The sequence below is a fragment of the Nycticebus coucang genome, chromosome 3 (assembly GCF_027406575.1).
Source record: "Nycticebus coucang isolate mNycCou1 chromosome 3, mNycCou1.pri, whole genome shotgun sequence".
Classification (NCBI taxonomy): Eukaryota; Metazoa; Chordata; class Mammalia; order Primates; family Lorisidae; genus Nycticebus; species Nycticebus coucang.
The window spans coordinates 105,674,631-105,962,988 of record NC_069782.1 but is presented as its reverse complement, the minus strand read 5'-3'; the positions used below and the strand labels follow the sequence as shown (position 1 = coordinate 105,962,988).

Here is a 288,358-nt window from a genome sequence, read left to right as displayed (position 1 = left end):
GAGTGTTCTATATGCATCTATCAAGCACAGTTGTTCTAGGGTCTCATTTAAATCTCTTATATCTTTGTTTAATTTCTGTTTAGAGGATCTGTCCAGCTCTGTAAGAGGAGTTTTAAAGTCCCCTGTTATTATGGTATTATCAGATATCATATTGCTCAAACTGAGTAAGGTCTGTTTCAAGAATCTGGGAGCATTTAAATTGGGTGCATAAATATTTAGAATTGAAACATCTTCTTGTTGTATTTTTCCCTTGACCAATATAAAGTGACCATCTGTGTCTTTTTTGACTTTAGTTGCTTTAAATCCACATGTATCTGAAAATAAGATTGCAACTCCTCTTTTCTTCTGACTTCCATTTGCCTGAAAAATTGTCTTCCAACCCTTGACTCGGAGCTTTAATTTGTCTTTTGAAGCCAGGTGTGTTTCTTGCAGACAGCAAATGGATGGCTTGTGTTTTTTAATCCAGTCAGCCAATCTATGTCTCTTCAGTGGGGAATTCAAGCCATTAACATTTATTGAGATAATTGATAAGTGTGGTAGTATTCTATTCATCTTATTTTGTGAGAATCCATTGCTTAGTTTTATCTTTTGCATCAGTGTGGAGGTTAGGTTCTCCCCTTTAATTTCTGAGTTCTTACTTTGCTGCTGATCCATTGTGGTGGTCAGTGTGCAGAACTGGTTGAAGTATTTCCTGTAGAGCTGGTCTTGTTGTGGCGAATTTCCTCAATGTTTATATATCCGTAAATGATTTGATTTCTCCGTCAATTTTGAAGCTTAGCTTAGCAGGGTACAGAATTCTGGGCTGGAGATTGTTCTGTTTAAGTAGATTAAAGGTAGATGACCATTGTCTTCTTGCTGGGAAAGTTTCATTAGAGAAGTCTGTGGTCACTCTGATGGATTTGCCCCTGTAGGTCAACTGGCGCTTACTCCTGGCAGTTTGTAGAATCTTTTCTTTTGTCTTAACTTTGGACAGGTCCATCACAATGTGTCTTGGAGAAGCTCGGTTAGAGTTGAGGCGACCAGGGGTCCGATAGCCCTCTGAAAGCAGTGTGTCAGAATCTTTGGTGATATTTGGGAAATTTTCTTTTATAATATTCTCTAGTATGGCTTCCATTCCTCTGGGGCATTCTTCTTCCCCTTCTGGAATTCCTATAACTCGTATGTTGGAACGCTTCATAAAGTCCCATAATTCTGACAGTGAACGTTCTGCTTTCTCTCTCTTCTTTTCTACCTCTTTTACTATCTGAGTTATCTCAAGAACTTTGTCTTCTACCTCTGAAATTCTCTCTTCTGCATGGTCTAACCTGTTGCTGATACTTTCTATTGCATCTTTAAGTTCCCTAATTGACTGTTTCAGTTCCTTCAGCTCTGCTATATCCTTTTTATATTCTTCATATCGTTCATCTCTTATTTGATTCTGTTTTTGGATTTCCTTTTGGTTATTTTCCACTTTATTAGCAGTTTCCTTCATTGTTTCCATCATTTCTTTCATTGTTTTGAACATGTGTATTCTAAATTCCCTTTCTATCATTCCTAACATTTCTTTATAGGTGGAATCATCTGCAGTAGCTACCTCATGGTCCCTTGGCAGGGTTGTTCTGGACTGGTTCTTCATGTTGCCTGGAATTTTCTGCTGATTCTTCCTCATGAGTGATTTCTTTTATCTGTTTCCTTGCCCTAATTTTCCTTTCACTTCCTCTTGCTCTTTAAGTTCTCGTGCCTGTGGACTAAGGGTTAGATGAGTCCTTTAGGTATAGGACCAAAAGGGTGAGAAGGTTAAAGAGCAAGAAAGGGATGAAAGAAAGGAGGAGTGAGTGAAAAGAAAAAAAAAATAGAGAAAGGAGAGGGGGTGGGTAAAAGGAATATTGAGAAAAAGAAAAGAGGCACAGAAAGAGGGAGACAGAGCAATATAGGTGTACAGTAGGGTACTTTGATACAACCTTAAAAAACCCCCACCTTCTGGGGGTGCCCAGTTGGGTGGTTCCCTTGAGGTCAGCAGCTCTTTGCTAACCTGATCAGCCACAGTATCCCACCTCCACCAAGTAGAGAGGAAAGACAAAAATGCTATAAATCAAACCAAAACAAGCAAACAGAAAACTTTATGGGATAAAATTGGGTGAAAAACCAAATAATAGCGGTAGAAACACTAGCAAAAATGAAGTTCTAGTTGTTGAAAAAGGCAGCAATGGGAAATTATAATTAAACTAGAAAAATTGAGAAAGAAAAGATCTGTATGGAAAAGGTTGAAATTAAAAAACAAAACAACATCAACAACATCAAAATAAACAACAACAAAAAAAAACAACCAGAACTAAAAAAAAAAAAAAAAAAACACAACCAAAAACAAAACAGTATGTATATGTTATTGAATATTGTCTGGGCAACACGTGGTCTTCTGGGGTATGAGATGTTAATCACAGTTCTGATACGACTGGAGGCTGCTGATTTCTCAAACCCCAGCAGGTAGACACCCTAAATCTCTCTTCAGCCCATTTAACAGGCACTTTGAACTTGTAAACTTGCTGAGCAGAAGCTTTCCCAGGAAAGTGCTTGTTGCTGGGATCACTGCGGAAGTGGCTATCCACTTACCTAGTGTGCCAAAACCGGTTTCACTCTGCCCCTGAGGGTTAGGGCTGCAAGGCGGCTCAGACCCCACCCTTAGGCTACTTGGTCACTGGGTTACCAGCTCCCACCCGATTCTAGCTCTGCGACCCTGAGGGCGGAGCTTGCCGGGGCAGATCACTCACAATAGCTCCCTGTGACCCACAGCCAAACACTATTAGCTCCGTCTGGCTCAGCGGCTCAGACTCGGGCCCTAGACAACGGCCAAAGTTCTCCGCACTCCCGCTCAGGCTCTCCCCAAGGCAGTTCAACTGAGTGCCAAGTCCAAAGACACCAAAACAGTTCACAGGTAAGGCCTTTCTGGTTTGCAGTCTCGCTGCTACTGAACTTACAGTTGCGGGCGGGTTTAGACGGATTGAACACATGCGATCACTTGCCAGTTTTCCACTGTTTTAGTCCTCCTCTTGGGGTCCAGAAGTCTCTCGCTGACTCCCTGTATCCTCACAGGGGTGATGATAGGCAGATCCCACCAACCAGAGATGCCTGGAGTCCTATCTCCCCAGACTCACGGTGCCCAGATGCACGGAAGCTGTTAGTCGGCCGCCATCTTGCTCCGCCACCCCAAGTGGCATACTCTTTCATGTTTCCCTCTATGTCACTTCCTGTGTCAGTGTCTTAAAATGCCATTTTATACCATTATGATGCAATTCAAGAAACTACAATGGCTCCCACTGCCTTCCACACCAAATCTGAATTTGGTCTACCTGGCTTTTTTTTTTTTTTTTTATTGTTGGGGATTCATTGAGGGTACAATAAGCCAGGTTACACTGATTGCAATTGTTAGGCAAAGTCCCTCTTGCAATCATGTCTTGCCCCCATAAAGTGTGACACACACCAAGGCCCCGCCCACCTCCCTCCTTCCCTTTTTCTGTTTCCCCCCCCATAACCATAATTGTCATTAATTGTCCTCATATCAAAATTCAGTACATAGGATTTATGCTTCTCCATTCTTGTGATGCTTTACTAAGAATAATGTCTTCCCAGTGTATCATCTAACCCCAGTGAGAATGGCCCACATCACAAAATCTCAAAACTGCAGATGCTGGCATGGATGTGGAGAGAAGGGAACACTTTTACACTGCTGGTGGGACTGCAAACTAGTACAACCTTTCTGGAAGGAAGTATGGAGAAACCTCAAAGCACTCAAGCTAGACCCCCCATTTGATCCTGCAATCCCATTACTGGGCATCTACCTGGCTTTTAAAATAGCCAATCTGGCTCCATAGAGCCATGGGGGTGGAAAGTAGTGAAATAATAAACAATATTTTCTGCCAGGTGCAGTAGCTCACGCCAGTAATCCTAGCACTCTGGGAGGCCAAGGTGGATGGATTTTTTGAGCTCAGGAGCTCAAGACCAGCCTGAGCAAGAGTGAGACCCGGCCTCTACTAAAAAATAGAAAAACTGGCTGGGCATTGTGGCAGATGCCTATAGTCCCAGCTATTCCACAGGCCGAGAGTTTGAAATTGCTATTATCTATGATGCCATGGCACTCTACCCAGAGTGACAGAGTCAGATTCTATCTTAAATATATATATATATTTTTTTTCAATAATAATTCTCTGCTAAGCCAGGGAAAAATCCACACAACTTTTTTTTTTTTTTTTTAGCATTTAACAAAGAAACCAATCTTTGTCTTAAACTATATGAGGACATTTCTGTGAGGGACCCAGCAGTTAACTTGATTAAAGAAACAGCTATAGGTAATCTAGAGAAATGGGCGCATTACATAAGACTTCTTAAAATATCTTCTCTCAATTTTTCTCATTTCCAGGCACTTGACAGGTTGTAGCTATTACAAGATTTCAAGACCTTACTCTCAAGCAAGAACAGGGAGTAGTTATCCTGAGGACTATTAGTCCTCAGGATAATGAAGACAATTAAAAGAACACTCTTCAGGATGACTTCAAGTCTCACCTCTTCCTGTTTTATTATGGGCACTCTGGGCAGCACCCATAGCTCAGTAGGTAGGGCGTTGGCTACAAACACCCAGGCTGGCAGATTGGAACCCAACCCGGGCCAGCTTAAACAACAATGACAAGTGCAACAACAATAAAAACAAAAATAGTTGGGCTTTGTGGTGGGTGCCTGGAGTCCCAGCTACTTGGGAGGCTGACGCAAGAGAATCACTTAAACCTAAAAGTTTGAGCTTGCTGTGAGCTGTGATGCCAGGGCACTCTACCCAGGGTGACAGCTTGAGATTCTGTCTCTAAGTAAATAAATAAATAAATATTATGGGTACTCTGGTCTGGCCCATCTCCGTGAGCACCCACCTGCTAAATCTCACCTCTGTAACGGGTTGCATTGTATCCTCCCAAAATGCATATGTTGAAGTCTAAACCCTCAATACCTTGAAATATTACCTTACTTGGAAATGGGGTCATTGCACACCTAATTAGTTTAGGTGAGGTCATTTTGGAGTAGAGTGGCCTTATAAATATCCTTATAAAAAAGGGAAATTTTGGAACCAGCAACACAGAGTAAATGTCATGTGTTTATCCAGACAGAGATCTGAGTGATGCAGAACAAGCCAAGTAATGAAGATGGCCAGCCAATCCCCAAAGTCAGGAACAGAGTCGTGGAACAGACCTTCCTCACAGCCCTCAAAGGAACCAGCCACAGCAGCACCTTGGTCTCAGACCTCTGGCCTCCAAACCTTCGAGATATTAAATGTGCCTTGTGTAAGGTGCCCAGTTTGTGGCCTTATTACAGCAGCCCTAGGAAGCTAATTCAGTCGCCTTACCTAATCAAGACTCAGAAGACTTTCCGGAAGAACGTAGCTCCAGAGGCTGCGTGTGATCTGTGCCCTTATAGGGGAAGAGATGAAGACAGTTATGAACAGCAAGGGGGGAATTAGTGAGCCCAGTGAGCTGGTCTGGGTCCTCCCTTCCAAAAGGAAGTCAAGCCAGCTTCCTCGAAAGTCTACAAGGCACTTTCCAACTTCACACCACTCCCTACTTGGTCAGAGCCAAAGCAGGAGTGAGGGAAGCTGAGATAAGGATGCTCAACTCCAGGGATCCATCATCAGGGAGTTGCTTTTGAGTGTCTCCTCTCCCCTCTCTGCCTTTCCTCCAAGACTGCATAAGCCACGGTGTTTGTACAGAGCGAGTTCTGAGCCAAGCAGATCATCCTCAGGACTGCACTGCCACACCCTCCTTCTGCTTCTGTCCTGGATGTCTCACCATCAATCCGCAGAGGCCACAGCCCTCGAAAGAAGGCTCTCTGCACAAGGCTGCCAAAACCTGTGCTTAGTCCAGAAACTTCAAGAAAGCTAAACCATGACCTATCACAACACGAAGGAGACTTCGTGCAGGGAATGTGACCCAGAGGACTCACGAGAGGCTGAGTGGAGCTCTGCAGCTCTGTTTTACTCTTTATACATGCAAGCCCATGTGATTCTGGCCAATTGTCAGTGGGAAAATGAAACACCCTCCAAGTCACTGGACTTGAAGAGGCCAAAGGCCAATCAACCCTTCTGCCACCAGGTCACAGACTGTGTGTCTGCAAGCTTATTACCCTCTTCCCCAGAGACATAAATGGCTTGGTAAACTTCTTATCTCAAATCACGTAGGGTAAACAATGATCAGATTTCTTTACCCCAGAGGGGGAAAAAAGCACAAGTGCCTAAGTGAGGACATAACTGATTAGGTGGAGGAAGAAGTTGCAGGAGCTTGATGGACATGCCACCTGTACACAGAGCTTCACACGTGCTTTGATACTGTGCTCCTACCGTCTTAAAATTCTTAAGGATTTTTGAAGAAGAAGCATTGCATTTTCATTTGGCTCTGAATCCTGAAACGTTTGTAGCCATCTCTGGGGATCAGCGTGTGTGTGTGCATGTGTGTGTCTTTACAGGGGTCAGGGATTGACAGTGAGTGATGACTGAAGAAGGAATAGCCTAATTTCAAATCCAAAAATAAACAGTAATGAGAAGTACAGTTGATTCTTGCTTTTTGCAGGAGTTAGATTCTATAAAGTTACCTCAAACACTGAATTAACAAATACTAAACCATCGCTCCTAAAGGAAGCATAAGATTAGGTTCCTGGATGCCTCTGTTCACAACATTTTCACCAATCTACCAATACATGACCTTCTTTTATGTTTAAAGACATCTCATTTCACACTGTTGATTCATTAACATTGAACTCCCAGCTAACAACACTGTAACTCATTTCTGAACAAAGTTTATCTAACACAGATAATTTTCTCCATGAAGTACTTTCAGTTGGGTGAAATTTCCAACCATAAAAGCACAAAAAAAAAGTGAAAATCATGGGACTAAGACTGGAAAAGTGCACAGTAGGAGAGCTGAAATAAGAAGGCAGAATGTAGCCCCATGCACCCTCAGCTGGAACATGCATATCAGGCTACTCACATTTTTTCTACTCTGCATGTGTCCATGAGTTGCCATAAAAGTTCCCCGAGTATAGGTTTAGGGTTACAAGTAAATTTTATCAAGTAGGCAAACTGACAAATACAGAATGCAAAAATGACTAGGATCTAGTGATATTCAACCAGAATGAGGACCCTGGGGTTCCACCTCTGCTCTGTCACTGTGGTGTGCCATTCAGCAAGTTATTTATCCTCCCCGGCTGCTGGCTTCTTCTTCTTTACTTCTATTCAGCCTTCAAGAGGAAGGTTGAAACAGGTTGAATGTGACAAACAATCACCTCTTCCATGAGGAGTTTTCAATAACTTCAGTAAGAAATGAATTGTTCCTTCCAAACATACCTCAGCATTTTGTCTATCCTCCCATTATAATGCTAATTTAATTATGCCTTATCGTAATTCATTGTTGATCTTCTATTATGCAATAAGTATATTGTTAGATCTGTAAAGACAGGGATTACATCTTATTCACCTTTATATCCACAACACTGCCGAGCCCAGCTTTTCAGAATGCAGCTGCTGAATAGTGATTTATTAACTCAAAATGACAATACTAAGCCTGGCCTTATCTACCATCATGGCTTTGATTTTTTGCATTTTTTATTGTTGCAAAATACACACAATATAAAATTTACTATTAATAGCATTGAGTATATTCACAATGTTGCACATCCACCACAGAACATTTTTTTTAACAGTTTTTTTTTTTTTATTGTTGGGGATTCATTGAGGGTACAATAAGCCAGGTTACACTGATTGCAATTGTTAGGTAAAGTCCCTCTTGCAATCATGACTTGCCCCCATAAAGTGCGCCACAGAACATTTTATCCCTCGAAAAGAAAACCGTGTACCCATTAAGTGATCACTCCCTGTTCTCCCCTTCCCTCAGGGCTTGGCAGTCACTAACATGCTTTTTGTCTCTCTGGATTTGCTTACTGAAAACATTTCATATAAATGGAATTATCCAATATGTGGCTTTTTGTGTTGGGCTCCTTCCACTTTGCATAATGTGCCCGGATGCTGTATCATATGTAAGTACTTCATTTCTTTTTACGGTTGAACAATAGTCCATTGTATGGATATATCACATTCTCTAGTCCATCCATCAGGGGATGGGTATTGGGGTTGTTCCCATCTTTTGGCTTTTGTGAATAGTCTACCATAACTTTTTAAGATGTGCTTATAGAAAAGTCAGTAATAATAATATTTTAGTTACACAAATAGACTACCTAATTACTTATGTTCCGCCCCTGACCCCCAACCAGACTGCAGAGTCCTGAAGGCAGGGACTTTTTCTTGTTCCCTGTGAATTCCCCAGGTCCTTGATTAGTCTATGGCACAGAGTACATGTTCACTAAATCTCTTACCTGATGAATGATTTCTGCTCAGAGGACTGACTGCTGATCACAGCAGATAGGAGACACAGGAAAAGTCACTCTTACAAAATCACGGAAAATTAGATCTTGAAGGGATCGTCTGATTTAAGATTGTCATTCAACATTTTGGGGTTCATTGCTTTCTACCTGTGTAACTGGGAAAGTTCCCTAACCTGTTACTCTGATTTCATACCTGCAGTGCATTCCAAAAGTCACCACACATAGGAAACGTTGCATAACAACAGATATCCTGAAACACAGTCACCATCAGTAGGAGAGAAGACTTCCTGTGTTTGAAGAAAGAGGTGGCCAACATGTAGAGGATAGTTTATAAAATTTGGTAATGGATAGTTTGTAAATAAAAGTAAATTTAGCTACAATTTCTCATCCTTCCCCCCCTCCATGGTGACTTTTGGGACACTGAGGAATCATAGAAGCAATAGTATGACCTACCTCAGAAAATTGTCGGATGATTTTATGACTTACTATATTATTAAAACAAGAAATTAAGACCAAAAAGAGTAATAGGGAAATTACTCAAGATTGCCCAGCTACTTAGAGAGAGCTAGGACTAGAACCTGTATCTTTTAGTTTGTCCATCTTCCATACTGTTGTTTGATAAGGAACAGAGCTTTCCTTGACAAGGAGACCAGTACTACCTCCAGTCACATTTTGGGGGGAAAGAGGGCAAACTCCTCCCTCTGAAAGGTATCCTCTAAACCCTAAACCCCGGCTTTTTTTTTTTTTTTTAGCTTCCTTCTACCTTTCAAATCTTAACTCATGTCTTCCTCAGGAAAGTGAAAGGTCCTGAGTGCTTACCACTCAAAACAATTTTTCTCAAAGTATAATTCCTCAAAATATTCACTAATGTTGATGGTAATTTTTAGAGAAAAAAATGATGGCCAAATGACATGACAAAAACTATAAAGGTGGTGTTTGAACAACTGAATAAAAATTTTGGAATATTGCCCTAAGGTAATAGTGACACATTTAGTTTTTTAAAAAATGACTGGGAGAATTTGTTATTTTAAATATTCCTTGGACTATTATGCCGCCTTAGAGAAAGATGGAGACTTTACCTCTTCCATGCTTACATGGATGGAGCTGGAACATATTGTTCTTAGCAAAGTATCTCAAGAATGGAAGAAAAAGTATCCAATGTACTCAGCCCTACTACGAAGCTAATTTATAGCTTTCATATGAAGACTATAACCCAACTATAGCACAAGAATATGGGGAAAGGGCCAAGGAAGAGGAAGGGATGAGGGAGGTTAAGTTGGAGGGAGGGTAATGGGTGGGGCCACACCTACGTACTGTGCATCTTAGAATGGGTACAGACGAAACTTACTAAATGCAGAATACAAATGTTTACATACAATAACTAAGAAAATGCCACGAAGGCTACGTTGAACAGTTTGATGAGATTATTTCAAATTGTATATGAAACCAGCACACTGTACCCCTTGATTGCACAAATGTACACAGCTATGATTTAACAATAAAAATAAATAAATAAATAAATAAATAAATAAATAAATAAAATGGCTGGGAGAGTTTGTTATTTTAAATATTCCTTAGTAAAATATATATGAAAAATAGGCCATGTCTTAGAAAGGGATAATGCAAATTAGCATAGAGAGGTTACTAAGGAATTGTATATCTAGAAACCTTCTTAACCCTACAGTGCCGGAGCATAATGAAGTGTGAAAATGTTTTTCAGCACAATATTTATCGTCATCCTTGAAATGCCATGAAACGCATTATGGGAAATCACTTTAATCCAAGCTCTGTGACAGAGCAGGTTTGTCTAGTTTTTGTCTTGTTTGTTTGTTTTTTACTTCTTACAACACTACCTGGCACACAGTAGTGAATCAATGAACATTTGTTGAAGACATACATAAATGTTGATTGGAAATCACAACTTGGAGTTTGTGGCATCAGCTGCTAATAGAAAAGAAGGCAACACATCGGCTTCTGGGTCTTTGATCTGGTTGTTCCTAGTCAAAAGGTCCCCATGGAGTTGGCTCTCCCAAAAGATAGCTTCTGTCCACCCAGGAAAGGCCTTCCAAATGGACAAGTCCCTGTCAGGGTACAGCAGGAATGAAATCCTGCTTGCCTGGTTCGCTAGACTCCTTCCCAAGCATACCAATTGTTTCCAGGGGCGCCAGTCTTCATGGCTTCTGCACAAAAATAAGGTTCCCTTACAAATCTGATATGAGTCAATAGGCTTTACTGTGAACACTCAGGAAAGAATGAACTTTGCTCCCTGCTCACAGCCGGCCTTTCTGGCTCGCTCCAGCCGGAGTCTAGGAGCAGGAGGGAAAGGGAAGGCAGCTTCACCTTTTCCTGGCAAAGTGGCCTTCCTTTACAGAACCTTTAGCTCGGCTAAGTGGAGACACCTGGTGTTTGTTGTTGCAAATTCAAGAACAACACATCAAAGACTCCAGGCAGAAAATTCAGGCTTCTCTTAAAAAATTGCGTCATCGCAAAGACAACTGGAGAAGAGAAAATGCAAATGGCAGCTGAACTCCCTCTGGGGGACTTTCTTCCCTCTTAGTATTTCTCCCACCTGAGTAGTTTTACTCCATATTCTTGCCTTTAAAACCTGGAGGAAATCACAATCACAAGGCACCCCAAATTTGTGAGACTCCAGAAAAGAGAAGACATCCTCTTTCATGGTTGTTTCATTTTGTCAGGTATCAAATCAGAGTCCTAACTTTCATGCAGTAAGTGTTTGCTTATACTTAATAAGTAGCTGGTGTAGCATAGTTCCCCCCCAAAAAAAAAATTTTGTTGTTGTTGTTTTAAGCCTATACAAGGCCAAAGGAATATTAAAGTTTCACTATGGAAGAAATATGGCCACTGCCAAGAACTGATTAGTCATAAAATCCAAAGCATTATCATCATCCATCATTGCTTTTCTTTTAATGACTGAACTAAAAAGGGAGACATCAAAGTTTTCAAAATAAGGTTATAAAAATGCTGTACACAGACGAGGTCTCCAAATATTTTGATAGAACCTGAACAAAAAAAAATAGAAAAATCATTGAAACAAATCACAAAACATATGTTGTTATGTTTTGCTCTAAAAAGCATGAAGTTTATCCAGAACCCTATTATGGTAACTGCTTAGCTTTTCATGCATTCCTAAATTACCATGTAATCTAAAACCTTGTTTTCAGCTGCCCTATATTGGAAAGTCCCTTAAAATAATCAGGATGATTACAGCCTAGTATTCAGAAAGAAACTTGCTTGTATTATTGAAAATGAACGTGTTATTTATCAGGTAGGCTCCTTAAAAAAGAAAGAAAGGAAAGAAAGAAAAACCTACCTCAGAAAACACAGAAATACAATGTATTCAGGAAATACCTAACCAAGGATTACATTTTGGGCTCTCTGCATTTTCAAACACATGGATAGTTGGTGTAAAAATATGTTCTTTTCCTGCAGGGACTTGACTGTAATTAGTGTGTGCCAAAATTCTCTCACAGAGATTTCATTGTCTTATCTACTTACATCATCTTAATGCGATTTTATTTTACTTTGTCAAAGTCATATTAATGTAAATGTGTTCTTGATAGCAAACAGAGTTCTTTTTTATGCAAAACAGGATTCAGCTGACTCTAATAAAACAGCTTGCAGTCTATTAGACTATAACAGTAATGTGCTTATTTTGTTTCTCAAATCAAGACTGTGTCAGAGAGCTATAGAAGGAGATTTGTCTTGTTTTTCACAATAATTGCTAGGGTGGGGTTACATTATGATCTTTAAATGAATAGTATCGCTTAGAACAAACACTTCATATATCTTTTATCTTCCCCTGCATACAGTTCTGAGTTTTCTTTGAAAATGCTGCGCTACTTTTCCACATAAGTCATCAGAATGTTTCCAAAGAATTTTAACTGCCAGATTAATTATATCTTGCAAACAAAGATAGATTGCTTACATTCTTTATTCAGAATTCCTGCCAGTATGGAGCAACTGGCAACAAATTAATTTCTTTTGCAACCATGCAAAATGTTTTGCTATGAAAAGCTCTGGAAGGTAAATGGATCCTTTAAAAAAAAAAAAATCAGGTTGCTTATTCTGAAAGGCTAATCTGTAAGCAAAGAACAGAGGATTAAATGAATCTTACTACTCCCCCATCCTTTTTTTTTTAAGCATCTATGTTATAACCCTCCGTAATGTATTCAGTTAATTAAGTATTTCTGTGACCTGGTGGCAATTTTCGAAATCCAGGGAATTTTTCCCTTTAAATTCTGCCTCCTCCACAGAGCAGAATATAATCTGTTTCCAGTCAGTCTGTTTATTTCAGCTGTGCCTCTACTACAAGCCTCTAAAATGTTTTAATAAATTTATCGACCAAAAAATATTACAAACATTTCATTTCCTTTGATTCAGACACACATAACACACCAAAAAAAAAAAAAAAGCCTCTGCCTTCATTGCAAATTCTTGCTGGTATGAATCACTCTAAGTAATATTTGCTTTAACTTTCGTGTGGTTCTACAAACAACCTTCATATGGCTGGACTTCAAAGCGAGGAGAAATAAAGGTTAGAAATGTGATAGGAGCAATCTATTATTAGGCATGAAACATTAAACCACTTTTAGCTATAAGTCTTAAAACCTGAATAATCTAGGTTTTTAACAGAGTGCGTATTTATTGTGCTTTCACTTACACGAGCATTTATCACTGAGAAGTGTTTGAAAGAGAAATATTTTCCATTGCACTATGTGCCACAATTTGGTTTAATTTTTCCTAATATTTAATTTAGGCAAATGGTAATATTATAACAGGCTTCTGGTGTGTCCTGGCCAAAATGCTTGTTGTTCCTTGCAGAGTAAAATTTATCTGTTACCAGCCCACTGACCTGCAAGTCAGGTTTCAGCGAGGTAGGCAGGAGGGGGGAACTGGTGGGTTAGGGTAGGTAGGAAGATAAGATCTCTTTCTTTGACTGGGGGGGGGGCAGGAGGGGGGCGGGGGGAGCGAAGAGGAATGTCTCAAGCCACCCATGCCATCAGATGACAGAAAATAAGCTGAACGTGTATTTGAGCTGAGGAGTGTTTGAAAACATTTATTAGCTCCATCCATAACAGACATTCACAGCAGGAATGTTAATTGTTAAAATCTGTACTGCAGCTATTTCTTTAAGCAGGAGGGGGGGCGCTGCATTGAGTGGAAATTCAGCTCCTTGTTTCTCTTTTTTTTTTTTTTTTTGCCTCCACATATATTTGCACTTTGAAAAAAAGAAAAACTAATGTTATGAAATAAGTCAGATGTCAGATGGAGAGCTTTCTAGCACAAGGGAATGTAAAACAGTGTTAAGGATATATGCATATGCAGGAACAAAAAACAACATTGGTAACATTTTGTTCTTGATTAAATTTGTGCTCCTAATACAGTAGATTAAAAATAAGTCCAACTGTTAAACACATTAGTGTTCAGTCCCTGCTGGTGTGCCAGAAAGGCAGCGATGACTCCAGCCCTGGCCTGACTCTCTTGGTCGCCTTGAGACAGAGGAAATCTGACCCCCCCCAAGAAACTCGAGCCCCAGAGTCCATCAATGACCATGCAGTTTGGGGAATCCTTATTTTTACCTGTTGATTAAACTCTAGAATCCTTTTAATATTTTCTCATATAATGTCAAAAGCTGGTGTCTCGGGCAGCGCCTGTGACTCAGTCGGTAGGGCGCCGGCCCCATATACCGAGGGTGGCGGGTTCAAACCCCGACCCGGCCAAACTGCAACCAAAAAATAGCTGGGCGTCGTGGCGGGCGCCTGTAGTCCCAGCTACTGGGGAGGCTAAGGCAAGAGAGTCGCTTAAGCCCAGGAGTTGGAGGTTGCTGTGAGCTGTGTGACGCCACAGCACTCTAGCGAGGGCTATAAAGTGAGACTCTGTCTCTACAAAAAAAAAAAAAAGGTTGTCATAGGCCACATCTTCTACTCCCCAGAAATTTTCTAAGTGGTGCTAAAGAGAGGATTGAATCCCCAAATGCTCAAATTAGAAGATACTCTGAGATCATAGCCAACACTCTTCTTTCAGGGGTGACACTCAGGGAGGTTAAGGAGAGAGCCCGCAGAGGTCACACTGTGAGGACTGACCTAGCTGGACACGGGACTGAGACTTTGGTTTCCCCAGCCTGTTCATCGGGGGGGTGCTGTACTGCCCTTTCAGTTTGTACAAATACAGAAATTATGGTAATGACTCTTCACTAAACTGTGGTATTTCACTTGGATGTTTTCTTTGAGTATGTGTGTGTGGTGGTTTTTATTTTTAACAAAAATCCCAGCTCTTGAATTCTTGGCCCCCTCCTTTCTCTCTGCACAAATCCTCCCCTCCCGGCTTCCTCTGTTCTACCCCTAATATATTTTTCTGGCCTTTGGTCAATCTGGATTAATAGGTTACCTGTTGCTGACGCTCTCATTGCACATAGATGTGGAGCTTTCTGCTGCGACATGTTTTCTAGAAGCAGAAGGGTATGCGGCTGTAAAATTCGTAAATCCAGGAAGTAATAGCTCCCCAAAAGCAATGCAGATAGCAGCAGATATTGCCAAGAAAGAAGAACAGTTAATTGAAACTATTTGGGGCATGCAGTATTGAAGAAGGAGATGGTTTCTGAGCAACACATATCTAAGCGTGGCTTGCCAGAGACCTGCACACATTTAATTTGCTCTACAAATTTGGTTAGCCCAATACAGTGTAAACATCAAACACTGGTTGTGGAGAGCATTAAACATTAACTAACTGAGACCTTAAAGACTTGGGCAGAACATTAAAATGAGGGGAGAAAGACAGGCCAGGCAACTCTGAGAAATTAGGTTAAGATTCCAAAAGAGAATGTTTGTTGGCTGAATAAAAATAAAGTGAAAACTATTTTGAGACTGGTAACCATTTGTCTCCATAGACAGACCATTTTCTCCTGGGATTATATTTTTAAAATCAAGCAAATATACTAAAGTCAATTTGATGTTCTGATTGTTCTCCAGGATAAAATGTATTACACCCAAATGAATCCTGAAAAAAAGTATTTTGATTGCCGTTCCCAGATCCATGAACCCTTAGCTGTAGCTGTGCCTTGTATGCATTTTTTCATGTTTGTGTGTGTTCCACGCTGCTTAGCCTGGGGCTCAAACTGTGTCAGGGTTCAATAAACCTTTGTAGAACAGCTGAATGAAAATGCCCTCCAAGAAGACAAGGGTGGCTCCCAGGCTCCCCTATTCAGGTTTGTTCTTTACCTGACAAAAATCCTAATCCTAATTACTCCTCTTCTCAAAAAGAGCAATGAGCACTTCCTTTGAAATAGTTAAGATTCAAGGAAAGGAACGTAAGACTATATTAAGTCCACGTTCTCTATGTACCCATTGCCCCACAGGCCTCACAAACAAATCCCTGCAAAGTAAGCACAGTTTGCTCTGATGAAAATGTCTGGTCCGTTATTTCTTGGATATCCACTGAGGTTCCAGGATACAGTAAGTGACACCTCTCAACAGCCCCATAACTTGAGGAGTGTCTGAGGTAAGCACAAGTTAAACCACTATTAGACAAAGAATCGACTCCCAAGACAATTCCAACATGACTGTCTTATCTTCTTAAGATTCGAGATATTCACTAATGAACCAATGATACAACAAAGGAATCCTTAAGAGGAGAAGTACAAGGAGTTGAGTGCAAGTTTATTTGGGAGGAAAAGAAATACGCATTACCAGTTGTGAAGGAAAAAAAAAGACAGGAAAATATAGGAAAGGCAGCCAACATGAGGCATCTTGTCAAGCCAGCTACCACTGTGGGCAACTAGAGTTTAATCCCAATGGGGAAACGGGGAGCCAGGGTAGAACACACACCTCAAGATGTCCACCAGACAGGGAGGAGCTAGGGGACTTATATACCAGCTGCCATCAGTCTTTGGGTGAAGTTGTTCCCTACAGGCATTAATCACCCAGCACTAACTGCTGTCCACATAGGCAGGCAATGCGGGGTTTGGTGGCCAAGGGAAACTCTCAAATGGAGAAATGTAGTAGCTATCACTTAAAAAGCAGGCTGACACGCTTCACAGCCATCAGGATGAGGGGCTATGCAAGGCACTGACAGGCCTCTGGGGTGAAGTGTTTTGATAGAAGCAGTAATTTCTGAGATGTTTAAATGCAGTTCTTTTTATGTATAACATACTGGCTAACCCATTGTAGAATCTTAATCAACGTTTGCTGAATGAAGGAAAGAAAGACAGAGTAAGACATCAGTTAATGAAGTTGTTACATGCTTCACGGATATGGTTTCCCCTCTGTTGGATGTCAGCATAGTTCAAACTTCTCTCAGGAAGCTATACAGAGTGCGCTCAGGCTTGGCGTCAGACAGACCAAAGTTTGAATACCATTTCCATCCTTTCTAACTGTGAGAACTTGAGCAAGTTACTTCACTTCTGAGTCCCAGTTACTCCCTTTGCAAAATGCCTATCTCATAGTACTTAATGAAAGAAGACTGGAAAAGGAAATGCTTTTAGGTTTGGTACAGGAAGCAATACCTGGTAAGTCCTCAGCAGTATCATAGGCTCCAGACTCCACTTTCTGACTTCATATCCCACTTGTGTCACCCCTTATCCTCCTATCTTTGAGCAAGTCACTTAGCCTTTCTGATGCAAAGTCTCCTCATCTCTAAAACGGAGACAAAATTGCAGACAGGGAGAGGCCCTCAGCAGATATCGTGGGAGGGTAAGTCACACTTACAGAGTACTTCACAGTTACAGAGTCCCTTTCTATACGTCATCTCATTTCTGAATGGGAGAGGGTCTTGGACTTGCAAAGCATTCAGCCAAGGTAGGGAAGTGCTTCTCCAGTTCTCCAAATGGCCTCAAATCTGATTTGTGTTTGGATTAGGTTATAGACTGTGAGATGACTCAGAGACCTATAACAGCTGTACAGAGATGCCCAAAGGGAGTTGGGTTTGAAACATCAATGGTTGGCCAGGAAGTGAGGGTGGGCATGAGAGTCAGTGTCTGGCAGAGATATTCCCAAGTGGTTCCTGTAGGCTCATGTTCAAGACGGAGTATAAAGATGCAGAATGGACCAAGATTAGAATTCATAGCAGGAACCATGGAACCAATGAAGTCATACGAGTGGGGATGACTGAAATGGCAGGCAAGGAAGGCCTCTTTTATACCAAACTGGGAAATTGAAGCCAAAAACTTAGCCAACGAGGTGATTCCATCAGAATATCTGAGAATTAATTTATGTGCCAGGCAGAATGGAGGATACAAAAAGGAATGCCCATTATTACCTTTATTTCACAGTTGATAAAACTGAGGCTTAGGAAGAATGACAAGCTATTTGTCCAGAAAACACAAAACCAAAGCTTCATTCTTCCTGATGCCAAAGAGGGGGTTTTAAACCATGGTATAACACCAACTTTGTACAACATCACAACATTTCAGTGCTGTAACAGATAAAAGCAAAATAAAGAACATCTTTTTGATAATATTTATTTTTTAACTTTACACATCCTGAGCGCAAAAATGCTTTACAACAAAGCATTGATAGTCACTGGACTGACCATTTGAATCACAGATATACTTTGTAAGAGAAGACAAAGTCATGCTGGTCACAGCTTTCCCAGTGCTCTCATCTGAAGGTATTCTTAAGACTTCCTCAAGAATTCTGCCAAGTCAACAAGAATAAATTCCAGTAATTAGTCCTATTTATGATGGCTTTCGTTCATTGTATCTTGGTGAGCTCAATTTAATTTAGGGGAATGTAGGAATCAAACAATAATTCCTAACTTACTATTCACGTACCGTGCATTCTGCCGTCTCTAACTGACTGCATTTATTCCTTCACAACAGCCTTCTGGGTTCAGTGCCATTAGTTTCCTCTCTTATAGATATGAAACTGAAGCTCAGAGAGGTTGAAGAACTTTTCCAAAGTCAAGCTAAAGCTACTAAGTGCAAGAATTTAGTAATCCCAACTGCCTGATTCTAGCACACAGTGCTGTGCTACAGAGTCTTGAATCCTAGAGATAGAGAAGTCTTTTCTTTTTTTTTTAATTAAATCATAGCTTAATTAATCATGGCTTAATTAATGCAATCACGGGGTACAATGTGCTGGTTTTATATACAATTTGAAATATTTTCATCAAACAGGTTAACATAGCCTTCACGGCATTTTGTTAGTTATTGTGTTAAGACATGTGTATTCTACATTTAGTAAATTTCACATGTACCCTTGTAAGATGCATCGTGGGTGTAGTCCCACCAATAGGCACTGAGCCCTTACTTACTTTAGAAAAAAAGTCTCCTCTGTTGCCCAGGCTGGAGTGCACAGGCATAGCTCACTATAGCCTTGGACTTCTGGGCTCAGGTGATCCTTCTGCCTCAGTTTCCAAATAACTAGGACTACATGCGCACACAACCACATCTGACTAATTGTTTTTTTATTTCTTCCTATGTTGCCCAGGCTGTTCTCCAACTCCTGCCCCTCAAGTGACTCTCCAGCCATGGCCCCCCAGTGGACTGGGATTACAGGTGTGAGCAACCATGTCTGGCATGCTTTTTCCTTTCATACGTATTTGAGCAAACATCACTCCTAGGAATTCTTGAAAACAGAGTTTAAGATTCAAAACAAAGCTTCCCAAAAGAAGTCTGTTCATGATATAATAGTACTAAAAAGTATGATATATACTTTTGGAAAATAGTGACTAATTCTTGCAGAAATTGGATTTAATTTTGACCAAAGTACATTACTTAAACATTAATTTTTAATTCAACTTGTTAATATGTTCTTTAGGATATTGCATCCGTATTTATAGGTGAAATATGTTTGTAATTTCCCCTTATAATAATATATTTTCTCCAATTTTAATATCAGGTGTATTCAGATGAAGTAGAATGATTTTGAAGTATTTCTTCTTTTTCTGTTGTCTGTAAGATTTGGCATGATCTGTTTTTTGAAATTATCTTTATTTTTATTTATAAATATTAGTTGTCTATTTTTTGAGACTTTGGGAAAAAAATAAGAAGAAGAAGTTAACTGATGACTCCATACTGAACCTCAGAGTCAAAGCATTCTATGATAGACATACTCTTATTTGACAATGTCAGTGTTCCTTTTTTTGAATTATTATTATTATTATTGGTCAATAAAAAAGTGGGATATATAATGGTCTACAGTATGATTCCAATCTTATAATTTTTTTAAAACTATTACTAAATATATGTTCATAAAAATATATTTTTAAAAAACATTATATTTTATATGCAAGGTTAATAACCCTGATACTTTTTGCTTGCTGTTACTTAATGAATATATAATCTCTATTATATTCGGTATGGAGAAAATTCCAAAAAGGAATACATTAAACGTCAAAACATGATCTCTCTGTTTTCTTATCTAAAAAGAGCAAGTGTTACATGTATTATCGAGGAAAAAGTTGATGACATTTTACATGAAATAATTAAAAAATACAAAAAAAGAGGAAAAAATAGAATAGTAACATTTGTTTATTCATCATGAGTCAGGGACACAGCTAGGCTTTTTATATCTGTTGTCTCAACCAATGCCCACAACAAGTTTTAGATATAGCTATTATTTTATCTTATTTATAAATAAGGAAACAAAGTTTGGAGAAAATAAGGGACTGTTTTCTCTCTTATTTTACACAACTGAACACAACTGAACAGTAGCAAAAGAAGGATCTCAACTCTTTCTTACTCCAGCTGAGAGTTCTTTGCAGCACAGCCCATCCTACTTATTATCCATGTTAGCATCCATACATATCTCTGTGAGAAGATTATTTACTGAGATATCAATTTATAGTTTATTCTTGATTTTTTAAGAGGGAAGGAAGAAAAGGTGTTTTCCCCTCCCTATATCAAAACCATGGAGGATATTTGCCCCAGACAGGTGCAATTCCTAGGGTGGAGATAACCCGTGGCTGGGGAAGAATTGTGGTTGCTGGAAGTAAGTATGGTGTGCTGGGTTCCTGGAGAAACCTAATCCTAACCCTCACCCCAAACCCCAGGTGTTCTGCCCAAAGATCCTGTTGCCTCAGCTTAGCTCATGGTGAGTGAGGCTGCCCATCTCTGAATTAAGGAAGCCTGGGATTGCCTGGAGCTTAAGTTGAAAACCTTCAATCTAAGGAATCAAAATAATAGGACTTCTTCCCCTTTGTCAGGTAGAGTTAGCAGTCAGGAGGTTCCTTAAACACAGGTGCAACTTCTGCCTTGGTAGCCTTGAACTCACTGGTGCCATGCCAGGAAATTCGTCCCTATTGGTGGGGACAGAATGGGATGCAAAATATGGTGAGTACTCCAATGGTCCCCTGGTGCTGTTTCTTTCGAAAGCTTCTTCTGGGGCAATACAGCTGCCCTGTAGAAGGCAAGATTAGCCACCAACCAGAAAGAAGCCCAGAATCCAAGGAGCCTACAGGCCACATCTGTGCCCCCATCACAACGGGAGCTACTTATTACCTGTCTTTCAACTACGGCCTTTATCACTGGCACCACATAAATCATTAGCAATAAATAGAAAATGCACAAAAGCTCCCCCCAACCCCCCAAAAGTCTCCTTTTCATTTAAAATATTCAGATTTCATTGCTTGCACTGTGGCTAACGTCAAGCCACACAGTGGCAAGGCAGTTCCCCAAGCCCATTCTGCTTCCAAGCTCGTTAAACTTTGGAATGGGGTTTGTCCTCTGGGTGTGCGTGTGCTTTGCTTTAAAGCTGTTTTATGACACATTGTCAGGAACTCAGGTACGGGGCCTCTTTCACTCCAGCTTTCAGCAGCTGCCTTTGCACTTCCCTTTCACATAATTAAACACCCTATGGTATTTAACAGAGTAATAAGTCGCACATCAATAAAGCAATAAATAATTGTATTCAGGCAAACTCCAGAGCCATCATCCATTAACCAGCAGCTGTGAGCAACAGTTTGCATTAGTCAATGAGGTTATATAATAGGAAAGCAAAAGTTGGTCAGGGCCCGGGAAAAATGAGCTGGACTTCCCAGCGGTGAAGGAGTCTTATCTCTGAGGTGACTTGTAGGGAGACTGTCACTTGGAGGCACCCGCCCAGAAGCCAACTGTGGCAGCAGGCAGACACACTTCTAGAAACTAGTTAAAAATACTAGTTAAAAGCAAAGCAAGAGAAGCCAGCTCGGAGGTGGGGGGACTACTGACTAAAGCACAACATTCTGACTTTGGCTGCAATAAACATTCTGGTACAAATATCTTTGTTATAATGTGATTTTTGGTCTTCTGGGTATATACCTAGTAGAGGATAGGATTGAATGGCAGATCTATTTTTAGATCTCTAAGTGTTCTCCAAACATCTTTCCAAAAGGAATGTATTAATTTGCATTCCCACCAGCAGTGTAGAAGTGTTCCCTTTTCTCCACATCCACGCCAACATCTCTGGTCTTGGGATTTTGTGATATGGGCTAATCTTACTGGAGTTAGATGGTATCTCAAGGTAGTTTTGATTTGAATTTCTCTGATGATTAAAAATGATGAGCATTTTTTCATATGTCTGTAAGTCATGGAAAAAGCCCAAGTGCCCATCGATCCATGAATAGATTAATAAATTGTGGTATATGTACACCATGGAATATTATGCAGCCTTAAAGAAAGATGGAGACTTTACCTCTTCCATGTTTACATGGATGGAGCTGGAACATATTCTTCCATTTCTTCTCAAGAATGGAAGAATAATTATCCAACGTACTCAGCCCTACTATGAAACTAATTAATGGCTTTCATATGAGAGCTATAACCCAGTTATAACCTAAGAATATGGGGAAGGGGAAGAGAGAGGAGGGAGGGGGGAGGATGGGCAGAGGGAGAGAGATTGGTGCGATTACACCTGCGGTGCATCTTACAAGGGTACATGTGAAACTTAGTAAATGTAGAATATAATAGTCTTGATACAATAACTAAGAAAATGCTAGGAAGGCTATGTTAACCAGTGTGATGAAAATGTGTCAAACTGTTTATAAAACCAGTGGATGGTGCCCCATGATCGCATTAATGTACACAGCAATGATTTAATATTAATAAAAAAAACAACATTCTGACTTCAGAAAACAAACACTTGCAGCCGAGTTGAGGTGCAAAGGAGAATCAGAGGGGACCTGGAACTCCACGCATGTGTCTGAGGTAAACTTTTGCAGCTGCATCTGGGAGAAGTGGTTATTCAGCCTCCTGCTCTCAAGGACTTCCCACTAGGGGTACCCCAGAGATTTTTCTAGGCTTCTGAGGAAGTAAGCCAGTGGGGGCTTGCACACAGCAACTGAACTTGAACAAGATGGCCATGCTTCTGTTATAGACATCAAAGCGTGTGTGAAAGTGAGGCGAGTAGTACAGTGAACCCCTACATGCTGCCACCCAGTTTCCACAATTATCACCACGTGGCTAATCTTGCTTCATGCCCATTTTCACCCTCATCACCCAGATTATTTTGAAGCAAATCCTAGACATTGTTTTACCTCCTACTATTGTTAGCATGTATCTCTAACACATAATCTAAAAAAAAAAAACACCACCTACCATTACCCCACTTAAAATATGAATATTAATTTTGTAGCATCATTCAATTTAGTCATTGTTAACATTCTCCCAGCTAAATCATATATTTTAAGTGTACATTTTTAAAACATAGAGGGATCAAAATGGGGTCCATACATTATTTTCAATCTAAAGGTTTCCTCTCCTTCTCTCCCCAAGCCCACTCAAAAACACGTTCTTCATTCTGTGGAGTCTGGATTTTTCTGACTGCAGCCCCATGGTATCATTTCATGTGTTTCTCTCTCATTCAGTGTATTTCCTGCAATGCAGGAAGTCTGGTAGTTAAGGCCTCTTTGCTCAGAGTTGGTTTTGATGTCTTCAGCAAAAATGTTTTGAAGGTCTGTCAGGGAGCATTTAACCTCTCGTTGATGTTGATTTCTTTGTGATGTTGGCAGCCATGTCTGATCATGACCTAGAACCCTATTTCATTAGGGGTTCATGAAATGATTTGTAAGACACAGGAAGATTCATGAGGATCATTGTATTAGATCTCTTCTTTCAATGGGTAGCATTCTAATCTTAAAAATTTATCAGCCAAAAAAGTCAGTTTTATCAGTTTTCTATAATGAAAACTTCTCATCAGCTCTCTGCCCTGAGACACAGAAAAAGCAGGATCAATGATTTATTTCTTTACTCATTAGTTTTCAAAATGAGCTGATTCCTCAGCATCATTCGAGGACTTTTTTAAAGTATCTTATGAACCCATGAATTTAAACAACTTGATGTGTTTTTTCCTGCAGTTACATCCTTTTTGTTTTTCTCACATACAGATCCCATCTTTGTGCAGTGGTAACCGACTCAAAATGGCGCCTGATTCCTTAAAATATGACTCTTGTAGTTCTGATAACTTTCTTGTTAGTGTATCAAGATGTTCTTGGTGCTTCTTGTACCTTTTCTGGCCCAGATCTGAAATTAGTCATTTGTCCAAAGAGCCCTGGCTTATTTTTGGTGAGTGGTGGTATTCCATGACCACATTCTGCAGTCCCATTTTTATCAATAGTATTTATTGTGCTTTCAGATGAGAGTCCCATTAAATAAAAGGTCTTGCTACATAAATTCTTTGAAAATCACTTTCCATTAGGGAAAAGAATTAATAAAGAGTTAACATTGAATTTACAAGTTCCTACAAATTAATTTAAACTACAAATAACTCAAAATATAGACAAGATATTTGAAGGGGAAATTGAGAGAAAAGAAAACAGAATACAATAAGGAGGAAAAGATGTTCAGCCTTCTAGCTGTCAGGGAATTACAAATTAAATCACTAATAAGATACCAATTTTTGGCCTTCAAGATGGCAAAAATTTAAATTTGAGAATTTAAGTGGTGCCACAGGTAACAGAAATGGGCACTGTCAAACACTGATGTGGGAAGGATTAATTGACCCAATTTTTTGGAAAGTAAAATTTTTAACGTATATACACTTTGATTTTGTAATTCCTCTTCTAGGAACCTTACACAAATGAAACTAAAATACTATACATACACACACGCCTACAGATTTTATTGTAGCATTGTTTACAACAAAATGAGTAAAAATGAAACACTTAAATGTCCATTATTAGGGTGCTGGTTGAATAAATTATAATATTCATTATATCATAGAATATTATGCAGCTATTTTTTAATGTTATCAATTCATAGCAATCAATATGTAAAAATATCCATAAGACGTTCATAGTTTCAGACTAACATCTATAGAAAGATTTCAACTGTATGTACATACTTATATGTACAAATGATGGACAACGAGCTAGACAGACAGTCAGGCTTAAAAATAACTCAGAAAAGATACACAGCAAAATATTCAGGGTGGCAACCTTTGGTAGGTGGAACAGGAACATCATTTTTAATTCTGATGTTTAATTCCATATAATTGTTCATGATAAGCAATGACCGTCTGAGTAGTTCTGTTTTCTTGGTTTTCAATATAATATAGCCCCCCCAAAAAAGAATATCCACAGCATTAACATAGGTTGAGAGAGTTTCATTCATCAAAGAGCTTGACATTAATCAATCCTTCTTCTAAGCCCATCACAGGTACATATGGGAAGGTGTTGTGCTCAAGAGTAATTGCTATTCACTCCAACCTTGGTATTTGCACCATTACTCCTTAGCTCCAGGCCCTCAAACCCTCTGTGATCACAGTAGGATTTTCCTTAAAGTTTCCTTTCTCCTTGCACTGAGATGTTTTTCTGTACTATTGCTTCTTTCTATCATTGACCCCAAGATCCTGTTCCCAACAAAAATACTCCACTGATGACTGGGGAAGCTTCAGAGGGTGGGATGCTGCGTGCTGTGACTGAGCTACAAACCAATGAATTGTTCCTGGCTTCTCAGGGTTCTCCCCATGACACACAGTCACGGATCCCCACAGAGAAGTCAAATGAGGTTTTCATCAAGGTGATGAAGAAATTATTACAAAGAAAATAAAATGCAATCAGAAGCATTAAACGGGTAGTGGCTGACATTGAGTTTAATGCTCTCTATTAGTTGCCTAACAGCCTGTCCTGGTTTCTACTCCAAATTCTATGAATGTTCTCCCAGACGAGGTCTGCCACAGCTCATCATCATCCTTGAACGTTCACAGCGCCCTGATTGTCACATGTGAACCAGGGTCCTGGGCACATTTAGGGACCTGGATGCTATATTGTAGGTTCAGCGGCTTCCTTGAGTCCCTCGACCACATTCCTGCATGTTTACACCCCTACCAACGTTGGTTCTCTTCTTCCTTGCTATTCCCAGAGCAACAACTGCACAGATATTTCCTTTTTGCCTTGTAATTAATGCCATTAATGTAATTAATGCCAATCATCTCCCTGCTTGGCACCTCTCTTTGAGTTCCAATTCCAGTCCATTTGCAAAAGACCGGGCCACTTGTCCTCTGCTATTCCAATACCTTTCACAAGACTCCTCAGGTTGCCTCCAGCTCTTAGGAAAAAGAAATCATTCCTTTGAGTTTATAGAGCACCTGCTATATGGCCCAGGTGCTGTCTCTTCCAAGCACCTCACTTTTAGTCTTGCAGAACAGTGGAGCATTCTGGATGCAGAAGATCACAAGCTGGTTCCGCCCCTGATCAAACAGCTGGCAAAGTAATAAGTGTCTGTGACTTACAAAGTATCATATTTTACGAAGGGCTAGAGACCCTCTAAAATGTGGTTCTCCTGATGTGATCTATGCACATATTTTAGTCTACCAGATAAATTCAACTCCATCTCTATCTAGTCTTTCCTCTTGCTTAAATGTGTTTGGCTTTCCTCCATCCTTTTGGTCCAGTTCCAGTTCCAAGGATCAGCAGTACATTTCCGTGTTGCCTCTCATGACTAAAGCAAGTCTCTGGACTCAGCCTCAGTATTTCCTTCCTACTTATGTGCATTCTCAAAATTCCTTTTTTTCCCCTGCAACACCCTTCTTGAACTACTCCTTCCTTGTATGACAATAGGGCTAAGAGCGATATTCAAAGAACAGAAAAAACTTTGACTTGGGGGGATGCCTTTCCTTCTAATAAATGGTAATTCCTACTTATCCTTCAATACCCTACCCAAGTATTATATATCACCTTACTTTTTCCTGCCACATCCTTCATCCCTCATCCTTCCTTCATTTGTTCTATAGCTATTTTCAATGTGTTAGCCTCATCCCCTAGAGACTGTGAGTTCCCCAAGAAAGAGACCCCCTCTCATTCCTTTAACACACCTGGGGCTTAGTGCAGTGTCTGGCATAGGATACATGCTTAATAAAATACTTGTAGAAATAAAACAAAATGGGCATCAACCATCACTCCTAAGGAGCTCTTCATTTTCCCCAATATTTATTTTCTTATCTATTTTGTTTATAATTTCTCCATGCACTAAATAGTTTCTGGCTTTAAAATTCACAGGCCACCTAAATGTGGTTGAAATTAAAAACATTTATAATTATGAAATATCATCAAAGAACAGGGTATTGCACATAATGAAATTTTCAGAGTTTTCAGCAATATTTCCCTGTTTTAATTAATCGTAGATAATCTTTATAAAGAGTGGTATAGACTTCTCTGCTTTCTTAAGCTGAGTATAGTAATTATAATGTATTATCTTCCTGATGAGTTAGGCAATTTTATGCACACCAATTTTGTACTCTGATATCATATAATGAACCCCTGGGGGCTTATTAAGGCAAGCAGAGTTGTTGGCCTCAACACCAAAAGACCCTATGATTTTTGTGGTTTCAGTGCTTGAGTCTTGTTCTGGAGCTTTACGCTTCCTTATTCAGAGCTTAATTGTCGCTCTGTTAGCATTGTAAAGTGAGACCTGCTTCTCCTTACCCGAAGTAAGTAAGTCATTGTTGAACTTGATGAATTGGTTAAAGAGCTGGGGCTTTTTGACAGCTATTCAGAGTTTATTCCTGCTCTCCAAGTAAAGGGGACCTTACTGATGTAAAAACAACAGAACAGGAAAAATATTACATGAGCATGGGCCTCAAGGCTCATCAGATGAAAAAAGAGTGAAGGGAACCAGCGAGAACAGGCACATTCTGAGGGGGAAACTAGGCAGGACTAGCAAGGGAACTGCACAAGTTCTTTATTTTTTATTTTATTTTATTTTATTTATTTTTTTTTTTTTTTTTGCAGTTTTTGTCCGGGGCCAGGTTTGAACCCACCACCTCCAGTATATGGGGTCAGCACCCTACTCCTTTAAGCCACAGGTGCCGCCCCTGCACAAATGTTTTCACTTACTATATTCCTATTTCTTCTTCATTTCTCAGTTCTCATGCCATGGCAGGCAGCTGGTCTTCCTTTCCCACTGGAGAAGGCCTTACAATGGTTTTAATCATCAGTCTTCAGAAAGCCACTATCAATTGACTAATTATGGCCTTAGAGAGAACAATTATATGATCTTCCAGAATAAGGACTACACTTCAGAAAGACTAACCTTCCACTCTAGAATGAAAAATCTTCTAGTCAATCTAGTAAGGAGTTCTGCCTTAGAAGGCAAAAAAACTACCATTTATTGGATATCTGCCACGTGCCACCCAATGTCACAGCCTTCTATCTATCAATTTAGGTTCGTAATCACCCTATGAGATAGGCAATATTATTTTTTCCACTTCATAAATGAAGAAGCTAAGGCCCAAAGGGCACAGAGCTGGTAAGTAGTAACACTAGGATTAGAACCTAGGGTGTGGCCTACCCCAAAGGTCACATTCTCAAACCTTGTGCTGCTCCTGAGCTGTGTTCTGAAGCCACCAGAATTTTTGTTTGTCTAATTTGTACCTTTACTTGTTATTATAGAAAACTTTAAACATTTGCAAAACTAGAAACTGTAGTGAAACAAACCTCCATTTTCCTATCACCCAACAGCAACAGTTGTCAATTCAGACGATCTAATTCCATCAAAACCCACATCCCCAAGCCCTGGGTTATTTAGAAACAAATCCTAGATATCATGTCATTGTATATAGAGCTACTTCAGCATACATATCTAAAATATATGAACTCTTTCTGGAAAATCTATAGTGATACTACCACAACCATGCCTGAAAAATAAATAAATAAAACTAATTCCTTAATATCACCAGTTAGTCAATGCCTTCCACATACACACATGTACACACAGTTTTTGCTTCAGTAGGATCCAAAAACCCCATATATCTCTTAAGCCTCTTTTAATATAGGCCCTCCCACTACCTCCCAGAGGGTGACGTCCATCCAGTTTCCCTGGGACTGGGTGGATTTCTGGGGTGCTGCACTTTCAATGCAGGATGCAAGAAAGTCCTGGGAAAACCAGCACAAGTTCTATCCCATCTTTCCCCCACCCCTTGCTATTTATTTGTTGAAGTAGCCAAATAATTTGTCCTGGAGTCTTGCCCTCAATCTGGATTCCTCAATCCCTCATTTTTCCTAGAAGTTGGTAGTTAGGTGTAGAAGCTTTATCACATTCAAGTTTAATATTTCAGCAAAAAAAAAAAAATCATTGGTGTCAAGATGTACATCCACACATGATGTCAGGTTGCCTTTTTTCTTTGTGATCTTAACAACCATTAAGATTGTTAGCTAGATACGGTTTTTTTGTTCACTGGGGGGGTGGTGGTGTAAATGGAGTTTTCTAATTCTATCATTAGTTTAGAAATAAATGCTGAAGCATTTGTGTAAAAAATGACATGACATGTATATCTACAACTTGTTTCTAAATAACCCAGGGTTTGGGGACTTGGGTTTTGATGGAATTAGGTTAACTGAGTTGATGATTGTTGCTTTTGGGTAATAAGAATACGGAGGTTTGTGTAACAATTCCATAACAGAAATACTTTTTTCTCATCCTCTCTTGGTTATCCTGAGCTACAGTCCTTGGAGAGGAATGACAAACAGCATCTCTGGGTGTTTTTCTAAATGATGCTCTGGCTCTCATGTGAACAGCAGGCTGTTGGGGAGTTAAGAATAGAATCAAGAGAATGGTACAGAGGCTAACCTGGTGCTCTAGAAGACAGACAATAATGGGTTGAACCAGGGTGGGACCAGTGGAGGTGAGGAAAGGCAGGGAGAGCCAGCCCTGATGGGTGGGATGTGAGCACTAAGGAAATAAAAGAAATAAGAATGGCTCCAAGATTCTGAGCTGCTGAGTTGGGGAGGGTGACATTGCTGAGATGGGGAGAACTGAGGACAAACAGATCTGGGCTAAGAAGAGCTGGAAAATGATAAAGTGAAACAAAACTTTCTGAGTTGCAAAAAAATTTGAAACTATTCTAAAAGATTTTCATCTCAACTCAAACCTAAACTGAAAATATGAGTCTTTTTAAAAAATTCCTTGTTTATGTATTCATTTTAAGACAGAGTCTTCCTGTCTTTATCACCCTGGCTAGGATACAATGGCATCACCACAGCTCACTGCAACCTCCAACTGCTGGGGCCAAGAGGTCCTTCTGCCTCAGCCTCCCAAATAACTAGGATTCCAGGTGTGTGCCGCTGCACCCAGCTTTTTGAAAATTGTTAAATTTGTGTTTCCTGCATCAAACATATTAACTCTTCTAAATATGTGGAGGCCCCTTCTCCAACCTATCACCAACGCTGCACCCCCAGGGCCATTTACCAGAGCTGTGAACTCCAGAGCTCATGCATCCCCATGTGAACCCATAAGGATGAGACGTAAAGTGCAAAATATTACAAACACCACATTCACACATCTCTGCAAAGCAGTCAATGCTGTTACAGTAAATCAGCTGTGGGGTCTAAACTCACCTTTGATGAAAGCCAAGAGTGGTCCGTTTCCTCCCTGTTGCTATGACCTTCCTTTCCAGATCCACCTTGGAAGGCTGTGCCAGTTTGGCTCTAGGGAGGTGGCATTCACGCTGAGACCTGTGAACTGTGACCTTTCTCCCCTACAAAATTGCTCTCACTTCCTCAGGAAAATCCCAGAGGAAAAGGTGAAAGGCCGCTCTTCTGGTGTAGATGGTGGCTACTCTCCACAGAGCGAGAGATGCCCTGAGCAACTCCTGCCCCTGCAAATGACTTTCCTGAAATGCTTGCCTTTAGTCATACTGTCGTGGGCTTGCTTCTAAAGCACGAAATGATGCTGTTACTCATTTATTGCTACTAGAAAATGCCTTCAGCCAGAGCTCATCTGAAGGTGACCCTCCCTCTCCATTCCATTCGATGTCATGTGACTTTTTAAATTGTACCTTCTTGGGTGCATGGGACCAAATGTGTAGGCCAGTGGACACCACCAGGGGAAAGGGGGGAAAGGGAGCACACTTGCCCATGCTTTGCAACCAGAAAGCGCTATACTCTCTTTGCTGGGGCGGGGAGCGAGGAAGTGGTGTGGGTGAGCACATTCATGGATTTATTTGTAAACTTGTTCACACTGATGAGCCCACGAGCATCCCACCATCGGAGGAGGAGGCGTCTTGGCCAGAGGAAGCAGAGCTGAGCTAGAAAATGCCACGAGAGGAAGGGGAGGTAACAGCAGCTCACTAACTTTTGTGTCACTGAGGCCTTTCTCATCATCTCTTGGCTCCTGCAGCAACCTTGAGAGTTAGGCAGGGCAGAGACTATTAACCTCATTTTAGACCTCATTTTAGACAAGAAGTAACTGAAGTTTGGGGAAGAAAAGTGATTTCTTCATAATCCCACTGCTTACAAACCACAGAGCAAAACTGTATCTCCATGTTTTCTGACTCCAGAGACTTGGGGTGGGAGGGAGACTCTTGTTTTACTAATAGCAAGTGGTGGACATCGGACTTAGTGGGGCAGAGACCCAAGACATCTGTTTTCCCCCAGTATCTCTCTTCAAATCCATGATGTGAGCAACCATTATCACCACCGAATGCAAGCTCAAAGCCATTGTCCATCTTCTCTGGGAACGTCTTTCCCAGGGGGCTGACATCTATTAAAAATGGCCACTTGTGTTTTCTTCTAAATGTCCCATTCATTTTCTTCCAATTTTTAGAAGAATTATAAATTTATCGCTTTTAAAAACAGAAAATGCAGAAATGGTTCCTCGTTTCTGAGATAAAAGGCATTGACACATTGTGGTAGAAGTCATCTGGAATTATGTGATACAGATGTTTCTACAACTAACTATACATGCTGAGATCACACTGCTATTCTATTTCATAGCCTGCTTTGTTCACTTTATATATCATGATCATATTCCAAACCATTAAGCATTTGATAAAAATATTATTTTTGACTTCTGCACAGAAAGCTGAGCCTTCTACATGTAAGCACCATCATATATTCAACCATTTCTTTTTGATGGACTTATCTAGTTTCAGTTGTTTGCCTTTCCTTTCACTTTTTATCAGAAAAGAATGGGTTCTAGGCACCCCATGTGTGTCGTAGTTGTGACTGGGCCATTCATTTGACCAGTTGCTCAGCCCCCACTTCTTCCCCTCCATACCAACTACCCATGCCCCCACCAGTCCCTCCCACATCGCTCGCCTGAGCCACTCCCACAACTTCTTCCCTGGGCCACCAAATGTCTACCCAGCCTGACCCGTGTCCACACACCAACACCAGCCAGACTCATCTTTCAAAAATTCCAAATGGACCATGTCACTCCCCTGCTGTTAAGACGTTTGGTGGCCTCCCATAACCAGGATAATGTGCAGTCTCCATACAAAGAATACGGGTCTTTGATAATGGGGCCCCTACACGTGTGTTTTTAGCCTCAGCTCCCACCACTCTTAGCCTCCAACTTTATGCAGCAGAGATGGCATTTGGTGCCCAGCCCGCCCCCCAAAACACTCCCCTGCATTTCTAGCTCTGCCCATGCAGTTTGTTGCCCGAGAAGAAACCCTTCTTCCATCTCATTTCTTCACTACAATACCTCTTTTTAATTGCTCGAAATTCTGATCACTTGTTTCTCTTTGGGTGAGACCTCCCTCAGCTCTTCGCCTACCCCTAAGTTTGTGTTAAGAGTTCCTGAGTACACAGCTATCAAACACTTTCCACGTTGTGTTGACATGACACACAGACCTGTATTCCTTGCTAGACTAAGAAAATCCAAGGCAGAAACTAGCTCCTTTTTTTATCTCACTCCCCCCAAGCACCAGATACAGCCCTTAGCACATTGTAGCTACTGAAGAACTGTTCAGTTGAACTCAGCTAGTTTATTCCAAGTAAGCAAGGTTCCTTGTATGCTTAATCTCAAACTTGCCCTAAATAGCTTCAGAGTTTCATTTCTTGAGATTTACTTAATCTGATCATCTACTTTTGATCATTTACTGATTATCCGCGTGTTATGCACTTTCACGTGTCTGACCTCATTTAGTCGGCCCATGAACCAACCAGCTGTAGGGGGAAGCTAGTATTCTGCTTCCTTCTAGCATTTGCTCTTCCTTTGTCTCATAATCTTGCTCCAGTTTTTCTCTGCAGAACCACCTATGCCCTGCACTGGGACCATGTGATTTGAGTGGCGGGACGTGTGCTAAAACACCCAGCAGTGGGGTGAGCACACAACCCAGACTAAAGCCAAATAGTGTGCCACATTACCCGAGCCACAGTAATCACTTCAGGGATGGGCACGTGACCAAATGAGACAAAGGGAGGCGCAGAGTCTTGCACTTGGGATGCTAAGATTGATGTGCATTCTTGTTCCCGAGAAAATGTACTACTGGAAATGCTACCTCCCTCAGCCTTAGAATGAGGCCAGCACACAGGTAGGTAGAGCCAAGAGGGGAAGAGCCAGCTAGTTGCCATGATGTTTAAGCCGGGCTTAAAGCCACTTCTGTAATATGGATTTACCACTTACATGAACAATTCAACTCTCTTTTTCGTTTTAACTTCAGTGAGTTTTCTATAAATTGCGATCCAAAAGAGTCCTACCCATGTGTGTATAAAGGAGGTATTACTGGAAATAATTATTATAAATTAAAGCTCCAAAACATCATGTTAGGCAAATTATAGCAAATAAACAACAGCGAAGGTTTGAATTTGAGATTTCCAAACTTTATATTTTTCTGTTTTTAATCATGAGATTAAAAACCTTGCACAATGCTGATAAGGGAAAACACACACCTACCCACATTGTACTTTACCATGACAGTTTAAATGACCTCTGTGAGTCAGTATGTCCTCTCTCCAATCAAGCCATACTATCACAGGAGACACTGCTCAAGGTCTTCCTCACACGGTACAGAAAAGTGTTTCTGGGCAGCGCCTGTGGCTCAAGGAGTAGGGCACCGGCCCCATATACCAGAGGTGGTGAGTTCAAACCTGGCCCCAGCCAAAAACTGCAAAAAAAAAAAAAAAAAAAGAAAAGAAAAGTATTTCTAAATATGTGAGTTCTTAATACTTTCTATTGGTCAAATTTTACTGCACAGTGATATTCTTTATTTAAAGAGGTTGTACCGTGATCTTTCTGCAAAGTGAAGAATCTTAATTTTGAAAAGCAAACTGGTGCTCTAATTTAAATCTGGATATTCATTGATTGGTATTGCTTCAAAGTAAGTCTGGGTTACAATTTAAAGGAGAGGAAATATGGCGGGATGCAGGAAAATGGAAAGGATTCCACTGGTCTAGTGGGCTGAGTGTCCAATGTCCAAGCACCGATGTAACTTAATTCTTTCAGGCATTGTCAAGGATTAACCTACACTCTGGGGCTCGGCCTGGACTGAGTACTTCTTATTTCTGTCCAGGGAGACTCCTTTTCTGCCATCACTAACCCTGTCTGGGATTTGAAGACACTTACATCTACTCTTGAATTCAGGGCAACCACAGTCAAGCCAGCTTTCTGACCGATTGAGTTCTCACTTTTCAACCGCTTGCTTCAGCCTTGGGTAGACACACTGCCTGAGTGTATAGTCTTCACAAAATATCTTACTTACACACCAAGAATAGCTGGTTCATTGACCAGTGCTGGAAAACCCAGGGACTTAGAAAAATCTCCAGTGCATTCTCCCCAGAAACACATTACTGAGACAAGGCTGGCTGCACACTTCAACCAGGCCTTCAATTATGAAGCGTCAGTGTTCTCGTCATCCTCTATTTCCAAGGCTAAATTGTGCAGCCCAGGAACTACAAAAAAAAAGATGTTTCCTTAAACCAATTTCTACTCATATACCTGCAAATTAATTCAAACACCATTTATCAAGTATCTGTTATGAACAAGACACGCAAATAGGAATTTATTTTTGCCCAGTGACCTAACACAGGCACACAAGTGTGTGTGTAGATACGTATGTGTGTGTGTGTGTATGTGTGTGTGTAGGTTAAGAGACTCAGTCATCTACAAAGCTCCCACTTGAACAAAATTATTTTACAGAAAACGGCTGCTAAGTGGAGCTTCCATGTCCATCCCTGGCACCACTGTGAGCATACATTAGCAGCCAACAGCATGCCTCAGTCCCGCGTAGGCTAATGAAAAATGATTGCTTGTCTTTCTAAAACCAAACCAATTATTCTTGTTTTTGTTGAATGGAAATTTAGCTTGTGTTTAGTGACAGAGTCACTAAATCAGTCTTATTTGGAACCCAAGCATCAACGTGGATCCTGTCGCTTTGCTGACAGGAAATGTAACCCAGATAAGCTTATTTGATAAAACAGGGCTATTTTGGCTTTGAAACAAAAAAACTCCACTCCTCTGACTTCAGAGCGAATGAACCGTGTGCCCTCACCTCCATCTCTCTCTTTCCTGGGCGTCTGTCCTAACACAGCACATAACAAAATGAGGCAACATTTTTACATAACCAGCGGTCTCTGCCCCAAGCTGGTATACAGACGCCTGCCTACCTGATTAAATATCACCATTTCAGAATTGCTGCCTAATCACATTTTTTCAGGCTGTGTGAACAAAATAATGTTTCTTTAATTATGTGAACTCTTTATTTTTGATATTTTAATGACATTTTTGAGAAGATAGAATGGCTGCTTCTCTTAGATGGGGTGGTATTAATCAGGTGTGACAGCTAGTTATTTGATACATTTTTAAATCCCACTTGTATTTTCACACAAGTAATCTGGGACTTGATTTCTCAGTCCTGGTTCTGTAATGTCACTTGTGTTTCTGCCCATAATGAGCAAAATAATTGAACTAAATTAGCACTATCTATAATTCAGTGTTAGCTTAGAGGCATTATTTTATTTTAAAAAAACGAAATAAAAAAAATAACCATTTCTCCCCTAGGATAAGTGTTAATAAATAAAGGTTAGTGAGATCTACATTCCTGACAATGTATGTCAGTCCAAGATACATTTTCCCCCGGGGCCGCACCTAGCTCCCAGGCTGCAACTAAAGCTTGTCCATTTCCTCATTGAGCATGTGTTTTGTGCTTTGGGGTTGATGAGACACATGTTGGGGGGATCTTTTATCTGGGTCGGAATGCTGGACACCAGGTAGTGCATCTTAGATCATATTAGCATTGGGTGCAATCTGGCAAGTGTTTTCATAAGTGCTATAATTGTTCATTGTCTCTCTGGCATGCTAAACGGAGGGGCCCTGGAGGACCTGTATGAGGACTTTGTAACCTCAGCACCCAGCATAGAGTTAGAAGCTCTTGCCTAAAAGTCACACTGCTATTAAGTGTTTTTGTGGAATGCCAAATATAAATATCGTTCCATCCTCTCATTTTACAGAGAAAGATGATGAGGCCCAGAGTAGACTTGACTAAAGTCACAAAGCAAATATGCTTGAATTCCATTCTCAATTCCCAGGCCCGTCTTCTATCAGCAACACTGGCCTTGTCTGTAAAGCTCAGGGTCCAAACATTCAGTTAACAAGAGCTGTAGGTCAGTGCTTCCCAAATTTTAACATCCATGTGAATCACCTAGGGAGGTTCATAAAATGTAGATTGTGATTTAGTAGGTCAGGGATAGGGCCTGAGATTCTACAAGTCTATCAGGCTCTAGGAGTGCTGGGGATGCTGGTCCATGGACTGCACTTTGAGTAGAAAGGCCAGAGAGCAGAGTGATTAATCCCACTAGCTCTGGAATCAGATTTACAGAGTTCAAATACTGACTCTGCTACTATTTCACATCACTGCATGCCAAGTACAACACTATAGAGCAGGTGTCCTCAAACTTTTTAAACAGGGGGCCAATTCACTGTCCCTCAGACCGTTGGAGGGCTGGACTATAGTTTAAAAAAAAAAAAACTATGAACAAATTCCTATGCACACTGCACACATCTTCTTTTGAAGTAAAAAGCAAAATGGAAACAAATACAATTCACACCGCCTCATGTGGCCCACAGGCCACAGTTTGAGGACCCCTGCTATAGAATCTATAGGAATCAGAGAAAGAAGGTAGACAGGGAGGCCTGGGGAACCTGGGAGAAGGAGAGCACATATACCCTTCCTCCGTCAGTAGCTGCTGTTTACTTTTATTTGATTATTACCTCATGGAAAAAAGATCCCAGGAAATGCTTGCCAGATTTTTTGAATATTTTTTTTTTTAAATCTTCACATCATGGGTTTTATATTTAAGGAATGAAGAAAAAAAAAAAGACGGACAGATAATGTTGATGATTTCTCATAATCTTTCAAAGTTGGAAACTACTTGAAGCATTTTAAAACACCTCACAGGCCACCCATGGGCTGGATGGTGCCTCCAGTTTACTTCCTCTTTACCATCAGGTTTTTGTTTAATCTTTCAAACAACCCCACGAGGTACTTTTACCTTTTCACCGTAAAGGAAACTGGCTTAGAATCTCTCGATAAATCACTTCCTGCACAAAGCTAGATGGAGATAGAGGTAGGACTCCAGCCAGGAATGAGGGATTCCAAAGCCCTCTACACAGAGGTGGCTACTGTCACCACGTCCTGCCCAAATCTTCCTGGGCTCTCACATGCCCCCCAGTCCCACAGCCACTGTGCTGTGCTCCAGCAAAAGGGAGAAAGTACCAATAACCATTGAAAAGAGCCCTCTTGTTGGCAAATCCAGCTAGTTCAAACACTCAGACTTGTCACATGAACCTCCGAGCACTGCACTGTCCTCCCCACCACACTTTTTGAGGGTGATGGAATGAAATGGCTAAAGGCACCAGCTTTGGGCTCAAGTCAGTCTAGTTTGAATCTTGGCTCTGAATGCTGCAGGAGATCCGATTCACAATGTACCTTTCTTGGTAGCTAATGGCTCATGGCCCTTGGGCAGGGCCATGTGTCTCAGGGTGACCATTTCCATTTTCATAAATTCCTGGACTTTAGAGACCAGAGAAACCTGATTTGGAACCTGGCCTGCCTCTGGCTGGGCCACCTCACTTACATCATTTGAGCTACTGGACACTCCCAATTATGAGGGAAAATAATAACCCCTATCTCCTAAGTATTCTTTTGTTTTTGCAGGTATTGAATGAGATGCTGTATGTAAAGTGCATGATACACAGAAAGCACTTTATAAAATTAAGTTCCTTAAGCACCATTTCTAGTCCCATACCACCTTTAGCCAAAGTTGTCCCAGAATGCCACTGAGCAAAAATGTGAGCAGATTATACCAAACCTACCAACATTCCTTCTCCAAGCTTTGAAGAAGGAAAATTGTATCACTGAATGTGATATAACTGCACCTAGAATCAAGAAATTAGACATTTATAATAACAACGGAAGTCCAAACTATCATTAATCCCATTTTAAGGATGGGGTAACTGAGACTTCGGTTAAGTCATTTGTTCAAGATCGCTCTCAACTAAGATTCCATGCTATCATTCCTCTGTGACCACACACCACTACAAACCACTTTACCTCCTTTCATATTTTTCTCCTCTCCCTGGGGGGGGTCTTCCCCGTCAAATCTTCACTGAGACTAGCCCAGAACCCAGCACCACTGAAAAGGAGCATACAGACAGCAGCTGGCTCTCAAACACAGTGTTCCAGATAATTGCATGAAAGACAAGTCATGTTTGGTGATCTGCCCCATTCTGCTTTCAAGCTGGCCTGTGTGGACACTTAGATAGTCTCTCCCTTCGATCTAAACTATTTTCAAGCGGTTCAGATTTCCAGGATGGAAGCCATCACTTTGACAGAGATCAAGTTCAGCTTTGATCATTAAACCATTTTTCACTTCCCTGTGAATTTTTACCAAAGAGGGGAAACTGAGCCAGGGCATGTACATGGACTCAGAGGGTGGGTGCAGCAGATGAAGGCAGAGGAGACAGCGGCCTCCTCTACACCACATGAAGATGCCCTGTTAGCACTGAAATCCACAGTGAAGAAAGGTACTGAAAATAGAAATCAAATACTGCTACCCTCTCTCTCTCCCTCTCCACTCCCTTGCAGATAAACACACAAGGTTTATGATTGGATAAAGGTTTGGTTTCATTCCAAGCATAAAAATTGGTTTAGAAGATTCCAGTTTCCTGTCTCCTAACATTCCTGACCACAAATATTTTTTATTGTAAGCCTTGAAAGCAAAGGGTTATTTCATAAATTAACACTTCGAATGCCTTCAGTTCAACTCTCAGTTTGTCTAAGCTCAATTACTGGCTTCCTATTCATTTACTTTAGACAGTTAGTCCTGCCTCGTCTCTCTTCATCTAGAAAGCTTCAGTTTCTATCCTGGCTGCATTTTATGGTTTGACAATACTTTACTGAATTGCTATATTATGATATTTCTGCCCTACCCCCAACACCAAAAAATCCTTTATGAGGAAGTGTAGACAAAGTTTGGAATGCAGTGAAGTAAGCATAGCAGCCTTTATAGCATTTTACAAATTTCTCTTGGCCTTAGAAATCACAAAATAATTGCACAAAGAAACTTAGCCTGTTGCCTGCAGGACAATGCACGGGTTTTTATTAAAAGAGGAATTTAAATTCCTTCTGTGCACAGACTGTTTTAACTATAAAGACTTAGAAAATTAATTTTTTGCCTATAATCTCTTATAGATAATACTATAAAAATAGTTCCTCTTTAAGAAGCATATTTCATGCAAATATCAAAAAAGCCTTTTATCTGTGTTCAAGATTTTTTTGTTCTATTTCTGTCCTTTTCTTAGCTGAGGATCAGTCTTTGGGAGCCCTGGATCCCTGTGCTTGCAGCTGAGACTCAGAGCCCAGAGGGAGGTGGCAAGTCGGCCTATTGGTCACTTTACAAGCAGAGAATTTGAAGGTCCTAGATTCACTTCCTATGTGCTGGGCACTGTGTCAAGTGCTGGGGCCAAGAAGCAATGGATTCAAAGGACAAGCAAGGCAGGGCTCCTGCCGGAAAGATCATGAAGGCATGGGGCAGTCAGCACAGAATGAGAGGAAAGACAAATTGATATATTGTTTTAATCTGTGTTGCCCAAACTTCCCTCATCCACAAGCCATCCTCAGGATTTTTGCACACCCTAACACCACCTGTATTATTATTTACTTAATATTTTTCTTTAGATGTTTCACTTTTTGACTTTAGTGTCATCCTAAGCAATAATATGGGTGAGACTCACTGTTGAATAATCTAGCTTTATATTACTCTGTAATACACATTAAGGTAAATATATAACTATTAAAATAAAATACTCTTCACTGCCAAAATTTGTCTTAGGTATATATACCACTAGTCATCCTCACAGGACACTTAGGGAAACCCTGCCTTTGTTAGAGCAGATGAAACCAAAAAGAAGAACAGAGAAAGAAAGGCTAGCTAAGATTTTTCATTTATAAAAAAAGGGATTTTTAAACTGTGTCTGGGTGGGAGAACGGGGCTGTGGGAGCTACCAGACCCTTGACTCACACCAAATGAAACCCTGAAGTTGGTGCTCAAGATGCCTTGATTCCCATTTGCAATCTTTCTGTTCCCAGAGCAAACTCCCAGGAGACCTTAAGATCTGTCCCCTGAAAATTCTGTTTGTTAACAAGTTGTTGGTTCTAGAGAGATCTGCCCTGATTCATCATGATCACCAGAACTCCCATCCAAGCACACATCTTATTGTTGGAGTTGTACAATAAGCTTTCACTGTAAAAAAAAAAATCGATGTTCATTGTTACGTTCAGCTGCCATCCACATAGTAAATTTTTTGCTCACTCTCTTAATCTATCTGGACACATACATATAAAAAAAAAAAAATACCATCAACTGGGTAGCTTATAAACAACAGAAATATGTTGCTCACATTGGCTAGGAATCCAAGGTCAGGGTATCAGTAGAGACTCAATTTCTGGTTCATAAACGGTGCTTTCTCACTACATTCTCACATGGTGGAAGGGGCAAGAAGCTCTCTTGGGCCCATTTTATGAGGGCACTAATTCCATTCATAAGGGCTCCATCCTCACAACCTAAGCACTTCCCAAAAAGCCCCACCTCCTAATACCATCTCCTTGGGAGTTAGAATTTCAACTTATATATCTTGAGGGGACTCAAACATTGAGATCATAGCACCCGTAAAGAATATATATTTTGGCTTGCTAATTTTCTGGAGACAGCTGTGAGACAGTGGAAAGACCTAGGATGTGGAGTCAAAAAGTCTTTTTTGGCATTTCTGCCTAGCCACTGATAAGATGTTAGATTTGGGGTAAGTAACTTAAGTCCTGTAAATTAAATATTAAATATTAAATTTGAAATAATGGAGATTATGTACGGTAGAACCTCTGAAAGTTGACCACCCAAAGGACTGTAACAAACTGGTGAACATATGGAGATGGTCAATATAAGGAACTCGTCAATGTAAGGAACTTGGCTACAGTTCTGATACATACATGTGGTGCATGTCCAGTCTGTGAAAATTAGGACTTAAAGAGATGGTCAGTGTAGGGGGTGGCAGTCAACTGTGGGGTTCTACTGTTCTTCTAACCATTTTCCATTGGGTAGGGAGGACACAATTACCTCTATATTTAAAAGTATAATGTCTAGCACGTAATTCAAAATGACACAGTACCTTGACTTTTTTATTTTTTTCTTTATTAAGTCATAACTATGTACATTGATACAGTTATGGGGTACAGTGTACTGATTTGATATACAATGTGAAATGCTTACAAGAAACTCATTAACACATTCATCACCTATTTGTTGTTGTAAAACAATTACGCTCTTAATAGTTTTGAAACGTACCACTGCATTATGCACATTAGGTGAGGTCCCCCGCAAAACCCTCCCTCATCCCAGCATCCCTCCTCCCCTCCCTCTCCCTTCTCTTCCCTCCTACTTTCTGGACTAGAGTTATGTTTTGCTATTCATATGAATGTGTAGGTGATTATATATTGATTCCGTAGTAAGTCTGTTTTTAATACAAACTCTGCAGCTACTGGAAATGACAGAACATAGTAATGACAATTATAAAAGTAATATCAATACATTCTTAAGATCAATTTAAAGTATGCCAAATATTCCAGTTTTTTCACTTTTGGGGGTGGAAAAGAGTCTCTCTCTGTGCCGTGGGTAGAATGTGGTGGCATCCTAGCTCACAGCAACTTCAAATGCCTGGGCTCTAGTAATCTTCCTGCCTCAGCCTTCCAAGTAGCTGAGACCACAGGTGCCCTTCACAATGCCCAGCTATTTTTCTATTTTTAGTAGAGATGGGGTCTTGCTCTTGCTTAGGCTGGTCTCAAACTCCTAAACTCAGGCAATCCACCGGCCTTGGCCTCTCAGAGTGCTAGGATTACAGGCATGAGCCACTGCGCCAGGCCCATTATTTCACTTTTAATCTATCTTCTGTTTGTGTATCTACTCTAATTTCAAATAAAAAATTATGCATATTTATGGACAAAAAGGTTTAAAACATGGAAAAATAAAACTTGTAGTGCTTTGAGACTGAGAGGCAGTTTAGAGTAGACAGTAAGAACATTAGCTCTGGCTTTAATCCCAGCTAGGCCATTTCTTAACTCTATTATCTTAGTTAGATTATATTGCCTTTCTTTAAGCCCCAGTTTCCTTTTCAGAAAATGGGATTATTAGTAGTAGTATCAACCTTACAGGTTGCCTTAGCTATCTCTGATATTTACTAAGTTCGTAATACACAGTACTAGAATTAAGCTGGTAGAATTATGCGGGGCACTGTCGCCTTTTAAAAAAGGATCTTTCAGGCGGTGCATGTGGCTCAGTGAATAGGGCACCGGCCCCATATACCAAGGGTGGTGGGTTCAAACCCGGCCCCAGCCAAACCGCAACAAAAAAATAGCCAGGCATTGTGGTGGGCACCTGTAGTCCCGGCTACTTGGGAGGCTAAGGCAAGAGAATCGCCTAAGCCCAAGAGCTGGAGGTCGCTGTGAGCTGTGAAGCTATGGCACTCTACCGAAGGTGACAAAGTGAGACTCTGTCTCTAAAAAAATAATAATAATTAAAAAAAAAAGATCTTTCTTTGTTTACTAATAGAAACTGTGGGTAGCCAAATCACAACTACATGTGTGTACTGTAGTTCAACCCCCATGTTGTGCTGCAAAAGAGAAAGAGAACAGCAAAGCTCCCACCACCACTAGGTTACCCCATCACTGCCCGACCATACCTGGCAGCTTGCAACTGAACCAGAGGGAGAAAGACTCACCTTCTACCCAGCACAGTCCAATAGGACCTAATGATCCAAGTGTTTTTCTTTCTACACAGCACAAATGCATCTTAAATATCCATAGACTGTGTCTCTCCTATTGCCATTTCCAGTTTTACTTCATAGCTACGCTGGAAAATGTTAAACCCTCTTCAATTTAACCTGCTTTTATTTGTATTCAGACGAAGATAGAGTGTGTGCCAGGGGACAACTTGACCATTAAAAAAAATTCTATTTGACTACATATATTTTTATCAATTTGAGAAAGCTATCAACGCAGGCATTTTCACTTAAAAGCTTGGAAATAAAACTGATATTATCTGGTGGGGGAAGAGCTGGGGAAATCACTAGAGAAAAAAAAACTCACCTCTTTTGTGTATCCAATTTCATATTGCTGTTGTCGTGTACAGGATGTATATTCAAATGTGTTTGCATGTTTCCAAACTGATCATACATCAAAATTAGAGCCATATTGTTCCTTTTACAGTGAAACTGTTTATATAGGAAACCTTGTACCAAACATTCTCTGCCTCCACCCTGGGTTGTGACTGATTGCAGAGCAAGATAAAAGCACTTATATCCACAAACACGAGAAAAGTCTATATGCATGCAAAAAATCAAAAGAAGGTGTGATTTTAACACAAACCCTATTATCAACCAAAAATCAAAAAAAGAAGAAAAGAAAAATTGCTGGAGTTGGTGTAAATTCAGAGAAAGAAAAAAGCATATACTTAAAACACCTTGTAGACTGAAAATGTGAGGTGGTTAGACAGTAGAATTCAGTTAGATATAGTTCAAAACAGTCCCTGGATATCATTGTGTACCTGCGTGACCAACTATATTAGAGCCACTTACAAGAGACAGATTTGGCCCACCAAGGGAAATCCATTCCCTAATTCACTATAGGAAACAGTAATTTAAATCTGGCCATTTGATTCTTTATTTTCATGAAGGGCTAAATAGGTTTTGATAAGTTCAGCTAAATTTTCCTTCGTCCACACTCAGCCATTCTTTCCAACTTTTTCTTGCTCAAAAGCTTGGTCCCAGTACAAAGTGAAGTGGGAAGATGGCAATTATCCTATAAATCCAGGTTATGTTGTTAGGTCAACAGAATTGTAGATTTGATAGGGCTTACAGGAACTTTAGAGATTATCCTATTCCACAGCTTTCAAACTTTAAACATTTTTTTAATGAAATCATATGTAGAACTCCAACATATAAATTGGGTTTTAACAGTATTTCACTGGTATAAATTGATCAAAGGTAATGAAGGGAAGAAAAAAAGGTAGGTGCGTGATTACCTAAAGCTAAAGAGTCCAGGGGAGGTCAGGGAGGGGAGTTATGTGGAACCAAAGGAGGAACTCATTACTTCTGGATGAGCTGACCACGAAAATTTTCATTATCTTCGTGCCAAAGGAATGACATAATTTGAACATTCTTTGCTCTGTTCAGTCCCCCCTTTGAAGCTATAGTTTAGAATCATCTTCTACACACTCCATCTTCTTTCTTTCTTTATTTTTTATTAAGTCTTTTGTACATAGATCATAAATACATTTATGCCATTTTCAATGTGTCGATTATTTGTACAAATTGGAGTGCTTACATCATACTAATCAACATAGCTTTCACCTCATTTACCCAATTATAGCATTAGGATAAATCCAACTTGTACTTGCAATGTGCTCCATAGGTGTGGTTCCCCTACCATCCCCTACTATCCCTCCCATCCCCTCCCCTCTCCCTCCAGACACATTTAATTTTCATGAAAAAAGAGGTTGTCACCTTCCCATAATGTCCATCCTGCCTTTGCGTCCTGTGGCAGAGAGTGCTGGTCAGTGCCCAAACCTCTTTCCTTTCCTCTTGTGAATCCACTACATTTCCCAGCCTCTTTTACATCAGATGTGGTCATATTAGCACGGTCCCTTGTGTGATCCTGTCATTCTCTTCTCTTTTTTCCCTGCTATATATTGATGCCCAGCATGATGTCAGCTGAGAAGTGACACTGAGACTGGCAGAGCCTCCATTGACCTGGTCCCTGAATGGCTGCGTGGAACAAACCCACCTCCATCATCACTACCACTACTAGCCTACACCACCTGCATTGGACTGTTAGACAAATAAGAAATAAAATTTTGTGGCTATTTTAGGATTTGTTAAAGCCCCCGTTACATCTCATCTTCCCCTTTCTTGTATACATTCTCATTTTTTCTGTGTGCTTTTTGTGCATGTCTAAGCTTCTGTAGATTGTAAATTGCATAATCTCAGGAGACTAGCTATTAATAAGACATAATCCAAGTCTCTTTGGAAGAAAAGATGCTGTTGCCACAAAAGTGTTTGAAACTCCTCTGGGTGCCCTTTTCCTTATAGAAAAAGAAGAGCATGAAGTAGACACAGGCTAAGCTTCTTTGTAGCATGAGAAGTCTACTCCTGCGGGACAGTGACAACGTTGTCCGTGACATCATACACCGGTGTAATGGAAAGGTTACCAGATCCACAGTCAGATGATCTTATTCTGGTTGCATGACCTCAGGTTCATCACCTAGCCTCCCAATTTCCTATTCATAAAATAATGATGAAGATACTGACTTTGCAGAAGCTGTTGTCCATTCATTCAATGACCATTAATGATGCCCCTATTAGGTTATAGTGCCATAAAGAAATAAGCATGAACCCCCGGAAGACCTTTGTAAGCCACTGACAGTCCACGATTATGTTTATGCGTCTCCTTAGCTAGTGAGGTTCCTGCTAATATGTGCCTGTGTTTGAAACCAGTAAGAGAGTTCAGGGATGTAATACCATTTTATCCAAAGGATTCCCATCTATCCTGGAGACTGCAAAAAAGGGTTTATAAAATTGGCCCCTCTATCCCATTGGCTCCTTTACCATTCCCTCAACTCTGACACCCCAATTTTCATTCTCCTCTCTCCACACACAGCAGCATCACAGACACTAGGTGCCTGTCTCTTCCTCAAAATCTGCCACTCTCTAGGCATGACAGATAGGCAAGAATCCCAATTCCAGCCAGTGGTGGACAGGAGTAGAGGGCATCTGTCTGCAGTGCTGTGCGGAATCACCTTTGATGTCAGCTTTTTATTCACCAAGGGAGCTCCACCAGCATTTGGTGGGCAGATCTCTGCTCTCCAACTCTGGCTAGATTTTTAAGCCATGTAGAAATCTGAAAATAAAGAGCTTCAGACTCTCATTATCAAAGAAGGCTGCTACTCTACCTTAGATTTGGGGTCAGTGAATAGCAGGACAGGACCAGAAGGTGAGGCTGGCAGACAGATGTCAGGTTCATATTTTTCTCTTCCAGAGTACATTTCAGTTTCAGAAAGATCTCTGCAACTAACAGCTACACAAAGGTTTGTAAACCTCTGAATCAAGTGCCATGGGGCAAGTGACTTACCTCTCCAAACTTCAATTTCCCTAACTACAAAATATGGGTAATAATATGTGGATTTATTCTGTCACGTGGAGATTGTTGTGAAGCACAAATGAAATCATTTCCACCATGGACAAGTGTGGGAGGCATTGTCATTATTATTGTCTTTATCACTATCATACTAAAGACTTAACTAATACAGATATATTTCTCTATTACAGCTATCTCAAGACAAGCACTGAGACTTCTACCTCAAAGTGAAGTCATTGGCAAGACATAGTCCATACTGGATGTAAGACTATATTATTTCAGATTTAAAATATGCCTGATTTCTTTGAAATTAAGGCCTTGAATAATAGCAAAGTCTCAGGAATCCAGACACTGCAAATTCAAAATTTATCACTCCTTCAAGGGAGCTAAACTTAAAGAAATTTTTATAAACTATTACAAAAAATAAAGATCATTTATTATAAAATAAACAATGTATAAATAAGGCTTCAAGGGCAGTATTGGCCCTACTATGGAGTAAGTCTTTAAAGCACTTTGCTCACAACTTTCCAAAATATTTTCAAAACACCCTGTTTCTGTAAAGAAATAATAAAACAATTCTGAAATATTCTTACTTCTTTGTTATGGCAAGTCCCACAGGGGACTGTTCATAAAGATTGTGTTAACTGTGTTTTCTTAATTAAAAATGCATTTGCTTAAAATATTCTATAATTGAACTTTATACTATGAATAAAATCACCTTTCATTGAGTGCTCACTGTTGCCACGCCACTGTTTCAAGCATGTTCACGCACATCATCTCATTTAACCCTGTGACAATTTCATTAGGCAATAATTTGCTTTTTTACCCATAGGAATGCCAGGCTCCGAGAGTTTAAGTAACTCATTCAGCATCCTGAAGCTAAAAAGTGATGGAGTAGAGATACAGACTGAGGATTATCTGATTCTAAAGCCCTTTCTCCTACCATTTTTCTACTTCATCTCTTAATTAAGATGGCCTTTTATCTAGTTAGCTCAACTTAGTAGGGGCTTTGCTGCAATGAATTACGATAAAAGGGCCTGTCTTCATGCCAACAGCTGGTATGTCCTATAAGACGGTAGCCACCCTTGACCAAATCTTTATTAAGTTCTTTCAGCCCGGCTGGGTGTCATCATCTGTGGATATCATAGGGAGGTTAGATACTTATGATGACTTCTATGTTCCCCTAATTGTCAGAGAACTGATAAGCTTAAGAAATGGCCTGAGTAAGGTCACACAGTTATCCAGCAAATGGAAAGTGGGCATGGGAAGGTTAACTCAGGGGTTATTGGACTCATCTGTCATCTTCCCTTTGACCTTCAACTGATAATGCTCCATGCAGCAGCCCAGGCATTTAGAGAGAAGGGAAGGGGCAAGAAGCATTAGTCTTTCTTGATACCCATAAGCAAGAAAAGAGAACTAGCTGGGAAGAGCAGTAGAGTTGTTTGGAGGCAAAGCAGGCTTTGGAGGGAGCTTGCCCCAATGTTGGGAATGTGCAACTCTATCCACTGCTGATTTCCTCCCCAAAGAGAGACCCTCTGGAACATAAACTTCAACCGAGAATTGGATTTTTCTTACAATGTCAACAATTACTTTGTTATTAAAGAAAAACAATCTGGGAGGGAGACAGCAGATGGACGCATCTGACAGGGGGCTGGGAGGAGGGAGCTGTGTTTCAGGTATTGGAGAAATTGTTCAAGGACAATTTGTGTGTGAAAATATAAACTCTATAAATCTGCCAGAGCCAACAGGGCTAAAGACAAATCACTCGCAGAAATGTGTCTCTCCCCAGCAGAGCTGACCACAGGCTTAATTTAGGGGCACACCCTGTTTGTGCTGGGTTTCAGATATTTTTTAAGGGAGGCATGGACAACAAAAAAGTAAATTGATATCAGACCCCTGCCTTGACCTGTAATAGCACCTTTTGCCTTCAAATATTTTTAGAGCTTTGATTCAAAATATAGAAGTCTATGCCATGATCCAGACCAGCGAGCATATCATTGCCATGGCAATAAAATTTAGGAGCAAGAGAATCAACTTTCTCTTCCCAATGCCACCAACATCAACTTTCTTATTCTTGTTGGCATGACTAAAAGAGATGGAAGAGCTGATCCATTAGTTAGCCAACTGAAAGTTGTCTAAGAGCTTATTCAATCCACTAAGGTATAAGCCACATAAGGACAGGAATTTTTTTTTCTTGCTCATGCTCCATCTCTAGTGCCTGAACCCATGACTTGCTCATAGTAAGAGGTCAATCATTATTTGTGGCATTAATGAGTCAATGAACCATGCAACCATTCATTCATCCTCAAAGATTTCTGTCAAGTATTCATGGTTTTCCTTCCATGGAATTGTAGATGATATTCATTATCTCGTTCAATTTTATCTCTGGGCCCATGTGTCAATCACTGACATACTTCCATATTACTTAGACCAGTAATTAGCAAGTGCTGGTTCCATAATTTTGGGATTGGAGCTCATCTCTGGGAATATCTTGCACCAACAAATAATTCCACTTAATTTTCTTTTTTTTTGTAGAGACAGTCTCACTTTATGGCCCTCGGTAAAGTGCTGTGGCATCACACAGCTCACAGCAACCTCCAACTCCTGGGCTTAAGCCATTCTCTTGCCTCAGCCTCCCGAGTAGCTGGGACTACAGGCGCCCACCACAATGCCCGGCTATTTTTTGGTTGCAGTTCAGCCGGGGCTGGGTTTGAACCCGCCACCCTTGGTATATGGGGCCGGCGCCTTACCGATTGAGCCACAGGCACTGCCAATTCCACTTAATTTTCAAACCCTCCCTTACTGACTTACTATTACAGTAGTCTACTTTCTTAACTTCTTGTACTCACCAGCTTGGATATAATACAGGTTATAGGCAATTGAACAAAGAGCTGTACTCAGAATTATTGCTCTATAGATGATCACATTCCAGTTTTATTCCATCATCTTTTTTTCTTTTTTTTTTTTTTTTTAATGAATGAACTGTCAGCTTTTCAGAGAAGATTTTAGAAGACAGGCTTTGAATATGACATTGGTTAAGTCACTTCTCCTTTCTGGCCCTCCATTTCCCATCATTTCCCATCTTGCTTAGAAGGCAATTGGATCAAATCAGAGGCACCGTAGACATATCTTATTTGACTTACACAGAGGATGTGTGTGTGCATGTGAGTGTGTGTAGATGGGAGTGAGAAAGGTGTTTATAGTTGTTAATATATAAAAAAATATATTAAATTCCAAAAATACAAATTTCTAGCTTTTCTATAAGAGTCATATCTGGCAGCACTGGGTGCAAAGTCTCACATGAGAAGAGTTAGGGGGTGGCCCCTTTTAAGAGAGCTTTAGCTCTCTGATTCTCCCAGTGCCCTAGTTCCATATCACTCCTTAATGTTAGTTACCTGACTCTGAAGTAGGTGAGCCATGAATTTCCTTTGAAATTGAGTATTCTGCTTTTCCAAAATTGTACGAAATACTACCGATTAGTATTGGGTGTAATAAGCATTGAGGGAGGGTGCACGTTGTGTAAAGTTCAGTGCTGTTGCTATGTGTACATGATGTGTTTGTTTTTATGATCATGGGGACACTTGATGCTCTGTGTCTCAGTGTCCTCATCAGTTATGAAGGGAACAGGCAGCTAAATGAGGGGATACCAAGGCCCAGTGTCACATGCTGTTCAGTGGCCTTACTTTGGATTTAAGGTTGAAGAATTAAAATGCTACCTCTGTTGCTGCTTCTCAAAGATGCCCAGATATTAACATTAAATAATAATGGCTATAAACTGTGAGAACACGGACATTCTTCTACTCAATGAAGTAGATAACACAAGTTGTAAAACAGCACGTTTTTCCCATGGGACTCAATAAAGCTATTTTTATTTTGAATGGACAATAAATACAGCCCATATGTGTTGTTTATTTTTTTCCAAGCAATGCCTTCTATTTCTCAAATTCTGTAATTCTGTACTTTGCTATACCTTTCTCTACACAGGACAAAAATACTCCAAAACTGGGGATATTTTACAAATATTGGTAGGAAAGAATAAAACTGAAATTACCTAAATATGCCCTAAATTCTTTCCAATACAATTATATTTTGGGCCTCACAGCAACCCTGTGAAGTAGATATTATCATCCTAGTTGAGCCGTGAAGAACCAGTAACAGCTGGAACTAGAAATCAAAGCCAATGTGGTCTTGATTCCAAATCCCAAACTTTTCCTACCATACCTCCCTGAAAAGTCTGTTTTCCAAAACTATAGACAATGATACTATTTTAGGTGGAATTAAGCACTAGTGAGTTAAATATCCCTCTATCACTGACTATTTTTTTCATGAGGACATTTATTTTAGATGTCAAAATTTTTAAACTTATCAAGTTTATCCTCAACTGCTTTTCATTGGTGAATTGTGTTTTTAAAAAACCTTTTAATAACATTTTTTTATTTCCATAACACTCACTTTTATGATTACTTTCTTTTTTGTTTTTGTAGAGATAGAGTCTCACTTTATGGCCCTCGGTAAAGTGCTGTAGCATCACAGCTCACAGCAACTTCCAACTCCTGGGCTTAAGCGATTCTCTTGCCTCAGCCTCCCGAGTAGCTGGGACTAAGGCGCCCGCCACAATGCCCGGCTATTTTTTGGTTGCAGTTCAGCTGGGGCCGGCCGGGTTTGAACCCGCCACCCTCGGTATATGGGGCTGGCGCCTTACCGATTGAGCCACAGGCGCTGCCCCTATGATTACTTTCTATTTACTGCAAGTGGTTACCAATTTTTCTTTCAGTTATAAAATAGTTTTAAAGGTGAGTCAATATAGACTCAGTAGAACCTCCAAAGTTGACTTAATTTTCACAGACCAGACATGCATCACATGTATGTGTCAGTATAGAAGGCCTAGTGCCTTGTGTTGACCAGTTTGTTTATTATAATCCCTTGGGTGATCAACTTACAGAGGTTCTACTGTGTCATTAAGAAGGGAAACAGTACAAGTGGCAAATTATAAGGCAAAAATCAGAAAGAAAACATGCCAATGTTTGAAGTTGGGAAACCACAGTCTGAAGGATGAGGTATTTGGCCAGGTTTCTTAGGAGGGGCTTACTTCATCTTAATTAAAGTCCCATCCCAGAGAGCAGCCATCTTATTGGGTGACTATGGCTAAGAGCCAAAAAAAAAAAAAAAAACATGAAATATATACAAGGAAAAATGTTAATGGAAGAAAAAGTCTCTTCCTTTTTTGTATTCTCAGTGTTTCCTCTCAATACATCCCATCCTATCCCCTAACTCCACTCTACACGGTATCTATTATTTTTTCTATTAGGAAACTCAAGCATTTTCAAATCCACCTTAATTGGACACTGACATATCTGGCCCCTCTCTTTAGCACCAAAGTCACCCAATCAAGTAAAAAAAATTTTTTCTACAGTACTGCAAATGGAAAGTATCTGAGTGCAAGAAGTAGAATAAATAAATAAAAATTCCTTCTGTAAGAAAGTACACCAACAAGAGCTCAAAGAAGAAAGAGCCAAGCATTTAGAAAGACAACATCAGCTTCATTTTATTTAAAAGCTCCATTGTTTGTAATAAATTCTTAGTAGCTTAAAAATCTAATTTTTTCCACTACCAATTTTATCCTTGGCCAATTGGCAAACACTTGCTTTTTTTCTTTTCTGCCTCTGTTACCCTAGTGTAAAAGCTGAAGATTTGGGCATGTGAATCCTTACATATGAACCATTACAATAAAAAGATCAGCTCTGTGCTGGGAATAGGACCAAGAGGCATAAAGACCTAGACTGCTATGAATGATTTGGGAACAGACTATCTCTCCATCCTACTCTAGAAGAGAGACTCAGAACACTTAGAAAATAAAGACAGAAAGTCTGTGGGAGTGGTTGATCTGTAGTGAAAACCCTGTTATAATTTAGAAGACACAATCACACCAAACTTTTATACCAACCACATTACTCATTGCATAATTTTTACAGGATTAAAAATGTATGACAGATGTGCAATATTTCTCCACCCTCACCCATGGCAGACATTACTAATAACCGTGGAGCATGTTCCTACTAAACATTCTAGGTGGATGCTTGATATTTTCTTCTTGTGGCAGGAGCACCATTACTGTAACACCTCTAGTTTCTCGCTATCTCCTCACTTATTCTTCCTCAGAAAAGGAAAGAAGATATAATCTGATTGGTGAGTGCTAAAAAAGACACTAACCAAGGGTTTCAAGCCCCCTTTCTCTGGGAAAGTGTACACTCACACACAGAGTATGTGTTCCTGCTACTTCTCTACCAGGTAATGAGTTTATCAGTAAATTTCTCCTTGGAATAAGGAGAAATTCTCCTTACTGTTGGGAGATCAGCAGTGGTCCAGTGCCACCTGAGTGAGGATGTGGTTCCTGCAATGCCAGAGTTAACAATTGGAAAGCCCACTTACACAGCACTCACATTCTTCAGTAGCAACTTGAATAACTACTGAGGTATTCATTGTCTCTCTCTCTGTCTTATTCTAGTGCCTGGTTCTCATTGATTCAGTCTTTGGGCCAAAAAAAAGGGTGATATTTTAAGGTCCCTTAAAATTCTTCAAAATAGCAATTGGTTAAGATTTTCTGATCAATTAGAAAACTTTTCACTTCTAATCAACTAGAAGTGTCTTTCCAATTCACTGCAGGAGCTGTAATATGATTGAGTTTACATTGAAGAGAGATATGAGGTAAGCATTGTTTAGTGTGCACCGCTGACCCCCTAGGCAAGGCCCTACATGGGAACAGCTCTTTCATCACCAGTTCCTGAGACTCTGTAGCCCAGATAATCAATGTCGTTGCTGCAGACCTGATGTGTGCCAAGCAACTTATCCAACTGATCAAACTCGGCAGCAACTCTCATATTTTCTACTCCTGACGGAAGTAGAAATGGGATTGTTTGGGGGATGAGGGTGTGCAATTTGGCAGTATGTAGTCAAATTGTAAATTTACCTACATGTTGCCATGGCAATTTCACTTCTGTGTGTCCATATAACAGAAAATACTTGTGCATAAAAATAAATGTCCGAGTTTATTGCAACACCTATTGGAATGATGAAAAATTGGAAACCATCTAAATGCTCAGCCATAGAGAACTGGTTAAATAGTTATGGGGTATTATGAATTAGCTCCTTGTCATTTTGTGCTTTAATGTAGTAAAATTATGCTATGTGTCAATGGCATGGGGATAGGTGGAGAAGGAGTATCCACTTACTACACTGTATTCTATTTGAAGTTTTAAGTATGTACTATTTGTATGCTTAATAATTAAAATAACACTGATTTAATAATTCTAACTCATGCTCTTTTTCCCTTGGGTGCTGATGCCCATCTCTTAGACTGCTTCCATTATCCCATATCTAGAAGCTGAATAGGAGACTAGTAAGGCTGGTGAGCCTCGAACCGGGTCAGACATAGCAGCTACCTAGAGGGTGATTTCTCCCAGACCCAAGTGTGCCTGATTAATCAATCTCCTTTCTTAAAGTAGAGTCTGGCTTTCTCCAGACTTCCTTGCACCAAAATTCCCATTACTGCCAAAAAAAAAAAAAGAAAAAAGAAAAGAAAAAAAATCACCTTTCTTAAAGTGCTGGATAAACATCATTCAAGCCTTCTTCTTTTGGTTTCAGAAACTCCAAGCAGATCATAAACATATATTTTCCTCAGTCAGATCTAATACAATGGCTTTAATTTCAGCTTTGGCCAGGTTGTTGCCCTTGAGAAGATTAAAGCTTCCTGCCTTTCCCTCTGAAGAGTCATGTTGGCATGCTAAAAGCTGTGAGTAAAAATCTTATTCGACTTTGTATAACTCAAATCTACTTGCCCCATTTTTCTTCTAAAAACCGTTTCACATATCAAACTTAAGGTAGGCCTTGGAAAATTTTTCAGCAATATTAATATTCTCCTTGGTGAAATACGAGTTGTCTTCATCTCCCTATGACCTCCTCACCCACCAGACTTTCTCTCTGTGGACATCACATCCATAGACAGCTGGTGTCATTGATCATATGTGAATCCTAGGTATTGACCACCCATCCTTATAAGGGCAATATAAGAGTTACTTTGTGGTTTATGCCAAATAATGCCCTGGGTTTACTTGCTTCTTTCAACTTTTAAGGGCCTTTTTACTTCCATTATTCTAACTTATTTTCACAATGATTCCTTTAGGTATAAACAGCTCTGGGTCCATTGACAGACCTGGGAACTGCAGCTCCAAGAAGTAACTGAGAATGTGTCTTAGTGATGACCAGACCAAGCCCCCCACCAGTATCTCCCATCTTTCAGTCTTAAGTTAGAAGCCTACACACAGAATAGGTTCTCAGGGCACTGCACTTTTCAAACCATGAAAAGCCTCCTGTGCCGTTGTCTTAGTTTGACAGACAACTAGGCTTCACTCTATTGAAATAAATAGGTTTGAGCCATGCTAGTCATTGATGTTGTTTTGTCATTGTTGCTGTCTAATGGAGTTAGTTGCTGTCTCTTAAGGCAAGAGGAATACAACCATGACACTTATTTAAAAAGCCACAACCAAGGAAAACAGTGCAAGCTTCCCAGGCAGTTCCAGGTACATTGAGATCATTCTCATTTGGTAGCACGGGAGAATTTTTCATAGAAGAGGGGCCCTTGAGTTGGGTTTCAATGAATGAGGAAGGAAAACAGAGTAAGTAGAGGCAGTCCAGGAACATAAATGTCATGAACAAAAGAACGATCATGAAGATTGTTCTGTCCTTTCCAGATCCTCGTTCCCTCCACCTGAGTCGAATGTTGACCCATTATCACTGCAACAGTGGAAGCAGCTCTCTGTGTGGGAAGGCACCCTGAGGTTAGGCGGAGGCCCAAGTTATTAGGGCACCAGGAACATTTTCTTTGTAGGTTGGTCAGTAATCCGTTACTTGTCCTTAGGGCTAAGTCACTCATTAGTAACCCATTAATCGATTCACACCATTGACACTTTTTCATTCTTGTGTTAGTGCTAGCAAGCACAATTTAGAGTGTCCAGCCACCTCCCTCTAACTGTGCTACCATTTCCAGGGCCCTGGTGTTTAGAATTTCTACAGTTACCACAGCATTTAGCACTTTTGTGTTTATATATTCCCAGCTATTACATGAAGAGGAATGGCCAGATATCAAAGGTAGAGACCCTCAAGGATGTAAAGGAGATGGATATTTAGAGAGACAAATATTGGAAGGAGAGTGGGGGAGGGGTGCTAAGTCAAGCAAAACCTCGAAATTACCAAAATTGCATTGAATTGAATTGAATTGACTTACTCTCGGGCTCCTCCTCAGATGGGAGGCCTCTTGCATCAGACCCAATTTAAACAAGCAAACAAACAAACCAACCAACAAAAAACTACACGTAGAGCACTTTCTATCTGTCTAAGAAGTTAACTGCCAGGTCAGAAGTCACACAATGTAGTTATTTACTCTTCCCAGGTTCCCTTAGGGCTCAATTTCAATGAGTGGTTTTATTTTTAACCAGATAAACTGATCGTCTTTGTTATGCAAGCTTGCTAATGTTCCTTCCCCCAGGAGATGGTGCCTTAACACCCAAGGGCTAACTTTATTCCTTTATTTCTGAATCCACAAATTACTTACAACCCCTTAGAAGCTGCCTCCTCAATGAACTTGGGGCAAGTTATTTAATCTCTTTGTGTTCTTTTTTTCCTCGATTGTAAAAAGAGTGGCTCAGAGTGTTCACATGGTAACAGTTGTAAGGATGAAAAGAAATAATTCAAAGTATTTAGCAGAACTCCTGGAACATAATGAGTGCTCAATAAATGTTAGCTATCAATTTGACTTTGAATCCACTCTGGTTAGTCACTACCTGCCTTGCACACGTGCAAAAAGTTTTCCCATGGCTAAGGTAAGCTCTAGTATTTTTATTTTTTATATATATCATACATTGTAATAAAATTTAAACTGTCAAAAAGTACAAAGGTATTTGTTAATCACTTTAATTTTACCATCCACGCGAATTTCTGTTTTACGTTAAAAACAATTTCTTTTTTCAACTTACCATTATTTTGAATGTCTTTCCATGTCAGTAAATGTTTCTATAACATTCTTAATAGCTACACATTTTTCCTTATTAGAGTTGCACCTTCGTTTATTTAACCAATCCTGCTACTGTCAATTTTGTGTGTTGTTTTCAACTTTTTGCTATGTTAAATAATGTTCTTGTAAAAGTTTTGTACATTCATTTTTGTGTGTGTGAACTTGTTAAAAATTCTCCTTAGGATAAATTCATAGAAGTGAAATTTCTGCATCTGCAAGTACGCTGTATCTAAGGAATACATTATTACAACTGCCAAATTGTTCTTCAGAAGGACTATGCAAATTGGCACTCCCACCAGCCCAGCGAATTCCATTTTCTCATGTCCATCTCAATGCTGGCTACTAGTTAAAATCTTCACCAAGTTGACAGGTCATAAACGTCATTTTATTTTTTAATTAAAATATTGCAACAGAAGTAATGATGAAAAATATTACTATGTTCTAACATGATTTTCTTTTCTATGTCATCCCTGACAATGTCATTAAAAAGATGGTAAAGTGCATTGTAAGAACACAGACTCAGGACTGACTTCTAAATATGAATTCAGGAGCTGTCTCTGAATTCAGTGGTTTTAGGCATCCTTTCTGCACCTCAACATCTTGATCTAAAATGGGCACATTGTTAATGCTTGCTACATAAAGTAAGGAGAGTGCAAGGTCTTAGGAGCTAGTTATCATTTGCCCTTCAATTATCTCATTGGACTTCCCTAGGTGGCTGTGGTATGGAAGGCAAGGGGACAGACATCCAGAAGTCACGTCACAAAGACACAAAGGGACATGAAATGTCATACTAGCTCCTACATTTGAACTACCCCATATTTTCACATTTTCAAGAATGAAGAGCAAGAATGGTTTCATTCATTGTTTTCCAATTTAAACCATATGAAATGAGCTTTGACAAGTCATCAACATGAAGTTTTCTTGGTCTATGCATAACACTATCCCCCCAGGGTCCAGCAGCTCCGCAGATGTGCTCTTTCACCTATAATGATTCACATCGCAGAGACAAAGTAAAATATCACAACATTTGCTCCAGAAGTCTATGGGCCAAGTGGCTATATTCTGAAGTGCAAATTTTGCAATTTTCTCCTCCCTGTTAGGCAGCACAATTATTAGAACACATTTTTTTTTAGACAGTCTCACTTTGTCACCCTTGGTAGAATGCCGTGGCATCATAGCTCACAGCAACCTCAGATTCCTGGGCTCAAGGGATTCTTTTGCCTTAGCCTCCCACGTAGTTGGGACTACAGGCATCCGCCACAATGCCTGGCTATATTTTTTCTTTTTTTTAGACACGGAGTCTGCTCTGGTTCAGGCTGATCTTGAACCTGTGAGCTCAGACAATCCACCCACCTTGTTCTCCCAGAGTGCTAGGATTATAGGCGTGAGCCACAAAGACCAGCCTTAGAACACAATTTTATGCTTGATTTAGTGTTCTTACATTTGGATCACACTATGTAGAAATGCACACAGGCCCAGAAGTTCCATGGTGGGTCAAGAGGAACCTCAAAACCCATCTAATTTAACCTCCTCATTCACAGAGACAGTTCTGGATCACAACATTCAAAACATACCCAAGAATGAGGAAGCAGAGAGCTTGAGGGTGAAGGGCTTTCTAACTTTTAGAATTTAAGAATCTTCCATATAATTTGTTTAAAAATGTTTAACCTTAACTCTAATGTTATAACAATCAGCCAGAGACAAAGGAGCCACAGGTACTGTACCCATTCTGTCCATCCATCCTGTCCAGGAATGGCTAAGCCTTGTTATAAGAGAGACTCTCACAGCATAATTTGAGAACTACTTATCCGATGATAGCCTCCTCTTCCTCATCCAGCCAAAGTCCTACACCTTTCTTCTCAGCGTTTCACCTGACATAAGTCACCTGGCTCCACTTAGCATCTCTGAGTCTCAGTTTTCTAATGCATAAAATGAGGGTGCTATTCTAGAAGATGCCTTCCTGAACATACATTTCAAGATTCCATTTACAGGCTTGTATATTGACCCTAAGAGTATACTTTTCAAAGACCAAGTACGGAAAATCACCACTCCCATAATTACCGTTATTGAAAACGAGCCCAATGGCTCAGCATAAATTCCCAGGCAGGCACAGGATACAACTTGGGGCTCTTCATTGCCAGACTTTGATAAGCCGGGTGTACCCACATGGGTACTATTTCAAAAAATCAAAACATGGGCACTAATGTAGGCAAGGGAGGATTTAAAAATTCAGCTTGCCCAACTTCACAAACAGAACTTTTCAATACTTCCATGTAAAAATATCAAAATGGCTTTTAATATTATCTCCCCTGGCTGCAGTGTATTGATGTCCCTATGGGCACCATAGTCCTTAATGACTAGACCTTGATTCTCATCTCTGGTTGCACATAAGAATTCCCTGCTATGGAGGAAAGCATAAAATATTCCCAAGACCTGCCCTCACACCTCTTCCCCTGCCAAGATTCTGATTTAATTGACCTAGAGGTGGGACCTGAAATCATAGTATCTGACAAACTCCCCAGATGAGCCAATTTGTAGCCAAAGTTGAGCCCCACTAGTCTAGATGAATTGCTACCAAAGTGGAGTGAATAATTCATCAGCATGCTGAAAAAATCTCTAGAATGTCTTTTTATATATATTTTAAGCCTCATTCTTTTACATTTTTATAGATTATATCTTTGGGTATACTAATACATATTTGTAACAGATTTGTGGAATAGTAAATATATAATTTAAAAATAAATATGCGTTTATCTGGAGTGCATTCTAAAATAAGGATTTTCAGATAGAAGTACATTCTCCAAAGGTTTGAATCTAAATGATAATCATTGGGTAAGTAGCCATTTCTACTAAGTAGGCATTGCTTTAATTATGGTCTTTGTGGTCTGCTGTTGGCTCACTTCTATATTGTTATTTGCCTTTCATTTGTGCAATACATCTTGTCTTTCAGAGTAGGTTGTAAATGCCTTTTAAGGCAGAGACTCTCAGGTCCTGTGTTTTGCTATCTCCCATATTTCTCGCCACGATGCTGTTACCATTAGCATCTGCCGTTTGCTAGCTGTTCAACTTTGGGTAAGCCTTAGTTTCCTCACTCAAAGAGTACTGATAACAACAGTACCAACTTCATAGCATTACTATGAGGATTAAATTTGAGACAGTTTATATATAGCATAATATAGATATAATATATATAATGTATATATAAATCCATTATGGACTCACTGAATTGGAGCTATTACAGATTGAATTAAATGTTACATTCCTATATATAGAATGAAAATATGCAGATGATGTGGTTCTCCTTTAAGGAATTCGTAGTCCAACAACAACAACAAACAGACCTTTAAACAAGCAGTCATAATAGCACATCATAAATGGTCTGATTGGCATTTGGATAAAGTGCTATGAGAATACAGCTAAGGGAGCAATTAATTCTTTGCAGTGCCTGGAAACATGTATAAGGGTTTTTTGTAGACAGAGGAGGCGTATGGCTTAGAAGAACAGCATAAGCAATTGCAGAGAGTATCAGTTCTCACAGTGCGGTCTGAGGATCCGTGGGAATCCCTGAGACAATTTCAGGTGCTCCCCAAGGTCAAAACAATGATTATAATAATCCTAAGACATTATCTGCTTTTCTCACTCTCGGTTTTTCACCGAGAGGTAGAGTTGTCCAGAAGCTGTGTGACCTGTTATATACAACAGATTGAGTGCAGCAGCAGCAGCTGTGAGAATCTAGCTATCTTCCCGAAAGTGATTTGTAAAAATGTAAAACAACCTCTTTTCTCATTAAGATTCATTATTTCAGAAAATATAGTGCTTTTTAAATAATAATGTGTTTTATCAGCATGTAATAGCTTTATTATTATTTTAACAGGAATTAATATTTTTAAAATTTCAATTTTAATTTCTAATATACATGTAGATAGACAGATAGATATTTTCTCCATAAACAAAAGCTCTTTGAGGTCCTCGATAATTTTTTTTTTTTTTTTTTGTAGAGACAGAGTCTCACTTTACCGCCCTCGGTAGAGTGCCGTGGCGTCACAGGACTCGCAGCAACCTCCAGGTCTTGGGCTTCCACGATTCTCCTGCCTCAGCCTCCCCAGTAGCTGGAACTACAGGCGCCCGCCACAGCGCCCGCTATTTTTTTGTTGCAGTTCGGCCGGGGCTGGGTTTGAACCCGCCACCCTTGGTATATGGGGCCGGTGCCCTACTCTCTGAGCCACAGGCCTCAATAATTTTTAAAAGTGAAAAGGGGCCCCAAAACCACTAGCATAAAAACATAAAATTGCATGGTGTGTTCAAGGAATAAATGAATAAATGAATAAGCATGGCTAGCTACTTCCAGTTCTTTTTGGAAGTAGACAGAGTATAAATTATGAATATATACATCACACATTCATATACAATGACTATGATTATCATATTCTCTCAGCCTATGCATAACAGATAAAATACACCGGAATGCTGAGAGGGTTTATCTGAATTTATTGGTGATTTTGAGAAAGGACAAGGGAACAGATTTAGTTAAGCCAGTGAAAGTCATCGCATATAAATTTGCAAACTAAAATACTCCCTGGGCTGAGGTCATGTGTTTAATTTTAGCAAGTAGGGGAATATGTTTGGGTAGGTATTTATACTGAGCAGTGGACTGAGCTGGAGATGGGTTTGGAAACAGTGGAAACAGTGATACAACCTTTATTATTTTCAATGCAAAAAAAATGAACTATTAATGTGATGTTCTGGTTGAGAATTTAAACTCTCAAAAAATCTGGAAATTCAAAGTCATGGTACCCATAGCAACCATAACTCTGCCCCCTTGCATGCCCAGTGTGGAGTATTTTGTATTGCAGTACATGCTGTGAAATCTATGCCTAAATGTGCTATATAGCAGAGTTACAGTTGCTGTGGGAACTGTAACTTTGAATTGCCTGCCTTTTGTGTCATTAAACTTTCAGCTGAAGTATTGCATTAAAGAAGGTTTTTTTCCTCCACTGCGTTTCCTCATTTAAAAAAAAAAAATTGATTGGGCATTTTTTTTTAAAAAAGATGTAAATGATGTTAGATTTAAATGGCAGGATAATACATTCTAGTTTCCCAGATATATGCACTGATACAGCGTTAGTGAATTACCACATTTACATATTTCAACCTGCAATAACAAGTCATAAAATAATCCTCTATTTATATAGCACCTTTATTCCTAAAGGGTCCCATCACACACACAGACACACAGTAACTGAACCACATTGGACAAGAAAACTCAATAAATATTTAACAGCCCAACAAAATTATACAGTGCTTTAGGACAAGCAGTAAGGAGGAAAGGTGCTGTCATCCAGTGGCTGGAATACAAACCATCCAATGAGAAATTTCATGCTCCATTCTTATGATGGCATGGGCTCACTCCTTGACCTTGAATGCCTCACAACTTTGGGTATTCCATTTTCTCTGTCTGATTACTGAAGAAGTATTTCTAGGACCAATGGTAAGAAAAGACTTCCAAAGATAATTTGGTTGAGTTTACTACTCCCAGCCATGGCATGTACTTACATATTCTATAATAGGAGTCAGCGAATTTCTACTACAGAGGGCAAGATAGTAAATATTTTAGGCTTTGAGTTGAGTTCAACTACTCAACTCTGCTGCTGTAGTGTGAAAGCAGCCATAGACAATACATAAATGAATAGGCGTGGCTGTGTTCCAATACAATGGATTTGTGGACACTGAAATTTGAATTTGATATAATGTTATACATCACAAAATATTACTCTTCAAGTGATTTTGAAACCATTTAAAACTTTAAAACATGTTCTTAGTCTGTAGGCTATACAAATGCAGGTGATAGGATGTAGTTTGCTGATCCTTGCTCTCGAAGTGTGAATTGAATAGCATGTTCAAGGCTACATTTAGGCAGTGGTGTGCTCTTCAATCTTTAACAACTAGTTCCTCAGCCCCTAAAAATAGATATGTGTTTGTTTACATATAAATAGGTCTAGATACAAATATATAGTATTTAGTTATACATATGTGTGTAAGTTTATTGCTGATATACATAAAATGTAGCACAAATATAGGAATAATAAAACATACAACACTCTTACAAGTTTCATATCGCTAGTGGCACCCATAGCTCAGTGGGTAGGGCACCAGCCACATACACCAAGGCTGGTGAGTTCAAACCTGCTCGGGTCAGCCAAAACAACAATGACAACTGCAACAACAAACAACAAAAGTAGCTGGACATTGTGGCAGGCATCTGTAGTCCCAGCTATTTGGGAGGCTGAGGTAAAAGAGTCGCTTAAGCCCAAGAGTCTGAGGTTGCTGTGAGCTCTGACATCACAGCACTCTACCCAGGGTGACAGCTTGAGACTATGTCTCAAAATAAAAAAATAGTTTCATATAGCTAATTTATTCTCATAGAAGGCTTTTGTTACTATTTTCTGAACTCTTCTACTCATAGCTAATTTAGGATTACAATGAACAAATAAGAGTAATCCCATAGTTCCAGTTGAATGTTGGTTGATATTTTCATTTATATTGAAGAGTAAGACAATGTTGAAAAAACAAAGAGATATCCCAGAACTTCACTTTTTCACTAATGTCCTGAACATTTATAGCTTTAAAATATTTCCTCATTTTTGATGGCATTTACAATATAATTTGCGACAGATTTGACAAACTTTTTTTTTTTTTTTTGGCTGGGGCTAGGCTTGAACCCGCCACCTCCAGTGTATGGGGCTGGCGCCCTACTCCTTGAGCCACAGATGCCGCCCCAGATTTGACAAACTTTTAATTTTAATCTTTGTATCAGTCTGGATTCTCCAGAAAAATAGAACCAACCAATGAAGGGTGTGTGGGAGAGGGAGTGCAGAGAGTAAGAGAATCTGATTTATTATAAGGAATTGGTACACGTGATGGAGTAAGGAGGCTGAGTCTCAAGATTTGCAGTCATCAAGCCAGAGACACCAGAGAGCTGATGTGTATGTAGTACTTCTAGTCCAAGTCTAAAGGCCTGAGAACTAGGAGAGCTGATGTTTCAGTTCAGGTCTGGAAAGGCCAATGTTCCAGCTCAAGTAGTCAGGCAGGAGGGGTTCCCTGGTACTCAGCCTTTTTTTTTTCTTTTTAGTCCTTCACCTAATTGGATGAAGCCCACTTTCATGAGGAAGGGCAATCTGCTTTACTCAAGTTTAGTGATTGAAATGTTAATCTCATTCCCAAACACCCTCACAGACACACCCAGAATCACATTAAGCCAAGTATATGGGCACCCCGTGGCCTAATCAAGTCATTAGGATCTGCAATATTAACATTCTCTCCCTCACTTTCTTAATTCTAAACAATCAATGAAACAATAATCAAGTCCTGATTTGCAAAGTTCGCTTAGTTCTGTTGTCTAAATACTCCCGACATGGTCAGTCCCTCCATGTCCATGGGTTTCCCATTTAAGGATCCAACCAGCGGTAGATCAAAAATACTGTCTTTGGGGAAAAATTAAAAATAACAATAAAATAATAAAATAATACACGATACTGACTACTTACATAGTATTTACATTATATTATGTATTATATGTTATCTAGAGATGATTTAAAACATGAGGAAGATGGAGGTAGGTTATATGCAAATACTATGCCATTTTATATAAAGGACTTGAGGACCCATAGATATTCATGGGGGCTCCTGGAACTAATCCTTCGAGGATACTATGTTGTGACTACAAAAATAAAAATGACATAAATAACCTCAAGAGTATAGGTAACAGTGAAATGTAATAAAATAATTAGAAAGTGATAAATGTTGAATATGTATTACGTTCATTTTAACATACATATAATTTATTCATTTGTGAGTTTATATAATTTAATGTTTAATAATAGATGTGTTTAATAGCTAGCTTGAAAAATTCCTGAAAATGTAATAATTAGCTCTGAGGAGTCCACAAGCACTAGTTCCAGAACATACCTAGAATGGCCCTGCATAAGCCCTGGGGGAGACTGATGTGGTCCCTTGCTTTCTCTGCAAAACCCCATCCAAAAAGCTCATTGAAGATGAGGACAGAAACCTTTTCAGCCAAAAAATTATTGAAGATCAGAACAGAAACAATCTCACTATTTTTCTTGGTATTATTTTTCTTCTGAAGTACACAGATCGTTTTACACCCTGAGTGAATTACCACATTTACATATTTCAACCTGCAATAACAAGTCATAAAATTATCAGTCTGTGACATGGCAAAATGTAGGTGGAGGCACCCACGGGACTTGCTGGTGCTTCCACGGATTTGCCTGACGACTAGCACAGGGTGCTGCCAAAACCCAGATGACCAATCTGGGTAATTTCGCCACAATTATCTGAGAAATTCTGACAAAGCCAGAATTAGGGTCTGAATACTGCCGGTAATTATAGGCAACAAAAAATGAGTGAAGAATGGTCTCCTTGACTTTCAGTCTAGTGATTTACCTACCATACCACTCTGTTTCTAAGTAATGAGTTTTAATGCTTGTCAAGTTATTTAAAGTTGTAAATCACCAAATACAAGGTATGGTTAATGTCCATTTGAAACTTTACACAGAAATTTTTAGTAGGCAATATGTGAGTCCATGTCTGTACATCTTCTTGTCTTTTAAAAAAAAAAAAAACAGGTATGGCAGGATGTTTTAATAACCTTGGATGGCTGGGACCTCTGTTTTGAGTATGACCTAAGGTAGCTGCTCCCAGCAATTTCTTTAATAATATCCTGTAGGGGGCAGTTTTCTAATTCAATAGTTAGAATTATTTACTAACACGTGGCTCACAAATGAGTCTGAAGGAGCCTGTGAGTCACCACACCCCTTCCCCCAGCACCCTGCCATTTGAGACAGAGTGGTGTGGCATTCCAGATAGAGGGACAAGGTTACAATTTAGACAAAAGTCATATGTGTATACCTGCAGTGCAAGCAATTTTTTTAAAAAAGCGTATTTATTTTTAAACTAAGTAACCCATAAGGTCATTGCCAACCCTTCAAGGCAATGAAATTGAAGGCAATGAAATTGTTAAAATTAAGGAGTGTTTGGGTGTATCAGTGATTGGGGTGAGGGAGTGGGACTTGGCTTTAATTTACAAACAAATTAGAAAAATAAACAGACTCAGCATTGCTATTGTACCTGGAAATGACTTGAGCAAATTTAATCCAGCTTTCCTGAGAATACTTGATTAATCTCAGACCCTTGAGGAAAATCAAGATAAGATAGTCTCTATCTATACTTGGGGCTTCCAGTGCCCAGGAAATGCATCACATGATTCTGCCAGGGGTGGGGGTGGGGAGGGGAGCCATTTCTTCGAGTTTCTGCGTCTTTCCTGGCTTTGGCTCCCAGTTGACGAGTAATCTGTCCCCATTCCCAAGCATCTGAAGCTATCAGCCTTTACTGCACCTACTTGAGCTATAGTCCCATCCTCACCACAGCTCTGAAGACAGGCAACAAATAGACCCAAATTGAAGATGTAGCTCCACCTTCGACCACTAGAGGTCTCCTGGAAAGCAATGACCCGTATAATCCGGTTTAAGCTCCTTCAAACCAATAGACTTGTTGCACTGAGACTTGGCAAGCCTGCTCTGCTGAAGGCCTCCTTATTAATAACGCCGCCCACCCTACCGCTCATGATGGCGCCAGGCTTCGGCGTGGGGTGGGGGAGTGGGGGGAGACCAGGTGCTGGCTATCCCTCAGATACTGTGGCTTTTAAATCTACAAAACCATTTGCAGACTCCAGGGCCACCCCCTCCAACCCCACTTCTTGACCAAGCAAGAAGAGAGAAGAGAGCAGCGTTAACCCAAAGTCCCCAGGTGGGCAGCGCAGACTTCCCAGAGCTATGAGCCAGTGTTCAGAATGACCTAGCATTAGGTCCACGCACAGGCCGGGATCCACCCGCCGCCCCCTCCCCCCAGGCCCTACCCCCTTTGCCTCTGGATCGCCAAAGTGACCTGAGTTTTAACCAGTGGAAGGAGGTCAGGGAGACATTCTGATCCCTGTTCTGATCCTAGATATTTTGATATTTTCTGGAAAAATTAGCAGCTTCTAGCAGGAAGAGGAAAGAAGAAAAGGGAGGAGGGAAGAGGTGCTGAGGGGGAGCAAGAAAAGAAACAGCCAGGTTGAATTCCCAGCCAGTCTTTATCAAGCAAGTCGCTCACCAATGAGAGAAAGCTGCAGTGGCAGATTTGAGCCACATGCGGTAGTGTGTAGCAATTAGTAGATAAAATGCTGACTAAAGTGCTCAAACATGAAGTATTATTGTAGCCAAGGTCAAAAATGCTTCAGTTGTCTTTTGCAATTTGGGGGAGGGGAGGCCCAGGGGTACACAGAGAGGTCTGCATTTTTTAAATGGTAGCCTTCTTTCTTCAAACTGTACTTTCTCTTTTCTTCCCCCCTCCTTTCTTTTATGATCCTGTTTATTATAGTCCAAGCTGCCTAATTATGTCACTGCTGGTTTTTGCAACTAACTTAATCCTCCTGATCCTTTGTGAAACGATTCACAATTCACAGACACTGAATAATGTGTCTACTGGTCCCTAGCACCCTTGAGGGGGGAGGATGATTTTTAATTGTTTACCTTTTAAATATACCAGATAACTTAAAACAGAGAGTTGGATTTTTGGCTACAAGGCAGCAAGAATATAGGTGTGTGGGTATAGATTCCTGAGTTTCAGCCCAGAAATAGTGGGTCATAAACATATACTGTCCCTCCCCCACGTTTATACACAGCGAGTCCCAGCTACAAGCTTTTTTATAGATAAATAACGCGGTTGCTTTCATGATTATAACTGTCCTGAATGGATTGTCTTCTTACAACATTCAATCTGTTTATGAGTATTTACTTTACATTAGCCCAGGGACCCTGCACTGCAGGAGTTTGTCTCTATTCCCCTGGGTGTCGGTGTCTCAAGTCTTACATCTGCTCTGTGATTGATGCAGCCTTGAATCCACGTTATTACTCTCTCACAAGCAGAAATCAAACAGGCTATTAACTACATTACTTCAAAGAACTGTTTCAATACAATCTCCTTATCTTAATTGAAACTTTCTTTGTATGGATATTTGCTACACAGATAATTTACAGGTGCCTATCAAGCATTACATTAAAGAAGAGGTAAAACAGAGGGGGTGGGGGAGGGGAGGAGTAAACACCATTGTGATCTGTAATTTGTAAAGTCATTCACCTTATTGGACTGGAGGCTTGATTTATTAGATTTATTATGTTCGGGGGGAGGGGTAGTGCTGTAAAAAGAGGAGGAAAGTACCCCTGTGATTCAATTTTGAAACTTAGTATTCATCTGATTACACAAGACTGCAGATATTCAAAAATACTCAGACCTAGATCCCTGCAATTGTTAACATCTCAAAAACCTTATCAGAGAGATTAGACAGCATGCAGCCTAGTTCTGTGCTTACCTTGAAGAGACATAGAAAAAGGGTTTCTAATTAGATGAAGTTCATTACAGACACTTAAATACTTACAACACCAAAGCAGAAGTTGCTTAGATGCTCCAAAGGGCTGTGTATTTTTAAAGAGAGAGATTTATTATACAATTGAGGGATACCCTCAGGCATTCTGTTGAGGTTTCCTGAATAAATGCTGCTGCATTGGTCATACAGGAAACTGACTCAGAGTTGATCTCAAATACAATCTTGTCAAAATACTGTAACTCGAGTTTTTAATATAGGATTTCTTGAACTGGATGTGTATATTTACACTAACAGGACAGAGACTAACAGGAGCCTTAGGCGTAGCTCATGTATTTAAAAAAATATGTGTAAAATGCCCCTCAGTCCAATCCATTCATATGTTAAAAATGAACAAAATGGGTTATTCTAATCAAATGTCTGCAGTGTGCATCATAAAGCTAAAAAGAGACAGAAAGCACTAGAGAGCTCTAATTTCTCTTTGTAACCCATGTTTATAAAAATAGGAAGATCAGATGAAATTTCAAGGAAGATAATTAAAGAGTGATGTACAAGTCATAATTTGGCTAATGCAAAGATAGGAGACTGCGAATTGTTACATTGTAGTGCTACATGGTACAGAGTTGTGATATTACTTTAAATTATTAAAATACTTTTTGACAGCTTTCAGAATACCAATTTTTTTGGCATGGACTTTTATTACTTATCGTAATTGGAGGATCTGCCATTTTCTTTCGTTTATCTCTGTGTGTATAGAGACGAGATAGATCTTGCCTTTTATTACTTCCCCATGTTCTGAATCAAAAATGTGGTTTAGATAATGTTAAGTGCCCTAATTCTTACTGCAGCGGACACAGACGTTATAAAAAGACATAAAAATACACACAGAGGGTCTTTCCACCTCAAGTCACTGAATATGAGGCATTTGTGCTCGGCCGGGTATATTAACTTCAGCCATGTGAATATAATTTTCATTAAAGTAATCCTGTTTCAACTAGATGCTGTGACTAGAGGTGAAACGTTGCGAAAGCGTTAAAAATAGCTTACTAGTAATTTCAACATCCTGTAATTTTATCACAGATCAAGTTTCAACTGTCATACTATACAGACCTTATTCCCCATATAGTACATGTTTACTTTTTTAGCATGCCAGACCCACTTCGGAAAGATTGGTGCCAATATAATAAAATCGCGGGGTCCGGGGGGGAGTGTGCTGGAAGGAGTGGGAGGAGAGCGGGGAAGGGGGTGGGGGAACGTGGGGGAAGCGAGTACACCATTTTACATCAACACTGCGAAAATGCAATCTAGCCTGGCGGAGGACCGGCAGCTGGGTCGGAGCGAGCGAGGGCTTTGCAGTCTCTGCCTGTTCCTTGTTCTGTAGCTCTTAAGTTTCTCTGTGTTTGCATAATAGCCGTGCATGCAAACCTCGCAATGCTCCAGGGCTCCAGAACAATAAATATACACATTTAAGGCCTTTATTGTCTTACGGTTCATGCCCCTGGTTTTCAACAGCTTAATTTCTGGTTGTATTTAACTAGTTTGCAAATGAATTTTTTCAGTTTCAAACTATTATTGAGGAAGCTCCCCTCCCTTTTTTGGCGGGGGAGGGGGTGGGGCAGGAGTTGGTATATTATTTCTGTAGCGCTGGGTTATATAAACACATTATCATTTGAGAGCGCCCTTGGCGTCCATCAGCATTGTAAACACGTACTAGTGTATATACTTCAAAATTAAAGAATGCACACGCAGAACCCGGAGCCCGAATTCATATTCTGAGCAGACTCACTGCTCGCATTTATTGATTTATCATGCATCGTTTATTGTTCCAGTCCCTAAATGCCGTGGCTGTCCGTTCAATATTGTTTGCAAAATCCTGAGATGTGTCTGCACTGCTCACTTGTCTTTCTGTTCTTTTTTTTTTTTTTGCTGAGTATTTTTTTTGCGAAGCGAACAAACGCATTAATATTTATATGTTTATATAATCGATAACCCACTTTTCCCTTCCATGTAAATAGGCATCAAAAGATAATTTAACAGATTAGTTCTCGAAAACATGGCAGTGAGGAAGCGTAATTTAACTATCAAACAAATCTACATGTCTAATAACAGCAAATCTGCTAAGGAGCATTAGAAAGAGGAGCAGCGCCCCGAATCTCTGCAGGAAATGTTCTTTATATTAGACATATACAAGCAGGTCCTGTCAGATGCACAGCGGAGCTTACCAGTCCTCGTCTCCTCCAAAAATCTCATCAGACGACATCCCTAGACAGGAATGGTTAGAAAGAGAGAGATTGCATCTCCACGCAATTTAATGATGGATTTTATTTTTACAAATCTTCCTATGGGTTTCTTGCCTTGATCCATCCTCTTCCCGCCGAGATCGTATGGAGACTTTCTCCCGATTATGAATTTGATCAACCCATATTTGGACGGGAACCCATAGAGTTTTTAAAGGAGCTTAAAATTGAGTCGTCAGAGAAATATTAGGACATATTTTCAATCATTTTGGTGCCAAAGGGGAGCCAAGAGCTCAGTTTTATATTGAGACATTACGCCGGCTGAAGGCAGAGAATGTTTTTCCCTGCCAGGACCTGATGCAATCCATTCAAGCCAACAAGTTTGGAGAGAATGTTGAGTTCAATCAATTCAGAACGTCGAGATGGAGCCCAACTCACTCCAGGTATTTCGCTCTCCTCCGCTCCTCCGATCCCGGCACTCCCCGGCACCCCCCCAACCCCCCAACTTACCCACACCTCTGCATCCACCCACACCCCCCACAAACTTTTCACCAAACTTTTACCCTCTGCATCTCCCCAAATTATTTTTATTGTTTAAAAAAATCCCTGCACTGATCATACATACATAATGTAATTTTACCGCCTCAGATGGGGAGGTGGGGAGAAGTGGCGGTGGGGGGACCCGGAATTTTTTTTTTTTTTTGAGGGAGGCAGAAAATTTGTGGGCTCTATTATTTTTTTCACCCAGCGTTATATCTGTTGGGTCGTCTGTATTAAGAGTGTGGATGTCTGTGTGTAAATGTGTCTGGGAATAGATGTTTGTGCTCCGATGGCTGCATTATTTATTTGGTGCTTTTTTTTCCCCCCTGCAGTGGGTCGGCTCACCGTGTGGCTTGCACGGACCTTACATTTTCTACAAGGCTTTTCAATTCCACCTTGAAGGCAAACCAAGAATTTTGTCCCTTGGCGACTTTTTCTTTGTAAGATGTACGCCAAAGGATCCGATTTGCATAGCGGAGCTCCAGCTGTTGTGGGAAGAGAGGACCAGCCGGCAACTTTTATCCAGCTCTAAACTTTATTTCCTCCCAGAAGACACTCCCCAGGGCAGAAATAGCGACCATGGCGAGGTGGTAAACCTATCTCTCCCTCTCTTCTTTCTTTATTATTCCCCCCCACCCCACCCCCAGTAATGCTTATTACAGGGCAAGCTTGAAAATACTGTATTCACTTCTGCAGGCGAACAGGATCGACTCCTTTTTTAAAGGGGTAGCGCCACTAGCTGGGGCTCGAGTATTTTGCCATTGTCAGAGTTTGGCTGTCAGCTTTACAAAGAGGATCCAACTGCTGATTTTAGTCAAGATCAAATAACTTATTCGAGAAGGGTTTTGTTAAAGGGTGCGAGTGTGTATGTGTGTGTGTGTGTGTATCAGATCATTAGCTCTTCTGCTACTGCCTCTTGAACATCACATGCTTTTTTATAATTTTTTTTGCCTTTTGAAAATTTACCTTCGTGTCTGGTTCGGTCGGGACTGGGTGGATTTCTTTCGGTGGGTTTCGATATTGTTCATGTTTTTTTTTTTTTTTTAGTAAGTATTTGATATGTTTAAGAGGGCGGAAATTACGAAATGGAGGCAGAATGAGATCAAAAGCTATTGAGTTGGCAAAGACGTGTTGAATAAAGTGATAAATGACAGGTACTGGAATAATACATTCAAATAACTTGCAGATCTGCCCGGGCGGATTTCAAAGCGGTGGTGTAACCGGCACAAACACGTTAAGCATTAACAACTATCTCTCGCCCACTCTCCCCCCTCCACGAGCCATTTGATGTTCTAGTTTCCAATTACTCTACGCAAAGTGGACGTCTTCCTTCGCGATCTTTGGGGGGTGTGGGACAGGGGAGGGGGAGGCAGGGTAGAGGGGTCTGTGCTCGCCCCCTGGCCCTGCGGGTCGGGCGCCCTCGGTGCCCAGACAGAGCTTCCAGGGAGGGCGTGGAGGGACCGAGCCTCCCGGCACGTTTCTGGGCGGCCGCGGGGGCGCTCGCCGCGCTCCCGGGAGGATGCCGGAGGTGAGCCCGCTGTCACTGGGCGCCTGGGCGCCGCGGCGGCCGCCTCCCTTCAGCTCTGTCATTTCATGTGTGACCGCAGTTCTGCGGGCTCCCCTCATCAGCTGACCGACCTCAGTGCCGTGGTACCTATCCGGGGAACTATTTTGGGCGTCTGTGCCCATGGCGCGGCGGGGAGGGAGGGCGCGCGACCGCCTGGTAAGGCTTTGTGTTGCCAAAGCGAGAGTAGGGTAATCAAACTGAGACTTTTGAGGGCAGCTAGCTCTCTGCCAGGCTCTCGAGCTTTCGAGGTAGGTGTGAGGATCTTTTTGTTAAATGAATGGTTTCCGGTTTAACTCATCCTGGGGCTCCGAGCTGCCAGTCCTTCCAGAATTGCTAGGTCTGATGGAGTTGATTGTACTTTTGGCATCGCCAGGTCACCCCCTCTCCCCAGGAGCGAATTACCGATCAGTGCTCTATGCCTGTTAATTATTGGAGTTCGTCAAAATGTTCGCCCTGGATTCTGCCTTTTCAGAAACAAGCCCCTCCCACCTTCCCCGCCCAGCGCCCCCCACCCCCCGCCTCCGCCCTCCCTGGTCAGCTTTGGTTTTTAAACGTTCTCATTTCCCGACGTCCGCCTGCAGTTTTACTAAGGTGATGTTTGGAAATACTGTGAAAAATCCTGCAACCTACCAACAGGTTGAGCTCTTTTCCCCTCCCAAGGTCTGGCTCGACTCCCTCCCCCGACCCAACTTTCCTGCGCAGCTGTCTTCCTCTCCCTCCCCTTCCTGATTTCTTATTATTTGCTTTTCAAATTTATTACTTCAACATGGCCTGTGATCTGGAAAAGGGAAGGATTAAATATCCAGAAAAGAGCTGGTGCCTAATAGACTTCTGACTAAACCCAGGAGGAAATTATTCAGTGTTTTATGGGATGTTTTGTGGTCACTACTTTTTTTTTTTTTTTGAATTAAAATTAGAGTATTTTAAAAGACCCCAGGTTGACCCCACTTGGTTCAGTTTTAATTTCTGTTGTTGCAATTAAATAGTGAATTTTGACTTAAGAATAAAAGCCATTAATATATTTGCCGAAGGATGCATCTGCTAGAAATTTTGACAGTGAATGGATTTATTTTTAAATACAGGATTTCTTTTTAATTGTTCGTTAAGGGGAATTGAAAGCGAACCATTGTAATGATCTGTGCATTTCGTCACTGCTATATGAGCCATACCTGAGAAAATTAATCTTGCTATTTAAAAGTAAACTCTAGGGGGTTGGTGGGGGTGGGGGAGATGGCTCTATTTATAATCTTCAGCTGCATATACATCGGCTAATATTATGCATGATTTGTTTTTTAATGCTAACACGGCTGGTAATTAGCTGTATGATTATACTTGTATATTTCATTAGGATTTTGGCTGATGTCATTGTGAATTATTCAGCCATATTAAAACAATTTTCAATTGAGATAATGACACGCCTCAGAATTATGCAAATGCAGGCTGCATTGTGCAAAATAATTATGACAGATGTAAAGCAGGTAGAAAGTTTCCCAGTGCAGATCGTTTTCCACCCTGGTGATGTCATTTCCCCCCTGGCCTAAGTTAGTCATTCATTAGCAGAATAGCAGCAGCAGTCTCCTCCGGAGGAGAGCCTACGGAAACCAGCATTTACTGCTGGCACCTAGAGGGGGCAACAGGGCCCTCTTATTAAGAAATTTGCTTTATTTTCACTTACTCCATTAACTTGTTTATATACATTTAAATGATTTTTATTATTGATTTTAAATAGTTTGAAAGATGTATTTGCCATTTGCAATTCGTAACTGAAAGAGAAAGGTTTCTTGGAGAGATGCACTGTTATTTGGAGAAAATGTTCAGCACATTGAATCAGCCAGTACAGTTTATTTTAAGTAACCAAATGGAGGTTAATAATTTCTTGATTGAGCTGACATCAGCATCCATTTCAAAAGGACAGCCAGGACTCAGTATGCTTTTTCTGGTTTAAGGAAATCATTCTGCCTTCATATGATTTCTTGAAATATGAAGACGTCAGTTCTAAAAGCAGAAAAATGATCATTGTGCAAAATTAGGAATAGCATCCCTGTGTGGTTTGCTATGATTTGCAAAGGACTTTTTTGGGGGAAGGACTTATTTCCTCCTTGATCCTTATAATAATTTTATGAGGTTGGATAATGCAGGACCTTGTATACCCATTTTACAGATGGGAACATAGAAAGATTATGTAGTCAAGTGACAATAGGCTAGAACCCAGACATCCTTTTTAAACTTTAAGGTTTTTCCTCCCACCCCCTGCACCTCCCACCCCCTGCCTACCTTTGAAACCAGAGCCTAAATGCATCATATCATATTCTAAAACAGTGGTTCTCAATCTTCCTAATGCTGCGACCCTTTAATACAGTTCCTCATGTTGTGGTGACCTTCTAAAAGCATGAAAGCATGTACTAATGTGTTCAATTCCTCATATATTTCAAAACTGTGACTAGTTAATCAGCTTTGCCAAAGGTCACCAGACATTTAAATAGCAAAACCCTTCTTTATAAAGTTCAGCTAATACAGGCCAGTGGTATGTAACAAGTTGTATTTTCATAGTTACTACTAATCACGAGCAATTTATTGTTAATTTTAATAATGATGGTGATGATTTGCATGGATATAAACACTGCTATCTTTATATACTTCCAGTGTGAACAACTGGTTTTAGGAAAAGCATTCCAGAAAGAGTCACATTTTGATTCTGTAACTTACTGTTTGACCTTGAACAATCATAAGTATTTTGTGACTCAATTTCTTTAGCTGCAAAATGGGAACATAAGAAGAGTGACTGTGGATTGTTGTGAAGATCACGAGGCATTATATGGACAAAAATGCTTCATATAAATAATTAGAAAGGAGTTAAGATCGTAGTTCTAGATATTCTTACCTTTATAAACAAAACAGGGCAGTGCTTGTGGCTCAGTGGGTAGGGCGCCAGCCCCATAGGCCAAGGGTGGTGGGTTTGAACCTGACCCCAGCCAAACTGCACCAGAAAAATATAGCCAGGCATTCTGGGAGGCACCTATAGTCCCAGCTACTCAGGAGGCTGAGGCTGGAGAATCGCTTTAGCCCAGGAGTTGAAGGTTACTGTGAGCTGTGATGCCATAGCACTCTACTGAGGGTGATAAAGTGAGACTCTGTCTCAAAAATAAACAAATAAATAGGGGTGGTGCCTGTGGCTCAAAGGAGTAGGGTGCCTGCCCCATATACCAGAGGTGGTGGGTTCAAACCCTGCCCCCATCAAAAACTGAAATAATAATAAATAAACAAACAAACAAAACCGGGTGGCTCCTGTGGCTCAAAGGAGTAGGGTGCTGGCCCCATATGCTGGAGGTGACGGGTTCAAACCCAGCCCCGGCCAAAACTTCAAAAATAAATAAATAAATAAACAAAACCAAAACCTAGTAACTTTTATGTCTATGTGGAGATTCTTGGACCTCATCCTGATACTGTCTTAAATTACCATGAAAGTGAATAACTAGCAAGGGCTATGTGCAAGGAGTTAAGTGTCTTCAGTAATTACCTACAATTGCCACAATTCAGCCAGTAGCTCTTTAGAGGAGGAAAATGGCAAAGTAGGCGGGTAATTGTTTCTGTTACTGGGAAACTTCTGATTACATTCATTTTCAGATTGCCAAGTGCTTAATCTGTTGGCAATATGTGCTTTTAAAATAGGTGAATATGTGAGCTTAGATTTCAACCTGACTGGTCATGGCTTGGGTTTTATAGTAAGATTTGCAGGTCACTTGCAGCCGTGAATGTAGTTGCTAAACTATTAGTGTCAGGGAGTCAAGAGCAACCATACTTGGCTGTTACAGATTCTAGTATGCATTCAGGATTTCTAAAAGTGGTTTGCCTCTCACCAACCTTACCTACCATTCACTTAAAAATTGTTAAAAATGCATATTCTGGGTACCCTATTGAAATCAACTCGACCAGAATCTCTGGAATTGTGTTCAGGATTCTAAATTTTAAACATTTAAACAGTCTGACTGCAGTTGTGCAATCATGGGCAAGTTCTAAACTCCCTGTGCCTCTGTTTTCTCATCCATAAAATGGAAGTGCAGATTATTTGAAGGATTTAGTAATTTAATACATGTAAAGGGCATACAACTGAAGTTGGCACATAGTGGATATTTCAGTAACAGTTGACTCTTGTTATCATTAATATAATTGTTCTCGTTGCAGTTTGAGACCACTGTTGTAGACCTTGCTGAAGAACAAACACTTCTGTTTGTGGGAGGGTGGCACCGAGGTTAGTTTGCTAGAACATGTGGCAATCTAGGTTTCCCCAAATCAGGCTCTTTCATTTATATGTTGAGTTTAGTTGTCATCAAAATGAAAGGCTCCTTAAGAATTTATGTTTTATTACTTAAGTATAGTATCAACTGGATGGGCAGGATTTTTTAAAAGATTACCTGATTTGATCAAATCTGGAGTGGGGCAGACATATTCTGGAATCTAGAAGGTGCTGGATTGACCTCAGTCTTGGTCTGTATAGTCATAAACTGATATTTTTAGAGATTCCTGAGACCTCTTAAATGACCACACTGACTCTGGACAATTACTGTTTTTTTTTCTGAGCCTCAGTCTTTTTGTCTGTAAAATGGATTTAATGACCTCTACTCTGCTGAGAAAATGAGGGATCATAATAAAGGAGCCTGGAATGTAGCATAGTACCTCTACTTGTGAGCGCTTTGAATGAGGGTTGCAGTCATCATAATTATCATTTCTTTTTAGTAATCATCTTAAGCTAGGAAAAGGAAAATCTTTGTTCTTCACTTGGAAGGCTTTTTAGAACTAGGATAAGGACTAAATACTTATGTGGAGAGAATTTTTTGGTCTAAGACAGGGTTCAGCCAACTAAGGCCTCAGGGCCAAATCTGGCCCACGGCCTGTTTTTGTAAATAAAGTTTAATTGGAATGTAACCACGCTCATTTGTTTATGCATTGTTTACAGCTGGTCTTAGGCTGCGACAGCAGAGTTGAGTAGGTTTGACAAGTACCATATCACTGGCAAAATGGAAATGTTTACTATCTGGCTCTTTATGGAAAAAGTTTACTGACTTCTGGCTTATGGGATTGATCTGAAACAAGGTACATGATTGTGTAAGTGTACCTGTTTCCCTTTCCTATTGAGTTTTGAGCAAGATCCAGTAAGGTACGAAATAATTTAATATTATGCATTAACATCTAAAATTCTATTTCAACATTCAGTCGAGGATGTTAAAACTTGAGAACGAATGAGTGAAATATATACTAAGTGATATTTTATGTGGTTAAGATCCAAACTCTAGCCAAAGTTGTTATTGTCTATTTTGAGTTAATCCAAGACTACTTGTTAAGTGCAAAAGCCTGAGTAGGTTTGTGAAGCGATAGAACAGTTTGTTGATTTGACCCTTTTTCTCAAGAAATTTATCAATCTTGATAAGGAGATATAATCAATATGTTTAAAAAATGTAAAAACAATAAGACATGACTATATAACACATAGGTAAATTGCACTGATAATACATGTAGTATGTGTTCAGAGGAAGGCTCACAATTGTAATGTTTTTGGAAAAAGAATTCATTCAGTTCCTCAGATGTCAATTGAAGACCTACTAAGTGCTTGGCTACAGAGACTAGAAGAATGGCCTCTGCCCTCAAGGAGCTAACTGCCTCCATAGATAGACTCTTTCCATCTGGTTACTTAGGTAAAGTTAAGATTAACAAAGACCACTGTTTATTTACAGCCTGAAAATGTCTTCATCTTTAAATTCTCACTCAGTAGACACATACAGAGTACCTACCATGTGCTGGATCCTGTTCTAGTCCCTTGGGGATACAGTCTGAATAAGCGTATCCCCAGTGGTTGTTTTAACCCCTCATATGCTTTTCCCATGGTGCCTCATATTGTAGTTACTTGTAAGCAAAGAATTTCCTTTGCCTTGTCAGCCCACCCTATGCCCCTCCATGGTGCTGTGCCTTCTTCACATCTAGTCCCCCACAATATTCATTGCTTCTCCGTGAGTATTTATTGAATGACTGAACCACATCACTAAAATGCCTTCTTGGGCACTGCCTACCTTCTTTAAGCTTGCTCCAATTTGGGGGGCAGAGGGTCATTCACATGTGTGCCAGATCCATGACCCCATCTCACATTTTTTCTCTCTCTTCTAGAATCCATGGTCATGTTGCACTGTATGATATGAAACATGGGAAGTGGGTTTTTTTAGAAGCACTCACCAAAGATGTGAACAAATATTTGGGACTGTATGATCAGGCTAGAGCTAGCATCTCTATTTTTCTGGGTACTTTTCTAGTCTTCAAAGTCAGGGCTTTGTGGTGGCAACCTACAGAAAGACTAAACTTCAGGGAAGGAGAGTCCCTTCTCACCTGTGTGTGGGCCGGCAGTTCACACATGAGCCAGCACATTTTTCAGGCTGATGGTCTTAACTAGACCACCGTTTTTAAAGTGACTTAAAAAACCTAAGCAATTAAAACCTTTCTTGACATTTAGACTGTCAGGCACATACTAAAGAAATGTTATTTTTATAAAAATACAAGAGTCCACACATGTAAATACTTCATTATTAATTATTAATAATGCATAGCATTGTTCAGAGTGGCATCTAGTGATATATGACTCAAGCTCATTTATCAAAGTCTAGTTTTAACCAATATCCAGAATATAATTGCTCAAATCAAATGCATTTGCTTGTCATTTTTTATAGCCAGTGTAGTTGGATATTTGCCATCTTCTACTCAGAATAATATTGTAGCTAGTGATTACCCATCAGCTTGGCTTTTAAAGAAATTTAAAACAAATTTATCGATTGTTGGCTTAAGGATTCATTTGCCTCTCAGAGATGTGGTCATGAATTCCTACCTTTCTTGAAGAATCTGCTCCTGTGCCCTCGCACAATAATTTTTTTTTTTTTTTTTTCCCAGCCACACTGTGATCCATGCTGTCTTGCTAGAGATTAGAACCTGGGCCTTAGCCCTGAGTGTGTCACTCCTACCCTGTACTGTGAGCCTCAGTATTGACAACACATTTCAAACATGCAGATGATGACTATTGAAAGGGTGCTTTAGAATCATGCTAATGGCATCAATCTCCCTCACACACTTGTGTAAATTAATTCTGCTTTTAAAATCAGATGCACTGTTAGCAGCGTTAAAGATGGATATTTGACATTTATCATGCAGACTAGGATGGGTGGTTTAATTATGTGATTTTTCTGTAGGATCTTTGTGGCTGTATAAATAGATGCACAGTGGCTCATGTCCTTGGCATATGACCATCAGGTTCACAGTCTCACCTCCATTCTCAAACCCCAGTAAGAAAAACAGGTAGCAGAGGTCATGTTGCTAGTCAATCCGGTGACCCATAAACATCTCTCCCCACACCTTTCCTTTCTGTTGCCTCTGAGTGCGCCCTGCTGTGAAACACCCTCCTCCCCACAGTTGAGTTCCAAGCCTGATCAGTGGCACTAAACATTAAACTCTTGTCTTTGAGAATAATGGGCTTTGCTTTCTACACCCTCAAGCATGTTGAGCTACTGTGCAAGCTGGAAAATAAAAATGTTCTAATTGTGTCTTTTAAATAAGCATAGGAGTGAATTAATTAGACCATATTTTGTCTTTAGTTGCTTAGTTACACAATAGTATTCCTGAGCACGAGTAAGATAAATTGGCTCTTTTTGTGCTGCTTGTCCCTTAATCATAATTACTGTATTGCTTAGGAGAGTAAAGCATACATAGATTTTGAATTTTTTATTAATAGTCAAAAATATGCATATGATATATAAAGTATATGCTGTCCAACCTGTTTTATATGTGAGAAGAAGTTTTATTGTAGTGGTAACATTTGCATTAGTTGCTCAAAGATGTAGTTCTGGGAAATACATAATTGAAATGTTTTTGAATTGCTTTTTCTGGCCTTTTCAATCTTATTCAAAATAATAGTGCCTCCAGTCCTGGAGCAGTCATTCTCATTTGATTTAACATCTTTCTTTGCACTGCACGCGTGGCGCCCAGTTTTAACCCTGCAGAGTCTAGATGAAGTTCCATGATTCATAGACCTCATACCGTGTGCCTCATGTTTTTCTGCTCATGCTATCTGGGGTCGAGGGGTGAGTGGGTCAAAAGAGCGCCTTGGTCCTGCCGCCATTACTCCAATGCCCTGTGCCCTTGGCACACTTCCACGTTCTTTGGGGAAGGTTCCAGGGTTAGAAATCACAAGAGTTTGTTTTAGCTTGGACTGGACAGTCTTGCACGCTTGCTTTCAGGGGCCTTGTGAAATCGGACGTTGCTACTGGAACTTGAGTTTCTACTCCTCTCCCTTCCTCCCACCTTCCACCAAGGAGGGCAGCTAGAGCTAGGCAGCTTGATGTAGTTATTGAACAATAGGAGAGTCTGGCCTCAGACTCGGCATACATGCTCCATAAATGTATGTGAAAACTGACTCCATTGTTGTATTTGAAAAGCAAGTAAATTATTTACAGATATTTGCTAATTAAAGCACATGTTGTTTCACCAGCACAAACGAACACAGTACAACTGGGGACAAAGAACTAAGTGCAAATAATTTAAATTAAAAATTTAATTCTGTGTCTTCTTCTTAAGGGAGGAATATGTTTTAAAAATATGTGTATCTATGGTGGAAGAAATTTTAAGTATGTTTTTAGAAGTATGTATGAAGGAGGGTGTTGGTCAAAGGGTACAGACTTTCAGTTGTAAGGTGAATAAGTTCTGGGAATCGAACGTATCGTGACTGTAGTTAACAATATTGTATTGTATATACTTTGAAATTTTGTTGAAGGAGTAGATTGTGAGTGTTCTCACCACACAAAAAATAACTATGTGAGGTGATGGATGTTAATGAACTTGATTGTGGTAGTCATTTTATACTGTGTACATATATCAAGTTTTTCTCGAATATATACAACTGACGCCTTGAATATATATAATTTTTATTTGTTATTATACCTCAATAAAGCTGGAAAAAATAAAAGAAAAAGGTAAAAATGTATAACACATACATATATGTGTATGTTTGCATATGTAATGGTGATATAGACACATATGCATATATATATTTTTAACCACTTCAAGGGAAGGCTTGCCTGCTGCAGAGACAACAGGTCAAATCAGCATCAGTTGCTTGTTACTAGGCTTTCCCTCAGCCCTTCATGGAACAGTAGATGGAAACAGTGTTGACAGAGTACTGATTTACCTCTGGTTCAGTCTTTGCTTGCTGTTATTCAGCTTGAGCTTGACTCAGAGTACCATCGGAAATAAAGGAAATTAGCTAGATATTATACCTGAAAATAAAAATATTCTCACTTATTCCCTTTCCCTCAATTTTCTAAGTGATAGGCTCAGCATTAGTTGTTTTTTCTTCTATGACTACCCACCTTTGGCTGTGTACTGGTGAGAGAAATTATGAGAAAAAAGACTTCTGACATGAGGTAAAGTCAGTCCTGTGAAGGTCAAATGCAGAGGAAGTTCCCAATAACATTCTTGGAGGCCTTCTCCTGGCTGGCATGTTGGTGTGTCCATTGGTGAAGTTGATCCTTCTGGCTCCGCCACCTGTAGATAGGTTTGGTTTTAGGTATGCCTAGTTTAAGTTCCCTTGGTGTTGCTGATAGAGATAAATGGCATTGGTTATTTAAGAAAAAAGGCTCATGTCTAATTTACCACAGACATTTTAATAGATTCGCAGGATATGTGAGATGGAAGGGATTGAAGAGAAAAAGTTTAGTCCCCTTTATGTAATAGATGCAGAATGTAAGGCCCAGGAAAGAGCTGGGGGGTAGTAGAAGCAGAAGTGGAACCCAGCACGCTGCCCTCGGGCATGATGATCTTTTCTGCTGCTCTGGGGAAAGGGCCAGTCTCTTGAGTGATGCCCTGAGGAAAGTAGGCAAGTGTTTCTCATGGGTGAGCTCAGTGTGGGCCTTCTAGTGCCCTGTCTTACACCAACAGATGGTGCCACAGAGGACATCACTTATGTAATCACTAAGGGAGAGTATGGGCTTATTAGAATGACGAGATGCTGACCAAGAGGGTCAGTGATTACCCAGAAGGCAGGTTTGACATTTCGGGTCCCAGACTGGACCTCATCTTCATTTCCATAATCTTTCCCGAAGCCGGAAAGGCCCTCTGATAGTGATACTGTTTATATTGGTTTAATATGTGTAAAACCTTTGCTGAAAGGTGGCGATCTTAGTGATAAAAAAATATTGGCATTTCAGCTAACAGCTGATAACTCATGGATGGCTTCATTCCTGCAAAATGTTTACTGTGCGCCAACTTTTTGTCTGGTCTCTGCACTGGGCATATATTAGGGAGCGGTGACGAATACACAAACATTTCTGTTCTCATAGAGCCTGTTCTCTCCTGTAGTAAGATGGGGAGAAGCAACTTGATTGGTGTATGAACAATGGAGGGAAGTTTCAGTCTCAGAACCACATTCACATTTCCTTCCAGAGTGCTTTCTCTTCTCTTCTCTTCTCATGTATCCACAACTGAGAGAAAATGTCCCGCTTTCTCTTTCCCAAAACCACCTGCAGAAGTTTCAACCACAGTGTTTTCAAAGTAGTCAAAGTCACAGCGCTTTTCATTTATTGAGCAACTGTTATGTGTCAGACAAAGTTTACCCTAAAATATAACTTAAATATAAGTAAAATTTTTCATTTAGTTCTCATGGATATTCTGTAAGGTTGGTAGCATTTTGGCATTTCCATACTTTGTAAGTGATGCAACTGATGTAAATGATGGCAACCTCAAACACTTGGGCTCAAGTGATTCTCTTGACCTTTAAGACACTTGTCCAAGGTCATGTATAGGTGAAACTTAGAGCCAGCGTTGAAACTGATTCTGCCAGAACGGATGGGCGACCTTTGTGTTTCCCTATAACTTTAGAATAGGTTGAGACTTCCCAACATAGGGACTGTCATTATATACTGACCTTTACCTGCGCCTTCTGTTCTGCTATCTAGGAAATTGCAGTCATGTTAGCAGTTGACTGATACCAGATAACTCAGTAGTTTTACTGTACGTGTGTGTATAGGGCACTGAATCTCAGCCTCAGTACCTCCAGAGTGCCTTTGTGTGCATCCCAGCAGTGGGCCCTGGAGAGGTGGGAAACCAGGCACATCTTACCTCCGTGGAGCTTATCATCAGGTAGGGACCATGTGCATGGTTAATCAGACTATCTTTTTTTTGAGACAGAGTCTCACTGTGTCACCCTTAGTGCGTGGCATCATAGCTCAAGGCAACCTCAAACACTTGGGCTCAAGTGATTCTCTTGTCTCAACTGCCTGAGTAGCTGGGACTACAGGTACACACCACAATACCAGGCTATTTTTTAGATATGGGGTCTCTCTCTTGCTCAGTCTGGTCTTCAACTTGTGAGCACAAGCAATCCACCTGCCTTGGCCTCCCAAAGTGTTAGGATTACAGGCCTGAGCCACTGCACCCTGATTCAGACTATCTTAAACAAAGGGATGATTTTGTGGTGTTGTCAGAGTAATAAAGGGAAGTTATAGGGGAGCCTGATGATGGAAAGGCCTGAGGAGGCATTTTGGAAGAGAGAACGTTTGAGTTGAGGTCTAAAGGGACAGGGTAAGTGAAGATTGGGGTGAGGCTTCTGGCAAGGTGGAGAGGTGAGAGCAACATCCAGGCAGGATGATCTCTGCATCAGCATGCTGAGCCTGGGCTTGGTGAATCCAGTGACCAGGTTGGAGATGCACACTGATGCCTACCAGAGGTACCTGCTGTTCAAGATACCCTATAGACTCCTAGGTAGGATCTTTAGAGCTGATATACATAGTTTGGCTGCTGACATGGTTGAAAACAGGGCAAGCTAAAGAAAACTGAGGCCCGTAGCCAAATTGCCTATGCTGTCAATTTTTGTAAATAAAGTTTTATTGGCACACAGCCATGTCAGTTGTTTACAAATAGACTCTAGCCGCATTCACACTATAGTCACAGAATAGCAGCAGCAGCAACCATGTATTTACTATCGCACTCTTTACAGAAAATGTTTGCCAACACCTGATCTAAAATAATATTACAAAAGGTAATAGTAAATAAAACTAGATGCTTACAGTTTTGTATTTGTCTCCTCCATTTTGCAGGAGGGTAATCTGAGCTGTTGAGTAACTTGTCCAGGTTTCCAAGTTCACTCAGCAGGTAAATGACAGAGACTCAAATGGGAACTCAGACTGACTTGATTCCAAAATGCAGATGGCAGAAATGTTGTACTGTCCTATTTACAAGTACAGGAAATGGGCAGTATCAGAAAAAGGTGGTTAAATTAGCTGAGGTTTACTCTGTGAAGAAAACTGCAGAATAGCTGTATCCAGCTTTTTCAAGGTCCTGTTCAAAAGTCACCTCCTCCTTGAGGTCTTCCATGGATTATCAAGGGAAAAGCAAACCTTAGAGCAGAGGCACAGGACTAAATGTCCACTGGGCCAGGCAGGTAAGATAAGTGAATCAAGACAGCCAGGTTGGAGAGACAACGTGATGTTTGGGGAACCCAGGGAGACATGACTTGTTTGAAGTGCACCTCTAAAATGTTGCTCTTAGGGTCCTACATAGCATTGCTGAGCAGGAATGTCTTCCAATATTGCCAGATCTTTCCATCTTTCAAGGGAAGCCAGAAATCCAGAGTTTTGTATAATTTTAGTTGGCCATTCAAGCCAACTTTTAACACCCTCTATGGGCCAAACAAAACATGTCTTCAGTCCAGAGGTGGCCCAGAGGCTGCCACCTTGCCATCTCTAAAGCAAAGCTTTAGACTATTATGATTTTTAAAACTTTCTCATAGTTGGCCTATTTTCTGTAATTAAATTAAAAAGAACTTATTGGTCCTAAAGGGGCAACAGAGAAAGAAGTGGAGGCAGCCTAAAGCCCTGGCATTCCGGGAAGGTATCCTGGGGAAGGGGAGCTTATGATAGAAGGGACCTTTGAAAATAATTAAGGATGGATGAGGGTGCGGAGGGGGACATCCAGAAGGAAGGAAGGACTAATACTGGATAAAGTCTAGGTTAGAGAAGACAGCAGAGGTCTTGGGAGAAACAAGGTAGACTGGACCTGACCTCAGGGAGTCTAGCCTGTGGTGTGGACTGGAATCTCAAGGCTGTGCTGATTAATAATTGCACATGTATGTTTTCTCTTTGTAGGTCAAATATAAACCCTTAGTCTTGAAGCCTGGTAGAACACAGTATGAATATTTACTTTGCCAGTTAGTAGCTGTGTCATCTTGGCCAAATTGCTTAATCTTTCTGGCTTCTCAATTTCTCATCTGTGAAATGGGTTAATCTTGTCGGGCTGAGAATATCAAATGGTATATATGGGCGTAGAGCACCAAGCCATGACCTGGCTTATCCCAGGCCTACAGCAGGTGTTAGCAACTCTGCCCTTCCTGGTCAAGAGCCAAATCCTCACTTTTGACGGCTGTCATGGTGCTAAACTGTTAATAGTACCTTAATGAGTAATTTATTGGTTGAGTCACTGGACTATTGTTTAAAAAATGGTAACTAAGAAAACGATTACTTTAGGTACAGTTAAGCTTCCTGGCTGTTCTTTTATCCCCTAAGAGTTTTCTTATGTTTAGGCTCAAAGTTTTTAATCCACATTTGAGGTTTCCTATCCCTGTGAAGGGAACACACACAAACCCATTCTATTCAGGTCCATTTAGGTAAGGAACTTTAAGGGGACATCGCTTCATCAGCCACAGAAAAATTAAATGAGATGGGAAGATAATGGAGTCAGGAGACAAAACCTGCTTTCCAGATGTTCGATCTCAGTGTGCCAAAGAGAGTTCAAATCTTGTACTCCCTGGCTCCTACTAGAAAGCCTGTGTTAAACTGCTGAATGGGCAAAACAGAATTTATTTTTAAATACACCCACTTTTCCTCCACTTTAAAAAAAATCCTATCCTATTTCCTATCTTTAAAAATACCCCTAAGTTGAAATTTTGTTTTTATCCTCTCATCCCTCCTCTTACCCCCCTTTCTTCCTCTTTTGCGTTGGTGGTGATAGGGGCTGTGTTCCAGCCTACCTCTTTTAAAGATACCAAAAGCATCAGCAAAAGGATGTAAAGGGAGCAGGTCCCAGTCAAGATGGCTGTGGGATCTTAGAAGAAGAATCTTCAAAATAGAGACTGCCTGCTGGGCCATTAAATCCTTTTGCTTTGGGTTAATCCCACAATGTATATCAGATTACTAGAATTCAGATGAAAACACTGCTGTAGTACTCACCAGCTCCTCACTGAATTATTCCAAAATGCATGGGTTATAAATACAGAACATAATTGAATTCTTTATGTCTTAAGCGAAATAATCTGTTCCATTCTGTTTCTTGTGAATATTCTCCATAATAGTCTAATTGTGTTTTGTGCTCCAGGGGGCTGAATGTGTGTTCAGCCACAGTGCAATAGGTTGTAAAATAGGCATCCCCAACAATCTGGGCAGGCAAAAAAAAAAAAAAGGTTCTAGTAAAAAGTTTTTTTGTTTAATGCAAATTGTACGAATCATATAAATGGTAGTGTCTTTTAAAATTATCAACAGGCGCCCAGGTTTTTTTCTTTCTTTACAGTATAGGTCCTGTTTCTCACTCTGCATTTTTGATGTTACTAGATCAGTAATTCAATAGACAGCCAGGCAGGTGTTCAAATCACTCCTGACCCCCAGAATTCCTTAAATGACCCCTTGAGGCAGTGGAGTGAAAACATTCTCAGCATGTCAGAATATTGAGATATCTCAGTTGCCTTAATTTTTTTCTTTCTTTTTTTGGGGGGGCCTTAATTTTTATAGGCTCTTTTGTATCCTTATTCCCCTCTATTTAAGAAAAAAGAAACCTTGCCTCAGACCTGGCCATGAAGATTAAAGGACTGGAGGACAGAATCTGCAGACAGCACTTGTAGGCAGTGTAGTCATGGTCAGCCGTGCCAAGAGTCTTTAAAAGATGAATCTTAAATGGATAGAAGGAGAAGAGAGATGGGCTTAGAATTCTTGTGTGGTAGCTAAGGACATAATATAATATTGCTCTTGCAAAACATAACATTTCTATTTTTAAATACAGTCCTTTTGACTATAACCTTTCGTTAAATTCAATTCAATCAGCATTTATTAGTATGCACCAGGGTACTACAGGGAGTGTGATAAACAGATGAATAAGATCAGCCCCTTCTCTCTAGTTGCTTAGAGGAGATAAAATGTACACAAGTTAGCCTTCCTTTGCCTCTTCCATCCTGAAAAGTATGATCACACTGTTAAATAGAATTCTTGGAAATTTCTATGGATAACTACCCCCCTCCCAAATAAAAGATCTTTTGTGTATATAGTTGATTGAGGAGTGAGGCAAGTTGCATGGAGCACTTTTCCATTGGCTAGTTATCCTCTCTGCAGAAAATAATGACATTTGTAGGCATAGTAGAAACTGATACCTGACACCTTATTAGACAAACTCTACTTCAGTATCACACAGTAGTGTATAAACGGGTCTGTCCCATGATAAAGATTGGTGTATTAGTGATCTATTGTGTGACAAATTACCCCAAATTTGGTGTCTTAAAACAGCTTGTTTATTCACAGTTTCTGTGTGGCAGGATCTAAGTAGGGCTTCTGGGGTGCTTCTGGCTCTGGGGCTCTCAAAGCTACAGTCAGGGTGTCACGGGGGCTGTTGTCATTGCAAAGCTCTGCTGGGGGAGAATCTTTTCCCTGGCCCCCACACTGGCCTCTTGGCAGGTCTCAGGTCTTCCTGGTGGGGGTCTCTGCTCCTCACAAGCAGCAGACTTGCACCTCCCTGGGTTCTTGCCCCACCGTGTGGACCTCTCCATGGGGCAGCTCACAACATGGTAACCGACTTCCCTTGGAGCGTGTGAGCCACACAAAAGCCATAATCTTTTTGTAACCTAATCTCTGAAGGGACAGCCCATCACTCTTCCTAATTCTGTTTGCTAGAAGTGAGACATCATGTCCAGCCCACAATTCAAGAGGAGATTACATAAGGCACACCTATAAGGAGGAGGTGGGGGTCTCTGGGATTGTCTCAGAGGCCATGGCTACAGCCAGCCAAGGAACCAATCACCCTATACAGCTAATCTGATGAGGGTCAAAAGGAAGTTTTTTTAGTCTGCACTGCTCTTCTTTTTCCTTTTATTGTTATCATGCAGTCTCCTTGGGTGAGTCCTCCTGAATACCCCCCCCTTCTGTGCACATAATTACAGGTGATATATGTAGTGGACAGCAGATTGCTTTAGTCTTTTAAAGATTTGTTAGTCTTACAGCATGTCAACAAGCCATATTGGCTCTTTTTTATATCTAATGTCTTGATCAATGAATTTGGAGAGTTTTTCTAGAAAGGGCCCTGTGTCTAGTACAATGAGAAATCTGCAGAGAGAAAGGGCAATTTGGAGCCTCTAGGGAGTATAAACAGGCACCTCAATGTACAAGAAAATAGGTTATGTTTTAGATACTGGTTGAGGTGGGCCTGTGCCCCTGTATAGAAGACCTAAAACTCCAGATGAGAGGGACTGCTGTCGTCAGGGTTGTTTGTAACGAGCGCATCTACAGGGACTGAGCGTCTCCTGGCTGCCCTTCCACCTTGTGTGGACATCAGGAGAGCAGCTGGGCTGCCAAATTTTTTAATTCTGTGGAAATTAACTGTTTCGTGGGGAAACTCATCTACTTCTCTTACAGGAAGGGTGCCACTTAGTCTTCAAATGAGGGCTCAAAACGTACATAATATAACTTCCATATTAAAAGTTTGGAAAATGGTGGCATAAAACAGATTCTGGTCAAAGATTTTTTTCTTTTGACATGATGGCAAGAGGGACTTTACCGAACAAATGAACTCAGTGTAACCTGGCTTATTGTACCCTCAGTGAATCCCCAACAATAAAAAAAAAAAAAAAATTACGTGATTCTGTTCAAATTTTAATCATGGAAATTGATTTATCAGGTATCATCCATGATTGAACCAAGTAGGAACTTAGAGAAAAAAGATCTGGATACAAATGGAAGAGTGTGCATTTACTGTAAGATGTATGCAAGGGGCATGTTGTGTGTTTTTTCTTTTTTCGGCCTTAAATGTGACGACACGCCGTGTTCTTCCCAGCCGCTTTGCATGCTCTGTTCCCTGTGCCTGCAGTGTCCTGCCCCAGCCCACTTCCTCTCTCAGCTCTGCTGGATCTTTGTCATCCTCAGGTTAAAGCGTCCCTGTCTGCCCCTGGCCTCCACCACCTCCCCCTACTTCTGTCTTCAGATGGGTTCCAGAGCTGGCTCTTCCGCCCTACTCCCTCCCCCACTGGCTCTCCCCCACCTCACACACCACATGACTGTAGGCTCCAGGAGGGCAGGGATTGTGTCTGTTTTATTTCTGGCTATCACCCCAAGGCCTGACATGTAGTTAGTGCTCAATAGATATTTGTCGAAGGAATAAAATCACTTAATGACCATTCCTCGTTATATAAACCAAGTTTAGCTGCGGGCTTACTGTTCACTGTCTGTCTCCCCCCACTAGGCTGGTGTTCCAGGGGTCAGAAGCTTATTCCCAGGCTGTTCCTAGTGCCTAGCACAGCTCAGAATAAATACGCCGGTCATTATGACGGTATTACGGTCCGTTATTTCATTTCCAAGAAGTACAGTGGATGGCGTCCCTTCTGATTCACTCGTTGTTGGTGTTGCTGGGAGGGCTTCATTGGTTTGCATCCGTGTGGATTTTACATTGCTTGAGTTTTGTGTATTTCAAAACTTCCCTAATGACCCATATAGATGGTCAGAGCGCTGAAGATGAGAGCAGGAGTGAACCTCTGACAAAGGGCTAGAAAAAACCTTCACTTCCCAGGCAAGGGATAGCAGACCCTGCCTGGGTACCGTGTGTTTCTGAAGGGCAGCCTGGTGTCCGATTCATCCGTATCTCTCCATTGCTGATACTCAGCCCAGTGCCTGGCACAGAGCAGAGAGTCAATACAAGTTAATTGGATCAGATTGAATTGAGTGGGGGAAAAGCTAGAACAAAATCTCTCCTGACAACAACATTGGATGAAGCTCAGCTTGTGAATGCTCCCTTAAAGGTGGCAGAGATGGCTCCTTCTGGATTCCCTTCTGCGACTGTCTTGTCAGAAAGCCTGGTCGTGTGTATGCAGGCGTGTGCGCCTTCCCTCCTTCACTCCTGCTTTCTTTCAGCTCCACCTAGGAGCGTACTGGGCATTGGGCACGGAAAGCCATGCAGCTTTTCAGCTCCACCTTTAGCAAGCTTATCTTGAAGAAAACTTAGGCTTCATTCTCTGGTTCATTCTCAATCAGGCAGCTGTGGTTGCTCGGGTCTGTCCCCTGTGTTGGTCTCCACACCAGAGTCTTTGAACAGGAGTAGAAAGGTCACCAACTGTGGCTGCAAATTGGCTTTTGCATTAATCCTGCTTATTCAAAAACACTCAATATTTTTCCAGACTGAGTTTAGGGCTTTTGATTGAAGCCTGAACCATTGACTGTGGAAGAGCCTATCACCAGTATAGGAAAAACTGGAACTTAAAAATACAAAGCCCCTTTAAGTAATCCAATATAGGATAATTACATTATTAAATAAAGCTGTGGGTCTCAAATTATTCCACTGCCATTGTACATGTGAGGATAATAATGTGAACTGTGCTAAATGAACAGAGCAAAAAAAAAAAAAATTAACAAGAGGGAACATGTCTAAATCATATGTTTATGTTTAAACAGAGGCTACACAAAACAGGAAGATTTACGTGGTTTGTACATTAAAGTGTTCTAAATAGATGTAAGACTTTTGATGATTTTTCTGTGAAGACTGCTCTTCTAATGAATGGAAATGGTGTATCGAGACTCAGAGCCAGATGACCAGTGAGCTTTAATAACTCATACAGCTTCCACCAGATTTTCATATGCCAACAGGGGCAAAGGGTTTTCTTTTTCCTTTGAGGGTCTCTGTAGGATATGGGCCCTGCTCAGGGATATAGCTAGGCAGAGGGTCCTATACCCACAAAACTGGGGGAAAAAAAAAAACCCAAAGATGTAATTTATTGTTACTGTGTTTGCTTTTTATATAGTAGTCTTGTAGATAGCTCCACTGAACTTAACACTGGAATTGGGCTTATTTATCTTCTTTTGTTAATGTTTTAATGGCCACAGGTAACTATTTGGATGCCAAGCTAGTTTTTATTATGGCAGCCAGTAAGCAGTTAAGAAATAGACTGTGAGGCAGGGTGTGGTGGTTCACGCCTAGAATCCTAGCACTCTGGGAGGCCGAGGTGTGTGGATTGCTTAAGCCCAGGCGTGCAAGACCAGCCTGAGCAAGAGTGAGATGTAGTCTCTACTAAAAATGAAAAAAATAAAACAAACAAATAAACAACAACAACAACAACAACAAAAATGGAGGTAAGAGAATCACTTGAGCCCCAGGGTTTGAGGTTGCTATGAGTTATGATCCCATGGTGGCACTCTACCAAGGGTGACAGAGTGAGACTGTGTCTCCAAAAAAAAAAGAAAGAAAAGAAAAGGAAGGAAGGAAGGAAAGGAAGGAAAGAAAGGAAAGAAAAGAAAGAAATGGGCTGTAGAGCTAACACTATTAATTTGGCCAGAGAACTGGTGGGCGAGCTCCAACCACTGACTTAGGGTCTGTTCTTTACCTATCCAGTGCTTGCCTCTTTAGAGAAGAAATATCTAGGACACTGGGATGTAATTTCTTGCTTTCTGTGTACACTGTCTTTAATTTTAGGCAGGAGAAAGGTCCATGCCTGGTAAATTCAAGAGGAAAGAAGTGGAACAGGGAATTAATGAGAGGGTATTTCTTGAGCTTTCTGTAGAGATGGCGTCCTGGTCTGGAGAGCAGGCTGCAGACTAACAGGTTTTAGATTAATGTGTATTAAAAATGTATTTAGGAATATAAAATATTTAGGATTTTTGAATTACTTGTTTGATACGCAAATGCCGTCGGCTATAGCCATGAAGGATGGTCACATTACATTTGACACATGGTGCCTCAGAGCAGTTTTCTGTTTGTTTACTCCCTCTAATTGCGCCAGGATGGATTTCCAAAATTCATAAAGGCACAAGCCTCACGGAGAGGTCTGTGAGAGGCGTGGAAAGGTTGGAAGAGGAGGGGCCCGCGTGGCAAAGTGAACCCAGTACACTAATGAGCCCCCATGGCAAATCCATTTTATCACGTGAAGGGAGTCAAATTAAATTTCAGCACACACAGAGAGGCTGTCTTCCTTGCTCAGACAGCGGAACATTCTTCACATTTTTAACTAGCCCATGAATTGTGAATTCCATAGTCTTACTTTGGGGGTAATAACATAATAAAAATTAAAAATTGAAACCCTTTTTGTTAGAAGTGACTTTAAGTCCCCCACATCCCAGGCAATTGGCAGGAGGTGGAGCAAGGGGTGGCTGCCCAGGGTGGGGGGTGTCTACCATAAGGGCTTTAAGACAACAATTTCTCAGAAATAAGGTGGTGTTACCAAGCTGGTTTCTGGCTCCACTTCAGCTTTCTTATCTCTCAAATGGGTTAAGAACACCTACCTCAGAAAATCCTTATAGGAATTAGATGAGATAATGTCTGCTGAATTCATAGGTTAGAGTCTGGGTCAAGTAAAGCTCACCCATTCTCCACTGCTGTATCCTTAGAGCTGAAGAGAATGAGAAGCCGAGGTATTTGTTCTTAAATGTCTTCTGGCCCAACTTTCCCTGGAGGTCCCAGCAGAGAGAAAGGTTCCTAGCAGGTCCCAGCAGGTTCCTATATAAGGAATGGAGAAGACTTAGAAATGCACACAGCTACTCACAGGGGATATTTCAACACCACTCACCCCCACTCGCTAACTTCCACTCAGGTGGTGGTATAGCTTCATCTTAGCCATCATGTCTTGGCTGCTCACGCTCTGTTGAACATTGTACTGTAATAACTACAGCATCCTAAATATCCCATAAGGTTGATTCTTATATTGGGTTTTCCACATTTTTTTAGATGAGACCTTGGCAAGTCCCACGATTAACATGGACATTAAACATGGCAGAGCTGCTCAGTGGGTCAGACTGTGCGGGTCTCAGGATAGCACATTCAGAGATGATCCACCCTTAAAGTGTTATGTGCATTAGACCCGACACAGTCCTTGGCTATCTTGGAAGTTCAGCAAGGGTACCTACCTCTATGAAGGGTTTACAATTCTGGTGTTTAGTGTAGAATACAAGATTATGCCATTCAACATCAGATACCTACCGATGCCTGATAAGGATTTAATATTATGCCACAAATAATAACAACAGTAATTCCCAGTTCAGGGACCAACTTGGAATGGATGTGTGTTTATTTTGCCTAATAAGCACATTACAAAACAACTACTATCATTTATTGATGCTCTCTTTTCAGGAGAAAAGGGGCATTCTAACAGCAAATGAAAGGAGGAGTGATAAAGGCTTGTGTGGAGAGTATGTGGGGTGTCCGTGTCCTCACCACTCCTTTCTTCTCCCTGCTCTCTGCCCTGGAGGCTGGCCTGGGTGGGCTCCATTAACAGAGTCCCTGGGCCTTGCAGTTTCCAGTGGGGTTTAGCCCCATCAGAGGAGAGAGAAGGAGAAAGGCAGATGTTTATTCCCTGGAACTTTCTGGAAGGTTCCGCAGGCTACGGTGTCCCTCTAAGAAAGTGTCACTGCCTGTGGTAGATAGGTCTTCTCTTTGAGCCTTTGGCCAAGGAGTGGTGCCCACTGAGCTGCTATAACCCGGGTCCCTGCTCTCTCTCTCTTAGACTTCCCTTAAATTCTAGCAACAACTTTGTCAATAAAACCCTTGTAACTCTCCCCCCTCCCCATGATCATTGCTCCAGTATTCCATCTATTTCCTGTTGGGATCCTGACTGATACAAGGACAGTCGTTGACATCTAGTGGATGTAGCTTCATGAGACCTCACTACTTCATCCTCGTTTTTCTCTCATTTCACCACTGACCAGTGAAAGCTTCCTCTTGTTACTTTCCTGACTTCCTTGAATTCTAAGTGGCCATAACTTGCCTGTAGAGTGAAACCTTTCTGCTCTCTCTGTAGGTGTCACCTGAGCAGAATGCACTCAGATGTACCAGGGAGCCCAAGAGGGAAGACTGGGCTTCAGACTACAGTGTGTCTAGGGGGGCTGGAAAGCAAGGAAGGGGCCGGACCCCCTGAGTTCAAAGCTGGCCCTTTCTCCCCCATCTGGCTCTGTTGGTGCACAGACCTGACCAGAGTGGTCTCATGCAAGGGACAAGCTGCAGCTAAAAAGTGGCTCTTAGTTGGTCTTTTTAAAAGTTGAAACTTCACAGTTATTCTTCGTTTTCAGTTTCCATCTGGATGAAAATTTCTCATTCTCGCAGAACCAATCAGACTGTTACTATGTTTCACAATTTATTTAGCTAACACTACACCATTGTTGTGTTTTGTGTTCCCAACCTTTATCATGTTTTAAATACTACAAAATACATTTTCAAAATCTGAAATGTTGGGGATGATGGTACTGAGTCTACCGCGCTTTCCTGTTCCCACAGCCCCCTCTCTGTAGGCCCCTCTGATATCACACTTGTAGTTTGTTGGGCTGCCAGCTGATTGTAGTTCTCAGTAAGGATCTGTTATTGAGTACCATGTGATATGATAGGAAAGACTCCATTTCTCTCTCTTGAGTGATGCTGTAATAGTAAAGATACAGTTCAGCTGTATGTACCAGAGACTTAATAATTACACTTGCTTAAATAAATTGGGAGTTCAAAATCACTCTCCTGTCACTACCTGAAGGTAGATAGTTCAGAGTGAGTGTGTGTCTTTGCTCCATGAGGTTAGCTAGGGACTAGGCTCCTTCTATTTTTTTTTTCTCCTGGAGGATTTCCCCTTATTTGTGTGGTTCAAAGCCATACCCATTCCCTTTGATGGGCATGGCCTGGAAAGTGGACGCCTCCCTAATACATCCATTGGTCATAACTCGGTCATGTGGCTGCACCTGGCTATAAAGGAAGCAGACGATGGTATGTTTATTCTCTGCCTGGCAAATTAGAACTGTATTATTATAAAAGAACGGAAGACTAGATATTAGGGGGAAGTTAGCCATAATTAAAGAAGTGTTCAATTCTCCCTGTGCTAAGTAAGATATTTTCTTACAAATAACCTAAAGGGCTATGAAGTTCCTCTGAACTTGAGTTGACTCCGAGACATCTACGTGAATAACAAAGGAATGGAGTGTGGATAAATTTTTAGAACTAAACAGTAGAATGTAGTCATAGGCTTTGGAGGTGAGCATTGGAATTCTTATGGAGAATGATTTCCTCAAGAAGTGGTGTGCAGAGAGAGAAGACCTGGACCCAGACTGTGTCTAAGTATATATGTTTCCTACATTTTCACACTTGGGTGATGGAATGAAAAAGAAGGGAAATTAAACAAATCAAGAAATGTAGAGGTGGTCAATTTTGGCAGGTGTCTTTTGCAATAGTCTCTGGCGTATCTTCATATCTGTGAGCAAAACCACTGACTGTCTTCGTTCCAGACCAGTGGTTCTCAACCTTCCTAATGCCGTGACCCTTTAATATAGTTCCTCATGTTGTGGTGACCCCCAACCATAAAATTATTTTTGTTGCTACTTCATAACTGTAATTTTGCTACTGTTATGAATCATAATGTAAATATCTGATATGCAGGATGGTCTTAGGCGACCGCTGTGAAAGGGGTCACGACCCACAGTTGAGAACTGCTGTTTCAAAGATGTTTATATAGTGAACTTTGGAAGGCAAGGATAGTGTCTTGTTCCAGAATTAAGAACAACAAGCTTACTGTCCAGTATTAGAGATTTAGGTTCCCTGGACTCTGGGCTCTTTCATAATGCACCCCAGTACGTGAGCAGGTATCACTTATCCCTCTTTGCGTTTCTTCTTGGGAATGGGGTATTACAGAACCAGCACAAATGCTGGTTACACTGGCTGTTGCTGTTTTTTTGTTTTTGAGACAGAGTCTCACTATGTTGCCCTCGGTAGAGTGCTGTAGCGTCACAGCTCACAGCAACCTCCAATTCTTGGGCTTAAGCGATTCTCTTGCCTCAGCCTCCCAAGTAGCTGGGACTACAGGCACCCGCCACAACGCCCGGCTATTTTTTTGTTGTAGTTGTCATTGTTGTTTATTTGTTTGGCAGGCCTGGGCTGGGTTCAAACCCGCCAGCTCCTGGTTTGATATGGCCGTCACCCTAGCCGCTGAGCTACAGGTGCCGAGCCTATTTCTGTTGCTGTGAGCAATATGCCGTCTTCTGTCTCTGACTGGGAGTCTTATGGCCTTTGTTATGATCCATGAAAATGTGACAGTGAACTTGTAAGTTTTCGAGTAAGGTCAAATCTCAGATCCTTCATAGTTCTTAATAGAAAGGACAGTTTCAAGTCAAAGGTAGGGTTGTTCATTATTAAACACTACAAAGAGGTCAAGGAAAAGGAAAAATAACAAAAGGCTTTGAATTAGTGACATAAAACAGTGGTTCTCAAAAAAGGACTAAGGACTCTTTATAGTAAAATTATTGAGGACCCCAAAGAGCTTTTATTTATGTCAGTTATACCTATTGATATCCACTGTGCTCAAAATTAAAACAGAAATAAATGAAATAGATCTACTAACTCATTTAAAAAATCATAGACCTTCAGCTGCAAAAAAAAATGATGTCAAGCCAAATCTCATAACTTATACAAAATTAAGTAAAAATAGATAATTCTAAATGTAAAGTGGTAAAACTTTTGGAAGAAAGCATAGGAGAAATTCTTTGGGAACTAGGCTAGGTAAAGAATTCACAGGTAATAAAAGCAAAACTACAATCCATAAAAGAAGAAATCTGACCAAATGGACTTAATAAAAATTTAAATCTTTTACTTTATGACACTGTTATGAGAATGAAAAGACAAGCTACAAAATGGGAGAGAGGGTTTTTAAACCACATATTTAATACAAGACTTGTATCTAGAAGGGAAAAGTACTCTGAAAACTCAGCAGTAAGAAAGAAATAACCTAATTTTTAAAATGGGCAAAAGGGTTAAATACAGATTTCACCACAAAGGAAATCGGATGGCAAAGGAACACCCAGAAAGATATTCAACATCGTTAGGGAAATGAAAGTCAAAAACATGATGAGAAACCAGAACACACATATTGGAATAATAAGTCAGTAAATAATAATTAATTAATTAACAGTGATAGTATCAGGTGCTGGCAAGGATGAGAAGCAACAGAATTCTCCTGTATGGCTGATGGGAAAGCGGAATGGTATAGCCACTCTGGAAAACAGATGGGCAGTTTCTAAAAACTTTAAATACACACTTCCCATATGACTCAGCAGTCCTTCTCCTAGGTATTTATTCTAGAGAACTGAAAATGTGCATTCACCCAAAAACCTGTATGGGTATACCTCAGAGATATTGCATGTTTGATTCCAGACCATTAGTAAAACAAATATTGCAATAAAGCCAGTCACATAAACTTTTTGGTGTCCCAGTGCATAAAAAGTTATGTTTTCACTATATTATAATCTTTCCAGTGTGCAGTAAATGGCATTATTTCCAGAAAAACCAAGTCCATGCATGAATTAAAAATTACTTTGTTGCTAAACAATGCTATCATCTGAGCCTTCAGGGAGTTGTAATCTGTTTTGCTGTGGAGAGTCTTGGCTCAGTGTGGATGGCTGCAGACTGATCAGGGTGGTAGTTGCTGAAGGTGGAGGTGGCTGTGGCAATTTCTTAAAATAAGACAGCAGTGAAGTCTAGCACATCAATTGGTTCTTCCTTTCATAGAAGATTTTTGTGTAGCATGTGAGGCTGTTTTGCAGTAGAACTTGCTTCAAAATGGGAGTCAGTCCTCTCAAACCTGTTGCTGCTTTTAAAACTAAGGTTATGTAATATTCTAAATCCTTTGTCAGTTCAACAATGTTTATAGCATCTTCACCAGTTGATTCTCTCTCAAGAAGCTTCATCCATGAGAAGCAACCCCTCAGCCCTTCAAGTTTCATCATAAGATGGCAGCAATTGATTCACATCTGCAGGCTCCACTTCTAACTCTAGTTTTCTTGCTATTTCTACGATATTTGCAGCTACTTCCTCCACCAAAGTCTTGAACCCCTCAAAGTCATCATCTGTGAAGGTTGAAGTAAACTTCTCCCAAACTCCCATTAATGTCAATATTTGGACCTCCTCCCATGAATCACGGGTGTATTTCATGTCATATATCATGGTAAATCCTTTCCAGAAGTTCTTATATTTACTTTGTACGCTTCCATCAGAGGAATCACTATCTATGGCAGTTGTAGCTGTATGACATTTATTTCTTAAGTAATGAGATGTGAAAATTGAAATGCCTCCTTGATCCCATGGGCTGTAGAATTGATGTTTTGTTATCAGACATGAAAACAGCATTGATGTCCTTGTACAACTCCATCCATCACAGCTCTTAGATGACCAGGTGCATTGCCAATGAGCAATAATATTTTGATAGGAACCTTTTTTTCTGAGCAGTAGGTCTCAATAGTGGGCTTAAAATATTCAGTAAACCCTGCCATAAACAGGGTCATCCAGGCTTTGTTGTTTCATTTTAGAACACAAGTGGAATAGATAAAGCATAATTCTTAAGGTCCTAGAATTTTCAGAAAGCATTTGCTTTTATGTAAAGTCATCAGTTGCTTTAGCCCCTAACAAGAGAGTCAGCCTGTCTTGTGAAGCTCTGAAGCATTGACTTCTCTCCAGCTATGGAAGTCCTAGCCGACACCTTCTTTCAATATACGGTTATTTCATTGATAATTGAAAATTCATTGTCTAGCATAGTCACCTTCACAGCTATCTTAGCTAGATCATTTGGATAACTTGCTACAGTTTCTACATCAGCCTTTCCCTCTTCACCTAGCACTTTTAAGTTATGGAAAAGGCTTCTTTCCTAAAACCTCTTGAGACCTTCTCGTAGCTTCAGATTTTTCTCCTGCAGCTTCCTCCCTTCTCTCAGCCTGCGTAGAATTTAAGTTAGGGCCTTACTCTGGATTAGGCTTTGGGTTAAAGGGAATGATGTGGATATTTTGATCTATCCAGACTACTAAAATTGTCTCCATATCATCAGTAAGGCTGTTTTGCTTTCTTACTATTTGTGTGTTCCCTGGAGTAGTACTCTGAATTCTTTTCAAAAACTGTCCTTTGCATTCACGACATGGTAACTATTTGAAGCAAAAGGGATAGCTTTCAGCCTGTCTCAGCTTGGACTGACACGCCTTCTTCCCTAAGCTTAATCAAAGTGAGAGACATATGACTTCTCCTTTCACTTGCACGCCATCGGTTCTCTCTCTCTCTTTTTTTTTTGAGACAGAGTCTCACTGTGTCGCCCTTGGTAGAGTGCCATGGCATCACAGCTCACAGCAACCTCAAACTCTTGGGCTTAAGCGATTCTCTTGCCTCAGCCTCCCGAATAGCAGGGACTATAGGAACCTGCCACAACACCCAGCTATTTTTTGGTTGCAGTTGTCATTGTTTTAGCTGGCCTGGCCAGATTCAAACCTGACAGCCTCAGTGTATGTGGCCAGCGCCCTGCCCACTGAGCTACAGGTGCTACCACGCCGTTGGTTCTTACCTAGTCTAATTTCAGTATATTGAACCTTAGGGAATAGGTGGGCCTGAAGAGAGGGAGAGAGACAGAAACAAGGGGAAAATGCTGGTTGGTGGAGCAGGCAGAACATGCACAACATTTTTCAGCTAAGTTTGCCATCTTATCTGGGCATGGTTTTTGGTGCCCTAAAACAGTCAAAATAGTAACATCAAAGATTACTGACTATAGGTCACCATAACAGATGCAAAAATAATGAAAAAGTTTGAAATGTTACAAGAATTACTGAAATATGACAGAGACACAAAGTGAGCATACACTGTTGGAAAAATGGTACCAATAGACTTGCCTGGTGTAGGGTTGCCACAAACCTTCGATTGTAAAAGATGCGGTATCTGTGGAGTGCTGGGAAGTGAAGTGAGATAAAAAGAGGTATGCCTGTACATAAAAATGTATAGCAGCCCTGTTTATAATCAGAAAATTGAAGCAACCCAGATGTCTCCCAATCAGTGAATGGATAAACAAACTCTGGGACACATCCATACCAGGGAGTGCTACTCAGCAGAAAGGAGCAAGGTGTTGATCCATGTAGCAACGCGGCTAGATCTCAGAGGCTTCATTTGGGGTGAAAGAAGCAGGCTCAATGCTGATTCAATTTATATGATATTTGAGGAAAAAGAAAACTATAGCCACAACAAATCAGTAGTTGCCAGGACTTGGTGGGGTGGAGGGTGAAGGGAGAGAATAACTACTAAGAAATAGTACAAAGGGCTTTCGGACCAGGCTACAACCTGATGTTTGTGGTGGCCGTGGCCATATCAATCTTTCCACGCATTAAAACTCACAGAACTGTATACCAAGAAATTTTGCTGTAAGTTAATTTAAAAAATAAAGTTAAATAGAAATCAAAACTCATTATGTAAATGTAACACATTTTTATAAAAGTTAACCGTATTTTCAAAAACAAAAAGAAATCAGTAAGAGCAGTGGTATTGTTTTACCGTTTTTGGTAAATCATTTGACTGTCTAGCTTTAAATAGAAAGCTGGATTCTCATGTTTGCTTCTGCATGTGCTCTGGTGTGATGTCACATGTCACAAACCCCTCAATACATTTGAAAGAGAATGTGAACGAAAAAAGCCAATAATGTCTTGGTTTGTAATGATCTTTGACCCCCCTGAAGTGGTCTGAGGAATTCCCAGTGGTTCCTGGCCTGCATTCGGAGAACCAATGATACAATATAAAGGCCTGAATTTCAGACATTTTCATAGCATCTTGACTTTTTTTTTTTCCCTATGTCCACATATCTCCTGTGTTTACCTAATGGCTTTGTTCACATTGACCCATTTTTGAACTTAAACTTATTTAAAGAGGAAACTTTATATCTTCTATAAATAGAAAGCCTGTACCACTTTCCCATAAATAGTAACCACAGAAATAAATAAGGGGAATTGACTTAATATGCATTTTTTTTTTTTTTACCTGTGACCATCTGAACTTATCTCTGCATGCCCCACTTTGGAAAACACCAACATAGAGAGGGAATGACTGTGATAATGATAGCTAACCCTGACATACAGCTTCAAGTGTGTCAGCCCATTGAATCCTGGCAATTACTGTCAGAGGAAGACAGTAGTAGTATCCTTTTTTTCTTTTTTACATATGTAAAAAAAAAATTGAAGCACTAGGACGTTAAGGAAGTTGCCTGGTGTTGCACACTGAGTAAATTCCAGGGCTGGGACTTGAACCGAGGCAGTCCTTGGAGAACCCCAGATGCCATCTTGATGGAAAGGAAACCTGGATTTTCATGCCAAAAGTTGGCACTAGGACATGTCACTGAACCTTACTGTCTTCATCAATAAAATGAGGGAAATGGACTAATTCAAGGTATACAAGCTTAAAAGTCTGGTGTCTACCAGGGGCCAGGGAGGCAAGGGAAAAGTGGACCAGATACAATACAGTAGGGAGTGGTGGGGATTTCACATATTGTCTGAAGAAGGCAACTCCTACTCAGTTTCAACTAGGGTGGTTTTTTGTTTTGGGTTTTTTTTTTTTTTCCGGTCTTTATTTATAAGAAAAGATTGAAATCTGAATATTTTTGTGAAAGTTTCCCAATTTTTAGAACACTTAGCCCAACCACGCACATGGGCTGGCTGGTTTGTGACTTCTTGACTAGATGAACTCCTCTGACTTAAAGGATTTATGATTAAATGAGCTGTTTTCGTCCACTGGTAGAAACCAAATCCAAATTGCAGAAATAGGCAGTTTAAAAGAGTGATGAAAACGGTATAAGGACTTAGAAAGTGGCTCAACGCTGCCTACATAAATATTGGTTAAGAGCTGGGTTAATTGAAAAGCCAAGGTACATTAATAGAATAACAAAGTGTATTTCTGTGTGTTCCTTTTGTGTTGCATTAGAGTAAATCAGCAATATTTATCCAGGGCTGATTCTCAGTTTGCAGAGAGCTAATGTCATCATGAGATGAGCTTATTGAAATTCTTTTCTTAGACGTAGAGACTTTGCCCAAGAATGGTGAGCATTAGGAACTTTAGTCAGCACTAGCTCAGAATAGTAAATGTGAACATGTGATTTATGCCATTGTGTGTACAAAGTAATGTTTCCTGAGACATTTTCTATATATATATGTTGGCTGTTTTTTGTTTTCTGGGTTGGTTTGTTGTTTTCCCCTCCTCCGCTTATCAGATTTCCTTTTAAATCCTGGCATTTGACAATGTTGCAGGGCCAGTTTCTCTGTGAATCCACAGTAAAACATACTGGTGATTTCACAATTAATCCAGACTTGGGTTTATGGCTTTCACATGTTTATGTGGATTCCAGCATTTGTTTTTACGTATGTGGATATATTCAGAAGGTCTGTTTGAGAGAGAGCAGAAAGGAGGGAGGACAAAATCTATAGACGGAATCTTGGAAGATGGGTTTATTCATCAGTGACGTCATAAGCATTCTATTTCTCTTGGTTAATAAAGTGTTTGTTTGGCGGGTGTTGAAAGCTAGCCAGAGCTAGTCATGCCATTTCTTGGAAAAATATCTGAAGCAACTGGTAATTGAAATGATAATCATTTGATCATAGAGCGATTTGAAAATAGCACTCATCTGTAAACTTGTCTCTTCAAGGAAACCGTATTTGGTCAAAATGTTACCAAACTCCATCTTGGCTAACGTTGAGACTGATGGACTCTAATACTTAATTATTTTCCAGTATACTGCTAAACATGATTTCTGGTATGCCCTGTCCAGAAGCTGTTCCCATATGCTTTGAAACAATACCCAGCCTGAATTTGGATTCTGACATTTAATAATCACCATGAAATAGCTATAAAATGCATGACAACTACAGATCTTTTCTTTCAAGAGGTTGGTGTGGTGAATCTGAGTGAAATCATCCGTTGAAATGGTACTTTGTAATGTGCCCCTTTGTTTATAAAGTTTTGAAATTTTTTCTTGAGCAGAGGATAAAAGCAGAGTTTCCACTTTCTCTCCCATTTAGTGGAAGTTCATATTTAAAGGTGATAAGGGAAAGGATTCCATTACCCAAGTTTAACTTTTCATTTTTGATATGGTATTTGTTACTTTGCTGCCGCCTAACAAACTTTCTTGTGAGAAGCAGCTTGGAACGAGGTGAGGAAAAGTGAAATTTTAGATCCTACCTTAAAAGATTTTTTAGAATTCAACCCAAGGCTGCTTATTATGTGAAGCTTATCTTCATAAACCCTTTTTTGTTTGAATTGGAGTTGTGTGTGTGTGTGTGTGTGTGTGTGTGTGTGTAGGTGGGGGAGGGCAGGGGAAGACGTTGTTTAACAGTAAAATTAGCCAAAATCAGTTTGAATTCCTTTTGTTTAATAGCGTAGAGACATCTTCCTGTTGTTGTTTGTCAAAAATATTTCTAAGATTTTGTAAGCTCAGGGGTTTTCACAGCTAAGCTTTCTTCAGAAATGTGAAGTAAAGAAAAAAAAAGAAAGAAGTCAGTTCAAGTTGAAATGTCAAATTCGTAAATAACTTAAAACCCAGTGAGATGATCTTAAGCCTTTTCCCAAGAAACTTCTGGTGAGGAGGGCCCTTCCTTTGTTCCGTGCAGATTATCTATTAAATATCTCACTAACTGAATTGATTCAGAGAAGTTGGTTGTTTCCTAGAACAATTAGAAATGCTTAAAATTCAAATGTATGAACCATAGGAGAAACTTAAGTTTCAACTACTTTTCTGAGATTCAAAGACTTTCTCTTCACTCACTCTCTCTCCCCTGCCCCATATGTATTAAAAGAAAACCTCAGTTCATTTCTCAACTTACAAAGTTTTTAAGAAACATGAGAATGTGTAAGTTTCTTTCAGTGGGAAGCACATAACATTTATGAAGTATTTCTTTTGGGATTACATCACAGTTTTATTTAATTTTTAGGACAAAAGTTAAATTCAATATTTGTGTATAAGCCAAGGGAAAATGTACCATAAACATAGGAATTTGGGGGTGAGTCAGAGTTCCAAGAATCCTAGATTTACTTAGACCATTTATGTAGAGACAGGCTAACCATTAGTCATCTAGCTTTGACTTTTTACATTTGCAATTAATTGCACTTAAAAATTAGCTCTCACCCGAGTGGTCAGACAGGTAGAGTGAACTTTGGCAACCAGCATTAAAAATGGATATTAGAACTACTACCCCATTTTTGGATCCTTTCTAATCATTTAACAAGTACATAAATTATTCCTTAACCAAACTAGCAGTGAAATAAAGTGAGTTATTGAAGATTCTCTTGTCAGTGAAAAACACACACTGTCTGCTTACATCAAGTTAAACCACTCCTATGGCATTTTAGATGTACCTTGTTGAGAATGGATCATTTACCTCAAACCCATACATAATTGTTGTTCTCCCCAACCACCTCTTGTAGGATGAAGTCATTGCTGTTTCCGAAAAAGTGATTGTGAAGCTTGAAGACCTGGTCAAGTGGGTACATTCTGATTTCTCCAAGTGGAGATGTGGTCTCCAAGCTGGGCCAGTGAAAACGGAGGCTCTGGGAAGGAATGGACAGAAGGAAGCGCTACTGAAATATAGGCAGTCAACCCTGAACAGCGGGCTCAACTTCAAAGACGTTCTCAAGGAAAAGGCTGACCTGGGTAAATATGACTTGTGCTTATAACATGTGGGTATATATGACTTAACTATTTTGGTTGTAGATTTTTCTGGAAACCCTATCATTCATACATCTATATACATACACACGCATACACACAGAGGGTGCCAAAATATGTATACACACGTTAAGAAAGAAAAAAACTGTATTAAATTTGTAATACTCAAGTGACGTTTGATTTCTGAGGGGCTCAATGTGACTTGAGCACGACTTTTGTTATCAGTATAGATTGGTGGAAAATTAATACAATATTTTTCTTGCCTAAATTTTTTAAATACTTTTTTTGACATCCTGTGTGTGTGTATGTAAATGTATATTTAAAATGTCTTTTAAAACATTTTTTTAACTGTCTTTACCATGAGGGGGGCTACGAATCTGGACGGGATGAGTGGAGAGATGACCGGGCGGGTCCAGGAGGAGTGTTGCCTCTTGGTCCCAGGGCCTCCTATGCGTGGAACTGTGTGCTTGTGATACAGCGGCCTTACACAATTTCTAGGGCTGTAGCAAAGCATAAGATTTAATTAGGGCACCTAACATTGAATTAATTAAAGAGTTTAAATATTTGCTATAAGTAGATAGTATGACATCTATTAACGCCATGTCAGAATTTCGTGTTTTACGTTGGGTGGAAAACCGAGTGGAGGAGAGGGGTGAATAGAGCAGAACAGCTTTTGCCAGGGGAGCCCCTGGGTGGCAAGCAATGTCAAGGACTTCCCTGAACTTTTAGCATTTGGTAGTCACCATCAACTATGTATTTTTTTTCTTGCCTTCCTTCCCCCTCTTCCACTTAAAAGTTTAAATTTATAAGAAGAATTTTAAACTTTAGAAGAGAAGTCAGGCTTTGGTGCTATTCTTGCTTGAGCTCCAGAGTAGTTACTTTGATTAATGTTTGATATTAACTCTGCTGCTTGCTTAGCTTTGTGGCCTTAGGCAAATCATTTAACCTCTGATCCTCAGTTTCCCCATCTAAAAAATAAGATCCTGTGACAGGTAAGATATAAAGAGTGACTGGCAGAGATGAGGGGCTCTGTAATTAATTGTTCCTGCTTTTCCTGAACATTTTCTTCTGCAGTGATTTTTGTGTCCCTTTCTGGTTTTTCCCCTCTGTTCCTATCCCCTCCTGGTGCTCACTGACGTACTCTCTTAGTATTGCTTAAGACCAAAGTTGTTGACCTCTGATGTAGACTAGCTATTTCCTCTTTAGGCAAAGAGGAACTTCACATTTAACATATTAAGGCATCTTTTTCTTTCATTTGAGCACAGTGCTGATTTTCACAGTCCTATTTTATGCTTTAATGTGACAACTTCCTGATTTTTTTAAACCCAGAACTTAACTATTACAACAAACCTAGGTGATTTATTTTTATTGGCACAAAGAGACTAAATAACACCATAACTGACGGTGCTTTTCAGGTGACTCTGGTTTGTGATGAGCTGTGTGTGTTTGAGGAATAACATTCATCCTTTCTTGCAGTTTGAGTTTAACCATCAACAGTTGTCTGACATCTTTGGGTAGATGTCAGACGGTAATATTTAGGAGATGGCAGGCTGATTGTCATGTGCACGTTTAGAGAAAATTATTCAACTGATGGTTTTCCTTCTAAAGCCAAATAATTTTTAATATGGGCTGGTATGACCCCCATTTTGGGAATGCATGCACCATGACTAGCCTTCTGACGTGTGACAGGGCTGAATAACACGTTTGTCGTGTTACTTTCTTAATGTATGATCTAAGTTGTATTGCTATTGTCTTATGTTTTCCTTAACCTTAAAACCTTTCTTTTGTTTGTTTGATTTTTTTTTTTGAGTTATAGAATATACTGTTACTAATAAAAAATTAAACAGGAAACCCACAAGGGAAAAAAGGATGTGTAGATGGTTAAGCTTGATGTCACACATATAAACAAGAGTATTTATAGAAAGGTTTATGTTTGAAATTGTGTTTAAAATTGATAGTTTATGAAGAACTTGAAAAGATGCCCAATTTCTTAATTCCATCAAGAGATTAAAGAGGTCTTGATCTTCCTGGATTCTAAAAATAATGCCTATATCTATTTTTTTTGCAAATGATTTCAGAAGAAATGGGTTTATAGTAAATATTCAAAGTACTTGCAGGTGGTTTGGCTTGGAAAAATCTATATTAGTGGTTTTTAAATCTAGCTGCTCATTAGGCTTACTAGGGGAACTTTAAAAACAATGCTGATGACTGAGGCCCAGCTTCCCCAAATTCTTTATTCCGTAGGACGGAGGCCAGGCCAAGGAATGTGTACTGATAAAAGGCTTTCTAGGTGATACTGAATTTTATTTTATTTTCTTTTATTGGTCTTATTTCAGAGCTAACTCTATGATTAGTCCTGAGGAAGGGAAAACAGTCAACACAGTTGATTGGAAGGCTCTCCTCTGGGGGGCAAGAAATACCAGCAGGATGCACTTTAAAACATTTAAAATGTAAAATACCCCTTTAAGGCTAGAATTCAGGGCCTTGAAATTCTACTCAGTCGGTATGAACTGTGGGGAATTTGAGACAAATAGCTTTTGTAATTGGAATGCACACTGTGTTGTAATAATGTAGAAAGAGAAACAAAAACTTTCCTTAATGTAACGAGTTTCCATTATCTGCCTGATCTAAGGTTTTCGTCCACGTGGTCAGGATTTGTCCTGGGGACAGGGGGGTGTCATCTTCTGTACACATTCCTGTCCTAGCCACTTTCTCTTCAGCCTCTTCCTTTCTGTCTGTAACATCAACATATTTGTTGTCTGTACTTTTCTTTCCACACAGTGGTTTGCTTATCTCCCTTTCCCCTGGTCACACTGAAACCACCTCCAATACCACATTGTTCATGGACGTTCACACACTTATTAGGTTTTTCCTTCTGTGAACCCTTCCAACTCCTGATTGTTCTTAGCAAAGAACAGAGATGAACTGAGAGATTACTTCAGACCCCCCCCCCTTGTTTTTTTTTTTCTCGTGGAAGTAAGCAAAGAACGGAAAGATCTCACCTTTCTGTGGATCAAGTAAAACTCCAACACGTTACTGTTTTAGGCTGGGTTGTTTCATCACGTTAAAAATCAATAATGACAAAATAATTAAGTTGACTCTCCAAAGAAGGGATTTTAAGATAGAAAAGCTAATTAAAGAATTCCTCTTGCTTCATGTTTAAGTAGAATAAACTCTCTTTAATCCCAGTTTCTGTCACTTCCTGTCTCTCTCTGAATGGTAAAAAAAAAAAAAAAAAAAAGAATGTTCTCACTAACGTGTGTCTGCCAACAAATTAATACTTTACTAAGGGAAACTCTGCCCCAAACGGCAGCTTCCAATAACTGCCCTGATTCAAATCACAACTCCCTTGGTTTTTTTATCCTCTTCCCCTTTGAAGAATCATATTTGGACAATTATTTGAAGATGTCAGGTTTGCTTTTAAAAAATCTTTAGAGTTTTCATTTAAGACTGTAAATGGTGGATGACTAAAAACTACAGATCTGGATAGTGGAAAAACTAATAATCTTAAAAATCACTTCTGAGATGTGGTAAAGTACCTTCACCCTCTTTCCCCCTCTTTGTCCTTTTCAAAGAAAGCAAATTCAATATGAAACCAATGCGAATTGTGACTTTACTCAAGTGAGACGTTTTACCTTCTTCCAGACGGTTTCCTACTGAAGTTTCTAAAACAAATAAAGAAAAATAACTCTGTTAAAATAGAAGGGTGAAAGCATGTATTATTCATAAGCATAACGAACGCAAGAACCTGTTTTTCCAGAAGAATCGGGTTGATTAAATCATTCACTACGCAAGCCTCTAGTTATTTATTTTTGTCTTTAGAATTACAGTACTTAGCTTTTGTAATAAAGTGGACTGGATACCCATATTTGGTATGGCAATTGAAAGTAGGCAAATGAAGAATTATTTTATTTTACGAAATTTTTAGCAACTAAGGAATAGAAACACTATCTGTTAAACATGGCAAACTTGCATTTTTTTATTCCTTGGGCTATAGTTTGAAAAAAAATCAAATTATTTTATATAATACTGCTTCGTACAGAGTTCCTTTAAGTGAAGTAGGAAAGCTGCAACGTAAGCTTTATTGGCCTATAAATATGTCATTATAGTTGGACTACATTTATATGCTTTGGATTGTTGTTTAAGCCAAGAAAATATGTCTCTACAGGTTGACTTTTTATTGAAACCCTTTGAGGCATACAACAGGATGTATTTTAGGCCAAGGTTATTAAAACAGCATTTTCATTTTTTAGCGGCAGACTCATTGTCAATTATGCTGCCACCAACTGTCTCTGGATGGGCAGTTATGGATGGTTTCATCTCCATATGTGTCTTTAGAACGAGAAAGAAAAGATAGAGGCGTCTGGGCTGAAATCAAGAAAAGATGAAAAGGTTGTGTGTGCGGGTCTGGCTGCATTTAATGATGGGGGTTCCCTTAGTTCAAATTCTGTTTCTAAAGTCCCATCGAATTGAGATACAGTGGCTTCCCCTATCCCTTCTGTTGTCCGGGAGAAGACAGCATGGTGGGGCTGCAAGGGCAGCAGATGGGATGTCAGGAGAACCCAGGCCCTGCCTGTAGCTCTGACTGTTACTGGAAAAGTCACTGAAAGTCGCTGTACGTTTATGCCTTTGGGATCCTTGTGCATAAAATGGGCAATGTATGTATGTAGTTTTATCTCACTGGATTTTTGAGATCAACTGAAAATAAATTTTTTTGTCTCTGGGGATGCCTTTGTGATACCGAAGCCTCAAGTGGCGATCTCGTCCTTACTTGATTATTGGAAGGAGGTGCCAGGTGATAGAGAGCTGTGTGGCACAATGCTAGCTTAGTTGTCCCCTTTGAATGTCCCTGTCACACACATGTGCTAGCGATTTAGGGCAGGCTGTACTGTCGTTGTCTGCTTCAATAGAAAACCAGTGTAAAAGCCCTTCACTTGCTCGTGTTCATGCTGTGTTTTATGTAATATGTTACATATGATTCAGACATATATTAACATACTTATTTTCATTGACAATTATATGTGATAGCGAATGATACCGAATGTTTTATATTTATGTAGCATATATTTGTTTTATATAACTTTTCTCCTCCTGAAAATTCTGTCAGAATAAGCTGAGCCGTAAGTGACCAGTAATCTCTTAAGTGCTCTTGGTCAAATACTGACTGTGGTCTTTGCCTGGAAATTCTGGAGACCTTGTATTTAAATGGTTGTTTCAGATTGTTTTTGAGTATGATGTCTCAAGCAGCTAGGGTGCTGACATTTTGTCATAAAGATTTTCCCTCTCAGACCACTAATGAATTTATTAGGGTTGAAAACATACTTCTTAAACAGTTCCCTCCCTCCCTCCCTCCTTTTCTACATAGTTAAAATTTGAATTTATATTAAAGAGTCTTTGAGGGTATTTGTTGTTTATATTTTACCTTTAATTACTGGTCTAATTATACCATTTTCCTTAACACTGAAACTTGAGAAGTTTCTTAGATGCTACGTTGTTTCATTATTCTATTCACTAACCACATCAGTATCATGCGCGTGGGGTGGGTGCCACAGAACAGCCTCCTCATTAAAACAAGTTTGGTCTTTCTGGTATCAAGTTTGAAATAGAAATCAATTACATATGGAATTTATCAAAAATGTGTAAAGTTGCTTTACAAAGGATTTTTCTCACAAGGTCCTCTAACAATGATATTATATTATTGTATTTACCCTGCATCTTTAAATAATCTAATCATAGCAGAGTTAACATCAGAGAAACATCCTCTCCAAGAGGCAACATGGCTCTTTTCTTCCAAACGTTGTCTCATGCCATTGTGAAGTCACAACCCAAGGGACCTTTAAATGGAGCCAGTGCATTCTTCCAAGCACCTACATCTAAGACATTCGAAGTTTTAGGACAGTTTAGTAACAGGATATTTCTAAGAAACTGGGAACATACCAGAGTAAGAGTATTCATTTCATTTGAAATTTAAAATTCAGCTTGCCCATCAAATCAAATAGTTGAAATTTGGCTTAAAATAATGGTAGAATGAGTGAGTAAAAAGTGTCTCAAATAAGTAACGTTTATTTGCATTGTCTCCCCTCAGCCCTCCCAGCTATTTCTGCTGAAGGGGAAGGCATTGCTGAATCTAACCAACCTTCAGTAGTTGGTTGTCAATACTGCTACCCAGGCACTTATGCTGCCCTCGCTCTCACGAAGGCACTTTCCAAGTTAAGACCCTTTGGTTTGAAATTTCTATTGATTTGAGGATCTTCCGGTGCGTGTTTTCTATAGGCACAATTGCTTCTTAGAATTCCAGGTTCATTGCTTTGATGATGGACTAGAGATGGATGGAGGAATTTACTTTGTGATTGGGAGATGAAAGGGCAAAAGTAGGGGGTGGGGGAAGTGACAGTACCTAACTACAGGAGCTGCAGAAGCTCAGGACATTGGAAATTTTAGTGCTATTTGTAGTATCCAAGTTGCCAATATTTACCTGTCCGATGAGCAAGGTAAGAAACTCAAGCTTTTCAGAGCTCGTCATAAAACTGCCAGGCTGGAAGGCGCCTTTGCAGACATTGGTCCCAGGTCTGTTTTCTCCTGCCTTTCCTTGTAACAGTCTCTTGAGTCTCTCTTTTCAGTTCTTCTCCAAGATGCAGTTTCAAAATTCCTCCCCATCTTGGTTAATCATCTTAGGACATGTTTGGGATGATATTTTACACCAGTCTCATTTATATTGCAGGAACTCCTTTTTGCTAAGAATCCTAAAGCCAGAATAGGAGTGACTTCTAATGAAATAGAGGCCATGGCACAGCCATCATGCAGGGACAGAGCTCCAAGGAGCTGACTTGTCAACCTCCAGATATGATGTGACACTAACAAAACTGTTGGACTCTTTTCCCTGGAGCTGAATGACAAGAAAGGGGAAAATGTTATTCTGCACTATAGTCCCTGATGTTTACTTACCTGTTGTTTTTTTTTTAATTTTGCTTTTTTTTTTATACAGTGGTATTCAGTGAACATCATTGTTGATGAGTATGGCAACCGTTGTGACTCAATATGTGCACATGTAATGAGTCACAATGGCTGCCACACTCATCAACAACCGTCATACTTCTGTGTTACCTTCCTTGGTGAGAAATATTAATTTTCCAAAGAACTGTGTGTGGTGATCAGCATGTGATGAGAGGATAATCGAAGATGAAAGAATAAATTCATTTGTGGTCTAATTCCCTTGCTAACTTTTAGTCTCTTGCTACGTACTTTGGGTCTTTTTCTGGGAAAAGTCTTTTATGTAGTCTTGGCTTCCTACAAGCTCATGTATTTCCATTATCACATGACTCCTATTTGCATATGGCAATAGGAGCAAGTCTGCCATGAAGGACAAATCTGATTGGCCCACAGGGCTCTTTGAACTATCTGTTGAAACTATGACACTGACACTGCCCCTCAGTGGTGCTTTTAAAATAAGGATTGATTAAATGCCATGAAGGCTGTGTTAACCAGTTCGATGGAAAATATTTCAAATGGTATATAAAACCAGCACATTGTACCCCATGATTGCTTTAATGTACACAGCTATGATTTAATAACAATAAAAAAAGGATTGATTCAAGACTTCCCCTTGCAGTTGGAGGTGTGCAATGCTTTTCTCATCTTATCTTAACTCTGAAATGTTTTTGTTTGCCTCCTACCTCACACCTTATTAGCCACTGCCTGGTTACTGACAGTAGGCCATTATTATAGCTGTCATCACAATGACATCACCTTGGAACCCAAAGCACATACATCCTACACGTGAGCTGACGGGACTTTTCCAAAAGGTTTTGCGAGCAGATGTTTGACTTGGGCATTTAGTCTTAATACTCTCTAGTATTAACACCAATTCTTCTGCACTGCTCATTTATCTGTTAGAGTACTTTAACTGTGGCGTTCCACTGCAAAATGTTAATTTTCCTAAATGTCAAAGATTCACTCCTCTCCTCTAACATTATGTATTTAAATCTGGAGTTTATACAGGTCGCTGCAGAGGAAAGCTGAGGTTTGGACTTTTAGCCCATTTTAATAAATATATTTATGTAGGCCAGACTGGAATAATAGTGGGTTTTCAAAGGCTTTATGAAATGCCTCATGCACAGTAGGGGCTGAGCAAATAGTGCTGCTGATTCGGGGTCTTCTAGTTGTCTAGCTCTTCATGTTTTCGCCTAGTGTGCTTAGAAGGACTGGTATTACTTCTTTCTTCTCTAACATCCCAGAGCTGTTTCTTGCCTAGAACACTCTTCGTTTGGGCCTTCCCACTCGGTTTTTGAATTTTTAACCATTATATAGTACCTCCCACTTTTTGAAACCTTCATGTCTACTGCATAAAATGAAAATGGTGTAGGCAAGCATCCAGTAAACAGTTTCGTCCCAGCCTCCTTTGGGGGGTCTTTTTTATTAAAGAACTTTCATTGTATTATTTTTCTTGCTACCAATGTTATTCATTTTCATTTTGGTAAATGTAGACAATATGGACAAAAAGCAGAAAAATATATGTTGCTTATTTATTTCCCACCCAGGAGTAAGTGCTGTGTCTGTGCCAGTGTATATGAATGCGTGCATTGGCGAGAATTTATATGCATTCACTTTTTCCCTGTAAAAATAAGATCTACTGTTTGACAACCTCCTCCCAACCCCCTTAATTTTGTATAGAGGTATTGTAAATATGCCTCCATGTTGTAAAATATCCTATACTGTTTTGGGTTCTTTTTTCCTTTCCTTTTTTGGCTACAGAATGTTTCATTACAGAGGTGTTTCATACTTTAATTATTATTGAACATGGTAGGTGCTTCTGATTTCTGCAACCTCTATGAAATTCTTGTAGCTATGTGTACATATCTATGACTATTTCCTTCAACATTTGTTGGCGGGCACGGGGGTTCTGGCTCAAAGTTTACGCAGGGTGTTGAGACAGCCCTTCCTTCTCCTTTATCTGCTCTGCCTATGTAAACCTTCTGCTCTAGTCTAACTAGTCTAACTGCTTGGTCTTCCTTCTCTTTAACCGCTTACACCCACTCCCCTGCCTTGCAAACTCTCCAGTATGTTTTGAGTGGCTCATGCCTTTCCCCTCCTGGAATGTTTCTCCTTCTAGGACCCTCACCTATGGGAATTCTCATTTTCCATTTAGACTTAGCTTAATCCCCCCGAAACCCTCGTCGGGCGTCCAGCTCTTAAGATTTGCCTTGCGTTATTGTGAGCTCTTATCTTATCGCACTTAATGTCTCTACCACCTTATTGAGCACCTTACTCTCTAACTACCAGTATAATGCAGTGTCTTTTTTTCATGTGTTTGTCTTATCTCCCCAGTAACAATCTTAACTCTATCGCGTTGGCACTCTAACTTCAAAGTTATACCTCGTAGGTTAAGTAAACACGCGGCGTTTATGATCAGCCTCCTCTGAAATCTCTGAAGTTCTTTGTTCTTCATCTAGTTGGAACACCTATGTGTATTCCAAGGTTGATTTGACTTCTTTTCCAGCGCTTCCTAAGATACCCTCTAGTGGAGGGGCTGTCTCCTTTGGTACCTGGCAGGAGAAGCAACATACTTGGGGTATTCAGTTGCTGGTTTTGGTCTAATTAGTAGTCAATTTGTCACTCATTCTGGAGAACTTATGGAGAGAGCTTTTGAACATGATTAAAGCTCACCTGCTAGCCTGAGGATTGCAGGTGGTGGTATAGTGACGTGTGTGTGTGTGTGTGTGTGTGTGTGTGTAGACATTTTATATCTTAATAGTGATACCTATTAATGCCTGTATTTCTCAAGGGAATCTGTTTCATGTTTCAGGATTACAGTAGAGACAAAAATATGCAGGGAAATAAACAAATCCAGACTGGACTTGCCTTGCCTTATCTTTTTTTGTTGTCAGCTTGTTTGTAATCTGTCTTTTTTTTAGGTGACAGGTTATGAAGGGGATGGTTTTAACATGACATCTAGGCGATGACACTGTTTTAATCCTTGCCTCCCTTAAAATGGTTATTTGTGAATCATGGTGGAGGATATTCTTCACCTTCTAACTGCTCATTCCGCTCCTTTGGTTCATAAAGAAAGTATTCTATTAGCCCGACAAAAACAATGCTTCGTGCCTGGCCTATTCTCTTGATAAGAAATAAAACATTGTTTTCATAGCGGTGCTGATAATAAGGCAGAGTTCAAAGCATGATGAAACATATATTTTTCTAGCAGAGAAAAACCTGTAGTTACCTGGCTAATTAAGTACCATGTGACGGCTGTGTGGATAAATATAGACTTTTGACTTGTGCAGCCTCTATGTGGGTTTCTTTCCTTTTCTTTTCTTTTATAATTGAAAATATTTGCTTACTCCCTATTGGTTTATATTAATGTTTTCAATCAAAGATGTTGAAGAATGAGCTAGCATGGAAGCTGCCATCTTAGGACAGCATCTTTTTTTTTTTTTTAATGAAGACAAAAGATTTAATAAAAATAGCAATTTTTTTATATTATAATTCCTTATACTGCATTTATCTTCCTTAAGTAGATAGATGGATAAATATCAATAGACGGATACATAGGTAAATACACAGACAAAAGGGAAGGGGAAAGAAAATAAGAGACTCAGAGACCAAGACCAAAGCCCTGACTTACTTTTAAAAGTAATTTCTTAGAGAGACTTTTAACATTATGTACACTTTTTACAACTATGAGAACAAATGGAACTGGTCAACTCTTGACAGTTGCCTCTAGAATCATTGAAATTACATCAAGAATAAGAATGTGTCCACAGGTTTAAAATTCTGTATTCTGTGTAATAGCATTCGTGTGTTCCAGTTCTGACCTTGTTCCTCACATTTAAACCTGTGTATCCAGCTTCCTGTTGAGTATTTTGACCTGTTTCCAGCGGCACTTTAATTTCAGCATCTTCAAAGCAAAATGTATTCTCTTCTCACTTAACCTTCTCGTGTTAACCACACGGACGTGAATCTGGCCATCAGGGCAACTTCTTTTTGACCACTGTACTAAACTTTGGTGGTCAGTTATGTTGTAGTGGAAAGAGCCTGGACTTTAAAATAAGACGGATCTTGATTCAAATCCTTGCTCCATAAACAGAAATGGCCTGAAAAACATGCATCCTGCTTTGATTGCCTGTCAGTAAATCAGTAACACCTGTGTCACAGGACAGGGTGGGTTAGGTTGGATTCTGCACATGGGGCCCCGAGCACACAGTAGGAGCCCTTAGTCAACAATATTAGTTTCCTTTCCTTAGAAAAGTAAACATTTTATAAAATGCTATTTTATTCCCCAAGAAGATAAAAAGAATACTAATAAATAGGTAGCCCTAGTATGTGATTTCATTCTACTCAGTTCACACACATTGTCATTTATTCAGGATTAAAAAGCCATGCTCCCCATTCCCGAGAGGTCCAGAGAATCTTCAGGGTTTTATTTTGAAGTGCTTTTAAGGTGATTGTCTTTAAATTTAATTTTCTATGCTGGAATTTACCTAAAGTGTGTATTGTCTTGCAAACCATTTGCTTTTGACATCTTCCGATGATCACTCTTGGATCATAGTTAACAGCTGATCCTAGTTGGCTAGAAAATTTGGTGCCAAGAATTCAGAATGTGCTTTGGAAGATCCCAGGTAAAACGTGTGTATTAATGGCCTCCTCTGATGCTTCTTTGGCTGTGAAGTGGCTTACTGAGGCTTTTAGGGTGTAGACAGGTAGGAATGTGAGGTTGCTGTGTGTTTGTAGGGTGGTCCAAACTGGAAAGCTCTTTTGTCTTTGGGATGTCTATTTATTCCAAAAGAAACCAAACCACACTGATGTGGCCGGGGTTTTTTATGCCATTTTCTCTTAGAGATTATGAGTAAGAATTTTATGTTAGAATAACCTGCATTAGGCTGCAGTAACATCTTCAAAATCTCAATGGCTTGGCACAATGAACGCTTATTTCTTGTTTATGCACAGTTCATTATCACGTATAAAACTCTACAGAGCATTTTCCCATTCTGTATAGCCTTTGCATTGGACCTCTGCACCAACACATGCTTCTCTGGTCACATAGGAAGGGGAAAAATTAGATGCGGAGTTAGTTGTGTACTGGCAATTAAATGTTTACAGATTAATAACACGCAGTAAACACACATCACTTGTACTTACATTTCATTAATCAGTGAAGCACTTAATTTCATGACCATGTCTTACTTCAAGGAGGTGGGAATATAAAATCCTACAGCATTCTTGGACGGAGAGGGGAATTAGATGAAAACCGTAAGTAGTATCTCACCCATGCATTTAGGATAATGACAAATATCCTCGGGTCATAAAATCTCAGCGTTGAGAGGAAGTACAGATAATCTAGTTCCATTCTAATGTGACATCTTTCCTGCCCTGACTGCGTCCTAAATCTTCCCTGCAGACATTTTGATTAGTTGACTTTGTAAAATTTTCAGTGATTGAGAACGCATTTCTTTATAAGGCAATCCTATTCCGTCTTTCACCTATCTTTGTTCAAAATTCTTACCTCTGAAAAATGAAATTTGAATGCGTGGCGTCTAGCATAAACCATCGCCTTAACTGTGGACTATTATTCCTAGTTCTATTCCTGTATCCACATAGAATAAGTAAAATTTTTCTTATTCTTGATAGCATTTCAAACATTTGAAACTACTTGCCAGGCCTTCTCACCACTCTCTGCGTCTCCACTTCCAGTTTTTCCCTGTGGTGGGTCAAACACCAATGTCCCCAGTGCTACTGTCCTCATGTGGCGTGATTTCTAGTTCCTTCACCTTTCAGGCCCCTACCTTCAGAAATCTAAGCGATCCCTATCACTCTTAAATGATAACAGCGTTTGTCTCTATTTAAATAAAAGGTGGTACTTTAGTTTGTCTTCCCCTTTAATATTACATTTTATATTAAATGTAATATAAGTTATAAGTAAATATCTTTCTTTACCTCCTTTCCACTTCCAAGTTACAGTTGGTGGTTATTCCTTCATACATCCTTATGTGGATATGTAGATGTGTGTGCGCGCGTGTGTGTTTGTGTATAAATTGTTTTACTCAAAAGATGGGATCTTCTTCTGCATTATTTTGCCATTTGCTTTGGCACTGGTCTCAAGCTCTGCTGTCCGGTATGGTAGCCCCAGCCACAAATAGCTGTTGAGCACTTGAAATGTGGCTACTACAACTGAGAGTCTGAGGTTTTAATTTTAATTAATTTTAGGTCACGATGAAAAACCGAAGCAGTGTAAAATTGTTTTCTGTTAAGAATAACTTTATTGATTGCATATCACTTGGCTGAATATTTAACACACAAATTGGATATACTGTAAGCGCAAGCTATACACTTGATTTCAAAAACTTAGAAGAAAAAAGAACATATATCACATAAATAATTTTTATGATGATTACAGGTTGAAATAATCTTGTTGATTATTTGGATTATGTTGGATTAAACAAAATATATCATTGAAATTAATTTGGCCTTTTTCCTTTACATTTTTTAGCATGGTTTCTAGAAAAGGTTATTTTATCTTATTTTATATATTTATTTATTAGTATTTGAGATTAATATGAGGGTATGTGTGTTTAGGTTACAATGTTTTGCATTTGTTAGGTGAAGTCCCTGTTGTAGTTGTGTCCCGCACCCAGGAGGTGGGCAGAAATTTTTAAATAGTGTATGTGTGGTTCACTTTCTATTTATATTAAACAGTGTTGATCTAGAGCAGTGCTTCTCAACCTTCCTAATGCCGTGACCCTTTAATACAGTTCCTCATGTTGTGGGTGACCCCCAACCATAAATTTATTTTTATTGCTACTTCATAACTGTAATTTTGCTACTATTATGAATCGTAATGTAAATATCTGATATGTAGGAGACCCCCAGAGGGGTCGCAAGCCACGGATTGAGAACCTCTGATCTAGAGAGATTTGGACAGGTGTGATGTTTAGCCCTGTCTTTTATTTTGAAGTAGAATCACCGTTTTATGCATCGAGCGCGTAATAAGGCCAGGCATTTTGTTTGCTGGAGAAGGGATGTGAAGATGAACAAGACATCCATTCCTTCCCCTCAGGAACTCAGTTTTAGCAGGGCAGACAGATACAGCTACGTTATAAGGAAGCAGTTAGCCAGCGCATGGAGGTTTACGCAAAGAGCCCTGGGAATTTGGAAGAAGGTTTTGTGAGTACATACCTTGCCCAAGTTCAAACTTGTAAGTGCTTGGAGAGCTGGAATTGTGACCCCTGTTTCTCTGGCAGGGGTTATTGAATGTTGAATAACATGATCACTGAATAAATTAGGAGCTTCCATCCCTTGTGCTTTTTCTGTTCTTCCAGGATATTACTAGAAATGAAGAATCTGTGGTCATCTCTGCCTTAGATCTTCTTTTTGAAGGGCCTATTCATTCCACGAGGAACTTGGACTTAGTTCTGGCTTAGAAATCCTATGCTTGATGTTAAAGACTGACCTTTCATTGTCTCTGATAAATGCGTCATGATTCATATTGAGGCTGTCTGGCTAACAGAAGAAATACGTACGTTGTGTATTCCTAGTTGAAATTCCTAATATTCTGCTGAAGCTCCAACAGGTCCATCCAGAGCGTGTTCTGAGAAGTTGAAGGGATGGTAATTAAGTTTAAGCTTAAGGCTCTTGCTTGATTTATTTGGATTTATTGAGTTCCATTTGTGTCATAACTATGAAGACTGTCCGCGCCTACCCATGTGTGCTTTGGCAATGAAAGGCTGTCATGGAATCTCAAACTGTTAAGACTTTATTCTCTCGTTGGGTGTCTTTGATTCATCACTGTAATATTTTCATAGCATATTCTTAGGGTATAACCCACAAGCTAAGAAAAAAAAAAGTTAGCCATTTTAGGTCGTAAATGACAGAACTTTTCCACGAAAATGTCAACTTTCTGCCTGGTTACATTATTCATGTTTACAAATGGGGCTGGCGTCGTTAATAAAATCAATTCATATAAAACAGTTTCTCCTGAAGCCACAGTGTTCATGGCAGATCTCAAAGAAATCATAGCATTCACACTGGGCAGAGTTTCCTTGCTGAATAAGACTCTTGTGACATCTCTGTCCCACAAGTAAAGGTAGGAGTGGCCGTGGAGTCTGTGCTGCACGCCGTGGGTTCAAAGTGTGGCAAGAGACGTACTGATAATCTCCATCTAACCTCCCTCTCCAAAAACTAAAACCTAGACTCTCTGTCAGTTACCTAAATGTTGTGCTGGGAAATAATCTTGAGTCATGGGTTCTAAATGAAGAAATTAAATTTTTGTGGGGATGCCACCCCCTGCCCAAATTCGCATGCAAATTCTGTATGCCAATACACATCGTCTCCTCACAGGGTCTGTAGCATTGTGGTTATCACGGAAGCCTGACACGTTTTCTCGGGAGACCATTCACAGCATTTGTCTGATTCTGAAAGAGGTCTATGAAAAGGTTATGAAATACCCTTTTAAAAATGCCTGAAAGCTAAGTTTTATTTATTGTCTTTTCCTAGTATCCAAGTGCACGTGATAGGCAGGACAGGTATTTGGATACCCCTGGTCTATGGTGCTTCACCTTAGTCGTCTTTGCAAGGTTACGGAGATGGCTTTGAGAATGAAAGGACGCTAGGTATGGACTCTCCACTCAGAAGTTGTTTACATTCACAAAATTTGAATGGCACTTGGGGACACTCACGAACCCCTCCTGAAATTGGCCCATGTACTCTTGGTGAAGGACTTCCAGGTTAATGCCCTTGAAGAGTCCAACACTGTGGCATTGTGCAGAAGGAATATAAGGACAGTGTGTGTCCACCCACGAGGTTGATGGGATTCCACTTTCAGACAAGAGAGTTTCCAGTTTTCATGCACATGTTGGGAAGAAAGCCATGCCTGTCTCATCTCATATATTTTTTATTTTATGTTTTCAAATTATAAACGTTGCCAGCATGGCTAGACAGTAGGTAATCCTCATTGTCCACTGTTTGGACAGCCTGGTATGCAGTGCACACATCTTCCTTAGTTACTGCATTGGTGGAGTGCTCCAAGGAGGCTCACAACAGTGGGGAGCCCCTGAAAACGCCCTGTCTATGGCTTAACTTTTATATGTCAAATTTTCATAAAATGAAGATTCTTTTGAAAGCCTTTTGACTCTGCTAATAGCAGTATGTTTATTATGTGAATCAGTTGACTCCATTTTCTAAATATTGATAAAATAACAAGTTTTTGTCTCTTGCATAGGGAGCTCTGCATATTGCTTTTGGTCTGAATTTGGCCTGTTTCCCATGAGCATGAGTTGAAGCCCTTTTCTTTTTTTCTCTGATTAAAGTCTCATCTGCCCTTCACACATAATAGATGAAATTACTTAACGAGAAGGAATGACCCCCCACCCCCATTTCATCCAGCACATTGTCAGGCACCTAGTAGGTGCTCAGTACGGGCTGGATGAATGGATGGATGACTAGACTTCAGATCCTATACTTGGAGGCACTATGAGGTAGTGATAAGGGCTAGAAGTCTGGCAGACCTGACCTTGACCCCTGGATTCCCAATTCTAGCTTTCCGAATGTGGGCAAGTGGCAGAGTTTTAATTTCCTCATCTGCAAAATGGGTATAATAAATCCTCCCTCATTTGGGATGTTGTAGGATTTAATATCATATAGAATTCCAGGTGCTTAGTGTGCAGTGTCTGGCATAATAAAACATTTGATGAATGGTAACATTATTGAAGTCTTAAGCTTTAGACTAGGATATCCTAGACTTTAGTCATTTATAAAGCAACCTCACAATTTTTGCCTTATGGATACCTCGCTATTTTATTACTTAACTTTTCTTTAAACTAACTGCTTTTTCAGAGTAGGAAATTTTATATCATTACTGTAAATGGAAAACCTGTATCATCTGCTATAAATAATGGTGAAGATAAATACACAATCCTTAAAATAAACAATATGTTTATCCATATACCACCTCAAATTGACATGGGTACGACTGTTGTATACCACACTTAAGTCATTTCCTTTGAGGCTTTTCTCTTGGGCAGTGTCCCAACCTAGGTTATTGATAGCACTGAGAACTTCTCAGGCTAGGCAAGCCTCATGTCAACAACAAGCTAGGAAGGGTTGGAGCCACTGAATTAATCTATAGCCTCAGAGGTATAACTGTCAGATGTGAAGTCTGAAAATAACCCACGGTGCCCCTGCCCTTTCTGTGTTTCATTTACTGTGTTCATCGTAGACTAGATGCTAGAGGAACAGTAAAGATGAATCTTTGCAAGGCCTGAACTCTAATGGATGGCTTAGTACCCAGCCCCTGATGGGGGGTTGGGTACTGAGATTGCCCCGAGTCTCAACTCTGGGCAGTTTCTGAATATCAATCTCCGTAAGGTGAGAGGGAAGGGGAGATTTCCGTTACTACCAACTGGTCCAAGATGGTTATTGCATAACTTTTAAACCGAGTCCTGGGTAAATCTAGCTTCTATAGAAATCACTTAGCCAAAGGTGATTTGCTGAGGTTGAATTCTTCAGATCGTCTAGACTGGAATAATCCCCTTGCCCAAGCATTAGGCTAATGCTAAGCCAAAGGAAATAGATCCTGCTTTAAGAGGGCGTGTACACGAAAAACAAAGGTGAAGGCTTACCTATGTGTTGTGTTGCATCAATGATAAAAGCACCACTGGAAACAGCCTCATCACCCATACTTTCTCTCCTCATCATTTAAATATGTACAGCACATTTTAGGAGGCTTGTTAATGACTCTATGGTACATTGGTAGTCAGAACATTACATGTGGTTTGAGAAATGGGCCTGGATGCATTTGCCAGGCAATCTGATTCCAACAGTGTACTAAAGGCCATCTTCAATTTGACTGTGCTTCACTCTGTTATGCTGTGTAAGAAAAAGATAATTCAGCGGAGCATTCTGCCATTGGCTACAGACACCACAATTCTGAATACAAATATTATAAAGGTAAGTGAATCATTAAAAGAATAGCAGCATAAAATGTCTGATAAGTGAACTCCTTAAGTTTGGACTAGAATACATTTTCCCATCTATGAGCAGTATCTTAATCCATGGGCTAGTCGTATTAGTTGTCCATTTAAGTAGCCAAAAACCATTTATGGTCTTATCGTAAATGATTGGTAATTATAACATACAAGGATATAAATACATGGAGATTTGGTACTATCATAATAAACCACAAGAGAAACTACAGCAGTTTCTAATGTTAGTAGAACCTTGAGAAAAATTTAGAGTTATGCTCTCAGCACCACGGTTGTGTTTTTTATTGAGTGTGTGTGTTTTATCAAAAAACATGCAACCTGGTCCAGCATCCGTAGCTAAAGTGGTTAGGGTGCCAGGTACCCTCAATACACTGAGGCTGGCAGGTTCAAACCCAGCCCGGGCCTGCTAAACAACAATGACAACTGCAACAAAAAACAGCCAGGCGTCATGGTGGGCACCTGTAGTCCCAGCTACTTGGGAGGCTAAGACAAGAGAATTGCTTAACCCCAGGAGTTTGAGGTTACTGTGAGCTGGGACACCATAGCGCTCTACCAAGGGCAACATAGTGTGAGACTCTATCTCCAAAAAAAAAAAAAATGTATCTGTTTTCCATACGGGCCAATGGAAGTGACTGAGAATAGGTTCTCAGTTTGTATAATGCATGACTCCTTCAACAAATAGAAAATACATTTAAAGAAAAATAAGATATTCCCTCCTCTCCCTCATAATTCCCTAATTTCTGATTCTTTCCTTTTGAATGGGTCTTCTGTAGTGAAAAAAAGACAGCAACAAAGGGCCCTGGGCCTCTCACCAACTTGCCTCTAGTTTGGCTGGTTTGTCTCTTACTTCAGATTCTAAAAAAGAGAATGTTAATCATTCTACCCTGGATTTCTCTCCCTGCCTGTTACTTCCTGATCTGCTAATGGCAGGGGTATTGAAAGGGGCACCAGCTCACACAGACCGGTCACTGTGCCAGGGAGGAGACCACGTCCAGTACTGCAGCCTTGTGTTCACGGCTTTGCCTCAGTTGAAGATCCACACTGCTGATCTGTAGACCAGTGATGCTGCTGCACAGAGCATCGAGATCTGAGTAAGATGCAAGACAGTTCTTTGTAAAGCCCATCAGCCCCACAGAAAGTTCCGTCGGAAAGGGTGCAGGCATGCCAGGTGTTGGTGGATGTTGAGAATTGCTTGCTGCACTCTCGCTTTTGGTGCCCATATCCCAGTTTCAGGAGACTGGTCATCTTTGACTACCGGCTCTTCCTGAACTCCTGTTGGAATACTCCTGTAATCGTAGTTAGCATGTACAAGGCAACAGGGAAGAAACGACCTGTGTGGCCAGCACACCTACAACAGTCAGGTTAAGGGAGCTGACACACAGGGTCGGATGTGCCTGGCCTGGAAAACATTGTCAGGATGTGCTCCAGAGTAACTTTCGTTTTGTGCATTTCTGGGTCCTCACATCCCTTTTAGATTTACACTTTTCTTGATTTTGAGGTCTGGGGTCCAAAACAAAGTCCAACTTAAGCTGAGAATCAGATGAGGTTTGGGGGGAGAGAATCAGAACATTAACAGCTGTAGGGCACAGGCAAGCACCAGTCAGAATGGACCCAGAGCGCAGGGCTAGAACAGCAACCAGGGACCCCTGAAGTGTGTCTGGAATTAACCCTTCTGGGCCTGGACTGTAGGAACTCCACAAGAGGATTCAGGGGAGAGAGAAGATGGGCAGGGGCTATTTACTTACCTCCATCGAAGGCGCTTTCAACTGAGGAAGCTGAAGGGCAGCCCTCCTGGTATCAGCGCATTAACACAGGGGCAGGAATCCGTCTAGATATTTTTTGTATCTTTCTGAAATCCCACCCTACAATGCTTAACTGAATAGTGCTCTTCAAAATGCACCAACTAAAAATAGTTTCATCTGCAGTGTGAACATAGTTTCATATTTATACTAGCATCTGGCCTAAGGAATTGAATACTCCACTCTTTAAATAGCTTCACTCCAGCTTTGGAATACTCTGAGAAGAAAATCTTTCTCCCAAACACCTTGTTTACACAGCCATGTTTAAATGCAAACAAGCTGCCTTCTTAAAATGCAGAAGAATATTAATTGGGGAGGTAATGGTGTTTGGGGGTAGTCTTTGGGCGGGGGGTAAAAAGAGAAAGATTAAGTAGGGAATGAATTTAAAATATGTCCATTTAGTAATAGATTTCTAAGACATCTACCATGTTAATTTTTTTTTATTTTCCTAAATCTGATTCACAGACATGTAAATTATATGTGTAAGTTCAGAGTGCTTTCTTTACCATCATATGTGAAGACTGTTAGAGTGAAGTTCTTGGGGAGAAAAATGTATGCTGCTGTTAATGCCCAACAATAATAGAAATATAAGCCTAGATATACTTTAACTTTTTCTACCAGCAAATGCTTTGGGGCAGGAAATCATTTGCCAGCAGGCAATGAATGTACTTTTGTTAGTCTTAGGGGGATACTAATGGTTAGTCCCCATGAAGAAAAATGTGAAAATAACACACTAAAAGGTAAACATTACGAATAGATGGCTAATGATTAGCTGTTACAGTCCAAAGGGACGTGCATTTTTTTTATAGTTTTATGACCCCTGCCCAGCCTTTATTGAAAGAACATTATATATTCACAATTATATATTTCAGTTGTATATGCTCAGAGGAGGAGCACGTATATATTCTCCACCTTCATTTGTATTTTATGGAGAAGGGCAGATTTAAAATGTGCAAAATTGAAACATTATGTTAAAGAAGAGAAATAATTATTTTTAAAAATCCAATTCCTGAACCCACAAAGTGAGATATAAAGATAAACCTTTCTCTACCCTCCACTAAATGAAAATTAGTAAATTTCCAGGATAGCATGATGACTCTGTCAGGGAGATAGGTTAGTATTCAGTCCCTCACTGCCACAGTAGAGTTAGGATGTGTCCCATTTAAAGTAAATGGCTTTTGTGCATGTAGGCCAGTTCAGAAAATATGTGTGTTTTTTTTTCTATTTAAAACGAAAATGGCTTTTTTGAGTCCCTAGGGGCACTAGTTTTACAACTTAGATTAACTACTTTAGTAAATAAAAGAATGTCAGTAGAACACTGGCCACTAAAATGTTAACATATGGGTTTATTTGAGTAGTAAAATAAAGGCAAGTTTTCAGTCATTGATGTTAAAATTAGATTTGAGGCCATAATCTCAAAGAGGTAGGCCCTGGGTTATTTTTCACGGTCTGCAAAAGTAACTGCTTTGGCTGAACTAAATTTAACGGGTATTCTCTGGGAAACATTGAAATGTCTTAATTTAAACATCACTTTCATTTTTCACCGGTGGGACTTTTCTAGATAAAAATCTGATCTCATTCTAAATCATCCTTTTCAAATGTTTTTCCCCATTACAAATGCAATATGTTTTTATTGCAAAAAGTAAAGATATGCAAAAAGAAGAAATAAAAATCACTCATAGTCCCACTACCCCAGGGGCTACCTCTGTTAACAGTTTAATTCCAATTTACTATATTTTCTTTATACTCAGAAGTCACTTTTTGTAACAGTGCATCATTGATTTCATAACAGCTTTTAGAGAGCAGGAAACAATTTCATTTTAAATGTATACATGATTTTAGAAAATTAAGAAGTGATGAAGAGAGGCAAGGAGTGCATTTTAAAATTGATGTTAAAAGGTCAACTCTGGCCCTCCTTCCTCGAGAAGCCATATTTCAACTTGGGCTTCTCGTTCACCGTGTATCCTTTCCTAGTCTAAGAGTTTTAAAATTAAGGAACTGCACGACAATTCAGTCTAATCACGACAATTCAGTCTAATCCCATCTACCTTCATCACCATCATTTTTCCATTGTTCTTGAAGCGATATTGAGCTTACTTACCTTACACAACCATAGTTTTTTTTTTTTTTTTCCACGTACTTTAAATCTTAGAAAGCCCTTTGTTTTTATATGGACCAAATACTCCGGCTCTGCCACATGTACCCACTGGGACCAGTTTCCTGTAGGCATCTCACAAAACAGGGGTCTAACTCTTCTGCCACGTGAAAGCCCTTCACGTACTTCAGAGGCCGTTCTTTCTCTGTTTTCTAGAGTTCCTGAAATTTTCTTGGTGTTTCTGACCTCTTCTACCTTCCAGGTTAAACATTCCTGGTGTTTTCTACCTAGAGCATTTTTCACGTACCTCCCCTCCCCACATCAGTGGGGGAGGCTTTAACCAATGCCCATCTTAAAATCCTGTGTGTAGACCATCTGCACACTGTCTCACCAATATGGCATGAAATAAGATCTATTCCATTCCTTATCTTGGACCTATATGTCCATGAACTCTGCCCACGTTTTCTTATTTCTTACTACCATTACTCTATATGGGCTCATATGGGAATTACAGTTAGCTAAAAAAAAATCTGGGCCTTGAGAAAAAGATACAACTAAGTGTGAGGTTGCATTTTCTCTTATTAGATTTACCATTATTAGCTTTAGGCCCTTTTTCAGCCTTTTAAGAGCTTTTTGCTCTTAGATATATTTAGACTTTATCTTCCAACCATGTCATCTGCAAGTTTGAAAAGTCAACTATCTCTTGGCTCAAGTCTTGAATTAAAACAAGAAACCACCAAATACAGCAAGCCAGTTTATCATTTGGATATTGCCGTATTTCCACGTGAATTTCTTTTTCAGATGTATCTTCTTAACTTGGATCCCAGTTAGTATCTCACAGGAAGAAGCTTATCTTGCCGGCCAGTATTTGTATTATCCAGTGCTCTTTGTTCAGAGGAAATTTTTAATTGATCTACTGGCGGTTAGTGACTCACATGTCCACCTTGCTTATCTTCAGCCACCACGACAATACTTTGTACATAAACAAAAGGGGAACGTGATCTGAGACACACCGCGGACCCCACTGGAGATGATGTCATGTACCCTAAAGCAAAAAAGTCCTTTTCTTGTTTCCGCATATTTTGTTACAGAGTGGTACGCCGAGCTGGTTGATGGATAAATGCTCATCTTTCTGCTTGAGGATTCTTACTGTGTAGACAAACTGACCAAACATTTCACTCCCGTTTTTCGTTTCCTAAGCAGACATTTTGCTAGAATGTAGACAAAGCCTCCAGAGTAACCTTTTTGGCCAGGGAATGTTAATGTCTCAATTAATGGGTATGCCATTTACAACAGAAAAAATAACGCTGGCATTTTATTTCAGCGGAATGTTGGAAGTGCAGCTTGATGTTGCCAAGGTGTGTTCCCCAGGCCCACAGAGTACTTCATGTGACCTTGAGCTTGTTACATTCGTGGAGATCATCATTTGTTTGCAAATTCTTATATTTATTTCTCCATTCATTTGGTTTATTCAGTACATATTTAAGGGGCTCTTATGCCCAGGCTCCACTGTAGCTTTTTAGAAAGATTCTCAAAAATACCAATTTTCTTATCATATGGCAGAATTGTGATTGGGAATGACTCATATAATACAAATTACCTAGGTAAGAATTTGTAACTCTATACATGACATAATTTATTATGATGATGATGATAATAAATTTCACATAGTGAGCCAGTACACACACACACATTCTCTTACATGGATGTACACGTATATATACAGGATGGACATAAAGTTCGTGTGCTGTTTAAAATAGTTTAACATAGTAAATTGCACACAGATATCTAATATATGTACTCACAAATATTCATAATTAAGAGTTTCACCCACCAATACTCACCCCTCAACCAGTAATGCCCTCCAATATTTTCTTTTCTATTATATGCTGTTTCATTTTGAAAAAATACTGGTTGCAACCCACCTAATTGGTTTCATAACCCTACTAATGGGCTAAAAACCTCAGTTGAGAAAACACTAACCTAGAAGTAATCATTTTGTATGATGTCTCTTTCTGGTTAAGCGCGCTATTTCCAAACTTAAGTGTTTATAGATCTAAATTTGGTTAATTGATACTTAGGTTATCCAAACCCTATAACAATCTCTGCAGAATTTGTATTTCTGTGTAAAAGTGAACCTTTCAAAGTATCCTATTTCGAAGGCACCATTACTGGTATAGTTCTATGCTCTTTGGGGTAATCAAATATAAAGTAGTGTCATAGGTAACTGAGCTGCCCATGTCTAAAACAGAAGGAAACCCCCACCATTTATGACACAATGCTCTTGATTTTCAAAATATATGGACATGTTTGCTGTTCTTCCCATACACAGTGTTTTTAAGGAATCCATCTTTTAGGCATTGTCTGAATCAGTGTATTATTCCTCGGTGGAGAAAGAGCAATAATTTCCTTCATCTTTGCCCTGGACCTAAGAGAGACTATTTTCAACATCCTAAAGACAAAGAAAAGCTTCTATTTATAGGCTTCATGTGGTTTCTAAAGTTTTAACCAAAGTGGATAGAACAATAATAAATTGCTTTCACATTTCTGCCCATAGAATTGTTTATTTAGCATTTTCTGTAAAACAAGAGACCTTCCATCCACATGAAAAGACTGTATTTTGATTGCCTGGGAGATTTGAAATGATTTCTAATCTTGCCACAACTGTCTTCTGCTGTATAAATGAAATGTTTCATTTTCAAAGAGACTGTCAGGATATTCTGAAGAGAATTCCTTCACTGCTTTGCAATACCACCCTCCCCCCCCAAAATAAAGTGCTTTGCTTTGTATTTTCCAAGAGAACAATGGCATTATTTTTTATATTGGAAGATAAATTTTCAGCAAGTCCTAAAATGCTTCTTTGCTGGCAGTTTCTTTGTTTCACCAAGTTGCTTACAAGAATACCTTCTTGAGTCACAGCCAAGAGTTACCAGTTTGGGGAGATGGTCGAACAGGACAGTAGCTCTCTGCATATGGAAAATAATTGAACCTAAAATATGCAAACCATTAGTCTTATTTTTTTTTTCCAGAGTTAGGGTAAAACCTGCCACAAAACTCCTGTCCTTAATTGAAATAGGTCTTTTTTGGGAACAAGCCATACCAAAGCACCTGCCATTTCATCAGGGTATTGAGGAAGGCCAACTTGAGTTTAGAGTTGAGTTTGCCCATCACCCTTTCTTGACCTTTCAACTTAGCATTTTAAAATTATTTAATTTCTAATACACCTGCATCAGTGATCTCTAGACCTGCCCTAGGTGTGAAAGAGGCCTGGTTTTTTTAACTTGACTCAACCAATTTTCATGCAAGAATCATCGTATTCTACTGTTTCACAATCAGAATAAGTTGACACTTTCCTGCTCCATTCACTGGATGCTTTAATTTTGTTTAGAAATAGTCTTATGATTCTTTTGGCTTTTTGTGCCCTATAAGTCTTGATTTCCCTACAAAATTATCTAACAAGACTCTTTCTCTCTAACCAATACACCTAATAAGGAAATTTTAAAAATATAATTATGCTTTAAGCACTGGAAATAGGCCGTTAGCATATATTATTGCTTGCCATTACCAGAAAAGTGACTTCACATCCTAACGGAGAAAAATAGTTAGCCAGTCCATTAATTATGTTCATATAATCTCGTCTCCAAGATACATTTAATCAATACATTCTGCCTTGACTAGCCATATTGAAATACTTGAAACCTGACCTAATACGAAATTTCAGACATACTTATAAATGCCAATAGCTTTTATTTAGAGTCAACAATTGATGAAAAAGCTCTTACTTAAATAAATCGACTTTGAGAACAAGAATGCAAACAGAAACATAATTCATTCGTTTTATAATCGTTCTTCCCTGCTGTGGGCATTAGCCTTTGGCATCTGGGCTTTGACCATAATCTATGGCTAGATATAGCCAGGGTATTGGAGGAATCCTAAGGTGAATTCCAATAGGATAACATTTGAGAATTCCAGTTAAAACAAGGTTGACCGAAATCTAAAATACACTGAAATATAGACAAAGGAATTGTTATTATAGATTAAATGTATGTGAAAGATACAGAAGGATTATTGTGTCTGTTTCAGATGTAATTTCATGCCTGAGAATTTACACTGAAGGAAAAATGGTCTGGATCCTATTAGCGAAGGCCCTGTTTTGCTGTCAGTTTAATTAAATGGAAACTCTGCTGGCAAGAGTGCAGAGGAGGTTGATAGAAGTAATACTATGTTGTATGTTGGAACAGGAAACTGTTAGGTCTTCCAGTTTGAAAAGGATACAAAACCGAAACCTGTGATTCATTTTTGTTTACAAACTCCCTCCTTGTTTACAGTGACCTTAGTGATAAATTAACTACAATAAGTTATACATAGTCTGAGGGACAAAGGCTAGATCCCAGGATGCGAAATGCGCTTCTCTGATGAAGAAGGTAGAACTTACTTTTCTGTGACTTTTCACCAGAACCATGTATTCTTCAACAAAAGTAATTGTTTCCTTTGGTTTGTTTTTCTGTGAGTAGATTGAGAAGAGAGGGAGGAGCGTTAGTTTGCTTTGAAGTGAGTACGTGTGTAAAACAAAAGAAAGAGAAAAGAAAAAAGGAAGAAAAGGGGAGAAAGAGTAAAATTGAGACCCTGGAACAGTGATTTATCTGTTAAGTGTGTTTGGCATTCTGCCTTTTGGCTGGAATTTTTGAGAGAAACATATTTGGTTTACTTTAATGGGCAAAAGATCTGAACTTCATTTGTAGAAAAAAAAAAGAGCATGTTTTCTTTTCCCTTTTTTCAGTTCAGTTTATTATATCTTGACATTCTGTCTTGTAATTGAATAGTAATTCTGGATTTAGAGTGCAGAAAAAGGAAATTTAAGTTGGGCCTCCTCCTCCTTCTTATGTTTCAGAGAAAAGGACTTAGCTGGGCCTAAAGTTTTATCTCTTTGCACAGCCACCCTTTGAACTGGGATGGAAAAATGATTGTTTAATTTGCTAAAACTCCGTAATTGTCTTTGTTCCTGAGAGGCTTGTACTGAGAGGTTTGTTGACATGTTTGTGTCTATTCTAATAATGCCAAATCGATATGTGCAGTTGGAAGGAAATTTTCAATCTAGTTAAGAAAACAGAGAGGCAGTGAAAGTATTCTACAGATGTTGTCATCGTGCAGACATAATATTATGCATTTGGCAAAAACCCATAGAACTGTACAACACAGAAAGAGAATCTTGAAGTAAACTATAGAGGTTGTTACAATGTCAATGTTGTTTCCCCAGTTGTGGCAGATATACCACACTAATCCAAGGTGTTCATTTAAAAATGTTTAGGAGGAGGATACTAACAGCAAAAGAATAAAAAAAAATGTCAGTAGCATGAAAACCTAAAACCATTTTTTTTCTTAATTTGGTGGAGCTATTCTATCATTTTTGTTAATTGAATATATTTATTGAATTGTCTTCCTTTATCCTAAGTCTGTTGAGGAAGATTGTGATCAGAGTTACAGAAATATAAAAGTTGACAATATTATTTCAAAAATGTGTGACCAGATTCCTGAACCATCCTCACATTGGAGAATTTAGGTGAGGTCATTTTCCTTCTCTAGGTTTATATTTTTTTCTTAATCTCTTTTAATTGTGCTTATTACAGTATAATTAATGCAATCTCATGTTAAGACAATACAAAGAAACAGAAAATAAAATTAAATTACTCATAATACTACCATGCTGAAATAACTAATGTTGTGCATCTATGGTTTCATTTTTTCCCCCCTTGGTATGTATGTGAGTTTTCATTGTTTAATTGTACTGTATCTCCGTTTTATATCATACTTTTAAAAAACGTAATGTACTCTTTTACACATCAGATATTGGGCATAGTATTGTTTTTAGTGATGGATTTCCTTGTATTTCCTAATGGAAGTGACAGAAATTGACTATTCCTCTGTTGTTGAACTTCACTTTTTCTGCCCCCTCCAGCTTGAGTATTATAGAGTCATCCTTGAAGTTATATTATTGTTTTCAGAGTCATCCTTGAAGTTATATTATTGTTTTCAATCTATCATTGATTATATTTCCTTCAAATAAATTTCTATAGGTAGAACTTAGGAGATTAAAGATCAAAGCAAAATTCTGAGCTTTTACTAGGTGTTGGTCACATTGGAAAGAACATTTCCAGTAGAATTAGGTTCTTGTGTACATTTCAAATTCCTCAATGCTTGGCTTTTGCTAAAGCCAATGTAAAATGAACACATTTGTCATCAAGTTTCAAGATAAGTTGGGAATCTTAGATATAGTCAATCTTGGGCAGACTCGTACTTTCTTTGGTAAACATACTATTTCTATGCCCAGAATTCTATCTCCAGCTCTCATTCTGTGATGAGGAAAGACCACCCAACACTAAGAGAGCTTCTAATTTTTCCATCCTCCACTTTCCAGAACCTTCCACAATGCCCCTTTGAGGGCCTGTGTTTGCACCAAGCTTTCTGGTGGAGGAGACACATCCTTGGCCTTCAGAATGTTAAGCTCCATGCTGTGTGTGTGGGTGAAGTGGGAGGGAGGACTTCTCCATTCTGTCTGTACTCTTACAGGTGAATATAAAGGAGCCACATTAGAAAACCAGCCAAGTGATAGGCTGGCCATCTGTGAAAGACTTAACCTGAAAGGCTGTTGCAGCCAATTAGCATTTATCCTGATGATGTCACAATGCTGATATCAGAGGCTGCAGGGAGTTTATTATGAAATCATTCAGAACGGAAACATTCATTCCATGTTTGGTGGCTTTCTTGAGTGAGACAGAAACAAGGCTACATTTATTTTTCTGGATTCCTGCAGATCATTATTTTTAATCACAGTTAAATTAACACACCACACACACACACACACACCCCCACCCCAGAGGCCAGTGTAAAAAATGGAAGGGGAAAGCCTTTAATCTTTGTTATTGACTTTCTGTGTGTACAATTCTATCTAAAGAGTATAGTTTACCAGCCATTGTGGGGCCAGGCTTTAAGGCCGCTAAAAAGCTTCGGTTGCTCCTTTGAAAATAAAATGAGATACTCAGGCAGCCAGTTTATTTTAATTTCTTTTCTTTTTCACTTTGTGACAGTATTTCAAATAATTAGGTTGATTTATGATTATAGATAGTTTTAAGATGTAGGATGCTTTAACAGTGCAGTGCTGGTTCATTTTACCTGGTTTTATCCAATTATAAAATTGAGTTTAGTCATGTAATGACTCTCTCACTAAAATATCAATCACTGTGAATAGACTTTTGTGATATATATGTGTATATATAGTGAGAGGCTATTTTGAGCTTCTCTGTTCAAGGCACCCTCACATCTGAATATGCTTACTTGGCTTTACTCGTTAACATGTAAGAACACATGAAACTTTGGCTAAATTTAGCCCCTGGAGTCTAATGCACATGCTTGGTGACAGCAAAGGGGGAGGTTTTGATGACAAGCAGGGTATGATAGACCAGAATAATTATTTCCTCAAGAAAATGAGCATCCTACATTATTTGTACAAATAGCACAAAGTGGTTATTGGCTGTACCATTGTAATGAAATAAAGATCGCATTTAATTTAAAACAGTATCTCCTAGAATCTTCTTTTTTATTCTGAGCATTTTTGGCTACTAAAACAAACTCGATTTGCTACAACGATTAAAACAGCATTTTAAAGGGATGGGGGTGGGGAGAGAGAGAGAGAAACAGATCCTTTCCTCCATTCCCATTAACTCTAGCATTCCAGAAATCATGATAAGAGCATGTGGGACAGGAATGTTGGAATAAGTCGCTTATTTCACTATTCTTTCCATATTGTTCACATAACCGTTTATTTACAATAATTTGAGTAATCTCAGAGTTCCTCCTAAAGGCTTTTTTTGGCCTGGATAAAAAGTGCAGCTTTAAGATATTTCTCCTAAAATAAATTTGAGACGGTCTCATTTATAGTCAGCAGTGCCTTGATTACTTGCAGACACACTGGAAATTTACATGCGCTTTTCTCCTTTATAAAACACTGATCTGTTCATATCATTAGTTCCCTCATGACTAGCGCTTGGCCGCTTGCCAGGCGGTCTAAATCTGTAGTTGTAAATCGTGAGTTGAAATAGCAGAAAGTGGATTTGTAACTTAAAAAGTGTAAACAGTTTGGAAAATGAAGTAATTTTGGAGTATGATTGATTGCCTTGTGATTGTACTTTAAATTAGCCTGGGGTCTCAGGGGCAGGTATGTGCTCTAACTGCTTATTAGACATTTTCAGTTTTTGAAGGAATAATAGCATTGTTGGTAGGCTTTTAAACAATGTATGCATCTCCTGGAGTGACCTTTTAGGAAATGAATAGTTTTATTGTGTGTCCATTACTTTGCCTGAAACAACATTTTTGAGTTATTAATTTGACTTGTTCTATAAATAAAGAATTCAAAATGCAAAGCAGCTGTGCAACCCGGAGCCTAGTGTATCAGGCTTGTGCCTCACAACCACTGTTTGAGATGGGTAATCCACGGAACAAATGGCTTCTTGGCTGATAAATTAATAATGTTTCTCTAACCAGAATCTGGAGCCTCTGGTTACCAGAGATTAGCCCTTCAATATTGCAGAAGCCAAAACATATTATTTATAAGGAAGATAACTGATTCCCTGGCTTTCTGAGGCACTGGAAGAATAGGTCTGCTTTTGTTAAGGCATCTCTGTTCCCTTCAGGGCATAGATAGAAGTAGGCATATCCCTGAGCAAAGTGTGGCAGCTACAGGAGAAAAGAAAGACTTGGAGTTAGACAGCCTAAGGCCGGTTGCCTTTTTCTCTGATCTACCAGCTGGTTCATCATAAGTAAGTCATTGAGTCTCCAGGCCTTGTTTTTCCTTCCTATAAAATGGGTATAAGAATTCAAACCTCACAAAGTCGCTGTGAGATTCCAATGATTCAATAGACTTGAAAAGGTTTTATAAGTATAAAGTGATCCACATTGTGTATCATCAGCACCATTATCACCACCATTACTGTTGCTATCAGCGCTGTGGTGTTGTTATTATACTGGCTTTGCCTATTAATGTGAGTGGCTCACCAATGTAAATTTTGAAGAACAGTCTCTTTCCTTTTTTCCTTTCATAGGAACATGTCTAGAAAGAGTGTTTTGGTACTAACGCTGGAATTCTAGCTTTTGTTCATGGAAACAATGTTCCCAATATAACTTTTCCTTTGTTCTTATTACTTCATCTTTATCAAGCTCAGCATTTTGGGGAGATCACATTTTGTTCCCATGTTGAGAGAGGGAGAGGCGGTCCCGGTGGGATGGGCACGTGCCTGTAGTCCCAGCTACGTGGGAGGATGAGGCAGGAGGATCGCCTGAGCGATCTGGCAGGAGTTCTAGTCAAGCCTGAGTAAAATAGCAAGACCTTGTCTCTAAAAAATGAACATAATTAAAAAAGGAAGAACTTGCGTTCCTTAAGCATTTATTGGCGGTTTTACTACATGTCGGGCAGGGGATGGGGTTATGGCAGGGGGTGTTACATCAGTGAAAGGGATATCATCTTGGCCTTTGTGAATACACCTGCCTTCAAGCAATACTTGCCAATAGAACACTCCTCAATCATGGAAGTGTTTTGTACCTCTGTTTTCCAGTAAGGCATCACCGGCTACCTGGGACTGTTGACCATTTGAAATGTGGCTAATGTGGCTAAGAAACTGAACTTTTAATTTTTTAAATTTTATTCGATTTTAATTAATTTAGTGTTAAATAGCCACATGTAGCTAGCTGCTATTACATTGGACAGCCTAGCTTCAGAGTAAAGATTTGCTGCTTTAATTCCCAGGTTTGAAGGTAATGCTGAACATTTTGTAAACATGTAAAAAGTAAGTTACCATGTCTCTATTCTTCTTAATGAAGCACAATGCCAAAGCTCAGGAAATCATTTGGATAACGCCAATGGGAGAAAAAAATGGGTGAATTGCATTTTAGTGTATATGGTGTTGGAACAGAGAATTGGTACCTATTGATGGAGAAAATGAATAAAAAAACTCAAACAGCAGGCAAAGCGGGCGGCGCCGTTGCAACAGCACTGCCGACTGTGTCGCGGGGAAGCCCCTGCCCAGGGAGCAGGAGGATGCTCGCTTTGAGTGGAAGGTGGATGGGAACGTCAGTGCCCAATAGATAATACTTTCAGGATGTACAATCATTGAACTACAGAGTACATCACTCCCTGCCATATGGTATCTTAAATGACACAGCACTTCACATTTTCATTTTGAGTTGTCCAAAGTTGTGCATGTCTGTGGGACAGAAACTTCCAAAGGAACTGGGAGTGAAATCCAGCCACCCACGACTTGACCATGCGGGTCATCCAGCAAACGCCACGAGTGGCCTGAGCGTAGCGACCTGCCTGTGGCAGTGTCACACCCAGACCTGTGCAGCGCCGCACAGTGACGCACCTTTGCGAGCCATCCCCGTTCCTCAAAGTCCCTTCTTTGTTCCTCCATCAGTGAGTTTCCTCTGGGAGAGGAAGCAGGTTTTGGCATTGTAGAACAGTTATTTAAATACTTGTGGTGAAAAGTCTAATATTAGAGTGGGAAAAGAGGGACTTCAGACATCATGGAATCCAATCTCCTTATTTTGTTTTTATTTTTAAAATGCGACAAACCTGGTCAGCGACGTAGATCCTAAGGGTTTCACAGAGTCAGTGTGAGACGAGGAGGAAGGGTTGCCATACGAAGACTCATGTCACCAGCCCTCCTCCTAACACCTCTCTCCTGTGTCTTCAGTTGGCCACCAACTGGAAGTCTCCTCTCCAAACTTCTCTCACACACAGTCACTCTTTGTTGTTGTTGTTGTTGTTGTTGCAGTTTTTGGCTGGGACCAGATTTGAACCGGCCACCTCCAGTATATGGGGCCAGTGCCCTACTCCTTGAGCCACAGGTGCCGCCCCAGAGTCACTTTTTTTTGCAGAGAGACACTGCTGGGGCCCAGACCCTCCAAACTTGCTTTCTCAGAGCCAGGCCCTCAGCAAACAAGAGGTTAACATTTTATCCCACCGCCATATGCAAACAACATAGCAGTCACAGTCCCCAGGGCCCCCAATACTTATTAGGGTCCCACCAAAATGTTTCCAATCTCTTGAAAATCAGAAGAAAATACAATGCCCTTTACAGTTGAAGAAAATGTTTCAATGTGTGATATTTGTACCCACGCAGTCCTAAAATGTAACTTTTAGTATTTTTCTTTCTTTTTTTTTTTTTTTGGTAGAGACAGAGTCTCACTTTACTGCCTTTGGTAGAGGGCCGTGGCCTCACACGGCTCACAGCAACCTCCAGCTCTTGGGCTTAAGTGATTCTCTTGCCTCAGCCTCCCGAGCAGCTGGGACTACAGGCGCCGCCACAACTTTTAGTATTTTTCTATGGAGAAAGGAGCTCAGGGGGGCAAACATGTCTAGGACCCGTGGAAGTCTGAACACCCTGCTGCCTTAACTGGCCACACCTTCCCTAGAAGACAGTGACCATCATCTTCCAGAGCAGGAGAATGAAGCCCAGAAGGGCAGGGTTGGCCCTCGAGCCACTTCCGTTCTGTAAGCTGCTGCTTTCTTTGACACCACCACGATTTCTTCTTAAAACGATTTATTCCAGGGCTGATTTTTTTCCTCAACCGTAATGTAATTGTACTTTAATCAATAAAAAATTTCCTGTGGAACAACCGGGAGCGTTAGGGAGGAGAGAAACCCAGCAAATGTGAATTGTTGTTTATTTGTCTCTCTTTAAACAATGTTTCACGTTAAACCAGCTGCAAATGAAATGAATTGTATTATGAGCCTGTTGGAAAAATAGCTGCTGATCTCAAGCTTCCTGGTTCCAAAGGCCTTTCTTAAAATAATAGTATGTGTTGCTGCGCTCAGTAAATACCTGCCTCCTCTTAGAGGGCAGTGAAGGAATTATAATTGCAAAACCAGAATGGGTCTTCGCCTGCCTCTTTTGAGGTCACAGGTTTTGTGCTGACCTTGAAGGGGACTGGGGAAGATCGTGTCTTCCCAGCTGTCCTGTTTCATATGATGCCTGAATCCCAAATGTTATCCTCCAGCTCCCCGAGGTGTCTCCCCTGCCCATCACACAGCTCTGTTCTCAGTGCTACCTCCATGCACCTGCCCTCAGGTCCTAGGTTTCTCTCCAACTTGTAAGTAAGCAGCAGGCTTCGGAATCAGATAGACCTGGGTTCCAGGGGCCTTGAAGCGGCTGCTTAATCTCTCTAAACCTCAATTTCCTCATCTATAAAATGGAAGCAGTAAACAGACCCCTCATAGGATTGCTACAGTGATTGAATACACATTAAGGACTTAGCGCTTGACTGTTTATACTGTATGCTCGATAAAAGGCAGCTATGTTCTAGCAAAACAGTATTCAGTAACCAAACACTTTGAAGGGGAGCCTGAGATTGTTGTTTGTCATTTTTTTGTAGTTTGGCATAAAGCATTCTGATGGTTGTAGTGTTAATAAATATCAGCAAATGTGCTTGGCATTTTGCGAACTGGACCTTATCTTACCTGTTCAGAAAATGACTCCAAATCAGTTGTACTTAAATGTTGTCAGAGATGAAGCAAGTGTGTCAAGTTTAAGATCTCAAAGCCTACGACTTCTATCTGTCCATGCAGGTCTCTTAACACCTGTCTGTTACATTACACTGTACGCACGAGGCTGCCTGAAGCAGAAGAGAAACACCTCACCTGGGTGCTACCAAACTCCATTATCCTCCTGTCAGAAGTCCACGGCGGGAGAGATTTTGGTCCCCACCAACCTGACTTCCTGAAAGGTTTCACTGCCTGCCTTCTTATTGAGTTTTGCGTGAAACAAATGGCATTTTAGACTGTTTTTCTTTTTGCAGGTTTAGAAATCTTATTTAAATCAATATAATGAGACACTTTCAGCAAAGTGTAATCATTCTCACTTGTCCGTGTGTTGGAAGGAGCTGTGTTACAGCTGGAAAGTGGGGTTGGATTGAGCTGGTTGTTTTCACACAGACTTGCATCCTTGCTGTGTGCCCTGACTTGTCACTGTGCACCGTGGAGGTGGGGGTGTTTCTATGTCTGTGCTAAGTAAACTCTACTCTAGGAGAATTAAGAGAGCTGTTATTTCACGGTGAGTTTTCAAAGAGTCAGAACTGAGCAGAATGGCTGGACCAGTTCTCTCCCTTGTCTTCAGGTTGAGGACCATTGTTTTCCAGTTTTCAAGAAGGTTCCATTGATGCGGAAATGGAAGAAAGGCTTCATTAAAGTGTGAGGGTTTGCCAGGTCAAGGGAGTCATCACTTCATGGTCTACATCAAGGATGTATTATATATTAGTTCGGAGTTTTTTGAAAACATTATTTTTTTAAAGGTATGAGCAAACATAAAAGAATTATTTCTTCTAGTTAAAGACCCATAGTCTCTTCATGGTTACTTATGAAGGAGTAACTCATGACCCTTATGAAAGTGCATTCTAACCCAAGATACTTGCGGTGGGAAATTTGACTGGTAGAATGTCTTCCACTGACCAGTGCATGACTTTTGCCTCATCTCTGAAGCCAGCCCTGTTAGAGAAATGAGAGAGGAGATTTGGCCAGCCTTGGGAAATGGCAGTGTTGGAAACCCCTTCCTTTTGTTCTCCTTCTTGTGCGTGCGAGGATGAGATTTTATTTCCAGATTTCAAAGCATGAACAACCTTGTAAGAAAGAGCTCCCTAAGGTGATGAATTATGTTGCTTTGTAATTTAGAAACTGGTCCTCTGAACAGACAGAGTAAGGATGACTTTAAATAACCAGATTGATCTGAAGGCTGGGGTGAGGTAGGGGATGGGATAGGTCCCAGAGCTGCTTCCTTGGCCACCTACAACCAGGCTCCTTCAGATACTGCTCCTGTGTGCCTCTGACTAAATCCTTAGAATTACTGCTGTTGGAAGGCCTTTAAGTCCCAAAATTTGTTAGTGGAAGGACAGAGGGATGTTTTAGGTGTCCCACTTGGCTTGAAGTAAGGACCTGAAAGCTTAACAGCCAATAAAAAGAGAGTTGGGGGAAGATGAATGCTAATTTTAGGCAAGAGCTGAGCTCAGTTTCCTCATCCAAGCCCTTCCCTTCCTCCTTCCACGTAGACCTGGAGAATTACAATGGCTTTGTCTTAAAAGGATGAGAGCGAGTGTGAAAGAGGCAGGTTTCTTAAGTCAGAGGAGACAAACATGGAATTTTTATAACATGTAATATTTGCTGGTATTTAAGTATACTTTGGTGGTGTCTTGGCCAGCGTTCAGAGACTATTGAAATCATCTTGATTGTGAAGAGTTGCTAAATGGAGCTGTTAAATTGTGCTTTGCAAATTACATTTAGCTCCAAAGTATTGGTTTAGTCTTGGTCTCATAAACGATAATACCTATTATATAGATGTTCTCTGTCCACATCCCACCTGAGGAAAAAACATCAACTTGGGTTTGAATTTTAGTTGTGGCAAAATATATCAGCAGTATCTTTCATTATTAAAAGAGACCTCGGCCGCTTCCCTGCACCTTGTTTGAAGCACTTGGCCCCTGGAAGTTGTGGTGATTTTAAGCACTAGAAATAAAAATGAAAAAGGAAGCTTTTAAATTGTAGGTGTTTCCCTTTTTCTTCTGCATTAATTCAGTCACAATCCAGATTACATTTTTTTAAATGGCCCTTTGTTCTAACTGTTGCACTGACCACAGCTTATGAAATTTCAGACTGGAAGATGAAATTTTAAAAGCCTTTTCTTCAGAGCTACAGCATAGACACCTTCAGAGTGCTGAGACCCGTGGTGTGTTTTACAATTTAATTCTTCCTCCTGGGCTCTTCTGTGCCTTCTGGAGCTGCAACCCTTCCTACGCCTGGGGTCTGGTCTCTTGTGCTCCCCATCATTGGAGTGTAGGACTGGGAGGCCCTCCAGGGCAGGTGCTGTCATGGTCACCAATGTAAGCCCACTACTGAACACAGGGTTTAACATCAAGTAGGAATCAAATAGAGGTTTGTTGAATGAACCAAAAGCGCAGACTATTTGTATATATTTAGTTCATTAGACATTAGTTACCCTTTCTGGTATCATGGCCTCTTTCTCCCTAGAAGAGACATCATTGGGACATTGAACATGATCTTCCCAGAACCAGGGTGAGCAGAGCTCATTTGTGGCACTGGCAGGTGGGGGGACCTTGGTTAGCAGACTGAAAGTAGGAAAATGCAGGCTGGTGTTTGGATCCATCTGGTCTGCAATATGCCCTCCACTTTTGGGGAGTGGAAATTAGGTCTATCACTGCCACACTTGAATGGTACCCTGTTACCCTGTCTGCCTTCAGGACTTAATGGAAACCCCCTAGCATGGCCACAGAGGTTTTCTGCCACCTGTCAGCGTTCCAAGCCAGTACTCCAGCCTCAGCACTTTAATTGCAGAGTCCTCGCTGGTTCACACCATTGTCAGCCCTGGACGTGGAGATGTTCCTCTGTCCTTTGGACCATTGGAGGCAGCAGCTGCAGGCAGACCTGGGCCCTCAGCTTGAGCAGCATGACTGCTGGAGAGTCGCTTTAATCTATTTCTGGCATCAGTCTCCCCATCTGGAAAATGGGTCATTGTGCTCATAATGTATCTTTGTATAGCTGTTGCCTAGAGGAGGAGGGAGAAAGCATTCAGTGACCCACACACTGGAAAGGGTAGGGAGTGATGTATTTTTATCTGCCTGGGGAGTTATGTATTCTTCAAAACTTAGCTTGAGTGCTTTCTCTTCCCTGTGAAGACCTGGTCCTCTTTGGTAACAAGAATCTGCCACCTCTGCTGAGACTCTTGATAGAACACTTACCTGTATGTTTGTTCACATGCCCGCCAACTCTTCCAGCGGCACAGCCTTGAAGGGAGCATAGTTCCTCTCTGGTCTTTATCCTGCAGCCATCTGCTACCTCTAAAGCCACAGGAACAAAGTCACAGGAAGTGTTCTTTGGTATCTGACCATTCAATGGATGGATGGCCATTTTGACATTGAATACTGTGTTTTGTTTTGTTTTTTCTTTTTAAGAGATAGGATCTTCCTCTGTCACCCAGGCTGGAGTGAAGTGCTGTGCTTATAGCTCATTATAGCATTCAACTTGTGGGCTCAAATAATCCCCCTGCCTCAGCCTCCTGAATAGCTGAGATTACAGGCACATAGCAATATATCCAGCCAATTTATTATTTTTATTTTCTTGTAGAGACAATATCTTATTGTGTTGCCCAGGGTGGTCTTGAACTCCTGGCCTCAAGTGACTCTCCTGCCCACACCTCCTGAAGTGCTGTGGTTATAGGTGTAAGCCACTGCACCTGGCCCAAATTGTATCTTTTTGATGATGCGGAGAGGGCACTTGTGTGAACTGTGTGTGTGATGAAAGTCAAGTGGTTTGTGGATCTTTGTTCTAGGATCCAAAGTGGGGGGCGGGAGAGATAATAGAAATAACACCACTGGCTTCATTGAGGTTGAACATGCTTCCTAAGGGGTTAAAGGTCACCAAGTGTGTGCTGGCGAAGGTTGTTCTATGCAATGGTCATCTGTTTTTGAGATGATCTTCCAAATAAGGTAAGACTGAGCTTCCCTTGGGGGATCGTTTTGAACATGAGACCGGAAGGCATCCTTTAATAGTATAACCTGAAACCAAAAGTTTGCTTCTTGTTAGTTCATAGAGTCACAGGGATTCTCAAAGCTGCCAGCCCACGTGAGCATCTTTGAATCAACTAGGAATATCATGAATCTGCCAGGGCCCTTCTCAGAGGTCTGGAGTCAAGCAGAAGCCAGCTCAGGTGTGAGGAGAACAGTGTGGGATTTAGTGCCAGATCACCTGTCCCAGCCATTAGCTGGATGACTTTGGGCAATGGCTGGATGACCTCGTTTACCTTGTTGAGCTTTCCGTGTCCTCATGTCTAAAATGGTGGGGATATTCATGACAGACATGAGAGAGATTCTGGGAGGATTAAGGGACTCTGTCACGTGAAAGGACTTAATAAATTTTCACTTATACAGGTGAATGACTTTACAACGCATAATAAACTCTATGTAATTATACAGTGTTAAGCAGGGAAGGGGAAATAAAGAGAGGGAGGCTCCCACTGTCATCAACATTTGGATACAAGTTATGTCCCCAGTGTGATAGAAAAACACTACTTGTTGGTAGTGTTGATAAACCATGAAATGACAAAAAAGTATGGGGGGTGAGGGAGCAGGAGGGAGAGGGTGTCATGGTAAAATGGAAAGGCAGCATTACTGCCTCGAGTGGATGAAGACGCCCTTTTGCATGTTCAAGGCTCCAGGGACAGAGTCTGGAAAACATTTTGTGACCCTCCTTGTTTTCCGTGCTACAGGGCATCCCAAAAGTTGCCCCTATAGTTGCTATACATAGGGGAAATGGAACATTGTAGTTAAATGTACTTTATTTACAAAATATTCACCACAAAATTGTACAAAGAGGTGGCCAATGAGTAAAGAATATTTTGTAAATGTTTTATAAAATTTTGGAATGAATATTTTGTAAATAAAGGTGCATTTAGCTACAACTCCCTATTTTCCCTATCTATGGTGACTTTCGGGGCAAATTTGGAAACACCCCATATTGCATTCTTTTCCCACATAACACTTGATAATGTGCTCCCTTCTACCCCCCCAGGAGCTATTATTCCTTGACATACTTTGGGAAACAACTTGTAAAACAGTAATAATGGCAACTATTTATTGAGTGTTTACTATGCCCTACATTAACCAGCTACTTTAAACCTTTTAGCTCGTGTGTCCTCCCAGGAAGTCACCACTTTTTAGTCCATGTTATAGATTAGCAAGGCAAGCCTCAACAAAGGGAACCAAAAGAAGGCTTATGCAGGTGTGGTTTGGGTGAAAAGAACCAAGGCATCCAGGGATGGGAAGCAGAGGAAAGAGTGCTGCCTGGGGTAAGCTGGAGTCCTGGAGGAGCGGCTGTGCTGGGGTGCAGCCACAGCTGTTGTGCCGAGCAGAGAGGGAGCAAGGAAGAAATACGGCAGCTACTCTGTTTCCCCCATTCGATTGGCTGGTGTCCTCCACTGGCTGAACAAGCAGAAGCCAGCCTGCGAGGGATCCCAGGAACACAACAGTCAGGGGACACAGAGCAAGGCAGAGGCAACAGGTGAGGTGCGGAGGCAGGGTGAGAACAGGGGCGCGCCATGCATTCATTAAAAGTCTGTCATGGGCTTCACTTGTTTCCAGGGTGTGAAGGATTCAGGCATGATGAATCAGACCAGACTAGCTTCTGATCTGCAGAACCCAGAGTCTGGAAAGGGGAACCCAACATGAGCAAAGAGGTACAATGAAATGCCACTTTAAAATGGACTCAAGAGTGGTGACTTCCCAGGAGGACACATGAGCTAAGGAATTACAGTGGTATGAATGATCCAAAATAGCAGATTTCTGGAAGCAATACTATACCATATTCAAGTGTCAGCCCAATCAGATAGTGAATATTTTAGATTTGTGAGCCATAAGATCTCTGGCAACTATATAACTTTGTAACTACACAACCATGCCATTGGGGTACAGTATGTAAATGAACGGACATGGCTGTGTTGCAATAAAACTTTATTTACAAAAGCAGGCATCAGGCTAGATGGGGTCCGTAGTTTGCCACCCTTGCAACATAAACCATTGCACGGAAATAGCTAAGCGATACCCAGTACAGGGATCTGTAGCACTGGTAACTCGTGGTGTGAAACCACAGACTTACAACTGGAATTAATGTATTAGTCAGCAGCAGTTTGTTTATTGTGTCTTTTATGTGAAAAGGGAAGCAGGTTTGGATATTAAAGATTGAAGAAAGGAAGACATTACAGTGGAAATTATTTTCAGTGCATGATAAGTGTTAACGGGAAATGTGAATAAGCCAGATTCATCCTCCTCCTGTCTCACATCAGCTCACTCAGTCCTAACACTGTACAAAAAGGAGGTAAAACAGAGTATATCCGTATCACCGCCTTGCAGCAATGTTCTTCCACGGGTGCTGTTATAGCACATGAGAAGGTGCTGGAGTTTTTGTATGACTGCATTGCTGCGAGATGAGTAGTGGTTTCAGTTTCCAGTGGGTTTTATAAGTATCTCCTTCAGATGTTAAACTACTTTTAGTATTGTGCACACTAGAAAAAAGAAAGAAAGAAGAATACCTATTCTGTATGACTGGTGTTCTCCTGGCATTGTGACAGAAAAGAGCAGATGATCAGTGGACATGGCACCAGGTGAATTTACAGCTAGGTTCTGCAGCAGAACAGTTATAACCCAGAGGAGAGGGTTCTTACCAGCTTTTATCATTGAAACTTTTTATTACTGTTATTTTACTTTGAATTGATTTTTATTATTTACCAAAAGCCAAAGGTGGTAAGCAAGGAGCTTTCCTAAAATAGCAGCGCTATTTCTACCTGTTGGCTTCTGTTGGGGTTTTGGATATCGGAACAATGAAATGATAGTCTCTCTGGGGCTTTTCCTTCTGTTCTGTTCTCTTCTGCCAGTTATGTTTCTGAACGTCTTTTCCTCAAAGATTATTGGATCCTGGAGTCCAAGACTGAAAGGCACCTTGATGCCTGTGCTACATTCCTAGAACGACTGCATTTCTCCCAGATGCCCTCTTCAGGCCCAGGTGTCTAATGCAGTGGTTTTCAAATTTCTTTGCTGGTGAACTCTATAAAACTATGCTGCTACCCAGGATGGTAGCCACTTCCCCACAGGTGGCTGCTAAGCCCTTGAAGTATGGCTTGTCTAAATTGAGAAATGCCATAAGTATAAACCACGCACTATATTTTAAAAACTTAGTATAAACAAAATTAAGTAAAATATATCACTATTTATATTGATTGTGTATTAAAATAATACTTTGGCGATATTGGTTTAGATAAAATAGATTATTGAAATTAATGTACTTGTTTTCTTTTTACATTTTCAATATTAATGAATGTATTTAGCTCACATTATGTTTCTATTGAATGGTGCTGCTCTAAAAGATTTTTGGGGAAAATCTTGATATTTCTTTGACCAATTTTAGGTGGATATCTTAAATTTTTTATCATATGTTTGAATAAGGTTTTTGGTAATGGGCAAAAAAAATTGAATGTGATAAAGACTGAAATAAGATGATTATAATTAGAATAAACATTAGATACGATTTGAGAAAATCCTAAATTTAGACATCTGTATTTAATAACGTATAACAGTTCTGAAATGAATCTAAAATTTTTATCCATAGGTTCGTACAATTTATGTCAAAAACTCTTACAGTCTTACGGAGCATTCCAGCTACATTTTTAAGAAATCAGCATCATTAATTTTTATTGGTTTGGTTTTTTCTGAATTCGGAGCATCTTAACACAGGCCAAAGTAGTCCCCTTTTTTTGTGGGTCACCACAAAAGTTTTGAGACAGACTGTGTTATGGTCCATTATTTCACTTTTAAGAAACACAGTCTATGGCGTCCTTTCTGATTCATCTGGGCGTGTTTCAACTTGCTTGGCTCATCGGTGTTGCTTGGGCCAGGGAGGGGTTTCATTTGTTTTTATCCACATGGATTTTACGTTTCTTGATTTTTTTTTTTTTATTAAATCATAGCTGTGTACATTAATGCAATCATGGGGCACCATACACTGGTTTTATATACAATTTGAAATATTTTCATCAAACTGGTTAACATAGCCTTCCTGGTATTTTCTTAGTTGTTGTGTTAAGACACATTTATATTCACTTTCGTCATGACCTATGGTACTGCCAAGCTTCCCCTTTAATAGAAATGTGTGCAAAAAGGGAAAGATAAAAAGCCTATGGTCTGAGGTGCCTTGATATATCAATAAAGGAAGCTTCTCTGAAACCAATACTTTGATTTGACTCCTTCCTGGTCATAAGAAGTCAAGGGGTAGAGGATGGGTGAAGAAGATCGGCTGTGCTGAGTGCTGGCCCATTCTTGGGCAAGTGAATTGAGGAGTGAATAGCATCTGTCCTATCCTTGTGTGGGTTCCCCCTGAGAAAATCTTATACTCTCAGGAGAGGGATTCATCAGTTTGAAGGCCACTGATTTAAGATGAGTTACTGATAGAAGAAAGAGGCCTTTGCCCTCCTTTCCTTATTCAGCCACTCCAGAAACCCCATGGTAAGATGAAGAAAAACAACGCAACCTCTAAACCTCTCTTGATACCTTAGATGGGAGCTCCCAGCAGTCCGTGTAGGTACGGGGAAATGGCTCAGAACATTGAGGGTGCTGCACAATCTCCACAAGTGTAAGATTATTATTATTATTTTTAAACAGTCACTAAAATGGGATGATAGCCTAAAGTGATGACCCTTCGTCTCAAAAGGCCTATCAGCCAATGACTGCAGTGATGTCTCCAGATTCCTTCTGCATTTTAGGAAGCGCTGTTGATCCAGAACTTAAGAGTGAACTAATGATGAGACTACTGTTCTTCTTTCTGAGAAGGCTCAGATGTGTATACAGCACTGTCTGTAGGCAGTTTCTGCTGCCAACATTCTCAGAAGTCTAGGAGGGACACCAAGGAATCAGGACACTGATTCTGTGTGCTCCAGGATATATCTGAGTTGTTGAGTGGAGAGATAACCTCTTTTCTCCTCCAAGAAACAACTATGAATGCATCTACACCGAAATTATAACTCAGGCCAGATGCTTCCCTCTTTTTTTCTTAATTGTATGAAATATAATTTAAAATTTATCATTTTAACCATTTTAAGGGTACAATTCAGTGGCATTAAGTGTAACCATCACCACTATTATCTACTATAATATTTCCAGAACTTTTTCATTGCCTAAGTAGAAACTCTACCAGTTAAGCAATAGCTCTTCATTTCTTCCAACCTCCCCAGCACCTGGCAAACTCTATTCTGTTTTCTGTCTCTATGAATTACCTTTTTAAATACTTCCTATTAGTGGAGTCATGTGATCTTTGTCCTTTTGTGTCTGCCTTTTTTCATTTAGCATAATGTTTTCAGGGTTCATTCATGGTGTAACGTGTATCAAAACTTCATTCCTTTTTATGGCTAAATGATATCCCATTATGTGCACACCAGAGATATGTTTATCTCTTCATCTCTTGTTGGACACTTGGGTCATTTCCAGCTTTTGGCTATTGTGGTCACGCTACTATCAACACTTGTGTATAAGTATCCATTTGAGTTCTTGTTTTTAAATCTTTGGGGTATATACCTAGAAGTGGAAAAACTGCGTCATTTGGCAATTCTATATTTCATATTTTGTGGAACTTTCAGAATCTTTTTGAACACGGCTGCACCATTTTCCATTCTGTCCAGCAAGGCATGAGGTTTTGCCTTTCTTCCCATCCTCACCAACACTTGGTACTTTTTGTTTTTTAATCGTCATCCTGCTGGCTATGAAATAGTATCTCATTACAGTTTTGATTTGCATTTCCCTAATGATGTTGAGCATTTTTTCACATGTCATTTTGTATATATTCTTTGCAAACATAATTATTTAAGTCCTTTGCCATTTTTTAATTGGATTGTTTATCTTCTTATGATTGAGTTGCAGGAGTTCTTTATGTATTCTGGATGTAACCCCTGATCAAGTGTATGATATATAAATACTTTGTCTGGTTCCATGGCTGGTTTTCCACTTTATTGATAGTGTCCTTTGATGCACAAACCTTTATACTTTTGATGAAGTTCAATTATCTATTTTTTGATGTTCTGTTGCTATTGGTGTTGTGCTTAAGAAACCCTTGTGAAATAATATATTTTTTCCTATATTTTAAAGAATTTTATAGTTGTAGCTCTTAAATTTAGGTTATTGATCGACTTTTAGTTAATTTCTGCATATGGTGTGAAATAAAGGTCCAACTTTATTCTTTTGTTTGTGGATATCCAGTATTTGTTTGTTGAAAAGACTGTCCTTACTCCATTGAATAGTCTTGGCACCCTTGTCAAAAATCAATTGACCATGGATGTGAGGGTTTATTTCTGAACTCTCTATTGAATTCCATTGTTGCATCTGTCTATCTAATGCTAGTACCATACTCTTTTAATACCGTAGCTCTGTAGTAACATTTGCAATTGGAAAGTATGAGTCCTCTAACTTTGTTCTTTTTCAAGATCATTTTGACTCTTTGGGGTCCCTCAAAAGTTCATATAAATTTGCCAGATATCCCCTTCTTTTATAAATTGCACAGTTGAAAATGAAGGCAACCAAAGGAGAAATAAGAATTGTAGATAATCCCACAACCTAGAGGCACCTACTGTTAAATATGTTTAAGTATTATACAAGACAATATGAAATACCAATTCATACCCATAGGAGGGCTATCCTAAAAATAAATAGTAACAAGTGCTGGTGAGGACATTGTGCTGTCAGAATCCTCACATGCTGTTCATGGGAGAGTAAAATAGTGCAGCCATTCTGGAAAATGTATGGCATTTCTCAAAAGGGGAAACATAGTTACTGTATGACCCAGCTCCTAGGGGTACACATACATCCACACAAAAACTTTTATATGAATGTTGATAGCAAAATGTAATTACAGGTAAAAATACATTGGAAGCAGCTAATGTATCCATCAGTAGATGAACAGATTAGAAAATGGGCTATATATGTACAGTGGAATATTCAGCCACGAAAAGGACTGAAGTTCTAATACATGCTACAACATGGATGAACCTTGAAAGAGTGATGCTGAGAGAACTAAGCCAGTCACAAAGGACCACATAATTAATGTCTGATTCCATTTATCTTAAATATTCAGAATAGGCAAATCTATATAAATAGAAAGGAGATTAGTGGTTACCTAGGACTGGGATGGGGGTAGGCTATGGGGGAAGAAGTGTTCAGCTTTTGTGGGGTAATGACAATGTTCTGAATTTCATCACGGTGGAGGGTGCACAACTCTGAATATGCTAAAAGCCTATACACTAAATGAATGAATTCTATGATATGTGAATTATATCTCAGTAAGACTACCAAACAAATGACATGGAACTGAACGTACTATTTCATACCTTCCTTTTTTTGTAACTTAATATAACAAGGCCTGAAATGTTATTTAACTTTATTATTTTAATGGCTGCACATTTCAATGAAAGTAGAAGTGCAGGATACCTACGCCCAGTGTCTGCACATAGATGTGTATAGAATGTCTTCTGAGTACTGCGTACTGAATGATCAATATGAGTCAATCCTATGTTGTTTAGCTCTTCATACATACCTTTTTTCTGATATAAACCGTGTTGGTCATTATTAGATTTAGCTTGATCAGTGTTGACTGAAATAATCATGTCAGTGAAAGTCGCAACAAATAGTGATTTGTCATTTTGCTTCAAGTCCAAATTTGGATCTTACATGCTGAGAAACTAACATGTGGAAGTTAATCATTTAGCTATTGATCGGTCCAGTATTGTACCTTAATTAGGTTTATTCATGAGCTTGGAGTTCAGGAGGGTCTCTCTGATGCCAAAGGTTTTTACAGCTGCTACAGCAATAGAATGGCGATTGTTTCTGTGATGGCAGACGTTAAATACAACTGGAAAGATAAAACGCCATGTGTAAATTCTCAGAAAAAAAGATAGCAGATGTTGTTACAATTTTTAAGGGCAGTTCTGCTAATGATGGTCAAATTTCTGCCTCTCATAGCAACCTTGTCATGGTAACCATGGAGCAGCCCCCTTAGGTCTTAGTGGTAGCTCCTTATAAATCAAGAGAGTGTTGAGCTTAACTAAGTTTAAATCCAGTATAATAATAGGCTTACCTGGGTCACTTGTGAATAAATAAGCACATTAGTTAATCTCTGACAAAACTTTTGGTATAATCTTAGAGTAGGAAAAATTTTGTCTAGGCCCTGACTCCCTGATGTCCATGGGTTCTTTATATTTAATTCTTCAGATATTGAAACTCATTTATACTAAAAGTGAATGGCTGACTGTAGTTTAAAGGTTACTGAATATCACACCTCAAATGTGGTCACAGCTTTACCTACATGTCGTTCGGGCCATGAGATCTCACTAGGAGGTAAACAGTACCTATTGCATAATCCCTATCTTATGTGGCATTTAAATTTGGCTGAGATGACTCCATGATAATAAGGTACAGAATTCTCAAGATGAAATCCAGAGTGGCTCCTGAATTGTAACTTAGCATTCAGTGGCCATTGGGGACCACCTTGGAGGTATAGCTGGCTTGTGTCCCACTAAGTTCATCTGTTCCTCAGAGTAATGGCAGTGTTTGGTTTTAGTTTAGTTTCGTATCGTTTTCTCTTTTGAGGGATGAAACAATAATAAGGGCAAAAGCTGATACTGATATTGTACTACATATTTTTATATTTGCGTGTCCATCTATTTTAAGTGGTTTGCTTTTGCCAACAGCTGGTTCAAACCCTTAGTTTGCATTTGAAATATTCTTTGTTCCATTTGCAACCTTGCACTGATCTATTTTCCCACATTTTTTTTTTTTTCAAGTTCTCTACTGTTTTTGTTGCCTATCCTGGGAAGATCTGTGTTTCCATTTATGAAAACAAATGGCAAGCTGGGGACCATTTAAAGCAGTTTTTTTTAGTTAATAAAGCCCAGCCAATCTCCTTGTTCTGTTACGTTAAAAGTACATTATCTTTTTTATTGCCAGTTCTGTATGGCTAGGTCTGCTTTCTCTCTCAGCAATCTCAAAGCTGCCCCCCTTGCTTACTGTGTAGAGAATTACCAAATCATCAAGGGTGGGGCAGCACCAGCTGACTTACAGTACAAACCATTTCTCAAAATAACCACAACAGTGCAATACCAATGTGTAATTTACGTCACAGTTTGTTTTTATGAAATAGTTTGTGGCATTTTTATTTCTATTCCGGATGGAATCTTGCTCTCTCTCCCTTTTAATCAGGCATTTAATTTATTTTTATTATTAATATTTTCCACTCCTTGCCTTGGCATGCCTCCAGTTTAACAGCTTTGATGAGGACACACACACACGCACAAACACACCCCAACCCATCTTCCCCGACCTCAACTCTCCAACATCGGTTTAACTGCAGATGTATTTTCCCCTTTGATGTGTACTAACTTAGGGTACTAAGTTTACAGCCCTAAAAGAAAATGAAAAGTACGGTGGAACACAGTGCACATTTACACAGAGCTGTAGCCATGGATTGATAAAGGTGATATACAACTTTGGAATTTTAAACGCTTTCAACCAATTCAAGCTATTTAGTCATATGCTCTGCTGCATTTTTCTTTTACAAATGTCTTTCTGTATAATGTCCTGTAATTAGAACAGGAAATCATTGAGTAACTGCAAGATGAATAAGAGCACTTAGACTGAAAGGAAAATTACCTTCTGAGAAATTATATTCTTTTTTTTTTCTTTCTTCTTCTTCCTTTTTTTTTTTTTTTGCACTGCATGTTACAATGTGGGTAATGATAGTAACAGCTGTAGCTACTCTTATCTGTAGAATTTTCATGCTTAGGTTTTCTGGAATAAAAAATTTCATTTTCAGTAATCATCAAAAATGAATGGACAGAAATAGGAAATGCCTAATTATGACAAATATTCGGTGTCACAACAGAGCCACAATTAAATGGAAGCTTCAATATAATTGTCAATAGTAGTAAGAATTGGAATAGTGCCAGGTATATAAAGTTGATGCTTTGCCTGTTGGTTGGTTGCTAGGAGCGCAGGGAAAAGTAGAAAGCTTTGAGAAAAGAATGCCTAATGTAATAAAGCAACAGAAGGAAGCATAAATCATTGTGAGAGCCTCTCATATTGACATTATTTTACTTAAATTGTTTCAAAACTAGACATCCAGTTTTATAACATGAGCAAATTCATATTTACTTTTTTAAAAAAGAAAGAAAACCGTAGGTTGTCTTTGAAGCACAAGGGACATTGTGTCTCTTGCAGCCTTCATACATTTTTGGAATCTTTTAAGTGAAAATCTTTAAATGTTTGTTTCTGTTGGCATCCAAATGCATTTGCCCTAATACGATTAAGAGAACTAAAGGGCAAAATACTTGGCAGATTTTTCAGTTGAGGTAATTAGGTGCAGGAAGGAACATGCATATTTTTTCCACCAGGCTCTATAAAATCCTGGTGCTAAGGTTTTTTTTAAAGGTGTTTTTTTCTTTTTTAAGCTTACTGATGTTAGAAGTAGATTATAGTGGTTTTCAGTAAGCATACTGGTGTGATGTTTCTGAAACAAGCCTCCCCTCCTCCCCTAAGAATGAAAAAGTTACAATTCTAGATTGTAAGAATTGTGTAAGAGACAAAAGCAAATTTCTCCTCCGGAGTCTATGTTTTCAGCCTCTGTGCGTTTGGCTACCATTATCTATTTTTTAAAAAATAGCATTATGGATATTTGAAAGTCAATGCGCCATTAATTCATTGTGTTTGCTATTTCCTGCATCTCTCCTTGTACAAAGACAACTTGAGCAACATGCTATTCAAAATGAATGCCTGCTCTTATCCTCTCCCCCCACCTCTACCCCACCCCCAGCCCAACTCTGAGGATTAAAGCAATGGTATACAGTTACTGTTTAAAAAGCTTGGGTGGAGTCTTACGTTCTAATTACAGTTTCTCTGTGGAATTCTGTTTTGGACTTTGAAAATATATAAATAAGTGAAAAATTGACATTGAGAGAGGTTAACAAAACGTGTAATTATGATATAAGCACAGGATTAGAGTAATTTTGGTTGAGCATTACAGCCAGTGTACTTTAGGTATTAACTTTTAATAGGCAAAGTTCTTTTTATTGAAGTTGAAATGAGGTTTAGTAATTTTGGGTCTCTTATTCCTTTTCATTTTAAAATAGGCATATTCACATTTTGGGGTGGGCGTTGAGGAATGGGATGACATTTTAATAAAATGTCATAATCATAGTTTAAAATTTTAGTCTTTGGGTACTAGCAATTTATTGCTAATCATTTTCTGTTGACTGCAGTCAGGTAACATATGAATTACCTAACCAACTACGACCGAATGGAGTATGTTAGGAGAATACTTCTTAGGGTAGTATTTTGATTTCTTTTCCTGTGTGGGTGGGGTTGAAAGAAAATCTTTGTTCCAGGAACACTTTGTTTGTCTTTTGCTAAACAAATATGCAATTTATCCATTCTTTATTCATTCTTAGACTTATCTGCTGGTCCTATTATGAATTGGAAAGGGGAAAAAAATCCAACATGGCACGTATTGGCAACCCATGTGTCATGGGTAACTTCGCTTGTGTATATACAAAATGCATAAAGGAGGAAAGAAATAGCTGAGGAATTTAAATAAGAATTCTTGAAAGGACTGTTGGGCTTTATTTGATTCTCCAGTGTACTGGGGCAAAGTTAAACATGCCAGCTGTTGAAAAGTTTAATATTTTTGTAAGCTGTATCCAAAGCAAGTTAATTTCATGTAAAGGCCGGTAAGGCAATTCTGTGAACATGAAATTTTAGACCTGGAAAGCTCTCCCTAAACTCATAATTTTCTACTCTGTTATATACACCTTTCATATTAAAGTGACCCCACTTTGTCATGAGGAAATGTCAGTAAAATTAACATGTCTGCCTAAACTGCAAAGAGACTCAAGGTGCCGCCCTCAGCGAAGCTTTGGCCTAGCTGAATTGTTGATTCTTGTTGATTCTCACCTTTACTCGGATCTTCCCTTTACTGTCATCTATAATGTTTTGTTCATTTTCTTAGGCGTCCTGAAGGTCTCATGGGCTTTCTCTGGTTTTGTAAATATTAACGGCAACTCCTCTGGGGATGTCTAATTGCCAGGTTGAAATTTACTTCTATCCAAACAATACCAAAAGTATGGTCCAAATGGGTGGTTCTGTTCACAAGCAAAAAAGTGATGGTAATTCCTGTTTTGACCTCACCAAGCATTTTCACATTTAAACCAGACCCCCCACCGTGCCTTTAGCCTTTTAGTGTGAAGTAGGGACTCCAAGATGACAAAATATAAGAGTTGGGACTGTTTCCTATCACATGGGTAGAAAGTAGAAAGTTGATGTACATGGAAATAATGTATAAATAGTCAATAGTGTCAAATGTCACAATGTCAATAATGTCAAATAGTTACAATGAGAATTGCAGTGCTTTAAAATAAAACAAGCTGACTAAGCCCGAGTAAAAGAATTCTGGCTTATAACTGGCCATATTCCACAGCGTTATGTGAAACAGAAGTCTCTATTTTACCAGATCAAAGGCCACCATTCTCATCCATAATTTTATAAATTAACTATAAATCTATAATAACTAGTTGTTATTAATAATAACTATTATTATTTTTACCATCATTTTTAAGACATGTTGTCATAATGAAAAGATCATCAAACTTGGAGTTAATAGATAGGGTTATAGTTATTACCTCCAACCCTGTTTAGTTCTTAGAGATCTTAGAGTAGTGATTGGTGTGTCTGAACTTCATTTTCCCATCACTGAATTGGGGACCAGTAACAAGTAGAGATGCTGCTAAAAGGGTTTCTGTGAGGAACAGAAGAGGCATGTTATCTGAAAGACCTTAGCAAATTGTAGGGTTTTATTATCAGTACCAAAATAGCATTAATATTGGCTCTGCTTTCCAAATAGAGAAATGGTACCTCAGTCCCTCGTATTTTTAGTTAAGAGAGCTTTTTACAGTTGCTATCTTTGGTGATATCCAAAACGATCCTGGAAAAGTAGAAAGGAGAAGGGAATTTGGTCCTATATTCTGTCCTGTGTACTGTGGGTGTTAGAACTAGGAATAAAAATATGTATCTGACAACTGAATCTATATATACACATATATACATGCTATATATATTTTTCAAAACTCATATTAAATGTATTGCAATAAATCTCTGCAAAAAGCTAAGCTCAAGAGTTACTGGTTTCAAAGTTAGTGTGCATGAGCTACTTAGAATGCTTGTTGAAAGTGTAAATTTCTATCCCTCAATCTTAAGAGATTCTGAGTCAGTGGTTCTTAATGGCACCCAGATTCTGCCTTTTTATAAACACCCGATGTGATGCTGAGGTGGGGATGTGGGCAGTCCGAAATAGGATAAACTCCAGAGTGAATGGACAGTTGTAAAACTAGTATCCACGAGAGTGGAGGGAACTTATGGTTTTTCTTCCAACAGAAAGAGAAGGATTCATGACTTGGCTAATATTTTAGGAACCACACAAAGGGAAGAGGGATAAATGTTTTGGCCAGGATGAGATAGAAAAAGAAAAAAAAAGAGGGCATTTCCAAGCACAGAATACTGCCAGGGAGCTACCTCCATCCAGAACAGAAGATTAGGAAGAGGTTAGAGATCATAATGAAATGGTCAGAAAAAACAGGGAGAGAATGAAATGATGGGAGGGAAGTGAAGTGGTCCCAAGTGCCATGGGGTATCTTCTCCATGAAACTAACTCTAAAGCAACTGTTCTTTCACATTCCTTTAAGCTGAAAAGCACAACTCTCTCCACTTTATTTCAAGAGCACTTGGAGGAACTGGTGCAACTTTCCCCCATCACAGAGAGCCATTGGCACAACCCAGACTGAGTTTTGGAATCAACAGGTATTTGCACGGTATTTACTGTGTACAGGAGGTGGTGTGAGGTGCTGAGCATGCTAAAAGGAGTAAGTCCAGCCAGTTATTTGTTATACCCACTCTTTTCATTCACAGTGTCTTGGACAAATCCCGTATAGTAATGCAAGTAGAGTGAAATAGATCCTCTGGAGTGTACTTAGATACTCTGGAGTTCTGATGGTGTTTGGTAAATATTTCCACTAAGCCTTTTCATGCTTTAACTGTTATAAAAAGCACAGATCTGAACTCAAAGCATGAACTTAATGTCTTGGTCTGCTGTAAAAATCTCAGATTGGAGTATCTTGGGATATATTCACGTTTAAGCAGCTCAAAACTTGTTTTCATTTGGAGATTTGCCTTCAATGTAAACATATTTCCTTTTAATTATGTGTGCCAGCTGATGAAGTGGCTACCCCACAAACCAGGCAGGAGTCTAAGAATCATACACTGCTAAAAGATGTCATCTTGTAAGCCGCTAAACATCTCCATCCATAGAGGAGTCTCCAGCCTGAGGAACTAAGTGAACATAATTAGGAATACATCTGGGCATTGGCCTCCTATCTGAAAAGGTCACATGCACCCCTTCCATTGGTGCTAGTTATGTTCCATCATTATGTTCTGTCCTTGCTCATTCGTCTCCCACTGCTTACCAGATGGCCATAATAATGTCAGTATCCTTAACAACTGTCTTGTGCAATTCCCTGCAGCATGGTAAGGGCTTGAAATATTGAGTCTTTTCCCTTTGGATAAGCAAGTGACATGTCTGGGAATTGCTTAAAACTGCTCTGATGGCGTGGTTGTAGAGTAACAGCAAACTGGAGCCTAAATTCAGCTTGACATTGTGTGGGCTGCAGGGTTACAAAGGGGAGGTGTTAGCCATTCCTCAAGTTCAGGAAAAAGGAGGACTTTATCCGTGCAGAGTCTGGTTTCTATAACTGAGAACAAAATATAGTGAGGTGTAAATAAGCACTAAGATCATCATAAGAGGAAGCTTCACTCATCTGCTGAAATATTCTCCTGAGTTAAGTTGGTTCCGGTGGAAATGTCTCATAAGAATGTGTGAGGAGACCTCTCTGCGTGGTTCTCTGAGATATGCCAAGCTACCAGATGGATTTGAGGAGCATTAAAAGACAGGGGGTACGGCTATGAGGGAGGCTGGAAAAGGAAGATGTATCAATCAAGTTGGGGTAGATCATGCTGCAATAACAAATGGCCCCCAAATCCCAGGTGTTTAAAATAATAGAGATTTATTTTCCACTTGTATGTCTCTTTGGATAAACCAGGGGTTCTGCTTCCAAGACTCAGAATGCCAGAGTAGACCCTACCTGAAACATTACAGACAGCTAGAACAAAGGCAAAGAGAAACTGTGGTCAGTGGCACATAGGCTGTCAAAGTAGACACACACTTTGGTCATATTTCATTGGTCAAAACAAGTCACATGGCTCCTGGGCTTCAAGACAGTGGGAAGCACAGTCTTTCCATAAGCTGATAAAGACAACAGGAAATATTTGCTGAACAGCCCTAATGACCCCTAGCAGACGATGATGCTATTTAGACTCGTGGGCGTCTCTCTGGGGCCAGATGACCTTTCTAGAGGCCTCAAGCCCTGCACAGGTTATAGAGATGTTCCTTGGGTTTTCATCCAAAAAAACCATCATAAATTTAAAATGTACTTAATACCCCTAACCCACCAAACATCATAGCTTAGCCTTGCCCATCCGTGGGCAAAATCACCTGACCGCAGGGTGCACCCCAGAGCCCCGGTGAGAGTGCGCTGTGGCTCACTGCCCCTGCCCTGCATTTCCAGAGAGGATCTACTGCAGCCCAGGAAAGTCTCAAACGGCATAATTGGAAGTCCCGTGAAATACTGAATGTGTATGGCTTTTGTACCATCGTTAAGTCAAAAATCTTAAATGGGACCATCGTAAGTTGGAGACCATCTGTATAATCCAATATAAGAGCAACACCAAACTGTAGAAGGAAGTGTAAAGAAGCACAGTCAAGTACTGCCTTTTCCCTACCACGGTGACTTTAATGTTTAAAAACTGCATTTTTTTCAAAAAAGTTCTTTTTGGCTCTGCTGCTTGCCATTGATACAGGTGTTGATTAATGTCTCTAGGGCCATCACACTCTTTCTTTTCTCCACAAAGAGTCTCTGCAGCAATCTGAGGTTTTTTGGTGGGGCTGGATGAATGAGGTTGGGCCAGGCGGGTGTGTGTGTGGGGGGTGATGCTGGTGTCCCCTAGACTGTGATGAGGATGAATGGGCTGGTGTGAGAGTCTTTGTAATGACTGCATCGATAGTCCCAAGTCAGAAGCGATTATTGAGATTATGTCATGGCCATGGAAGGTCTTTGTTGGAGGGAAGAGGGTAATGGAAATATTTTCTCATTTGTCTAGGGGAGGATGAGGAAGAGACCAACGTGATCGTTCTCAGCTATCCCCAGTACTGCCGCTACCGCTCTATGCTGAAACGTATCCAGGATGAGCCGTCGTCCCTTCTGACGGACCAGTTTGCATTAGCCCTGGGCGGCATCGCTGTCGTCAGCAGGAACCCTCAGATCCTGTACTGTCGGGACACCTTTGACCACCCTACTCTCATAGAAAACGAGAGTATATGCGATGAGTTTGGTGAGTCTTTTTTTTTCCTTCTGCTATCTGATACTTACACACATGTGCCTGGTCGCTCTTGGTTCAAGCGAAGAGCAGTGGTGGGGAATGGGGCTGAGTTCCACGCCCACACCTGCCCCACTCCCCCCTACACTATTGCTGCATAAGTCGTCACTGCCTCTGTTTACCATGAGGAAGAGATTATTATTTAGTATTTATTGTCCAATAGAGAGTCTGAAGTAGCTTGGTTGACCTTGAAATTGATCTTTGGGACAGATAACTTTCACATTAGTTCTCTCTCAAAAGGTTTTGGCTGTTCACGTTTGTTGTTGGCATTTAACTGATCACTCCTTCTATAGTGTTATAAGGTACTATAAAAATGCACCAGATGTAACCACTTCAGTACATGTCCCTGGGTATCCAGGGACCCACACACTTTGCCCGCCAAAGGTAAATTACCTGCACGCAGTTTGCATCTCTGTCTCGTTGACTGGGCATGTGTTTCCATAGACAGAGGAGGAGAAGATGTCACATCATCAGTTTGGAAAACCTTACGTGGTGCTGGGAATACGGGGAAGCAAGCCAAGATAACTGTTTTCTTACATCTTCACTTTCTCACCTGTTTGTTGAAGAGATTGGATCTTATCAGTGGTTCTCAGCAGGCTGAGCAGGGATGTCAGAATATGCTGGAGAGCATTATCAAACTTTACTTGTTCCCCTTCTGTAAAGTTTAGAAATTCTTATATGCTGTGGAATTTGTACAATTATGGAGGCATAAACATCCCCCACCCTCACCCTGCCCCTTCTCCGTGAATCACCACCATAGCGTGACCACTGAAATGGCTGAGCACTGCTGCACCCCTCCCCGATACCTGGCTTAGAGAGTGTAGAGTTCTATAGAGGTGGGATGTGGCTTGATCCTGTTGGCTGATATTTCCCCAAGGAACCCAAGTTTATGGATTATTCAGATTCATATTATTCTGCTTAACCATGGAAGATCTTAGCATGGTTTGGGAGTCCACTTGTAGACTTTCAAATTTAATTCCTCTTGACTCCCGCAACCCTGTAACTGCTACTGGGGAGATTTTTGTAAGTAGATATATGGCCACAGGTAGGCTGAGGATGAGGGGAAGGGGAACAAAAAGATCTAAGTTAATTAGATTCTAAAGGCTGTGACTTTTTCTTTATAACTTGTTTTTCCTGATGACTTTGACAACTCTAACTTATCAAAAGACTGTTAATCTGTAAGAGGATAATAGTGTTTGTTCAAGTTCTTTTTTCCTTCTTCAAATAAACAGTTACTGCGTGTTTTAAAATATTCAAATAACCTTTGAATTCAATTAGAAAATATATGTGCAATACATTTTTTTAATATCCTCTCTTTTTAGATCAGCATTTACAAAATCTTTCCTTTTCAATACTTGTGTTGGAGTTTTTCTTTGGGATGTCCAACTCAAACCCTACATCCCACTGGCTTGCTCAAGAGGTCTCTAAATTTTTGACACAGAGTAAAACCGAAAGAGAGCTTTCCCTCATGAACAGTATTCAAAATCAGAGTTTCGCATTGTAAAATAATGAAAAAAATGTTTTAACCTTTTTGGCTAATTTAAGAGTTATTAGTCATTGAGTTTCAAAGCTGTTGCATCTAGAATTGGTAATAGAAGTTCCAATTCAACAGCGATCATAATGGTTGTTAAGAGTTACTAAATTAGCTTTAAATGTTCTCACAAACACAAGCATCTGACTTTTTGAATGTTTTCCTGAACTTTCTTCTGGTATAGCTAATTTTAACACTGTTTTTTTTTTCTCCAGCCTCTTAAAGTGGAAGCTTTCTTTTGGAATAAAGGTACCTTTAAAGAGCTTCTAGATGGCTAGTTTAATAATTAGAATATTAGATTTTTTTAGTTGTTTGTTCTTCAAATAGTTTGTACTTCTTAGAGTATTTCATGTTCGTGAATGAACAGAAAAGCTTATTTTGACCTGATTTGAGTACTTACACCAACATTCCTTACCCAGCCTTCCACTTTTGGTCACACATCTAAATTTCCAGATAGCACCCTTTTTCAAAGATCCAACTGGTTGTATTTGAAATTGACATGGGTTAAAGTGTTTGTTAAAATGTGGCATTGAGTTTCTCCAACCAGCTAACAGTTGGTGGAAGAACATAAATTTAATTAGTGACTAGCATTAAACAAATGTTCCTAATATTAAACACTGCCAGATGACTGAAACACTTCTGTCAGATCACCGAGAGTGCCAGGGGGCCCACAGATGAATTTTCTACACAGTATATATTCTGTACTACACGTTTGGTGACTTCAGTAATTGGTCAAATGTAATTTAGGTAACAGTATGCCTAGGCTATAAAAATGAAATTTTATTAGCCATATCACCAGGTGGATGGGTGGCGGGGCTGATGGCAAAGAGTTTATAGCATTTAGCAGCTACACCTTTGACACACGAAATTCATAAATTGCTGTAAAATACCTCCAAGGTCCTTCTCAAAAGGACAGTGTCTGCTTTCCTATGGTTGAATAATATTTATTTTATTAACTAATATACTTTTTGCTTTCTTCTATTAAATGGGATTATGGAGTGGGGTAAGTGGAAGGTGTTCAAAAGATAAATAAAACATAGTCCTTACTTGTTTTGAGGCTTTAAAAATCTAATTGGGGAAGACAGGATTAACACACCTGGAAGGTGAACTAATGTTACAAGAAAGTTGATGATTAGGTATTTGGGGAGTGTTACAGAAAGCAAGTTCGGCAGGAATTTGGCAGTGGCCTGGGAGGGTACGGTGGGCAGTAGATGGAGATGGCAGTCATGGTGAGTGGTCATGGAAAGCCTGTGGGAAAGGCAGGATTTGATCTGCCGCCTCCTTTTTTGAGACAGAGTATCATTCTGTTGCACAGCCTGGAGTGTAGTGTGTTGTCAGAGCTCACTGCAGCCTTAAATTCCTAGGCTCAAGCAGTCCTCCTGCCTCAGCTTCCCATGTAGCTAGGACTATAGACACATACCATACCTGGCTAATTTTTAAATTTTTGCAGATATGGGGTCTCTCTGTATTGCTCAGAGCTGGTCTCAAACTCCTGGCCTCAAGGGATCCTCCCACCATGGCCTCCCAGAGTGCTAGGATTATAGGATGAGCCATGGTGCCCTGCCTTAATCTGCTTTTAAAAGATAGGGAGCAGGTTACTAGAAAACTATTAGAAAAGTCAAAATGGTTTAAAATACATGTCCTGGGTCATGTGCAGTGGCTCACACCTGTAATCCTAGCTCTCTGGGAAGCCAAGGTAGGTGGATTGCTTGAGCTCACAGGTTCAAGGTGAGCTGAGCCAGAGTGAGACCTCATCTCTAAAAATAGCAGGGCATTGTGGTGGGCACCTGTAGTCCCAGCTACTTGGGAGGCTGAGGCAAGAGAATTACTTGAGCCCAAGAGTTTGAAGTTGCTGTGAGCTATGATGCCACGGCATTCTACCAAGGGTGACAAAGTGAGATTCTGCCTCCAAAAAATAAAATAAAATAAAACAGAACACGTGTCTTGACTCTTCCATGTTAGTTAAAGGCTGCCTTTGCCCTGGGTGGGCTGATGGTATCCCTTCAGTTTGTTTGCCCTTAGTCACTGTGCTGTGGGTGGGTTTTATTAATATAACTGGCCTGGTGTGAAACATGGATGTGAGTCAGTGGACTAAGCCTGGGAAGATCCAGGCAGTGGCTTTGAAACTAGAACTGGTTTTCTTTGTTGGATTAAAAGGTGGCCCCACATTTCCTCCATGTGCTGTATAGCTTACCTATGCTCCCCGGATTCATCTCTGAAAATAGATTTTGCTCTGTGGGACAACCTTGCCCAACTGCCCAGCCACTGCCCTCCCAACTCCCCCCATCCCCCTGCTGTTTTAATGTTGTCCACTGAATAACAAGTTTAATTGAACGAGTAAGGCCTTTAAATCTACAATGAGTCCTGTAAATAAATTCTCTGTGGAATTTTATGAAACTATTTAATGAAAAGTTTGATTAGAAGCTATTAAAGAAAAATAGCATAGATGAAATTTCATCATTTAGTCCAACATACAGTAGTGTCATTTTGATTTTTATTTACACTGAGATATTCAGAATAGAGTAAATATATCCTGGTTTTAATTAACTATCCTTCTTACTGGGAAAAGGTTATTTTGGGCTGGAAGGGTTTTGATAGCATACCATCTGCTTTCCCTACTGTATTTTATGCAGGTCCCTTCCTTACTTACAGCACTGTGCAATTTCTAAGCCTATGACATAAGCATAAATGGAGTCAGATTAATGGTAGGTGACTGAAAAGCTTCAGCCTCAACATCCTACCCAAATTCTTCCATTTTGCCAGTTACCCTGCTCTTAAAGGCAATATGCTCTTTTCTTAGCACAAGAGAATTGACTATTTTAAAACTCAAGCAACAGACTTCCCATTAAAGCCTTATGAAAACTCGTTGTATTACATGTGCAATTAGGCAATGAGACTGTAATACCAACGAGGGGACAGGGACATGAGTGATAATTTTTTCTTCCTACAAATCTTTACCCTGTGCATAATTCCTGCCCTCACTGTCCTGTTAGAATGTCTTCACATCAGGCATTTTCCAATAAACCCCTGCTCTGCTTTACCTTTTTTTTAATAATATGATTTTTCTCTTATAAAATGCATACTGTCATTTATATTATGCATACTGTTATTGTCTACGTTGGGGAGAAAACACACACATGCAAACATTTTTGCCTATTTCTGTTGTTAGAACAAGAAAACGTCCACCACTTTGTAATGTGCGTCGTTTACATTACTATCCCATAGATTTATTGCCCATGTGTGAAGTGTTGACAGCTAAATCCAAACAGGGGCATGCATAGTACAGTAGATAAATGGATAACTTTAAGGCACTGGCTTCCTTCAGAGAGATGGAGGGTGGCTCAATATACATAAGTGAGATGAAATCAGTTCCTAAAGGTATGTGGGACTAAATGGATTAAGATACGGCTGACTGAAAAGGCGGGGGAAAGAGGGATATGGTTTATTTTGGTTTGAATTTTGAATTGCAAAGAGGCATAAGAAATTAAAGTCATGCTTCTAAGGTTTTTGGCAATTGCAGGGGAGTGTGGTTGTGTGTGTGTGTGTATTTCTTGACCAGAGAATGGAAGAGGATAAAGGGAGGATGTGGCAATTCCCATGGAAAGAAAAGCGATGAGATGGGTTGTCATCAGATGTTTGGTCCTTATGTTGACACCATGAGCTCTGATCTTCAGAGAGAAGTTAGTTACGTCAATATTAAAACACACCTTCTACTAGGGGCCCCCCAAAGGACAGCAGGATGTAGTACAAAGAGTGCTGGGCTTATGGGCAAATAGCCCAGGTTTAAATCAGGACTCAATCATCAGATTCTCAATGCCTCTGCTCCCGTGACATGAGGTCCCACTCTTGCCCCAGCTGTAAAACCAGGTAATAACAGCCAACTTACTGGACTCAAAATAAGTCTATATTCAGTTGATTGAAAAAAATCCTCTTGATAAATGGAGATTCTTTACTGTTTCTATTAGATCCTTAGGTCTTGGACAACTTGTCTTCATCCAGAAACTATCTTGCTTTTTGAATAATAAAGGAACCCAGTTCCATAGGACTGTCTTGCTGGAACCTTAATTGAAAAGTTTTCTACTTTCTACAATATGTTTTTAAAAAGGTTTTCTATCTTTGTACTGAATTTTCTTGTCTTGTTTTTCTTGGTGAGTGAAATAATGACATTATAGACAAAAGAAAAAAAAGCAACCGGAGAGAGAGAAAACAGATGAGGGGAGGAAACCTTAAATTGTTATGAAAGAAAACTCAGGACATAGACAGTTATTTTGAAGCATAAAGGACAAGCTAGGCTCTGCCTCTTCCGCTGTCAAGATCGCATGTTTTGCTGGAAATGAAAGGAAAGGCAGTTGTTTTGTTAAGGATCATGGGAATTTGTAAGTGAGAAACATTTTTTTCTCTTTACCAAGGTGGGCTTCATGGTCACAGTGGATGTCAGTGATCAAATGGCTTTGTTCCTGGCCCCTGTCCACATTCGTAATTTTTCTATCTGCCTGTTGTGCCCACCAATCTCCCAAATGATAACAAGGCAGACGTTTTCTTTTTTAATTGACGCTAATTGGGAAAAGAGGTGTGTTTGTCATATATCTGTTTATGCAGAAGACCTTAACCTTCAGAGACCTCATTTGGAGGATTGCTTTGTCTTGGAAGTTTCCTAGAGGTTTTGTTTATTGTTAGAGAACAACTGAAATAAGTTACCTTTGGTACCTCTTCCTTTTTGCATGTGCTGAAATGGGGACAGAAAGAATGTTAATGTCATCTTAAAACATAGTGAACCTGGTTGGATTAGCTGGTAGTGGTGTATCAGATGTGCTTCATGGTACAAGTAATGGTTAACATACGGGCTCAGTTTCCAGAACAACAGAAGAAAAGAGAGCAGACCTCCTTGGGCAGAGGCCTTGGAAGTCAGGAATCCATCTCTCTTGGAGCTTTATAAACAAAATTTTTATGTTGCTACTGTAAATTAATTTGCAGAGTCATAATATATGGAATGAGTAGGATTAGTGGATTTCTTTTCTATTTCTGGAACTTGAAAGGAGATTTTAAAATAACTCCAGACCCCTTTTGTAGCTGAGTGGATTCATTGGGTTACTAAAAACTATTTGTGGGAAAAATAAGCTATTTGAACTCATGGGTGCAATAAATTCTTGTTCACCTCAGAAGAAAGGATTTGTACCTATATTGGCTAATATTTCACCTAGCATCTCCTCTAGAAAAGCAAGAAAGTTATATCCCATCCCATTCACAAGATCAACATATTCCTGTCTAGGGTGAAAGAGGCATTTTTATTAATTAAGAAATGCACATGCAAAACTTAGGAAAAGAACCAGGTCATTGGAAACCCACAGGCAAAAGTGCTGCTGGGGAGAGATGGTGGAATGAGGTTCGGAATAAGTCTATATTTTCTTGATGTTTTTAAATCCTCTTGATAATGAAGGTTCTCTATAATCCCCTTTATTCTTTCCTGTCAGGACAACTAGATTGATTTAAGCTCTTTGGATGGTAGGTGAGGCTGTCTGGGGATGCTTAGTGTGGTAACTGGCACACAGCACAACCCCCTTCATTCATTCCCTCACCGGGTGTCTGTGACACGCCCATCATGCCCTGAGTATTGTTGAGGTCCCTGCGCACAACAGTTGAGAACAAGACAGAAATGTTACCACTCTTAAAGAGCATTCCTTGTACAAAGTTTTCCAAAGGTCACCATAAATAGAAAAAAACAGAGTCATATTTTATGTTTTATTACATATTTTTAATATTTACCAACATGTAGAGAAAATTTTTGTAAAAGCTTGTGAATATTTTGTAAGTAAAGGTATATTTAGCTACAATTTCCCATTTTCCCTGTGTGTGAATGGAGATAACCTGTGGGACACCCTGTGGTATATGGAAAGGAGTGATGACTAAGAAAATGTGCCTCGCTCACAGGTATTGACCTCCTTGGATTTTTGTGAAGGTTAAATGAGTTACCAAATAAATGTGTACTTAGTTGGCCCATGATAAATACTATTTTTTTTCCTGGTAAATACTATTTAAGTACTCATTGTTAACCCATTCCTATACTTCTTAAAGCACCCAGAAGAACTTAAGCACATATTGGGTCCTTAATTGTTCCTCAGAAACACCCACAAAATTGTTTCATGCTCATTTATGAAATGATACTTCATTTGCTAATGAAAATCATTCAACATCCCTTCATTACAGAAATATAGTAGAACCTCTCTAAGTTGACCACCCAAGGGACCATAGCAGCTGGTCAGTATACAGAGGTGGTCAACACAAGGAACTAGGCTGCTGTACTGATGTGTGCATGTGGTACACGTCTGGTCTATGAAAATCAGGTCAAGTTAAGGAGGTGGTCAGTGCAGGGAAGTGGTCGACAGTGGAGGTGCTACTGTACTGTTTGCTTGTGCCTCTGAACAGCATGTTTCTCCAGGTATGGGTCTGTCCGACTTCTTCCTTTCATTCAGGCCATGGCTCCCAGAGAAGTCTCTGCTCTCTGGCCACCCCTTCTCCTCAAGTTGATGCTTTCCCATCACCCAGTGGGTTGTTATCTTCCTGTAACTCATCATTATCTAAATTATCTCCTATATTTGTTTGTTTACATGTTGCTAGTCTGTCTCTCTCTTCCCCTCCCCCACGCTACAACTTAAGCTCTTAGTAGATGTTACCAGAGAATTTTCTGTCTTGCTCGCAACAGTGTGCCCAGGACCCAGGCCTAGTGTCCTAGTGCCCAGTAGGCGTGTGATGGATGTTGGTTAAGTGAGTGGATGGACACCTACACTGTGTGTCAGTATCGCTGCCGTCCCACCTGCACAAGTGAGCATGACTTCCCCTGCTCACACCTCCCAGGGCTTTCCATCTCATCAGAGAAGCAGAAATAAAGGGCGGGCCCAGGAGGCGCCTGTGGCTCAATGGAGTAGGGCGCTGGCCCCATACGCCAGAGGTGGCGGGTTCAAACCCAGCCCCAGCCAAAAACAGCAATCAATCAATCAATCAATCAATTATCAAAATAAAAATAAAGGGCGGGCCCTTTAAGAGCAGGACCTGTGTGGGAGTTGAAAGGGGCAGACAGTGAACTGCCCCCTGTTCTCATGGACTCTGTAAGACATAGGGTTTCCACGCTGACAGGACCGTCATTATACACCTCTCTGTGATTTTCTGCTTAGAATGCATCGGCTCTCCCAACTTGGCATCCTTCTTTAATGAAAAAATTATAGGTCTAATTTCAAAAAATGAAATGTATGCAAGCTTTCCTGCGTCTGTCACTTCTTTATTCCTGTAGCCCATAAATCATCTCCCTTTTTAAAATTAAATTTCGCTGGCCATGATTTGGTAATGGGTTTTCAAAGGAGGCAGAGGAGCCAAGCTCTTGGCACGAGAGCTGCTGCGCTGCCTGCTCGGGAAATCTTCTCATTGCTGGCTGGCCTGCATCTTGATTCCCTCGTCTGGGCTTGACGCTCCCTTTGGGAGTTGCCCAGAAGTTCTCTCCCTAAGAAGCTCTTCTCAAGTGGCCTTTTTGGCTCTCTGGTCACCATCTTGGAGGACCAAAGGACAGAGGGGATTTAGGCAGAAGAACACCAGAAGCAGCAATGCTTCTTGGTGCTGATTCCTTCCCTCAGTGAGCACAGATTGTGTTTAAGGTAGAGCCCCAGGCATTGTTGGGGCTCTGGTCTCTGCTCTCTGGACAACTGGCAATCAAGTTGTCTCAGGTAAGACTGGAGCAATGGCCTGTCCTCTTACCTGTCCTGAGCGGTACCCATGAGTGGCCTCAGAGAGGTTAAGCAGCTCTGAAGGCTCACAAACCTGGCATGATGCTCTGAAGTAGGAGGTTAGCAAAGCAACACCCCCACACACACCCTCAGGCCTGCTCACCCCACTGGGCACATTTTTCTGCTACAAAGTGATGGAGTTAAGAGTCAGGAGTTATTTTGAAGTTCAGAGGAAAAAGTATATGCCAAAGCTTTGTAAATGAGGGAATTTGTCATGTAACAGACACACCAAAGCAGTCTGTTACGAGCTAAGAGAGGATGTCGAATTCTGTGTGCTGCTGGGGTGAACAGATGCCTGAGAGAGGCCCCGATGTCAAGGGAAGCTTCTGAGAGGAAGTGGATCTTCCACTGGACCTTGAAGGAGGAAGTTATTTCAGGTGAGGACGTAGACAATGCCCTGGACTTTGAAGCTCAAGGAAAGAGGTTGTTTCCTCTGCCATTTTTAACTTTGTGCGTAGAGAAAAAGCAGCCTCCACAACAAAACTCTTTTTTCCTTCCTAGGAGTTGTTACATTCCCCAGAGCGTCAGGTGCCTTGAGTCTTCCCTCATGGACTCCATCATGGTTAGAACCCAGGGAAGTCCTCTGGGAAGAAAAATCTACTTGTCTCTTATCTTTCCCTGAGGTCTACGAGAAAAAAAAGGAGCGATGGGCAGCGCCTGTGGCTCAAAGGAGTAGGGTGCTGGCCCCACATACGGGAGGTGGCGGGTTCAAACCTGGCCCCGGCCAAAAACTGCAAAAAAAACACAAAGAACAACTTTTTGGTAGTGGACAAAGAAGTGAGCTGTCTTCTTGGTTTCCTGGCAGCTTACCAGGCTGTTTAAGAGGGTCACTTCAAAATAATCATCTCTCGCACTTTGCTCCTGGTCCCTTCTGTGTTACTTCATGCTTTGCCAAGGTTGGATTTCCCCCTTCTGCCTGATCCTGATGTTAAAGGTTTCGATTACACTTCTCTTTCCTAGATGCTAAGCTTCTTGAGGGGATAGGAATCATGCCTTACTCATCTTCATGTCAACATATGTTGTTAAATTAATATAAAAACTCTTATGGATTCAGGGGGCTTCAACTCTCCATCATTTTATCTCCTTTCTTAAATATGTCAAGTATTTCTTGACCTTGATCTTTTAATTTTTAGTTCATTGCCAGTTGATCTAATTCTCAAAAAAGCTACTTAATTCAAAGGGACTGTGTTTTTCTTGACATTTATTTATCTTTTTAAACCACAGAGATATTGTTCATGTATTGGTCAGTGTCTTTGTGTGTGTGTGTGTATTTTTTTTTTCTTTGAGACAGAGCCTCAAGCTATCGCCCTGGGTAGAGTGCCGTGGCGTCATAGCTCACAGCAACCTCTAACTCCTGGCTTAAGCGATTCTCTGGCCTCAGCCTCCCAAGTAGCTTGGACTACAATGCCCAGCTATTTTTTTGGTTGTAGTTGTCATTGTTGTTTGGCAGGCCTAGGCTGTATTTGAACCCGCCAGCTCTGGTGTTTGTGGCTGGCGCCTTAGCTGCTTGAGCTACAGGCACCGAGCCATGTATATTGTTCATTTGTTATAATACTTAAAAGACCCTGTAGTCTGCATAACCTAGAAGGGTGCTCTTTCTAGAAAGAAGCACCTTAACTTAGATCAAATGGTACCTTGGATCCAGAGAGCACCCTTCCAACTTGTAACTCACAGAGATCAGGATTCATTGTGGAATTCCAGCAGTAGGGGCTGATCCAATTAGCACCCAGGGCACTGTCAGGTTCTGACTAAATGTGGACTCTGAGGATCAGAAACAATAGTTCAGGCTGGAATCATATTAGAAAGTGTTAAAAAAAAAAAAGCCTTAGCCAATATGAAGTGTTTCTATGGAAGATCCCTTGGTGGATGGCACTGAGACCCCAAGGATCCTTCATGAATCACTGAACATCTCTCAGCAGGGTTCCTTGTAAGAGCCTGGATGGGCAACCTCAGGATACACATTGTTTAACAGGTCACACTTCCTTCTTCTCCATCCCAGCCATGAATATTATGTCTTTGAATGAGGAGATCAACTATTTTAACAAGATGTCTTAGTCCTTTTGGTGTTGCTATGAAGGAATACCCGAGGCTGGGTAATTTATAAAGAAAAGAGGTTTATAAGGCTCATGGTTCTTCAGGCTGTACAAGAAGCATGATGCCAGCATCTGCTTCTGGTGAGGGCTTCAGGGAGCTTCCACTCAAGGCAGAAGGTGAAGGGGAGCAGGAATCACATGCCAAGAAGGAAGCGGGAGACACAGGGGGAGGGAGGAGCAGATCCCCTGGGAGTTAATAGAGGGGGAACTCATTCATCACTTCCAAGATGGTACCAGCAGTTCATGAGGGATCCACCCCCCAACCAAACACCTCCCACCAAGACGCACCTCCAACATTGGGTCAGACTTCACCACGAGAAATGGAGGGGATAGCACAAGGTATCACGCAGAGTACCTTGGACTTCTGCCTCATTTCCTGTGTCCCCTTGTAAAGAGAGAGGATGTTAGTAGTAGTTGGTTTTCTTGAGGTCTGTCTTTACTGAGCGCAGATGGTAGGTGCTATGCCAGAAGGCATTGCATCCCACAGCTGCTGAAGGAAAGGGAGTTGAGATGCATTGAGGCTAGCACAAACCCAGGGACTGTTGTGGAGCCCCATTAAGTTGTCTCCATGACCCTGGATGACAGTGCCCTCCACATGAGCTGAGGAGGGTGTCCCAGAGATGCAGGAAACTTGGCTGCCCACCCAGCGCTGGTGACTGCTGGTCACACCCTCAGCCCTAAGAGGAATGCCCTACGTGGTAAGAGGGCTTCTTATTGCTTTTCAAAGTGCCTTTTCCCAGTCTTGCCTCTGTACAACTCTGCCACACTAGGCCAACAAGTGTCACTGACCCCATTGGGTGGTTGAAGAAGCTGATCAGGTGAGTTAGTGGCTAAATGCTGGTGCAGTAGTGGTGATAATCCCGATGAGCCTCGAGCGTCAGCTACTCAGTCTGCTCTGAATGCTGAAGGGCATGGTGACACAGCTGCAAGTGTACATGCAGCAGACCCTATTTAACCAGTGTCTTCAGTTAACCAGGTCCTCCCTCCTCTATTCATCTCCTTGGTACAATATTTCAAGGAAGGAAAAAAGTAAATACTTAAAGAACAGTTCATATGTTTTTCAAAATATTTTTCTCATTCTGAAATTATTTCCATGGTATAAAGTGCAAGTATAGTAATAACTGGCACCCTTCCGCGATATGTACCATACATCAGGCCTTATATTAAGCCTTTACATACGTTGTCTTAATTTTTATAGCCTTCCTATAAGGAAGCTCATATTAACTATCACTTCAACAGGGGAACAAATTGCAGCTAATAAAAGTTAAATAAGCCCAAAGTCACACCCCTAGTGAGTGAATGGCCAGGCTGGGCCCCAGTCAGGTCTGTCTGACTCCAAAGTTGATGTGCTTATCCACTCTTGCCTCCCTGAATCTCATCTATAATTTCATCCGTGTTACCTATTTCCTTCAAGTCTTTTTCCAAAGCGTTTTTATTTATTTGAGAACATTTTATTTATTTTTATTTTTTTTGCAGAGACAGAGTCTCACTGTACTGCCCTCAGGTAGAGTGCCGTGGCGTCACACGGCTCACAGCAACCTCTAACTCTTGGGCTTACGCGATTCTCTTGCCTCAGCCTCCCAAGCAGCTGGGACTACAGGCGCCCGCCACAACGCCCAGCTATTTTTTTGTTGCAGTTTGGCCAGGGCTGGGCCTGAACCCACCACCCTCGGCATATGGGGCCGGCGCCCTACTCACTGAGCCACAGGCGCCGCCCTATTTGAGAACATTTTATGTATGCAAATTTTATCTACTAAATTTTTAGTTATTATAAGATAAACATTTTCCAATATTACATATGGCTTATGTATATCATTTTAACGATGGCATAATATTGCATGAAATGAATTTATCAACCTAAGAAGCTTAGATTGTTTTCTGCACGATTTTATTTTATGGCTGTAATGTACAATTTATAATTAACACTGTAATGAACATCTTTACACATAAAAGCATTTGATAGATTCCAGGAAACTTATGTTGCCAAAATAATTTTCCTTCTAAGCAGTAGCAAAGGTACCAAATAATCAGAGTCTGCTATGGACTTAGGTGTCTACTAAACTTTCTACAGCTGTGGGTGAGGGCGCTAAGATACTTCGGGGCACATGTGAGATGCATATTATTATGAGTACCTAATAGTCATGTGTGTATAGGGTCACATGTGATGTTTTGATACAGGCATACAATGTGAATTAAATCAGGGTAATTAGGGTATCCATCACTTAATTTATCATTTCTTTGTGTTGGGAACATTCAGATTTCACTCTTTTAGTTATTTTAAAGTATACACTAACTTGTTGGTTATAGTCACCTTGTTGTGCACATGTGGTATTTTCATATAAGAATAGAATGTGTAATGATCAAATCAGTGTTCAGAATGAAGATTCAGAGTTTCTGCGTGGCTCTAAATCACAAAAGGAAAAACTTCCTTCAGAGAGTACTCAGCATCGGTGAGAAACTGAGCTCGGGCAATGATTTTCACACCTGCATCTTCTCCTGAAGAACTTACGAAAAACTTGACTCCTGGGGTCTGCCTCAGACCTCCTGAATTTGAATAGGTAATATCTTATTACTGACATTTTAAACTGACCAGTGAAAATTGTATATATTTATTGTGTCCAGAATGTGTTTTTGAGATTTGTATGTATTGTGGAATGCTAAATTGACCTAGTGATAATTAGCATATGCTTTACCTCACATTTGTATTTTCTAAAGGGGGAACACTTAAAATCTATAGTCAGCAATTTTCAAGAATGCAATACGTAGTTTTTTTTTTGTTTTGTTTTGTTTTTTTTTGTAGAGACAGAGTCTCACTTTATGGCCCTCCGTAGAGTGACGTGGCCTCACACAGCTCACAGCAACCTCCAACTCCTGGGCTTAAGCGATTCTCTTGCCTCAGCCTCCCGAGTAGCTGGGACTGCAGGCGCCCGCCACAACGCCCGGCTATTTTTTGGTTGCAGTTTGGCCGGGGCTGGGTTTGAACCCGCCACCCTCGGTATATGGGGCCGGCGCCCTACCGACTGAACCACAGGCGCCGCCCCGTAGTTTTTAACTATAGTCACCATGTTGTACAACAGAGCACTTGAACTTGGTCCTCCCCTCTAATTGAAATCTTGTATCCTTTGACTAACACCTCCCCAAGGTCCCTTCCCCCAGGCCCAACCCCTGGTAACCACCATTTTACTTTGTACTCCTTTGAGTTCAGCGTTTTAGATTCAGTTTGTAAGTGAGATCATATGGTATTTGTCATTATGTGCCTGGCTTATTTCACTCCACAGGTTCATTCATGTTTTTGTAAAAGACAGAATGTCCTTTTTAAGACCATATAGTATTCCATCATGTATATTTACATTGCCCCTAACTTTTTTTTATTTTTAATTTTTGTGGATACATAATAGTTGTATACATTTATGGGGGAAGTACATGTGATATTTTGATACAAGCATATAATGTGTAATGATCAAATCAAGGTAATTGGGATATCCATTGCCTCAGGCAACTGTCATTTCTCTAATATACCACATTTTCTTTATTCATCCTTTGATGAAAGCATAGATTGATTCAGAATCTTGGCTATTGTGAATAATGCAGCACTGCACATGGGGATGCAGATATCTTTTCAACATACTGATTTCATTTCCTTTGGATATATACCCAGTAGTGGAATTGCTGGATCATATGGTAATTCTATTTTTAATTTTTTGAGGAACCTCCATACTGTTTCCCATCATGGCTGTACTAATTTACATTCCCTTGTTACCAATATTTTAATCACACTTGTATGCACACTTAAGACTGAGACTCAGCGCTGTGGGCATGCCTCAGAGTTGACGTCGGTTGCGACGGTAATGGAGAATGGAGGTTGACAAAGTAATCATTACCACCAGGTCCTCCTCCGGTAATTGTTCAGGTGTGATAGAGGAGCCACAGAGCCGCACCTGGTACTGACATTAGTCGGAATTGGGCAGAAAGTTGTAACTGAGGATAGGGGTAGGGGCGTGTTCCTTGGGCAATTATACCCTCAGGAAAAAGGCTTTGTGTAGGTGGAAGTACAGAGCCATGATTTTGGAGAGATACACTTTATGCCGTTAATTACCCAGAAAATCAGAAAAAGCGCTGTATATCAGAAAGGGAACTTGCCTGGGACTTAGGAGAACTGCATTTTTAACATGACCCTCATACCACGTAGGGATCTTCAGCCTCTCAGTTTACCTGCTAGGACCCCTGTACTGTACGTGAAGTGGAATGTTGGACCAGGTTTTCCGGCTTTTGAGGATCTTAGGTCTTTTTGAGAATCTGATGAAAACGATGAATCTTTCTACTCATAAAAATTGGTATGCGAATGTAATAAAAATAGCGGTTTTGAAAATGTTATTACTGAAAATCTAGCAAATAAATATAGGACATTCTGCATATATTTTCCAGGAGTCCTACAGGATGGGAAATTTGGACTGGGAGTTCTGTAAGATCCCTTTCTGTTTGCACTTATTCTCATTCCATCAGTGAAATAAAGAAGGCATTTCTAATGGTCCTCCATAAACTTTTCATCAAGGAAGGCAACTCTTTTCCTGAGAGTTTTGGTTAATTGAAATACAATAATAAGTATACCTTTTACTGAGAGCTTATCATGTGTCAGGCACTGTGTTAGGTACCTATAGTTTGTGTCCCTAAGAGATATCCATTTAATGACTGCATTTAATATATAGTTAATAGGGTTAATCACTTCGGCGACAGTTTTCGTGAGGCAAACTTTTCCTGGCATTTATTGTGCGCTTACTATCTACATTATCTCCTTGGAAACTCTCACAGCAATACTTTGAGGTAGCTATTGTTTTTGCTGTTTTGCAGATGAGAGAACTGAAGGTCAGAGCTATTTAAGGAGGTCATCCAGCACAGCTAGCTCAGTGGTGGAGCTGAGACTCTGCCCCTGCTCTGTGAAGTTCAGAGCAGGGCTCTCCGAGGTTGCGTTGTGCTGTCCTTTTCAACAGCCTATTAACTATTCTAATTCAGTTAAACAGTGATGACAAGAATCGGACTTGTGCTCAAAATCTCTGGGACTTCTTTTCTCAAATACACCTACACCTTATACGACAGTGTTTCTATAGAGGAAACTGGATACATGCTTTGAATTCACCTGTGTCTTTTGCTTCTCCCTGCCTGAACAGTGTGAGTTAAAACAATCACACACTCCAATCTTTCTGAGATGAGTACCCGCAGTAGGTGAGCAGTTAGACTGTGCAGGTTCAGGTTGACGGTGTTTCTGCCCTCCGTGTGTTCAGCGTCAGGGCTAAGGGGCATCCGTGTGCATCTCTGAGTCCATTCTCCTAGGTCAGTGTGCTGTTTGTAGACTAGTTTACAGATGGCAAACTGCAACCCACGGACTACAGCCGGACGGTTGGCGTTCTTTTGGAACACTGCCACACTCATGTTACTTATATCTTATCTATGGCTACTATTGTGCTACAAGGGCAGACTTGAGTAGGACCCATGAAGCTAAAAATAATTACACTCTGACCCTTTACAGAAACATTTCTTAACCTCTGATACAGACCAACAAGGTACTATATTTCACCAAATCCAAGACATAGCTTGGAAGACGCCTCATCTTTTTGTGTACAGGGTTGCCTATACAATAAAGCATTGCTGATGATCATTGTAAAACGCAATCAGCTGGGAGGCCACAGACTTTGGTGGCACTGAAATGTGAAAAGAATTGTGTGTCTTACAATTGAAATTTGATACTTTTTTCCGAGAGATGTTTTAGGGGCATTTAGAAAAAAACCCACATACACACACCTGTAAATACGGATTATCTTAAAGACAATTTTCCCCTACTCATAAGTCACCCGGTCTGTCGACTCTCCACGAAGGAGACCATGTGATGGGAACCAGTGAATTAGAAAAGCCCTGGCTTTTTGGCGTCTGCCTTCCCAAAGACTGCTGCTAATAATCAGTGGAAGAAATACTTTGTCATTGTCCTCTGATACTATTTTCACTTCCTGATAATGTAAATATTTGGGGTGTTTCAGTACAGTGGGTTGTGTGGCAATAAAATTGTTAGTTCTTTTATCTTAGGGCTAGACTATTTGAACAGTATGCCTGTTCTTAAAATGTGTTATGAGGCCGTGTACAAAAGGCTTTGTAGTAATTTGGAATGGGAAGCTTCTCAAGATGTTGCTTATGGTCAGATTCTTACTAGTCTGAAAAATATGCTAATTCTATACAAGGCTCTGAGCAAAGAGAGTGAACTCAATATTACAATTTTAAACTTCCTCAAAACAAAAACAGGACACCACGTAAGGGGAAGCAGTGATTAATGCATGAACAGTATGTGCCTCGAATGTGTACACGAATTGTCCCTTATGTCCACACACGTGTGCGTACTCACATAAACTCCCAGGAGAGCATCTATATTTGCAAAAATAAGTTCCGGCATTTTGTTTTGTTCTCCTTTTGTCTTCAAAAATAGAAATTTAGGAATTCTGAGTCAGGCTACATATGATTTGGCTAATTCAGTGGCAAAGTAAGTTATTCATGACCCCCAGATGTTGTTTATAGTGATTGGAAAGTTTCAGTTGTGAAATGATATTTTCTTTTTGTGTGTGTGCAAGTGATATTTCTGACTACCCTCAACAGCATTTGAATAAAAGTTTGACGGCCGAATACTTTGTGTGTCCAATGTGATCGCTTCTGAGTGAGCTCTTTATTCTTCACATTTTTAGCTCTAATTGCTTTTTTCCCCATATGTCTAAAAATAAATATTTGCAAGCTTTGCGTTGTGCCACTCATTGAAATACGTAAAATATTTGTATACGGAGCAAAATTCACTGATAATATTCGCAATAGGCTATTTAGAGAAAGTAAGGTTTGTGTGGTAAGAAGAGATAAAATATATTTTGATTAGTATACATGCCAGAGAAAGCCATTTGTCTTATTTTGAAAGAATCTTTTTAAAGGAGTGGCCAGGTATTTGACCTCTGAGATGATTTAAATAGATAGAGTCAGAAGAGAAGATCCAGCATCCAAAATAATCTATTTTGCGATATAATCGATATTTTAAATGATCTTTGGAAGATGGTGGTTCATTTTTGATTATCAGGGACAGAGGTCCCCCTATATAGATTATCCAAGTCCCTGACTTCCTGGGCAGGCCTCCTCTCCCTTCATTTGAGTTCATTCCAGCTCATTAGCACCTCCACCCGAAGGTTGGCAGCGAAAAGGAAAGGAAGAAAAAGTGAAATCACTTCTGCTGCTCTTAATGGCCCTTGGAAAGAATGGATCATGAATGAAATAGAAGCCAGTGGGAAAAATAAGCTATTGGGTTTTCTGTGTTTTCTTTTATCCTTGCCTTCTTTCGTCAGCACAGATAATCAATAGTTGGCTTAAAGACTTTTAAATGAACTCTGCCTCGGAAAGCTTTGCAGTTATAATAGCAATATCATTATTCTCTTTACACTTCCAAAGACTGGGTGGCTGCCAGAGAGGTAAATATTGCCCAGTCTTCATGTTGGCATGAGCTGTGTTCTTGTACTTTTATTTTGCTTTTCTTTTTCCCAGCCTGGCCCCAATCAGCTTTTATGCATAGGGGGTAATTCTTGTGTATGTTGAGAGCTGCTGGACCACCAGACCTTGTCATCATGTCTTATGTGATCCTGACCTGGTCATATTTCGCATTAGTGAAAGTGGACAGGGTAGGTCTCCCCATCAGATTTCCTTCTTAATGTATTGCTGTGTTTATAGTTCCCCCAGGACAATCAATGACAAAGGTTTGCTTTGATCAGGACAGCTGCGGGATTTATACCACATCTCCATGTTCTATTAGATGTGACAATAGAGTAATTTTTCACTGTTGGCACAACTTAGCCATCTTTTTGATATGTATTTAAAGCATTCTGACTATAGGAGTCTCAGATTTCAGTCCCTCTTTTGGACCACCATGTGGCCTAGAGCTTTGGAGCTTTGTCTTGGAAGCTCCTTCCATCAATCAGAATACCAAATTTACATTGTTAGGTTCCCCGGAGGTGTTGGAGCTCTGGATTCAGCAATTATGGTGAATAAGAACCTTGCAGCTAGGGTGAGTGCCAACATTCCAAGTGCTAGCACAATGGAAAAGAGAAGTGGTTTATGTTAGAATATGGTCACATTCTTCTGATTAAACCCACTCAAAAAAGACAACATTGTAATATTTTCCAATGACTGTTTATCATGAATTACGTCAGCCTTCGTTTAAATTGCTATTATTTCTCCTTAATGCTTCTTGGTGCCTGCATAATTTACGGCACTGGCAGCCTGGAGACTATGAAATAACCTTTCACAACCACCATACAATAGTAAAGAACATGGCGTTTTTGTTGTTAATTATTATAGGACTCCTTTAACTTTTACAAAGTGACATAAAATATTGTTGAGGTATTTATGATTCAAGCTACTTTTACATGGATCTATTTTGCTTCTGGCTAGTTCTTAACTAAAGCAATCATTTGTGGTTATTAGGCCGCTGGAGATATTATGTCAGAACTGGTTTAAGAGTATTATTATGTATCACATGTCACACACTGCGTGTCCGCACTTGAGGCTGTCTTTCAGTAAAAACAAATGCAATTTTAGTTTGTGCTCTTTTAGGGATCTGCAATTTGTAAGTGAACCTGAGTTCATTCGAAGGTGTCCCAACCTTTGGGGAGCTTGTCTGAGCCTTCCATCATATACTTTTTAGTCTCTTTCCTGTGGATTTAAGACCTTTCCAAAACAAACTTTGGCAGAGGTTTAATTCAGAGTGAAGATTTGCTTCTAGGGAGCAACAGAATTAGCAGGGACTGGTTAATTGCCCAGGGCTGAACTGGTTCTGATTCCCACATTTTGTGGGTTTTTTCTTAAAGATTTCCTAGGCAGTGGGTCTTCTGAAGGGAGGAGGGTCCCAGCCCACAGAATACCCCTCCTCACATTTGAAGAGGCTACCACACTCTCTTGAGTGGATTCTTGGGCAAAGGGTGGTAGAAACAAAAAGGATGGGAATGCTTTTGCGTTTACACAAAGCTACGCTTCCAAGCAAACTTTGAATTAATATGTCACTCCCCTGGGTTCCAAATACTATGCATATTTTCCAGTCCTTGCTTATTTAAAGCAAGAGAGGAAGGGCGTGCCAGAAAGTTTTACAAAGAATGAAAACACATTAATGACTCATGTGAACAATTACTGATTTTCTTAACATACAATTTCTTAATTACTGTCAACCAAAATAATTTGCATGCTGATATTTTCCCTTCCCACCCCCACTCTGTATTTAAAAGCCATAAAATAATGATCAAAGAGCCTGTTTGATCAATAGTTGAGAAATTTAACTCCTTAATTCTTCGTGGATTGATGGGACTCTGACATCGGATATTCTTCAGAATAATCACCCCCAACACAACGGGCGAAATGAGCTCTCCAGTAAAACAAACAGCTTTGAAAAGAGCTCAGGGGCATTTTCTTTAGCTTGAATTCAAGGAGGAAATTGTGACTTTTATGAAACTTGCATAAATTTACATGTATCCTGTCAGAGTTTTAAAATTAGACAACATGCCTGAATGCCCTGGAAATGAGTCTGCCATCCAGATTTAGAGTGCTTTTAGCTTTTTTAATTAAAGACATTTCACAAGCCAACGCCAGAGAAGAGAATTAAGCATTACATAAGAACATAGCAAAGTTGGAGATTTAATGAGTGAATATTACCAATTTATAAAGGAGATAAAAGGTGTGAAAGGAGCAGTTATAGGAGTTTTCTGCATTTTTTTTTTAAGTATAATAAATGGAAAAAGTGAAAAGGCCAAGCTGCCATTTGCTGTACATCCCTCGTTCTGGAACTGGTTCAAAGCTCACAGAACTGACTGTGGGACTGTGACGCTTGTTAATGAGCACTTGTGGCAGTGAACTGGGATCATGGGTTTGTCATATGAATATATATATATAATATACATATATATAAACTCAGAAGATAGAAGACAAAATTTGTTGGTGCAGTGTGTGGTTGTGAGAAACACAAAACAGTCATCTTGAAGACCACATTGCTGTTGAGCTCAGAGCCCAATCCTACAAATGCTCACTTTGAATTCTTTAATAACTGCCGATCTATAGCTATTAAAAATTGTTTCTAGCTGCACATGTTATACCATTTAAAAATCTTAGACTAAATACTGTCAGCTCTTGTTTGCTTTCCTAGCATGTTATTCATTTATTGAGAAATTCGCAACGTAAAACATCTGGGAATAACTTGCTGTGCGCAAAGGCATCTTTAAAATGTGTATATTTTAGAACTTCTTTGGTGTATTTATTTAGAAATACGGGAAAATTCTGTAAACATATTCTGAAATATATGTAGCATTTGAATATGAAAAAGGAAGTTGGCATAATTGAAAACCCAAATTTCATGTTCTATAAATATTACTCTGTCGGAGGAATGGGTTTCTGAAATTAGAGAATCCAGATGATGGGTAGTGATATTTACTGAGAAGTATCTTCCTTTGCCCTGGATGTGCGAAACAGAAACGTCCATTCTGGCCCCTTCTCTGGGTGCGATGTGATGTTTATGTCTAAATAAAGGAGTTAATTTATTTAAGCATTTCAAGGCATGAGTTGAAGCTGTGCAATCACCATGGCAGAGATGTACTAGAGTACCACCAGAAGGGCTGCACCACTGCCGTGCTAACAGCTCCCTGGTCCTGTTCAGCAATTAGTCCATATATTTTATAGCTGGGTCTTTAAGAAGCTGGCAGCATAAGCCCAATCCAAGTGATTGGGAAATAACACAACCTAGAGAGGAATCAGAGAAGGGATGTTGTTAATGATTTATTCATTTTCTTCTTTTAGGAAATGTACAATATCACACAGCTTTTTTCAATTCTTCTGAATTTTACATTTTGTAACCATTTTAGTAGCGTGAAGCCCAGGGCCATCCCACCTGTTCCAGGTTCTCTAATCCTCCCCCTTTTTTCCTGAAATACAATTCGTTCTTTGTGATAGGAACAGAGTTTATACAATGAAGTTTGCCAGTGTAATGCAGCGAGCTGGTCTAGGTGAATGCTGAGCTCCTCAGAACACCACTTTCCTGAGAATCTGAAACCCATGCTCTGGATGAGGTTCTGTAGACAGCATATGGATTTCCAGTTAAGGGACAGTCTTGCTTTACTTTAAATGTCTAGGGTCATCAGGTCCTTTGCAAACCTCACCCCTTACCCGTTGCACAGCTGCCCGCATGTGTGACCCCTGATTTGTGACTTTGGCTGTGGACGACCATGTGAATGATCGGATGCTATCATGGAAGAAACACTAAAATTAATGCACTTTTCTAGGGCAGATCTTCCCTAGGTCTTGTAAAGAACTGAAATGAGAGAAAAGAACTGAGAGTACACTTTCTGGCAAGGAAATTGACTCCAAATATAATTTTAAAGCAAATTAAAAAAGAAAAACACCCTTCGTGTGAACAATCCACAGGGATCTTTTGTAACTGCAGTACAAGGTTAAATTTCTTCATCAACCAGGGCAGCAAACCCTATGGAGCCAGTGTCACTAACTTCCCTTCCTTTTTTTTTTACTTTTAATCAAGCAAAGGGCAGCCTTTCTTAGAAAGAGTTTTGATGAGGTCTCTAGTTAAGGAAATATGAGTAACCAAAGAGGCCTGCCTCTATGTCTCTTTCCTGGCCTGGACTTTCCACACAGTGGGGCAAGTCTCTTCTCAATACTTTCTAGGTGTGGCAGTTGATCCCTTAGTCAGAGGAGACCCTATTGCAGCCCTAGCTGTGGACAGCCCTTATCTGTTCTTTAAAGTAACTGTTCTCTCTGGACGTGCTTTCTTGCAGACAGTGGAATGTTTGGAAGTAACAAAATGCTCACTAGAATATTCATTAGCTGATATTTTTCATGGGTTTGCCCCTTAAATTTAGGGTAGGGAGCTTTTCCTTGTATTACCTCCTTTAGGCATCATTTATAGTGTGTAACTGACCATCCCTGAAAGAGGTGTCATCTTCAGAGTTCCATGGCTATATGTACATGGCATAGAGCCCGTGTCAGTCTCCTCACACTGACTTGGCCACATAAGGTATTTACACCTATGTGTGCAGGTCATTGCTGCATTTTGGGTCATATTCTTGTACCAGAAGAATAAAGTACTGCAGAGCTAAAGAAATTGGTCACTTTAAAGTTAATTTGGAAAAGAGAAGAGTCTAGGGATTTAGCAGACTGTCCAGTCAGAAATAATGGACTCTTAGAACCAGAAAGAAAAAGAAAAGAAAAAGGAAGAAAACAACATAGGAGCAACCTTGATCAGAAAGGCAAATAGTGACATGTGATATTAATCAAGTGACGGGATGCCTTCATATAAAATTAATAAGAACAGCCCTTCTCAACAAAGTCGGGAGAGCTCTTTCTGATGTCCCAGTCAAACCACAGATACTATATATCAAATGATGGCTATTCTGCCCTGAACTGTGCCCTAGACACGTTGAAAACCACAGGCTATTTTGGAAACTAAGTAAGTCTATTTGAACTGACTCATAGAATAAATTTTTCATAGAAGAATAAGAATCTAGTTGTGTAGAAGACTATAAGCAATTAAAAAAAGATAGTGCTGGTGGCCAAGGTGGTTAAGGCATCAAAAGGTCTTTATCTTGGAGGAGGACATGGAAGGCTTAGCCGTGTCCACCTGACACACTGATGTTGATAATAGCTTTGAACCTGATGAGGCCTCTGTCCCACCTATAAAGGAGGGCAGTCAGCATGGTTGCTCTCTATATGTTACTGAGATTGATGGAGTTGTGGGTGAAATGGTTTGTAAAACTCCAAGTCACTAACTCAGTGAGATAAAACCTTTGGTTGGGCTGTGGGTGACTTCACATCATGCCCCACCTCCCTTTCGCATTACCACAGCGGCACTGAGCTGCTTGTTCCTCCAGGAGTCTTTTGAGTAGCCAGAGGAAAATACTATGAGGCTCATTATCACAGATGCAGAAACTGTGAGACTCATGGGATAAAATGCGTGTCAGTGAAAGAATATGGAATAAACCTGCACTGGGTTCCACCACTGCTACTTTTCTTATATTCTAATAGTGAGATGCTCAGTAGAGGCTTCTCCTCAGAAGCCACCACTTCCCCCTTGCTGGTGGCCACTCACCTTCAGGTAATAGATAGTGTTTGGATAATTAATCCTAGGCCTTCCTAATGCTTGGTTTCCTTTACTTGTTCTTTCTGTTGTTGTTCTTTGCTAATTTAGTTAACTTCTCTTGAGTTTTCTCATCTGGTATACAAGAACAGCACCCACTTCCTATGGTTATTGTAAGGATCACCCACGATGATGTACAAGAAATGTTTCACTCTGCACCCGTAGTGTAGTAGTCTGAAAATAAAAACTGTCAAAATAGTTGTGATCAGGGTTGCACAGAGACAAAGCTGATGGTCCCCTCTCCTGCCCCATCCATCCCCTCTGGGTCCTGGATGAAGGGAAGAGGCTGCTTACATCATCTCCAGCGTCCACACAAAGCTGAGGAAGGCATTGACTCTGGGGCCTGCCTGCTCTGCACAAGCAGCTTCCCTTTCAAGCCTCAGTTTCTTTTTTTGTAGAGACAGAGTCTCACTTTATGGCCCTTGGTAGAGTGCTCACACAGATCCCCTCACACAGACGGCCTGATTCACACCTTCATCTATTCTTCTTTCTGGCAGCACCACCATTCAGCAGATAGTTAAGGAGACCTTCTGAGGTCCTAGACAGTGCGTGTTGTCCTGATTAAAACTTATGGAATTAAACAGATGGAAGTCCCTTGCCCTCATGAATTCTGAGCCTAGGGTAATGAACAGTGAGCTAGTGAATACACATATTTATATTCACATACATGCACATAACACACACACACAGAGCTAGAACTTCAGAGAGTCTTAATTTTGGCTTTCATGGCACGGCCTACCACACGCACTCAGTGTCTGAGGTTTAATGGTGACTCTACCACTCCTTTCTTCTTTGAGGCTTATTTCAGAAAAGAGAGTGGAAGGGAAACTTTCTGTTGAGTTTATAATAGCAATTACAAGCTGATAAGGGCAAACCATTCATCAAACGATCATACCTCAGGACTTTATCTGTTTGGGTCAAATGTTTCCTGATTGATATTGACTGCCATATCTTAAGCAGCTTTGAATAGATAAGAAGCTAAGCAAGAAATTCCTTTGAAGGAGATTTGACAAAATTATGTTTTCTGATTTTTTTTTTCTTTTAGGAAGCAGATTATTTAACTTCCCATTGTTCTTACTAAAGAGTACAAAAGCTACCACACCATTGAATTGAAGAAAATCCAGAAAAGTTTTCATGGGCAGACATTGACCGAGTTCCCAATGGCTGCAAATTATCATCTATGTTGTTATTCTTTTCTGGTTCCAAAATAGGTTAGAAAGTACTTTCAAAACATTAAGAATGACCCTGTATCAGAGATATCTAGGAATAGACTATCTAAGGAGAAAATGAGCTTCTCAACTATGTATAAATGCCCTACTAGAAACAGTGCTGTAAGTAAAAGTCTTGGAAGTTAAGTATAATTCATGTTTATAGAACATTATTTGTAGGAGCAGCATTTTAAAGGTGGTGGGGGCTGATTTCTGACCACAGAAACTGATAGCTAGCTTTTAATTGAAATGACCATAAACATTGTAATTAATCAACTATGTACTCAATTATAAAGTATATAATTGCATTCTGAACAGTAAAAAGCTTCCTAAAGTGTATATAAATCAATTAAACAGGGCAATACAGTAACTGATCACATAAAATTGGATTTAATGAGATGCGTCATCTATCACAGTGTTTTCCACACAGTTCTTATCTTACATCTTTGTGATTCATTCGTGACTTATTTTTACTGCAACAAATCTCACAGTAAAGGAACCTCTTTATCATAGAATTCAGTGGCCAGTGACATTATTTGGGGCATATTTACATGGTTATCTTTAAAGAGAGTTTGGAGAGGAGATTTGGGGTCATTTCTAATGGGTTTTTGAAAGGGTGATCTGGATGCGTCTGTCTGCCTTTACTTGTTCTAAGTTTCCCTGGAATAAGCTTGGGCGTTTGTATTAATAGTTAAGTTGCTATCTTGCTACCGTATCCACAGTTGGCATCTCTTGCCTGGCAATTAGCTAGATGACCTATGTTTACTTGTGTGCTTCCAGCAATAGCTGCTAGATGTTACAACAGAGGTGTAATTAGAAAAACATGCTAACTACAAATCGCTCTTGATCAAGTCACTGCACGTTGAGAAGTGTAGGTACCACCTGTGACCATGTCATAGTTCCTCTATTCATATAAGTTCTTCAGATTGGATGTGTATGATCAAGCAGGCGAATCCACACAGGCTGACCCAGGGCCAGCAGAGCTGAAGCAAAGAAAAAGCTGATTTGCTTTTTTGACTCTGGTGAATTGGAAGGATTTCAACAATAGTTTGATAAATACGGTAGAACCTGTGTAGGTTGACCATCCAAGGGAGTGTAACAAACTTGTCGACGTGCAGAGGTGGTCAACATAAGGAATTAGGCCTACTGTACTGATATGCATGCAGGGTGCATGTCCAGTCTATGAAAATTAAGTTATGAGGTGGTCCATGTAGGGAGGCGGTCAACTATGGAGGTTCTACTGCACATTCCAAACTGGCTTTCATTGAGTGGAAACTCAAGAAATATTTGTATCGGGTAAAGATACCACAAAGACCCTGGCCTTGCTAATTCTGACACCTGCCTCAGAATGATCACTGAAGAAATAGCTGGGTAACTGTTAAAGGGCTGGCTTTTTGATAAGCTAGTGATACCTCTCATTTACCTCCCTCTTTCACTTCCTTCAGTTTGGTTCAGATTCCAAGTGGCTCTTCCACAAGTGGAGTTAGACTCATGCTGAGTATTTACACCCAATCTTGTTGCAAGAGACAGAACCATATGGCACAGGTGACACAGGTGACCAGGGATCTGCCAAGTGGAGTGACCTGAAAACCCTCCTTCATCTCACTGGCAGCTCGTGTGATTCTTTGAGTTCCTCCTTTTCTATTACCTATTGGCAGATGCCTGCAGTGTAGACAATCAGTTTCTTCATTTATTTGATGAGGCCCGCTGACAGTATCAACTATGTAATTGTGTGTAGCCCCATGTGAGGACACAGAGCTAGTACAATAAAGAACATGACGCAGTGTTAACCTCAGAGGCACATTCTGGGAGGCGGGGGTGGGGGGGTGATCCTTGAATTAAGTAATTAGAGTGATTCTTGCAAGATTTGGTAGATAGAGGATATACTTTTTTTAAAAAAAAATTATTATTCCCTTGATTATTGTACTGGAACTAATGTAATTGAGGGACTGGCAAATTTTGCAAGTGACTAATATATTAATCCCACTCTTCCCTTCTGCCTTGTAGGATCATCAGTTGAGTCAGGGCTTAAAAAATGCGGCTGGATGAGATTTGCTCTAAATATGTTGACTAATACCACTTAAACCCCAAACATCACACGCAGATTGATCATGTTTTTTTCACTCTTTCTAAAAAACCAAAGGTGCACCTAGTTAATAACCTGCTCCATGTCCTTAATAAAGAGCAAGCTAATTAAAAATTGTTTGCTGGCTGAAAATAAAATAAAAGAAGAATTGTATATGCATCAAAATAGACAATTTTAGCCCACAGAAGGAACTGAGCATAGGCTATTGTGAGTCTTTGATCACGGAGGATGACACATACACATGAAGAGTCATGTCACGGTGACAAGATGCTGAGGAAAGCTCTTGCCAGAGCAGGCAGCATTCACCCTGTCCATAAGACAGAAGGAATCAAATCTGTGTTTCGGGCAACACCCATAGCTCAGTAAGTAGGGCGCCGGCCACATACACCAAAGGTGGTGGGTTCGAGTCTGACCCGGGCCTGCTAACAACAATGACAACTGCAACAAAAGATAGCCAGGCATTGTGGTGGATACCTGTAGTCTCAGCTACTTGGAAGGCAGAGGCAAGAGAATTGCTTGAGCCCAAGAGTTGGAGGTTGCTGTGAGTTGTGATGCCACAGCACTCTACCGAGGGTGACATAGTGAGACTCTGTCTCAAAAAAAAAGCAAAAACCAAGTCCGTGTTTCTTCTCTTTCTTCCTCCTGGTCCTGCCAATCCATCAAGCCCCATCTTGCACACGTCCTACACCAGTGCCCTGAATTTGTCTGTCTCCTCAAGGCCTGCACGAGGAAGGGTCTTCACCCTAGTAATGCGTTCGTCTCATGGTATCTCATGAGAAGGTCATGGTTTTCCCTCCATGTTCTCTACACAGTGGGGCAGCATGGGCCTTTTGTTAACTCTCGAGTTCAATTTTTTTCTCTCTTGAATCTAAACCCATGTATATGCCTTTCCTGGGGGGGGGGGAAATCTTCTCATCATTGTCTCACCCCCTCCATCTGGCCAACTTCTCTTTCCATCCTGCAGATCTCAGCTGTAACATCATAACCTCAGAGAGGCCTATCTGTTATTTCAATGAGTTCAGCAGCCCTGTAAGCTCCTTTAGCTGTTCCTCCTGCTGTCTTATCACACTGACATACCACACCTTACTGTCTCTCTCCCTTTTCCATGCCAGAACCTCAACTCTGTGAGAGTGAAGGCAAGGGGCATCTTGGAAACACTGTGTCCCCAGGGTCTAGCCCGCTGATCCTAGGTAGCCAAGGAATGTTGAAGGGATGTGTCAACTCTTGACTCTCCACAAACAAACCTGATTCCACATCCCTACAAAACAAGAACCCTATTGCATATTTCTTTGGTGACTCAAGAAATCCTTAGTCACAAGACTAATTGGTGCCCAAGAAATATTTGTTGAAAATAATTCTGAATTCTGTTATGATATTTACCTTAGTTAGGAACGAGAGGAGTTTCCTTTAATGATGTGGGGGATAGGGAGAAGGATGAACAAGCTTGGACTTGTTGTCCTTTTTAGTTTGAAGGAGTTACATAAGTACAAAAATACTAGCATGTAGTACTGAATGAGCAACCCCGGGCTAAGTGTGTTCCCGTGGCCACTGCCTCCTGCCTTACAGCCTCTCTCCTCCTTGGCCACTTGATCTCAGGGAACAAAGGCTGTTCCCAGTAGAGTATTGAGGCAGCCTGCTCTGTGGAGGCACAGAGCCCAGCACCGCCAAGGAGATGAACTCTGAATACACAAGCATCTGAGTCTCAGTCTCCACTCATTTTTGCTGATCACCTGTGTGCTCCTGGGCAATTACTTCACCTCTCCAAGACTCGGTTTCCTCCTCTGTAAATTGGTGATCATGATACTGCTCCCTTCAAGGATTTATTATACGAGAATTAAGTGTTGCGCATAAAGTTCTCAACACAGTGCCTTGCATAAAACTTGCAAGAGATTTACAATACATACCACAGCTAACCCAAATCAGGGGAGATCTGCTAGCCTGTACCTCCTCTCTAGTACTGTTTGTGAGACAGTTTGGAGTGGCAGTTGATGCTCAGAGAGGCCTAGGATTTATTGTCCAGAATATTCCAGAGCTGTGACATTCTTGCCTCTAGTTGTATTCCCTTCCTCCCCTCTTGCCACCTCTTGAACACAGGCATGCCATGACTTCTCTGATCACTGTGGCTCCCTAGCAGTCAGCTAAGAAGCTGAGAATCACATCTGTGTATGTAATATATTTTGATCTCTAATAAAAACTCTCTTTTTTCCGCAGAAGGTTAATTATTCTCAGTATTTTTCCAAATTAATTTCTTAGGGAAGACATAGTCTTCAATTGGAATTAACCAGTATGAGAATATTTGGCCAAAACAGTAGAAAGACAAATGTTGTATCTAAGACCCAGAGATAATAACGATTATAATGATGATGATAAAGACTAGTGTTTATATACTATTTACTATGTGCTAGGCCTGAGGCCTAAATCATTTTCTCCACTTTGCAGATGAGAAAACTGGTTACTTATGGGAACTATATAGGCCAGGAAAGAGTACGTAATCAGCCTTGCTTGGCCTTAGAACTCCATCCTGATGGAGATTTATGTGACTTCACTTAATACACAAGAAAAGGGAAATCCCCTTGGGCCACATTCTACCCTTGTTGACGTTAGATGTTTGACTCAGTTTATCGAAGTCTTTGTAGCTTACCTATGACATTGGAATGTCAAAAAAAAAAGTGTAGGGAAAACACTATAAAATGAAGTCTTCGTTTCCTCGTAAGAGGCACACAGAGCAGTTGGCATCCGTGGAAAGCTTCGTCTTTGATGTGGAAAATAGAAAAGTTCTTGTTGTTTCCATTTGGGTCAGAGAAAGCGATGATCACTCTGTGGTGAGTTCAGTGGGTCCTACAGCTAGACGTAATAATTGGGGAGTCATAAGCCTTCCTGCCCTGAGGATATGCAAGTATGAAATACACATGTCAGGAAAAATCGGAGCAGTGAGGAAATGAACAACAGGAAAAGCAGAAAATATTTAATAAGACAAGCCCCAGTTATCCTATGAGTGAGGCTTTATAAAGTAGTGCCACTTGCATATTTGGGGTGGGTGCCTGGAGAGGGAAGATGGAAGACAAAGAAACGTTAAGTGAATATTTTTTGGTGAATCATCTGCTCCCCATACCCCCCACCCTCAATGCACAAAAGCCAGCAGCCTGTAGTGGCCCTATTCTGGACAGCTGCTTAAAGAAGACGTGTTTTATTTTAGGTATGGCAGTGTCCTCAGTTTTAAACATTTTTTTCTCCATTTTTGAAAATGCTCACACAATTAATGCCTCTTGCATGTATTCAACAATAGTTGCCTAGCAACCATCACGAAGCATTTTTGGAGTGCAAAGGGTCTAAAAATGAATGAAGAGCAAATACAGTGACTTGCAGCTGAGATGACCGAGTTTCTGATACTAGTTTCAAAGCATATCCCCCCAGGAATCGGCCAGGGGTCATGCATCTTTAAGAGCAAAGAGGTCTGGTCTGGCATCCTTAGAAACCCACTGAAATAACCTATTCATCATGGACACATGCAAAAGGGGAAAATGTAAACTATAACAGGGACCTCTAAGTGTAGGTTGGTCCACTTTTCCATCTTTGTGCAAGATGGCCTAATCCCAATGGTTGTGTAATGAAATGAGTTTTGGAAAACTCTTAAGAAGGAGGATTATGACACCTGCTCTGGTGACTCTCTCTCTGGGATTTTGTAGCCTTTGAACTGAGACCACTAGGTAAAGAACATGGGTTAATAGAGGAATTGCCTCTTCCCTGCAGGTAACTGCTTTATTCCATTGGTTGCCTCACATGATCAGCTCTTATATGAAAAGGAAAGAAAAAAAAAAAAAAAACCTGAGAGACCTTCCGGGTCAGAGGTTGCAAACTTCAGTGTGCAGAGATGTCAGCAGGGACCCTAGAGGGAGAAGGGCAGGGGGACCTATAAGAAATCCGGAAGGAAGAGGCACCCATGCCCTGTCTAAAGAGGCAGCTGCTCTTCAGCCCTGATCTTTCGTTGTGCTGTAGAAATATCAGGCCAGTGTTGCCAGATCTTTCAACTCTGAGAAATGCCAACATTACCTATTTCGATATGAAAATGTCCTGAGTTTAAATTGATGACAATAATAAAAAACTCATGCAAGCTAGACAAACTGTGCCACTAAACAAATTCGGTCCGCGGATGCCAGTTCATGACCTTCTTTCTTGTCTAGTGAACTGTTAATTTACAGACAAGGGTACTGAGGCCTCGTGCGTAAGAATATTTATTGAAAATCAATGAAAACGTAGCTGAGTGTGATGGCACATGCCGGTAATGCCAGCTACTCCAGAGGCTAAGGTGGGAGGATCACATGAGTCCAGGAATTTGAGATAAGTCTAGGCAACACAGTGAGACCCTGTCTCAAAAAAAAAAAAAAATCATGAAAATGTTCCCTTAAAATTAGGAACTATGTCGTCTGTTCTCTTTCATCCCCAGCTGGACTAATACGTGGACTAACACAGTATCAGACACAGGGATGGCAATTTTGTAAATATTTATAAATGAATATTGGACGTTAGAAGCAAAACCAGGACAATCTGGCCAGTAGAAACCAGAACCTTAAATGTTTCTTCTTAAATGGTTCCTTTTTGTACTTTTACCTCAAATGACCTGCCTGACTTCTAAATAGGTAGAATTTACTCTTCTCTTTCACTATATAGGGGCTTGTTTAAAATGAAATTCGATTAATAGGAATGCTGTAGTGAAAACCCCAGAGGAAAGCCTTGAACTCTATCTGGGGCCCAACCTTCACAAAGATTTGTCTATATTGGGATTCTTAAAATGGAATGTTGCCTTTCTTCCTGGATTTCCATGTTCAACTCTGTTCTTTTTTTTTTTTCTTCTATTTTTTGAGCTTCTACAAAGTGTAGAGGCCTTTGTCTGGTGATTGCCAGATGCAGGGGATTGGGATGATTCAGATAAGCCTGGGAATGCAAGCATTGAGTGGTACCTTTCCAAGAGAGAGGCACATTTAAGAAACATTGAGTGGGGCCAAGTGCTGTGACTCACACCTGTAAGCCTAGCACTCAAGGAGGCCTAAGAGGTAGATCACTTGAGCTCAGGAGTTTGAGACCAGCCTGAGCAAGAGTAAGACCCCATATCTACTAAGAATAGAAAAATTAGCTAAGTGTCTTGGCAGGTGCCTATAGTCCCAGCTACTCAGGAGGTTGAGGCAAGAGGCTCAAGTCCAAGAGTTTGAAATTGCTATGAGCTATGACCCAACAGCACTCTATCCAGGATGACAGAGAGAGACTCTGTCTCAAAAAGAAATAAAATAAAATAAAATAAGATAAAATAAAATAAGAAAGAAAGAAAAGAAACATTCGATGATTAGAGAAGGAAGACCCTGGGCATAGTCAAAGACACTGTGTGTCTGGCTCTCACATGCTGTTTAGGTGACATGCTACTATGTGGTAATTTCCTTTCTTCACTTTTTACCTTGAAAGTTAAAGTTGCCCCAAACACAGAATCAGTTCCCAACAAGGCATGTTCTCCCCTTTTAACAACTCCGTTATTGCCTGTTATCACTGTTGTATGCACAGACATTGAATAGTGGTGTCCATCATTTATTAGTGTCTTAGTGTGCTGAACTGCAGATCTCTCTGCTGAAACTTTTCAAGCCAGAAGAGGGTGGTCATTGACTTTTAATCTCCTAAAGCAAAATAACTTTCAACCCCGGATCCTGTATCCAGCTAAACTGAGTTTCATTTATGATGGAGAAATTAAATACTTTAATGACATTCATATGTTGAAGAAATTTGCCATAACCAAACCAGCTCTTCAGGATATTCTCAGACCTATCTTCCATAATGACCAGCCCAATCCTCTACCACAAAACTAAACTCACTCAGAAACTTTTGATCAAACTCCAACTTCCACAGTGGCGAAAGGATTAAAAATGTCCACTGGACTTTTGAAAAACTCGACACCCAAAATTTTACCAGACTTATCAATATTCTCCATTAATGTGAACGTCTTAAACTGTCCTCTAAAGAGGCACAGGTTAGCTGACTGGATACAAAAACTCAGGCCAGATATTTGCTGCATACAAGAGTCACATCTTACCTTAAAAGATAAATATAGACTCAGCACGAAAGGATGATTGTCGATATTTCAGGCAAATGGTAATCAGAAAAAAGCAGGTGTTGCAATTCTATTTGTAGACACAATAGGCTTTAAACCAACAAAACTAAGGAAGGATAAGAATGGTCACTTCATATTTGTTAAGGGTAATACTCAATATGATGAGATTTCAATTATTAATATCTGTTCACCCAACCAGAATACACCTCAATTTATAAGAGAAACTCTAACAGACATGAGCAACTTGATTTCCTCCAGCTCCATAATAGGCGGAGATTTCAACACTCCTTTGGCAGTGTTGGATAGATCCTCCAATAAGAAGCTGAGCAAAGAACTTTTATTTTATTTTATTTTATTTATTTATTTTTTATTAAATCATAGCTGTGTACATTAATGCGATCATGGGGGTTGGCAAAAAAATTTTAGATCTAAAACTAACCATCCAACATTTGGATTTAGCAGACATCTACAGAACATTTCATCCCAACAAAACTGAATACACATACTTCTCATCAGCCCACGGAACATACTCCAAAATCGATCACGTCTTAGGTCACAAGTCTAACCTCAGTAAATTTAAAGGAATAGGAATTATTTCTTGCATCTTCTCGGACCACCATGGAATAAAAGTTGAACTCAGTAACAACAGGAATCTGCATACTCATACAAAAACATGGAAGTTAAATAACCTTATGCTGAATGATAGCTGGGTCAGAGATGAGATTAAGAAGGAAATTGCCAAATTTTTGGAACAAAACGACAATGAAGACATGAATTATCAGAACCTGTGGGATACCGCAAAGGCAGTCCTAAGAGGGAAATTTATAGCACTGCAAGCCTTCCTCAAGAGAACAGAAAGAGAGGAAGTTAACTTAATGGGACATCTCAAGCAACTGGAAAAGGAAGACATTCCAACCCCAAACCCAGTAGAAGAAAAGAAATAACCAAAATTAGAGTAGAATTAAATGAAATTGAAAACAAAAGAATTATACAACAGATCAATAAATCAAAAAGTTGGTTTTTTGAAAAGGTCAATAAAATAGATAAACCTTTGGCTAACCTAACCAGGAAAAAAAGAGTAAAATCTCTAACCTCATCAATCAGAAACGACAAAGACAAAATAACAGTAGACTCCTCAGAAATTCAAAAAGTCCTTAATGAATGTTACAAGAAACATTATTCTCAGAAATATGAAAATCTGAAGGAAATTGACCAATACTTGGAAGCACATCACCTTCCAAGACTTAGCCAGAATCAGGTGGAAATGTTGAACAGGCCAATATCAAGTTCTGAAATAGCATCAACCATACAAAATGTCCCTAAAAAGAAAAGCCCGGGACCAGATGGCTTCACGTCACAATTCTACCAAACCTTTAAGAGGAACTAGTACCTATATTACTCAACCTGTTCCAAAAGGTAGAAAAAGAAGGAAGACTACCCAACACATTCTATGAAGCAAACATCACCTTGATCCCCAAACCAGGAAAAGACCCAACAAGAAAAGAAAATTATAGACCAATATCACTAATGAATATTGATGCAAAAATATTCAACAAGGTCCTAACAAACAGAATCCAGCAACACACCAAACAAATTATATGTCATGACCAAGTCGGTTTTATCCCAGGGTCTCAAGGCTGGTTCAATATCCATAAATCTGTAAGTATAATTCAGCACATAAACAAATGAAAAAACAAAGACCATATGATTCTCTCAATTGATGCAGAAAAAGCTTTTGATAATATCCAGCATCCCTTCATGATCAGAACACTTAAGAAAATTGGTATAGAAGGAACATTTCTTAAACTGATAGAGGCCATCTACAGCAAACCCACAGCCAATATCGTATTGAATGGAGTTAAATTGAAATCATTTCCACTCAGATCAGGAACCAGATGAGGCTCTTTAACATTGTAATGGAAGTTTTAGCCACCGCAATTAGGGAAGAAAAGGCGATCAAGGGTATCCATATAGGGTCAGAAGAGATCAAATTTTTGCTCTTCGCAGATGATATGATTGTATATCTGGAAACACCAGGGATTGTACTACAAAACTCTTAGAAGTGATCAAGGAATACAGCAGCATCTCAGGTTACAAAATCAACATTCATAAATCTGTAGCCTTTATATATACCAACAATAGTCAAGCTGAAAAACAGTTAAGGACTCTATTCCATTCACAGTAGTGCCAAAGAAGATGAAATATTTGGGACATTATCTAACAAAGGATGTGAAATATCTCTATAAAGAGAACTATGAAACTCTAAGAAAAGAAATAGCTGAAAATGTTAACAAATGGAAAAACATACCATACTCACGGCTGGGAACAATCAACATTGTTAAAATGTCCATACTACCCAAAGCAATATACAATTTTAATGAAATCCCTATTAAAGCTCCACTGTCATACTTTAAAGATCTTGGAAAAATAATACTTTGTTTTATATGGAATCAGAAAAAACCTCGACTAGCCAGGACATTTCTCAGAAATAAAAACAAAGCAGGAGGAATCACGCTACCAGACCTTAAACTATACAATAAATCGATAGTGATTAAAACAGCATGGTACTGGCACAAAAACAGAGAAGTAGATGTCTGGAACAGAATAGAGAACCAAGAGATGAATCCAGCTACTTACCATTATTTGATCTTTGACAAGCCTATTAAAAACATTCAGTGGGGAAAAGATTCCCTATTTAACAAATGGTGCTGGGTGAACTGGCTGGCAACCTGTAGAAGACTGAAACTGGACCCACACCTTTCACCATTAACTAAGATAGACTCTCACTGGATTAAAGATTTAAACTTAAGACATGAAACTAGAAGAGAGTGCAGGGAACACCCTTTAAGAAATCGGTCTGGGCAAGTATTTTATGAGGAGGACCCCCTGGGCAATTGAAGCAGCTTCAAAAATACACTACTGGGACCTGATCAAACTAAAAAGCGTCTGCACAGCCAAGAACACAGTAAGTAAAGAAAGCAAACAGCCCTCAGAATGGGAGAAGATATTTGCAGGTTATGTCTCCGACAAAGGTTTAATAACCAGAATCCACAGAGAACTCAAACGCATAAGCAAGAAAAGAACAAGTTAGCCGGGCATTGTGGCGGGTGCCTGTAGTCCCAGCTACTCGGGAGGCTGAGGCAAGAGAATCGCTTAAGCCCAGGAGTTGGAGGTTGCTGTGAGCTGTGTGAGGCCACGGCACTCTACCGAGGGCCATAAAATGAGACTCTGTCTCTACAAAAAAAAAAAGAAAAGAACAAGTGATCCCATCGCAGGCTGGGCAAGGGACTTGAAGAGAAACTTCTCTGAAGAAGACAGGCACACGGCCTACAGACATATGAAAAAATGCTCATCATCTTTAATCATCAGAGAAATGCAAATCAAAACTACCTTGAGATATCATCTAACTCCAGTAAGATTAGCCCATATCACAAAATCCGAAGACCAGAGATGTTGGCTTGGATGTGGAGAAAAGGGAACACTTCTACACTGCTGGTGGGAATGCAAATTAATGCATTCCTTTTGGAAAGACGTTTGGAGAACATTTAGAGGTCTAAAAATAGATCTGCCATTCAATCCTGTAATTCCTCTACTAGGCATATACCCAGAAGACCAAAAATCACATTATAACAAAGATATTTGTACCAGAATGTTTATTGCAACCCAATTCATAATTGCTAAGTCATGGAAAAAGCCCAAGTGCCCATGGATCCACGAATGGATTAATAAATTGTGGTATATGTACACCATGGAATATTATGCAGCCTTAAAGAAAGATGGAGACTTTACCTCTTTCATGTTTACATGGAAGGAGCTGGAACATATTCTTCTTAGTAAAGTATCCCAAGAATGGAAGAAAAAGTATCCAATGTACTCAGCCCTACTATGAGACTAATTTACGGCTTTCATATGAAAGCTATAACCCAGTTATAACCTAAGAATATGGGGAAGGGGAAGTGGGAAGGGAGGAGGATGGGCGGAGGGAGGGTGATTGGTGGGATTACACCTGCGGTGCATTTTACAAGGGTATGTGTGAAACTTAGTAAATGTAGAATGTAAATGTCTTAACCCAATAACTAAGAAAATGCCAGGAAGGCTATGTTCACCAGAGTGATGAAAATGTGTCAAACGGTCTATAAAACCAATGTGTGGTGCCCCATGATCACATTAATGTACACAGCTATGATTTAATAATTAAAAAAAGTAAAGTAAAATAAAATTATCCTACTAATAATGATGGCAGTAAAAAGCAATTGCTTCACTTACTATAACATCTTTGAACTGATTACTTAATATTAGTTAATTGCTATCCCAAAGAAATAAAAGAAATATTTTAAGCTTCTAAAACAATACAAATAAAATAAAATAGTGTGCTGGGCACCTCTGTCACATCCTTTCTCCCTCATAATCTTTCAAGATAGAGATATAATCCCTCTTGGACAAATGCGTAATGTCAGCCCCGGAGAGAGACAATGACTTGCCCAGGGTCCTATAGTTGCCTACCTTATAAAATGAATAAAGAGCTGCAGGCTCTCAAAGCCTGTGCCTTTTCTACTTCCTTGTGAAACTTGGGTATCTAGCAGTAATTTTACCAACTTCACCTAGTGTTGTGATAAGGAAAGAAAAGAAGAGGTTATCTTTTGTCAGAAGCAAAGGAGAGGGGCCATTTTACGTGGAGGGGATGGCTTTGGATGTTTAACTTCAGGATGGGGTCCTTTGCTGGTGAAGATAATCAAACCTAATGTCATCTGCAACCTCTGTGCATGCATGATTTCATAAAACTGGTGTAGCAGTTTATTATTATAAAATTAGTATAGCATAGAACAAACCTGGGACGCAGGCCAGATGAAATAGACAATGAATAGTTATATAAGGTTTTGGAAGCACATGTGGTGGAACACAAGCTCACTGTATCTTCTTCTCAATTGTCTGCTGTTTGTTAATGTTTCCTTTTCAACATGATTGCATCTCAGTTTAATAGCACTTGCCATCTCAGGCTTTACGGTGCCAGGCCTGACATAGTTACATCCCCTCTGTGCTAAAAATATTGCATGTATATATTCACCGCAGCCGACATGTTTAGCTAATGGGTTACTCAGGAGCTATGCGCTTATATAATTAAGTGATGTATGTAATTTTGTGTTAACACATTTGCAGTGTGTGTTTCCCTGGTGATTGCAATGCTTTCTTCTGTGTAAAGTGTGACATTTTAATTCCCGCTGAACAATTTCCCACCTTGATTCGCCTTGTTTTTGTGGCAGGGGATTATTTTGTAATCAAGATAAAAGCATTTATTTATGAAATTTCTAGACAGTCCCATTACTGGGAACTTTTAACTGCAGATCAATCTCCTATTTTATTGATCTTTGTTAAAAATCTTTATTGGAATTTAAATTTAATCTCTACATTATAGATTTGCCCAGAATTTCCTCTGCAAGGCACAATTTTTTAGGCAGCTTTGCAGAGATGGGGTTCCTTAAAAAAGTAATTCTCACCAGGCAGTCTGCCATCTTCCCCAGGGAAGTTTTTTTTCTCTGAAACGTTGCTGACTTTTGCCTGGTTAAAGGGCTTTTTAGAAAAGCCAGCATCCTAGGCTGGGTTTAAGGGTCAGTTCTGTGAGTCCTTTTCTGTGTGACAAGGCGGGTTTCTGTCAAGTATTTAGGTGGTTGACAATAGCTGGGTCTGAGAGGAATTGAAATGCAGGCATATGTATCTGTCTCTTACAAATGGTGGTGGAACCAAGAGAAGTACTGGAGCCAGGAGGGTGAACCACCAAGGACAGCCCATATTCCTTGCCTTCTTCAATGGTATTTATTTTCTCTAGTGGGATCAGCAGTCAGCGCAATTTAAAAAACATTTACCAGACTCTTATTAAGTAGCAGATGCCGATTTCCAAACATGAGAGAGTCATTTGTTCAGTAAACAATTATTGAACACCTACCATGAGCAAGACAGACATAATCTCTCTAGGGTCTGAGGACGGAGACAGAAACACAATTCCCATTGAGGGCGATGGGTGCGAGAACAGAAGCCTGCTTGATACAGAAGCTACAGACAGCGGTGTCCTCACCCAGCTGGAGATGAGGGAGAAGGAGGAAATCCATGGCTGGGGGCGCCATGGCCAATGTTAAGTAAGTGTTAGGGTAGGAGGAAGAAAAAGCCGGAAAAGGACGAGTATAGTCAGAGTATTGTCACACGAAACACTGTGATGTGCTTGGGACCCCTGCGGCATCATCACTGTTGCAAGGTGAGGAAGAAACTCCACAGCGAGGTAGACCGTGGTCCATTTCTTCTTGCTTCCAGAGGTCCTGCGTTCCCAAAGCCATTTCTCACCCCGAAGAGGGCTCCCGACTCGCCCTGAGTAAAGCAAGCAGGTGGCAGACCTTGACACCTAGCGAGAGCACTGTCCTGATGCCTTCGCAAGCTTTGCTCTTAGTCCCTTAAACTTGGGGATGAGCAGACAGCTGGGAGTGTGGTGTGCAGACATCTTGCCAGAAGGACCTACGGTCCCTGCGCTCCAAGTGAGCTTTCTCGGTTGTGTGTGTTGGCATTTGAACACTGTGGGGATGTCCTTGTGAGCTCCCGTTTGATTTTATTAACTGCAGTTCCTTGGAAAATGTGTCTCAGTAACATGATCTGTGGATGACAGAGGTCGCCCTGCAGAGACCCCAGTGGAGGTGCTCAGCGCCCATTGAAAAGCCATCTACTGCCAAGACCCTGCTGCCATCTCTCTCGGCCAGCAGAGGCCAGGCTGTCCCAGCTCTGCTGCTTGCTGTGTGACTTTGGGTGAATGGCAGGCTCTCTGGGCCTCCCTTTTCTGACGTATTAGAAACAGGGTTTGGTCTGGCTGGTGCCTTAAGTTCCTCTTAAGCTGCAGAATTCCATCATTATATAAATAACTCGAATGAAGAATCCTACTGTCATCACATCTGTGGATCTGCTAACTCCTAGCAGTGGTCTTTGATTCCAAATCTGTTTGAAAAGCCAAGAACCACGTTCCACAATTCATGCCGCGTCATGACTCTCTGGCTTTGTGTTTTAGCAGGGCGTCTACACTAGCCTTGAATCTAGATTCTATTTTTTTAAGATACAAAGAGAATCATTAAGCCTTTGACTATTTCTGGAATATATGGCAGCATGGATCAGGTAATCCATATTACTAGCAATGTCACAGAGGCTGTCACCTGGAAGCTCTGTCTTATGTTTCCAGGCCCTGCCTCTCTCACCCCCACCCCCCACCCACCACTTCCCTAAGCCCTCAGGCTATGGTTAATAATGTCAAAAGAATGTTTTAAAACTGTTCTTCTGTTGATTCCAAAGAGTCAAAGCCCTCACGTGGTTGAAGTCCTGGGCTAAAAGTCGAATCCTAAATTTAATTCCAGCCTTGATGACTGTCTTACTGCTGTATTTTCTCACCATTTAGCAATGTTTTCAGTTTTCCCATCTGCAAAATAGGCATGAGATGCCTCACTCCACAGAAGTACTTGCGAGCAGCTCTGTTGTACCCGACGATTAGCATTATATTGGGGCAGAATATCATTTTTCATTCCCTAATAGGAATTAAACAAAAGCCCTTTGAGTACGCACCTTGTGTAAACACCCTGTGCTTAAAAGCAAATGAATTTCAGAGGTCAGCAAATACCTACTCCCCCCACTTCTTTATTATTTTTTTTTTAAAGCAAAACAAAGCTAACTAGGGAATTCATTTCGGAATAAAAAGACATGAAAGAAAGGGTATTTCAGCTTGCACAATAGTACAAAGAAGAACAAGAATCGTCATGTTTTGCTAAAGAACTCCCAGCTGTTTAATTTTATAGTAAAATTGCTTTAAGAACTTTGCTAATTCAAAGGCAAAAATCAAACAACTGTTGTTGCAAAACTGAAGCTCCACGTGTGAGGAGTAAAGCCAAGTTGAGATTCATCTGTCCCTAAAATCATACTAAAAATACAGAGCATTTTTGTTAATGCTAGCTGGAGGAGTGGCTTTTATCTAAAAAGAAGACACATAAAAGAGAGAAATGGTACATTTACTGGTAATAAGATAAAAAAGAGTTTATGTTCTCATGGACTTTACCCAGCTTCTCCTCCAGCTTTTTCTTAAGCTCCTCAGTCTGTTTTAATACCAGGTTTGTTTGCTTTTGGGGGACGGGCCTGTTAGGCAGGAAATTGTTGAAAGGCATTCAGCAGAAATTTTAAATGGTGTTCTGAAAAAGTAAAATTAAGTACCAAATTGGGTAACTGATTATTAAATTTGGAGTTGAGAATTTTATAAAATTTTATTTTTAGAGAATATGGAAAGAGAAATTCTGTACCTACACTTGGTTCTGTAAATTCCATGTTTCCATATGTTGCCTATTGTCAGAAACAAACGTTTCTTCCTTTTTTTTTCTTTAAAAAAAAAAGCAGTTTTTCTTCCATATTAGGGAATTATTCAGACTTCTTTCCTTGGTTCCTATAATTCCAAACCCATTGGAACATCAGTCTATTTTTGGTTATGAAGAAACTTTCAAAATGTGAGCATGATTTTTTTTAAGGTCTTAAATCTCATAAAAATCAATTTGCCATATAAATATATATACATATATATGTATACGTATATGTGTATGTATATACACACACACATAATATATGTATGTATACACATACACATACACACACACACACACACACAGATATATAGCAGCTATGGTTGTAAATATAGTGAAGTCATTGTGTTCCAGATAGATAAAGTTCTAATTTCCATATTACAAGCCCCACCCCCTCCCACGCCCCACCCCCCTCTCCACATAGGAGGGTTGCAAAATGTAGAATCTAAAACATATAAAACAACATAAGGTTGTGATTTGTGGCTGTTTCCATCCATGAGAATGTTCTTACCTGCATCTGATTAAACTCTTGTTAGTTTCTGGGTTTTTATGGTCATCCCACGCCATCACATAGTTTCACCGCAAGAGGGCAATGGAGAGTTTGCTTTCAGCTAACAAAGCTAGAAATGGTTTTAATATCAGCTAAGTGTTTTAACTTGCTAAGGATTTATTTCTTTCCGATTGCCACACATGCAGCCTCTGAGTTTCCACTAACAGCGAATAATAATCCAAATAAAGTTCTTCTGAGGGAAAATATAGACAGACCAGTGCAGACAAGAGCTTTTGCCCAAATAAGGATCCCTTTTGTGGAGACCCCATGTGTTAGATAACCATCAACTGACAGTTGGCCATGAGTTAATAATGTTGGATGCTGAAATATGCATACCATGTGCTATAAAAGAGTTTGTAGGACAAAGAAAAATACTTCTATAGTTAGATATCAGAAACATACCAGAGGTGTACAGACTGCTTCACTGGATGTAGGTCGAACCTGCCAAATAATTTCATATTATAAACATCATACAGTAGAATGTATAATATTCATTGAATGTTTTGTTGATGCTGCAGAGATTTTGGTCTTAATTTTTCTGCATGTTACTGCCTTCATTGTGATAGCAACTCTTGCCTTCTAAGAAAAGAAAATATTTTCTAAGCTCATTTCCACTGCCACCATTGCTGTTCTTTTATTTTCACAACGCGATTTAACCAGGTGGGTGTGTAGCCCTCTGACTGGCATGTAGTGTTTAGAGGGCAGTGAATGTCTAGTTATGTGGCTGTGTTGCTGCTGCTGCAGGGATCAAGAAGTGAGGGGTTGGGTAGAATCAGCTTTGATTTCAACTACTGTGACAGGGGTTTGGGAGAATGGGACATTGGGCCAGCTGCGGATTGGACAGCCACTTTATCAGAGTGATGCCTCAGGGTCTCTTGGTGCTAAGAATGACCGTGGAAAGAATGTGTCTCTTCCCTTGTCCCCAGAGTTCAAACTATTTTGTTCTGTTCAGATTTTTCTGGGCTTCATTGGAATGCCTGTCTTCAATGAACATTCTTACTTTTTATCATGTAAAAACATGGGACCAAGGAGGCTACACCCTTACATTTAGGCCTTACCTACCTCTCCTTGCTTACTTTCAGGTGAACTCTCCAAAAACAGAAAAATACAGTCAACTATTAACAATTTGTGATTAAGAAGCTCCTAATTCCAACTAGCCCAAATCACTCAATTCCATTCTCTGTCATTTGATTTGCAGAGGATGATGAAAATGGCTTGCATTTACACCCAACCCGTGCTGGTGGCAGGAGAGAATAAGTCCTGAAGTAAATACAGGCCCTTTTTCTCCTTCTTTCTGTCATTGTCTCTCTGTCTTTTCTCCAGTCTGTTGCCCAGGCTTGACATGTGCTTTGCCATCTTCGTTAAGGAAGTTAATGAAATAACATCTTCTTCAGGGCTACTTAGTAGCCTTAAGTCAATGATTACCAGATTGGAATTTTACAGCAGAGGAAAGAACTCAGCTTCGGCAGGATTTTCAGACACTCACATCTCTATGTGACCATCCTCCCTTAACAGTGAATAAAATTCTAAATTGTATTGAAACTTTCAATTGTGATTCTTGCCGATTACCCTAGCTTCAGATGTTAATCCTATTTTGCCTGCTCCTTAACACATATTTCCAAGAACATAGCTATAATCATAACATTGAATTATTGACTAAACCAACATCGCCCAAGAGAAAGATAATGCGAGCCACATGTAATTTAAAGTATTCTAATAACCACATTTTAAAAGGTAAGAAGAAACATGTGGACTTCATTTTAATAATATATTTTATTTAATCTAGTATATCCAAAATATTATCATTTCAATATGTAATCAATATAAAATGTTATTAATGAGATCTTTTACTTTTATTTCGTAGTAAGTCTTAGAAACCGGTATATATTTTTATGCTGTGGCACATTTCAATTTGGACTTGCCATACGGTATTCCCAGCACTCAGCAGATACATGTGGTGACTGTAACGGGTAGAGCAGCTCTAAAGTGTTACCGGTCGTACCTTATTCTGAAAAAAAATTCGAAGTTCTAACCTCTTCTATGTTCATGGTTAGACTTAGCTTAGGGTTTTGGATGGTAACTGTTGTTTCTCTAGAGCGCGACAAATTCGCATTACAATTAACTGAGTTCTCTGGCTTGCTCTGCAAGACTATAATCATCTGTTCTTAGTTAATGTGTCACCAGGTATAACATTATGGACTTGTCACTATCCCTCCACTCTCACTCCAGGTTCCTTTCTCCTTTCCTTTTGGCCCCTCACCCCATCCTGCTCCAATATGTTCATTCTTCTGTGCAATCTGGGACTGTGTTGGTACCACAGAAAAGTTTTTAAAGTCATTTTTCAGTATCTTGGTGGCTCCTATACCTCCACGACCAGGAGGGTACTTTCTCGGAAATGGTACTGGTGCCTCAGGGGGGAGGGAGAGGGGGAGAGGAATTTACATGAACAAGGGAAAATGTCTCAGAATCTCAGACAACCAAGACTAGGCACCTTTCTATTTTTAAGTGAGAGATTTCATCCTACTTCTTAAATTATATTTTCTGAAAGGTAGAAGAACCACAGAGACAGTGAAAAATCCCCTTTTGGTATGAATTCCTTTTTGGATCTTCTTAAAAAGAAATTGGGAGCTTATTAATTGACGACTTTTTACTTTTTCTTTTCTCTTATATGTATGTGTTTTAAATACTGAAATGTATCTCAGAACATATTTATCCAAGTCTGTAATAAATTAAATATCACCATGCTAATTCACACACACACACACACACACAAAAAAAAAAAAAAAAAAAAAAAAAAACACAAAACCCTTCTTATTTTACTTATTTCCAAGTGGGGAATGTTTTCTTTAGAGATGTAGCCAATCAATTATCTTCAACGTTGAAAGTGGAATATCTCATTTCCAAACCTGGAGAAATGGCTGAGCAAGAATGTTCTGTTTATATGAGAGTTTAAAAACTGTTCTGATATTTACTGTTCCTTGTAAGGATCTTCAATACAAAAATGTAGCTTTCACTTCTGTGCTGTCATGTTCAATAGTAACACCACAGAACGTATCAATCATAGACTAGAATGAGTGGGTTTATTGATTGTAACAGAAAGAAAAAAAAAGAGGTAGAGAAAGAGACAAAAAGTGTAATTTTCTATGTGTAAGAGGTTCTGTCTTTATAAAACCTTCAGAAATTGCGGAAATCAAAAAGTCCTTTAAAAGCATTTCCAGAATAGACCTTAAAAAAGAGAGATAATTATCTTGGAATTGTTTTCTTTTTTTTTCAGTAGTGCCCATAAATGTTTATTGACTACATAAGGCAGCCAACAGGTAAAACATCAAAGCACAACATGATCGGTGCTGTGATAGATGCATATTTAAAAACCGAAATCTCAGAATGCATGCTCCTTGTCACTGCCACACCACTGGTCGTACCTGACCCAGAGAAAGGAGCTGACACTCTCTGCTGAATGATGGAAAGAAGGAAGGGGGAGAGGTGGGAAGGGAGGGAGGTGGGGAGGGACCAAGAGAGGGAGGGAAGAGAAGTTGGGAAAGCTTTTTGGGAAAGAAACCCACAAGCAGAGAGTATCAGAACACAGAGGCAGATGTTAGGAGGACAAACTTGGCTGAGGTCCTTCCAAGCAGAGGAAATATTCTGTGCCAAGATGCAGAGAGAAGGGAAGGTTTAGGAACAGCAGAGAGTTTGATAAGGTTAGAACAAGGGAGAGAATGGTCAGATGTGAGCCTGGAGAGGCAGGTGGGGGGGTGGGGGTGCGGACAGACCACACAGGGGCCCCAGGCAGTGTTTTTCTTCTTCGCCAGTACCTGGACAGCCCACCCTAGGTACCAGTCCGAGTACTCCAGTACCACCTTAAGCACTTCACATAAAGGACTTCAGTTAATCTTCACAACAGCTCTGTGGCTTCAGTTCTGTTATCACCCCCATGTAACAGAGGTGACAGTCACCTGGTTTGTGTAAATGGCAGAGACAGGATTCAAATTTAGCCAGATCACATCCCAGGTCTATCACTTCAACCTGTATCACAGAGTCTCTACCCCAGGGTCCCTAATCGGGAACACGGACCCAGGAACCAGGCTGCACAGCAGGAGGTGATGGGGCCAGGAGCAAGGGAGCAAATCTTCATCTGTGTTTACAGCCACTGCCCATCACTCACAGAGGTGACAGGGCAGGAGCATGGGAATTGTATTCTTACATAGTATCATACTAAGAAAGACTAAATATGTGTTTTGTAGTAGTTTTCAAAAAATGGACATAGGCACTATTCCAAAATTCTTAGAAAAAAATGCATGGGATAGCATTGAAACACGTGCTCATTCTGACTGTCATAGCTTGTGACCTGATCTTCTTCTTTGAGAGAGGGGCCTGGAGGTGGCTAGTGGAGACCTGGCATCTGGAGAGATGAGTAATAGGAGAAAGGAGTTCTCAGGTAAATGTGAAAATGGAAGTTTGAGCCACGATGGCATTTTTTAGAGTCTACTTTTGGTTTTGTGGGATTTGTGACTTCATGACAAGATGTTGTAGCTGGGAGGTGGTAGGGGGATCAGAGTTAGCACCAGATGGCACTGCTACCCTAACCTTAAGGACTAAGCTCTGTCCTTAGGTTTCTGCACTTCACTGATGGCTCTTCACAGAGTATGCGAAATTCTAAGTAAGGCAAAGGAGTCTTCCCAGTCCTCAGGGACACCTAGGCCTCAGTCCTGTCTTTGCTGTGGTTTACCTGTACAAAGCCCAGTATTCCAAAGATGAATAAGCTTTCGTAACACAGCTCCATGTACACATCATACCACCACCCCCTCACAATTCCTGAATGGGACCCTCCACTGAGAATGGTTTCCACAGGTGGATGTTGTGGGCAGCCAAAACAGACAAGAGGGAAGCTGAGAGTTTGAAAGTTCTGGCATGGATTTCGATCTCTTTTCCTATTTCCAGAATTCTAACCTTAAGGAGCCAATCCTCTGAAACCTCAGAATCTCTCCTCACTCCACACCTGGACTCAGCTCCAGATTTCCCCTTTATTCCTCAAGAGGTAGTGACAAGCGTCTGTATAACCCCTTTCTTCATTGCCAGTGACCTTGTGGACAACCCTCGTATACAGACTTCTAGAATATTTTTGTATTACTTTGGAATTCACTATATCATTTCAGAAGAATATATAAATAACATTTGGTCGTTTAAATTTCTCTCCCCCCTCAAGGAGGAGGAGGAACAAAGACAGAAATCCACCCATCACTGCAGGTAAAGCCTGACTATAAAAGAGGTTTGCTTGTCTTGTTTTCGTGGCAAGAAGGCATAGAGTTGGGTGCTTTCCAACCAATCAGCAATGCAGATGAGGTAGCAAGTCCTTCTCTATGGGATGGGGGAGGGAGGTAGAAGTCAAGTAATCTGTGTTTTTAAGTGTTTCTGAGAAATGAAGACCTCCAGGGCACAGAGAGAAGGTGGATCAGGAAATAGCTATGCAAATCGCATGCCTATGAAATGACTAAAATTTTGATTGGAGGATTAACAATTGCTTCAGCATTCACAAGTATGAAACAAGAGTGAGTAAGACTGTGCATGTTTGGGAAGGGATTACAAGAGTGTTTACTTACATGGTCTGTTGAGCAGTCAATGAAGTCCACGGCTGTTTTGGACTTAAAACTCCCCAAGTAGTCCAGGTATGACCAAGGCAGTAAATACATTTCACTCTCATTAGCAATCCTGGGGAATCTTAGAGACTTGGGCGAAGAAGTGAAGTGATGGCCCTCATCTAAAGCCAGCTTCATTTTTCACCTTGTAACAATACAACTGCTCACCCTTTTAGGAGGTAACATGGGAGCCTGGATTCTATGAGAGCACACGCTAAATTGTAGTTGTGGTTCAGATGACCTTGAGTGGCTTGGGCTAAAGCAAACTTGGAAACCCAAAGCCCAGGTCTTCACACAGCCAGAAGGATGAGTATAATTATCTGAGGGGCACATCCTGTGTTGTTGTTCCAGGCTCTGTGGTCTTGGTGGCAGTGGAACCATAAGGCATTTAAATCTGGCTCTGGTGTCTGGGCTCCACACTCTGGGCTCATTTTCTTAATGCCTTTACTTGAGAAGAAAAATTTCTCTTCATAGAGAACTGTCAGAATAATTACCAAATAATAACACTTTAACAGCATTGTTTCACCACATCTATTGTTTAAAATACATCATTTAAGTTTGAATGTCCCACAAGATTGAGGGAGGTGAGCTTGTTAATGGGCCTGTTGTTCATATTCAGACAATATGATTGTTTCTCAAACATTTCTGGTGGGTGTGGAAGGCTGTTTATAGGGAAACAGAATAAAAATAAACTCAAATATTCTTAAAGCATTATATATAGTATGATCAGTGCTTTGTGAATCCGTAGATTCAATCAATTAACTGGAAGTCAAGTGCCCAGGGGTTCTCTACAGGATATAACTTGATTTAAAATAATAATGTTGGGAAATCAACTATGAATTATTAAGTTAAAAATATTAGCTTTAAGTTAAAGCCAAAATGAGGGCTGAGAGCTTCTCGTTTTCTTCCTGCCCCCAACTATTTGAAAACTGAAATTCTGTAAGAGATTATCTGTGAAATGCCTTTCTTTTATTACACCCATAAATTTTAGGAGTGGCTTTGATCAAGCCTTCTGCCATTCTTGGTTTCTAAGTCTTTTACTTATACGTTAATAACTTTAAAAACACTCATCCTATTTTTGTTGTAGTGAAAGAGGAAGTTTCTAAATAGTCAAGAGGGAAACATTGAAAATAGAACACAGTAAATGATAACTAAATTAGGGTAGGGTTTTTTTTTTTTTTTTTTTTTTCCAGAAAGAGCCATGCTCCATGCTGAAACTTGCCAGAGTATTTTGAGATTATTGTCTCCAAAGAAAATGTACCGGAGAATGGAGATCCTCAGAGGACAGGCATTACAGAAATGCAAAGTATTATCAGTAATGCGTACTATACATAGAACAGTGTTTGTCTGTGTCTAATGCTTCAATCAGTGGAGTTTTGTTTTCTGGCTCGTGTTTAAAACACACACAACTTGCAAATCAAATGAGTTAACGCTCTGTCGGCTTCCTCTAGACATTGACCCCTGGGGTCAAACTCTTAGAAAAATTATGCCTGGTTTTCCATCTCCTGATTCCAGTCTCCACCAGCAAGCCCTATCTCTGAGTGGAAGCTCACAAAGAATTTCTCGAGAGTTGGCAAAAAACCCTCTCTGCAGAATGGGAAGAAAGAGTTGTTAACTGATGAGTCAATCCAGCTTTTATAGCAGTTTATCTATCTTCACGGTGTTTCCAAGAGCACAAATGCTATTAAAAAAAGAGAGAGAGAGAGAGAGACGGTCATGACAGGAAGAACACAGTAGAAAAATAACAGGAACATTTAAGCCAAAAGCAATTGACTTTGCCAGTAACTGGTTACATTTCCTTTGTTTTATTATTATTATTGCAAGAGTTGGGGTTGACAAGAAAGTTTCCCACACCTGCACTGCTCTGCCACATAACTTGTCTGAACCCATGGTGAAATAAATACATAAATATGAATGTTTGCAACTCTGAGCTTCTACTCCTTTCAGGAAAATAAACTTGTTTTGCTATATTGTCAAGAAAATAGGCTATAATTCATTAATATTTGAAGGAATTTTAAAAAGAAAAGAACAAACATGGTGAGATGTCAAAGTGCCCTAGAATCTGGGATTAACACCTATAGAAATAGCCATGACTTCACAAAGGTGAATACTTATTAATTTCTTGGCACTGAGGAAGAGGAACAGATGGGCAGTGAGGAAAGATTTTCTTTAAAACCATAGAGATCGGATGGCACCTGTGGCTCAGTGAGTAGGGTGCCAGCCCCATATACTGAGGGTGGAGGGTTCAAACCCCACCCCAGCCAAACAAAAAAAAATAGCCAGGCGTTGTGGCGGGCGCCTGTAGTCCCAGCTACTCAGGAGGCTGAGGCAAGAGAATCACCTAAGCCCAGGAGCTGGAGGTTGCTGTGAGTTGTGATGCCACGGCACTCTACCGAGGGCAACCAAGTGAGACTCTATCTCAAAAACAAACAAACAAACAAAAAAACCCCAATAAAACCATAGAGATCTCTCACTGATGGGGCAGCAGAGTGAGTGGCCCAGTGGAAGGCGGATAATGGCCTACTCTGACCAAGTTTTAGTGGCTTTAGTGGAAGTCCTGTCACCTACTGCTGAGTCAGGTAGACTACTGGGGACCCAGCTTTCTGGCAAGTGTGTCACATGTAGTTTGCTGCCTGGGATGGGCTGCAGCCCCTTCATGCTGTGGGTGTTAGAGAGTGTTTTCATTCGGGGAGAGCTCCCTGCTTGCTGCCAGCCCAAGTTACTGTGAACATCTTGTTACAAGGCTGAGTGTATGTGTGTCTGTTAGAGAGAAGTTGCAAAGTAGGAGCTCTCCCTGAAGTCCAGTTGCCTGGGTTGGGTCCTCCTGCTATCAGTAACCTGCTGTTTGCATGGAGACAAGTAATTTCATCTCTATCTCAGTTTCCTGGTCTGTAAAATGGAGATAACAATTGTGCCTTCCTCTTTGCCTTGTGAGTTTTCTGTGCTATTGTATGCATCGGGACAGTGAATGACACAGAGGAAGTGCTCTGAAAGCATTAGCTACTGTTATTATTTATGTATAATATTGAAAATAGTCATGCCAAGAGCATTTACTGAATCTTTGATGAGCCAGGCCAGTGGATTATACACACACACATAAAAGTAAGAGAGCATTTATCACTTTAGTATTTTTTAAAAGCAGAACTAACTGGTAGCAGGCATGCTATTGGCTAAGAACACTGCTGGCTTCTCAGGAGACTTTGTTGAGAGAAATCGGTCTCACCTAAAGCACCAGAGCTGGTCAAAGTCTGGAGTCCTGGGGTTTTGTTGTGTCAGGAGGTGCACAGCCCTGAGCTTTCAAGGACAGCATAAGTATAGGTCCCTCCAGGGTGTCTGGAAGGAGGTGCGGTTGTTTCTTATGTAAAAAAGCGAAAGTCTAGAGCCTCACCTCACCCCTGACCAGTACTACACAATAATGCATTTGTTTTCACTACCTGGCCCAGTGAATGATTTATTTTCAAGACCCCTAGAGGAAAAATACGATCTGACTTGGGAGCCAGAATTTTTGCTATCCCCAAAAAGCCAGTCCCTCGGTGCCAAAGCTTCACCTGGGGTGTTATGATTCCAAAAGGTCTCTAATCATATTACAGCCCTGCCTGCTCCAGTCCCACTGAGACTGCTAACACTTGTGCTCTTCAGGCACTTGTGTGTTGCCTGGGGACAAGATTCCAGCCCAATTGAGAAGCCAGATGCAAAGCTTAGCTATCTTTGGGTGCCAAACACCTTAGGTTTACCATCTCCATGCCCAGTGCAAACTCAAGTCGCTTGTTTATGTTCCAAAAACATACTGTAAGTAAGACAGGTGAATGCAGTTTCACAGGTGTCCAGTGTGACACGTGTGCCCTGTGGTCAGGTTGGCGGGTTCCAGGAAGGAGGAATATATAGGTATATTTATTTCCATGAGTCATTTATTCATTCATCGAATTCATATTACCCAATGATGCCTCCAGGGTGTTGCACTGGGGCAGATGAGAGATGAGTCCCACACCATCTTGCCCGTAAGGATTCTCCAGTCTAGTATAATTACATGCCAAAAACACAGCTAAAGTACTAGGAGTACAGTGGTATGTTCCATGAGAGAAAGACAGAATAAAAATATTCAGAGGGGAGACTAAAAGAGGCCCTTGACTTTGAGTCTTGAGTTACTGGAGGGATTTGCCTAAACCATACCTGAAATAGACCCTGTACTTGCTTTAGGAAGAACAAAGGTCTTTTTCTCTTGATCCAGTCCCATTTAGAGTTTACGTTTGTGTAACCAGAATATTAGGTGCTAGTCTGTTCTAAAATTGTAATTCTCAGAATCTGCTGGGAGAGGAGGAGGTTTACTTCTCTGGATTCTGAAAACAGCTCAAAGAGGGGAGAAAATAGACCGGGTTTGGAGATGACTTCTCTCGTTGGTTCCTGGAACCTTGGCCTTTATTTAAAAACAGCATGTTCAATACAAGTTCTATCGAAAAGGCCTTTGGGATTTTAGTTTTTCTGGAAATAAATGCCGGTTAGGGCTAAGTGCTTTTCACCAAAAGGCTAGGAAGGGAAGATCATAGGAACAAGTCTTAGGACAGAGGTGGTATCGCTTTGTTTTCTTTTAATGAAATGCCTCAGCCCTGCTCCCCCACCTTCTGTTTGTTTCTGTAGCTTTCTGCTATTATTTTGATAAGGGACAGGAAAGTACATCCTTCCCTCTCAGTCATTAAAGTCTTAGCGCTTGGGTCAGTTGTGGAAACTACTTCTGTGCTACACAAAGTCTTCTAAACAAAATAGTCCACGCCCTGGCTCCAGGCTGTGGACTGTGTCAGATTCATGGAACGTGGCAGCGTGCTCTGACAGGGGAGCAAGAGGTCAGGATCCACAAAACAGGACGGATGAAATCACCAACCCCGTGCTGCGCAGGGAGGTGGAGGGAGCAGAGCCCTCCCTGCCAGTCTGGCAACTTGCAGAGTCCTGGGGCGCATCCCACACACTCCGTGCGAGTCACTGCCGTGTGTTTACATGAGTAATGGAGCTGCCGGGGGAGGGGAGTTGTAAGCAGAGCGCTGAGCCTTGCAGCTCTCATTCGGAGGGACGCTGACAGCCACACCGAGTGCAGACTTCCAGGGATGTGGCCGGGGAGCAGTCACATGCCGTAGCTTTCATGAGCACAGACATCCGTCAGGCAGATGTGTGTCGACTGGAATGGGTAATCACTCCTTTCGCTTTGCTTGATTTTGTTTGTGAGCTTGTTAAAACCTTTGGTAGTTCCTGGCTTTCTTCTGGGATGGACTTTGAGACCAGTGTTAAAGGGAATATGAGAAGACAGTGGGTTTGGGAAAGGGAGAGCCTAAGCCCTGAAGCCACTTTTTCAAACTTTTGCCTCTCGAAGAGTGTATAAAGTATACAGGGCAGCTGTGCTCTACCGAGCTCTTACAGACAGTAAAACTGTTATCCAGAGTAGAGAATCAGATGAGTGGGATTAATTGTGTTTGTAAAATGAGGGCAATGTAGGATGTCCTAAAACCACTGGTTCACTGCGTGACATAAATGAGGATTAAAAACAAATGAACAGGGTATGTGTGTTTCAGATTTGATATTGTCAGAATCATCCCTTAACTCACAGAAAGTGTCCGTACCTTGGACGGACTGAAAAAAATTCTTTAGGGTATAATTTTACTTGTTTGGAATTGTTTGAGGGCTGGCAGGTGAGTTGCTTAGTTTTCATTTTGCCAGACTTGGGTGAGTGATGAAGTTAAATGTGAAAGCTAATGCCCGCCTGACCGTCACAGCTCTCAATAAACAGCAGCTTTTCCCCTTCCTTCTGTGTAGATCTTAAAGGGAACCGAGTTCTACTTCCAGGATGAAATGTAACTGATTTGTATCTTGTCTACAGCTTTTAAAAAGCCTGACCCCAATGGCAGGCCGATCTGGTGGAAGTTATTTTAAAATAACCCTCAAGATCTTCATAAAGTTACATTGAAAAGGAAAAGAAAGCCTGCTGATTTAAATGCTTCTGCCAGATTTGTTGAGATTTGAAACATGCTGGTCGCAATATTATTAGTAAATACATGTAATAATATTTTCCAGAGTGTTGCTGTGAATGCCTCTTCTCTGCAGCTATCTCTGTTTATCCGTATGATGATGTGAGAAAATGCTCCCCAGCAAACACTTTCAAAGAGAGATGTTTACAAATGTTACGTTACTGTGATACTATAATGGGCTGGCATATCACTTAGGTTTCTGAAAACAAGATACAAAACAAACAAAGAATGATCTCAAAGCCTGGTTCAAGATTGTTGTTCAGCCCAAAATGCTTCTTTATTTAAGGGGGAAGGACGTTTTTCTTATCATCATCTTTTAGAGCTAAGGGCTTTATTTTACTTGTATTCATTAGACATTTTAAAGTGTGATGGATTAGCTTTGGGAAACATGTCCAAAAGTGTGTAGTCTACCAAGATGCAACCCTTCTGGAGAAGAGACGCACGTAATGAAAAGGCTGCCGTAGACATGCACATTTCTCTGAAAACAATGAGAAGGGACCACTGTAGTAAGATTCTTGGTCTTTAATAAAAGGAAACTCATGCAAATGAAAATGCCTATCAATTGTTCTCTGTTTGTTTTCAGCGCCAAATCTTAAAGGCAGACCACGCAAAAAGAAAGCATGCCCACAAAGAAGAGATTCATTCAGTGGTGTTAAAGATTCCAACAATAATTCTGATGGCAAAGCCGTTGTCAAGGTACAGTCATCCACTCTCACCCCGTGGCATTCCTTTTGCTGCATCTTTTTATTTGTCCTTTCCCCCTTTATTTCTCAGCTCTGTGTCTTGCTGGCAGTTTTCAATTCAGAATCTGACTTTGGTATTCAGAGCTTTTGAGGCTCCAGGCAGTGTCTGTTGCCGCCACCTCCCCTCCTTCCTGTTGCTGGGGGGTTGGGCGGAAGGTAAGCATTTTGATTAGTCAACAGAAAGACTTCCCACCTCCCCGTTTGGCCTGTTAGGTAAAGGACAGATGATTAAGCACCTACGTCACTGAGGCTGAGATTTCATAGTGGGTGACACAATGACATAGTTTACTCTGCTTGTATCAAAAATAGACCAGCTGAACCATCCTCTTTATGAATGTGTGCATCTAAATGTGTTTCAGAGATTAACAGAGGATGAAATTAGAAATGGCTAGAATTAATCTTTTTAGTCGTGTATTTTTGAAAGTCACCTCTAATTTCATTAGAGTAAATTTAAAGATACATAGCAATACATTTATTTGTATGCATAGACCAGAAAGGACTTAGTATGCTTTTTAAAGATCTCTATTAATGCAGAAGGAAAGTACAAATTCTAGACTGTTTTTCAAGGCCCAGGCTTAGGCTTTTGCCTGAGCATTCTTTGGAATCTTGAAAGTGCATGCCTGAAATGCTTAGCACCATGAAGGGTGAAGTATCGCTTCATATTTTTAGACTTATCTTTTTGACTTTTGTGGACATAGGTCAAATTTCCATGGTTCCATTTACTGTACTGAGGTGTTGTTTTCGTGCCAAAGACAGCAATAGTCCCTTTAGGACCTGAATTGAAGACCAGATTTAGACTGATACCGGTTTCCAGATCCAAGAACTGAACTTTTGAACATTGCATTTAGAAGAGTCTGATGTAGAAAAAAATGAATTCGGTTCTACGTAGACAGTCTACTATTTGTCTGTCATGTTTTCCATCCTGTTTCCAGGGAAATGAAGTAAATCCTAGACCTCGATATTCTAAAAATCTTATCTTTAAGTGTTATTGTTTTGCCAGGAATTTCTGAGGACTTTTGTTTAGAGTTTCTTTATGCTTCTAAGATTCCAAAAGGTTAAAAAGAACTCAACCCTTAGAAATGTGTATTTTCCATTTTCTGGATCAAAACAAATCCATCTTTCCCTGAAGTTATTTTTATTCTACATGTTGAACCTTCTTTAAATCCACATGGATACCATGAATGACATTTTATTGTAAGTTGGACATCTCAGCCCTAGAACTACCTATCTAGGATGTCAGCAGGAACAGCTCATTTCCTTAGAGTTTGCAAGTCCCTGGAAGACACTATAGAGCTAGAAGGTTTTAGGATATAACACGGAGCTAAGCTTGAGCTGCCCATGCCTTATGTTGGCGCCCTGCCCGTACTTCTAGGATGACATCATGCGTTTACTCCAGTATATTCTGTACCTGAGCCCAGCAGGATGAAACTCCTTCCCATGTCCTTTGGAGTCTCTACCAAGATATGCCCCTGGGAATTTTACAAAACTCATGCAGTTGATCTGAAAGAACAGAACCTCCAGTGTTACCCTCCAGGACAGCAGTTTAGAACTCACACTCAAGCTCACAAAACTGAGAACAGGCGCCTGCTCTACAGATGGGCTATATTTCATGTTCACTGACTTATCCTTCTTAGGAGGGATAGAAGTCAAACCTGTGTTTTCTGAGTGAACCCTTCACCCCACCCCACGTGGGTGCTGCCACTCTGAATCTATGAGGAGACAGACTATCCTTCCAGTGCTGGTTCTCAGTGGTAAATGGGTGAGGGTCCTGCTGCGGTCAGCTTCTGGGGACAAGGCTAAGGCTCAGCTACTGTCAGTGTCTTGGATTATAGTCCTGCCTGGGCACCTTCCAGTGAGGCTGGGGAGACCGTTTCAACTAGAAGAAGAAGACGGGCAGAGATGAAGTATGGCGGCTTGTCTGTTGGTATCAAGAGACAGGTGTAAAATCCCTACGGAATGAACAAGCCACATCTGGGACCAACACAGCCATGATGAAGGCATTTGTCTCTTTACCTGGTCTTTTCCTATGAAAGCTACAGAAGAGATTATAAAGCTTTGACTCTCTGATTATTTACTGACCTGGAAGCCGGTTTTAGAGGATGATGAACTGTTTGACTTTATGACCAAAAGCCCTTCGACTGTTTTTTTCAAAAGTGCCTCAAACAGACCATTTCTAACTATGGACAAGCACCAGCTTCCTACAGCTATACAGAGCAAGGCTCTTAGAGTAGGACCCACTGGGTTGTTGTGTTCATGACTAGAAAAACAAGCCAAGTAATTTGCCTGTCACCATCAAAATGTTGCATTCTTTCAAAGAGAACACAAAAACTAGTTTTGCAAGACTATTGTCCGAGGGAGGGAGAAAAAGTTTCGTAGCCTCCCAAAGACAGCAAAAGTCACATGAGAGGAAACTACCAGTTCTCTGAAGACATTCTGAATGTGGCCAGCCCAAATCTTGCCACTTCCCTGGGATCATCTTAAAGCAGCAGAGCCCAGGCCCAGGCCTGTGCATAGAGTGATCGATGCCAGAGAAGTCTCCTTGGCCTACGTCTCTAGGAGACTTGATACTCAACTTATCAATATGAAAAGCCTACATTGATAGAAGGAAATAAATGATTTCTTGTATTCTGGAAGCATTTTCCAAAGGCCAGAGTGTTTAACAAGTGGTTTATATTCTAAAAGAAAGCAAAAACAAGAGGTGTGCAGTATCTCCATTTCAATCACAGATATACTTTCAATGTTTCACAAATATGACAAAATTATTTTCAAAGTTTTTCCTCAGATTAATGCTTCTTAGAACTGTCCACGGGGATTATCCTTCTTGCTTTACTGGGGAAGAAACTGAGGGTCACTTAAGCAAGTTGGTGACCAAACCAAAATTAGAACTCTGGCTTTTTTACTTCTGGGTCAGCACACTTAATGCCCCGGTTGAAGGCCGGGTTAGTTATAACTCAATCCCGTGGAAGGACATGGTTAATATCAAATATATGGTGGTTCACTGAGAACATTAAATGTTTAGTCTTCGATTAGTACTTTCTCAATCGTTTTGGAAACCCCAAAGATTTTAGTGAAGGCAAAAGGTGTACTACATTCAGGTCAGAAAAAACAAATCTGATAGTTACCTGTCACCATCAAAAGTTGGGCTTTCTTTTATTTATTTATTTATTTATTTATTGTTGGGGATTCATTGAGGGTACAATAAGCCAGGTTACACTGATTGCATTTGTTAGGTAAAGTCCTATTTCCATTAACACTTGCAGTCTACTTCATTCAGTAGCTTGACATACTGAGAATGTTTTGGGTAAACGTATAAAAAAAAAAAAAAAAGAAAAATTACCAAGGAACTTGACTTGTTCCTACCCAGCAACAGAATAATAGCCTAAAAAGGTCATGTGTGTTAATTGAAAAAAAAAAAAAAATTGTACAAAACCAGTACAAAAAAGGAAGCTTCTGTTCACTTGTTCACTTCTTAGCAAGTACCTGGCTTCCCAGGAGCAGTGTCCTGGGAGACCTACTGAGATTCAGGACGGAGTTTAGTAGGTGGCAGCTTGGCTTTACCTGCAGCCTTTGCGATGAAGCAGGGAGGCTCAGTTACTTTGGGTCTGGAGTGTGTGTCTCCTCTGGGCTTTTCCTTCTGTTTCTGGGTATTTCTATACCAGTGAGGCAGAGGGTTAAGTAATAGTCCAGACACTGAGGAAGAAATACTTCATATTCTCTTGACAGTGGTGCATCTGACCCAATCATATGGATAATTGGCCCATTATCACACAGAGTTAAGACTCCACATGTGTAATCCACAAACTATGTACCCTTCTTGTACAAGATTGGGTTTTGGAGAGGAGCAACCCCAAGCTCTAAACCCAGAGGTCTGCTCCTCTTGACCCACATGACGAGATATACGACCTCACTGAGCTTCAATTTCCTCGACTGTAAAATGGGCCTAAATATCTCCTTTTTACAATTCTTAAGAATATTTGAAAGACTTTGTGAAGCCCACACAGCTCCCTGTCTCGCTCCTTGTAGGACCTCAGTTGATCATGATTTCTTTCCCTTTGCTCAACACACAGTAGAAGGAGTGGAGCTCTTTGACACTTTGGAAACCATCTAGTTTTATCTTTTACTTTTCATTTCATAAATCACATTTCTAAGCAGTAGGTTTTGCAATGCCTAGTTATAAGATATGCTTTTTTAATGGGACATTGGTTTCGATGACCAATTTAGTATTTTTAAGAGTGTCAGTAGAGTGTTTAAAACCACAAGCCCCAACGTGAGGCTACCGGGGTTCAAATGCCAGACTCACCCTTGCTCTCAGGAACCTGGTACAGTTCCTCTCTCCCTCAGTTTCTTTATCTCAAATTGGAGAATTATAACACCCAGTAGAGTTGTGAGTATGAAATGAAATAATGTTTCAAATAGGACCTGCCTTCCCAGTAAACACCCAAAGAAGGGTGGGAAGCAATACAGATGAAAACTGGAGTGATTTTTATGATTTCAAGAAGCCATTAAATTATAAATTTCATCAAAACTTTAGACTTAACAGCCTGAACTTTGGCAGTGAAAAATGATGACAACATAAAAGTTTCACAGGATGTTCACCTTCGGATAACTTGCAAAGTACTTGAGTTTGAAAGACTGTCAGAAAAAATTCGACATGGAAAAAAATGTTTTCATCCCATTTCCACAGCCCCTTAAAAATTAAAATCTTATCTAGAGGCTCCATGGAATGAGTTGCAGAGGAAATTTTATTTCGCCAGAGCTAGTCTAAAGATATTAAACTAGTGTGTTCACTTGAGAGAATAAGCCATAAAGAAAACTCTTTACAGAGAATACACTTCCCTTTAATAAGTGAGCATGGGTTGGGGTGGGAGGCTGTGTCTGCAGAGAAAGAATTCAGAAGTGTGAAGTGGACAGTGTTGTAGATACGAGGGACATTTTTATTCATAACATTTCCCCAGCACTCCCCCTCTTCTCTCCCGTTAGCTGTGGAGATGTAAAGAATATTGGAATGTACACATTCCCCATGGGCACACTTGAACTCAAAGTCTGACCCTTTGTACTTCCCCCTTTTACAATTAAAATAGCTCAGCAACTTGGTGTTATATTTAACAGCCATCAAAGGCCTCTTGTAGAACACGGCAGTGAGGAGAGAACATTAGGTTAGCTCCTCGATGTGCCAAGTTCCTTATCTGCTTGGAGTGTGGAAGGGGGAACATCTGGAGCTTTTACTACCCTCCATTTTTTAATTATGGAGCTTTATACTTACTCTTCTTGGGTTTTCATCTGACCTCTGCTCACTTTTTGTGGCAAGTTAACATTTCTGATTGTTTTGTCAGAGCAGACTGAAAAGCAAGAGGCCCTCATTACAGAGTGGGATCTTCTGTCTCCTACTGATGGTGTTCCAGGCATCACCCTGGGTGACAAACAGCAGAAACCTTGCTGGTATTCTTCACCAGCAGCAAAACTGCTGGCATCAGCTTCTTTTTCCATGTTGCTGGAGAGAATAGCAACAAGATGAGTTTACTATAAAAAAAAATTTGCAGCTGGGCACAGTGGCTCATGCCTGTAATCCTAGCACCCATGGAGGCCAAAGCAGAAGGATCCCTTGAGCTCAGGAGTTTGAGTCCAGTCTGAGCAAAGGTGAAGGACCCTTTCACCTAAGCGTTGCAGTGGGCCCTTGTAGTCCCAGCTACTGGGATGGCTAAGGCAGGAAGATTGCTTGAAGCCAGGAATTTGTAGTTGCTGTGAGTTAGGCTGGGTCCCAGACCCTCTAGCCCAAAACAATAGAGTAAGACTCTGTCAAAGAAAAAAAGAAAGATAAGGAGGAAGGGAGAGAGGGAGGAATGGAGTGAGGGAGGAAACTTGTCTTTCTTTTTGATACAAAGCATAAAATATAGAGCTATTTATTAGGAAGGCAGAGGTTATTTCAGGACATTACCTAATGATGCCCCTTAGGAAAATAAAATGTATAAAGAGGCAGAAAAATGTTTTCTACCAGATACCAACATATTTACAAGGAGTATGTTGTAATCCCTCCTTCCACATCACAAAATACCTAAAAGAAGCTGGCATAATTTGGCAAACTATAGCCCCTAGGTCCCCTGTTTTTGTTAATAAAGTTTTATCAGAACATAGCTGCACTCATGATTTACATACTGCCATGACTGCTGTCCTGCTAAAGTTGAGTAGTTGCAAAAAGCCTGCAATATTTGGTATGTGGCTGTTTACAAGAAATTTGCCATCCCTTGTTCTAAGACAGTTCATTTTCAATGATGCCTCTAAAAAGCTATCAAACGCAAGGATAATTGACTGGTTCTCCCTTACCACTCAATGAAAAGCATCACTGTGTCTGCCACTAGCTGTGATTTTTGCAAGCATTCCAGGGCTGTGCCTGGTCTGATATGGTGTATCTTCCCTTTTCCAGGTGAAATGTGAGGGCAGGTCAGCCTTGACCAAGCCGAAGAATAACCATAATAACTGTAAAAAAGTCTCAAATGAAGAAAAACCAAAGCTTGCCATTGGTGAAGAGTGCAGGGCAGACGAACAGGCCTTCTTGGTGGCACTTTATAAATACATGAAAGAAAGAAAAACGCCGATAGAACGAATACCCTATTTAGGTTTTAAACAGAGTGAGTATACTTGTTTTCATTTCTGAAATATCAGAACTGCTCAGATTCTTTGAATTGGAAAAAATAATTTCGACTCAGGATTATGTTGAAATCCTAATGTGGGGATAGTGCTTTCTGTTTATACAAAATCTACAAATGGTCCTAGCCAAGAATTTTTTCCCTGCCTCTTTCCGCTACGTTGTTCCCTTCTGGGACAGTTGCAGTAAGATATTTATAGGCTTGAATCCACTGATTATGACTGGAAATAGACATGTTGAAAGTTTCTCATTTTCTGTTTTGTCAATCTTGAGCGTTTGTAACGCCTTTCTTGTGAGATAATAATATGACGTAGCTTTATCAGGCACAGATGTTGCTTGTGAAAAAACAGCTTTTAAGAGGAGGACATTTAAAGATGGACAAAACAACCACAAAGAGAAAACACATTTCTATTAAAAGATAAAAAATCTAAAAAGCCAAATCTATTAAATACAACAAAAATCTGACTTCCCAGGAAACAAGAAATACACAGATTTGCACGGAGGGCCTAATTTTGAATTACTTTGACATGTACTTTTCAGTGTAAATGTCATTGTGTATTTGTAAGTAGAACAGGGAACTCGTAGCTAGGCAGAATTCCATATTAAAAGAGAAAAAAATCCAAATCTCGCCTTGATTTTGCAACTGAACATATTTTTTGCCTCTGTCTGGATTTAGTGGTGCACAAAGTGATGAGCCCCTGGCTTGAAATAGTATTTTCTCCAAACGTATCTTTCTAGATTAAAACCATGTGTCATTTTGATGAAGAATGTCAAACCTGTATGTTTTACATAACAATTTACATACCTAATAGCAATTGGCGCTGATTGCAAGAGAACACTCGCAGCCATTATAAACTTATATAACTACGAATGATTACAATGTTTGTCTGAAAACTGCTTGCTTGAAATAGAAGTAAAATTAATGTACTATGAACAGCTTTGTTGCATTATGCATTGGTTCAGATTAAATCAAGGCCAAGGCAGGGCTCTTGATAGCTTCGAAATAGTGCAAGGTTCAATGAGGCTTTGCGAACACGTTGTGTCAAGAGCCTTAAAAAAAAAAAAAATTATTTTTTTCCATTTTATTCTTCATTTCCCTTACCAAGAAATCACTTGAAGTTCAATTTTCCCCTCTTATAAAAGAGGCAAATCTATAGCTGTCCCATTCCATGGTATGTGGTATAAAATGAGCAGGGTTGCTAGCAATTTGGCATAGTTGTTTAACAACACAAACGTACGCAAACCCTGCAAAGAAAAATCTGTTTGAAAAAATAGATATTTATAACATCACACGGGCCAGTTAGGAGAGTAAGTGGGCTCATGACTCAATTCCAGTCCAAATGAATGTCTTCCTTCCCTTAGATCTGTTATATTGCTGCTTCCTTACATGTGAAATATTTGTCTTCTTGCTCACCGCAAGGCCCTGTGTGCTGGTGAAATACATTGTGAGCCTTTGATACAGTGCTGCCATCAGACATTCTATTAAGAAAGTAATCATAAATTAAAGTGGCTGTTATTTATTGATTATGTGGCGTTCTTATCTGACAGAAGCTTGCTATATTACCATTTCATCAATGGCTTCTTTCTAAGGGTTGAACAAGACCAACTTCAATTTTGAAATCCCACACTTTCACCCAAAGCTTCTGTTCTTCTGCGGATGGCAACAGGACTTAAACTTTGTTGTCTCTCGCTTAAACGTAGATCCATTTTCATGGCTGTGTGACTGTTTAAGAAATATTTTAAGTGGTAATAATAGATCTTGTTATTGAATGCCCTTAGACAAATTATTTCCTAAGAACTTGGTTCTTTGGGGTATGTTAGTATTTCTTTTAATTGACATTTCTTGGAAATATGTTAATGCAATGCTTATCTAAATACTTATTGTCCCTCTAACAGTTAACCTTTGGACTATGTTTCAAGCTGCTCAAAAACTGGGAGGATATGAAACAGTAAGTGTTTAAGCAACTTCAATGAAATAATTTTGCAATCTAACTTTCCCCCTCTCTTTGACCAAAATGGAGAAAATGCAAATGCAAACCATCATTGACGGCCTTTTCAAATGGCTCTACACTTTTGGGGGTTTATTGGGCCACTTTTGGAAACAGTCCCAATTAGTTCCAGGTTTGGCAAAATTGTAAACTTGTCGTAAAAACTACAAGTGGAAAACATATGTAACTCTCCCCTGTCAGGGAAATTAGTTGGGTCTGTAATTTTTTCCCATGTTGAGAAAGGGCTATTATTGTACAATAAGCCAAGATTGCATAAAAGAAATTTCCCTTGGCAATGTACCTGACATCTGTTCATGTCTAATATGGGAAATGTATTAAAGGCTTTCAAAAGTAATCAGTATTGGCCATTAAGGAATAGAATGCAGCAGAATCTCCTCTCATTCTAGGGCAAAGAAGCTTTATTAGACAAGGGTCAGTGCTGCATAAACAGGAAGTTATCAAACTTACTCAAAACAGGCTCTGACAGTCTTTATCAGCTAATTCTAACTGACAGGAATGGGTTATGGTTAGCCTGCAGGAAAATTTGATGGCCATGGATTTTTACAGCATGTATTTTGAACCAATAAAATGTTACAGCAACAAACTGAGATTAAAATCTTGAAATAAGAAGAAAGAGCTGCATTAATACAGCACACAGAGATGACATCTGTACTAAAATCAATTGACATAGGAAGATGTCGTCATTGGAAATATTTTCTCCTCCACACAATGATCAGATTAAGCTGTGTAGTTTCTTCTGCAATTGAATAAGAAATTATTCTTACTTTCCTTAAGAAGTAACCTGGGATATCTCTGTACCATAGTAAAATGACAGTAAGAGACACAAAATCATGAAAATGAAATTCATTTTAGCCAAACGTAACGACCCATGTTTCTTGCCAGATAGACTATCTTGTTCCACAAACTAATACAATGGTTTAATGTCTGGAATGGGGAAAGATGGCAAGTGCTGTGTGATTCAGATAATCTGGTGTTTACTGTAGAAATATCTGCTATGAATTCTGACTAAAAATCCTTTGATACTAATATATATGCATGTAATATGTTTATTTAATGTATGGGGGCGTACATATACGTGTGTGTATTTATAAAGAAATATGTGAATTACATATAAAATGTGCATTTAATAGACATGAATTTATTTGAAATATTTGTTTTGTCAAGTGCCCTGCCTGAAAATAAATACCCATAATTTTTCACTTGGTTGAGTCTGTTGATAGGAGCAGGATATGGAATCCTTGCCATTGCAGCTTATAATTTTGCAAAATCTTGAGCTAATTATAGCTTTCATCCATGTGAAATAGATCATAACTTCTTCAGATGTTAGTCTTACAAATGCAGGAATCAACGCCATAACCTTCAACTTTTAAGTCTGGTCTTTAATGTTAAGAACAGGAATACACATTTTTTACATGAACTGTGACCACAGATAGTTACATATATTGCACAATATTATGAAATGTCTTTCTAAACTCAGGAACTTTTTGTTATTCACTGATAGGGAGAGTGCCAACAAATTTCACAGAATCAGTTTTTCCTGCTTTTGTATCTTCTGTATCTTCACAAAGATTTTTTTTTTCCGTGCAATAGCAAGTTGGTGTAGAACGTACATAAGAAACTTCTGATAAGTTTCAAAGTATTTGGGATACTCTTTGAACAGATAATATTAATTCTTTTGTTGAATGAATGACCACACCATCAGCATATCACCTGACCAAACTATCTTATGTGTACAAGGGATTGTGTTAGACACTGTGGAAAATGCAACATTTATAGGCCAGGGGTTTCGGTCCTTACGACGCTCACCACTCAGGAGAGGCAGTAATAATAATTATAAGACAGAGTGGAAAAAGATCAGTGCCCTGTATAGGGAAGGTGCTTCCCCATGTAGAGATGGAATAAAGGCTGGATGGCCTTTGAGGCCATTTGAGCAGAATTTGGGGGAATGGATGGGAGTTAGACCATGAATGAAAAAGAATTGTCCTCCAAAAAGAAGAAATCAAATAAGGCGAAAAATTTGGAGGTAGAATAAAGTTAGGCTGGGAGAGTTTGAATAACTTAATATAGAGGGACTAGGTGGCGAGGACAAGCAGCCCTGAAGGAGAGTCTTGAGACAGAAGGATGGAGGGAAGAGGTGAGGGAGGCCCTTCAGTGATGGGCCCCGAGCTAGGTTTCCGCACACTAGGTTCCCAGTTCCCAGGCCCCAGAGTTATTCAAGAGAGGGAAGACGCAGAAAGTTGTTAACTCCTCATCTCTGGTGATAAGAGTCCCTCTTTCAGGTACTGTGGGGGCATCTTCCTCAAACGGAAATGTAAGCTTTGTTTTTAGGCAGATAAAGAGAAGGCAGAGAATTCTTCCAACATCTGTTGATTCTCAGTTGCCTTCAGCTCAAAATAATCCTTATGCCACCGTGACATATTTGGGGAGGGTAGCAAATTCTGATCCCCTTCACTGGGGTCAGGGAATATGGAAGCCAGATTGGCATCTGCCCTCCATCTCATTACTACCAGAGTTCCTCCCTCCCTTCCTTCCTTTCTTTTACCATAGTCTTTCATTTTCCTTCTTTCTCTTTCTTTTCATGTTACCTGTTGGCCTTGTAGGTACTTATCTATATTTAAGCTTTTGAAACACCTAAGTACAGAATACATTTTTCTCCTCCATATTTTAACTAATAAAATTGTGAGATATCCAGTGTTTATTTTGATGTCAGTCCAGGAGATGTGTGAATAATATCCAGAGTCTGAGGACTTAGGCTGTCACCACCGAGTTGCTAGAGGACATTTATCTCTGAAATTATCTGTTATCAGAAACAGATTATCTGTTATGAGTTATTTAGAGCTCAAAAGAGATCTTGGAGTTTTCTCTGTCAGTGGCTCCCAAAGGCTCCTTGAGAACAGGGCTCAAATTTTCAGTGGGGAATTTTAAAATATAAGTAATTGTCTAGCCCAGCCCCCAAACTCAAGATATAAAGCCTGCAATGGGGCCTGGGCCTGAGAACCAGACAATCCTTTTCTTTTAAGCTACCCTAACTGATGTTAATTCAAAGCCTATGATAACAGTGATTATTAACACTTAGCCAACAGTTCCCATGGCATCTAGCTTCAAAATGTTCCCATCTAGGTCAGGTATCAAAGATTAGAAAGTTGTTTTTATGCTAATGCTATATAAACTTGTGAAAGTATTAACATTTCTTCTGCTCAAGACCAGCACAAAGTTTCTGACGAGTATTTTTCCATTCAGTAAATGATAATCTAAGTTGGGACTCAGTAAGCTATTTTCATTGTGAATGAGGGGAAGTACGGGACGCTAACGGGTTTATTCTTTCTGAATTGGACTTTGTGCAAAAAAAGGATTCTTGCTCCGCTCCCTTGCGTACTGTGATTTTACAAATGAGAAAACTGAGTCACAGGGAAATGAAATGAGTTATTTGGGACCCTCTTGGCTTTCTTTTAAGTTCTGACTTGCTGGAAATTTGGTGCACAATAATCTCACTCTCCATAACATCACTGAGAGGGGAGAGATTTATAAGTGATCATTCTTTATACCTTCCATTTCCAGCAATCCCTCATATATCCAGAGTGCTTGCTACATATTTTGGGTGACGTTTTGGGAAAGGGATCTAATAACCCACCTTCATTAGTAGCCTCTTTCAGTTCATTCTTTGCACCTAATATGAGGCTTACCCAGATATACTAATTACTAGCTGAGATTTTATCTGAGTCTTGAGAAAAAATATGTAAATTTAAATGATGGCTCAAGAAGTATGAATATATAAGTATTCCAAAATAGTAATAAAAACCCAGCAAGTATAAAATTTGTAGAAGCATCACTTCGGGTATAAACTTGTGATTGGATCAAGACATCTCTCTGGAATCCCTTTTGGTTATGAAAAGAGCCCATTTTAATAGGCTTGTTTGTGTTTGTGGTTATGAACTATTTCAAACCTTCTGGTTTGAATTGCGGATTATGGATTATTTCATTTCAGTCTTCCACAAGCCTCAAATTGAATTTTCTTTTTTTTTTTTTTTTTTTAAAGAGAGGAGCAGAGGTTTTATTTTAGGCCTTTCTAGCATTTGACTAATAGCTTTACACAACTCTCAAAGCCTCCTCTGCCTTTGCGAGAAGTGGACAGAGTGCATACTCATCTTTAGGTTAGAGATCATAAAAATGTTGAATGGATTTGACTTCCTAAAAAACCATATTCTGGAATTTTGATTGGTTGGCAGTGAAGATCCTTCCTTTTTGGTATATGCAGCTTTACCTTCCAGGCATATTAGAGTATGGATCACCTACAGTTGAAGAGGCAGGACTGGATTAAGCTTTGCTAATGAGCTGAGAGGCCTTCACTTCAGTGTCTGGTGAAGCAATTAATGCTGGAAGAGTAGCTTGGGGTATTACCAGGATGCAGCATATGGAAGGTGGTTTGCTGAAGTGATTTCCATTTGGCGAACCATTTGATGGCAAGCCAGAGGCAATATTTGGAAAGAAGGTAGAGTAGGGAAGTGGGTCTTGAGTAAATCTTATCCTGGAGGGAGAACATGATGCACAGTGGTGCCTTCTAAGAATGTCAGTTTGGAGTGCCTTCCCTTCCTGCCTGTGAGACAAGACCATTATTTTATATCTGGAAGAAGAAGTCACTTTTCTTGCTGGAAGGATTAGGCTTTGACATCAGATTCTGGCTTTGACATCATTTCCAAGACATCCTCTGAATCCAGCTCTCCTTCTCTGGACAGACAAAGCCTCTTGCTTCAATTGAAAATTCTCCAGGCCAAAGATGATGTCATGTAGTTTTGAAAAGCTCCAGTTCTGGAGTACTACCAGGAAAAAAAAGTCATCTTCCTTGAATTCAGTGCGCCCCCAAGGTGTCCTGAGAACGAGGCTGTTTCTCAGAGCAGCCGGGGTGACACTACTTACAGGCAGGCTCTGCTCCTGACTTCATATTCCCTACACATTCTGAAGCCATTGGAAGAACTTCCGTCTGAAAAGATTTCTGATTGCTATTTCCTTACCAGACCACAAAAATACCAGGATTATGTCATTCCTGATTTCTCAAGTGTAGAGAAATCAGAGTCCAAGAGCATGTCTTGGGTTAAAATAGTGGTTTTCCAAAGTTTTTATTTTTTTAAGCAACAGGATATTTTCATCACATAAAGTTGTGGAAGGGACAGATTTCTTTTCCACTCACTAGATCTATTTTCTTGGCTAAGGTTGGCAGTGTGAAGAGTTGGTTTTGAGCCACCTTTAAAACACCACCTGGGTTCTATAAAGGGCAGTTTGAAAACCACTATATTTATAAGCAGTGAAAAGTTTATGAACATAATAGACGTGGGCTGCTTATCGCTGAGCTCCTTGGTCTTACCGACTCTGGGGAAGGAAATAACTTTCAAGTGTCTTCCAAGTGAGATTACATCTCAGACACACCCAGATTGGTTTATTTTACTTGGATGTATTCCGCTCAGTTTTTCATCTTTCTTATGGTTAATGGTATGGGGTAATACTTCCTGCTAAATTATGAACCCTTGAAAGCAATAACATCTCTTTCTATTCATGATATCTTATCCACTCATCCCCTGCTTTTACCTTAATGTCTCTATACCAACCAGCACAGCACCCCAAAATGGTACGCAGTGGTACGCGTCATGAATCCCTGTCGTCTTAAGTGAGGACCTCGAAGGGGAGGCAAGGGAAATACAGCCCAAGAGAAATAACTGCTTGGATGAAGGTGCCCATCTTCTTTTGGAAACAGAGAGCCAGAAGTGGTCTGTTTCCTTAAAAACCCAATATGATGAAAGAACAGCTTGAAACAGCAATGTAACCGGGAGGCATCAGGCTTACTGAGAGAGTTGATCAAACTAACCCCTTCGCTAGATCAAATTTTCCAGTTGAATGGGACTGGGGACTGAAACCCGGCAGGCAGACATTGGTTTTACCATGAATGGTTTTTCAAAGCTAACATACATCCAGAAAGGACATTGGTCAACACAATAAAAACTCTGAGCAAATACATAATTAGGCACAGATACAACATTGTAATTCAGATTTGCACAAAGCCTCGTAGATGGGCCAGGAGAGGTTCTCACGCCTTCTGTCTTGATTGGGCTGTAAGACCCATGTTTGACGCCACAGGAGAATTTGGACATTTCTTACACTAGAGTCTACGGTTAATGTTTGAATTAAAAGTACTTCTAGAGGCACCCCCCCCCCAAAAAAAAATGTATGCCCCAGGAGAACTGTGTACTTAAAAGCATTTCACAGTTAGGAAGAGCACATTTTATGACTTTCCTGTGGAAAGAAAATATCTCAAAATGGCCTGATTCATACAGACTGGCCACTGGAAGCTCAGTAAACAGAGGAACCACTTCCTCAGAGGCCCAACCCAACCTTCACTCCAGATGAACCCTCGCTGGTAAAAACTGTATTTAAACACCACAATCTACTAGCCAGGGGCTAACACAGGCCTCTGGAAGCTACACGCAGCTTATTAACGCCCATGCCCATGCCAGCTTCCTGCAGCCACAATTTCAAACCTAGTGTGAGGAAAACTCCCCTCCCCTTTTGATAATGCATTATTTATTCTTAACACAGTCTTGTTATTTCTGTGATAGGTGCATGTTGGTAGGCGGGAGACGTGGTCAGTTTTCACATTAAATGTCCCTGGCCACAGTGGCTCTCTGGCTCACCGTATTTTTTCACAGTCCGTATTATTTTGTTTATGTATTTGTTCAGTTGTTTACTTTGGGCTTCCCCCACTAGAATGCAGTCATCTTGGAGTTGGTTCTGTTTCATTGCTGTGACTGAGCTGCCATGTTTGTTCGCACAGGGCCTAACAAATGGGAGGTGTTCCATAGATTGTTGGCAAATCAATAGATGAGTGTGAGTTGATGGATTCTGATATCATTGAGACTTACCTGTGGCTCAGTGAGAAACACAATACACAGCCTCTGTTCTAACTGGAGACACAAATGGTCAGGGTGGCAGAAACCATGATATTACTTCATACTTTTAAGAGTAAAATCTCAGAGCCCTGTTAACCCACCCCACCCCTTAGATTCCTGCTGTCGAAGATATATTTCCCTACAGGGAGCGACCCAGAGCTAAAGGTTAAGACCTCCCAGCAGAAGCTGTGATTCCCACAGTCACCTGCCTCGTTTTAAGAAAAGGGCCCCCAGAGTTTTAGCTACAAGCGTGGACGATTCGTCAGGTCATTCTGATGTGGGGGCTGCTTTGATGTAGTAGAAAGAAGTCTGCTCTTGGGACCATAAGACAACCACAATGGGTCCTGGTTTTGACATTCTCTTGCTGTGTGTCACTGGGCAAGGGTGCAACCTCTCTGAATCTCTTCTGTGAATAAGATTGTTATAACCTGCCTCGCAGGCTATGGGAAGATGAAATGATATCATAGATGTGAAAGTCCTTTGTGAACTATAAGATACAGTGCACACAAGACACAAGGAGGACAAGTGATAGTTTCCTCTGAAGTAATTTCAGGGACACACACAGGCTGTTTTCTGGCCCTGCTGTGCTCCACGGGGCCTGCACACCTCATCTGAGTGAGAGGAATGGGGAGGTTTGTTTCGAGGAGCCTCAGTATCCTAAGAGCTTTGTAGAAGAGTGTAGGTATTTGGAAGGGGATCCTGTTTCTTCTTCCTTCATCAAATCAGCCTGAGATTGTATCATTTAAAGGTTAGAAAGAGATTGTAATTAAAGAGAAAATCATTACCAAAATATGTATTTTAAGTGTTTTGACACTAGTGGTTATAATCTAAGCCAAGCTATAAAAAAGGGGAACTTTATTTCTAGTTATCCCTGCTAGTGGACGTAAGGGGTAGTTCTATCTATTAAGAAATACTGAAACCAGTTGGTTCAACAATGCTTCATGGGAAATTGAACAATGCAAAACTAACATTGTCTCAATGTCCTGTTTGGGCCTATTGAGAAGGACTTATGGAAATGAAGGGGTTCCTTTTATTTGAAATGGAAAAGGTACCATTTACCCTATAATATTTAACCACCATCTCCTCCTCCTTAGATTGTAATTACTGAGCCTTGCTTGCAAGTTGAGATTTCTTTTCCCCCATGATTGCTGCTTTTAGCTCCTTGCTGAACTCCACTGGCAGCTCTATGGGTATTTTTCAAAAGAAGTTGCCTGCTCTGATTGTATTAAATGCCACTGGCACCATTGCCACACCCTGTCCCCTACTCATTCCAATAACAGAGTTTTCCTGTAACCCTGCTTAGAAATGTTCACAATGGCCTCTGAACTTACTCTGTCTTCCCAATTTCAAGGAAACACTAGACTTACTTGGATGTAGTAAACGATGTGATTTTTCCCAAATTAATCATTTGCCAGATCTTGCATCTGTTATTTTGTAAATTCTTAATTTATGTACAAAAATAAAATTAAAGAAAAAATAAAATGAGACCATAGGGTACAGCTCAAGCTGTTTTTATTCACTCAACTCAAAAATATACATAGCTAGCATCTTAACTTTGGAATTTATTTGTTTTTCTAGGATTTGATCGATATCGCATTTTTCTGACCTAAGTGAATAAAAACAAACAGCTTGGGACATACACAATTTCAGATTTTTGTTTTGTTTTAATGGTTAGAGAAGGTGACATAAAAATATATGAAATGACTTTAAGTTCTACAACCAATTCCATCATTTAAATTAATACATGTGGTACACTTATTTAATTTTTTTTTTTTGCGGTTTTTGGCCGGGGCTGGGTCTGAACCTACCACCTCCAGCATACGGGTCTGGCGCCCTTGCCCCTTGAGCCACAGGAGCCACCCCTTATTTAGTTTTTTGATAGGCAGTACATCGCATGGTTCAAAAATCAGAAGATACAAAAGCATGTTTAGTGGAAATTCTGTTTTACCCGTGTATCCTGTCACCCATATCCAGGTGCCTCAGGCAACCAATGCCAATTTTGATTCATTTAAACTGATGAACTAAGATACAGTTGAGCTAAAATCTGATTATATTTTGCTACTTTGTATCACGTGACCTAAAGGAACAGGACATGAGTCTGAGATATTGGCAAATAGCTATGGGACTCCAGGGAGGGGCCGTAAGTGAAATGCCTCAAAGGTGAAAAGTAGAGATCCAGGGTGGTGCCTGTGGCTCAAGGAGTAGGGCGCTGGTCCCATATGCCGGAGGTGGCGGGTTCAAACCCAGCCCCAGCCAAAAAAAAAAAAAAACCATGAAAAAAAAAAGCAAAAAAAAAAAAAAGAAAAGTAGAGATCCAAAAGCAGAATTCTATTTTTATTGTTAAGAAAAGTGGCAAAAGTGAGATCCCGCTATAAAACCCTAACTAAGCCTCACTGGGCACTCACTTGGGCTTCTCTGTTTCTGAGTTTCCAGAATAGACTGTTCTCTTCTGAATGTTGTATATATATTAAAATCTGGACTGTGAATCTCTTAGGATGCAAGATTGAATCTCCCCTTGCCACTTTTTCAGATAACAGCCCGCCGTCAATGGAAACATATTTATGATGAATTAGGAGGTAATCCTGGGAGCACCAGCGCCGCCACCTGTACACGCAGACACTACGAAAGGTAAGGAGCTGTTTTGGGAAAATCCATGCCTTATTAAAAGTAAGACACTTTTCGGGCGGCACCTGTGGCTCAGTCGGTAGGGCGCCGGCCCCATATACCGAGGGTGGCGGGTTCAAACCCAGCCCCTGCCAAACTGCAACAAAAAAAAAATAGCCGGGGTTGTGGTGGGCGCCTGTAGTCCCAGCTACTTGGGAGGCTGAGGCAAGAGAATCGCTTAAGCCCAGGAGTTGGAGGTTGCTGTGAGCCGTGTGAGGCCACGGCACTCTACCAAGGGCCATAAAGTGAGACTCTGTCTCTACAAAAAAAAAAAAAAAAAGTAAGACACTTTTCATTGGATGGAGCTGCTGGTCAAGGGTCGGCCTGAGGAAGTTTAAAGGACCTTTTGGGAAACAGTAAATATCCCTCTGGCATTTTACTTTGCATACAGCCTTGTGATTTTCAGGGAACGTGGCTTGCTCTGGTTATAGGAACTAAAATTAGATGTTCTTTAGTTTGGTTTTATCCTGTGACCACCTGCCTGACAATGCCTCCCTCTCCCCCAAACATAGATGACTAAGTACTTCTCTGTAGGATCTGGGGCTGAGGAACTTTAGCTTCTGGGAAACACAGGTCTGCAGTGTTACTGTGAGGTTGCCGTGTAACTATGTGAACATTGAAAAGTAAGCGTTTCTTACAATAAGAAAAATGACCCCAGATTAGATCTGTTGTTTGTTTCCCATCTCCCATCTAGCCATCTCTATTTAGTCTGTATCCATGTAGCCTTTGACTAGCAAGAATGGATGAAATCCACTATAATCACAACATTCAAATGTATTACTCGTTACAGTGCTGTTTCTCAGTACAGTACATCAGTTTTTTTTTTTTTTTTTGTAGAGACAGAGTCTCACTTTCTGGCCCTCGGTAGAGTGCCGTGGCCTCACACGGCTCACAGCAACCTCCAACTCCTGGGCTTAAGCGATTCTCTTGCCTCAGCCTCCCGAGTAGCTGGGACTACAGCCGCCCGCCACAACGCCCGGCTATTTTTTTGTTGCAGTTTGGCCGGGGCCGGGTTTGAATCCGCCACCCTCGGTATATGGGGCCTGCGCCTTACCGACTGAGCCACAGGCGCCGCCCAGTACATCAGTTTTTTAAATGTGTTACTTCTCTCAGTATTTAATATGAAAGTTTATATGTTCCCACTGTATATATAAGATACATTGCTGATGTCCTGGTACAAAATAGCATTGATGGCTCAGGTGAGTGTTCTGTAAATAACATCTAAGGTTATGATAGTTGCTTTGTTTTTGACTTAGGAAGCAGGGCTTCAATCACAACATTTTTATTAGAAGTGGTCTCTGCACTTGTGAATAACTTTGTTCTGGGAGCAGACATACCCCTTCTTCCATCTGCAGATGCTCCCAGCACCTCAACCATGAAACTTAAAGGACCAGATAGCAATTAAAATTTGAAAAAGGATGGCTGGTGGCTCATGCCTGTAATGGCAGCATTTGGGGAAGCTGAGACAGGAGGATCACTTGAGGTCAGAAGTTCAGCTTGACATAGCAAGACCCCATCTCTATAAGAAATATTTTAAAAATCAGCCGGGTGTGTTGTGCCTGTGTCCTAGTCTGTTGGGAGGCTGAGGTGGGAGAATCTCTTGAGCCCAGGAGATGACAGTGAGCTGTGATCACACCACCATACTCCAGCCTGGTTGAGCAGCAGAGTGAGACCCAGTCTCTTAAAAAAAAAAAAAGAAAGAAAGAAAGAAAAAGAAAAACATAGCTATTAGCTAGCTCACCTAGTTACCAAAGAATGGAAATATCAGTCAAATGAATTACAAAGCACCATGTGGTCAAAAAATAACTGGTAAGTTTTGGGAGGCAGAGAAGGAGTGATTCTAGTCCAATTGTGTGTGTAGGTGGGTGGTGTGTGCTTATGTGGTATCTACTCCAGCAGTCGCGTGAATAAAAGTAGCCTCAGTCTTAAGTGAAATGCCAAGATGTATTCTTTGAGGATTGTGTACTTTGTTTTATGATTAACCTCTTTGAGTAGCAGATTCCTCCCCCCCCCACCCACCAAAGCCCTCAAACAGTCAAATCAGAAAATTCTAGTAGAGATGCCACAAACTCCAGCAATTAAGAAACATTATTAAAGATTTTTAAAATGTTTCTCTCCTCCTTCTTGGGAGCATACTGGATATTTCACAAAAGTTTGGTGTCCCTCCAGATTACGTTTTTTGAAGAACTATGTCACTTCTCCAAATCTAGAATTTGTTTCATCAGTGTATCAGTCAGAATCTAGGAAGGAAAATAGAAATCAAGGTATTCAGCAAAGAGAATTTACTAGCACAGTTGCTTAAAGGAGTATTGACATGAAGCAGTAAATTAATTTGGAGGAAGTAACTCCATGTTGTCCAGGCCTGAGGGAATAGAAAGAAGAGGTTGGGGCATCACCACCCTAAAGTTTGGAGAGTGTGCCTTAAAGAGCAGGGCATCTGATCCCTGGGAAGAGAAAGTCATCCAACCAGGAGCTCAGCGGAGGAGCACTGCAGAGCTGGCTCAAGCCTGAGGAGCGGCACTCCCGGGGCACTCACACTCTTGCACATTTGAACCAATCGTGATCTCAAAGGAGTCACCTATACCCCTTCGGTGGGAGAGGGGCTGGGAATTACTGCTCTGGGTGTGTTTTCTTGAGTTAGTTCTACCAGAGAAGGGCAGAGGAGGTGCAGATCTGTTCAAGGACTTTGGTCAAAGAAAAGGCTGAAGATCTTGGCTGAAATGTTGTGATTCCATTCTTGCTAGTCAAAGGCTACATGGATACAGACTAAACAGAGATGGCTAGATGGGTGCAAAGTCACTGTTTGTAAGAAGTTCAAGGAGTTGAGAAGGGACAGGACTTTGTGGGAAAATGTCTAGTCTGGTAAAGCCTTCGCAAATTGTTAAAGCCTTCCTAACTGCTGGTTCATCTGGTCTCTCTACCACCAGCTTTGTTTTCCTAGAAGATGAAGAAGAAATAAGTGATCCGTGCATTATCCACTGATTTATTTTTCATGTACTGTGGCTCATGTTTCCAGTAAATGTCTTCATTTTACAACAAGAAAAAAGTAGCCAGTTCCTCAGTAAAATGTTACTTGTATATTAGTTGGGCACTTTTGGTTTATTAATGAGTGTAATAATGAAAGTGTGGGTTGTTGAAGAGAATCAATGGGTGTTTTTATTTAAGGCATAGCAGAAATGCTACAATGCTTGTGAATACATCATTGTCAACCGAAGGCCTGACTCGTCCAAACTTGCCTCTGATTGGTTTAAATCAAATAGGTCCAGGCACTTCATAAAAATGTCTTTGTCAGCCTGGTTTTGCTTCCAAACCTATTCATCTCTGTCAGTTTTTAATATTAGTACCAGGCTCCTGGCCATAGTCCATTAGTACTGTACTTAATTGCTCGTGTTACAGATGATTACCAATATAAAAAGCATTAATGTTTTCTCATTGCAAGGCTGTTACTATGTAGATGTCTCACACTCAGCAAAGCTAATGAAATGTGGTGGTTCTGGACATTTCTTGCTCAGGATTTATAGATAAAGTTACTGTAGATTATGATGCAAAGAAAAGTGTCTCCCTCCTCTTAGGTAGGACCCTTCCAAATGGAACATTTGCTTTCTCGTCCAACCCTTTACAGTAGGTACCGAATCACTTTCGTTTATCCATGAAGGGACCAAAAGAAAAATGGCTACTTTTATGGAATTCTCTTAGCTTGATATTCTGGAATGATAATTCACTTTAAAGGCTTTGTTTTTACATGCAGATTTTTTTTTTTTTTTAAGTTTTTTGAGCACATGCGGGAGGGAGGGAGAAATTCTTAACACAGAATACCAGATTACTGGTTTTAATTTTCCTGAATAAATTCCATGGTCTTTTTCTGTGGAGCACATGAAGTTGTTATTAGGGATTTTAAAAGGAGCATTAAGGCCAAAGCGCTTTATGATGTGCATCTCTTGAGTATTTAGAAAATCAGAATCATAAACAAATGTATTTGTTTGTGAGGGAAATAAGTAATTATGCTTCATCTTCTTGCACACGTAATGCCCAATTTGAGAGTCTAACCGCTTGCTTTTCCCGTAAGCATTGCTTGGACAATGCTGCTGTGCTGCGTGGCTGGGGCAGCTGCCTTTGCAGGGACTTAGCATGGCCACCCAAGACAGATGCATTTGCTTCTGTTTTTTTCTTTCTCTGAAGGTAGAAGGCTTCATGTTTTGAATAAGATAAGCACATGTTTTAAGGTAAAACCAAAAATATATCAGGGTCTCAGGAACTGAATTAATCATACCATGGAAAAAGGCCAAGGGAAGGGAAGGGAAGATATAGTTCTGTTCACATTTGAGATATGATTCTGCACTTTCTTTTTTGGGTTTTGTTTTTTTTTTTCTTTTTTGAGACAGAGTCTTACTCGTCTCACAGCAGCCTCAAACTCCTGGGCTCAAGTGATCCTCTTGCTTCAGCCTCCTGAGTAGCAGGGACTACAGGCCTGCGCCGCCATGCCTAGCTAATTTTTCTTTCTTTGGTAGAGACGGGATCGTGCTCTTACTCAGGCTGGTCTCAAACCCCTGAGCTCAGACAATCTACTCACCTCAGGTGAGCCACCATTCTGCATCTTCTTGACACCCTTGCAGTTCATAAATACACCATTCAGAAAGTCACAGCTTGGATCTCAGAATTTTATATTTTGAGAGAATCCTTAACAACTCCCTAGACCAGTGCTACTCAGATGAGATCTTCTGACGCATCTGTGAACCGTTGGCTTCTTGCCCCAAACAAGCTAAGCAGACAATGGCAGGTAAGTGTTGATACACTTACACTGAAATTTGCCAGAATAACGTTATGTCCATTGAAGCTAATGAAAAATGGACTTCAAGACTTCATTTTCCTAGGAATTCATTTTTATGGTAGTTTACAAAAGCATAAGTCAGCAACAGATAGGAAATTTAGAAAGCTAGTCCATCATCCAGGTCGTTGGAGAAGCACTGCTCCATATCAGGGTCACGCACTTGGACTGTACAGGGACGAGCAGCACAGGTGGGCACAGGGAGCGAGCCGAGAACGCGGGTAGCAAGCACACCCAGCGGGGCCAGAAAGACCTTTCCTTTACTGCTGTCCACAAGATCCAGTGACGTTAGCCCACTGTAGACAGATGCACTCTGTTCACCGCCAGACCGTTCATGTTTTCAGGATCCTTTATATAGGCTATAACCTAACTTATAAATATTGGTTCTAATTTTTCTGAAAAGGTTTTATCTAAGCTCCACCAAACATGGCCGTGGTCATCACAACCTGCAGGCTGCCCAGTGCCAGGAGGAGTGCCCAGCCTCTGCTTCAGCTCCCTGCAGTGGGAGTGCTCAGAGGAGGTCTCACTGCTAAAGTCCTTCCTCTTACACTCCTCCGCGTGCTGAGCAAAGTGCCTTCTATGGTTCTCCAGTGGCCCCCTTGCTGACTCTCCTGTGCTGTCTTTTCTCTGAGATGGTCTTCTAGAACTGGTCACAGCTCCTCTCTCGCTTTAAGTCTTCCTATTCCATTTAACCAAGCTTCAGGGCATGATTTATAGACTTTCCCCAGCGTGGCTTACTCTCATGTAGAAGCCTCTGATTTGTGTCACTCAGAGTAGCCAGAGCTACTGTAGATGTCGCACATGGTAGTATTTCTTGGGATGGGCAGTGCTAGTCTATCAACGCAACCTAAGATTACACTTGAAGTGGGTAAGAAGCCCTCTCCTCTCCTATCCAAATGGATAGATTTACCATTCCATTAACGGCCATTTTCCTTTACTGCTGTCCACAAGATCCGGTTGGTGTTTTTTTAACTTCTGCCACATACAGAGCATCCTCAGGGGTGATGAGAATGTATGCCCCAAGGAGTTGAGAACCGTCCTGGCAAACAGTGAGGAGGTGCTCATTCTATTGCATGTACAGCAGAAACAGCCAAGGGAACACAGCACTTCCCCCAAGCCCAGGTTCAACCTCAGAATCCCTCCTGGTATGACACCCCCAAGTAGCCATTCCACCTCATTAGACCTAGAAAATGCCGTGACTCTTGAATTACTAACTTATCGTAAGATCTGACTCATAGGCCATACACACATGGGAGAGAGTTAAATATTGAAGTCTGCAAAAAACAGTTATGTAATGGATAGAAATAAGTTCAACAGGGATCGAGGAAGGAAAAAAGAATTTCCACTGGAAATGAGCAGAGAATTCCTGGTGGATCTAGAATTTGAACTGGATCTTAAAGATACAGGGATAGAACTTAGGGTAGATCATTACAGGTTGTCTAAAATAATTCGGTTATAGAATTCAAGAATAGCAACTACTCTTGAGAGCAAGGACCGTGTGATACTTCCTTCCTTGAAACTTCCCAAGTGTGACAAGGACAGCATTATGATGAACCCATCAGGGACTCAAGAAATAGGGATTAAATGAACTAAATTAAGCCCAAATGAAAGGAGCAACTCCCTCTGGAAAATGTGTGTAGAGAAGTAGGGAAAGGCCGGGTGCACTGGCTCACACCTAATGTCCTAGCACTCTGGGAGGCTGAGATGGGTGGCTTGCTTTGAGCTCAGGAGTTGAGACCGGCCTGAGCAAGAGTGAGACTGTCTTTAAAAATAGCCAGGTGTTGAGGCAGTTGCCTGTAGTCCCAGCTACTTGGGAGGCTGAGGCAAGAGTTTGAGGTTGCTATGAGCTATGACGCTATGGCACTCTACGGGGCAATAAAGTGAGACTCTGTCTCAAAAAAAAAAAAAGAATCTATATCTATATCTATATCTATATCTATATCTATATCTATATCTATATCTATATCTATATCTATATCTATATCTATATATGAAGCAGGGAAAAGGCCGGTTGGGCATGCTGACTCATGCCTGTAACCCTAGCACTCTGGGAGGCCAAAGTAGGAGGATCCCTTGAACTCAGGAGTTGAAGACCAGCCTAAGCAAAGTGAGACCTCATCTCTACTAAAAATAGAAAAACTAGCCAGGTGTGGCGGGTACCTGTAGTCCCAGCTACCCAGGAAGGAGGCTGAGGCAGGAGGATTGCTTGGGGCCAGGAGTTTGAGGTTGATGTGAGCTAAGCTGACATCACAGCTGTCTAGCTTGGGCAACAGCGTGAGACTGTCTCAAACAAACAAAAAAAAAATAAGTAGGGAAAAGGTGGTCGAGGGGAAGATCAGGAGAGGGCTAAACCTGAATTTTCCCCAGATCCTCAAAGGGGGTGTTGTTGTTCATCCGCTCAGTGTGGACTAACTCTCTAGTGCAAAGTCCCGCAGGTGGAGTGTGCCTGTCCTCCCCAGCAGGGGCTGGGGGGTGCCCGATCTGCACATGCACATCTCCTTCCCAGATACTGTTTTGTTCATGGGAGTCCTGGCCAGTGGCCACTGTGTGAGGTCTGCCTCTACAACAGTGCTGCCCAGGCCCCCTCATCTCCCTTTTCCCCAGAGCCTCAGGAGGTCTCCTGGCCATCTTCAACAGCCAGCAGCCCAGGAAATCAGACACAGTTGCTCAGAGGTAGGCAGACTGAGGTGGTGTGGGTTCTCTTCCGTCTGCACCTCGCCAGGCTTGTTCTCACAGGGACCCAAGTTAGGTCAGTGCACGCACCACACACCCAGAGGAGCTGCTTCTTATCTTCTGTAAAGAATTTATCTCCAAAGGACAGTCAGGTAATTTCATAAACAAGAACCTCACACTCTCGATGGCTCAGCATGCCTACAATGCTCTGCAATTTTCCAATGCCTGGATATTTCGAGAAGCTTTTCAAGAAGGAAAACAAAACCCTAGCCAGACCCTGCAGTTGAAAAACTGGTTTCTATTTAAAAAAATAAATAAATAAACAACAGCCTTTGAAAAATCTCTATTTAAAAATTCTTAAATTTTCCTCTAAATGCAAATTGTGATTAATAGAAGTTAGGGTTTACACTGTGGAGTATAAAAACACCCCCAGGCACAAACTAATCAAGTGTGTATGTCACGCTGTAAACTACAGCAAGTTCTTTGTTTGACCCAAGAAAAAAAACTTGCCAAACAGCAGTTTTTCTTTGTCAAGCTCCTTTATTGTCTCATTTTTGTTTTTAGCCTCCCTCCCTCCCTCCCTCCCCACACTGTTTGAACCTAACTAAGGATATTGTGTGTAAGAAACTTTGCAGGTCCCAGGTTTCATGGATTGTTTTCATCAAGTACGAATTTAAATTTGAGAATCGATTAGGTATTTTAGCCCTCTTTTACTTTTGATAAATAATAAAAATGGTTTCTACTTAGGATTTTCTGTCCTCGGGGCTTTATCATTAAGATTAAATAACTGTACTCGCATGCGTGCCACTGCACAAACATCTTTTCAATTATGTGAGTAACAGATGCCTTCACAAAGGAACTATTGAAAATTCAGAAAGCATGTTTCCAAAAAAGGAAGGAGAAAGATGTATCGTATGACAGAAGAATATAATTGTTTACCATTAAAATATATCCTTAACTCTTCCACTGAAAACCTCTTGGAACATTTTGTTTTGTACAAGTTATTATAAAGTTTGACCAAAATAATAAATGTTGTGGGGGAATTGCTAAACATTTCAGAAGCTCTGGAACCGGGAGTATCTAACATGCCCGGGACTTAAATGTGATAGTTGTTGGCCTGTTTTTGCGTATGGACACTGCCTGCCTTCATTTGTGGAACGCACGTCACATTGAAAACACTGAGTATGTTTGTTTATTATTCTTGAAATGGATGCATGCAACTTGATTCTGAGTTAGTCGTTGTTTTTTCATTGAGAGAAGAAGCTGCTGCCATCTTTGCTGGCTGGCATTGTAAAGGCGTAGGCACCATTCTGTCATGAGCATATATTTAGAATCACTGGGGCACAAGTCAGCCTTAGTCCATTCCAACCTTCTTTAATGAAGTGAAGCTTAAGAGCTTGCAATTCCCTTAACCCAGGCAGGGCTGATCATTTCAGCATCTCCCCTGCATTGCACTTGACAGCTATCTTGTAGGGTCAGGGTAGCTGAGACTAGCAGAGGCAGGCATGTCTGTGTTTGAGGGCACATTGCAGCACTTTGTGTTCACTTGACTTACCTAATCATTGAGCCCTGAACCTCAGTTTTGTCATCCATAGAATGTGGATAAAATAATATACCTGTGGTTATTTCTTTTTATAATACAAAGGTGCCGGTATTACTGGGAGCTTAACTGCATGGTAACTGCTGTTAATATTGTAATGCCTGAGTAATATATAAAAACAACCTGAAGTTTCTCCACCCTCCCCGCTTGCCACTAAACCTGTTCTCTAAAGTCCACATAAGTCCAGTTCAGGGGTATTTTCATCATTGATCCCCCACGCTGATCCAGGCTTTTGGGCATCCAGCACCACATCCTTTTTTTCTTCTCTTCATTTACTCTGGGACTGAGAAGGGAAGGGTCAGAGTTATCAGGGGTCTTCAGAAACAAGTCTCCCACCATTTCCAGGGGTCAAATGGAGAGTATGAAAACCTTCACAGAATGTTCTTGTCCCTCTTCTGTTGCTCTAGGTAAAACAAAGCCCCGGGTGAGCAGATCATTCTCCCAGGGAAGAGAGCTTTTCTGATGACAGGCGGGGTCGTGCTTTGTTGTTGATAATAATGGACCCCATCTCTTTCAGGTATCTTAGCATAGAATGCAAATGATGCCGTTTGTACCTTCCTTTTTCAAACACCCAGGACGGTTTACCTTTGATAGCTCTTGGGCAAGCTAAGTCTTTCGCACAGAATCCAGGCTGTTACTCTTGTGCCATTTTGTCGGTGTGGTGGGACCTGCCATAGGCTTGTTCTTCACAGCCTGCCCCTCACTGTGGCCGCTCCCTGGAGGGCTGAGTGCCACAAGTTTTCAGGTCACATCCTTGTCTGTTGGAAGGTGACACTGGGGGCCTCTTTCTCAGCTCTCTTGGTTACTGGTAGGTTGTTCCACATGGCCCACTATTTTTTTCTGCTCCACTGGTCTTAGACATCTTTATTTGGAGCCTGCACCTTTCTCAGATGGAGCTTGGCTTTTAAAAGAACAGGCACAAAGCGTCGTCGTTGCTGTCCTGCTCAGCAAGCACTGTGCCTGCTGAGGAGGTCTTCTCTTTGCTCTGCATGTTCACACATTCGTGTACGTGGCTTTTGGTTTGGTTTCCTACCCCTAGAAGCTCTTCTGCCATTTTTATTGCCACGGGTCTAGCACCCTGAAAGGTGAACAGTACGTGAGATTAAAAATTCTCTCTACTTGTTGGAACTTTAACAAGTGTGTGTACTTCATCTTCAGAAAGGAAAAATATACCTTTTATTGGCTTCATATTGATGAAAGATGGCTTCCCATATTTCACAGTGAAGTTATATTTTCAATTTCTGGCTGTGAAAGGAAACGTCTGGCCAAGCCTTAGAATTTATCAAGCCTGGAATCAACTCGGAGATGTAATGACTTCATGTGGGACCAGATGAGGTCCAAAGCCCCAGTGGAACCAATATGTCATTTCTTTTCTACTACAAAAAAACCCTAATAGTATAAGAATAGTAGTAGCATTTTTGACCTTACGTGCACACCAACTTTATTTCCCTCTGCCTCTAAAATATGCCACCCCAAGCACACCAGAAAATCTTCATTCCTAGAATTTCTGACTGGTTTGACACCATAAAAGTACCTATGAAAAGATTAGGGTGAGTTTGAAATTCAAATGCAATCCTAAAGAGATCCCATTTCTTTCCTCCACTCTCTGGATTGCATCAGTTCCAGACATTATTATAATATCATTTGTCAGTGCTCTATAAATAGATGGACTCTCATTTCTCCTCTTAAGCACTCTTTGCTAAATGTTTTGGCCCAAAAGTTCAGTCATTCCATGCAAACATTAATCAATACAGGAGACATTAGTGGTTACTCGTTCAGATGAGATTTGACATTATTTTTCCTGTGCTTATGAAGAGGGAGGGAAATGTTGCCTAATAAAGATGAAGGGTCTTTTCTTCTTTTGTATGAAATGCAAATGATGAGGACATGTGTGATATACATTTCTCTAACACGAGGCTGCTGCTTTTTGTTGAGGAAAAAAGGCAAGGCCCTAGAGGATTTTAGACTTTGTAAATATAAAATTATCTGCCTTAGTGTTTAAAAAAATAATAAAAAGGAGAAGGAGTTGGCAGGTTGCCAGATTACTTACATTACAGTAATAGATTTGCCGACCTCTGACTTGTGCTGTAGAGAAATGTATTGAATTTTTCATAATATCAGATGAGGCAGATCTAAAAACCTAGTATACTGAGCACCATTATTTAACTTGAGATTTAGCAAAGCCGAAATCTTTTCAAACCAGCAATTTCATGTAGGATGATAATTTAATGGCTCAGATGCTAATAAATCAAGGTTATAATGCCATTGATTTGTTAATTTTAACTTGGGTTGATTTTAAGTCATCTTTATTTTTTAAAAAGAAAGAAGAAGAAGAAGAATGATACAGGGGAAAAAATCTTGCTTTTCACAGTGACTGAATTTAATAAGAATCTCTGTGATAGCAAAAGGCTCCCTACTGTTTCTGCTTTGGGATGGAAAATGTTATTCTTGTATTATTCCTAGGGAAAAATAAAATCTCATGCTGCTACAAATCTTATGCCTATGGAAAGATGTTATTTTTTAATACATAATGGCTTACCTATTTCAGATCCATTAATGGCATCATAAATAAGCATTTTGCTAATCCGAAATGTGAAATCTGGAAAATAATAAAGGCCCATTTATCTGTGCAGTTTTCAAACCCCAGACAAGATGTAGATCAGGAGAGGGAGAAACCTCTCTGGACTTTCTAATGAATATATTGCTTCTCTTTCCTGTTATTTCCACCCACCTAAAACCCAGCCCCCATCCTGAGAGTCCCAAGTCCACTGAAGATATTTCTCCTGTTTAATGAATTCTTGGGGGCTGGAGTGCATGTTTGCTTTTATCTGTATAGTTTAGAAACTGATTAAATCTTTGTTGTACTACAAATATTTGAGGAATAATCATCTGTACGGCACAAGCTTGTTGCATTATACTAAATTCTTTATATAATACAAATCTGGGCAGTGTTGACCTCATGTTGACGAACCTGTTTTTAATGCCATGGCTGGTATGTCGAACGTTTCAATGTTCAGAAACCTATAACAGCTTTCATCCTCTTGTACTGTAAAAATTTCTGATAATGAAATGATAAGATCATATCCTGTGGGGCAATTGTATTGTACCATGACAGGATAACTGAAAAAACATTCAGTGAAAATCACACCAAACGGAAATCACTATATGAAGCGGTGATTGTGTGCTGTGAGAGACACTGCCCTGTTCTTCAAAGCTTAGCTGGTCATATTTCTACTTGCTTCCTTTTAGTTGCTGCCTTGCTTGTTTTATTTTGGGAGGCTTTTTTCCCCAAGCCACTATAATTATCTTTCAATGATTTAGAAGGGGAGAAAAAAAACAATTGACCTTTACACACACACACATACACACACACCCCTCTCTCCCTTTCGTCTCTCTTTTCCTCTGGAAGCCTTGAACAAGCAGGCTTGTTTGGATTCAGTTTTACCTTAGTCATGCCTCTTTCCAGATACAAGAAACATTTAATTCCAGATTTCCTGTTTCTGGCTTTAGGCCTTTGACCAGCAAAGTGAAATGTATTTTTACTGCTGTTGGCCAGCCAGCTGGTGAGTTGAGTGAAGGGGAGAAAAAAAAAAAATGAAAGAAAAAATTAAAAAAAAAAGAACTGAAATGAAAATGCTGCCCTGCCTTGTAAACTTAGAAAATTATAAAGGAAATCAGAGTCTTCTTAGCACTCATCTAGAGAGCTGGGGGTTGACCCAAGACTGTCCAAACCCAGGGTGAGGAGTCTTCTGGGGTCCATTGGGTACCTGTCCCACCTAATTCTCTGCTGTCTTTCATCCTTGCCCCATACTCAGAGGAAATGTAATCATTTTTCCCAGTGAAGAGGGTACCTGTGGTGTCACCATCTCCATTAGGGAATGAAATTGGGGGAGGGGAGGTACCAGCAAACAATAACCAATGAAATACCCAGAATTCAATGCTCCTTGAGTTCCCATGGCAACAAAACAAAAGTAAAACAAACCTATCTGTCCCAACAATAAAATGTTTTCATTAAAATCAATTTAAAATATTTTTCCAGTTCAAATTATTCAGTGTATTTTTCTCCCAGACGAAAAAATCCCCAACTTGCTAATATTGAAGGGGAATAAAGTCCCTGGCAAAACCAGGCAGATAAAAGGAATTGGGGGAAATATTGGGGACTTCACAGATAGGATGGAGTAAATTCAAGTATGAACAAGATTGCTTTTTTCTCTCTTCTGCTTAGTTATGCTTTTTATTATATAAACATTAACTGTCATATTACAGTGGGAAGCAGGTATTTGGCAGCCACATATTATTTTAGTAAGTCTACCTAGAGAGAGCAGTTTCCAGTTTTAGCAGCTATAACATGTTTAAACTCAGTTTGTAATGGGATCTGAAGATAACTATTCCCCATGGGCTGTGTTGATCTTCACGGCTGGCCCACTGCCAGATGGAGGGCTCCAAAGTATTATTCCTGCCTCCTTGCACACACCTTGTCCAAGCATGCTCAGTAAATGAATTTTGTTTCTAGTATGCCATGAATTAGGATTTGATTTTCCCATAATTTTCTTGCTATTTTATCAAAGGGTGAAATATTATGATCACAAATGTCCCCACATTCATCCTCACAAACCTGAATACTTGTGTGTGGTTAAGTAGTTGAGATCCCAGTTGGCATAGCTAGAAATCAACTTTAGGGTAGCTACCAAACATTCAAACTGAAGAAGTTTGTACCTAGGAGTCTTAGTTTAAAAATAATTAGGATCCCTAATATTTGAATAGATTTATGTTGTTGATAAGCCAAGTACATTTTCTTCATTGAGTCAACTTGTCTTATTTAAAACAAATTATGTTTGCTGTATTAAAGTTCATATTTTTAAGGCTGAGTCTTGTATTAATCCCACAGTGAGTCATTAATCATACCAAATGCATTATAAAAACTTTAATCACTGAAGTTGAAACTGAGATTGTAATGCAATCCATCCCTTTTAATTACATCAGCTATTTTTCCCTTTCAGATAAAGAGCTGTGTTGCAAAGGGAAAACAGATTAAAACCAGAGCTGTTTGATGTTTCTCTTTTTAGAGCATTTTTATGCACTTTGCTTAAAAAAAAAATTATATAATTAAAATGCTTGAAATTTGCAGTCTCCCTGATTTTTGCTGCTTGCGTGGTCTGTCCACTTTTCCTTCTCTCTGGGTCCCTCTTGTACTTGGCACCCTAAACAGATCTCCTCCTGCAGGAGTCACCTGCCCCCTCAGCACAGCCGATTAAAAGGCAGCCCTCCCTCCGCCATGCTGTGCAGCCACACAGGGATGTTTTTATCTGAAGTGTTTGGTTTACATTTTGACATGAATAAAAATAAAAACTTTGGAGATGGGCAGGAGTAAGTTCCAGTTCAACTTCTAACAAATGGCGTGACTCTTACACAACTTGCGTAACCTTTTTGGACTTCGGTTGCCCCATATTTTAAAAAGGGAGCAACAACAACAACAATAATACTTAAGAGAGATGTCGTGAAGGTTACGTGAAATAATTTTTATGATGTACCTGGCAGGTACTAGTACCTATTAGAATATAAGCTCAATGAGGGTCAGGGGCTTTGAATGTTTTGTTCACTGCTGTTCTCATTGCCTAGAACACTGCCTGGCACATAGTAGGTGCACAACATGTAGCCATTGATAGAATGGTAAATGAAGAGGAACTTTTGTTGTTGCTGTTATTGTTATGAGGTTGTTGGCCCTTAGGCAGGTGTCATGGGCAGTGATGAGGATGATAATGTTTCTGTCAGATGCTTCCATTGGTATCCTTGGTGTATGGACCCACAAAACCAGAAAGAGGTCTTGCAGAGCAGTATATAGGTTACTTGTACTGATTTTGAACAAGGAGGTAAATCACTAAAACTGTGGAGTAAGATTCTAGAAGTGCATCCGTGTTGCTGGAGATGAAGTTATTCAGTGAGTTGCTTGTATTAAAAAAGGAACATAAACTTCTGTAGTATTGATGCTATTAGAATTACTCGGCTGACTGATCATCTCTTCTGCTATCCTTTTAGATTAATCCTACCATATGAAAGGTTTATTAAAGGAGAGGAAGATAAGCCCCTGCCTCCAATCAAACCTCGGAAACAGGAGAACAGTTCACAGGAAAATGAGAATAAAACAAAAGTATCAGGAACCAAACGCATCAAACATGAAATGCCTAAGAGCAAGAAAGAAAAAGAGAATGCCCCAAAGCCCCAAGATGCATCAGAGGTGAGTTGCTTTGCTGTACAAAAATAATTCTATGAGATATACCCTGCCTGGAGGTATTTGGAACCCTGAATCCACAGCTGTATCCTTGCACAGTTGCATGGTTAGATTAAGGAACAAAAAAATCTTAGCTTCACAGTTCCCCAAATAGTTCTCTAGTTCCTAAAAACCTTTTAGTTTGTTCAGGAGCTGAAATGCAACGCATAGTATTGAATGGGGTAGGCCAAGAATAGAATCTAAAAAGAGGAAAACATCAACACAAAACTGTTAGTAGCAAGGGTGGGTGCAGTGGCTCATGCCTGTTATCCCAATGTGTTGGGGAGGCCAAAGCAGGAAAATCATTTGAGGCCAGGAGTTTGAGAGAGAGCTGAACAACATAGTGAGATCCCACCTCTAAAAAAAATAAAAAAAACATAAAAATTAAAAATTAGCCAAGTGTGCATGCTCTTGTAGTTCTAGCTTCTGGGTAGGCTAAGGCAGGAGGATCACTTGAGCCCAGAAGCTCAAAGTTACAGTGAGCTGTGATTGTATACCACTGCATTCCACCTTGGGTGACAGAGCAAGACTCTGTCTTTAAAATAAATAAGAACTAATAGCAAATGCCCAGACTTAGAAGGAAGGAACACAGCTTACAGCTCTCTAACATCAAAGTATTCCATTGTAAAACATGGTTTCTTGGCCATCTCATGGCCAGTCTATCTGAGAAATTTGTGTGACTTTTAAAAATGCTTTGGGGGGAATATCAGGAGGAGGGACGTTGGAATAGGTGGATTCTGTCTCTACAGGACTCTGGTGAAAAATTTTAGAAATGTGTTTGTCTCCCATAATCGACCTCTGTACAACGGCCTTGGGTCAAGACCAATTTAGAAACATAAGTGCTTATTGTTTATAGGGGAATTTTGAAATGGTTCCTCTGAAACCATTATTATCTCTCATATTAACAGGTAGTTTCTAAACCTTTTGAAACAAGCCCCAGCTACCCGCAGCCTCCAACAGGCCTTTGGTAGAAGCCATTACTGTCAGCTTACGGCCAGTCATGTAGGCTGATCTGGGCTCTGTTTCAACATGAATAATAAAAAACCTTGCCGCCTATAAAAAAAACTTAGCAGCCACATTTGGAGACAGCATGTTCTAGGATTCAACCCCAGCGGGAATTTTGGTGCTAATATTAAATACTCCCTAAAAATCAGGTTTATAATGAACACATAAGAGACTCCCTAATTAAACACCGGCTTAAAACACATACACATACACACCCTAAACTCTTATTCAGACATTAAGTTACCAAAATGACTCTTAAATGAGGAGACAGTGTTGTTAATAGCCAAGTGGAGAATTTTGGTTTTTGTTTTTAAGTTTCATAATTATTTTAAGCTCTAGCAACTAAAAGAAGGGTCAGGGGAAAGATGATGTAGATTTCTAAACATCTGCAGGCTTGCAACATAAAAGGCCAAAAGCAAGGAAATTTCTAGCTAAGGCTTACATTCCTTTTGTCCTTTATTCTGTTGGCCTGGTGATTTATTATGGGTTTCAGATCAGGGAGTTCTACTAGCTACCATATGTACAGTGCTGCTGGAGTGCCAGGGGACAAACTGAGGACTAAGGGGCCAGCCGAACCTTTGAATGACTCCACTTTGGGGATGGAGTTTGAGACAGTTTGAGAGGTTGTGGGCAGAATCTCAGCCCATGTGCTGAGTCTCCCAAGATGACAGTTGCCGAGAGTAGAGCCCTACTCCTGGAGTTCAGAGAAACCCTTAAAAGTGTTAAAATCTCTCCCCTGTAGGCCCCAACTATTTCCTTCAGGGGGCTATGAACGTCCTAGGTTTCAAAGATCGTCGCAATGAGGTCATCTCAACTTCGTGAAATTCCCACCCTCTCTCAGTGGACTTACAGTAAGGACCACTCCCGGCTTCAGACAGAGACCCATGTTATTTGTAGGCTTTATTCTTTCTCATTGACTGTGTTTGGGGTTTTTGGTTTGGATTTCATGGTTGTCATTGTTTTTAATTTTTGGTGTTTTCAATATGAAAGCAGTGAACACAATGGAGGTAAGGAGGGTGATAGAAACCCCTTCTAGTTAAATCTACTATATTTAGGTAATTGGATTGTAGGGTACCTGGTCAGAAGATAACATCTAGTATACTAAAGTAGATCATAAAATGCCATCCTAGACAAAGGATCTTTTCGTTTTTTTCTGCCTAGCTTTCCAAAGACGTCCTAAATGGGTATTATAACCAGAAGCATAGGCCTCTGCTATACCTGAAGGCCTAGGTCATAGAAACATAAGTGGTCCAAGAATCCCCATAGCCCCACGTCAGCCTCTAGCCACATAAGAAACTATTAAATGCAATTTGCCTTTTCCATTTCCCTTACTCAATTTTCTGTATTTTCATGTAATATATAAGCTCAAGAGACTGATGATGATTATTAATGTAGAACGAATAATGATGTTTGTACTGGAAAAGGCAACTATTAGTACAAAAAAAAAAAAAAAAAAAGAAATGAAGATGATAAGCAAAGGCTTTTAGGTATAACTCATCCCTAAAAAGCAAAATGTCTTTAGCGGATTTGAGGAGAAGTATCTATAAAATGGGCATGATTCTTTAAAACTTTGATTCTTTTTTTTTTTTCATGTGGTAGTTTTCATTTATTTTGAATCGGAACAGATAAGAAACTCAGAAAAGTTGTATAACATGGATCAAAGGAAACTGAGCTCAGAATGCCTGGTTCATAAAACTTTGATTCTTACATATCCTTAAGCCAGCATTTTCAACCTTATCTAAAGACACTTATTTTTTTTAACAGAGAAGAGCAAAGTTCAAAGGATGAGCTGGGGTGGGGAGTGAGGGAAGATCAGCTCAATATAGCTATTTTGTGACTGTTCTACTAAGACATGTCAGGGCAGAAGGACAGCAGTTTTGCAAGAGCTTGTCAGCCAGCTGGGTCACAGATGGAACGTTAAGATGACCTTTTAAGGTCAAAGTTTACACAGCTACACAATACAATTAAAATGAATAGAATTGTGACCACAGCTTTTGTCAGTAGGAGTACATAAAGAGTGTCCATCTCATTGACTATAATCTATTTCACTAAACAGAAAAAAGCTAGATTTGTGGTGGCACCCACTGCCTGAGTTTTGACAGCTTCATTTTTTGCTTTGAAAGAAATGTATGCTAGAAGGACCAAGAATCCAGACTGCCATTGCATCTGGGTACTTTTTCAGTATTTTAACATAATCTATGTATTGTTTGGCACTGAGTAGAAAGTATTAACATTTAAGTATTACTAATTTTCAGGGCAGTATATTGAACATATTAGGAAGAAATTTGCCCTCTCAAAGACAAGGAGTTAGAGCATTTATTGTTGACATGGAGATGGTTGGATTTTTGAAAGAGAGGTGCTAAAAAAACATCTTTCTCAGGAGTGTCATAAAACACAACATGTAATTTAAAACCCATTTAGATAATTGACTGATTTGACAAGAAGACAACCTTAGAATTAAACTATATATTAGAATCAGGAGTGATATGATTGTATACCATCAGTAGCTAACACTTTGCTATTTTGATAGGTGCTTCATTAGGGACTAAAGTGAATATGCATATTTCCCCTAATGTTTCTGTAATTTAGATTTCTTTGTTTAGAGCCATGATTGAGGAGTAATAAAGCTTTTTCACAAACTCCGTGAGCTGATTGACAAGCCAGTTTTCAAAAAAAATACCGTGTGTAATATTTTATTTCATAGCAAAACATGTCAGTGTATTTGATTTTCTTCTGTCTTTTGAAATATTTCATCAGGTTTCATCAGAGCAAGAGAAAGAACAAGAGACTTTAAGCCAGAAAAACATCCCTGAGCCTCCTGCAGCAACAGATATAAAGAAAAAAGTGGAAGGGTACCAGGATTTTACGGTGAGGCCCCCGGTGTCCAGAGCAGACCCAGAAAAGGACCCTGAAACAGATCAAGGTTCCAACAGTGAGAAGGCAGCGGAGGAGGCGGGAGAGAAGGCACCCGCACCTCCCCCCGCAAGTGTTCCTCTGGCTGCTGAGAGGGATCCCCCTGTGGTCCCTGGGGCTGGTAAACAGTCACTCGCCTCTCCCAATAACCTGGTGGACTCCAAACAAGAATCCAAACCCTGCTGTTTTACAGAGAGCCTTGATAATGACCTCCAGGAAGGGTCCTTTCCCAGCTACCCCACCTCGCAGCCACCACCGGCAAACCAGAACGAGATGGAGGATGACAAACTGCCCGCAATGGCGGATTACATAGCCAACTGCACCGTGAAGGTGGACCAGCTGGGCAGTAACGACATCCACACTGCTCTCAAACAGACCCCAAAGGTCCTGGTGGTCCAGTCATTTGACATGTTCAAAGACAAAGACCTGACTGGGCCCATGAACGAAAACCACGGACTCAACTACACGCCCTTGCTCTATTCAAGGGGCAACCCAGGCATCATGTCCCCACTGGCCAAGAAAAAGCTTTTGTCGCAGGTGAGTGGGGCCAGCCTCTCCAGCAGCTACCCCTACGGCTCCCCACCCCCTTTGATCAGCAAAAAGAAACTGATTGCTAGGGATGACTTGTGTTCAGGTTTGTCCCAGGCCCACCACGGCCAGAGCACCGACCACATGGCAGTCAGCCGACCATCAGTGATTCAGCATGTCCAGAGTTTCAAAAGCAAGCCCTCGGAAGACAGGAAGAGCATCAATGACATTTTTAAGCATGAGAAGTTGGGTCGATCTGAACCCCACCGCTGCAGCTTCTCCAAGCATCACCTTAACCCCCTTGCAGACTCGTATGTCCTGAAGCAAGAAATTCAGGAGGGCAAGGATAAACTGTTAGAGAAAAGGACAGTCCCCCACGCCCACATGCCTAGCTTCCTGGCAGACTTCTATTCCTCCCCTCATCTCCACAGCCTCTACAGACACACCGAACACCACCTTCATAATGAGCAGACATCCAAGTACCCTTCCAGGGACATGTACAGAGAGTCAGAAAACAGTTCTTTTCCTTCCCACAAACACCAAGAAAAGCTTCATGTAAATTATCTCGCGTCTCTGCACCTGCAAGATAAAAAGTCAGCTGCAGCAGAAGCCCCTACGGATGATCAGCCGACGGATCTGAGCCTTCCCAAGAACCTGCACAAACCCACTGGCAAGGTCTTGGGCCTGGCCCACTCAGCCACAGGGCCCCAGGAGAGCAAAAGTGTCTCCCAGTTCCAGGTCATAAGCAGCCAGAGTCGAGACTGTCACCCCAAAGCCTGTCGGGTATCGCCCATGACCATGTCGGCCCCTAAAAAATACCCCGAATCACTCTCAAGATCAGGAAAATCCCACCATGTGAGACTAGAGAATTTCAGGAAGATGGAAGGCATGGTGCACCCCATCCTGCACCGGAAAATGAGCCCACAGAACATCGGTGCAGCACGGCCAATAAAACGCAGCCTGGAGGATTTGGACCTTGTGATTGCTGGGAAGAAGGCCCGGGCTGTGTCTCCCCTGGACCCATCCAAGGAGGTCTCTGTGAAGGAGAAGGCCTCTGAGCAGGAGAGCGAAGGCAGCAAGGCAGTGCACGGTGGGCATCCCGGGGGCGGATCGGAAGGCCACAAGCCTCCCCTCTCCTCCCCTATCTTCCCAGGTCTGTATTCTGGGAGCCTGTGTAATTCAGGTCTCAATTCCAGGGTCCCAGCTGGGTATTCTCATTCTCTGCAGTACTTGAAAAACCAGACTGTGCTTTCTCCGCTCATGCAACCCCTGGCTTTCCACTCGCTTGTGATGCAAAGAGGAATTTTTACATCGCCAGCAAATTCTCAGCAGCTATACAGACACTTGGCTGCGGCCACACCGGTAGGAAGTTCATATGGGGACCTTTTGCACAACAGCATTTACCCTTTAGCTGCTATAAATCCTCAAGCTGCCTTTCCATCTTCCCAGCTGTCATCTGTACACCCCAGTACAAAACTCTAGGCCCAGCTCTGCCCAGCAGCCCAAAGCACAGGGCTAACAGCTTCACGTTTTTCCCTTGGAGTGATGGCTTATAGAATTAGAAGTCAGTATTTCTTCTCCCCTGGGGGTACGATCAGTCCCAGATGTAGGGACTGAGAGGGCAGGCAAACATGCCTGATTTTTCTGGGACAACTCCAGCCTTGGCTGGTCGGTCTTGACCCCCTTCTAGCACAGATGGATGTCCGGGTACCTCCAGATCATTCACTTTGCATGTGGGCCTTGTGAGGGATTTGTGTATAACTGGGAAGAACTTAGAGGACCCCATCTGAGTTTGGGGTTGCCAGGAAACAACGTAGGCAAAAAAAAAAAAGAAAAGAAAAGAAAAAAAGGGGTCAGGCATTTCAAAGGAAGGAGCAAGGAAGACCGGCAAACATGAGCCAAGGGATGCCCCTCTTTTCTTAAAACTCTCCAAGGTTCAATCAATGCAATGTATAGTGAAACTTCAATAGATCCTTCATTTTGACACTATTAAACAATCCAGAGAAGTAAACACTGTTTAATTGACTGTATATATTTGCTTCTTAAAACTACCCATATCACTGTTTGCTCACCTAATTTATATACAGGTAGTTCCATTTTCTCCCAGTTCCTTCTTGTCTTTTTTTTTTTTTTAATTAAACAGTACCACTTTTGTTGGCAGGTCTTTTTTTGTTTTTGTTTTGTTTTAAAGGCTGACTGACTGTCGTAGTTGTTGATGTGTGTCTGTAATTTTTCCACATCTTATTTTGAGCAGCTTTTGGGTGGTAAAGTTATTGTTTACAAATTGAAGCAACTGATTCAGTGGAACAAATGGAAAAAAAAAAAAAGAAAAGAAATAGTCGAGCATACACAATAGTGCAAAGAACGTTCCTTTGCAGATCGGCAACTTAAGGATTTTGTTCCTCATAAATGGCATAGTTGAAAGAGCTTATACACTGCTTGCCCAGCCAAATGCTTTGCTTTGAAGTATTGGGTTATGTGAAAATATTGAGCATTGTACTTACCTTATCTAGGCTGTGAAACTGTCCTACATACCAGAGGAATCATAAAAACAAAAACCTCACTGGCAGCGAGCTGCCGAATAACAACAGAGTCTAGAGGACATATTTGTGGGCTGCACAGATATTTTAGGAATTTCAGAAATTAGAACAGGAGCCAAAGTGATTTACATTGGTGTTGGCACTGATCCCTGTAAACGGTCTGGGAAAGGGGGTCGGGAAGAGGATGGAGCTCAGCCATCCGGAGAGGAGGAGCAGCTGAAGGCCTGATAGCTTCTCTAGGCCTCTGTCTTTTGAGTAATAAGTAGTCATACTGCTTTCATCAAGTTGGTTTCTTGTCATTCCCAAGAAGAATCTCCCAGGCCGCCTCCTTGGGGATACTTGGAATACTGAACTAGCCATTTCAAAAGAAAGCCATCCTCCTCGTTGGGTTTATGAGGCACAAGTTTCGTGTGTATGTGCTCACAGAAGGTGGTTTGTGTCTTGTTTTTAACCACCTGCCCATACAGTCTGCTTTATGATTTCTTTTATTGTTGGAAATAAATGATCACACTGTTCAAGCAGTCAAAAGATGTCGAGAATGCCTATTGTTCATTCTTGCCACTTGATTCCATTGGCTACCAGGATGTACCATCAGGGTGGAGAGTGGATTTTCTTCCCAAATTCCATTCCTTGCTGAAGACTGCTTGGATGAACTCCCCCGGCCACTCTCCCCCTCCCACAACACTACCAGTAGACTTTAGAACCATAGTTAATCCGAGTCTTTTACCTCTGAGATATTTAATTCTATGGAAGTTGATAACAATTTTCAACTTCTAAATAGGTAACTCAACTGCAAAATAATCAAAACTGATAACAGTGAAACTGCGGCTCTTAAACCAAGCCACGCATGCCATGCATTTGTATTGAGATGTCTCCATGATATGAAGCCAAATATTCAATGTAACATACTTAATATCCAAAGGTGGAAACAGAAGAATGTAGAGATGCAGTGTTAAGAGTTCCATTTGCTTCAATTAATTATTTACCTTTCCTGTGGAATAATATATATATATATATTTAATAGAACCATAGATAGAGTAGTAGAATTTAGATTATAAATGTGTGAGCGCAGATTATCCTGCTATTGCACAAGATGGGGGAGGGGCAGGGAACGTTTCAAATTCCAGCTGGCAAAATGTTAGCCAGGACACGTATAAGAAAGTTGCACTAGATGGAATGGACACAGAATTGGACAACATGGAAGAAAAAGGAGACTTCAGTGGTCCTGCAGCCGACATGGGCTAGATCGGACATGGTTTCTGTGAGTTCATTTCTCAAAAAAAAGAAAAAAAAAAAAAAAAGGGAGCTGTCTGTGCCCAGGGGAGGTCACCTATCTATTTGTAATATGGGGCATTTGTTTTCCCCACTGCAGTGATTTCAGTCTGGTTTCATCATGTTGGAATTCGATCACACCATTTTCAAACAATGTTAACATAGTCCAGCTTTTGTTTTTCTCATCTCTTCCGAGAGGAGACTCACTGTTTCTGTCTGAGGAAGCTCATACCCTCGGCAGAACATCAGGACGAATAAAGGGAAATGGGGGTATACATTCCCAACAGAAGCAGTGTGTTGTTTTAAAACTCTGACCAGAGATCTTGGAAATCTTTCAAAAAGACCATTGAATTCTTCATTGGCTGAGAACGACGTTTTAAAAAGTCTTAAATAGGGCTTTGTTTGCATTGTTTGAGTTCAAGGGGCCTTATTATTGAATGGAATTGCACAAGCCTTTCTTTGTGCAATCAAACCATTGTTATTGGTAGTGCTGTAAAGGAAACTGTGGAATCGAATTGGCAGTGGAGTCATAAATCTATTGACTAAGTGTGGCTTCCAAGAAATGTTGCAATTCAAAATGCACTCAAGTCCATGATTATCGGAGATTTGGAGATTCTAAATAATATTTTTAAAAAAACTTTCCATGCAACTTCTGGCTTAACTTTTGGCAACGAAATATTTTTAAAAAAAGAAAGAAAGAAAAACAACCCAACCAAGTTTTGGAATTAAGTATTCTCCTAGTAAGTGATTCGAACTTGTAATATTTGCCACAGGACTGACTTATTTATTTACTAGCTAGAAGCTCTTAAGTTCACTAGTTTATCAGGGCATATACAGAAGGGTTTGTTAAAACTCAATGTGGACTTTACAACTTTCTGACCTGGTGCATGAATTCTCAAGTACTGTATTTCACTGTGTTGGTGTGTCTGATGGAAATTTCGAGGTGGTCCCACAAAAATATTTTATGTAGTGTGCCTTCAAAGAGAACCATTTCTTTCTCTTCTTCACTTAATGTCCCACAAAGTCACATTTGGTGGTGGTCAGCCAAGTCTCATCTGGTCTAGTTTTACTCTTGTCCCAATTTTAAAGAGAAATGGGAACGATTTCACCCTGGTGAGACCCACACCATTGCTATGATTATCTCGAGCACTTAGAAGTCCAGTGTTGGCTATTGGTGTATTTGATATTCTGCTTGTCTCCCCATGGTTGAAATATGTCTGAAGAATAGCAGCATAATCTCTTGGCTGTTTATACTTTTTTAAATTTTCCTGTGTTGTAAATATTGTATACTTTTTGGTGATTCCAGCTATGTAACCTCTATGCTCTGTAAGGTGATTATTTGTATATAGCAACATGGCCCAGTGATATTATATAGTTTCCCAATGGAGAGGTTATTGAGTAACCTTTGCATTAGTTTAAACACTACCAGAAGAATGCTGAGCCAACTATAAACACTCAATTTTGTATGTTTTCCAAATTGTACTTATTACTGCTTTTGATACTGTATTACGTGCCAATAGTTTCCCAATCACATAGCAGGCAAGAGATATTTTGTACTTTTTGATCCACTGTAATATTTAATAAAAAATGTTACTATCTGTTTCCTTTTGGGTGTGTCACTTCTTCCTGGGGGGGAAGGGGGGGAGGCGGTATGTGTGCCTTGCCTGCACCAGAGGACTTTCCATCTTGTTTCTAAATTGAATACCCAGTAATAATGAGGACATTGTATTAGCTGCCTAATTGGCATACATTATTTCTTCTCTTCATAACCTCTTGCAAATTTGGTTATGCCCATTTTACTGATGAGAAAGCTCAGCTTAGAGAGATAAATCAACTGGTCCAAGATCACTTGACTAACACAGGGTGGAGTCAGGATTTGCACCCAGGGCTCCTGTCTATATGCTTCCTTTGTATACCAGGCTCCTCTGCTGGCAGATCACAAAAGTTACTGTTTATTTGGTCAACGATGATTTACTCACACCTCAATTGCCAAGGCATAGTGTAAGGAGCTGGGGATACAATGGTAAGTAAAAGATAAATATTGTCTCTGGAGCTTATAAATCTTACAGGAAAGAGGATTAATCAAACAGTCACCCTTATAAATAAATTTAAACTTTAATATGACTGAGTTCCAGAAGTGAGGGATGTGACGACTAAAACAACATGCAAAGAGGAAGTGGTGACTAAACTGACGGGAAAGATGAGTATGAATTAACTAGGCAAGAGGGAATTGAGAGAAGAGTAGTTTAAGCACATGTGCAATGGCCCTGAGGCAGGGACAAATTTGGCTCTTTAGAGGAGTGTGGGGAAAAGCCCAGGATGGTGATTGCCATGCTGAGTGGGTTACCTTAGAGAGTGTAGCAGCGGCTGGCCAGGTGGGTTCAATAGACGAGATTGATCGATTTGGTCTTTATCCTAGGCAAAAGAAAGATTTGTCTTTTTAAGTATCATTCTCTGGTGGTTGTGTGAAGGGCAGACTGAGAGTTTTCGAACATCAAGGTGGTGGTCATTTTGATGGGGATGGCAGAAGGGCAGATGAACACATTTCAGAAGTAACTGGAAGAATGAATGGGCTTAGTGGTGGATTAAATGGAACAATTAAAGGAGGGATAGTCTGGAAATCTTAAGAAGATAACTCTATATATCCTGAGGTCTGGGTATTTTACTCATATACTTGACGTGATGAGCAAATATTTCTGAACTTAATGTTTCCTTGATCCTCTCTCTGCAGTTCCCTCTGGCTTTGTTCAGCTTATCATTTATTGAAAAGAAGCTCCCTCCTTAGTGAGCTCCAGAAATGGGAGCAGGGACAGAACTAAAGTGAGTGACTTTGTCCATGACCAACATAGCTCTATATGGACAGGAGAGAGTAAGCTGCTGGTAAGCAAGTCACTACAACTCTGGGAGGGCAAGAGAAAACATTTTTGTAACCCCATGGTTGATTCTCTACAGGACCCTGCCCACCCCTCTCATGTCAGCAGGAGTTGAAGCAATGTGTGAGTAGCCTCACCCTCTTCTTGCTGGCTGTCATCCCTTGTCTAATCCAGCACTCAACAAAACACAGGAGGAAACATGGCTCCATGGTGTCCTGGCACTCACTCTTGAGTCATGCACATTTCCCAGGTCATATGTGACTTGTACAAATACACCAAAGGAATATCCTTCCATCTGTGAAACACTCAGCATTTGTATGTCTGATGCTTGATTCATACACAAGAGGAAACATCATAAATTGCCTATTTTTACCAGGTCTGGTTGGCAAAAACTTCCAGGAAGGAGGTGATTTTGCTAAAGCTGTCACTCATAGAGCAAAAGCAATGATAATGTTCAGTGATGTATTCTAGGAAAGTGGCCACAGTTGACAAATGTTTCAGGGCTGATAGTGGCAAGGAAATAGGTGGTTATTTATATCAATAAGTATGTAAGTAGTAGAAGGTGGGAGTAAGGTTGGAGGTGACCTCTACCCAGGAACAGGTGAAAGAAAGCATGGCCTTCAAGATTGACCTCTGGAGGATAGTAAATCACATTAATTTGGGCTTCACTAATCCAGAATCCTTGAATTTTGACATCTCCAGGATAATTCCCAAGATAAATAAATAACATTCCCAAGCACTTGTTTAACCTGCTTAAAAGAACACTCTACGTTTAATTGTGTTAGCCGTAGCTGTAGGCATTCAGCCAGTTTAGTAAGTTCCCGGGGGTACCTGTGCAGAAACTACTATTACTTTAATTATTGATGAAACTCCCTCTAGAGCAGAGCTGTCCAATAGAACTTTCTGGGATGGTAGAAATGTTTTATAACTCAGAGTTGTCTGATATTGTAACCAACATGGCTACTGAGCCTTTACAATATGCCCAGTGTCACAGAGGAACTGGACTCTTTAACTCCATTCAATTTGTATTCATTTAAATTTGAATAGCTGCATGTGGTTAGTGGTTACCATATTGCATAGCACAGCCTAGAAGGTCCACTTGGCCAATATGTATAGACCCAATTAACAATATTTGCATATAAGCGTTAACATAAACACTAAAGCAGGCAATGTTATGCCTCTTCTCAGCAAAAGTTTGTCAATGTATTAGAGGCAACAATGGCTTTAACATTCTTTTTCATTTCTGATTTATACATCATAAGCATTTAAATACTAAATAAACAAATCATGGAGAAGGGATTACGCGTCTTGTAACACAGCCCTGCCTTTGATGTTAAATCTGATTAAATCACAACCCAAAATAGCTGTGAAAAGTTACATGCAGCCTCATTAGAGCCACCCTACTTCACTCCATGGTAATTCAACATTCATCTATGGAGACTGGAGGGAGGGTGTTCAGTGTGCGTGACATGACCAGGTGGGGAGAAGAGGACCTAGGGGCCAAGTGTGAGAAATCCACAATAAACATACTTCGAGTGTCTGGGTCCTAGTTCTTCAAACGTGAATCTGTCACTTTATTTCTCCTTTATACATAATGATAACAACAACCAATAATATTGACTGACAGCTCCATATGTGCCACACTGTCTTACGTGGTTGTTTCACATTAATTCGTTTGATCCTTAACATCCCGTGATGTAGATTCTATATTGCTTTTTACTTTACAGTTGAGTAAAACCACGTATAAGTGAGCTTCTAATGTCCAACTAAAATGCACAGTGCCTGCCCTGCAATACTAGAAGATTCTTTCCTCACATTTATTCTTACTGTGTGCTGCATCTTCTCTCCTTCCTTATCCCCCACCCCAACCCTAAAATTCAAACCATCAGCTGTGATCACTGAGTCAGGAGACTTTTAGGTTCTTTGTAAATTAATGAAGGAAAGAAGAGAGAAGACCCCAGTCCTGGGGGAGAGGGGAACAGATGTGGTAGAGACTTGTTAACTGTTAGAGGATGATATTAAGATTAAAAACAGGACAAAGTAAATGAAAAATCTATTTTCTAGACAGAAGTAGAAAGTAACAAAATTTTCTCAAGTAGAAATATGAAGATTATATAATGATTAAAAATTTGATCAGTAGTCAAATATTTTCCCACAAAAAAGCACCGGGCCCTGATGGTTTTAAGAACCATTTCAGAGAATTGAAAAAGAGGAAAAACTACCCAAATTTTTTATGAATTGAATTTGATGTCATTACCAAAATTCAAAAAGGATAGTGAAAGAAAAAACATAAACCAATCTCACTTATCAACCAGATGTGGAAACCCTAAGTGAAATATCAGCAAATTATATAAAAGTTTATGCTTATATAATACATATGTGCATGAATCTATGTGCATATATATGTATGTGTATACACATACATTTACTAAACTAACATATATGTGTGAAATTTATTAAAATAATATCACATCTTGACCAATAAGTTTATTTTAGAAATATAAGGATGGTGAAATATTAGAAATTATATTAATGAAGTAACATGTAAAAGCCATCTGAAAAAAAGAATAAACTTGGATCCATACCTCAAATAATACACAAATGAATTACAATGTGATCCATCCATCTGCTATGAGCACTTGAGCTGAGAATTCTTGAAAATTCTTTTTTTTTTTTAAACCCAGTCTCACTCTGTTGCCCAGGCTAGAGTGCTATAGGGTCAACCTAGCTGACAGCAGTGTAAAACTCCTGAGTTCAAGCGATCCTCCTGCCTCAGCCTCCCGAGTAATACGACCACAGGTGCTGAGCTAATTTTCTTTTTCTAGTAGAGCGTAGATCTCGCTTTTGCTCAGGCTGGTCTCAAACTTCTAAGCAACAAGGATCCACCTATCTCAGACTCCTAGAGTGCTAGGATTACAAGCACCTAGCCCATGTCATTGCTTTTTTCTAATATAGTACTATAGGTCCCTGATGGTATAATATGATTGTAATAGGAAACAAAAAGTGTCAAATTTGCAAAGGAAGAAATAAAATTGATATTTTTCATAATATTATTCATCAAGAAAATCTATGAGAATTTATAGGGTAAATTATTATAATAGTTGGGAAAAGTTAGCAACTTTGCTGGATATATGATTGAAATAGTGAAATCCATAACAGGGAGGGTGAGGCCTGCACACAGTCCCCTTGGGGTCCCTCCAGCCTTCACGGTGACTGCTTTTATTTTTAGCTTCTATGGTTCTATCATCCCAATGTTGAGAAGTTCACTTTGGAAAGTTCAATTTTTTCTTCATCAAACATTCTTGCCCTCTTGCCATCCAGCCTATGGCCTACGCGTGCTGTTTCCTCAGCCAGCCAGTAGCCCACTAACTGTTCATCAGTACTTTGGCTCGAGTGCGTGGCACAGACATGCCCACAGAACAGTGTGAATGATAAGATTCCTTCACCCATTGCTCACTTGGGCATGCTGATCATCACAACAGATACAGAAGGTGCCAAAAAATGTATTTTAAGAAAGGAAAAAACTGTACTAAAATTGTTATACTCAAGTCATGTTTGACTTCTGCAATTACAAGATATGAAGGATGTGTATATATTTTTTGGCATCCTCTGTATTTTGAAAAAAAACCCATCCTTATTCATAATTGCCTTCATCAGTTTTCTGGGAAGTTAAAGATCAAGATGCTGGCAGATTCAGGCTGAGAGATTCAGGCTGATTCAGATGACAGAAAGACAGGGCCTCTCTCTCTTCCATAAGAGCACTCATCTCATTCACAAGGGTCACCTTCAGAATCTAATTATATACTGCCAGAAATTTAAAATCTCCACCTTTAAGTTAAAAAATCGATGTTGACTTTGCTTCTTAATAAAGTTATATTGTTGTTATGGCCTGAATGTTTGTGTCCCCCCTAATTCATATGTTCAAGTCTAACCCCCAATATAATGATACTTGGAGGTGTGGCCTTTGGGAGCTAATTAGGTTCTGAAGTTATGGAAAAACCATGTCCGTCTCCTGTTGTGTTAATCTACTCCACCCTTAAAGAAACATTAGGTTTATATTTAAAACAATATAGACACATTATGTAATAGAAGTCAAAATTCTTTTGAGTTTAAGATAAAAACCAAAGACATGAAAAATGTCAAATTTGCAGCAGGCTGCTTTAGGCTGAAATCCGACAAATCCTCCTTGGTCCCCCCCAGGGTGCCAGGCAAGGTGAGAGCTCTCGGTTACAGCACCAAGGGAGCCAGTGCCTCTGTTTCTCCTGGAGTTTGAAGTCTAGGGAGGAAAGCAGATATGAAGGTAGGACTTCGAAGTGTGTTGGTGTTATAAAAGAAAATAGTCAAAGAGATAGCTATCTGGGACGAGGGCAGGGGGAGCGTTAATGGCAATGCCCACTAAGACTTGGGGAAGGCTTTCTGAAGGAAGTGACTTTTACAAGATCTGAGAAGTGATGAATAGGGAAATAAGATACATGAAATCTCACAAACAAGAGAGAGCACGGGATGTTCTAGGAACTGAGAGAGAGCGAGCAGCGGGGCAGTGGTTGGGGTGGGAAAGCAGGACTTTAGGGGGAAGTCCCTAAGCAGAAAAGTATGAGAAGCACAGACTTACTACTGGGCTGGCTTACAGCTGGAGCACAACCTCACATAAAACAGGACGGTCAAATACCAGCAAAGGAGATGATTTGACAAGGATCATCCCTTATGGGATAATTTACATTCTAAAAGAGAATACCAGGCCCAGAGAACCTAACAGAACCAAGTGGAAAACAACAAAAAAAGAAAGAGAATTCAGAGAAGAGATGACTTGCAAAGTAAACGTATAAAGCCAACAGCTTTTCCTAAACTGTAACTTGTTAGAAATTGTGGTAAAAGAAAAGCTCTCATTTAAAACTGCAACCGAAATAATACAATGGGGAAATGGAACAAGTGATACGCAAGCTCTTTACTGAAAACACTTTCATACTCTATTGACAGGACTAAAAAAATGACTTAAGAAACTGAAAGGCACATTGTGCTCTTTGATGGAAATATATCATTTTCCCCTAAATTAACTTATAAATTGAGTTAAATCCCAACTGAAAGAGAAATGTTTAACTTAATGAAATAATACCAACGTTTGTTTCCAAAATGAATTATGAAGATTAGTTAGAAAAATTCTTGCACGTGAGAACAATAACTAACTGACTCTGATACTGAAATTATTTTAAAACTGCAATAATCAACATAGTTTGGTATTAGGGAAAAATGAAACAGTGAGTAACAATGAAGAGGCCATCAATGAAGCTACATTCATATGGGAACTGAATACATGAAATGGTGACCCCCTAAAATAGTGAGGAAATAAACAGTGTTCGATCAACGGACTGGAGAAAAAAATGAAGCTGCATCATTACTTCACTTACTATATTAACATCAGTTCCAGGTGCATCAAAGATTTAAATGTAAAAGCAGAGCTATAAAGGCCCGAGGATAATGGCTGAGTTTAAGTTCTTGGAATAGGAAGGGCCTTTCTGAGAAGGCCTCCAAACCCAGAAGCCATTTTGTATATTTTTATATTTGACTATAGAAAAATTGCAATTTGGGGGGTGGGGGAGGTAGGGAGAGCAGATAAAATAGACCCTAAATCAGAGAATAAAACAAACCTAAATGACAAGTAGGGAAAATATTTACAATTCACATGATAGGAAAAGAACTAATTGCTTTCATTTTCAAAAAGCTCATGCAAATAAAATAGAGAAAAGTTGAACAATCCAATGGGGGGGGAAATGAACAAAACATATCAGCAGTTAATAATACCCAGAGAGTGAAAATAAGCAGTTAGTAAATATGAAACTATGCTTACTGTTAGTCATCAGTGAAGAAATGGAAATTAAACAGTAGCAAGAGACCGTTTTTTAACTCAGACTGTGAGAAACTACAGTGATGAGGCCCTGTTCGGAGAAGGCTATGGAGATCAAGCCCTGCTAGAGTCTAGTGGGGTAGGGTTAGGGGGAACTGGTTCATTCCTGGAAGGAAACTTGGCAAAATTCATCTAATTTTAAAGGTACGTATCATTTTACTCAGCAATCACTCTACTAGGAATTTACCTAAATAATTATACCTACAGATATTAGTCAAGAGATATGTGTAGACGTGTTCACTGTAGCATTGTTCATATGTAATAATTGCTGGGAAAAAAAAGAGAAGTAACACAACCACCACCACCACCCACCTTTAAGGGATAATTAGACAGCCTATGTCGCTCCTATATGATGGATTATTACACAGCTGTGAAACAGAATGAAGTAGTTTTATGTATACAGAGATAGACAAAAAAGAGGCAGAGATCTGCATGTCCAGAATCATTCCATTCATGCCAACTTCATAGGAATAGACAGACAGACAGATAGGCACACTGGCAAGGGCATAAAGAAATTTTCTGAAAGCAATAAAAAATATTCATTCATGGTTACTTTTGAGCAGAGGTACAGAGCCTTCATAGTTTCATTTTAAACTTTGTTCTACTTTTGGAAGTTTTTAAATATATAGGCAAATTACTTTCATTTATTAAAAAATGGACATGAATTACCTGAGGAGTGGAATGATGAACTTTTTTCTTCTCTAAATGTCTGTAATTAAAAAAAAAAAAAAATAGCAGAGTGAAGCAAGGAGCAATAAAGAAAAAGAAACCAGGAAAGTTCTGACCAAAATGAATAAAGCTCAGAAGGGTGGCTGATCCAATACTGCAAGGGCCCCAGGTGGATGCACTTTGAGAGCAGGAGACTTTTAGACATCTCACAGATTTCCCCACTTGCCTCCCATGATAATGGTCCTCCCAAAGGTAACCCTCGGGGAGCTTGGTTTCAGCAGCAAGAGAGTTAAAATAAACGAAAGGAAATCAGGCTTAAAAAAGAATGTCGTTTATGATTAGTGCAAGCATTTCCTCTCTATAGATAAACTTGAGTGAGATGACAAAAACAGATATAGGCTGGCCTGATGCCTTTTCTTCTCCTCCCCTTCGTAGGGAGGACTAAGATGGCTCCCACCCCTCCTACCTTCTTATGGGCCTAACCGCACAGCAGCCTTCAAATGGATGCCAAGACCCCAGGAACGTGCCCTGTGATCCTGGCAGGGTCTTCTCTCCTCCATCACCCACTTCTAAGGCCTTTCCTCTCCTATGCCCTTCCTGCAAAGGCAGCTCTGTCCTATCAATTCCTACTGGTCACTCTCTTGAGACCAATTCTGTGCTCAGCACCATACTGGGTACGGGAGATAATAAAATTCAGTCTCTGTGCTTCAAGAAGTGCTGTATCTTTCTGAGACCCTCAGAAAATAATTAGGCACCTGTATGAACATACGGAAGTAAAGAAAGCATTTCAGCCAAGAGTTGAGCCGAGTGACCCAGCCTCCAGCTCTCTTCCTCTGCAACCATACAGCAAGAGGCATCCTGTGACATTGTTTGGGCAAAGAGATAGAAGCAAAGAACCTCTGATTAGTCTCCTAGAAAAAATGTGTAAAAACAACAGATCCAGTTGGCATGTTCCTCTAGTCTTTTGCCTCTTCCCTTGATTTTCTGCTTTTGGTGATGTGGTCGTGTGGCTGTACGTAGATAGAGCAGCCACTTTACAACCCGTGGCATCGTGCATGAGCATGAAGCCAACATGTTAAGGGCATAGAGTGAAAGACAGAAAGAGCCTGAGTCTCCCCTGACCTCCCTGGGCCACTGCCCCAGCCCTGATAATGCACATCCAGATTTGTCATTATGTGAGAAAAATAAGCCTCTCATTTGTTTAAGGTGCTACTAATCAGATATTCTGTTAGTTGTAGTCAAATCCATTATTAACTGACTGACTTGGTCTTAGGAGGAAGTATCTCCAATATAGTGCAAAGTGCGTTGGCCTTTGAATTGAAGAATTTGGCTTCAAATTCTAGTACTGTGGCTTATATAAAAGGGTAAATTATTGCTTCACATCTCTGGGTCTCTGCATCTGTAAGTAAAAAAAAAAAAAAAAAAAATGGGGCTAATAAAGCTACTGACACAGATGTTTGAGGTCTCCATAGAAAGAGGAAGTGAAAGTAACTGTATATAATAAGTCCCAGCTCAATACATATCTGACAGATCTTTCGTTGAGAACTTACAAGGACATTGAGGAAGTGAGGGTTAACTGGAAAACAAATACAGCAGGAGGAAGTAGAATATAACCCAGAAGCAGCAGAGATGGAAAAACATCAACAAATTCTAGCAAAAAGGGACAGTGAGCGAATCATCTTGCCTCTTGAAATAGGCCTGGAATCTAGTCCTCTGAAGAAAACTTGGGGCAAATGGAATTGTGGCGCAGGAGACTCCTGAAAGAAGGAATCCTTTAGCCCAGAACTGCAGACCCTTCAGAGAAGTCCTATAACCAAAATGGAAAGACAAATCCTCACTAACATTTCCCTTCTCTCTTTCCCTTTATTTTTCCTTCCTGCTTTTCCACTTTCCCTCCTTCCCTTCTTTCCAGACTGCTTTCCTTCCGCCCTGGATCAAAACTGTTTCAAAACCATTCAGGGTGAGCACAGTTTGCTCTGACTCCAGTAGATAGGTGATGGGGCCTGATTTTTCAACTGTCTGTTCTATTGAACCCACAAAGAAAATTTCTGCATTCTCTGTTCCCTCCCAAAGGGAAAAAGCATCCTGGTGTAGTCACTGGGTGTCAAATAAAGAGTCAGGACCCTTACTTAGGTCCTGCCCTGTATGTGCTCTCTGATTGTCTCCTAAATTCTCTGAGATTTAATTTTCTCATCTGTAAAATGCAAGTGGTTGGAAGGGCTGTAGGGAAGGAGCACTTGAATGTGCACAAATCACCCTTCATCTGTTAGTTTCTTGCGGTTCCTGGGGCACAGAGGGGAATGTTCAACTGCTCACTAATCCCATACACGTCTATGGGGTACCTACCCTTGTGCTAGGCACTGGTTTAACCACCAGAAATATCATCATGAATAAACCAGATGACATCTTATGTCCTGATTAGTGTGACAGACAGTAAATGAGCAATCCAATAAAGAAATTGGACAATTGAAGAAAAAGAGAGGACAGTGAAGAAGAAAATAAAACTAGGCAATGGAAGCGAGTGTGACTGGGGGTGAGGGAGGTGCTTGAAAAGAGATGGGTCAGGGAGGCAGAAGTGAGGAACCAGCCACCCCCTTCCTCCGCAGGACTTCTGGCCTGATCTTCAGTGGGGCACTCAGACTCACCCTCATGGCAAAGGGCAAAGTGTTCTCTTGAGTTCGTGATGACATCCTAACGGGCCCCGACTGGGTTCCTCATGGCCCAGTGGAACCATCGAAGTGGGAACAGGCAAACCTAGCAGGGGCCGATGCAGGGCCTGAGGGAGCAGGGGGCTGCGCAAGCCCAGCTGGGAAGGCAGGCAGAAAATGAGGCACTTCTATTTCATCTATTTTTAAATCTCATCTTTTTGGAGTTTTTTGGTGAGGAGATTATATTTATATTAAATATGGCATGTTGCTGGGGTAACAATAATAGTGCATACTTAACAGTGCCTGCTGGTACTTAGACATTGTTCAAAGTGCTCACGCATATGAATTCTCTTAATTTTCAGGACAACTCCATGAGGAGTCTGTTATCATACCCATTTTACAGATGAAGGGACAGAGGCACAGCCACGGAGGTGATGTGTCCAGCTTGTGAGCATCAAGCTGGGACTTGGAGCTGGGTAGTCTGATACCATAGTCCCTTTTTTCTAAATTTTGAAATATTAAGGGTGTACAAATATTTCCTTAGATGGATACATGCTGGTGTCACGGCTGTCAGTGTATCGCCCTCCTCCCCAGGACAGTGTTCATTGCAGCTGGTAGGTAAGTTTTTGTCCCTTACTCCTGTCCCACCCTCCCCCCTTCTGAGTTTCCAATGTCCTTCACATCTTTTTGTGCCCATGCTTACCCATCATTCAGCTCCCACTTAGTGAAAACACGAGGTGTTTGTTTTCCAGAGTCACTTCTTTTTGCCATTATGCTGCACACCTTGTGAATATAAAATGTGTTTGTTTTTAAGCATATTGGTGGTTTTATTGGAGGTCCAAGTTCAAATTATTTAGAAACCTTTCGGAAAGGTAACAGTGGCTATGAAATCAGACAGAACTTGGTTTAAATCCAAGTTAAAGAAAAATATTAAGTGTGACACTTGTTAACAACAGGCTGACTTTATTCAAGGGGGACTACTTCAATAGTATTTTGCAAGTAGGGAGAGAGATCGGGCTCACGGTGAGTAAAATTGGGGATTTATAGCCAAGGGACAGGATGGGGTCAGTGGGTAGAAAATTACTAAAAGGAAACATCTTGAAGCTTCCATCTGACAGTAAACATCTGGCTAAAGCACCTTGACAGATTCTTTTTTTTTTTTTTGAGACAGAGCCTCAAGCTGTCACCCTGGGTAGAGTGCTGTGGCATCACAGCTCAAAGCAACCTCCAACTCCTGGGCTTAAGCGAGTCTCCTGCCTCTGCCTCCCAAGTAGCTGGGACTATAGGCGCCCGTCACAACACCCGGCTGTTTTTTGGTTGCAGCTGTCATTGTTGTTTGGTGGGCCCTGGCTGGGTTCGAACCCGCCAGCTCAGGTGTATGTGGCTGGCGCTTTAGCCGCTTGAGCCACAGGCGCCGAGCCGCTTGACAGGTTCTTGCAGAAGGGAGGTCAGAATGATAAAATTTTGAGAGGCAGGGATGAGGGATTTGATCAGAAATCAAGGGGAGGGGATATTTGCTAAACTAACTTTACTGAAACTTAACCAGATGAGCCAAGAACAGATCCCTGAGGGTGAGGCCTAGTCAGAAAGGGGATTCAGAGGGGCCTGACTGAAGTTTGGTTAAGGAGAGAGGAGAGAATCTGAGTCATGACCAGTAATGCTCCTTCCTGGTGGTGTATTTGGGGAAGTTACCTAACTTCTCATTGCTTGAGATTTCTCACCTTGAAAATGGATGTAATACTATCTCTCTTACACATTGTTTGGGCTAAATGAGATAAAATACAGGTCGAGAATCAATAATCTGAAAATCCAAAAGGAGAAAATGCTTCAAAATCTGAAACTTTTTGCCCACTACTAGGACACTCGAAAGAAATGCTCATTAGAGCATTTTGTATTTTGTATTTTTTTGATTTGGGAAGTAGAACCAGTAAGTATATATAATTTAAATACTCCAAAAATAATAATTTCAAAAAAAAATTCAAAAATCCAAAACACTTCTTGTCCCAAGCATTTTGGATCCAGGATACTCAACCTGTACTTAGTACACCTCCTGGTCTAGTAAGTGTTACTAATATCATTGTTATTGTTAAAGCTCTTGCCAGGAAATCAAACCATTCCTGAAGAAGCTAGGTTCATAGGATTCTTAACTGCCACTGGTAAGAACATAACCTGACCCAGTAGTGTCACAGTGCCATTTTGTAATACTTGCCAAAATATAAAACATGGCATTTCTTTGACTCAGCAAGTTCATTTCTAGAAGTGTTTTCTAAGGAAATAATCATAAGGAGTACTTAGACTCATATGATTTAATTAATTTAAAATTAATTAAATTTTAAAATATAACTTCATTATATTTTAATATAAATAAAACTTAGAAAACATGATATAATTAATCATATTTTAACATAATTAAAACTTAGAAAATAACCTAAATATCTAGCAGTAAGAGATTGGTTAAATATAAAATGGTACTCATATAATACATGTAGAATATTTTACAGACATAAAATGTGTTCAAAGATAAGTAAACACAAAAAAAAATACATGGAAAGTGCAAAAAGCAGGTTACACCATAGCACAAATATCATCCAATTTCTGTAAAAACAGAATAAATAAAAAACAAAAGCAATAGAAAATATCTGTGTTTCTTGAGCAAATAACTCTGTCGGCACCTGTGCATGAAGAAAAAGTCCCGGGAATAAGCCCCAAGATGTTAACTGTATAGATGGTCCCTGACTTACAATGATTCACCTGGTAATTCTTTTGACTTTATGATGGTGAGAAAGCAATACACATTTCATAGAAACCATACTCCAAGTACTCACACAAGCATTCTGCTTTTCACTTATTACTTATTGTATTCAATAAATTACATTGGATATTCAACACTTTATTGTAAAATGGGCTCTGTGTTCTATCTATAGTGTTGCCCATGTGTGGGCTAAGGTAAGTGTTCTGAGCGTGTTTAAGATAGCCTAGGCTAAGCTGTCATGTTTAGCAGTCAGTTTTGTGCTGCTATCAGAATATCTGAGGCTGGGTACTTTATAAAGAAAAGAGGCTTATTTGGTTCATGATCTGTAGCTAAAAGGTTCAATATTGGGTAGTTGCATCTGATGAGGCCTCAGGCTGCATTAATTCATGGCAGAAAGTGGAAGTGGGATTAGGCAACGCCCAAAGAAATCACAGGTGAGAGAGGAAACCAGAGAGACAGAAAAAAAGGAAGCCAGAATCTTCAACTCTAGCAGACCCAATCCATTCCCCCACAAAGAGAATTCACTCATCCCTGAGGGAGGATGTGAATGTATTCATGAAGGATCTGCCCCCATGTCCCAACATCCTTCCCTCTTGGCCCCACCTCCCAACACGGCCACATTGGGGATCAAATTTCAACATCAGTTTTGGTGGGAACAAACCTCATCCAGACCACGCAATGCCTGAAATGGATTTTCCACTTACAGTATTTTCAGTTTATAATGTTTTTTTTTTGGGACATAATCCATTGTAAGTCAAGGAGAGCATCTGTACAGCTCAAATTGCCCCAAGTATCATGGTTACTTGTGCTCCTAACTAAATATTGCTGGCTCCCGCCTTTGCAGCGCAGAGTAGGAGCCATGCTTTTCTAGCTCCATTGGGTAGGACCATGTGAGAATGTTGGTAAAAGATGCCAATTAATTGAGACTTCCCATAGCGCTCTTCTTTTTTTTCTGCTATAGCAACCAGCCATGCTCCATATAGTACCTAGGAGCTCTGTCTACCTGGATCCAGAGGGAAAGATGATGACATGACCACATGTCCAACTTTCTATAATGATGATCATGTAGCTTTAAAAAAAAGGTCAATGGTTTTAAGCCACTGATATTGGGAATTATTTGTTACCTCAGCAAAACGTAATCTGTATGTGTACTCCTAATGATGGGAATTATGGTTGACTTTTATTTTCTTCTTTTGTCTTAGTTATTGTAATTTCTGATATTTCCCCTCTGACTAAAGTCAACATATAGAGAGGAGTTAAGCATCATTCCTAAAGTCTTTTTATGGGGTATCTAAACCAGAAGGACTAGTGTGACTCCTTGTCTGGGTTGGCTATAGACCTGTCCTCTGCTGCAATGCTTTGTTTTCTAGGGAGGGAAGAGGAGAAAACCTGTGTGAAGATTTGGGAAGCAGAGAAGATTGCACATGGCAGCCCAGGCTCACCAGAGGCTGGCCCTGAGCTGGAGCCTAAGGACACCAGGTATCCAGAGCAGAGAGTAAATATACAAAAAGAGGGGTGTTTACGAGAAACCCTATGTTATTAGCAGCCTACTCTGAAGTTTAGAGCTTCTCATCACAGAATATAAAGGCTGTCCCACCTTCTCTCTCTACTTTCTGTAGGATCCACATCCTTCTATTAGAACAGAATGCTCCTTTTAAACAGTAGATTCATGGTATCACTCCTCTGCTCAAAAAACTCCTTGAAAAAAGATAATATCAAAGATCCTCTTACCAATTAATTTTTAGGCAACCTTATAATGAGATTACAAATAGCTGAGATTTTTAAAATTTTTCATTTCCAGTTTAACGTAATATTTGTACATATTTATGCAAGACAGAATGATATTTCAGTTCATGCATAAAATGTAAATGATCAAGTCAATGTAATTAACATATTCATCATCTCAAATACTTAATATTTTTTCATGTCCCCTCTTCCTTTTCCAGCCTCTAACAACCACTGTTGCGTTCTCTACTTCTATGAGTTCAACTTTTTTTGCTCCCACATATGAGCAAAAACATGCATATATCTTTCTGTGCTCCATTTATTTCACTTAATATAATGTCTTCCATATGCATTCATATTGCCATGGATGACAGGATTTAATTCTTTTTATGGCTGAATAGTATTTTGTTGTGTATGTACGCCACATTTTCTTTATCCATTCATCTGTTGATGGACACTTTAGGTTGATTCCTTATCTTGGCTATTGTGATAGTGCTGTAATAAACACGATTGCACACATATCTCTTCAATATACTGACTTCCTTGCCTTTGGATAAGTAACCAAAGTAGGATTGCTAGATAATATAATAGTTCTATTTTTAGTTATTTAAAGGACATCCCTACTGTTTTTCATAATGACTATACAAATTTACATTCCCACCAACAATGAATGTATAAGAGTTCCTTTTTATCTTCATCTTCACTAGCATTTGTTATTTTTTATATTTTTGATAATAGCTTTTCTAACTAGAGTGAGATGACATCTCATTGTGGTTTTGATTTGCATTCTTCTGATGGTTAGTGAGGTCATGTATTTTTTTCATATACTTGGCCATTTTTATGTCATTTGAGAAAAGTCTGTTCAGATCCTTCGCCCATTTTTAATCAGCTTATGTGTAATTTGCAGGGGTGTGTGTGGGATTTTTTTTGCTATTCAGTTGTTTGAGTTCCTTATATGTTCTGGATATCAATCCCTTTTTGGATGAATAGTTTGCAAATTTTGAAGGTTCTCCATTCACTCTGTTTACTTTGCTGTGCAGAGGCCTTTTAGATATAGTCCCATTGTCTACTTTTGCCTTTATTGTAAATGTTTTTGAAGTCAATCTTGGCCTAAACCAATGTCCTGAAGCATTTCCCCTATGTTTTCTTATAATGGTTTTATAAGTTCAGGTCTTACGTTCAAGTCTTTAATCTATTTTGAGAGAATTTTTTTGTGTGGTGAGAGATAGAGGTCTAGCTTCCTTCCTCTGCATATGGATATTCAATATTCCCAGCATTTTTATTGAAAAGGTTGCCCATTCCACAATGTATGCTCTTGATGCCTTTGTTAAAATCAGTTAGCTGTATTTATGTGGATTTATTTCTGGATTCTCTGTTCTATTCCATTGGTCTATGTGCCTGTTTTTGTATCAATACCATGATGTTTGAGTTACTATAACTTTGTAGTATGTTTTTCTTTTCAGTTAATTTTTAAAAATTTTTAATTCTTATGGGTACATAATAGTTCTGTATATTTATAGAGTATATGTGATGTTTTAATATAGGCATACAATGTGTAATAATCAATTCGGGTAACTGGGATATCCATTACCTCAAGTAATTATCATTTCTTGTATTAGGAACATTCCAATTCCACTCTTTTAATTTAGTTATTTAAGAGTATATGATAACTTATTGTTGACCATAGTCACTTTGTTGTGCAATCAAATATTGTTCATTCTATCTAAATATCTAACTATATTGTACACTCATTAATCATCCCCACTTTATATTCTTCTTCTCCACTTCCTATCCTAGGGTAACCATCATTTTACTCTCTGCCTCCATGAGATTAATTGTTTTAATATTTATTTCTCACATTTGAATGAGAATGTGTGGAATTTCTCTTTCCGTGTCTGGCTTATGTATTTCATTTAACATAATGTTCTCCAGTTCCATTCATGTTGTGGCAAATGGCAGGATTTCATTCTTTTTGTGGCTATATAATATTCCATTGTGTCCCTGTACCATAATTTAATTATACATTCATCTTTTGATGGACACTTAATTGATTCCAAATCTTGGCTATTGTAAATAGTGCTGCAGTAAACATGGGAGTGCAGATATCTTTTCAATAAACTGGTTTTCTTTCTTTTGGATACATACCCAGCAGTGAGATTGCTGGATCAAGGACAGTTTTATTTTTAGTTTTATGAGGTACCGCCATACTTTTTCCCACAGTGTTTTCACTAATTTACATTCTCCCCATCCTTGCCAGAATTCATTATTGCCTGTCTTTTTGATAAGAGCCATTTTAAATGAAGTGAAATGAGTTCTGATTATACATTTCCTTCACATTTCTCTGATGACTCATGTTGAGCCTTTGTTCTATATACCTATGAATCATTTGTATGTTACTTTTGAGAAACATCTACTCAGAGCTTTGCCCGCTTTTTAATTGGATTGTTTAAAATTTTCTTTTTGAGTTGTTTAAACTCCTTGTATGTTCTGTTTATTAATTATTTGTCAGATGCATAGTTGGCAAATAATTTCTCCCATTCTATGAGTTGTCACTTCACTTTGCTGATTGTTTCCTTTACTATGCAGAAGGTTTTTAGCATTGATGTGACCCTGTTTGTCTAATTTTGCTTTAGTTGCCTGTGCTGTTGAGGTATAGCTCAAGAAATCATTGTCCAGATTGATGTCCTGGATTATTTTTCCAAAGTTTTCTTTAGTAGATTTATAGTTTCTCCTCTTAGATTTCAGGCTTTAATCCATTTTGATTTGGTTTTTGTATATGGCAAAAGATAAGAGTCAAGTTTCATTATTCTGTATATGGATATCCAGTTTTTGCAGCACAATTTATTGAAGAGACTGTCCTTTCTTCGTGTATGTTCTTAGCACCTTTGTCAAAAATAAGTTCACTATCGATGTGTGAAATTATTTCTGGGTTTTGTATTCTTTTCATTGGTCTATGTGTCTTTTTTATGCCAGGGCCATGCAGGTGTAGGGAACCTGTGGCTTTGGGGCTACATGTAGGCTTCTGGATCCTTGAGTGCAGTGTTTCAACTGAATCCCAATTTTACAGAACAAATCCATTTAATAATTACTATAATACCTGTAGTCCCAGATACTTGAGAGGCTGAGGCAAGAGAATTGCTTAAGCCCAAGAGTTTGAAGTTGCTGTGAGCTATGAGGGCACATCACTCTACTGAGGGCGACATACTGAGACGCTGTCTCAAAAAAATTACTATAATAATGTTTAATAAATACTATAATATATATAGCTATGTAGTAGAATTTGGTGAAGAATTTGTGAAGTTAGGTAATGCAATTCTTCTAGTTTTGTACTTTTTGCTCAGGATGTTGTTGGCTATTCTGGTCTTCTGTGGTTCCATGTGAATTTCAGGATTAGTTTTTCTATTTTTGGGAGTATTTCATTGGTATTTTGATGAAATTGCATTGAATCTGCAGATTACTTGGGTAGTGTGGACATCTTAACAATTTTGATTCTTCTAATCCACAAGGATGGAATATCTTTCCATTTTTTGTGTGTGTCCTCTTCAATTTCTTTCATTAGTGTTTTATAGGTTTCATTACAAAGATATTTCACTTCTTTAGTTAAATTTACTCCTAAGTATTTTATTGTATTTGTAACTATTATAAATGGGATTATTTTCTTGATTTCTTTTTCAGATTATTTGCTGTTGGCATACCAAAATGCTACTTATTTTTGTCTATTGATTTTATATCTTGTAACTTCACTGAATTTATTTATCAGTTCTAATAGTTTTTTTGCTAACTCTTCAGATTTCTCTAAATATGAGATCATATAGTCTGAAAACAATGATAATTTAACTTCACCCTTTCCAATTTAAATCTTTTATTTCTTTTTCTTATCTGATTGCTTTAGCTAGAAGTTCTAGCACAGTAGTTCTCAATCTTCATAATGCTGTGACCCTTTAATACAGTTCCTCATGTGATGACCCCCAACCATAAAATTATTTTTGTTGCTACTTCATAACTGTAATTTTTGCTACTGTTATGAGTTGTAATGTAAATATTTGATGTTAGGTGACCCCTGTGAAAGGGTCCTTCTACCCACAAAGGGGTTGCAACCCACAGGTTGAGAACCGCTGTTCTAGCACTATGCTGAATAATGATGGTGAAAGTGAATATCCTGGCTTATTCCAGATCTCAGAGGATAGGCTTTTATTTATTCCCTGTTCAGTAAGATACCTAGCTAAGGGTCTGCCATATATGGACTTTATCATGATAAAGTAAGTTCGTTCTATGCCCAGTTTTTTTGAGAGTTTTTATCATGAAGCAGTGTTGAATTTTACAGAACGCATTTTCAGCATCAATTAAAATAATCATAGGACTTTTGTCCTTCATTCTGTTGATATGATGATGTATCACATTAATTGATTTGAGTACAGTGAACCATCCTTGCATGAGTGGTATTCGTCACTTTATCAGGATCAATAGTCTTTTTAATGTGTTGCTGAATTTGATTTGCTAGTATTCTGCTGAGGATTTTTGCATGAATGTTCAGCAGAGATATTGACGTATAGTTTTCTTTTTATCGTGTCTTTGTTGGTTTTGGTATCACAGTGATACTGGCTTCATAGATTGAGTATGTTAGTATTCCTACCCTGATTTTTTTGGAATAGTTTGAATAGGATTAGTATTAATTCTTGCTTAAATGATTGATAAAATTCAGCAGTGAAGTCATTGGGTCCTGGGCTTTTGTTTGATGGAAGACTTTTTATACTATTTTTATCTCATTACTTGTTATTAGTCTATTCAGGTTTTGGATTTTTTTCTTGGCCCAAACTTTGTATGCTGTGTATGTCCAGGAATTTATACATTTCTTCTAGGTTTTCTATTTATTGGCATATGGTACTCTTTTATGATACTCTGAATTTCTGCAGTATCACTTGTAATGTCTCCTTCTTCATCTCTGGTGTTGTTTATTTGAGTCTTCTCTCTTCTTTTTCTTAGTATGTTAATCTGGTCAAAGGTTGGTCAATTGTGTTTATCTTTTTAAAAAAGCAACTTTTTATTTCATTGCTCTTCAGTATTATTTTGTTTTAGTTTCATTTATTTCTGCTCTGATCTTTTTTATTTCTTTTCTTCTTCAAATTTGGGGTTTAGTTTGCTTCTTTTGTTCTGTAAGAAGCATCGTTACACTGTGTATTTTAAGTTTTTTTACTTTTTAGATGTAAGCATTTGTTGCTATGAACTTTACTGTATACCATAAGTTTTGACATGTTGTGTTTTCGTTTTTGTTTATTTTGAGGAATTTTTAAATTTCTCTTTTAATCTCTTCATTGACCCACTGGTAATTTAGGAGCATATTGTTTAATTTCTGTGTGTTTATATAGTTTCCAATATTCTTCTTATTATTGATTTTCAGTTTTAATCTCTTATGGTCTGAAAAATGTTTGATATCATTTTGATTTTTTTTTTTTTTTTTTTTGAGACAGGGACTCACTATGTCGCCCTCAGTAGAATGTTGTGGAGTCACAGCTCACAGCAACCTCCAACTCTTGGCCTTAAGTGATTCTCTTGCCTCAGCCTCCCAAGTAGCTGGGACTACAGGAGCCCGCCACAACGGCGAGCTATTTTTTGGTTACAGTTATCATTGTTGTTTAGCAGGCTCAGGCTGGGCTCTAACCCAACAGCTTCAGTGTATGTGGCTGGCGCCATTTTTCAGACCATACACTGAGCTACTGGTGCCAAGCCGATATTTTTTTAATTTTTAAAGACTTGTTTTGTCACCTAACATTTGGTCTATCCTTCAGAATGATCCATGACCTGAGGAAAAGAATGTGTATTTTGCACTCGTTGGATGAATAATTCTATAAAATATCTATTAGGCCCATTTGGTCTATCAGACTAAATCTAATGTTTTGGTTTTTTTTTCTTCATTTTCTGTCTGGATGATCTGTCCAATGCCAAAAGAAGAGTGTTGAGGTCTTCAATTATTGTTGTATTGTGGTCTGTCTCTCTCTTTAGCCCTAATATTATTTACTTTATATATGTGTGTGTTCCAATGTTGGGTACAGATATATTTATAATTGTTATGTGCTCTGCTGAATTGACCCCTTTATCATTGTATAATAACCTTCTTTTTCTTATTTTTATAGTTTTTTCCTTGAAATCTATTTTATCTAATACAACTACAGCTACTTCCCTTTTTCGTTTCCAGTTACATGTAATATTTTTGTCCATCTCCTTAATTTCAGTCTATGTGTGTATTTATTTGTGAAGAGTGTTTCTTGCAGATAACATATCCTATAGAACCTCCATAGTTGACCATTTCCTTATATTGACCACTTCCTCAAATTAACCTAATTATTTTCTTTGAGCAGACACCCACCACATGTACATAACAGTATAATAGGCCTAGTTCCCAATGTTTACCATCTCCGTATACTGACCAATTTGTTACAATCCCTTGGGTGGTCAACTTACAGAGATTCCACTAGAGTTGGGTCTTACTTTTTCTATCCTTTCAGCCACTCTTTATCTTCTGATTAGAGGATTTAATCAGTTTACATTCGATGTTATTGATAGGTAAAAACTTAATAGTGCCATATCATTATTTGATTTCTTCTTGTTTTGTGGTCCTCCTGTTCTTCCTTCCCTTCTGTGTTCCTTTGCGTAAAAGAGATTTTCTCAGGTAGTGTGTTTTAATTCCTTGCTTTTCTTCTTCTTCTTCTTCTTCTTTTTTTTTTTGGTATATCTGTTTTAGGTATTTTGATTTCAGGTTACCACGAGGCTTGCCATAAAATCATATAGCCAATTATTTGAAATAGATGACAACATAATTCTGTTTACAAAAGAAAATAAATATACAAAGAGTAACTGTACACTTCAACCCCATGCACCCTGTTTTTAAATTTTTTTGTTGTTTCCATTAGTATCTTTTTATCTTTTTAAGTATCTCTTAAAAAGATCACGGTGATAGAGTATTCTTTTCTTTTTTTTTTTTTTTTTGTAGAGACAGAGTCTCACTGTACCACCCTTGGGTAGAGTGCCGTGGCGTCACACGGCTCACAGCAACCTCTAACTCTCGGGCTTACGCGATTCTCTTGCCTCAGCCTCCCAAGCAGCTGGGACTACAGGCGCCCACCACAACACCTGGCTATTTTTTGTTGCAGTTTGGCCGGGGCTGGGTTTGAACCCGCCACCCTCGGCATATGGGGCCGGCGCCCTACTCACTGAGCCACAGGCGCCGCCCCATAGAGTATTCTTTATTTGTGTACTTATTATTACCAGTGAGTATTATACTTTCAGATGATTTCTTATTATTCATTAATATCTTTTCCTTTCAGACTGAAAAACTCTTTTTAGCATGTCTTATAGGACAGGTCTTTTGTTGACTAAGTCCATTAGCATTTGTTTTTCTGGGAAAATTTTTATTTTTCCTTTATGTTTGAAGGATATTTTTGCAGGATATAATATTCTAGAATTAAGGATTTTTTCCCCTTTGGTACTTTGAATATCTCATGCTACTCACTCCTGGCCTGTGAAGTTTCTACTGAGAAGTCTGCTGCCAAACTTATTGGAACTCATATATATATGTATATGAATTTTTTCTTCCTTTAGGACACTTTCTTTATTCATGATCTTTGGAAGCTTTATTATTAAACTCCTCAAGGTAGTCATGTTTGGGTCAAGTCTGTGTTGTGTTCTGTGACCTTCCTGTGTCTGAATATTGATATCTTTCACCATGTTTGGAAAATTCTCTGTTATTATTTCTTTGAACAAACTTTCTATCTTGGTCTCTCTCTATACCTCCTCTTTAAGTTCAATAACTCTTAGATTTACCCATTTGAGGATATTTCATACATCTTATAGGAGTGCTTTTTTCTTATCTGACTATGTATTTCCTTATAGCTTTTCTTCAAGTCCAATAATTCTTCTGCTTGATCAATTGGTAGAATCCTATGCATTTTTCAGTCTGTCAATTGAATTTTTTAGCTCTAGAGTTTTTGCTTGATTTTTTTTTTATTATTTCAATCACTTTTCACAAATTTCTCTGATAGGCTTCTGAATTCCTTCTGTGATGTCTGGAAGTTCACTGAGCTTCTTCAGAACAGGTATTTTGCATTCTCTTTATAAAAAGTCACATGCATGTCTGCATCATTCTGGGGTGGGTCACTGTTGTCTTATTTAGTTCATCTGGTGAAAGTCGTGTTTTCCTGTATGTTGTTGATGCTTGTGGATTTTTATTGATGTCTCAGCATTGAATAATAATAAATAATAATTTACTCTCTTGGTGGTGCCTGTAGATCGTGGGTAGGGCACTGGCCACATATGCCAAGGCTGGAGGGTTCAAACCTGGCTTGGGCCAGCTAAACCAACAATGATGATTGCAACAACAACAACAACAAAAATAGCCAGGCATTGTGGCAGGCGCCTGCAGTCCCAGCTACTCAGGAGGCTGAGGCAAGAGAATCACTTAAGCCTAAGAGTTTGAGGTTGCTGTGAGCTATGACCCCATGGTAGTCTACCCAGGGTGAAGCTTGAGACCCTGTCTTAATACTACTACTACTAATAATAATAATAATTTAGTCTCATCTTGCAACCTGGACTTGTTTGTACCCATCTTTCATGTTACCAGTGGAATTGAGTATTGTGATCTAAGTCTTTGGTCACTATAGCCATGTTAGCACTAGGGGGGTGCCCCAAGACTGGTAATGATATTACTCTTATGGACTCCTGGAGACGCCACTTTGGCGGACTTGGGTAAGATACGGGAGAATTCCCTGAATTACCAGGCAAAGTCTCTCACTCTCTTCCCTCTCATTCCTCCAAGCAGAAAAGACTCCCTAGTTGTGGTAGGCTTTCTGGAGTTGGGGGAAGAGTGATGTGAGGATTCCCTTGTGGCCACCACAGCTGGGACTGCACCAGGTCATACCTGAAGCCAGCATGCTCAAGGCCTTTGACAATTACCGCCTGGCTACTTCTGATGTTTATTCAACATTCAGGGGCTTCTTAGGAAGTGATGAATACTGCCAGGACTGAGTTCTTCCCTTCAGTGCAGTGGGTTACCTTCTGGCCCAGAGGCCAGGACCTCCTAGGATCTACAGCCTGGATCAGTGGCTTGGTACTTTATTTTACTGTGACTGAACTGGTACCCTAGTTGCAAGACAAGAATAGTCCTCTATACTATTCTCTTTCCTTCCTCAAGTGAAAGAAGATGCTCCCTAAGCTGCCTGAAGTTGAGGAAGGGATCCTGCAGTGACCACCACTGCTAGTCTTACTGGGTCACATGCATCCCAAGTCCACTGGTTCTGAGTCTAGTGCAATGAAGGAATTTCTCAAGGACAGCAGTCTTTGTGACCTGACTGCCTTAAACATTTATTCCAGGACCAGGCTACTTTTGCAACTTTAGCAATAACTCAGGTTCCTACCACTGGGGCAGAAGATTCCCCTCTGGTGTAGTCTAAATGCTTCATCTTGTGCACTGTGATATATTTCTCTATGACAAGATGGCCCTGAATTCCAATGTAAAGTCCCACAATCACTTCACTGTCATGCCCCCAAGCACACAGATTCTCTCCATGTCTGTGCTAACATGGTGATGCCAGGGGATAGCAGAGGAGTATTGTAGGGAATGGAAGACTTTCATACTCTCTTCAGTGCCTCTTTCCTGGATATAATGTTTAAAATAGGTACTGTAAATGTTTTCCTGATTTGGGGGTTTTATGAAGGTCTTTCTTGTGTGGATGGTTACTCAATTTGGTTTTCCTTCAGGGGATTGATTGCTGGAGTGTTCTATTTAGCCATCTTGCTCTGTTTACTTCCTGTCGTATATTTTGAAGTCAGGTAGTGTGATGCCTCCAGCTTTGTTCATTTTGCTTAGATTGCTTTGGTTATTTGAGGGTATTTTGGTCTCATGTGAATTTTAGGATACCTTTTTCTATTTCTACCAAAAAATGTCATTGGTGTTTTCATAGGGATTGAATTCAATATGCAGATTACTTTGAGTAGTATGATCATTTTAGCAATATTTATTCTTTCAATCCTTGACCATAGTATGTCTTCCCATTTTTTGTGTTCTCTTCAATTTCTTTTATCAGTGTTTTATAATTTTCATAGTAGAGATCCTTCACTTCCTTAGCTACATTTATTCCTAAGTATTTTATGTTATTTTTTATAGCTACTGTAAGTGGGATTGCTTCCTTGATTTCCTCTTCAGCTAGTTCTTATTGGTGTAGAGAAATGACATTGATTTTTTGTGTGTTGATTTTGTATTCTGCAACTTTACTTAATTTGTTTAGTTTGTGTAAAACTGAATTTATTTATTAGTTTTCAGAGTTTTTTGTGTGGAATTTTTAGGGTTTTTTTGTATATAAGGTTATATTTTCTGCAAAGAGAGAAAATATTACTTCCTCTTTCTCAATTTGGATTGCCTTTTTAATTTTTGCCTCTAACCTAATTGCTTCAAGACTCCTAATAGTGTGTTGAATAAGAGTGACAAGGATAAAGGGGATTGGTGGGATTACACCAGCAGTGCATCTTACAAGGGTATATGTGAAACTTGGTAAACGGTCTGTGAAGCTAGTGAATGATGCCCCATGATCATATCAATGTACACAGCTATGATTTAATAAAAAAAAAAAAAGAGTGACAAGGATATTATTCCACTTCTTATTAGAAAAACTTTCAGCTCTTTTATATTTAGGATGGTGTTATCTGTGGATTTGTCATACATGGCCTTTATTGTGTCGACATATGTTCACCCTTAATTGAATTTGTTGAGTTTTTATCATGAAGGAATGTCGAATTTTGTCAAATGAGTTTTCTGTATAGCTGAGATGATTATATGAGTTTTTCCTTCATTCTGTTAATGTGATATATCACATTTATTTATTTGTGTATGTTGAATCATACTTGTATCCTTGGGATAAATCCCATTTGATCATAGTATATTATCATTTTGATGTGCTGTTGGATTCAGGTTGCTAGTATTTTATCGAGGATTTTTGTGTCTATGATGTTCATCATGGACATTGGCATGCAGTTTTCTTTTGTTGTTGTTGTGTCCCTGTCTTGTTTTGTATCAGGGTAATGCTGGCCTTGTGGAATGATTTAGGAAGAATTCCTTTCTCTTTATTTTCTTGCAATGAAAGAACTTGTGGGACTTCACATTGGAATTCAGGGCCATCCTGTTATAGGGAAAGAAAGAATTGGTATTAGTCTTTCTTTGAGAGTCTGGTAGAATTCAGCACTAAAGCCCTTCAGTCCTCAGCTGCAGGACCTTTTATTATTGATTCAATATTGTTACTTGTTATCGGGCTGTTCACGTTTTCTTATTTCTTAATAGTACAATATTAGTAAGTTATGTAAATCAAGGAATTTATCCATCTCCACTAGGTTTTCCAATATGTTGGCACACAGTTGTTCACAGTAGTCTCTAATGATCTTTTGTATTCCTGTGTTATCAGATGGAATGTCTTTTGTTTGTTTGTGATTTTATTTGGAGGTATTACATCTTTGTTTTCTTTGGCTAGCTAATGATTTGTCTATTTTCTTTGTTTTTTCAAACAAGCAACTTTCATTTCTTTGATGTTACATACACACACACACACACACACACGCGCGCGCGCGCGCGCCTCTATTTCATTTAGTTCTGTCCTACCAATTTTGGATTTAATTTGTTCTTACTTTTCTAGGTCCTTAAGGTGCATGGTTAGATTATTTATTTGAAATCTTTTTACTTTTTTGATGTGAGCATTTATTGCTATAAACTTCCCTGTTAGCACTGATTTTTCTTTATGCCATAGGTTCGGGTATGTTGAGTTTTGATCTTGTTTTCAAGAAATTTTTTACTTCGTCCTTAATTTCTTCCTTGACCCAGTGGTTATTCAGGGTATGTTGCTTAATTTCCATGTATTTGTGAAGTTTTTTTCTAAACTTCCTCTTGTTGGCTTTTAAAATTTTATTCCATTGTGTCTGATAATGACACTTGATAAAATTTAGATTTTTAAAAATTTTTTTGTGACTTGTTTTGTGGCATAATATATGGTTTATGCTAGAGAATGTTCCATGTCCTGGTGAGAAGAATGCATATTCTGTAGCTGTTGGATGAAATGCTACTCTGTAAAGGTCTGGTAGGTTAATTTGGCCTGTAATGTAATTTAATTCCAATGTTTCTTTGTTCATTTGCTGCCTAAAGGATCTGACCAATACTGAGAGTGGGGTCTTGAAGATATCACTGTGTTGGGTCTAATCTCTTTCTTTAGCTCTAATAATATTTTGTTTTATATATCTTGGTACTCTGGTGTTAGGTGCATATATATATATATATATATATATATATATATTTTTTTTTTTTTTTTTTTGTAGAGACAGAGTCTCACTTTACCACCTTCGGTAGAGTGCCATGATGTCACGGGACTCACAGCAACCTCTAGCTCTTGGGCTTCCGCGATTCTCCTGCCTCAGCCTCCCGAGCAGCTGGGACTACAGGTGCCCACCACAATGCCCAGCTATTTTTTGGTTGCAGTTCAGCCGGGGCTGGGTTTGAACCCGCCACCCTCAGTATATGGGGCTGGCGCCCTACTCACTGAGCCACAGGTGCCACCCTATATTTATAATTGTTATATGCTTTTACTGACTTGATCCCTCTATCATTATATAAAGCTACTTTCTTTGTCACTGTTTACATTTTTTGACTGAAAGTCTATTTTGTCTTGCAGAAATATATCTATTCTTCTCTTTTGGTTAGTGTTACATGGAATATATGCTTCCATACCCTACTTTCAGTCTATGTTGGTCTTTGCCATAACGTGTATTTCTTGTTCTGGTAGGTAACATATAGTTGGGTCTTTAAAAAAAAATCCATTCATATAGTCTATATAGTCTATACCTTTTAACTGAGGGATTTAAGCACCAGTTATTAATACATTCAAAGTTATTGACAGGTGAGGACTTTTGCCATTTTGTTAATTGTTTTCTGGTTGTTTTGCATATCATTTGTTTCTTTCTTCCCTTTTATCTTTTTTTCATTGATGCTTGGTAGTTTTCTGCACACTAAGGTTTGATTCCTTTTCCTTTCTATTTGTATATTTGCTCTATCAGTGAGTTTTATGCTTTCTTGTATTTCCATGACGGTAGATGTCATTCTTTCTCTTCCAGATATGTTTCTCATGGCTCTGGTTTAATGGTAATGAATTTCCTCAGTTTTTGCTCATCTATGGAAACATTTTATTTGTCTTTCATTTCTGAGGGCTAGATGTTCTGAGCATAGTATTTTTACTAGTTTTTTTTTTCTTTCAGCACTTTGAATATATTTTCCCATTCTCTCTTGGCCTGTAAGTTTTCTCTTGAGAAATCTGCTGTTATTTAATAAAGATTCCCTTTTACGTGAATTAATGATTTTTTTCTTGCTGTGTTTAGAATTCTGTCTTTTCTTTGACTTTTGACAGTTTGAGTAAATGTGCCTCAGAGAAGACATTTTTGGCTTGCATATATTTGGGGTTCCTGTGTGTGGATGTTCACATTTCTCCTGCAACTGGGAAAATTTTTACCTATTATTTCATTGAATAGATTTTCTCTGTATTTTCCTATCTCTTCTCTTCTAGAAGTCTCATAATATGAATATTTTATCATTTAATGCTGTCTTACATATCATGTAGGCTTTCTTCATTCTTTTTCTTTCTTTCTTTTTTTTTTCTTTTCCTTTTTTGTCTGACTGGGTTATTTTTAAAGCTCTGTCTTGAAATTGAGAATTTTTTCTTCTACATGAATTTCTTCTTCTAATGTATTATTGAGGCTTTCAATTGTATTTTTTATTTCAGTCATTGGATCATTTGGTTGCAGGATTTCTGTTCTTTTTCGTATAAATTTCTGTTGAATTTCTCATTTACATCATGAAATTTTTTCTTGATATTTTTAATCACCCATTTGTGTTTTCTTGTGGACTTTATTGTGTATTTTCCTTAAAAGTATTGTTTTGAGCTTCTTTTCAGGCATTTCATGGATTTCATTTAACATTTTTTTTTTTTTTTAGTGGAGAATTACTGTGTTCTTTGGAGTTGGCACATTTCTTTGCTTTTTCATGTTTGTTTTGTCCCTATGTTGACATTTGTGAACCTGATGAAATGGTTGCTTCTTCCAATTTTACAAAATAGATTTCATAGGGAAAGACTTTTTTCTGTAAGATGTGTCCTATAATTTTGGTTCAATAGGGTAATTTGGCTTTGGTTCTGGGTGGGCACAGTAATGTAGTCTTTGATTTTTTCAACTGTAATCAAAATCAGTAGTGTTTGCAAATGTCTTAGTGGCCTAGGCTGCAGTTTTTGTGGAGGCTAGGCCATAGTTTTGCTGGGGAAGACAACACTGGCCATGTCACTCTTCAAGCCTCTAGGCACCACATGCAAATAGCTCAGATATATATCCTCCTGATTCCTCAGGATCTTTGTCTTCTTAGGCATATTCCCCACTCCTCATTACACAACACTCCTCTCAGACCTATCCAGTCCTCAAGGTTTCAAATGTGTTTCATTATGTGCAGGTAGGCTTCCCAGATGACCATAGTCCTGAGGAGAGGTCTCAGAAGACCCACAGCATTTACTTTCTCACCAATACCCTGAACTACACTTTCACCTACCATTTTTAATCTCATCCAATTGGAAGCTCTCCTTGAAGAAAGGAACCATGTATCTTTGTTCAAATGCCAGTCCTTCAGTACTTCATATAAGTAGTCCCACAAACATGAGGTTAATGGTCAAACCAGGGCATTCTGTTCTGGCAGAGAGGGAAACTTACTCTGAGCCAACACCCCCAGATCTGCATTTGGGAAACCTCTGCAAAGGCAATATTTTTC

At 40.0% G+C, this 288,358-nt stretch overlaps 1 protein-coding gene and 1 long non-coding RNA gene across 4 annotated transcripts; one reads left to right on the top strand and one right to left on the bottom strand.

Annotated features, from left to right (window-relative positions):
• Nucleotides 1–69,922: 69,922 nt before the first annotated feature.
• On the top strand, nucleotides 69,923–258,564 carry ARID5B (AT-rich interaction domain 5B). Of its 3 annotated transcripts, XM_053583496.1 has the most exons (10): nucleotides 69,923–70,400; nucleotides 70,830–71,084; nucleotides 104,537–104,762; nucleotides 159,536–159,766; nucleotides 214,928–215,040; nucleotides 221,509–221,713; nucleotides 223,627–223,679; nucleotides 233,205–233,302; nucleotides 248,473–248,671; nucleotides 252,467–258,564. In XM_053583496.1, the coding sequence occupies exons 1-10, from the start codon at nucleotides 70,380–70,382 to the stop codon at nucleotides 254,630–254,632; spliced, it is 3,567 nt and encodes a 1,188-aa protein (XP_053439471.1). In that variant the 5' UTR covers nucleotides 69,923–70,379; the 3' UTR covers nucleotides 254,633–258,564. The 3 variants fall into 3 exon arrangements, with proteins under 3 accessions (XP_053439471.1, XP_053439472.1, XP_053439473.1); XM_053583497.1 differs by lacking the exons at nucleotides 69,923–70,400; nucleotides 70,830–71,084 and adding an exon at nucleotides 72,036–72,147; XM_053583498.1 differs by lacking the exons at nucleotides 69,923–70,400; nucleotides 70,830–71,084; nucleotides 104,537–104,762; nucleotides 159,536–159,766 and adding an exon at nucleotides 213,123–213,509.
• On the bottom strand, nucleotides 92,708–107,960 carry LOC128581088 (uncharacterized). Its single transcript, XR_008378770.1, has 3 exons — nucleotides 107,780–107,960; nucleotides 104,491–104,659; nucleotides 92,708–92,812 (listed from the first exon to the last, which is right to left on the bottom strand). It is a non-coding gene; the product is annotated as an uncharacterized LOC128581088 (long non-coding RNA).
• Nucleotides 258,565–288,358: the final 29,794 nt, after the last annotated feature.

Bases quoted from the DNA above. Each gene is read 5' to 3' on its own strand.
- ARID5B (XM_053583496.1), top strand. From the start codon at position 70,380: ATGGAGCCCAACTCACTCCAG. The intron at 104,763-159,535 runs GTAAATATGACT...TCATTTGTCTAG, and splicing joins CAAGGAAAAGGCTGACCTGG to GGGAGGATGAGGAAGAGACC. The intron at 248,672-252,466 runs GTGAGTTGCTTT...ATATTTCATCAG, and splicing joins AGCCCCAAGATGCATCAGAG to GTTTCATCAGAGCAAGAGAA.